Raw genomic sequence first — 288,358 nt, forward strand, 5'->3', positions numbered from 1 at the left:
ACTGTATCAAAGGCTTTTTGGCAGTCCAGAAATATGCAGTCTGCCCAACCATCTCTGTCCTGTCTTATCCTCGTTATTTTATCATAGAATTCCAAAAGGTTAGTTAGGCACGATTTCCCTTTCCAGAACCCATGTTGATGTTTGTTCACAAACCTAACGTTCTCCAGGTGTGCAACCAGTCGTAGCCTAATTATTCTTTCCAGTATTTTACAGGGGATGCTTGTCAGTGATACAGGTATATAGTTAAGTGCCTCCTCCCTATCACCTTTCTTGAAGATCGGCACGACATTTGCCTTCTTCCAGCAACTGGGCAATTCTTCCGACATAAGTGACTCATTAAAGATCATTGCCAGAGGCACGCTGAGGGCCTGCGCTGCTTCTTTTAGTAACCACGGTGATACTTTGTCTGGTCCAGCCGCTTTAGTTGCATTCAGTGTTGTCAACTGTTTCATTACCTCCTCTGCTGTCACCTCTATAGCTAATAGTCTTTCATCTAGGGTAATCTCTTCTAACAATATTTGCTGCTCAGGCTCGGTTGTGAACACTCCTCGGAAGCTGGCATTCAGTGCCTCGCAGATTTCCTTGTCACTTTCAGTATATGGCCCTTCTGTTTTCCTTAGTCTTGTCACTTGGTCGTTCACCGACATTTTTCTTCTTATATGACTGTGTAGTAATTTAGGTTGTTTTTTCGCTTTGATCGAAATATCGGTCTCATAGTTCCTTTCCGATGTTCGTCTTATGTTAATGTAATCGTTCCTAGCTCTGTAGCATCTGATCCTGTTGTCCTCTGTCCTTTGTCTTCTGTACTTCCTCCACTCCTGCCTGCTGGCCATTTTTGCTTCCTGACACTGTCTATTAAACCATGGGTTATTATATTCATTCTTATTTTTTCCCTTTACTGTTGGTATAAATCTCTCTTCGGCCTCCTGGCATTTCTGTATGACCAGGTCCATCATATCTTGAACTGTTTTTCCTCTAATTTCTTCCTCCCACTGCACTTCTCCCAGATAGTCCCTTATCCTCCTGTAGTCCCCTTTCCTGTAGTCAACTCTCCTTTCCCAGACCTCTTGTCCTATGGTCACAAGTTGGAATTCCATCATGTAGTCAAAGACTAGGACACAATGGTCGCTGGCCCCTAGAGGTATTTCATGCTCCAAATTCTCGATGTCTTTTACGTTCTGGGTGAAAATCAGGTCTAATAGGCTCGGTGCATCTCCTCCTCTTTCCCTTGTGTCTTCCTTCACATGTTGTGTTAGGAAATTCCTGTCTATAACATCTACTAACTTTGCTCCCCACGTTTCGTCCCCTCCATGGGGTTTCCTTGATTCCCAATTTATCTCTCCATGATTTAGGTCCCCCATGATCAGCAGCTTCGCTCTCATTCTGTGAGCTACTGTTGCTGCCTTCTGCAGTTCATCTATGCATGCCTTGTTATTGTCATCATACTCCTGCCTGGGGTCTTCTACTGTTTGGTGGGAGATTGTAGATTACCAAGATCACAATCTTCCTCCCATCTGCTGTCAGAGTTAGTCTAAGTGATTTTTTCCCCACACCTTGCCCGAAACGCTGTCCGTATTAGTGACTTTAGGTATTGTATGTACTAGCTTTATCTTTAAATCCAACATTATTTTTGTAACTCATATTCTATGTATGTACTTTTACCTGAATGAACATTTGAATTTGAATTTAAAATTTATTTTGAATTTGAGACGGATCCATACATCAGCGATCTCCATGTCAGATGGATGTCTCCTTAGCTTGGTGGGGGGGTGACCTTCTTAGGTGATGGGGACCTCCCTCTTGTAGGGTGACTGAGAACCATCCCTGTGGGAGTGACCCATGGGTTTGGGGTTGTGGGGATCTATCTGATGAGTGACCCATGGGTTTAGGGTGGTGGGGGACCTCCCTGATGAGTGACGCATGGGTTTAGGGTGGTGGGGACCTCCCTGATGAGTGACCCATGGGTTTAGGGTGGTGGGGACCTCCCTGATGAGTGACCCATGGGTTTAGGGTGGTGGGGACCTACCTGATAAGTGACCCATGGGTTTAGGGTGGTGGGGACCTACCTGTTGGAGTAGCGGATGGGTCTGGGAGGAGTGACGGGGCTGAGAATGGGTTTAATAGCCGGTGGTGAGGTGGGCGTGGTGGAGGAGGACCTGAGACACCCGCGGACCATCCTGGTGGCTGGTGCTGGGGCCGCCCTGCCCGCCGCTCTACTGACGAAGGCGCCTTTAATATCCAGGATGACGGGAGACTGATGCCGCGCTCAGCACATGACGGATACTCCTCTGGTTGTCCTCGTCTCTCACGGTAGTTCCGAGTGGTAGTTACTACGGTAGCAGGGGTACGGAAGCCACGTGACCAGTGTATCACACAGCTGGACGGGGGCGGGTGCACTAACACAGACAGACAGCCGAGTTTGTCTGACAGACTTAGTTTTGTGCAGCACAAGACTTAAGGTACCGTGGGTGGTGGTGGCACTATCACAGAGGGGAGGTGGCACTCGGTGGTGGGAGGCGGCACTATCACAGAGGGGAGGTGGCGCTAGGTGGTGTCGGTGGGCCAGCAGGAGCCCATCTGAGGCGCAGCAGCGGCACCAGTGTCCCCGCCCACACCTCCACCACCACCACCACCACCATCATCGCCACCACCATCTCCATCATTCTTAATATCTTTATCACCACTAAGTATACCATCACAATCACCACCAACAACGTCATCAGCATCCCACCACTAACCACCACCACCACCACTAACCACCACCACCACCACTACCCACCATCTCCACTACGAATGGAAGGCAGTGGTTGACCATAGAGATGTGGCGAGAGACTGCAGGGTAAAAACACTATTGCAGATGTTTTCTTCAGCCCATTTCCACCCCTTCCCGATACGAGCCCAACCCCCTGCCTCACCTCTACCTCTACCTCCCTCCCCCATACGAGCCCAACCCCCTGCCTCACCTCTACCTCTACCTCCCTCCCCCATACGAGCCCAACCCCCTGCCTCACCTCTACCTCTACCTCTACCCTCCCTCCCCCACACCAGCTCAACCCCCTGCCTCACCTCTACCTCTACCTCTACCCACCCTCCCTCCGTCCCGCCGCCAGCCACCTGAGGCCAGGCCAGCGCCGCCAGCCTCCGCGGGGCGGTGCTCCCCACCACACACTTCACAGCCTCAGATCAATAGGCCACTCCACTTTTACACTCTCTAATAGTCTAGATGATCATGTGAATACCACCCGGAGATCGTCGCCTAATTTCAAGGTGTCATAAAGCCTTCCTTATACCCATCCAGTGGGCGGTAGTGGACCCCATACCTATCCTGTGGGCGGTAGTGAACCCCATACCCATCCTGTGGGTGGTAGTGGACCCCATACCTATCCTGTGGGCGGTAGTGAACCCCATACCCATCCTGTGGGTGGTAGTGGACCCCATACCCATCCTGTGGGTGGTAGTGGACCCCATACCCATCCTGTGGGCGGTAGTGGACCCCATACCCATCCTGTGGGCGGTAGTGGACCCCATACCCATCCTGTGGGTGGTAGTGGACCCCATACCTATCCTGTGGGCGGTAGTGAACCCCATACCCATCCTGTGGGCGGTAGTGAACCCCATACCCATCCTGTGGGTGGTAGTGGACCCCATACCCATCCTGTGGGCGGTAGTGGACCCCATACCCATCCTGTGGGTGGTAGTGGACCCCATACCTATCCTGTGGGCGGTAGTGGACCCCATACCCATCCTGTGGGTGGTAGTGAACCCCATACCCATCCTGTGGGCGGTAGTGAACCCCATACCTATCCTGTGGGCGGTAGTGAACCCCATACCCATCCTGTGGGCGGTAGTGAACCCCATACCCATCCTGTGGGTGGTAGTGGACCCCATACCTATCCTGTGGGCGGTAGTGGACCCCATACCCATCCTGTGGGTGGTAGTGGACCCCATACCTATCCTGTGGGCGGTAGTGGACCCCATAGCTATCCTTTGAGCGGTAGTGGACCCCATAGCTATCCTTTGAGCGGTAGTGGACCCCATACCCATCCTGTGGGGGGGTGGTAGTGGACCCAATACCTATCCTGTGGGTGATAATATACTACAATACCCATCTTGTGGGTGGTAATGGAAAAGGTTACAGAGGCACGACATACATCACCCTCTCTGTCGGCCAAGCAGAAGCCGCAGCCACACCCAGAGGAAGAGACAAATCAATCACGTAGAGGGAAACAGATCATCAGTACAACTTCGTTCCAATAGGATCCAAGACCCCTGGTCCATGGGGAGAGAGTGCAAGGAGGTTTCTTAAGGTTGCTGCTGGTTCCAGACTCATTGACACTACCAGAGACCCTAGAGCGGCAGGTTTCCTCTTCCAGCGCCTCAGTGTGGCGATCCAGAGGGGGAATGCCCGCTCCATCCACGGTTCCTGCCCGGCGTCGGAGGAGTTTGAATAAATCTACAGCCTCTAGGCAACAAACTTTCCTTCATTTCCACTTATTGTCCACTTTTTTGTAACCAGACAGATCTGTAACTGTGTAGCCTCGTATAATAAAGTGTACAATATAAATAATATAATAATGGGTGGTAAGAGAAACAGGTATTCATACGTAATTAGAGTCAAATGGCAAGTTGTCCTCTGAATGTTCCTTATAGTGTTAACCGATAAGTTATGTTGTTGACCATGAGGTCATGTTGACCTAGGAGTCTTTATATATATATATATATATATATATATATATATATATATATATATATATATATATATATATATATATATATATATATATATATATGTATATATGTATACATATATATATATATATATATTATATATATATATATATATATGACTGAAAACTCACACCCCAGAAGTGACTCGAACCCATACTCACAGGAGCAACGCAACTGGTATCTACAGGACGCATTAATCCGCTTGGCCATCACGACCGGACAAAAGAAAGGGATAGCCGAAGCTATTTGAACCACTTCCCCGCCGGCACTTGGATGGTAATCTTGGTCATAGTATTTTATCAAATCACCTCATTCTTTGGGGCACACATGAGGAACACAAATGCGAACAAGCCTGAATGGTCCCCAGGACTATATGAGACTGAAAACTCACACCCCAGAAGTGACTCGAACCCATACTCCCAGGAGCAAATGAGGTGATTTCATAAAATGCTATGCCCAAGATTACCATCTGAGTGCCGGTGGGGAAGTGGTTCAAATAGCTTCGGCTATCACTTCCTTTTGTCCGGTCGTGATGGTCAAGCAGATTAAGGCGTCCTGTAGATACCAGTTGCATTGCTCCAGGGAGTATAGGTTCGAGTCACTTCTGGGGTGTGAGTTTTCAGTCGCATATAGTCCTGGGGACCATTCAGGCTTGTTCGCATATGTATATATATACACATATATATATATATATATATATATATATATATATATATATATATATATATATATATATATATATATATATATATATTGTCACAGTAAAATCTCTAGTAAGAGATTCGGCCTGCTCCATCATTACCTATTCTACCCATATCCCGTCTATATATTCAAGAACTGCAGCCACAACAACAACAACAACAACAACTAATTCCAGACGTTTAGACAATACCACCAGTCTACCTACCCCACGGCCCGTCACCCTCCTCACACCTGGCGACGCCCCAGGAGCTCACGCCACCCGAAACAAGCAGTTTAAGAACCCGGCAATATATAAAGAAGTCACCAGCGCCATCTGCCCGGCCGTCATTGTGTATATATAGGGCTGCCTAGCCCACTACGAGTTAGATTACTCCTGCGTGCTCAACTGAATAGACCCGTTAACACATCTCGGTGTGGTGACGGATTTAGTAAGCCTGGCTCACAGTATTCCTGCACAATATTTTATTTTGTACATTAATGTAACGTAAATTTGATTGTCTGTTTATCTTGTTTAATTTGCACTCTGTATAAAGCCAAGTTTAAATAATATTTTGTGTTGTAATTTGTTTAACGTCAGTTTCTATTAAAGTAAAGTATTTTTTAAATTTTGTTCTGTATGTTTTCTCCTACAGTTAACCTCACAGTGAAGACAACTTGCAGTTTAACTTTTTTTTTTACTTTTTACTTTTGTGACTGGCATTCCATCTGCCTAGAGAAGACTGCAATAACACCTACTTTTCCCGTTACAATATATATATATATATATATATATATATATATATATATAGTGACAATAATCTCTTTCTAGAGAGATTGAGCCTGCTCTTCCCTACCTCAAGTTACGTCCAGTTAACAAGTATAAGATGCTACATTAAAGATACGTCACCGGTAGCACAAAACGTTTTTACCAGGAGGCAAAACGAACCCAAGATCCCCCCTACTCCACACACCCTCCATGCCGGCTTGTCGTCAAACCAGCAAACTACCCATACCAGCCTGCCTGCTCCTGATTGGTGACTCGCCGACCACGCACCTGCACACTGCACCTCCGCGCCATCTACCTGAATCGACGTCGGAGCCCTGACCAGCTATCAACTTCAGAATATTCTTTGTGCTCTTAGAGTTGACATCTCTCTCTGGCATACTAAGCCCACTGGTTTGTATACGAAGGGAGGTCTCAGCCATAGCCGATATTCTCAGCACCATTTTACCCTTTCACCTTTATACTATTGTGTCTCACATTGTCTTTGCATTTATCTTTGTTATTTGATTGTATTTTTCATTCCCCCGAGATTTGTCTTTATTTTCATTTATGTTTAAAGTAAATATATTAAAGTTTCATTGTTCATACTTTGTGTTTTACGTGTTCCTCCCTCTCACTTACCATAGACAACAGGCAAGCAGTCTATCTTTTTCTTTTAAGTGTGACCAGGCATTGACACCTGCCATTGGAGGACTGCCGAACATCAACACTCCAACACTTTCCCGTCACAATATATATATATATATATATATATATATATATATATATATATATATATATATATATATATATATATATATATATATGTGTGTGTGTGTGACTGCCCAGACAGGTACATGAGGAGTGTTGTCAACGCTTACATCGACCGTACTCTCAGCCACAGCTCAGGATGGAAGCAAGTCGATGAAGAACGCTGTAGGGTAAGGCAGGTCCTAGTCAACAACGGCTTCTCTAATGGTTTTGTTGAAGACATCATATAAAGAAAGATGAAACGCCATGCAACCTCTGAAGAGTCAACTAACACAACACTTGTACCCCCTATTAGACTATTTTACAGGAACTTCTTTTCGATGGCTCATAAAATGTATGAGCTATCCTATCATTGTTGATAGGAACGTTATCCCTACAGACAAAAATCAGAAAATACAATTGACGATTTACTATAAAACCAAAAAAACGGCCAACCTACTCATGAAAAACTCTCCAGACACCAAGAAGAACGCCTTGAAGGAAACCAACGTCGTCCATGCCTTCAAATGCCCACTTGGGGACTGTAAGCCTCAAAGAACTCAGTATATTGGCAAAACAGCAACGTCTCTTTCCAGGCAATTAACAATGCATAAACAACAGGGCTCCATAAAGGAACATATAATCTCTTCCCACAACCAAACCATCACCAGAGAAATCTTAACAAACAACACAGAAACCATCGATAGATACAGCGATAGCAGGCAGCTCGACATCAGCGAGGCACTACACATCAAAATGTCAACACCAGCAATCAACAGCCAATTAATGCACAACTATATTCTACCCACTTCAAGACTCCGTACCAATATAGAAGCACCAAGAGGAAGTATGAGCCAATAGGCCCTTTGCAGTTACTTCCATTCTTGTGTTCTCATATCCAATTAATACCCATAGTTTCGTATTTTGTCTTGTGTTTGTCACAAGTTTGTTCACCTCACCCAGAACTGCTGTACCATATCACCTTACCCAAATGCGAGTATAAGTATGACGGATTAGCGTGTTTACAGGTTACAGTCGTGTGTGTAAACTAAAGTCTTTGAAAATGTAATAAGTTATTACGAAACGCGTTCAGGCGTCGCGTTAGACTAGAAATAAAAATGAATTTTGGAGAATTTATTTTTTCAAGTACCATCGACAGTGAAAAGAAACATAAGAAATATTGAAAAATTCGTGTTAGAATTATTATTCTTACCTTATATATATATATATATATATATATATATATATATATATATATATATATATATATATATATATTTTGTGTCCTCTTAATGTTAATTTTTTGCATAAAATCAGATATGTAACTGTATAACCTTGCATAATAAAGTGTACACCATAAAAAAGGGGGTGGTAGGAGAAGCGAACACTCTATTCAGAGTTAAATGGCAAGTTTTTCCCTGAATACTCTGTGTTTCCTTCTCTGAGGCTGTGGGTCCCTATAATTGCACCAGTGGTGGTACCCCCCTATATATAAAATATATATATATATATATATATATATATATATATATATATATATATAAATATATATATATATATATATGCAAAATAACCACACATGTGAAAAATAGAGAATGCTTAACGTGTTTTCGGCTAATTCGCCTTCATCAGAGCAAAGTAGAATGAAGATGGATCTTCATTATAATTTGCTCTGATGAAGGCGAATTAGCCGAAAACACGTTAAGCATTCTCTGTTTTACACATGTGGTTATTCTGTATACTTGGATCAGTGTTTTTGCGATCATTATTGCATATTATATATATATATATATATATATATATATATATATATATATATATATATATATATATATATATATATATATATATAATGTCGTACCTAGTAGCCAGAACGCACTTCTCAGCCTACTATGCAAGGCCCGATTTGCCTAATGAGCCAAGTTTTCATGAATTAATATATTTTCTCTAATTTTTTTCTGATGAAATGATAAAGCTTTCCATATCATGTATGAGGTCAATTTTTTATTATTGGAGTTAAAATTAACGTAGATATATGACCGAACCTAACCAACCCTACCTAACCTAATCTAACCTATCTTTATAGGTTAGGTTAGGTTAGGTTAGGTTAGGTGGCCGAAAAAGTTAGGTTAGGTTAGGTTAGGTAGGTTAGGTAGTCAAAAAACAACTAATTCATGAAAACTTGGCTTATTAGGCAAATCTGGCCTTGCATAGTAGGCTCAGAAGTGCGTTCTGGCTACTAGGTATGACATATATATATATATATATATATATATATATATATATATATATATATATATATATATATATATATATACCTGCCCCCAAGAGGAATTCATAACAAAAAAGTGTATTCAAATGATGCACAGTTGTACTCACCTAGTTGTGCTTGCGGGGGTTGAGCTTTGGCTCTTTGGTCCCGCCTCTGTACAGATGCTTGGCAGTGGAGAAATCAAAAGGCCTACATAACCATATATCTAACCACTGGTACTGGGAGGAAATTCATCTACCTTAATTCTCTCTGCTACAAAGTCGACATGGCCTCTGGCGATGATAGTTGAGGTCCCCTGTCCCCGTGGTCGGTCCTCCGGTGATCAAGGTTCGGCACACACAAGGTCCTTAGATGACTTGTAGCTGCACATCCTCGCCGTGCTCATTCCCGAGGGGCAGGTCCTCCTCCTTAGTACTGAAGGTAGATCCTTGCGCACGTCGTCTCCCTTCTCACACGCTAGAACTGTAGACAACCTTGCCGTCTAGGTCAGTGTGCCCTTCCCATCCTTCCAGTGGACTTGACCGGGTCGTAGCAACTGGCTTGGCCCGCAGAACGCCACACACGACCCTCCCAGCACCGTCGTTCGCCTCTGTCGTAGACTATCAACAATAGAGCTCTCGGCACACTCACACCAATTAAGCCCTGCTTCCACGTACTTCCCAAGAGTCAACTAGTCTTCCTCGACGTCTGTGGTACTAATGCGGAAGCTTGAATCCACTGGCTAAGGCTTCCTGGCATCCAAATCGAGAGAGCTCACATAGCGCATGTCCGCGCTCAATGACAAACGGTGACACTGTGAGCGCCGCAGGCTCCGAGCGGCAGAGGGCCCTCCGCCCTGTGACGTCACACCCCCAGGGGCGCCACGCCATTGGTCACTTCCGTCATGCGACCTTACCTAGCCAATCACCAGATGGCTGGCGCCCTCGTCCCTTTGGCGGGAACCTCCTCGCCTCTGCGCCATTTTGCCATACAAAAGGGCGTAAGCCACTTGTATATACAAAACTAAAACAGTAAATTCAACTCCCGCACGTTTCTCAAAATGCTCCCTGAGCATCAGAGAACGTGCAGGTTGCAGAGATATGACTCTTTACGCCGGAATAGGAAAGATGTAGGATGGGGCACCATCACAATACAATAATAATAATAATAATTTATTTAGGAAAAGTACATACATAGTTGCAGAGTTACAGTACAAACATTCTGTTAGATTTAAAGATAGAAGTAGTACATACAATACCTAAAGCCACTAGTACGCATAGCGTTTCAGGCAAGGTGAGGTGGGGAAAAAAACACTTAGACTAAAACTTAAATTAATAGTAATTGAGCTTAAAGTATATATTGCGTTAAAAAAAATAAAAGATAAAAAAGGGGTGAACATGGTCAACAAACAGCATGTATATATATATATATATATATATATATATATATATATATATATATATATATATATATATATATATATATATATATATATATATATATATATATATATATATATATATATATATACATATGTCGTACCTAGTAGCCAGAACGCACTTCTCAGCATACTATGCAAGGCCCGATTTGCCTAATAAGCCAAGTTTTCCTGAATTAATATATTTTCTCTAATTTTTTTCTTATGAAATGATAAAGCTACCCATTTCATTATGTATGAGGTAAATTTTTTTTTATTGGAGTTAAAGTTAACGTAGATATATGACCGAACCTAACAACCCTACCTAACCTAACCTAACCTATCTTTATAGGCTAGGTTCGGTTAGGTGGCCGAAAAAGTTAGGTTAGGTTAGGTTAGGTAGGTTAGGTAGTCGAAAAAACATTATTTCATGAAAACTTGGCCTATTAGGCAAATCTGGCCTTGCATAGTAGGCTGAGAAGTGCGTTCTGGCTACTAGGTACGATATATATATATATATATATATATATATATATATATATATATATATATATATATATATATATATATATATATATATATATATATATATATATAAGAAGTCACAAGGTTACACATTCACAAGGATGAAGCGATCACAACATTCTCACCAGCAACACAGTGATCACAACATTCTCACCAGCTACACAGTGATCACAACATTCTCACCAGCAACACAGTGATCACAACATTCTCACCAGCTACACAGTGATCACAACATTCTCACCAGCAACACAGTGATCACAACATTCTCACCAGCTACACAGTGATCACAACATTCTCACCAGCAACACAGTGATCACAACATTCTCACCAGCTACACAGTGATCACAACATTCTCACCAGCAACACAGTGATCACAACATTCTCACCAGCTACACAGTGATCACAACATTCTCACCAGCAACACAGTGATCACAACATTCTCACCAGCTACACAGTGATCACAACATTCTCACCAGCAACACAGACAACACAGTGATCACAACATTCTCACCAGCAACACAGACAACACAGTGATCACAACATTCTCACCAGCAACACAGACAACACAGTGATCACAACATTCTCACCAGCAACACAGTGATCACAACATTCTCACCAGCTACACAGTGATCACAACATTTTCACCAGCTACACAGTGATCACAACATTCTCACCAGCAACACAGTGATCACAACATTCTCACCAGCTACACAGTGATCACAACATTCTCACCAGCTACACAGTGATCACAACATTCTCACCAGCAACACAGTGATCACAACATTCTCACCAGAAACACAGTGATCACAACATTCTCACCAGAAACACAGTGATCACAACATTCTCACCAGAAACACAGTGATCACAACATTCTCACCAGAAACACAGTGATCACAACATTCTCACCAACAACACATTGATCACAACATTCTCACCAGCTACACAGTGATCACAACATTCTCACCAACAACACAGTGATCACAACATTCTCACCAGAAACACAGTGATCACAACATTCTCACCAGCTACTCAGACAACACAGTGATCACAACATTCTCACCAGCAACACAGTGATCACAACATTCTCACCAGCTACACAGTGATCACAACATTCTCGCCAACAACACAGTGATCACAACATTCTCACCAGCTACACAGTGATCACAACATTCTCACCAGCAACACAGTGATCACAACATTCTCACCAGCTACACAGTGATCACAACATTCTCACCAACAACACAGTGATCACAACATTCTCACCAGCAACACAGTGATCACAACATTCTCACCAGCAACACAGTGATCACAACATTCTCACCAGCTACACAGTGATCACAACATTCTCACCAGCAACACACTGATCACAACATTCTCACCAGCTACACAGACAACACAGTGATCACAACATTCTCACCAGCAACACAGTGATCACAACATTCTCACCAGCAACACAGTGATCACAACATTCTCACCAGCTACACAGTGATCACAACATTCTCACCAGCAACACAGTGATCACAACATTCTCACCAGCTACACAGACAACACAGTGATCACAACATTCTCACCAGCAACACAGTGATCACAACATTCTCACCAGCAACACAGTGATCACAACATTCTCACCAGCTACACAGACAACACAGTGATCACAACATTCTCACCAGCTACACAGACAACACAGTGATCACAACATTCTCATCAGCATCACAGTGATCACAACATTCTCACCAGCTACACAGTGATCACAACATTCTCACCAGCAACACAGTGATCACAACATTCTCACCAGCTACACAGTGATCACAACATTCTCACCATCAACACAGTGATCACAACATTCTCACCAGCAACACAGTGATCACAACATTCTCACCAGCTACACAGTGATCACAACATTCTCACCAGCAACACAGACAACACAGTGATCACAACATTCTCACCAGCAACACAGTGATCACAACATTCTCACCAGCTACACAGTGATCACAACATTCTCACCAGCAACACAGACAACACAGTGATCACAACATTCTCACCAGCAACACAGACAACACAGTGATCACAACATTCTCACCAGCAACACAGACAACACAGTGATCACAACATTCTCACCAGCAACACAGTGATCACAACATTCTCACCAGCTACACAGTGATCACAACATTTTCACCAGCTACACAGTGATCACAACATTCTCACCAGCAACACAGTGATCACAACATTCTCACCAGCTACACAGTGATCACAACATTCTCACCAGCTACACAGTGATCACAACATTCTCACCAGCAACACAGTGATCACAACATTCTCACCAGAAACACAGTGATCACAACATTCTCACCAGAAACACAGTGATCACAACATTCTCACCAGAAACACAGTGATCACAACATTCTCACCAGAAACACAGTGATCACAACATTCTCACCAACAACACAGTGATCACAACATTCTCACCAGCTACACAGTGATCACAACATTCTCACCAACAACACAGTGATCACAACATTCTCACCAGAAACACAGTGATCACAACATTCTCACCAGCTACACAGACAACACAGTGATCACAACATTCTCACCAGCAACACAGTGATCACAACATTCTCACCAGCTACACAGTGATCACAACATTCTCGCCAACAACACAGTGATCACAACATTCTCACCAGCTACACAGTGATCACAACATTCTCACCAGCAACACAGTGATCACAACATTCTCACCAGCTACACAGTGATCACAACATTCTCACCAACAACACAGTGATCACAACATTCTCACCAGCAACACAGTGATCACAACATTCTCACCAGCAACACAGTGATCACAACATTCTCACCAGCTACACAGTGATCACAACATTCTCACCAGCAACACACTGATCACAACATTCTCACCAGCTACACAGACAACACAGTGATCACAACATTCTCACCAGCAACACAGTGATCACAACATTCTCACCAGCAACACAGTGATCACAACATTCTCACCAGCTACACAGTGATCAGAACATTCTCACCAGCAACACAGTGATCACAACATTCTCACCAGCTACACAGACAACACAGTGATCACAACATTCTCACCAGCAACACAGTGATCACAACATTCTCACCAGCAACACAGTGATTACAACATTCTCACCAGCTACACAGACAACACAGTGATCACAACATTCTCACCAGCTACACAGACAACACAGTGATCACAACATTCTCACCAGCATCACAGTGATCACAACATTCTCACCAGCTACACAGTGATCACAACATTCTCACCAGCAACACAGTGATCACAACATTCTCACCAGCTACACAGTGATCACAACATTCTCACCATCAACACAGTGATCACAACATTCTCACCAGCAACACAGTGATCACAACATTCTCACCAGCTACACAGTGATCACAACATTCTCACCAGCAACACAGACAACACAGTGATCACAACATTCTCACCAGCAACACAGTGATCACAACATTCTCACTAGCTGCACAGTGATCACAACATTCTCACCAGCAACACAGACAACACAGTGATCACAACATTCTCACCAGCAACACAGTGATCACAACATTCTCACCAGCTACACAGTGATCACAACATTCTCACCAGCAACACAGTGATCACAACATTCTCACCAGCTACACAGTGATCACAACATTTTCACCAGCAACACAGTGATCACAACGTTCTCACCAGCAACACAGTGATCACAACATTCTCACCAGCTACACAGTGATCACAACATTATCACAACATTCTCACCAGCTACACAGTGATCACAACATTCTCACCAGCTACACAGTGATCACAACATTCTCACCAGCAACACAGTGATCACAACATTCTCACCAGTTACACAGTGATCACAACATTCTCACCAGCTACACAGTGATCACAACATTCTCACCAGCTACACAGTGATCACAACATTCTCACCAGCTACACAGTGATCACAACATTCTCACCAACAACACAGTGATCACAACATTCTCACCAGCTGCACAGTGATCACAACATTCTCACCAGCTACACAGTGATCACAACATTCTCACCAGCTACACAGTGATCACAACATTCTCACCAGCTACACAGTGATCACAACATTCTCACCAGCAACACAGTGATCACAACATTCTCACCAGTTACACAGTGATCACAACATTCTCACCAGCTACACAGTGATCACAACATTCTCACCAGCTACACAGTGATCACAACATTCTCACCAGCTACACAGTGATCACAACATTCTCACCAACAACACAGTAATCACAACATTCTCACCAGCAACACAGTGATCACAACATTCTCACCAGCAACACAGTGATCACAACATTCTCACCAGCAACACAGTGATCACAACATTCTCACCAGCTACACAGTGATCACAACATTCTCACCAACAACACAGTGATCACAACATTCTCACCAGCTACACAGTGATCACAACATTCTCACCAGCTACACAGTGATCACAACATTCTCACCAACAACACAGTGATCACAACATTCTCACCAGCTACACAGTGATCACAACATTCTCACCAGCTACACAGTGATCACAACATTCTCACCAAGAACACAGTGATCACAACATTCTCACCAACAACACAGTGATCACAACATTCTCACCAGCTACACAGTGATCACAACATTCTCACCAGCTACACAGTGATCACAACATTCTCACCAAGAACACAGTGATCACAACATTCTCACCAACAACACAGTGATCACAACATTCTCACCAGCTACACAGTGATCACAACATTCTCACCAGCTACACAGTGATCACAACATTCTCACCAAGAACACAGTGATCACAACATTCTCACCAACAACACAGTGATCACAACATTCTCACCAGCTACACAGTGATCACAACGTTTTGGGCTGGTCCATAATCTAACGGATAAATTTAAGTAGGTAATTTGTAGCAAAATTGAGAAATGTTAACAGGTACATTGAAAGAAATTGTTTGAAATATTAGTTGATACATTACGGTGAAATTTGAGGCTTATCAACAGGTACATTGTAGCATAATTTGAGGATTATTGCTAGGTTCACTGTAAAAATTCAAATTCAAAAATTTAAAATTAAAAATGTAGTAAAATTTGCGTTTAACATAACAATCATGATATAAGATGATAGCAGTGATTACAATGGTGAAGTTATATGGCTTAGGTACGAGTTTAAGGCACTAGGTAGGAAACTATGAAGATGAAATTAGGTACTTTTTGGTTTTACTTTTGAATAAGGCGTAGGTTAGACAGCTTTTGAATTAGTTAGGGAGAGTGAGTTCCATTGATCAGAGGTCTCTTTATTTGCATAGAGTGCTTACACAGATTTAGTTTGATTCTGGAAATATCAAAGAGATATTTATTTCTAGTGTGGTGATTATGGGTTCTGTTATATCTGCCAAGGAAGAGTTTCCGATCAGGATTTTCATATAGGAAGAAGGTTTTGTAAATGTAAATGGCACAAGAGAATGTGTGGAGTGAGTTTGTTTAGCATGTTTAGGGAGTTAAACAAGGGGCTGAGTGTTGTCTGAAAACAGAGTTTGTTATTGTTCTGATAGCAGATTTTTGTTGGGTGATGATGGACTTGAGGTGGTTTGCAGAGGTTGAACCCCATGCACAGATACCATATCTAAGATAGGGATATATTGGTGCGTACTATAATGAGAGTAGAGCAGAATTAGGAACATAATATCTGATTTTAGAAAGTATACCAATCGTTTGTGAGACTTTTTTTTAGTTATGTGTTGTATGTATGTACTGAAGTTGAGTGGCATACAGTATATATAGACTAGTGTACACATGTATCGCTGCTTAATGTACACGTGTTATTCATCACAGTATGAATAAAGCGCGGGAAATGCGGTGCATTGTTGAGCAGGTGGCCGATATTCTACCAGTAACATCTGGTTTCTCACTACTCTACATCGCATAAAGCTGCAATACACTGGCTGAGTCTAATGTGCATCGCAGATTGACACAATCCATATTTATGTAAATTAAAAGGAAAGCTATATTTACATTTAAAATATGCTGTCTCATAACTATACTCAGGAAATAAACTATAATACTAATATATATGCAACGTGTGGCAATGAATTAATATCGCCACATGATCACACTGACGAGAAGACCATTGCCGTTTCCTGTTGACAATGCATATTTAAATTTAATTTAATTTAATGTAATACTTAAAATAAGAAATAGTTTAACTTTAAACGACAAAATATACAACTATGGCATAAATAAATCAAATATATATCTCGTATAATATATGAAATATATACTAAGAAAATAAAATATATTCTCGGCATATGTAGCATCTGGTGCGTGTAGTGGTCGTGACATCACACAGCGGGAAATTTAAAATAAAAATTTATTTCCGGATCTCCTCACAATACATTACCATTTAACAATCCATTACGTTTCTTTACAAAACACAGCATATATAGATGTAATGGAGAGTGAATAATAAGCGGCGTAGTAGGTATAATAAGTGAAAATAACGGATGAGCGTGGCGGTTTAAAGAGGGCGGGCGAGGAGGGAGCGGGGCGGGTGTCGGGAGCCTTGCTTGGCCGCCACCTCGAGTCATTGACGGGATTCTGGTCCGTACAGCTCCGGCGAGTAAGTATGTTATATCCCTCTACACCCGTGTCATCACTCCCTCCTGCCTCTCTGCACCACCACATTTAGTAGCAAATATCCCCACCTGCACGTCGGCTAGGTTGGTTCCGCCGCATTATATGTAGTTATCTAGATATTTGTCGACGGAAGATTGACGTGAATGTGAAAATCCCGTCAAACAAAGAAGATGGCGATTGGCGCTCCGTGCGGTCGGTTTTAAGTCAGTCGGAGTGAGGAGGGCGGAAGATAGAGGCGGTGTACGCGGGCAAGGAAGAAGACTTAGAGGTTGGTAGAGGTGTGAGTGTGAGGTGGCGGGGTGTGAGTGTGAGGGACACTGCCTCACCGGGCCTGCCACACCCCACCACACCCAGGGAGAGTCGTGGTGTTGACCCCTTGTGTGTGTGGCCAGCCTCCCCACACCTCTCTGGCTCCTCTCCCGCCCTCGTGGTGTACCTGTGGTGGTCACGTGGGGGCCAGGCCTACCTGCTGTGTTGGTGGAGGGCCTGGCCCCTAGTGGTGAGGGCCCCGGGGGAGCACCCCCCCCCCACACACACCCTGGGGGAGTGGGGCCACGTGACTTGGGCAGCACCTCGCAGTGTTCAAGTGTTACTCCCCCCCCCCCCCCCCAGTCTAGGCCTCCATGCTCTTCTCCCAGTCTAGGCCTCCGTGCACTCTTCCCAGTCTAGGCCTCCGTGCACTCTTCCCAGTCTAGGCCTCCGTGCACTCTTCCCAGTCTAGGCCTCCGTGCACTCTTCCCAGTCTAGGCCTCCGTGCACTCTTCCCAGTCTAGGCCTCCGTGCTCTCTATTTTAAGTTCTAATTTAGTTCTAGACTTGTTCAGCATCTTGAGTTAGTACTACAGTATATATAATTTTCTAATTTGACTTCACATGTGCAAAATATGCCAAAACTGTTGGAATTGTTAAATTCCAACTAGAGAAAATCATAACAGGAAATGGGAGGACCTTTGATAAGCCGGCGGCTTCCTGTCCTCATCTTATTGGCCCTCGGGTAAGTTGAGGCAAATGAACAAACCACCACAGTGCAAAGTGGTAGTTTATTTGAGTAAGAACTATACTGAGGTGTCTGATATACTGCAGACCTAAATATTGTCACTTCACAAAGTTGTTGTATTTAGATCTAATGCTTCTGTTTAAATAGCTCTGTACTCAATTGATCTCGCTTCTAATTGTGCAGCAAATAATATGGTTTGTCTAAATTGTGTGGTGCCCAGTCGATTGGTCTGTATCCAAAACACCTTGCCCGAGAATGTGATAAATTGTCTTTAAATGCTAGTCCTTCTGGTAACTATTTGATTGAAAGTACAGTACCAGTCTGTAGTGATGGACCACAAACACTTAATTTAAATCGTTAATTTTGTAGTACCAGGAAAAATGAAGCTAGAAGCCAAACTTAAACATTCTTAGGCCTAGTATAGCATATGTACTGTTAGGCCTAAGGTACAATGTATTAACCTTTCCTAGCAATCCTAGGCTTGCCTGTTGGGTTGTATATTTATTGCCATTTAAAATTTAACATTTGGCCAAATTCAATATTACAAAATGTTAACTTTCATTGGTCCCTCACTGCATAGTGGTACTTGTGCCGAACTAGTTAATACTATACCTCAGGACTACGAATCCGAAGCGCTGTCCAGTCGGCTGTCAGGCCCCTTACAGTACAGTACTGTATTGGTACATTTTGAATCTTCTAAATACTTAACCTAATTATTGCGGATGTTAACATTGTACAAGAAAGGCAGTGATTTTCCTGAATACAGGTCCAATAGGCCTGAATCCTGATAGTTGAGATTCTTCTAGCCCAGCTACCAAGCATGCTAACAAATTCAATCACTGACAATTTTTCAAAGTTCAATTAGTCCTAGTGCATATTTCAAAATGGCAAGGGGCAAAAGGGATTTGGTTAAATCATACTCAAGCCTGACAAAGCGTGTTTCCAACTGTCAAAGCTGTGTGCATTGTTAGGTTAACGTGTATTGGGCAAGGCTTGGTTCGGTTGGATGAGGTTAGGTTTTAAAATTATTTACCAAGTCTTGTGTACAATGTGACTTATCCAGAGAAAAAATATGCTGCAACTGTGATTACCTTACCTTAAGGTGGTTTCGCGGCTTGGCGTCCCCACGGCCTGGTCCTTGACCAGACTTCCTCGTTGCTGGACTGGTCAACCATGATGTTGGACGTGGCTGGTCACAGCCTGATGTATGAATCGCAGCCTGGTTGATCAGGTATCCTTTGGAGGTATCCCACAATTCTTATACATGATTAACACGCTTTCCTAAATTCTTTCCTAGATTCATTGATAAGATTTTCTCTTCAAGAGTTTGTGACATCCTTTCATTGTACCAGTCACAATTGTTACCAAACAAATTGCAATTTTTGCAAGGTTCTTAAGGAGTGGGTTCTTCATCCTCTCGTGTTCAAACATCTGGCATTCTGGGGTTTGGAGATCTGCTATGCAAGCCCATCCGTGCATAATAATGGACGGTACAATTTCTTGTTTGTAGTCATTGAGCTGCATCTACCCTGTGCTTGTAAACCTGGCCTTTTGTTGCTACAGCACTTCTAACACCTGTTAGTCTTGATAAAATTATCCCACTGACTATTATTTTGTGGTGGTCCACTTTTACTGTAATTTTTGTGTAAAACAATTTTGCAAACAATTGTTAAGATGTCGATTCTGTGATTGAAAACTGGTACTTAATGCGAGATTGCAATTTGGCGAAGCAATTTTGTACTTTGTAACTTGGTCCCTGGCATAAGAATGGAGTACTGTTCAGTACATCTGCATGCTGACTTGAAGTCTGAAAGATGGCCTTGGACAGTATGCAATGAAGATTCGTGTCTCGGATGGCGAGACGAGGGCTCCTGTCGCACATTTATACGTGTTCACAACACAATGCTTATACATGTATTATCTTGGCCAATGACTAGCATATGAATTTAAATATAAATGCCCATGGAGGAATTGTTAACTAAAGCATATTGTATTGGTTTCAGAATTTGTGGTGCCCACATCCAGCACAATGGCAGCCGAGCAAGAAATGCCCACCTTTAAGCTGGTGTTGGTTGGTGATGGTGGTACTGGTAAAACCACATTTGTGAAAAGGCATTTGACTGGCGAATTTGAAAAGAAATATGTTGCTACACTTGGTGTGGAAGTTCATCCTCTTGTATTCCACACTAACAGAGGTCCTATAAAGTAAGTATTTATTAGAGTAATAATTTATTTTGTATTGTTTATTACCATTTCACCCTAAAGGGTAAGAGTGTGCACGCACAAGTCCTTGAATAGAAAATTTACTTGACAATGTTTTCAAGGAATTACTGTAATTGGCAAGGAATGGTGTACCTCGTAACATATTAATTTCTCCCCCTTCACATTTTAGCTTGTCTTGTGAAGTTGTCAGTGAATTAAAATATTATCACAATGGTTGTACTCTTCAAGTCACTTGTGTTGTCCTGTCTCGAGTACTGCTCAGTACTCACTTCCCCCTTCAGAGCAGGAGAGATTGCTGAAATAGAGGGAATACAGAGAACATATACGGCACGCATAGACTTGATAAAACACCTAAATTATTGGGATCGTCTCAAAGCTCTCCAAATGTACTCTCTAGAAAGGAGACGAGCGAGAGATACCAAATAATATACACATGGAAAATACTGGAGGGTCAGGTCCCAAATCTACACAGTAAAATAACAACGTACTGGAGTGAACGATATGGAAGAAAATGCATGATTGACCCAGTGAAGAGCAGAGGTGCCATAGGCACAATCAGAGAGCACTGTATAAACATCAGAGGTCCGCGGTTGTTCAACGTCCTCCCACCGACTATTAAGAAATATTGCCGGAACAACCGTGGGCATCTTCAAGAGAAAACTGGACAGTTTTCTAAGAGAAGTTCTGGATCAGCCGGGCTGTGGTAGGTACTTGGCCCTGCGGGCCACTCCAAGCAACAGCCTGGTGGACCAAACTCTCACAAGTCGAGCCTGGCCTCGGGCCGGGCTTGGGGAGTAGAAGAACTCCCAGAACCCCATCAACTAAAAAGTACATTGCTCACAACTCAACATTGTCTTCTCAAACTAGCTTCCCTCTCTGAATATTCAAAGTACAGCTCTACTCACACTAGCTGTCTAAGATTGAAAGTAGTGAGGAACAAGGCAAGGAAAACTTCTCACACTGCTCAAAAGTTAAAAAAAAAAACATATTCCATTAATAAAGTGAGAAGCTGTAAGAACTAGGCGGGATGTGGAGAGGAGGAAAATCGTAATTTACAGTCTACCAAGAAAGTAGTCAGCCTGGTCAGCCAAGTCGAATATAAACTTGTGCTAGTGAAGTAACTAGAGAAGTACAATATTGCAGGGTAGGGAGGTTCATAATGAACAATATTCACCAATGAAGTTAATCTTTTTGAACAATATAGTACATCGGATGATAAAACGTAAAAGGTATAGGAATGTTAGAAATCTGGAAAGAGGCAGTGGATCCTCAGTTTGTTGCAACATCTGGCGATAATTTGTCTCGATTGGCGAGCGCTCATTTGATTACGAGAAACCACGTGGTGCATTTCTGCCGTTTCTCGCACATTTTTGGACGCCTCCAACAATGAATGATTATTTTTTTTTTAGATGCTGGGATGTAAAGGGGTGACTTGTGAGATGTTGCAAAGCATTTTTTTTTTTTTTTTTTTTTTTTTTTTTTTTTTTTTTTTTTTTTTTTTTTTTTTGCTCCATTAAATTAATAAATAAATGAAAAATAAACAAATTGAACACATTTGAAACAAAGATTGTCATAATGGAGCATCCTATCTGACACACTAAACAAACCTTTGACATTTGTCCGTTTTTCAAATTTGTTCATTTTTTTCGTTAAAAAACATGGAGCAGCATATCTGACAAACACCGAACGAACCTTTTGCTATAAAAATATTAAACAAATTTTAAAAAAGGACAAATGTCATAAAGGTTCATTCAGTGTATGTCAGGTAGGCTGCTCCATTATTTAAAAAATCGAATATCATACTGATGTTTTTCGGTGGTGGAACAGATTATTTTTATTTCCAATTAATACTTTCGCAGACCAATGTCGCGATCAAGCGGCAGCTATTTTTCTCTTGAATCCACGTAAATGCCGCTTTCAAGTGGCAGGAGAAAAAAATATTTCTATAAAATTCATTTTTTAGCCGATCGACTTGGGGAAAGTTTCAAAGTGTGCGTCATGAAATTTCCATTCTCCCAAATTGGCGATGACATGGTGTGGCCCTTTCTCTTTCAAGGTGTACTATTCCCCCCCCCCCCAAATCGCTGTTTGGCGCTCATGGCTAGTGATCGATTAAGTTTATTATTTGGTGCCGGTGTAACGCATCCTTGTGTGACATTTTATACTTGTGTTCTAGAACATTCTATTGCGAACACTGCTCAAAAATAAAATACATTCATCGAAAATTAAGGTCGGAACAGTGAAAAGAATACTGTATACTTTTCAATAGGTCTCGCCGATGTGTTATCGGGTGTGTGATAACGGGTAACACTTCCTCCTCTTCTCACTCTTGCAGGTGGGCCGTGATCATGATTCTACATTTATGTTTGTCCGCATACGGAGTTTTGTGATCTCGGTGATACCAAATTTAACGCTGTAGGACGAGTGTGGAGTTGACAACCCTGAAAAGAGTAGAAACATTTCGTCACTGTTTGGCGCTCACGGCTAGTGATCGACGTAGTTCTTTATTTGGTGCTGGTCTAACTCATGCTTTGGTGACATTTTATACACATGTTCTTCTAGAACATTCTATTGTGAACACATTGCTACAAAAATGAAATGCGTACATCGAAAATTAAGGTCGGGACAGTGAAGAGAGTATACACTTTTTAGTGTTGCCGCTCGATCGCTCGAAACGTCGCAAGCACTTGGGGCAAGTTTTTTTTTGTTTGTGGAGATCGTGAAAGTTTTAATTTGTAATGGACTGTGTTTAAATTTTGTTATTTATTAACTTCAGAGTGGACTATGTTTAATTTAATATCACCTAAGATTTGGGGAAGTTATAATTATTCAGTTTGGTTATACCATAATTAAATGGTTAGTGTACCGTATTTGCCAGTGTATAAGACACGCTTTATTTTTAAGTTTATCCAAAAATTGCAGCCGTATTACGGATGGGAGACCGAGCGCTGTAGGCTCTGGAACCAGACGAGCATATTTGGAAAGTTCGCTATGCACAAAAATCTTTGCTAATACTGTACTCCTGTAATAAAATATTGAAAACGAGCAGTTATCACAGTCTGTTATCACACTTAAAAATTGCTTACGAAACATTGGCAGTTATAAAGGAAGCTTGCATCTCGCCGCCTTACCCAGCATACATAACCCACACCTGATGTCATACATTATTTAAGAACTTACTTTTAAGAAACATTTATTCATTATCTAAATGAAAAATGCTCCTAGAAATTTGTAAAAAAAAATTAACCTTTCATCCGCCTGTCATCCATTTGCAATGAGTGAATGACAAAAAACCAGAGTGCTATGATTGTGCACTGCCCTGGTGGCCTGATGCAGCAAAACATCACATCCAGAAATACAGGTTTCACATCCTGTTTAGCAATTCTCTTGCACAAAATATAAACTACTATACAGCTGATCTTAGAGGAGATTATAATAAAATATTTGTTAAAATTCTATGTATTGTGCTATTATGGGACTAAAATGCGCACCTTTTGATTGTGAACGATTTGATACCAAACTGAAAGATGTAACATCAAAATTTGTCAGAACACTGGAAAGATATAAATAATTTTATGATGAGCATCCAAACCTTATATATTTGGTAAAATTCCAGTTATTGCTCTATTATTATGGGACTAGTTTTAAAATGTGCCTTTATATTGCGAACAATTTTATACCAAAATGAAAGACGTAAGACGAAAATTGATGTTATCAAACTAAACGAGTATACACCTTGGGCCATGGTGTGCAAATTGGAGCTCGTTCACGGGTAACTTTAGGCTTTATTGTGGGAAGTCACACCGGGCTTTTGGACATTATATGCATATACACCTGTAGGGAATTCTGTTGCGAACACAATACCAAAACGAACGATGTAGCATGAGAATTAGTGAGAAAAAAGAAATGAGTATACACATTTTGGTGTTGAGCGCTCGCCCGGGGACATAACCTCAAAGTTTACGGCGCGCATGCCAGTTACGCGAAAGTGTTAAATATATATTAATTCAGTCCTCAGACTGTTTTATTAAGTATTTATTGAATATTTGTATGTATTAAATTTCTGCGACATAGACAATCTAGTTTCCTGGAGAAAATTGCTACGAATAGTTTTCTCTGAATGAACAAATCCACAAGGGCCGTGATGAGGGTTTGAACTTACGCTCGGGATGATCCCAGATGTCTTGGTAAACTGTGCCACGACACGGTTAAAAGAATTGCAACCTGGAGTGCTGCTTCCCTCGCAAGGATCCCACAGCTTCTCCGAAGCACAAACCGGGATGTCACACAATTACCTCGTGCACCTGGGCTCTGTCAACCAAATGTTCTACCTCTACACCCTTCAATACACACAAACCAAAATAGCATATATCAAATGGAAAAATCCACAAGGGCGCATCTGGGATCATCCTGGGCATAAGTTCGAGCCATCATCACGGCCCTTGTGGATTTGTTCATTTGATATGACGCTATTGTGATTTGTGTGTGTTCTCTGAATGAGTAACTACAGTAATTTGTTTAATTTGGATTAATATAAAATCAGCAGCAATATTATTTTCTGCATATTAGAAGTTAGTAAAGTCAGTTTTGACAATTACTTAGACCCGGTATCCTTCTGTAATGAAGGAAAGGTCAAGAAAATTGAATAAAGGATGCCACCAAGTCATTGAGCGCTGTTAGTGTTCTATTATAGCTGGAGTAAGGTAGCCACTTTTCAAAAGTTGAATAAAAGATTATAGAAATTTCATTCACAAAAACCTATTGTATAAATTGAAAGATGGTCTACCCCTCTCGTGTATGCATATATTAACACTATCGGTCACTGGACAGGCGCGCGGTCAACTTGGGGGTCATGCCCCCGATATGCGGGCGAGCGCGTGGTGACTCCTAAATGTGTGTACTTGTTTCAGCTTTCTCACCTTAATTCTCGTGCTATGTCGCTCGTTTTGGTATCATCGTGTTCGCAATTAAATTCCCTACAGGTGTGTATAAATATAATGTCCAAAAGCCTGGTGTGACTCCCAACAGCAAAGCCTAAAGTCTGCAAAAGTTACCCGTGAGCAAGCGCACAAAATCAGTAATGTGCATACTCATTGCATTTTTCTTACCTTAATTCTCGTGCTACATCGCTTGTTTTGGTAACATTGTGTTCACAATTAAGTTCCCTACAGATGTGTATGAATATAATGTACAAAAGCCTGGAGTGCCTCCCTGCAGAAAAGCCTAAAGTTACTTGTGAACGAGCACCAATTTGTACACTGCAAGCTAATATGTATACTCGTTCAGTTTGATAACATCAATTTTCGTGTTACGTCTTTCATTTTGTTATCAAGTTGTTCGCAATAACAATGTGCGTATTTTAAAACTAGTCCCATAATAATAGAGCAATAACTGGACTTTTAACATTTTAATTCTGGAAGCTCATCATCAATTATTTATATCTTTCCTGTGTTCTGACATAAATTGTTAAATCTTTCATTTTGGTATCAAATTGTTCGTGACGTAAAGGCACGCATTTTAAAACTAGTCCCAACATAATAGCACAATAAATAAAATTTTAACAAGTATTTTAATATTTTGACCAGAAACCTATTTATAATCATATAAGTGTTCGGACATCAAGTTTCATGTTACATTTTTCATTTTGGTATCAAATTGTGCGCATTCTAAAGGTGATTATTTTTATACTATCCCTAGGTCGATTGGATACAAAATGAATGTTATACAAATATTTTTGTAGTGGATGCAAGTCCGGTCCAAAGTTAGAATGGAGAAAAATAATGGGCGAGAGTCCGGTCCAAAGTTACCGATAGTGTTAACCCCAACTTTCCTCTCTGAATCGTCTTACTATGCAGTTATAAATCTTGCCAGAAAAATATTGCACTCCCTTTCCTTACAATTGCATTTTACTCTGTATTCTCTTATCACACATTTCTCTCTAAATTGTCTATTGCTGATTAGTTTTTATTCATATATACCACATTTTGCCACATTCAAAGAGTCGTTTCCACTGTGTGTGTGTGTGAGAGAGAGATATAGATAGATAGCGAGCCTGTGTGTACTCGTATGCATGTACCTGTTTGTGTGCATGTATTTCTGTCTTTTGTTCTAACCTTGGCTTCTATTACAACAGGTGCTTTGTTACCTGACTAACCCTAGTCTGAACTTGGTAGTTTCTGATGAACACAAATGTAGATACGTGTGCTGTATGTATGTGTGTGTGTGTGTGTAATTACCTAAGTGTAGTTACAGGATGAGAGCTACGCTCGTGGTGTCCCGTCTTCCCAGCACTCTTTGTCATATAACGCTTTGAAACTACTGACGGTCTTGGCCTCCATCACCTTCTCCCCTAACTTGTTCCAACCGTCTACCACTCTGTTTGCGAAAGTGAATTTTCTTACATTTCTTCGGCATCTGTGTTTAGCTAGTTTAAATCTATGACCTCTTGTTCTTAAAGTTCCAGGTCTCTGGAAATTTTCCCCATCGATTTTATCAATTCCTGTTACTATTTTGTATGTAGTGATCATATCGCCTCTTTTTCTTCTGTCTTCTAGTTTTGGCATATTTAATGCCTCTAACCTCTCCTCGTAGCTCTTGCCCTTCAGTTCTGGGAGCCACTTAGTAGCATGTCTTTGCACCTTTTCCAGTTTGTTGATGTGCTTTTTAAGATATGGGCACCACACAACCGCTGCATATTCTAGCTTTGGCCTAACAAAAGTTGTGAACAATTTCTTTATATCGCCATCCATGTATTTAAAAGCAATTCTGAAGTTAGAAAGTGTGGCATAGGCTCCTCGCACAATATCAATACTGAGGACCACAATACTTTGTGGTCCTCAGGTGATAGTTTTATATCTAGAACCACCCCCTAGATCTTTATCAGAATTCTTTAAAGATTTCTCATATAATATATAGGTTGTGTGGGGTCTGTTCTCCTATTCCACATTCCATAACATGCCATTTATTAACATTAAATTCCATTTGCCAAGTGGTGCTCCATGTACTTATTTTGGCCAGGTCTTCTGACTTATACTTATGATGGGAAGAGGAATGTTGGTGAGGGAAGTAGAATAATCAGCTGACTGGTGTGTTGGTGTCCACTATGCTGTTTTGATGGACCACACCAGCTTAGTGATTTGTACATGGTGAACAAAACATGCAGATACTAATACAGAATGTGTGTGTATAGTGTAATAACATTTTTTTATGATTATGACTGAATCGCTAATATGCACACCTTTTGAGTATAGTGATGATTCACACATTTTTTTACATATATATCACACTACACACTATTGGGTAATATTACTGTCCAAAGTAAAAATTTACATTGAAATTCTGTAATTGGGTAATATGTGGCAACTCATGCCTGACAGCTCTGGACCAGACCGCCTCCAGGTGCTTTAGAAGTCATGGCGGGTATTTGGTAACGTGGCTCATTCCTAGATACCTCGGCCATTAGTTTGGTATCGTGCATAATTGGAGGTCGCCAGGTTAATTTGAACTATGACAGTAATATATAAAAACCCACTTCTTTTGTATATGTCATATTCATATTAGGTACATAGCTTAGCTCATTGCTTGCCTAAGATGGTTAATAAAAATTTTCAGAAAGATAAATTTGTTAAATGAAAGATTAGGCAGATCCAACCATAATGTCAGAGTAATTTAGCATTGTTTCACCTGCTATAGTAATGTCACTGAATTCATTAATCATGTTTCAACTTTTCCATCCTTTCCCCCTGCTTATGCTTAAAAATTAATGTCATTTTTTCATTTCCAGATTCAATGTATGGGACACTGCAGGACAAGAGAAATTAGGTGGCCTTCGTGATGGTTACTACATTCAAGCTCACTGTGCCATTATTATGTTTGATGTCACATCCAGAGTCACCTACAAAAATGTTCCTAACTGGCATAGAGATCTTGTGCGTGTATGCGAAAATATTCCCATTGTGTTGTGTGGAAACAAGGTTGATGTTAAAGATCGCAAGGTCAAAGCAAAGTCCATCATTTTCCATAGAAAGAAGAATCTACAGGTTAGTAATTTTATTTTTGTCTTGAAGTCTCAATATAGTCAGCATTAATAGATTTATACATTATGATTAAGGTCTAAAATAAGTCATTAGTGAGAAAAGGTAGATAGCAGTTCTTGGAACAGACTACGAATCAACCCAGTAACCCTCATTTTCACCTGCACACTGTGTTCTTCCCTTGCATGATTGTAGGGCTGGTATTTCTGAAAGATTTCCTCCTTCCTACCAGCCTCCATCCTCACTTGCCATCCATCCATCCATCCGGTCCCCACAGCCTCCCTGTCCCACTCGCCTGCCATCCATCCAGTCAGTTATAACCCATAAACACAATCAGAAAACACAATAAACATCAAGATGTCTGCTGTTGTTTAAGGGGGCATTAGGAACTTTTTGAACGTTTTTCAAAATTGGTTCGATTTCAAACTTTTTTGACAAGTTGTATGAAATGGTTTTCATCCGTAAGGTTTTCAGATGGTTTTCATTTCATGTAGCATAAATAGGAAGAGAAAAATATTGAATTGTCAACAATTTTCCAAAATGATAAAAAACGATTATCAAACAAAAGTGTCAACTGAAATCATGGCTGACTCGGCTATCATAATAGCGTACATTAAATTTTTTTATTAGTTTTATTAATTAAAAAAGTTAATTTTTTTCCAAATTTTTGTTTATCGGACGATTTGCATGACACTTGTACACCTGACTTCATGTAAGCCTATCTGCAAGGGTGCCAATTTTGAAGGAAATTGGTCGACGTCATCCTCTGGCTGAACTTTGACCTTTGTACAGGTCAATAGTTAACTACATGGGAGTTTAAAACTCTTCATTTATTATTAAATTTACATAAAACTTGCACATTATATGTAGAGTTTACGTTACGCCTCTTAAAAACGGGGGGATTTTTGTTTTCCCCAAGTCCATTTATTGATTTTATAAATATTGAACATTTTGTTGCATAATTTTTGGGGGGGGTTTCCCCCTCCCTACCTATTTAGGCTGTGATGCTGAAACTTGGACCAGTTGCAGCCTTTTTTACATATAAAATGTCAATAAATTTTTATTGCACTAGAATAACTTTTAATAGTCCCTTCTGTTGGCTCCTTAAGGAGGCATAATTTAGAATATTAAGTTGTTTAATTTCAATCAAACTTTAATGTTATATATAAGAATGGCTCCAACTGGTCCAAGTTTCAGCATCAGTGTGAGTAGAAAGGGAGAAAAAATATATTCGGCAATTTTTCAACATTTTCAAAATGAATTTACAACACGTGTCAACTGACGTAATTTCTATGACTATCACATTAGCATATAATAAAGGATTTTTAAGAGATTTTTATAAGAAAAGTTTAGTGCAATAATAAAAATCAAAGTTTACATAAATTATGCAAAAAAAAAAAATTATAAATATTTATGACAGTAAATGGTCTTAGGAATAAAATGTCTTAGTAATATGTTTATGAACGTAATATGGTTTATGAAATGCCTTTTTTTTTTTCTCCTGCTCCATTGCTCTGAGACTGGTGTATCTTTGTTGACTGTTTGCTACTGTTTTCTCTTGACCAAACCTATGTGCTGTCTGCCCCTGGAGACTAGCATCTTCGCAATAGAATGTTTTGTAATTGTGTGCTCTGTAAGCAGAGTTACTGTTTTACACATTCCTTTTTGGAATGAGAAATTCTTAAGGATAAGTTATGTAGGATTAACAGGATCATTTCTGAGAACTTTTGAGTATCTGTGTTACTCTTGATAAAATTGTTACAGAACAATGCCTAACACCGTCTGAATTGCATTCTCCAACTTAGTCATGCAGATGTAGGAGGTTTTCATTTTCAGGATAATCGTACATCTTGTGTTCGTAATGACACTTGTCCCTCAAAAGAATCCTTTTTTGAAACCTTTATATAGCTCATCTTGCATCCTTTAGCTTTCATGTTGGCATCGTGTCATCTTTAATTCTTTCGAATATCTTTGATACAGATATTGCTACATAGTCTCGCAGGCTTAAAACATTTTTTATAATTATTTACTTGGTAGTTCCTTTGTGATATTTAGCGCCCTCTCATTATTCTGCACATTTGATGATGCTACATAGCCTTCCTGGTTTGGTGCCTTCTTTTGATAATTACTTTGTAGTTTGCAAATTATGCAAAAATAAACATTTCAAAGTCTGCTCGCTCCCAAGTGGTTTACATTAATCAGAAACGGTAGTGTGTAAGTATTGAATAGATGTATTCAGTTTGCTACTTATTGCCACCCTGATAGTGTCTCGGGCACTGTGGGGTAGAGGATGGATTGTGCTTTGTAAAGCAGAAGGTAAACTAGTTTTTTCTTTATAGTTGGCCGCCCCCAAAAGTCTGAGAATTAGACATGCCACATAATTGGTTTTTACAGTTGCTAAAAGTGTATATTTTAAAGACACATCCATTTAGTGTTTTTAGCTGTATATGCCCTGTTTTATAAATGGTACAAATAATTTAATGATTACTCTTCCAGTACTATGACATCTCTGCCAAGTCGAACTACAACTTCGAAAAACCTTTCCTGTGGCTTGCACGTAAACTGATTGGTGACCCCAACCTAGAATTTGTTGCGATGCCTGCACTCCTGCCACCAGAGGTACAAATGGACCCCCAGTGGCAGCAACAAATCGAGAACGATCTCCAAGAAGCTTCCCAGACCGCTTTACCAGAGGATGATGAAGATTTGTAAAGCTAACCACTGTATTGCAGACAAAATAAAGCTTATATTTGTTAAAACTGTGTTGAATTGGAATTGTTTAAAACATGCCCTCATCTCTTGCTATTGAAACTTGCTCTATGAAGGCTTTGATTTTTGTTTTCATATAAATGACGAAGTGGCTACATTTACATATTTGCTTGCACGTGGATCATTCAACAGCGTGCTTGTGTAAAACATTCCTATATGCATGCTGCTAGTGGTAAAGGAACTAAACATTGGAAATATTTTCAACATATAAGCCTACGGTTACTGTTATACAAAATTTTTCTAATAAACTGAAGAAATCCAAATTATTTTTAAATCCATACATTTACATAAGATGACTTATGTGCCCAGTATTTAGTGTTCTTTTGTGTCTAGTGTGAAACTGGGTCAGATAAGATGACTGGTGTAAAACTAGATCAGGCGAGATGTACTGTTCCTGGATGGAGGTCGTCCTCTTAAAGGGCAAAGTCCATTCCATGCACTCTCCACACCGCCTGTTTACGAATAGAAAAACTGTTTAAACAATATTGTAACTGATGACGTCCGAACACTTCGGGAAGTGCCTTGTTGTGGTGAGGGGGCTCACGTAAACTTCTTGAGGGTTGCCTCTGCCCCTCGGAGTTACCTGCGAATGGACACAAATGTAGGGTCCTTGTCAATCACTGGGTTGCTCGATTGATTGATGAAGATTAAGCCACCCAAAAGGTGGCATGGGTATGAATAGCCCGTAAGTGGTGGCCCTTTTGAGCCATCACCAGTATCAAGAGCGATGCTCTAGGTGCGACGGCTCCCTGCGTGACGTGAGATGTCGCTCGTGAGGGGCTTCCCTAAGTGGATGGCTGGGTGTCCAGATTGGTGCGAAAGAGAATGAGGTCTTTGCACCGATGTTTGAGAATATACGAAGCAGTAGGCCTCCCTTGTTAAAAAGGGGGGGGGGGGAGTACTGCTGAGGACGACACTCTTTCCTGCACTGGCCCGCGCACGGCGTCCCTGGCTGCCCTAGTGAGTGATATTCCCTGGTTCCAGGCCCCAGACGATTACTGCATGGAATACGAAACTCCTACCCAGGCTCATGCAGCCCGTCCTCCAAACAAAGATCCAAAAGTGATTGCATGCACCCGCCAAACCCCCTGTTTATGAAAAAAGCGATTTACACACGACTCAACTGCTGACGTTCGAACATATCCGGAACAAGTGCTTCACTGACGAATTTTGTTAGAATCACAACGCTATAAATGCTTCACCCACGTACTACAAATACAAATAATCGCCAACAGAACCTAAACACCTAACCTAACCTATCCTATGCCTATATATGCACAATATGCTAATAAATTATAATATTAATTTATACTTGAGAAAATTCCCGTTTTGAATGAAGAGCATGTTAAAATTTATGAATGCGTCTGTGGGGTTGACCGCTGGGTGTAATGGACTTGAGTCGAGGACGGGTAGGCGACCAGGAACCCCGAGTCTGATTGTGATGGAAGACTGCTTTGTAGCTACAGTGGGCCCGGACGAGACTGCTCCCCTCCTATAGTAGGATCGAGCCCCAAGCCCCTAAAGTGGTGACCATCTCGTCCCCTGGCACGGCTCCGTCTCATTATGACTACTGCGCCTTTTAACCCCTCTTCGGAGGTTCTCAACGCCTTCCCCGCCACGGCTGCACACGATACGTACCACGCCTTGTTTGGTCCTGCTATGTGGGCTGAATAATTTGATCTCGACCAGTCTTCGTGGTGTAGTGGTAAGACACTCGCCTGGCGTTCCGCGAGCGCTTTGTCATGGGTTCGTATCCAGGCCGGGGAGGATTTACTGGGCGCAAATCCTTAACTGTAGCCTCTGTTTAACTCAACAGTGAAATGTGTACTTTGTTGTTAAAACGATTCTTCGCGGCGGGGATCGTATTCCAGGGACCTGCCCGACACGCTACGCGTACTAGTGGCTGTACAAGAATGTACAGCCCATCAACCCCACAACTCTTATATATATCTCCCTCTCTCCCCCCCCCCCCCCCCCAAAAAAAAAAAGTAGATTCTACACCTTCAGGAGGTTTATGATTTCTCAAATCATAAACATGATTTGAGAATGATTTCTCAAATCATAAACACCTTGCTGATTGGGTAGAATATGCCTCTTACTTTTAACCCCACCCGTGTCGTCGCTACCGCTCCTCGGGTTGCAGCCACCCGCTTAGCCGCATTGGGGAGACCCCTGTTCGAGTCTCCAAAAACAATCTGTTAATTGCCAGTGTTGGCACTTCACCCGCCCCATGTTGCAACTGATGTTAGGGACCTAAAAGACTGCGACGAGGATATTGAACATATCCTGGAAGCTCAAGGCATTCTGTCTTCCAGATGGACACGTTCACTCTACCCCCTCATGGCCGTCGCCATCAGCCCCTTCGAGTTGTGAAAATCACCCTTGATAGTAGAACCCTTCTGCCTTTTATAATTCTTGCTGGTGCCAGTTCAGGAGTACATTCCCTATCCTAGACTTTGCAATAAGTGCTGGAAGTTCGGGCATGGTGCACTCAAATGGACAAGTACTGCTTCTATATGACCCATGGGTGGAGACGAAGGTCATTTCGAGAGTGCTCTTCTCCCCAGACTGGCTGTCTCAATTGCGATGAGGCCCACCCTACCTTCTCCCGCTACATACTTGAAGTCGTCCTCAACTTGAAACACCGGGAGCGTTTCTCTTTTTCCTGAAGCGAGACTCCAAGTCCGCCGTCTCAATCCTTTCACTGGCGTATCTTATGCTCGCGTGTTGCGTTCTACCTCTCTTCGTCCTTCCCACCTTAAAGTCTCGCAACCATTTCCAGACCTTAGACCCGGACACGCCCACCGCCTCCTACCTTGTTCCTTTACGTTCTGTCCTGAAGGGTTCCACCTCCTGGTTCTCCATCTGGAGTTTTCCCCCCATCCCACCCAATCTGCCATGTCTCCTGTGTCTTTCCCATCTTCCCCCGATCATTTCCAACCCTTCCTCCCAGTCTCTTGGCCCTCCACGCCGCCTGTCTGTCCATCATCCTCCCAGCCATCTTCATGTTGTTCGTCGCCGTTCTTCTCCTGTTGAGACAATTGAGTCTGTCGCCCATTACGTTGTTGCTGACACACATTGTTCTTTGAGTCAGTAACGTAAGCCTGGCTCCTCTCCCTCCTCCCCGGCGGGTAAGAAGGCGTTGCTTTCTTCCTCGCTCCCTACCTCTGACTCACTGCGTCCCCTCCTATTTCCGTGGTCGAAAACCCTGTTCCAGCTATGGAGGTTTCTTTAGCCCCGATTCCCTCTCTGTTGCTGCCCTTGCTGAGGTGCGCTCCCCAGTTTCCGACCCCCCACCCCTCAACTCCTGTCCTTGACCGCCCCTCTCGGTTGTCTCCTCCAGACCCCGTCCGCCAGCCTCTGGTCTGCCCTGCTCCCTTAACTCCGTCCTTACTAAGTTTACCCATGCCCCATAACCCTGATTTCGCTGACCCTGATCCCGAGCTTCTTTAATATGCTGTGTTCTTCCTTGCCTTTGTTTCTTCATTGTTCTCTATTGCCGTCCTCTTTCCTTTTGACAATGTCTATTCTTCAATGGAATATTCGTGGCTTTTATGCCAATTTTCATGAACTCCAATTTCTGATTACACAGTTTTCACCGCTTTGTGTATGTCTTCAGGAGCCGACGCTTGGTGCTCGTTCTGGTGACTTCGTGGTTATTCTTTTCTCTCCTCACTCGTAGCTCTACTGCTCTCTTGATTCATACTCTCTTCGTCCCCCTACTTTTTCAATCGCGTATACAATGCTCTGCAGCCCATGTCTTTGTGAGTAAATGGTATATGGTCTGTTCCATTTATCTCCCCCCATATACCTGGTTGATACCTGGTTGATGGGGTTCTGGGAGTTCTTCTACTCCCCAAGCCCGGCCCGAGGCCAGGCTCGACTTGTGAGAGTTTGGTCCACCAGGCTGTTGCTTGGAGCTGCCCGCAGGCCCACATACCCACCACAGCCCGGTTGGTCCGGCACTCCTTGGAGGAATAAATCTAGTTTCCTCTTGAAAATGTCCACGGTTGTTCCGGCAATATTTCTTATGCTTGCTGGGAGGACGTTGAACAACCGCGGACCTCTGATGTTTATACAGTGTTCTCTGATTGTGCCTATGGCACCTCTGCTCTTCATTGGTTCTATTCTACATTTTCTTCCAAAAAAAAGAAAAATATGTCCCGATTTCTCTTCCTGATCGGAAGAGAAAATCTTCTTTCTCTTCTCTTCCTGCACCTACTGGACTCCTTGCCAGAGCCTGTGCTCCTGTTGGGTGACTTGAACTGTCAGCATAGATCACTTGTGTCAAACTATCACCCAATTAGCCTAACGCCTATTGTGGGAAAGTTACTTGAATCGATAATTGCAAATACAATTTGTCTTTATCTTGAAAAACATAAATTAATAAATGATTCTCAACATGGTTTTACAAATGACCGTTCATGTTCAACAAATTTGCTATCTTTTTATTCCAGCATATTTCAGCGAAAGGGATCTGGGAGTTATGATTAGTAAGAATTTAAAACCAAAGGATCAATGCATGGATGTTCGTAATAAGGCAAATAAGACAAGGGGATTTATTAATCAAAGCGTTAGTAACAAGACACCTGGTGTTGTTCTTCAGCTATATCTTGCTCTGGTTAGGCCCCATTTAGATTATGCAGTTCAGTTTTGGTCGCCGTACTATACAATGGATATAAATTCACTTAAACGTGTCCAGCGCAGGATGACAAAGTTAATTCCCCAAATTAGAAATCTGTCATATGAAGAGAGATTAACAAAGCTTAAATTGCATTCACTGGAAAGGCGAAGAGTTAGGGGTGACATGATAGAGGTTTACAAGTGGATGAATGGACATAACCAAAGGGGATATTAAAAGTGGAGGTAACGTTTGGGAATAATAATGTCTGATGACCTAACGTTTAAGGAGCATAACCAAGCAAATATTGCGACAGCCAGAAAAATGATAGGATTGATTACGAGAACTTTCAAATCCAGGGATCCCATCACAATGGTTGTACTCTTCAAGTCACTTGTGTTGTCCCGTCTTGAGTACTGTTCAGTACTCACTTCCCCCTTCAGAGCAGGAGAGATTGCTGAAATAGAGGGAATACAGAGAACATATACGGCACGCATAGATGCAATAAAGCACCTAAATTATTGGGATCGTCTCAAAGCCCTCCAAATGTACTCACTAGAAAGAAGACGAGAGAGATATCAAATAATATACACCTGGAAGATACTGGAGGGCCAACTACCAAATCTACACAGTAAAATAACAACGTACTGGAGTAAACGATATGGAAGAAAATGTAGAATAGAACCATTGAAGAGCAGAGGTGCCATAGGCACAATTAGAGAACACTGTATAAACATCAGAGGTCCGCGGTTGTTCAACGTCCTCCCAGCAAGCATAAGAAATATTGCCGGAACAACCGTGGACATTTTCAAGAGGAAACTTAGATTTATTCCTCCAAGGAGTGCCGGACCAACCGGGCTGTGGTGGGTATGTGGGCCTGCGGGCCGCTCCAAGCAACAGCCTGGTGGACCAAACTCTCACAAGTCAAGCCTGGCCTCGGGCCGGGCTTGGGGAGTAGAAGAACTCCCAGAACCCCATCAACCAGGTAACCAGGTAACGTGGAGGAGGTGGGGTCCCTCAATTGTTTCAAATGTGGGTTGGGTATGTATATGAGTGGGATTGGATGGTTATAAATAGGAGCCGCCTCGTATGGGCCAATAGGCCTTCTGTAGTTACTTTTGTTCGTATATTCCGTACCCTCTGGGATGATGTTCTGACAAACACGCGCGGCCGCCTTCTCGAGCCGATCGTCCTCTCTTCTTCCCCTGTCTCTTCTGAATTCTGGTGAACCCACTCGTGTGGACTCCCGAACCAGCACCCTATCCTGTCTTGATCTTTCTCTCTGCGCAACGTCTCTTTACTTAGATTTCACGTGGCAGGTTCTTGATGACCTCCATAACAGTTACCATTTCCCCATCCTTGTTACCTTTTTCTCTTCACCCTCCCCTCTTCTTCCCTAGGTGGCAGTTTGCCAAGGCTGACTGGAACCCATTCACCATTTGATTGTTGCCGCCAGAGGCGGCTAGTTTATTGTGCACCCCATACTCATCCTGTGAGCGGTAGTGGAAAAGCATTACAGAGGGCACAAAAAGTCTTTATCAGACCTCATCTTAGATTATTACATAAACAATTTAATCTATCCTTCACACCTTATAGTTACACGTCAGCTAGTTACAGAGAATGTTCTATCTTAAGAGCTATATATTTACAGTAAGTCATTATACATTAATGGTAGGTCTTATCGCTAATACATAATTTTTTGAGCAATGGAGATATTACAGTCATAGGGGAGCTGCTGTTTATTATTAGTCTTCACAATACTGAGTTTCTTAATCTCATATGTAATTTATCTACTGGGAGCGAAATATGGATACCGTGCAAGGATTTCAGGTACTTTATCCTTGGTAATAAGATAGGTTGCCATATCATACAGCGTGAGCTTAGATTTATCTCTAAATGGCTCAATTTTACTACAATCCAAGATACAATTTTACTACAATCCAAGTTCGAGTGTGTGTCCCTGTCTTTGTCCACACACTTTACTTCATCTAGATCCCTATACAAGCCGAACTGCCAGATATTTGTAGCCAAATCTTATTCGAGCTGTGACAACATCTGCTGGTCTACTGACTTTGTTACTTGCCCCATACACATGTTTTACTTCACACATTTCATTGTGATGAACAATGGACCTGCTGATTCCAGTTTGCACGGTTCTACTTTCTTCAAATCCATCCAGGAGTTCTCGTGTAATGATACTTTTAAGGGACCTATTTAATAACTCAAGATTCCGCTCAATACTGTCTTTATTTACTGCAGCCTTAGCAAGGGCGTCAACTTTATCATGTTCCTGCAGGCCAATGTGAAAAGGAATCCACAACATTTTTATATTTACCCTCTTGTTAAGTATGCTTATATATCTATGTCTAGCTTCTGAGACAAGCACGTTATTACTTGATTGCAAACTGTTTATTGCTAGTAGTGAGGAAAGGGAGTCTGGAATAATTAAGCTGTCTATTTCAGTGTTGTCAATAATTTCGTGCTACTCTATCCGATCTCTCCACTTTGTCTCTCCCTCGTGTACTCTTCCTTTTTCCTAACACCATATTAAACCCTGACCTCTGCTCTATTCCTCGATCTACCTCCCGGGGCACGCGGAAGTGCGTTCCCTGGTGGAATAAGGACTGTGATCGGGCTGTCCACTGTAAGCGTGCAGCCTGGAAGAAACACCGACGCAGGCAGATGGCTGATTCTTTTATTTTGTTTTGGAAGGCGAGTGTGGTGGCCCATAGGACCATCCGTACAGCTAAACGTGAGAGCTGGAAATCTTATGTCTCCACCATTACGTCCGATACTCCTCTGCCGCATAATGAAGAAAATGGAAAAAATCCGCAAGTAAGTAACTATCAAAGACGGCACCAAGCCGGGAAGGCTATGTAGCACCAAGAAAATCCGCAAGATAGCGGGTAAGTTTGTTCCAGATGTCTCACCAGTCCTTCACCTCGGTCCGTCTAATTACCACAAGCTACCACAAACTACACAAACTTCAGAAAGCTTCCTGGCAATACGTTAGTAATGAATAAATATGATATATTTACTCATTATAATGGTGCTGAATGTACAACACGAAAAAACATAATTTTAATCTGAAAAAGTATCTTTTTATAAAGAAATTAGACGAAAATAAAAAGCTGGTGACGCCAAATCAAGTCGACGATCCCAGCTTCGGTTAGGTTAGGTTTGGTTAAGTTAGGTTAGGTTAGGTTAGGTTAGGATAGGTTAGGATAGGTTAGGTTAGGTTAGGTTAGGTTAGGTCAGCCTAACTTAATATATCATATTTATTCATTACTAACGTATTGCCAGGAAGCTTTCTGAAGTTTGTGTAGTTTGTGGTAGCATGTGGTAATTAGACGGACCCCTTCACCTTCGTGGTACTCTTGTGGCGGATCCAGTGACAGTCGCGACCGAACTGGGTTCCCACCTTTCCTTTTTCGGAGCCTTCCTTCTTCGTAAGTCCGTTCTTGAATCTCATCCCTTAGATTTCTGCACTCATCTCTGACTTCCCTATGACGATCCCTTCTCTCTATCCGAACCACACAGCACTGTGCCAAGTAAGTCCACTACGGGCTCACCATACCTCGTGCTAATTGTCCCGCTCCTGTGCCAGGTAAGTTACGTGCTCACCATAGCCCGTGCTACTTGGAACTTGTTTCGAGTAGCTGAATCTATAACAACAACTCTCCGAACTTCAGTCTGCTCTAGCCCTTTGCGGTTCTACGGCAGCGGGCTCAGATGACATTCATTACGAGATGCTTCGCCAGCTCCCTCCATGCGCGTCTCAGTATTTATTGAATCTGTATAACCGGGTCTGGGAGTCGTCGTCAGTCCCTGAGGACTGGCTCGATGCCAGTGTACTGCCTAATCGGAAACTGGGGTCTCTAGGGACAATCCCTAAGGGCTTCCGCCCTATTTCCCACGACTGGAGATACCATATTCTGTCCCAACTTCGTTCTGTTGGCCCTCGTGGTAATCTCCCTCCAAAGCTTCCTCTCTCTCGTCGTTCCTTTAGAGTGAGGTTTGGTACCACTCTCGATCTGCCTCTTTTCAGCAATGCGAAGGTGTAATCCAAGGTAGTGTTCTGCACAACTCTTTTTCTGTTGCTTTCAATGGTCTTCTTTCCTCCCTTCCTTCTGGCATCTTCTCCGTTCTCTATGTCGACGATCTTACCCTTTGCTGTCGAGGTGATGATTCGCCTCGCCTTCAACTTGGGATTGATGCCGTGTCGTCTTGGGCCACCGATCATGGCTTCAAGTTCTCTGCTACTAACACTTGTCCTATGACTATCGGAAACATGTCGTTTTTTTTTATCGCTTTATGGTCATCCCCTTGTGTACAAAGATTCCGTTAAGCTTTTGGGGTTAATCTTTGACACTCGTTTGTTTTGGTCACCCCATATCTCTTACCTCCAAGTTGAATGCTCTAAGGCCCTTTGTCTACTTAAGGTATTGTCCCATACTTCTTGGGGGTATAGGTGCCGATAGGCGCATGCTCCTCTCTTTACATTCCTCTCTCGTACTGTCTAAACTCGATTATTGTTTTCTTGCTTACTCATCTTCTTCTCCTACTCTTCGCCGTCTTGATACTCTACCATACTGGGTTGCGCCTCAGCTCTGGTGCCTTTCCTTCGACTCCTACCCTCAGCTTGTATGTTGAAACTGGCTTCCTGTCTCTCCAGTCTTCGCTTCTTGCGCGGTCCTTACAACACCCTCACTCTCGCTTATGTCGTGTTTTGACTTTTACTCCTCCTGTGGTCCCTGCATCCCTTCACTACCTCCCTTTTTACTGTCCGGTTGTCTCACCTACAAAATTATCTTTTGGTTAGTGTTACCAATATTTCTCCTCATGTTGTTCCGTCCTTGCCCCGTGGAGCAACCCGTCCTCGACTCAAGTCCATTACATCCAGCGGTCGACCCCACAGACGCATTCATAAATTTTAACATGCTGTTCATTCAAAACGGGAATTTTCTCAAGTATAAATTAATATTATAATATATTAGCATATTGTGCATATATAGGCATAGGTTAGGTTAGGTTAGGTGGTTGGGTTCTGTTGGCGATTATTTGTATTTGTAGTACGTGGGTGAAGCATTTATAGCGTTGAGATTCGAACAAAATTCGTCAGTGAAGCACTTGTTCCGGATATGTTCGAACGTCAGCAGTTGTGAGTCGTGTGTAAACCGCTTTTCATTCATAAACAGGGGGTTTGGCGGGTGCATGGAATCACTTTTGGATCTTTCTTTGGAGGACGGGCTGCATGAAGAATTCATGTGTTCGAATTCAAACACACGACTCACAATTGATTTCGTTCGATCGCTTTCGGAACAAGTGCTTCACTGGCGAATTTTGTTAGAACCATAACACTATAAATGCTTTACCCACGTACTACAAATACAAATAATTGCCAACAGAACCTAAACACCTAACCTATGCCTATATATATGCTAATATATTATAATATTAATATATATTTGAGAAAATTCCCGTTTTGAATGAACAGCATGTGCAAATTTATGAATGCGTCTGTGGGGTCGACTGGTGCATGTAATGGACTTGAGTCGAGGACGGGTTGCTATCCTGGGTGTTGTTGCCGCCCCTGTCAGTGGGACATGCTCAAAAACTGCGGAGTCGCTGTGGCTGGACAGTGAGGGCTCCCTTAGCGTCGGCTCAGGAATTCCCGGGGTGGAGGGTCCGGTAGCAGTTGTAGAAGCTGGAAGATGATCATTGGGTACAGCGGCTGCTGGAAGTCCATTCGCGACAAGCAGCCTGTTGATGGCGTGGATGTTGCGGGTAATGTTGCCCGCTATTTTGTCGACGAGGTAAAATGATTATTGATTGATGAACATTAAGCCACTCAAGAGGTGGCACGGGCATGAATAGCCCGTAAATTAAGATGAAAAACGTTGCCTGAAACGCTATGCGTACTAGTGGCTTTAGGTATTGTATGTACTACCTCTATTTTTTAAATCAAACAGAACGTTTGTACTGTAACTCTGCAACTATGTATGTACTTTTCCTAAATAAATTATTATTATTATTATTATTATTATTATTATTATGATTATTGATAAGGATTAAGCTACCCAAAAGGTGGCACGGGCATGAATAGCCCGTAAGTGATGGCCCTTTTGAGCCATTACCAGTATCAAGAGCTGATACTGGAGATCTGTGGAGGTGCGACTGCACCCCTGCGTGACGGGAGATGTCTCCCGTGTTAAAATTATTGATTGATTGATAAAGATTAAGCCACCCAAGAAGTGGCACGGGCATGAATAGCCCGTAACACGTTAAAATAATTACTTTCGATTGCTTATATTGGTCAACACCTCACCTTAACATTTCTCTAGCTGGTTTATTTATTAATATACAAGAACATTGGGGTTAAGAGAGTATATATCAATGATTTTACATTCTTGTAAAGCCACTAGCACGCATAGCGTTTCGCGTTTCGGGCAGGTCCTTAATCTAACAGAATTTTTAGTAGGTAATTTCAAGCAAAATTGACAACAAAATTTTAAAGGTACATTGTAAGAAAATTAGACACAATACACGGAGATTAGATTAATACGTAGGTTAGGGAAGTGGTATTATATACCTCTTCCCAAATACAATTGGGAAGAAGTATTAATTGTAATTAGTGGATTAAGTGGATTTAACAAACTCTGAAATTAGGGAAGACAGGAGAGGAGTCACTGACAAGCAAAGGCCAGAAAACACAAGTATAAAGAACTATAACATGTTTAGAACCGACACCATTTGGTCACCATTTGGTCCGGGAGACATCTCCCGTCACGCAGGGTGCAGTCGCGCCTCCACAGATCTCCAGTATCATCTTTTGATACTGGTAATGGCTCAAAAGGGCCACCACTTACAGGCTATTCATGCCCGTGCCACCTCTTGGGTGGCTTAATCTTCATCAATCAATCATCTTAGAACCGAAAATTATATGTACATGCAGCATAAAACATCCACTACAGTGACATTGTAATTGCCAGAATTAGGCTGGGATATCGATATCAATGTCAGGTGGCTGCAGGTAATGAATCCCCCAATGGTGAACATTCCCATTGTAAACAATGTGAACAAGAGCTGGGATATACTCTCCAACACTATATCTGTGATTGCGCTGTTATAAGTAATTTCAGACTTGATGGTGTGAGGTACTTTGAGCTCTGTAATTACTTCATACACTTCACGGGAGACATCTCCCGTCACGCAGGGTGCAGCCGCACCTCCATAGATCTCCAGTATCATCTATTGATACTGGTAATGGCTCAAAAGGGCCACCACTTACGGGCTATTCATGCCCGTGCCACCTTTTGGGTGGCTTAATCTTCATCAATCAATCTTCATACATTTAGGAATATTGGAAAATATTCTTGTGCTGTACCCAGATTTTGCTAGCGGGGCTACTAGATCAGCCTTATATTTATGTTCTCACCTGATTTTTAGTCAGTTGATTTGTTTTTGTATTGAGACTGATATCTTCTCCCCTGATTTCATGTATGACTAATCTTCCTGTGAAATGGGAATATTAGATGAACGTATAGCCAGCTGATTAGTCAGAGCTAGTTTGTTTTTGTATTAAGGCAGGTATTATCTCCCCAAATAGCAACACATTGCACACAGCATCACTCCTGTGCCAGGTAAGTCCACTGCGGGCTCACCATAGCCCGTGCTACTTGGAGCTTGTTCTGGTTAGCTGAATCTGTAACAGCAGCAGCAACACATTGTTGTGCATACCTAATTTTGCTAATACAAAAAATAATGGAGCGAGAATATTATCTTACACCTGCTACAGAATATATATATATATATATATATTTATTTACTTATTTATATATTTATTTGTATTTATTTTATTTAATTATTTTTATTTATTTATTTTTTATTTATTTTTATTTATTTGTAATTTTTATTTATTTTACTTGTATTTTTATTTATTTTTATTTATTTATTTTTAATCATTTATTTTTATTCATTTTTTTTATTTAATTTATTTATTTATTTAAAGTTATTAATACGAATTCAGATATCGTATAGCTGTAACTATGAATGAGATTACATCCTGTATTTAAATTATAGTAATATTTGTTTTCGTGAACAATGTACATGTATTATTGCAAATTAGGTTAGAAGAATGAATGAAAAATGTGTTTGTGTGGTGGTAGAATGCGCCTCGAGCCAGGTGTAGTGGCGGCGGAAACATTCAAACAGTCACCTTACAGGGCTCTCCTGCTCTCACACTCAAGCACTCTCCGCTCTCACACACTCCGCTCTCACACTCTCACACTCCTGGAGCAACAACTCGTCTCACCACTGATCTTTACCTCGCCAAAATGGAAGACATAAGCCGCCGTACAAAGTCAAAGTGTGTGCTAAATGTTCTTGGGCCCATTGCCAATCAGGTGAGTTGACTGGAACTGTAATTTAGGTTTGATAGTTATTGCTGAGAGATAATTTATTCCTTGTCTTTTAATTGCTAAAACTCATCATAGTTATGGTATGTGCAGTTTGAATGAAAGGGGGGTGGGGGGGGGGTCATCCTCCCCATGACTCCTCAAGACTCTAAAAGGGTCTCGGTAGTACAGTTGGCTTCGTTCTCGACTCGCAATCCAGGACCCCTGGGTTCGAATCCCGGGCAGGACAAATACTTGGGCACGTTTCCTTTAACCTAACGGCGGTGTTTACCCTGGCAGTAAATTGGTACCCAGGAGTGTGGGAAGTGTTGTGGGGGTGTTGTATCCTTGGGGGGGGTCAGGTGTCTGTCCGGGGGGGGGGGGCACCACCAGCACAGTGTATATGTGTAACAGTACGTCTACACACACACACACAGGGGCCTGTGACTGAATGGAAAATGCTTAGGATTTGTAATCCTGGGGCCCGGGTTCGATCCCCGGCCATGGCAGAAATGGGTAGTTTCTTTCACCCTAATGCTCTTGTTCACCTAGCAGTAAATAGGTACCTGGGAGTTAGACAGCTGTTATGGGCAGCTTCCTGGGTGTGTGTGTGTGTGTGTGTAGGCAGGAAAAAAATTGATCATTGATTGATGGTTGGGAGGCGGGCCAAAAGAGCAGAGCTCAACCCCGGCAGGCACAACTAGGTAAATACAGGCTGCTTGTCCTCTGAGAAAATTAATGATTAATTTGGTTAGACAAATTGCATATAACAAAATTATTAATGATGATAACAAAAGAGTCCATTTCATCACATTTAAGTCTCCACATTCATGATAGAATTGATATGTTAGCCAAAGATACTGTCTTTAAAGGAATTGATTATAACCATGGTTTACTTGTAACTTGAGAAGAGTAATCCACCAGGAACTACAACAAAACCTTGTAGATCAGAGATACGGTGAAATCTACACCAGTTGTTCCATGTATCTTTGTATTTGCACAAAGAGCCTCATATCTGGTTCGTCCAAAAAAATCAGCAGACTCGTAGATTTTTACCTGAGGGTGTCCAAGACTTAGCGGCCTCGACGAGGGCTTGTTAAATGTCCCCCAATTTGCCCTTATGATTTTTTCCAGTTGGATTTTAAAATTTAAGAGGTATGGTATTTACAACTTTGGCAGGTAGGTGGTTCCATGGGTTAATAACCCTGTGGGTGAAAAAGCATCCCCCCTCCCCTGTCCCTTTGTCCTCCCCCACCATCCCCCACTCCACCGTCCCCTCGTCGTCCTAACCATCCCCCACTCTACCGTCCCCTCGTCGTCCTAACCATCCCCCACTCTACCGTCCCCTCGTCGTCCTAACCATCCCCCCACTCCACCGTCCCCTCGTCGTCCTAACCATCCCCCCACTCCACCGTCCCCTCGTCGTCCTAACCATCCCCCACTCCACCGTCCCCTCGTCGTCCTAACCATCCCCCACTCCACCGTCCCCTCGTCGTCCTAACCATCCCCCAGTCCACCGTCTCCTCATCGTCCTAACCATCCCCCCACTCCACCGTCCCCTCGTCGTCCTAACCATCCCCCACTCCACCGTCCCCTCGTCGTCCTAACCATCCCCCACTCCACCGTCCCCTCGTCGTCCTAACCATCCCCCACTCCACCGTCCCCTCGTCGTCCTAACCATCCCCCACTCCACCGTCCCCTCGTTGTCCTAACCATCCCCCACTCCACCGTCTCCTCGTCGTCCTAACCATCCCCCACTCCACTGTCCCCTCGTCGTCCTAACCATCTCCCACTCCCCCATCCCCTTGTCTCCACCATCCCCTTGTCTCCACCATCCCCAACTCCCCTCGTCCTCCCCACCATTACCCCCCGTCCCCTGTCCCTTCGTCCTCCCCACCATCCATCACTCCCATTCCCCCTGGTCCTCCCCCACCATTCCCCACTCCCTCGTCCGATGCGTTCCCAAATGATCTGATGTTCCCATCAGAAAATTGGGAACATCAAATGATCTGATGTTCCCATCATTGAAATATAAGAAAACAGTAAAAAAAATAAATAAAAAAAAATGAAAAAATAAAAAAATAAACTATACTCACAAAATGAATGTTATAGTAGACAACACAGCTCAATTCGAATGCTATATCACACAAAATAATTAAATCAAAATGGAAATAAATATAAATCTATGAAAATTCAATTTGTCAATGTAATCGGAAACATTGAAATGGAATCATAACATACTTAGTATAGCGTGTGTGTTACTATTACATGTAACAGATGGCTCTGTTTTTCCAAAAAAGAATGTTTTTACCTGTCACAGGTGTGGCATCTATATAGTATGTACTGTATATAAAAACCTGCTCGGATGCGAATGGAACGGTGTGTGAAAATTTCAAAGCAATCGGTGAAGAACTTTCTGAGATTAGCGGTTTTGAACAAACGAACATTTACATTTTTATTTATATAGAAGGTACATTGGGTTTATGAGAGTAGAGAGAGAGAGTTGAAGTTTGACGTTCTTGTAAAGCTCGTACACATGCTACACTAGCTCGTATAGCATTTTGGGCAGATCCTTAATCTAACATAATTTTAAGACGGTAATTTCTAGCAAAATTAAAAGAGGAAAATGTTTACAGGTACAATGTAAGAAAGTATAAAAATACATTATAAGAAAGTATAAAAGTACTGTACATTGTAAGAATGTATAAAAATGCATTGTAGGAAAGTATAATAAAGAAAAAATACATTGTATAAGAAATTTGACAAAAAAAGTAGGTATATTAAAGTAAATTTAAGGGTTCATCTTCAGGGAACATTGACCTTTTGAAGAAATTGTCTGGATCAACATCCTCCAAATTGTTTAGCATTTTAAATTTCAACAAAATCTCCCATCATGTCTGGTTTGTAGTGTTGTTAGCCCTGTGGCCCTCAACCGTTTCTGGTGAGCGAGTTGACTTGGCTCTAGAATGATTTTTGTTGCCCAGTGTTGCACCTTCTCCAGAGCAGCTATTTCCTTCTGAAGATAAGGTCTCCATGCTTGGATACAGTACTGTAATCCAAATGAGGGCGCACCAGAGATTTATACAATTGAATCACTACCTTCTTTTTTCTTAAAGTTAAAAGTACACTTGTTTATTCCAAGGGTTTGATTAGCTTTCTTGACTGCTGCACCAACCTGTTGTGCACTTAAGAGTGAATGGTAAATTTTGACTCCACAGTCCTTATCTTCATCTATCTGCTGTAATGTAATATTAATAATTTGGTAGTTGCGATGTGGGTTGCCTTTTGTTGATCTGTCGATACTAAAAAGCATTCACCAGTCTTCTGACCATTTGTAGAGTTCATGTAGATCTCACTGTAAGGCTTCAATGTCATTTTCATTTCCACTTGACCATAAATCTTTGTGTCAACTGCAAATTTGATGATGTGGTTTGTAATATTCTCATCTATGTCATTTTTGCAGCTTCGTGTCATTGATGTATATGACAAAAATGGTTGGCCCCAAAATGGGACCCCCCAATTGCCACATTTCTACAGTCAAATTCATTACCATTTAGCACGACCATTTGCTTTTTTTTTTTTTGACCATTGTTTTATCCATTCTAGTACAGTATACTACCATTTTTCCATGTGCCTGTAATTTCCTTGCTAGTCTTTTATGTGGTACCTTATCAAAGGCTTTAGCAAAATCCATGTATACTACATCCACTGGAAGTCCTTTGTCTTGTACAGTTTAACAAATGTGAGCAGGTTTGTAAGGCAGGATATATTTTAACACATTGTCGATTTTACAAGATTGTTCACCGAAAGATGGTGAATGATTCCTTCCATGAGGATTCTCTCCATGAGTTTGCAGATGTTGATATGAAGCTGATCAGATGGTAGTTATCTACCGAGCTGCTCCTGCCTTTTGAATATAGGGATAACATTTGCATATTACCAATATCGAGGGACTATCCCTTGGTCCAGAAATTTTGTGAAGAGTAGTTTCGACAGTAGGCATAGTTCTTCTGCCAGTTCCTTTATGAATTTTGATTGGATTCTATCCACAGCTGATGTTACTATTGCTCTTAAAGTTGGTTATAAATATCTCTGGGAGTTTGCATTACCTGCTAATGTAGACTTGACCAAATGAAATACCTAAGTACTTGCCTAGTTGTGCTTGCAGGGGTTGAGCTGCGGCTCTTTTTTTTGCCGCTTCTCGACCAGTTAGTCGACGGGTGTACAGATTCCCAAGCCTGTTGGGCTCTATCATATCTACATTTGAAACTGTTAGTGTGCCTCCACCACATCACTTCCTAATGCATTCCATTTCTTAATTACTGAGACTGAAAAGTTCTTTCTAATATGTCCATGGCTCATTTGGGTACCCAATTTCCACCTGTGTTCCCTTGTGTGTTTGCCCCATGTGTTAAATGAATTGTCTTTATCTACTCTATAAATTCCTTTGAGAATCTTGTATGTGGTGATCATGTCTCGCCTAACTCTTGTCTTCCAGCGACATGAGGTTTAGTTACCGTAGTCTCTCCTCATAACTCATATTCCTTAGCTAAATGTAATCACCTAAATGCAGGTACAAGATGACAGCTACAGTTGTGGTGTCCCATCTTCCCAGTACTCTTATTATATAAGGCCAGTGCTCTATTATATAAGGCTTTATATAATAGTATAAAGCTTTAAAAACTACTGATGATTCTGGCCTCTAGGCCAGTGAGGGGCCTCGTAGCCTGGTGGATAGCGCGCAGGACTCGTAATTCTGTGGCGCGGGTTCGATTCCCGCACGAGGCAGAAACGAATGGGCAAAGTTTCTTTCACCCTGAATGCCCCTGTTACCTAGCAGTAAATAGGTACCTGGGAGTTAGTCAGCTGTCACGGGCTGCTTCCTGGGGATGGAGGCCTGGTCGAGGACCAGGCCGCGGGGACACTAAAGCCCCGAAATCATCTCAAGATAACCTCAAGATAACTCTACCACCTTCTCACTTAATTGTCTACCTCTGTTTGCAAAAGTGAACTTTATGATTTTTTATTTTTATTTATATGCAGTATATAAGAGTTCTTACATTCTTGTAAAGCTACTAGCACACACAGCATTTTGGGCAGGTCCCTAACTCTAATTTTTCCCTGGAATGCAACCCGATAAATCTTTTTAACAACCAGGTACCCATTAACTGCTGGGTAAACAGAGGCTACAGTCAAGGATTGGCACCCAGTCAATCCTCCCCGGCTAGGATACGAACCCAGGCCAAAGAGCTCATGAAGCAGCTTTGGATTTTGGCAGCTTTGTTTAGTTAGCTTAAATCTATGACCTCATGATTTTTAAAGTTCAAAGACTTAAGAATCCTTCTTTATAAACTTTATTGATTCTTGTTACTATTTTGTAGGTAGTAATCATATTGCCTCTTTTTCTTCTATCTTCTAGTTTTGGCATATTTAATGCCTCTAACTTCTCCTTATAGCTCTTGTCTTTCAATTCTGGGAGCCATTTAGTTGCATGTCTTTGCACCTTTTCCTGTTTGTTGATGCGCTTCTTAAGATATGGGCACCATAAAACTGCTGCGTATTCCAACTTGGGTCTCACAAACGTAGTGAACAATTTTAGTATTTCACCATCCATACATTTAAAACGATTCCAAACCACTTGAGCTGGACAGTTGATAAACGGTCTCACTGTTATGCACATACAGCAAACACAAAGCCAGAATGCAACCACACAACGGTTACCAACTCTCGGGCACCTATTTACTACTAGGTGAACAGATGCACTAGATGAAAGGAAATGTTCTCAACCATTTTCAGCTGGAAAAAATCAGGGACTTTTGACAAACCACTGGCTTCCTGTACTTGTCGAGGCCCCTTGAGTATTAATGGCCCTAGAGTAAATTCTGGCAACCTTGTCCTGCCTTGGGATTGAACCAAGGATTCCCGGTTGCAAGTTGAGAACATAGCTAGAGTACGGTACTACCAGAAACTTGTGAAAAGCGCAACATTCATATTATGAACTTTCATATATGAAACTAGTGGGTATATATTGCCAGAATGGGTGAAAATAAACATTATTTTCCAATGTTTATCATAAAAATAGCTAGAGTGGAGAAGATATACTGTACAATATGGATATTCAGTGTATAAATGAAACAGTACAGTATGTATTCATATTTGTGCTGGGTAAGAGGTATTTACTGTACATTCATATTTCCTCTGTAGCTTATGTTTTACCTTTTCTAACAATATATGTAATACATTAGCTAAAGGTTAATTTAGTTAATTTACTATGCACCCCATACCCATCTTGTGGGTGGTAGTGGAAAGGGTTACAGAGGCACATAATGGGCACAGGGACTGAACTCCACAATTCATTTAGCTAAGCAAGTTAGTCTTGATGAGATACTGTAGTTACAAAATTCAATGCACAGTCACAACAACAATGGGCTCAAGACCAACCACAATTACGTTTTCTAAATTAAGCAACTGATATATGTGGGGAGCTAGTGTCACAATTGATATGTTTATCCTGCACACCGCCCCCATCTAGTGGGCAGCAGTGGATAGGTTAGTCATTTAGTTACTATCTACAGTTAGCAAACTGGGTATATTTGGCTAAGGTTTCTGGTAGATCATTTTGAATGAAATATTTACACATCTTATGAATATTTGTTACAGAATTCTCTGAATTCACGTATCTTTTCGCACTCCATCACATAGTGACGGAGGGTGTGCGAATAATTTTGTTGACAGTTTACATTTGGTCAGGTCTACATCAGCAGATGATAAAAATTACCAGAGATACTTGTAACCGAGTCTAAGCCGAGCAGTAGTAACATCTAGAAGTCTGCTGATTTGACTGGATGATCCATAGATGTGTGGCACTTCTTGCATGATAGTATGATGATAGATGGAATTACTAGTGTTGACTTCATTCTGCCTCAAGATCTACTAGATTTTGTTGATGTTCTTGCTCTCGGACTGCTTATTGGCAATCCAAGGTTATACTCAATTTCTCTTTAAAGGCAGATTCTTTGGCTAACTCATCATCTCTATCATGCATTCAGAGGCCAACACGAGATGTAATTCACATGAAATGGACTTGGTTACCATCATTAATAATTTTGTTGTATTTATGTCTAGCTTCAGACACGAGCATGTTGGTCTGTAGTGTGTCCACATTCACACTGCTATCTCCAGGGATGTCTATATGACATTCTGTGCATAACATCTCTTAAAGTGTATGCTATTATTAGAGTACTGTACTTCTGGATTGCCTGGCGTGCGAGGTGGCCCCTCCCCGGGGATGCCTGGTGTGCGAGGCGGCCTCCTCCCCGGGGCTGCCTGGCTTGCGAGGCGGGCCCCTCCTCCTCCCCGGGGCTGCCTGGCTTGCGAGGCAGCCCCTCCCCCTCCCCGGGAATGCCTGGCTCTCTTTCTGTAGTTACATTACTCCTTTATAAAAGCTCCACCTACATACTGCACATACTGTACAAATAATTGCCAACTAAACCAAAACCTAATCATACTAATCCTAGACCTAACTACTCTGTATGCACAAAATTATTATTTATGTTAATTGTGAGTAATATTCCAGAAATTATATTTTTTGTTAGGTTTATTATGTTGTTGTTCCCTGGGAAGCCTGAAACAGTTCTCAGCACTGGCAAAATGTAAATTACAGGTTCTGTTACATTTAAGTTTGGTCATTAAATAATTTGCCACTGGTTAGTGTTTATAATGTAACTTTTTAAGTTGTATGCAGTACATTACTGGTGTTTCATTTTTTTTTCTCATAGGTACTGGAGCTGAGGAGTAGGCAAGGTGTTGTCTGTGATGCTACAACAGTGATAAAATTATTGAAGCAGTGTCTGGACTTGGAAAAATCTTGTGCACTCTTGGTGTCCCGTTTGACTTTGTATGCTGCGTCTCTAATGGATGATGTGCTCTCAGCAGAGATCAAGAGGGTCAAAAAGCAGCTTGACAAAGTGACAGATTCACTCACTGATGCCACAAGAGATCTTCATGTAAGTTCGATAAATGTATAATATGCATGCTGTTATATGTAGCATTTTTACTTTAACTCTCATCATAGCATAAATATTTATATATTAATAAATTAATCTGTGGTTGTTTGTGGCCATAATAAACTGAAATTGAATATGAAAGTATTGGAATGGTTGTTTGCCTCTTGCACTTTAATGTACTGTGCCTGCTTGATGGGGTTCTGGAATTCTTTTACTCCCCAAGCCTAGCCTGAGGCCAGGCTTGATTTGAGAGAGCTTGGTTCATTAGGCTGTTGCTTGGAGCAGCCCACAGGCCCATATATCCACCACAGCCTGGTTCGTCCGGCACTTGTCTTGGAAAACACTCTAGTTTTCTCTTGAAGATGTCCACAGTGGTTCCCACAATATTTCTTATACTCGCTGGGAAGATGTTGAACAACCGTGGACCTCTGATGTTTATTGTGTTCTCTGATTGTGCATATGGCACCCCTGCTCTTCACTGGTTCTAATCTGCATTTTCTTCCAAATTGTTCACTCCATATGTTGTTATTTTACTGTGTAGATTTGGTACCTGGCCCTCTGGTATTTTCCATGTGTATATCATTTGATATCTTTCTCGTCTCCTTTCTAGCGAGTACATTTGGAGAGCTTTGAGACGATCCCAATAATTTGGGCGTTTTATCGAGTCTATGTGTGCTGTATATCTTCTCTGTAATCCCTCTATTTCAATAATCTCTCCTGCTCTGAAGGGGGGATGTGAGTTCTGAGCAGTACTCAAGATGGGACAGCATAAGTGATTTGAAGAGTACGGTACAACCATTGTGATGGGATCCCTGGATTTGCAAGTTCTCGTAATCCATACTATCATTTATCTGGCTGATGGAATATTTGCTTGGTTATGCTCCCTAAACGTTAGGTTGTCGGATATCATTACTGTATTCCCAAATCTTTTACATGTTGCTTTCCTACTATGGGCAGATTTGATTGTGTTTTGTACCCTGAATCATGGTTTAAGGTTCTCATTTTTACCGTACCAAAGTACCTGGAATTTATCACTGTTAAACCTCATGTTATTTTCTGCTGCCCAGTTGAAAACGTTATTAATATCTGCTTGTAGTTTTTCAATGTCTTCCACAGTGGTAATTTTCATGCTGATTTTTGTGTCATCTGCAAAGGATGACACGAAGCTGTAGCTAGTATTTTTGTCTATATCTGATATGAGAATAAGGAATTGAAGTGGTGCAAGGACTGTACCCTGAGATGCAGAGCTTTTAACTGAGCTTGGACTCTATTTTATTTGACTGTTATTCTCTGTGTTCTGTTAGACAGGAAATTGCATATCCACCGGCCTACTTTATCCAGTTCTTCCCATTGACCTCAGTTTGTGTGCTATCACTCCATGGTCACATTTGTTGAATGTCTTTGGAATGTCTGTGTATACAACATCTGCCTTTTGCTTTTCTTCTAGGGCTTGTGATTTTGTCTTAGTGATTGAATAGCTGTGATGACTGGATCTTCCCGCTCTGAATCCATGTTATCCAGCTCATTATTTTCCATAAAACTAGAAATTTGATTTCTAATCACGCTTTCAAAAACTTTTATGTGTGATGTTAGTGCAACTGGTCTATAATTTTTTGCCAAAGCATTACTATACCCCCCTTGTGCAGAGGAGCTGTATCTGAAGATTGAAATGCTGCTGGTATCTTCCCTGTATCTAGGCTCTTTCAAACACAAAATGTGTTTGTGTTTATTTTATTATGAACCAGGTAGTCATGTTTGGAAATCAAAGTACGTATTGAGGTTAAAAACAGAAATAACAGCAAGAAACAGAATTAGGCAAGCAATGAGGAAAGAACTGGTTACCAGAAGTAAATTTGTATAAAACACTAGATAGAAGCAAGTCTTTAATTTTTTGGGTTCTGAAAACGGAGATACCATCTAGGGTGGACAGAGCAGCAGAAGAGGTAAAATTCATTGATAAAAAGAGTAAGTTCAGGAGAAGGCCTCGCAATAAAGGAAAATGTCGGTGCTTTTATTAGGATCAACAAATAAGAGAGAGATAAGAACCTTCCCCTAAGGGATGATATTCAATTGAGTGAAATAAATGTCAAAAGTGCTTGAAAATACTGTACCTTGGAATTGCTAAATGATGAAGATGGAAAAATATAATTAAAGTATGGTCATTAAAATGAGATCTTTATAAGAAAGACAGTGAAGCTAAAAGGGTACGTTAAGGAAGAAAAATGTCTAATAGAAGATTGGAATGAATTTTTTTTTCACTTTCTATACAATGATAGGGATTGGGGAACCTGTAAAATGGTACATAAAAGCAATCCATGAAAATCATTAGAGGAAGTAGAAATAAAGGACAAAGGGAGTGGAAACATGTTCCTGAAAGTTGTATATACAAATATAGATGAAGCAAGATAAAAAATATTGGAACTAAATGATATAATACTGCACAAGATGCCAGAGATTGTTGCACTAACAGAGACTAAACTTGAAGATAATTATTTTAGATGAGGTTGTGTTCCTGAGGGGCTACTCAATTAGGAGTAGCAACAGAAAAATTTAAAAAGGTGGAAGTTCTGTGCTGATGAAAGGGGTGTTCTTTCACCTTGCCTTCAGGTGAAAGAACTCCTGAAGGTAAGAGGGTTAATAACCAACAAGCCACGAGAAGTTGACGTAGTGGTACTGGAGATTTGTAATTAGGATAATAAACTAATAATCATAAATGCCTACAGTCCAGCAGCAAGCAACACATGGACAAAGGAGGAACTGGATGACAGAGGAGAGGGCCTCATAGTCATCATGAGAGATTATAGTAAGAGCAGATAAAGATAAATCACAATTGTTGATACTTGGGGATTTCAACTTTAAATCATAGACTGGGATGCCTGCAAAGCAAGAATGGAGGACATTTGGACTGGCAGATTTGTAAACCTCATCCTGGAGACATTCACATATCAACAAGTTATGCAGGCCACAAGAATGAGACAGGGATGTTCCATCAGTTCTGGATTTGATATTCAACAGGAAAGAAGAGACACTTGACATTCAGTACCTTCCTCTCTTGGGTAGAAGTGACTATGTCCTTTTGAAGATAAAATATGTAATGTATTATAATCTAGAAGGGAATGGGAATGGAAAAAATTAAAATCCTTTATTTCAGGAGAGGAAAATATTGGGAACTTGGCAAGTTCTTTAATGAATTTGATTTGAAAGATTTGTTGTTGGGCAAAGAAATAAATGATTTGTATGCCAAATTTTGAGATATATAAGAAAATTTATAACAAGACAAATGCAGAACTGGAAAGCAGGATTGCAAACGATAAGTCACAATTACTTTGTTGAAGAATTGACACCCAACCTACACATCAGAATAGAAGAAACGACGAGATTTTGGTCCATCATAGACCATTACACAAAGCAAGATTAGTTTAGCATAAATTGACATGGCCAGAGAAGAAAAGACAAACAAATTGAATCGGTAAAGGAAGAGGCCTAACCCCTCAAACGTATCGACAATACAAACAACAAGGCAGTGAGAAGAGGCAGAAAGAAAGGGATAGCAGACAAATGATAGCGCACTTTGAGAAAGGGAATGTGGACAAATGTAAAACAGAACCAGGCCTATTTTATAAATTCATTAAAAGTAAATTGGAGGTACAGTAAAGGATAAAATTCAGAGGTTGGAAATGAGGAACAGATTCATGGAAAATGAAAAAGAACTGTGTGAAATAGTAAACAAACGGTTTCACAGTTGTGAACGCACAAAATGAAGTCTTCAGAGAACCGGACATTATACAAATTTTGTAGAATTCCATAAAGCACTCAATCACATGAAGGCGTCTGGAGATGAAGTGTAAGAAATGGTCAAGGAGCTCGGTAGAAATAAGGCAGTTGGCCCAGATGAAGTTTCACCTTGGATTCTGAGAAAATATTTTTACAGAAAAATGAGGATGGTAATCAGAGGCACTGTATCAAGCTGGAGAAATGTTAATAGTGGAGTACCACAGGGTTCAGTTCTAGCACCAGTAATGTTCATTGTCTACCTAAATGATCTATCAGAAGCAATACAGAATTATATGAACATGCTTGCGGATGATGTCAAGCTACTCGGAAAGATAAGAAACTGAGACGATTGTCAAGCTCTACAAGAAGACCTGGACAAAATAAGTGTATGGAGTAACACTTGGCAAATGGAATTTAATGTGAAGATGTGTTCATCATGGAATGTGGAATAGGAGATAATAAGCCACATAACCTACAAAATGTGAAAAGTATTAAAGAATTTTGATAAAGATAAATACCTACAGACAATTCTGGAGAGCTAATTGTTACCTGAGGACCATATAAAGAACATTATGCAAGGAGTGTGCTATACGTTTCAACTTGGTTACTTTTAAATACATGAATGGTGAAATGTTAAAGAAATTGCACACACAAATCACAATAGTGTGATGCATCAACTGAACAAATTCACAAGGCCTGTGACGAGGGTTTGAACCTACGTCCGAGAGGATCCCAGACGTTGCCCTAATCGACTGAGCTATGACATGGTAAAAACCTAAATCTCTTGGACGTAGGTTCGAACCCTCGTCACGGCCCTTGTGAATTTGTTCAGTTAAAGAAATTGTTCATGACCTTTGTGAGGCCACGATTGAAATGTGTAGCAGTTGTATGGTGTCCATATCTCGAGAAACACATAGATAAATTGGAAAAGTTGCAAAGACGTACAACTACTGTAAATGGCTTCTGGAACTAAAAAAAAAAAAATAGCTATGAGGAGAGGCTAGATGTGTGAAATATACTAAAGATAGAAGAAAAAGAGGTGATGTGATCACGCTGGCCCAAGCCACACACTCGGTATTGACCATGGATGTCTAGACAATGATTGTGTAGAATAGGAGTGATATAAATAGGTATAAATTGGTCTACATAAGGCTGCTGCTATTTATATTGATTATAAATAGGAGCTGTCTTGTATAGGCCAATGGGACCATTGGACCATTCTTTTGGTCCAATTAATATTTAAATTTTGATACATACAGTTATACATTGTTTGGGGTTTGTGGGGACCCCCGTCAGCTCCCTGAAGCTATCTCGACTGATATGTGCTATACTGTACAGCATTAGTTTGGGGTCATCAGTCACAGGAGTCCTTATGCCTATCATGGACCACGAGCCAGAATCTGGCTCCCTCAGAGAGGGCCAGGGAGCAATGGCCACTTTACATTTAAAGTACTGTACTGTATGTCATAATTGCTGTCGACTGAGAAAGGACCCCGAAGGCGAATCAAAACAGACCACTGTCTGGTTAATTTGGGCAATCCTCATCCAAAAAGATCAAAATAACTCCCCCTAGAATAAAATCCAACCAGCAACACTTCATGCAATTAGCATTTCTGCTGCATTAGCATTACCCCCCCATAGGGGTGGGTAGGGGGAGCCGGCAGCCCACCAATCCAGTTCTTGAACTGATATGCTGATAGTCAGATCAGTCACCTCTGGTCTCAAGTTCCTGTTCTGGATTTTTGCCCTGTGTGGCTGTTCCAGCTGTGTGTGGTGTGGTGGCCAGGTGCCTTGGAGTACAGGAGCAGCATGCACCTAGAGTGACCTTCCCTAGGTATTCCACGAGTACAGTAATGCCATTGCGTGTAAGGGTTATCTACCCTGGGGCATTCTGGAGTTACTCCCCAGTTTGAGGACTTCATCGCTTGTTGTCTTCGCCCTTTGGGTACGTCTGGGGTCTAGGGCTTTCTTGCTCCAGGTAGGGGAGTGTTATTGGCTGGGTGGGGCGCACTGTGGCTGGTGCAGCTAGCTTTACTTCAACACAGTGACCGATATTTCTCTGACTACCAGTTTTGTTGTGTGTCTTTGGGTGTTTTTGTTTTAATTTTATTTTCATTCTCTGGCATTCTCACCTTGTTAGAGGTGGTCTGCTTAGCTTCTTATTAGGCATGCCTAGGTTGTGTTGGTAGTCCTCCTCTGTTGTCCCCAAGGTTTCATAGCTGCTACTCGTGGTCAGTTTGCCTGCTACCTAACGGTTCTATGGGCTTAGCTGGCCCCAGTGCCTGGGCTTTTCTTAGGGCTAATTCACCCTATGGGCCCTGGAAAACCCCTGTGGGCTCGGTTGTACAATGGCTACTTCTTCTGAGCCCTCTCTCTCGCCTTGTGCAAAGTCGAAGGTTATTCACTGTTCCTGTCTCGGGGAAACAATCATCCGTACTGCCTCCATCATGCTGCCTGTTGGGTTGGGGACACCACCAACCGGGAGTCTTGCGGGCCTTGTTCTTTGTATGAACTTCACTTTCCTCATTCGTTGTCTATTGCTCTCGGGGATCAGGCAGCGGCTGCATTGCATGCTCGATTCTCCTTACTGCAACAAGCCAGGTAGGTTGCTTTGTTGGAGGACCCGAAGCTGCCTCGCTTGGGTTTTAGGGACCAGGATTTGACGGCGTTGGTCGCTGCAACCTTGGTTCTTTTCGCGCCCCTGCTTCCATCCCAGGTGGATGTGGCTTGCCCTGCTCCTTCCTCCCCTGCTTCCGGCTCCCAAACGTCTGAGAGTTTTGGAGTCAGGGCGGGGATTAGCTCAGGATGAGGCTCGGGTGGCTTCAGGGGCTGCCCCTTCCGATTCAGGCGCGGAGGTAGTTGAGCCCGATTTTCCCACCGATGCTTCTGGGCCAACCCAGCAGACTCCCTTCGTGGAAGCTTTTAACCTTGATGCCGCCTTTTTTTCAGAGGTGGTGGGCGTTGAAGAGGGCTCTGCACCGGGGCCTTTGTGAGGGGTAGTCCGCTTGGAGTGCTTGGGCTCCTTTTGCCACTGCTTAGGCCCTTGTGCTTTCTGTACGGGTTGTTGCTGCAATGGAGTTTTTTTTTTTTTAGTCCCCCTCCTTCCTATTCTGAATTCATATAGAGATATTTGCCTATGTGATTTATGCACCCCTCGTGTCGCGTGCATCCATCTTTTGCTTGGATGTTTTTGTCCTGGGAAAAAATATATATGCTGTATTAATGACTTTTTCATCATAAATACAGTATACAGGGGTACCTCGGTTTAAGAGTTTAATCCGTTCCTGGAGACGGCTCGTATTCCAAAAACTCGTATTCCGAAGCTAATTTCCCCATAAGAAATACAGAGCACCACTTGGTTTCCGAACCCCTTGGGGACGAGACCCGTCGGTTAACATGTAAGTTCGTATACGAGAAATAGAGGGGAAAAAATAAACTAGAAATGTAAAAAGAAATTTTTCCGAAAAATTTATGAAAAAAACTCTAGGGGAAAAGATCGTCAGGTTCATGGCGTAAATGCGACCGTGTTTTGTTTGTACTCATCAATAAGTGAAGTCCTGATCCGCTTTATAAAAGTCCTTAATTGTTCCTAACTGATTATTAAGACGTCTGGCAAACATCCTCTGGATGTTTCCTGCCAGCCTGCAGGAACATCCTGCCTAAAATATACGATGATGTACTGTACATTTAAGAAACAAATCTGGGTCACAGGTCTGTGGAGTGTGGTTAGGCTTACGGAGTCAGCCGGTCCCTCCCCCACCACCGACACACCTCCCCTTCTCCCCCCACCACCGACACACCTCCCCTTCTCCCCCCACCACCGACACACCTCCCCTTCTCCCCCCACCACCGACACACCTCCCCCTCTCCCCCCACCACAGACACACCTCCCCCTCTCCCCCCACCACCGACACACCTCCCCCTCTCCCCCCACCACCGACACACCTCCCCCTCTCCCCCCACCACCGACACACCACCCCCACCCCCCACCCCAAACCCATACACACACACACACACACACTCTCTCAAAGGTCACGTGGTTCACGGCTCACTTCAACACCCATATATCGCTTCCTGCCTGCCTGCCTGCCTCCTTCCCAGCCTGCCTCCTTCCCAGCCTGCCAGCCTGCTTCCTTCCCAGCCTGCCTGCCTGCCTCCTTCCCAGCCTGCCTGCCTGCCTGCCTGCCTCCTTCCCAGCCTGCCAGCCTGCTTCCTTCCCAGCCTGCCTCTTTCCCAGCCTGCCAGCCTGCCTCCTTCCCTGCCTGCCAGCCTGCCTCCTTCCCAGCCTGCCTCCTTCCCAGCCTGCCTCCTTCCCAGCCTGCCTGCCTGCCTCCTTTCCAGCCAGCCAGCCTGCCTCCCTCCCTGCCATCATGCTAACGGGTAGTGTGTGTTAGGCTTATCTTCGGGAATGAGCCGGTCTCGCCCCCACCACCAACAAACCACCCGCCCCCCTACATCCCATCTCTCAAGGTCACGCGGTTCAACCGCGTGACTACCACTCACTCCCTGCCTGCAAGCTAGCCTGCCTGCCTGCCTGCCTGTCTGCCTGCCTGCCTGTGCCTGCCTGCCTGTGCCTGCCAGCCTTCCTGCCTGTGCCTGCCAGCCTGCCTTTCCCTCCCTAATTCTCACTACTACTTCCATCCCTTCCTGCCTACCTCCTAGCATCTCTCCCTACCTCCCCCTCCCTCTTAGCATCTCTCCCTACCTCCTAACATCTCTCCCTACCTCCCCCTCCCTCCTAGCATCTCTCTCCCCCTCTCTCACTGATTCTCCCCCCCCCCCTCATTCATACTGCCTCCCACCTAAACTCCATCGTCCATCCACCCACCAGTCAGCCATCACTGACGCAATGCGTGCATTTGGAGCCAACATGGTGCACAGATGTTTCTTGATTGTGCAGATATGTAAAACAAAAGCACAGAATGAACATTCCAGCCTTATGGCAATTCAAAATAATCGGAATAATAGGCCGTGAATCTGTGAAGTCACAGTGGGCAAACTGGACCATCGCCCACCCACCACCACAAGCCGGCGTGACGCTTGGCGGACCCCTTCCTACCCGAACTTTGTTCGGGTAGCTTGACTCCCCAACCCCAATCGGGAAACTGGAAGTTTCGGATAACTAAAGTTCGGAAACCAAGTGGTGCTCTGTAATGGGAAATGAATTAATCCGTTCATGACTACCCCAAAAACCCCACATCAAACTAAATTTTTATACCTAATATATCTAAATAAACCTACAAAACTATGTTCAAGTTATTACTTACCTTGCTGTTGAATGCTGTAGGCATATGGAAGATGGTGAGGAGGGGGGAGGAGGAGAGGAGTTACTGTTTGGAAGGGGAGTCCCCTTCCATTATCACATCAGGCAGTGAGGACCTTTCTGGTGTGCATTCCCTGGCACGTTTTATCTGAGTGCCACTAGGTCCTGGTTGTGGCTCACTGCTCGATTTTCTCACCACAAATCTGTCCATGGAAGCTTGCTTTTCCCTTCTTCGCAAGCTGTCTCTGTAGTAAGGCATCACATTGTCATTGAAAAGATTAAGGCAACGGCCTACTACAGCTTTCTCTGGGTGAGTCTTTTCAACAATTGTTTGAATCTCTTCCCACATCTGACACACCTTCCTAATTTCTGCAGAAGGGACATTCACTACTGCCTCATCCTCCTCCACTGTAGAATCATCAGCTGCGTTGTCTTGCTGTTCCTGTTGAAGGGCTTGGAGTTCTTCTGTGGTCAGTTCTCCGTTGTGTTCTTCCACCAATTCCTCCACATCATCATCATCCAATTCCAAGCCCATTTGCCGGCCCAGAGTAACAATTTCGTCAACAATAGGCGCATCATTTACAGGCTCAAACCCCCTCAAAGTCTAGTTCTCTCACACATTCAGGCCACAATTTTCTCCAGCCATAGATCAGGGTTCTTTGAGTCACTTCTTGCCAGGCTTTGTCAACGAGTTTTAAAGCACTACAAATGTTAAAATGGTGTTTCCAGAACTCTGAGGGTGAGGTTTGACGCTTCAGTCACTTCAAAACATTTCCGGAAAAGTGCCTTTTCATAAAGTTTCTTAAAATTCGCTATGATTTTCTGGTCCATAGGCTGAATTAGAGGAGTGGTGTTAGGAGGAAGGAATTTAACTGTGAGGAATTTATTGTATCTGGGCAACAAATCATCTTCCAAGCCTGGAGGATGAGCAGGAGCATTGTCGAGGAGAAGCACGCTTTGAGTGGCAAATGTTTCTCCTGCAGATATTTTTCTATGGCAGGGCACACTACTTCATTCACCCACTCCGAAAAAATAAGCCTAGTCACCCATGCTTTTTTATTAGCCTTCCACATCACACATAAATGGATTTTCTGCACTTTATACTGTTTGAAAACCCTTGGATTTTCAGAATGATACACTAGCAAGGGTTTAATTTTCAAATCGCCACTCGCATTTGAACACAGCACAAGCGTAAACCTATCTTTCATAGGCTTGTGTCCGGGCAAGGATTTTTCCTCCTTGGTAATGTATGTCCTCTTAGGCATTCTTTTCCAAAACAGTCCTGTTTCGTCACAATTAAACACTTGTTGCAGTAGGTATCCCTCAGCCTCTGCAAACTCTTTAAATTCCTCAATAAATCGTCCAGCGGCTGGTTTGTCTGAGCTGGCTGCCCCCCCATGCCTTGTAACACTATGGATACCACTTCTTCTAAATTTTTCAAACCAGCCCCTGCTTGCCTTAAACTCTTTCGTATCTGCATCACTCGTTGCAGGGGTATTCTTTAGAAGGTCTTCGTGCAATACCCTGGCTTTCTCACAAATGATGGCGTCCGAAACACTATCACCCCTTAATTCCTTGTCGTGTATCCAAATTAATAACAACTTTTCTACTTCAAGTATTTGTGGTCTTTGTTTCGTCATTGTTCTTACGCCTTTTGCCACTTTAGCACTCGTAATCTCATTTTTCTTCTTAAGTATAGTGCATATTGTTGATGTGGCTTTGGTGTACTGCCTACAAAGTTCAATAACACGTGTACCGTTCTCATGCTTCCGAATGATCTCTTGTTTCTCCTCCATTGTCATCCTCACATGGGCTTTCTTGCCTTGATCCTTACCACTGGCTTTCTTGGGACCCATGGTGAGATATATAATAACAAATTGTATAGTCAAATGACCAAAAATCCAACAAAACACTGAAAATCCGGGTGAAGAATTGATGTGAGATAGTCACTGGGCGGAAGACAATGGTAAACTGAGGGGCGGAGGGATGACGATCGCTGTACCACCACGCGCTAGGTCGGCCTGAACGCGTATCAACAAACTCACGTTCTGAGGTAACCCTCGGCTTCCGAGACACATTTTCCGAGGAAATCCGGCTCGTATTCCGAAAAACTCGCATACAGAGACACTCGTATTCCGAGGTACCGCTGTATATATATTTTCATTATACATTTATTGCAAGTTATTTTCCCGTGCTTTTGGTACCCCTGCTCTTCCCTCCTCTCGGATTAATGGTTTAATTTTTTATATTTTTTGGCAAGAATTTTGCTGTATTGCTTGAGTTTCTGCAACTGGCCGCCAGGGCGGCACACCAGTTGTGGCGCACCATCCCACAGAAGTGGTTTGTTACCCACTCTTTGCATATGACTGCTGGGCGGTTGAAAGCTTATACTTTCTTTCCTGCTTTTTGGGGTGTTTTTAATTTATTAATGCGCTCTTGTTCTTATTGGTGCCTCAGTCGTTCACTTTTGTGACATATCTCGGGTGTGGGTTATGCCTGCTATGAAATGGGTGGGGAGGTACGTGAATTGGTGTGTTTCCCTCATCACTGCCGAGTTGTTATCAGTAGTTTTGGTAAGTTTGTATTAGCCTCGTTGTACTCTTCTAGTTGTGCTTGTGGGGGGGGGGGGTTGCACTTCTGCTTTTTGAGCCTGCCTATCACCCGTCATTCTACTGGTGTGTACATTACTGAGCTTCTTGAGCTTCTGTTTCTATGTTTACAGCCTTCATCTCATCACTGCCTCCTGCATTCCCTTTCCTTACTACTCTGCCTTTGGACAAGTTCTTTTTAATGTCTCTGTGGCTTCTTTGGGTGCTCGGTTACCACCTGTGTCCTATTATGGGTGTACCATAATGTATGGGGAGCCGAGCGGGCAGCACACTGGATTTGTGATCCTGTGGTCCCGGGTTCGATCCCGAGCACCGGCGAGAAACAATGGGCAGAGTTTTTCACCCTATGCCCCTGTTACCTAGCAGTAAAATAGGTACCTGGGTGTTAGTCGGCTGTCACGGGCGGCTTCCTGGAGGTGGAGGCCTGATCGAGGACCGGGCCGCGGGGACACTAAAACCCCGAAATCATCTCAAGATAACCTTCAAGATAACCAATTGTATTGAGTCGTCCATCTTTTTCTGCCCTGTCCGTTTCCTTGAGGAATTGTGGGTGGTAGTCACGTCTCCCGGTCTTGTGTTCCCAGGGCAGTCTTGTCTTGTGTACAAGACTGTGGTACTTATGTACGTATAGTATTACCTCAGTCTTCTGTTCACGGACTGTGATCATTGGCTTGTTTTCATTATTTTATTATGGCACCAATTTTATGCCTAGCGACCTTGCCCTGTATGCTCGTCCAGCTCCCAAGATTACGACCCTCAGTATCCTGTCCGTTTTATGGTCGTTTTAGTCATGGGGCTCATTTTTAAGTCTCATTTTTAAGTCTCTTGAGTCTCCCATTGTACGTTGCTCTGTTCCCCAATTGTGAGGCCTTCGTGGTAGATGCTTTTTGGCAGGACTGATCGAGGTGGGGGTTCTTGTCTCTCTTTCCCTGGTCGAGCTGTTGCTCCTGGTTCTGGCTTGGCTGGATTCATATCGGGGTGAGTGGTTCTCCTGGTTACATGGTGGCCGGACCAGCCTTGGTTTCAGGCGCTGCTTGCTCGGTGTCCGAACCCGTGCAGTTTTTCCGTGGCTCTGCCTCTTTCAGCAGGTCTGGCCAGCGAGGTACCTCGCTGGTCTGCCTTACTGCTCCACACTACACATCTGGTCTTTCTGACTCGTGTATCTCCATATTTATGATGATCAGGTGGCTAATATGATGGTGTTCCACATGCGGTCTTCTTCAGTGAAAGTACAGTATGAAGTTTCTTGGTGGTCTTTTAGTCATTTTCTTTCTTTTCGTCAGTTTTCGTCGATTTTGGATTGGTAAAAAGACGTTCCGGACCAACCGGGCTGTGGTGGGTATGTGGGCCTGCGGGCCGCTCCAAGCAACAGTCTGGTGGCCTTTACTGGATTGGCATCTCGTGCCTATTACTGTTGCTTTGTATCGCACGATATTAGTGGAGCAGATACTGCTTGCATTGAGGGTGGATGTTACTTCTGCTCCTTTCCGCTAGCTTTCTTGTGTGTTTTTTCACCTCTGGCCTGCTCATGTGCCTCCTGAGATTTCTTGGTCTTTTGGACCGTGTTCTCTCATTTTCTTTGTTCTCACTTTGTTGTGGCACCTTCGTTTTGGGTTTGCTTTTGGAAGGCCTTGTTTTTGTTGGCCTTTGCCTTTGGGGGTTGGGTTGGGGAGCTTCATGCTCCTATGATGCTGGGGGTTCTGTTTGTTTAGTTTAGGTGGTCGTTTAACACATTTGCTGCCTTTCCTTCTTTTCTGGCATAGAATGAGACGGCTGGCTTCTTTCTGGAGGGGTTGTGGATACTTGGTTGATAAGGCCGGGAGTGTGTCATGTGTTGTCTGGTAGAGGTTTTATGCCGCTACCTGCAAGCCACTGGTTCTGTGCTGATGGATGCTCTCTGGGTGGATCTGGTTTCCTTGGTTCTCCTGTTCCTTGGCTCGTGTGTCTCAGATTTTCTGTAGTGTCATGAAGTCTAGCCAGCCTGCAGTCTACCCTCATGCCCATGATTTTATTTATTTTATTTTATTTTATTTTATTTTATTTTATTTATATATATACAAGAAGGTACATTGGGTTTGAGAGAATACATTGGATAGTACAGAATTTACATTCTTGTAAAGCCACTAGTACGCGCAGCGTTTCGGGCAGGTCCTTAATCTAGCAGATGATTTTAAGTAGGTAATTTCAATCAGAATTGATAAATGAAAGATACATTACAAGAGAAAAATGAGATGAGAGAGATAAGTAAGTATATTAAAGCACATTGTTATATTAAAGCTCTGATTGATTACATTGACAGCTTGATTAGTAATTTAAACAAGATTAATAGACACCATACAGCAGATTGACAGCACATATAAGACAACAATGATCACAATGGTAAAGATGATCAGAATGGGTACATAAAGATTGGGAGACTGAGTAGCAAAAGATACAGATAACAAGATTTATAAACACCATACAACAGATTGGCAGCACATATAAGAAAACAGCAATGATCTCAATGGTAAAGATGTTCAAATTGGGAACATAAAGGTTGGGAGATTGGGTAGCAATAGATACAGTGCAATTTTAAGGCAAATAGTGAAAAACTATGAAGATGAAATTAGGTACTTTTTAGTATTGATTTTGAATGATGTAAAAGTTGGACAGCTTTTCAATTCAGTAGGGAGTGAGTTCCATAAACTGGGTCCCTTTATTTGCATAGAGTGTTTACACAGATTAAGTTTAACTCTGGGGATATCGAAGAGATATTTATTTCTGGTGTGGTGATAATGGGTCCTATTACATCTGTCCAGGAAGAGTTTCAGACAAGGATTTGCATTTAAGAACAGGGTTTTGTAAATGTAGTTGACACAGGAGAATTTGTGGAGTGAGATTATGTTTAGCATGTTTAGGGAGTTAAACAAGGGGGCTGTGTGTTGTCTGAAAGCAGAATTTGATATTATTCTGATAGCAGACTTTTGCTGGGTGATGATGGAACCACCTGAGGTGGTTTGCAGTGGTTGAACCCCATGCACAGATACCATAGTTGAGATAGGGATAGATTAGTGCATAATATAGAGAGATGAGAGCAGAGTTAGGAACATAATATCTGATTTTGGAGAGTATACCAACTGTTTGAGACTTTCTTAGTTATGTGTTGTATGTGGGTACTGAAGTTGAGTCTCTTGTCTAGGAATATGCCAAGAAACTTTCCATCATTTTTATTGCTAATGTTTACATTGTCAATCTGAAGCTGAATTGCATTTGTAGATTTGCTTCCAAATAGGATGTAGTAGGTCTTTTCTATGTTAAGTGTTAGTTTGTTGGTTGACATCCATAAGTGGACTTTTTTTAGTTCATTATTAACATCATCATTTAGTGTATGTGGGTTGGGGTTGGAGTAAATGAGGGTAGTATCAGCAAACAAAATAGGTTTCAGAATGTTAGAGACATTAGGCAGATCATTAATGTATATAAGAAATAGTAGGGGTCCCAAGATGCTGCCCTGTGGCACTCCAACGGTTATTGGTAAAATGGGAGAGATTATATTATTGATGGCTACACATTGGTGTCTATCACTAAGATAGGATTGGATATAGTCCAGTGCATGGCCTCGGATTCCATAATGATGGAATAGTAAGTATGCAAGTGGCAATATTTTGCTCTCGTGGCAGTTTTTTGCAACATGTCTTGGGTCGACATTCAGGCGCTGGGGTTTTGGAGGTCAAACAGTCCTGGCCACCAGGTGTCTCGTGATCATTCCAGTTCCTTCCAGGCCGTGTGTGGCTTTGGGGCGCCTGTCGTGGCTGTTTGTCTCTGTGAGAGGATGGTCTCTCAAGATTATTCCACAGCTGACTTGAATGGCTCATTGCAGTGCACTGTGCACCGATCTCATGCACAAGCCCTATCTCTGTTAACCCTGGATAGTAAACTATCATGTTGGGTATCTCCAGGATGCCCACTTAACCAGGAATATGTTTATAATACGGAGGCCGCCGTATGCCCAAGGGTAAATTAGATACAGGGAAGTTAAGCATACTTGCCAGTCTCTTCCTCGTCTTGAGACCTGCGGAGCTGCCGCCTCCAAGGTAAGTTCCTCCTTTTACTTATCTTAGTATTCAGTCAGAGAGCTGCTGGGTAGTCTGGATTGGTGGGCTGCTGGTTCCCCGCTCCTCCCTCTTACATGGGGGTTAACTCTAACCCCTTGCTTGTTGGGTTTCTTTCTAGGGGAGTTACTTTTATCTTTTCAGATGTAGATTACACAGGTTAACCAGAAGGTAGTCTGTTTTGATTCACATATCTTTGTGTCCTTCCCCAGTCGACGGCAATTATGACATACTTTAAATGTAAAGTTCTCATTAGGCATTTGCTCGCTGCGCCTCTGAGGGGGGGCCAGGTTCTGGCTTATGGTCCATGGTAGGCATAAGGACTCCTGTGACTGATGACCCTAAACTAATATAACACACAGCAGTTCGGAGATCTTCAGAAAGCCTCCGGGGCTCACCCAGAAAATGGCGTCTTATTACATTTAACGTTTTTACAGTATTTGTGTAAGGCAGACAGTGCAGGGTTTTGCTTGTACAGATTGACACTTTCATGACTTTATTTTATTCTATTTTTTCTTGTTTTCAGCGTGGTGATGTTGGTGTGAGAGACAATGAGGAGGTGTGGGCAAGTATTGTAGAGGACACAGAGCAACTATTATCAGCATTGACAGAGGCACTGCTGGCTTGGGATCGTGCCCAGCAACGTCAAGTTACTGGAGCTCTTGAACACTTAAAGAAATGTCTGCATCACTTGGAGCATACATGTAGCATTCCTCACCTTCCTGATGAATTCCAGGTATCGAAATAAGTTTTATTAAAATATGACTACTTTTGGTTATTTTAGAAAAAATGTGTATACAGTACTGTATCACCATTTTTAAATACAAATTTTTCTCATAACTGTGATTGCAGGTAAATTCCCAAAGAAGACTTTTGCAATGAAGAATGTTTTCTTAGGCTATTGTACAGTTCTTAAGAATTCTGTTTTAGGTTAAAATTAAATACAGTACTCAATCGTATATCTTGTCTTGGGATATATTTAAGATTTGTAACAGATAATGGTAAAAATTTACATTACTTTTATTTTATTTATGAATACTGTAACATTAAAGTAATGTCTGCCAAATTATTTTACAATTTATTGAGTATCTATTTTTCCCTAGCTGTGCTTGAGTGTTGCACATATTGCATGAGCACTGAGAATTCTCCTTTCAGAGTTCCATTATTCTGCCACTACCAAAGATATCTTAATACCTTAATCATATTACCTGGAGCATACCTGGAGAGGGTTTCGGGAGTTCTTCTACCCTCAGAGTCCAGCCTGAGGCAAGGCTCGATTTGTAATAACTTGGTCCAACAGCTGTTGCTTGAAGTAACCCACAGGCCTATGTATCCACTACAGACTGGTTGGTCCAGCACTTCTTACAGGAACTTTTCTAAGTGCCACTTTGAATACATCCACCTTTGTTCCGGCAATATTTCTAATGCTTGCTGGGTGTTGAACAGCCGTGGAATCCTGATGTGACACTGATAGTGTTCTCTGATTTTTATGGCACCTCTACTCATCGCTGGTTCTATTCTGCATTTCCTTCTGTATCTTTCGCTGTAGTATGTTGTTATTCTACTGTGCAAATTTGGAACCTGCCCCTCTAGTATCTTCCATGTAAGAACATAAGAATAAAGGTAACTGCAGAAGGCCTATTGGCCCCATACAAGGCAGTTCCTATTTATAACCACCCAATCCATGATAGGATTGTCATATCATATATATGGGACAAATCATATATATATATATATGTCCAACTCACACTTGAAACAATCAAGGTACCCCACCTCCACCATGTTATTCGGAAATTTCTTCCATAAATCAACAACCCTGTTACTGAACTAGTATTTACCCAGGTCTTTCCTAAATCTAAACTTATCTAATTTATTCCCATTGTTTTGTTTTGTCTTGTGTTGATACTTTTAATAACCTATTAATATCCCCTTTATGTCCATTCATCCACTTGTACACCTCTATCGTGTCACCCCTAATTCTTCGCCTTTTCTTGAGAATGTAATCAATCTTTGTCAATCTTTCTTCATATGAGAGGTTTCTAATTTTGGGGATTAACTTTGTCATCCTACGCTAGACGTGTTCTAGTGAATTTATATCCATTCTATAGTACGGCGACCAAAACTGAACTGCATAATCTAAATGGGACCTAACTAGAACAAGATATAACTGATGAACAACACCAGGTGTCTTATTACTAACACTTTGATTAACCCTTGTATGGCACCGGGCTATTTAGCATTTGTCACCCACAGGCGCATACAAAAAAAAAAATTCTTCTAAACCTGTTAATCTGTGTTCACTGATCATGGGAAAAATAATGAAAAAATCGTAAGTGGCATATATTGCCCGCTATAGGGTGGGAATTCTGGCAAAAAACAGGCGCTGACCCAGCGTGCGTCCCAGACGGTCTGTTGCTCGCCAGCTGTCAGGCAGGAGTGGCCACAAAGAGATAATTACCTAATTATTTCAATGTCTCTGATTGATTTTTCGTAGTTTTTTTGCTGTAATATTATTCAATAGTGTGTAGTGTGATATATTTATATAATAAAATGAGTGAATCATCGCTGTACTCAAACATATGGTGTGCATATTGTTGATTCAATTATGTTCATCAAATGGTGAACAAATACTTTGTCGGTTATTACACTATATACACAGGTTATATATAAGTATCTGCATGTTTTGTTCACCATAACGAACCACTACGTTGCTATTGTGAGTCAAAAAGTAACGAGGAGTGACCGCCACACACCAGCCAGCCACTCGCTGCCACTCACTCCCTCAACACCTCACTCGCCCACATTCTCCTCCCACCATACTGTTTTTGCTTTTATATACAGACGTTATATATAAGTATTTACATGTTTTGTTCACCATAACTGTACGTCTAAGCTTGTATAGTGAGTAAAGACACAGAAGTAGCTACTCACACTACATACTACACACTAGCTACTACATAGATGGAGTGAGATCGAAGATACTGGAGTTAAGTGATGTAATACAGCTGCAGACACCAGACATTGTTGCACTCACGGAGACAAAACTTGAAGATGTAATTTTAAATGAGGTCATATTCCCAAGGGGCTACTCAATTTGGAGACGGGACAGAAAAATTAGGAAAGGCGGTGGCGTTGCTGTGCTGGTAAAAGAACACCTAAAGGTGAAGGAAATAATGACTGCCAATCCACAAGAAGTTGACATAATAGCACTAGAGATCTGCTATGAGGATGATAAACTAATGATGATAAATGCATATAGTCCACCGCCAAGCAGCACATGGTCAAAGGAGGAGCTAGATAGTAAACGTGAAGGTCTTATAACAATAATGAGAGAGATTATAGCGAGAGCGGATAACGATAGATCACGACTGTTGATAGTCGGTGACTTCAACTTGAAATCCATAGACTGGGAAGCATATGAAGCTAAAACAGAAGATTTTTGGACCTGTAAATTTGTAGACCTCATCCTGGAAACATTCTTGTATCAACATGTTAAACAAGCTACGAGGATGAGGGAAGGGGACGTTCCCTCCATGCTAGATTTGATATTTACCAGGAAGGAGGAAGAGATATTTGACATTCAGTACCTTCCTCCCTTGGGTAAAAGTGACCATGTCTTTTTGGGAATAAAGTATGCAATGCGTTATAAGCTGGAAGAAAATAAGGAGGTTGAAGCAGTTGAAAAACCAGACTTCAGGAGAGGACATTATGGTGACCTTAGAAATTTTTTTAGTGAGTATAATTGGACAGACTTGATGCTAGGCAAGGAAGTGAATGAGATGTATGGCAAGTTTTGTGAAATATATGATAAAGGCACAAAAAAATTTATACCAAAACAGAGATGCAGGACCAGAAAACAGGATTGGTTCGACAGAAATTGTGAGAGGGCAAGAGACCAAAAGACACAAAAATGGAATCAGTATAGGAAGAGGCCAAACCCCCAAACATACCAGCGATACAAAGATGCGAGAAACAATTATACAGCAGTAAGGAGAGAGGCAGAAAGAAATTTTGAAAAAGGGATAGCAGATAAATGTAAAACAGAACCGGGCCTATTCTACAAATTCATAAACAACAAATTGCAGGTAAAGGATAATATCCAGAGGTTGGAAATGGGAAACAGATTCACGGAAAATGAAAAGGAAATGTGTGAAACATTAAATGAAAAGTTCCAAAGTGTGTTTGTACAAAATGAAATCTTCAGAGAACCAGACACAATAAGAATTCCAGAGAACAACATAGAGCGGATAGAGGTGTCTAGAGATGAAGTGGAAAATATGCTAAAGGAGCTCGGGAGGAACAAAGCAGCTGGCCCAGATGGCGTTTCACCATGGGTTCTGAGAGAATGTGCATCTGAGCTCAGCATTCCACTTCACCTGATCTTTCAGGCATCCCTGTGTACAGGAATCGTAGCAGACGTGTGGAAACAGGCTAACATAGTTCCAATCTACAAAAGTGGCAGCAGGGAAGACCCCCTCAATTATAGACCTGTATCATTGACAAGTGTAATAGTGAAAGTATTGGAAAAGCTAATCAAAACTAAATGGGTAGAACACCTGGAGAGAAATGATATAATATCAGACAGACAGTATGGTTTTCGATCAGGAAGATCCTGTGTATCGAATTTACTCAGTTTCTATGATCGGGCCACAGAGATATTACAGGAAAGAGATGGCTGGGTTGACTGCATCTATCTGGACCTAAAAAAGGCTTTCGACAGAGTTCCACATAAGAGGTTGTTCTGGAAACTGGAAAATATTGGAGGGGTGACAGGTAAGCTTCTATCATGGATGAAAAATTTTCTGACTGATAGAAAAATGAGGGCAGTAATCAGAGGCAATGTATCGGAATGGAGAAATGTCACAAGTGGAGTACCACAGGGTTCAGTTCTTGCACCAGTGATGTTTATTGTGTACATAAATGATCTACCAGTTGGTATACAGAATTATATGAACATGTTTGCTGATGATGCTAAGATAATAGGAAGGATAAGAAATTTAGATGATTGTCATGCCCTTCAAGAAGACCTGGACAAAATAAGTATATGGAGCACCACTTGGCAAATGGAATTTAATGTTAATAAATGTCATGTTATGGAATGTGGAATAGGAGAACATAGACCCCACACAACCTATATATTATGTGAGAAATCTTTAAAGAATTCTGATAAAGAAAGAGATCTAGGAGTGGTTCTAGATAGAAAACTATCACCTGAGGACCACATTAAGAATATTGTGCAAGGAGCCTATGCAATGCTTTCTAACTTCAGAATTGCATTTAAATACATGGATGGCGATATACTAAAGAAGTTGTTCATGACTTTTGTTAGGCCAAAGCTAGAATATGCAGCTGTTGTGTGGTGCCCATATCTTAAGAAGCACATCAACAAACTGGAAAAGGTGCAAAGACATGCTACTAAGTGGCTCCCAGAACTGAAGGGCAAGAGCTACGAGGAGAGGTTAGAAGCATTAAATATGCCAAAACTAGAAGACAGAAGAAAAAGAGGTGATATGATCACTACGTACAAAATAGTAACAGGAATTGATAAAATCGACAGGGAAGACTTCCTGAGACCTGGAACTTCAAGAACAAGAGGCCATAGATTTAAACTAGCTAAACACAGATGCCGAAGAAATATAAGAAAATTCACCTTCGCAAATAGAGTGGTAGACGGTTGGAATAAGTTAAGTGAGAAGGTGGTGGAGGCCAAGACCGTCAGTAGTTTCAAAGCGTTATATGACAAAGAGTGCTGGGAAGACGGGACACCACGAGCGTAGCTCTCATCCTGTAACTACACTTAGGTAATTACACTTAGGTAATTACACAGTCAGCTGGTGGCGGCCGCCCTCGAGGCCAGGCGCACTAATATTTCTCCAACAATACTGCTTGTGGTGTTATTACGCTATATACACACATTATATATAAGTATCTACCTTCTTTATTCACCATACTTGTACAAGTAAGCTGGTATGGTGCCCAAAAATCATAGTGGTCAGCAGTAAACAACACAAGTCGTGCAGACGACGCACCTCCCTCACCAAAATGGCGGCTCCCAACCTACTCCTATTGCTGTTATTACACTCTATACACACATTATATATAAGTATCTACATTTGTGTTCACCATAGCGAACCACTAAGCTGGTATGGTGAGTGCAGTCAATAAAAGGTGGCCACACACAGCAGAAGACAACGCCACCACCCTCCCTCCCACAGCATTACTCCTCCCTCCATGGAGCACAGCGCTAAATATCACCACAATCTTGCTATTATCAGAACCCTGGCCAGTTTTATCACAGTCAGGAGTCTTCTGTAATAATATCATCGCTAAATAATAGCAAGAACATGTATATTATGGCATTTTTAGGCGATGCTGTGGTCACAAGCTGAACAGCAGTGCTGTGAGCTCATGCTGCGTGTGTCAGGCTTGGTAGCTCACTCGGTACCGAGGCCCCTCACACCCGGGAATTTGGCCCACGATTTTTTTTTAAATGGCATATGTTTACAAGAGCCCTGATGAAGGTGTGGTGAACCCCGTGTATCTGCAGGCCATTTAAATCTTGCGTAGTACTCCAAAGCATCATATGATGGGATGCGCAATTTAACCCTTTAACTGCGCAACGCGCCTGCAGGCCCAGGCTTCAGGTGCGCAATGCGCCTCTGGGTGTTTTTATTTTTCACGTTCCATTCAAAACTCCCACGGCTACATGGGGTTCACATCAGCTTCCTCAGGGCTCTTGTAAACAGACGCCATCTTTAAAAAAAGTTATGGTCCACATTGCCGGGTGCCAGAGCCTCAGTAGTGAGTGAGCAACCAAGGCTGGCGCTCGCAGCATGAGCGCACAGCACTGCTGTTCAGCGTGTGACCACAGCATCTCCTAATATTGTCAAAATACTGTATATATATAATCTATTTTATTTAGCCATGATAGTATTATAGAAGAGCCCGAGTGTGATAATGACTGGGTACAATGTTCAAATATCAGTGATTCAATGCTGTTCACGATGTTCACAGCGCTAGCCACAGAACCACAGCATTATTTCGTCCATGTAGGAACCTTCAAATGACTTTTAAGGTTCCTTTTCAAAATAAACTTGTGGTCAATTATTCATTTACAGGTATTAGTGACCAGGATTGTGGTTATAATTAGCGTTGTGCATAGGAAGGAGGAATTTTGGTGAGGGAGGGATGAAGGGAGAGAATTGAGGTAGCCTCAATTGGCAGTGACAGTGTTGCAGTAACTCTTGTTTTGCTCACCATACTAGCTTCGTTTTTCGCTATGGGGAACACACATGTACATGGGTATATACAGTGTGTGTGGAATAGTGTAATAACAGCACCAGGAGTATGTTGTGAGGAGCTATTTTGGTGAGGGAGGTGACGTCGTAATCGTGGCGTCGTCTGCTGTCTGCTGTGTGATTTGTCATGCAGTGTATGGTGGTCACTGTACTGTTTGGACACAATACCGGCTTACTTGCATAGTTCTGGTAAATAAAACATGTAGATAGGTATATATAACATGTGTAAATTGTGTAATAAATACAATAACAGTATGGTGGGAGGAGCAATGTTGGCGAGTAGGATGTTGGAGTGAGGGAGGGCTGGCTGGGTGTGGCTGCTCACACTCGCGGTGTTCTGAGTTTGTTGATGGTGAGTGTATATAGTGTGTGACAGTGTAGAGTGTGTACATATGTTGTAAATATACATAAATGAACATGAAACATTCGTGTGAATAACTGTGTGATTTGGAGGAGCAATGTTGGCGAGTTGGAGGAGTGAGGGAGGGCTGGCTGAGTGTGGCTGCTCACACTCGCGGTGTTCTGAGTGTGTTGATGGTGTGTGTATATAGTGTGTGACAGTGTAGAGTGTGTACATATGTTGTATATATACATAAATGAACATGAAACATTGGTGTGAATAACTGTATGATTTGGAGGAGTAATGTTGGTGAATACAATGTTGGAGGAGTGAGGGAGGGCTGGCTGGGTGTGGCTGCTCTCACTCGCGGTGTTCTGAATGTGTTGATGGTGAATGTATATAGTGTGTGACAGTGTATAGTCTGTAAATAGATTGTATATATACATAAATTAGCATGATACATGGTAAATATGTGCAACATATGTGTACACAAGTGTCAAGCACGTAACACAGTGTCTTCGGACAGTACGGATGTTTTACTGCCATAATATAGTGTACGTGTTCATTATACATAGGATTAGCATGTAAAAACAATTAATATATATTTGGAACAGTGCGCCAAAAATGTGCAAAAATATATTCGCGGCAACTCGCACGCCCCGCCCCGCCCCGGGCGCCCCACCGGCCCCGAGAGCATACTGCTCTGGCGCACGGGGAATTATGACATCACGGCCCACCTTTCGGACCCCATAGAATCCAAAGGAAGTACAATTTCGAACTTGCGTTGCTATACCCATATACAGGGAGGAGTTTTTGACACTTTCCGAAGAAAAAATAATTTTTTCCCAAGGTTTCATTTCCTGCGCACTGGGGGGATGTCATATTTATAGGCCGCGCAGTTAAAGGGTTAAGGGTTAATCCTCGGATTTTCACCGATTGTTTTATCACTTGTTTTTCTTTTTTTATATCCACATAGACCTATTATATCCATATTTGCATCATACATGTAAAACCCAGACAATTATTTTTTAAATTTTCATATGATAATCGCACTACCCTGTGACTCAACAATTGGTGATAACTGCTGTCTAAGGGTTAAGTAGTTGCTTGGTGTACTTCATATTTCTAGTTTTCCCTTCAGTAATTATAGTTTATCTTGTACTTCTACTTCCCTTTACAGAACCTCTATTGAGGGAGTAGTCAGATTCTGGTACTGGCTTCTGGTAGGCACTCGTGATTCAATGTAGCCTGGTGTGGTACCTGGGTTTAGAATTCTCCAGGTGAGTAGTTCGGGGAGATACAGAGAGGACCCACCAGAAAGATGCATTTTCTTACATCTAATGCCAGATTTTATTTAAATTTCGTTGTTGGAGCTCTGGGTATAAATCCATTTGGCATACTGTCGGTAGCCATCAAATAAATACTGCAGTGGAATGATTAAGGATTGATACCCATTAATCCTACCCTGCCTAGGGTTTGGAACTAGGTCAAAATTGCTCCTTTTGTTTCAATCTACTCTCGGTCATATGATTCCAAGTAGGCCATATGTAACCTCCTAGAGCCCAACACCAGTGTACATTATTTATATGCTTTTCACTACTCTTTATGGTAGTAATGAAGTATACCGAGTAAACCTGTCCATTGAAACATTATCATATGTTATGTGAATTGTTTGATTTATTAAGTTGTTCAACACGCATACTTTTGTAATTAGAGAAAAAGAGTGATAAACAATCGGTGAAACATCTGAGGAGAAGATGGGACTTGTCTCGTATACCTAAGTGTCAGCAAAGTCGGGCATCGTGTGTTGACAGATGCCAGACCACATAACCAAAGTGCAACCTTTCAGAGTGGCTCCATCCAGTAAATTGATAAATATTCACGTGTTTTCATGTTTTTGTTTGTGTTTTGCATACAAATTAATAATTCCATAGTGGAAAACTATTTCTGGAATTTTTTATATTATTTATACATAGAGAGGAATGACCATTTTTCTATAGCTGCTGTCCATGGTTGATAACTTTGAATTAATACACAGGGCAACTGTTTTCAGGCTTTCATCATAGGGAGTCTATTTGTCTTTAGATGAACATTTCATAATTTATGAAGTTTTTTTTTTTTTTTTTTTTTTTTTTTTTTTTTTTTTTTTTTTTTTTTTTTTTCCAATACATAAACAGCATTTTTATTTAATTCATCTTCCTTGATTCAGGTCGTAGTATCTGCAAGTTTGGATTTGTTCAATTTACTGGAAGTACGTTGTGGGGATCTGTACCGACGAGCACAGCGAGAGACTGTGGAACTGTTGGCACTTCAGTTATGTCACACTCTTCCCTTACTTGCCTCCACCTGTGTTGCTACTGTTACCCAGCCCTTCAGTAAGCACATCAAGGTAAGTGTCTTGGTTTTTTCTAGGCATGTGGTAAATATTTCTGGGCCTTTGTGAGCAATATCACTTGTAGCTTCCATAGGGAAGATCCTGCTGGGCAGAGCTATGCACAGTCAGGACAGGTTGACGGTCTGCACTGAAGGAATAGGATTTGTTAAAATGTCCTTGCAAAAAGCTTGCTAACCTTTTTTTAGTATCCTTGGGGTGTCCAAACTTTGCTAGTACTCTGGGGTATTTGGTCACCCCATCACAAGATATTACAGTTAATCACTTTATGCAAGTTTCTGTAATTGAGAACTACTTTTAGTACAAGAAGAGTACCTTTATTCTTGTTCTTACCTTCGTCTTGGAATTTCCTCCTTCCTGCTCCTCGCTTCTCTAGCCTTCCTTACTGCCCGTGCCTCCCTCGCTCCCATCACAATCAACTTGATAATGGTCTAGGACAGACTGAAATGTCATCATATCCTCATCTTCTAGTGTGTGGTTTACTTCTCTTGTCTTCAAGCCACGTTATTGTGACTTGTCGTCTGTTTATGAAATTGAATGTAGATGTATGTACTGTATATTGATATTCCACTATCTTCTGATTTTGTACATTGATTTGTGACTGTGATACTGTACATACTACTGAAGATAAAAAGATACATGCTTTCTTTGGTTTGTTTGGAGTGTTTAAACACCCCAAGGTACAAACATAGGATTAAAGTACACTCCATGCCTTGCCAAGCACTATTGTACGTAACGTCGAAGAGACCAAAGATTGCCCTCACTAATTGGTAGTTCCCTATCAAGTAGCATGACTCCCATGTCAAGAGTGTATCATAACTACCCATCTTACATTCGTCCCAATTTCCCAGATGCACATATGGCTGGTGAAGACAAAATTCTTTAAGCCATGTGGCTTGTGTTCACTGTACAGCACAATACTGTGGGCTGTTGCTATTAATGAACACTTTTTGTGTCCACACATTCAACACAATTGTTATATCTCTGGACTGTAACCATCCAGATTTTCCATAGGTAGCTTCTGTTCTGGTTCAGTTCTTCAGCAATGGATATTTTAATGAGTTTTATACTACTTTCAAGGCATCTTGGGACTTTGTCCTACATTGTATTTTTAGTGCTAAGCATGTATATAATAGTATTGTGCATTCTGGATACATAGGTCCCCCATATCACATTCATTTTATCCCAAGTTATGCTTGATCATGTTACTAGTAGCTGTATTTGTTTAGAATTTTGTTTTGGTCATGGGTTACCTGGTTGATACCTGGTTGATGGGGTTCTGGGAGTTCTTCTACTCCCCAAGCCCAGCCCGGGGCCAGACTTGACTTGTGAGAGTTTGGTCCACCAGGCTGTTGCTTGGAGCGGCCCGCAGGCCCACATGTCCACCACAGCCCGGTTGGTCCGGCACTCCTTGAAGGAAACAATCTAGTTTCCTCTTGAAGATGTCCCTTGTTATGATGTCATGTCGAGGGTTGCCCTCGTCTATACAGTACATGTCTTTTAGGTAGACACGTTCAGGTTTCAAGAACATGTCTTATCAACCAAGTTTCTTCTTTGTACAGTACTGTGACCCAGATCAGAGGTTTTGGGGTCTAATATCGATGACAACCTAATGTTGTATCTGATCATCTTATTTTGTTAGCCCTGGCAACTCGATATACAGATTTGCATAATTGTGTGTTGTATGGTATGCATAATTGTGTATTGTATGGTGGCCAGAGCCTGGCCACCCTCTGAGGGTGGCCAGGCTCTGGTCCTCCCTGTAGACCAAACTGAACTCCTGCAACTTGTGATATTTTAGCATGGAGCAATGTCAGCAAGACATTTTCAGGGAACCGCCAGTAAGCCTCCAGGGCTCCTCCAAAAAAAAAAGGCGTTTCATTACATTTAACTCTAAGTTTTTCTGTTTGTTTTAAAGGCTGTATTTGAAAGAAATATAAATCTGAAACACAAATAAGCATGGTTTGGTGTCCTTAAATTTCTATCACCATTTGCTAAAATAACTACAGTATGTATTATCCTTATGAATCAAATGTGACATATTAATCATATTAAGACTACACTCTAGACTTGCACCTTTCTCTAACATTCTTACCTTAAGCTCCCTCTATATGTATATTGGCATATACTACTTAACCCTTAACATGCTAGGGGTATAATATCCTCTCTTCCCCACAGGCGCATGTAATTTTGAAAAAAAAAAAAATTATTTTTTCTTCCTAACCTGTTAATTTGTGTTCACTGATCACGGGAAAAATAATAGTCGTAAGTGGCATATATTGCCCGCTATAGGGCGGGGAAGTCTGGCAAAAAATAGGTGCTGACTCGGCATGCGTTCCAGGCGGTCTGTTGATCGCCAGCTGTCAGGCCGGAGTTGCCACAAAGAGATAATTACCTAATTATTTCAATGTCTGATTGATTTTTCATAGTTTTTTTGCTGTAATATTATTCAATAGTGTGTAGTGTGATATATTTATATAATAAAATGAGTGAATCATTGCTGTACTCAAAAATATGGTGTGCATATTGTTGATTCAATTATGTTCATCAATCAGTGAACAAATACTTTGTCGGTTATTACACTATAAGCACAGTTTATATATAAGTATCTGCATGTTTTGTTCACTATAACGAACCACTAAGTAGCTATTATGAGTCAAAAAGTAACGAGGAGTGACCGCCGTGTACCAGCCAGCCACTCATGCCCTCCCTCAAGTCATCTGACTCACCCACATTCTCCTCCCACAATACTGTTTTTGCTATAATTCACTATATACAGACGTTATATATAAGTATCTGCATTCGTGTTCACCATAACGAACCACTAAGTTGGCATGCTGAGTGGCAGTGCCAGTGGCAGCTCGCCACTGGCTGCCACTCCCTCCCTCCCTCACCTCACCTGATTTGCCACCATTCTCCACCCACCATACTGTTTTTGCTTTTATATACAGATGTTATATACAAGTATTTACATGTTTTGTTCACCATAACTGTACATCTAAGCCTGTATGGTGAGTAAAGGCACAAAGACGTAGGACCTCACACAGTCGGCTGATGGCTGCCGCCCTCAAGGCCAGACGCACTAATATTTCTCCTCCAACAATACTATGTGGTTTTATTACGCTATATACACACACTATATATAAATATCTACCTGTTTTATTCACCATACTTGTACAAGTAAACTGGTATCGCGCCCAAAGACCGTCGTGGTAACCAGTAAACAACACCGTCGTCTGCATGGTGGCGTCGTGCAGACGACTCCACCGCCCTCACCAAAATGGCGGCTCCCAACCTTCTCTTGCTGTTTATACCCTCTATACACACGTTATATATAAGTATCTACATTTGTGTTCACCATAGCGAACCACTAAGCTGGTATGGTGAGTGCAGTCAATAAAAGGTGGCCACACACAGTCAGAAGACATCGCCACCACCCTCCCTCCCACAGCATTACTCCTCTCTCCATGGTGCACATCGCTAAATATCACCACAATCCTGCTATTATCAGAACCCTGGTCAGTTTTATCAGGGGTCTTCTGTAATAATATCATCGCTACATAATAGCATAAACAAATATATTTTGGCATTTTTAGGCGATGCTGTGGTCACAAGCTGAACAGCAGTGCTGTTAGCTCATGCTGCGTGCGTCAGGCTTGGTTGCTCACTCAATACAGTACTGAGGCCAATAACACCCTGGAGTTTGGCTCACGATTTTTAAAAAAATGGCGTCTGTTTACAAGAGCCCTGATGAAGGTGTGGTGAACCCCGTGTATCCGCGGGCTGTTTAAATCTTGCGTAGTACTCCAACACGTCATATGTGATGCGCAGTTGACTGAACAACTTCCAACACGTCATATGACGTGATGCGCACTTTAAGGGTTAATCCTTAATATAAGATGACAATGAATTAATGTTTTAAGATATTAACAGGTATGTAACCTTGAATAGATATGAGCTTGGAGGCTATATTCTTTGTTAAATAACTTTGTATTTTTAAAATAGGTAACATTATGGAATACTAGTATGATTTAAAATTGACTTTAATGTTATGACCTTCCATTGCAGGCATGCCATGAGTTGGTGTCAAGTCGGCTACATGTGCTGCTGACTGACCTTGGGCGCCACGTTACACTCGGGGACGATAATTATGACCTGGAGGAAGCAGGTTTCTTCACTACTTGTGTCAGTTTAATTTAAAGTTTGTGGTTATTGTTTTCTCTAACATAATTAGTGAGTAAATTACTGTATATTCTTTGACCACTGCCTTCTTAACCTCTGAAAAAGCTGTAATGTGTTTTGGGACATTTCATACTTTTGTGTAATGCCATTAAATAGCCTCGATAAGGATTTCTTGCAGCTTTTAATGTTTTATGTAATTCTTTGTTTTCACAGGTTTCCGTACACTGCCGAGAATGCATCGTCCTATTGACTTGAAACATAACCTACATAATTTGAGCAAAAAACTGTTATTGAAGTTTATTAATGTAGCCTCGTAATGATTGTTTCAGTCGTGCATTGATAATGCCTCATTGTTGGCACTTACAGCTGATAACACTTGTGTATGATCGCAAGGCTAAGGTTCCTTTCGCTACTGGGCCAGTGAACTTTTGTAGACCAGACCACACACTAGAAGGTGAAGGGACGACAGGAATAGCAGACAGTACAATTTCCACAGTCAACAATATCCCTTCACCCACAATATTCATACCTTCTAGTGTGTGGTCTGGTCAATATAATTTAGCCACGTTATTGTGACTCATCGCCTGCAACTTTTGTAGCTTAGCATTTTTGTTTGTATCATTAATTGCTTAAATTTCATTAACTGTGCAGTGTAACTAGTAACAACTATTTTGTTTCTGTACAATATTTGCTTTTTTCTATATGCAGTGCATTGTCTCATTGTATTTCCTTAAAATACTTTCTCCTAAATGTCTGATCAGACTTAATAATGTACTTATTTTGTCTCCTTGATTTTTGGCATACTTCTGGATAGTTATACTGTCTGCTGTCATTATTCTCTTCACTCATTATACTCTTTGAGCTTATTACATGCAATTTGTACTAACAATTCTCCCTATAATCAGTTATACTCTCCAAGCTCATTATGCTTATACTACAATATTTACATTTCTTGAAGTAATGCCCTTTACTCATTATGTATATACTCACTGTTCTACTTTCTCATTATACAGTATTATTTAAAAAAAAAAAAATCCCTCGTACTACGTACTCATTATTCTCCCTGCTGCTGTCTTAATCACCTGGGGCCAGATTCACGAAGCATATACGCAAGTACTTACAAGCGTCTACATCTTTAATCAATCTTTGACGACTTTGGTTACATTTATTAAACAGTTTACAAGCATGAAAATTTCCCAATCAACTGTTGTTATTGTTATAAACAGCCTTATAGCTGATAGCTATAGCTAAAAGTTATTTGGGGTTCAGTGTCTTGGCGCCTCCCCGAGCCCCCTCTCGGTGTGTTCAAAGACGCGTTGTTTCTTGGCTGGGGCTTTGTGACCAGTGCTCACCAGGCCGGCCAGGGATGGTTGGGTCCATCCTTCCGTCAGGCTCCCATCATGGTGCGGGAGTTCGCGGCTGTGTGGATGTTGCTTCAGAGGATTCGGGTCGCTCGGGGATCGATGATCCGGCTCCATTTGGACTGCTCCCTGATGGTTCTTTGCCTTAACTGCAGGTGTTCGGTGCTGTCCTTGGCTCTTTGGGGCTGGTTGCTTCGGGTGACTCGTCTGCAGTGTTCTCGGGGTTTGGCTCTCCTGGCTGTTCACATCCAGGGAGTGTCCAACGTCCTAATGGATGGCCCTTCCCGGTTCATTCCCCCTTTTCGTGGAATGGACGGTCGATGCCGACTCGTTCAGTTGGCTCTACTGGACGTACAGGTGCCTGGACGTGGACCTCTTCGCATTGGCGTGGTCGAGGCATCTCCCGATCTATGTGGCGCCAGTCCCCGACTGCGAGGCCGTCAGGGTTGATGCCTTTCGGCAGGATTGGTAGAGGTGGGGTTACCTATACTACTACCTACCGGTTCCGCTGTTGCTTCGGGTCCTGGCTCGTTTGGAGGCTTACCAGGGGAGAGTTGTCCTGTTGACCCATTCGTGGCCAGTTCAGCCTTGGTTTCTGGCGCTGCTTGCTCTGTGTCCGGATCCGGGGACTTCTCCGCCTCTTTTAGCAGATCGGTCCAGTCCGGTACATGGCTGGTTCGATTTTCTTCTCCGATGTTCGCTTCTGGTCTTTCTGATGCGGGTTTATCGCCATTTGTATGGTGATCAGATGGCTTCCTTGATGGTGTCCCACCTGCAAGTTTCGTCTCGGCAGCCGTATGAAGTCTCTTGGCGGTCCTTATGTTGTCACTTCATAGGTTGTTTTCAGTTTCAGATCAGGTTGGCTTGTCCTCTCAAAGGTTGTTTCAGGACCGTCAACTTGTGCGAAATACTGTCGCTTCTTATTGTGTGGCGCTGGCAGAGTCGCTCCTGCTTGCATTCGTGGTGGATGTCACTTCAGCCCCGTTTCACAAACTGTCTTGTGCATTGTTTCACCTCTAGCCTGTTCATACAAGTCGACTTCCCTGCTGGCGAGCATATCTCTCCACAGCGCCGTCGGTTTGTACGCTCCTCATAGAGCGCTGCTTCTACACAAAGGTGTTCCTCTCCAGATGTTAGGTTGATGCTGATTTCACCTGGTCTACCCAGACTAATGCACTTCCGCATTTTGGTTCACCGCTTCACATGTAGCTTTGTCGTATGGATAAATGGTTGTTGAACTGCACAGGACCAGGACCGTTGCCAATGCCTCTTCGTACAGCTCCATGTCGTGCACGGCCTGCAGGTTGTCCTACAACCCCAAAATATCCAGGTTCGCTATCGTCGCCAAGCCAATTGTGCCAAACCTCACCATCCAGGTCTTCCTCAAAACTCCCTCGGGTGTCGACAGGCCACCTTCTTCCTTAACACTGTTAGAATTTTACTTCACTGGAGGCCTATACCTCTCCAGAAAGGGTAATCTCTTGAGTGCACATCTGCACAGCAGGAAACTTTGTAGCGAGTGATTAGATTTCCTGCCTTCCTCGGCAGGACACCTGATGTAACGCTACGTCACGCCTGGGGCACGACGCCATTGGTCAGTCTAGCCAAGCCTCCCATCGTCGACCACCCGTACCACACCCAGAGCTGTACCCAGCATGCACTGGGGTCTCTCCTCCGACCGGGAGCTCTCCTCCCTCTCAGCTCGCACCCCCATCTTAACATGGAGGCACCACCTCAGCCACTTTCCAAATAAACTTAAATCGATATTTCTACCAAATGCTTTATCTCGCATCCTTTCAAATATCACAAAATCAACTAAAACTTCTAATAGTTTTGACTTACATGGGGGAATAGGGGAATACAGGCTGAACTCTGTAACACAAGTCCCATTCTCCTATGTCTTTTAATAAATATAATACAGAGCACCACTTGGTTTCCGAACCCCTTAGGGACGAGACCCGTCGGTTAACATGTAAGTTCGTATACGAGAAATGGAGGGGGAAAAACACATCGAAAAACTTACCCAAAAAACTCTAGGGGAAAAAATAGACAGGTTCATAGCATAAATGCGACTGTATTTTGTTTGTACTAGCCAATAATTGAAGTCCTGATCTGCTTATGTTGATGATCGATGTTGATGAAGCATAGTTATTTACATGGAAGAGTTGGTGGTGGATGTTGGTGTTGGGTTGACTGGGTCAACATGCGATGAGTCGGGTGCAGGTGATGCAATGCGAGCTTTCTTGGAAGCCATTGCAAAAGACTTTTTAATTGACATTTGTTTCATTTCCATGGCTCTTGTTTTTAAAAACTTCATATACAAATTGTACAGACTCGTCATGTCCTTAGTTTCAAACTCGCTGTAACTCGTGTCCATAAATGCCAGAATGTCTTCAAAATTTTGTGGAACTTTTTCCATATTACATTTTTCCTTTTAACGTTTCTTCATCCTCTTCCTCTCCATCTTCATCATTTCACTCTTCTGGCTTTTTTGCTGTACATACTAATTATAATTTCATCATCAGTCATGTTTCGATTGTTTAGGGCTTCATCAATATCCACCTATCTATGTCATCTTCTATTGTTTCAGTCACCAGTTCTGTTCTCAGCTTGGAGGACTTAATCCCCTTGACATAGGCTAGGAGTTCCTCTCAAGTTTTTCCTCTCGCTAACTTTCTTCACTGCAAATCCTTCAAAATCTGCCTTGTCATCTTCCTCAGGAAACGGACATGACGTGGGCCAAAGTTTTTTCCAACCATTTCTTAGTGTTGTCTGCTGTACCTCATCCCATGCACTAGCAATAGGTTCACGCAGATAGCTGACTTTATTGTGAAGACTTTATAAAAGTCCTTAATTGTTCCAAGCCGATTATTAAGATGTCTGGCAAACATCCTCTTGTAGTGATGTTTAAGGTTCTTAATTATTCCTTGATCCATGGGTTGGATCACTGAAGTTGTATTGGGTGACAAGAATGTTCCAATATTATTGCCATTTACTAGCTCATCACCTCATGGATGCGTTGAACTGTTATCTAGCTGCAGCACAACTTTGTTGTTTTGCGGGAGACCAACACTTTTCAGGTGCTCCTTCACCTCGGGTACAAAGTTCTTATTAAATCACTCGACAAATATTACTCGAGACATCCACGCACTTGCCTGGTCCTTATGAATCGCAGGGTGGCACCTGGCTGAATTTAAAACCCCTGGGGTTTTTACTAATTCCAGTCACAAGTAATTTTAATTTGTGCATGCCAGCTGCATTTGCACAGCACAACAAAGAAATTCTCTGTTCTGTTTATAACCACCTGAAGGATCGTCCTCACCACTATGAGCCATCGTGTCTGTGGGTAGCATACGCCAGTCCAAACCTGTCTCGTCAGCATTATAAATTTGCTCTACAGATAAACTTTGTTCCTGTACCATCTCCGCAAATTTACTTACATACTCATCAGCACCAACAATATCGGCAGATTGTCTTTCACCATGCACTTTATTGAACTTAACTTAGGTCCAGGGACCAAACTTAGGTCCCTGGACTGGCATGATGGGTTTTAAAGCTTCTGAGCCATCCATCACTGTATACACACTTTTGAGTAATTTTCATTGCTTGGTGAAATTCACGCGCCTTTTCCACGAGCAGACAGCCTGCCACTGGCTTCTTCGTCACCTCACGTCTCTGTTTGTACCACTCCCACACTGCGTTAACACCCTCCATCTTTGCTTTACTTGCTACCTTTCTATTTTGTATTGCCTTATCACTTTCACTTCTAGAGAAATAGTAAAAAATGATAGGTTTAGTCTTAAGAAGATAAAAAACGAGTACTTTTACTAATGCCATATTCAGCGCACACGACACTTCTCGGGACACTGCTCTCCACCTTCTTAATTATTTCAACTTCTCAAATGTCATCACTGACCTCTTTCTTTTACGTAACCCGCTTGTAGATGCTTTCACTGACACAATGCGTGCATTTGGAGTCGACATGGTACACGGATGTTCCTTGATTGTGCCAATATGTAAAACGGTCACGGAATGAACACTCCAGTCTCGTGACAAATTCAAACAATGGGAACAATAAGCCGTGAACCTGTGACGTCACAGGGTAGCAGGCACCAGAGTGGTGGCGCCCGACACGGTCAGTGGGCAAACTAGACCCACCCACCACCACGGGCCAGCGCGACGCTTGGCAGACCGCTTTCTCACCCGAACTTGGTTCGTGTAGGGTAACCCCAACCCCGGCTAGCGTGAAGCTTGGCGGACTGCTTCTTACCCGAACTTAGTTCGTGTAGCGTGATTCCCCAACCCCAATCGGAAAACTGGAAGTTTCGGATAACTAAAGTTCGGGAACCAAGTGGTGCTCTGTACACACACAGTGTTGGTTTGTTTAAGTCAAGGCAAATAAAAATAATTGTACTGGTCACTGAATGTTTCCTCTCATGTTTGAGGTGTATCTTTATAATTTACAGTTGTTCTGTATTCCTGATTTAAAGTACAGTACATGTACTGTAAGTAATGAAGTGGGGAGACTATCAATTTATATTATTGCATATATATTTGTATAAATTCCATCCTCATCCTCACATCAAATCTGCACATGGAAATTACACCACACGAGACCAGAAGACTTGATAAATGTGCAAAATAGCCCCGTTGAAGAGCAGAGGTGCCATAGGCACACTGAGAGAACTCGATCAACATCTAAGGCCCAAAAGTTTTCAACACACTCCCTCATTAGATAAGGGGCATAACTGACCAACCTCTGTTCAAAAGAGAACTTGGCGTTCAAAGGATATGTGATCAATTAGGCTGTCACTCGTGTCAGGCTGCGAGCTGCCACATCGAACAGCCTGATTGACCAGACCCAACCAGGAGGCCTGGTCAGAAACTGAGCTGTCTCCACACTATTTCTTATAAAAAACACAATCTCTGCTTTGTTTCCTTGACTTTTTTTGTGGGGATCCCTGGAGCTATTGGGCTAATGTGTGATATATTAGACCAGGGCATTAGCTTTGGAGTTTGACCTACCAGAGACCACGAGCCAAAACCTGGCCCCTTCAGTAAGGTTGCAGGGAGCAATGGCCCTGGAACCTTCCCTCTGTGGTTGGGGGTTTTCCTTATCTGCCACAGACTGGGGTTAGGCACCCAGAAAGGTAGGCATAACAAAACAAACCCTAAATGGTAAGAAACTGACAACTAAAAACTGAACAGAGAGGTAGAACTCCCTCCAGTCCCAAGGAAACAAGCAAACATCACACTCCACCGCCACGCTGCTTGTCCGCACAGCCCTCCCCTCCACTCCCCTCCCCACATCAGTCATCCAGTTCGTTAGCTAATGTGGTCCGGGGCGGACACTTCTCTGGCCTGTTTCCAAAGCAGTGTTTGCATTCGTGGTGACCTCTGCAGTGTTGTTGTTGTGTGGTGGCCAGATGTTCATCTGTGCCAGGGCTGCATGCACTTAAGAGCTTCCTTCCCTAGGCACCTTGTGAGTACTGCCCCTGCGTGTTAGGGTTCTCTTCTCTGGTGCGTTTGGGAAACTATTTCCGATAGGGATTTTTGCTGCTTGCCATTTATCCCGCCCTTGGGGCCAGCTGGGGTTTCGTGGCCCTTGTTTGGCCTTGGGTAGGGAGTGGTATCGTGCTGGTTAGGGTGTTAAAGTGTTGTGTACCCTGCCTACCTATGCGGTGGCCAGTTCCTCTTTCTTCTGGGGCCGTACCTTTGTGGTGTTTTTCTTTTCCTTTTTTTTCTTGCCTGGTGGAGGTTTGCCTGATGGGGCTATCGTTCCACATATAATATTTTGTGGCCCTCTGCTAGTCCCCTGTGATTGTACACATTGCAGGGGTTTTGATTGTACACATTGCAGGGGTTTTGATTGTACACATTGCAGGGGTTTTGATTGTACACATTGCAGGGGTTTTGATTGTACACATTGCAGGGGTTTTGATTGTACACATTGCAGGGGTTTTGATTGTACACATTGCAGGGGTTTTGATTGTACACATTGCAGGGGTTTTGGTTGTACTCATTGCAGGGGTTTTGATTGTACACATTGCAGGGGTTTTGGTTGTACTCATTGCAGGGGTTTTGGTTGTACACATTGCAGGGGTTTTGGTTGTACTCATTGCAGGGGTTTTAGTGTTTTGCTCTTCCCTTGTTAACTTTGGGTATTAACTGGTTAGCAACACCTTGCCTGGGCTTCCTGAAGCAGTCAGCCTGCGGGGCCTGGAAACCCCGTCGGGGCTCGGTGGACCCACTGGATGCGTCTTCCGGGTTTGTTGGTTGCTGTGTGTCCCCTGTCTCAGGGTGATGGTCACCTCTTTTGCCTAAGTTGTGCTGCCTGTTATGTCAATGACACCTTGACCCAGTCTCTTGCAAGTTGTGTTCTTTGTTCTCTAGTACTATTCTGATGTCATTACTTTTAGAGTACAGGCAACATCAGCATTGCATGCTAGGTTCAGGTTGCTACAACGTGCTAGGTTGGTTCCCCACCTGGATGCCCCGGGGCTGCCCCATTTTGATTAGACATTGTTTGCCCTACTTTCCCCCCTCCCTATTCCCTGGCTCCGGACCGTTTTAGGGTTTTGGGGTCGGGGGTGGGGTCGAGTTGGTGCCAAGACTCGGGTGGCTTCGGGGGGCTGCCCCATTCGGAATGGGGACGGAGGCATTTGAGCCTCCTGCTCCTGCCGAGGCTTCTGGGTCTTACCAGCGGCCTTACCTTTGCTACCTTTCCTCTGGACTCTGCCTTTTCTTCGGGGGTGGCAGGCACGGAGGACGACTCTGCCTCGGGGCCTCTGTTGCGGGGTCCCGGGGGTGTGGGGGGTGCCCGCTAGCAATTCTGGGGCTGTTTGCCCCTGCCTAGATTTTCTGCCTTGTGGGCGGGGTTTTTTCGTCCCTCTAGTCTGCTTATTATCCCACATTTGCTGGCATGTTTTTTTGATCTCTTGTGTTAGTCACGTCTCCTTTTGTTATGGTGGCCATTTTTTTTCTGCATTTTGTTTACATGTACCTGGTTGTGTGCACTCTCATTTTTTTTTTTTTTTTTCACCACCTCCGGAGGTTTTATTCTCCTGTTGCTGTTCAAGTTCAAGTATGTTTATTGAGACAAGAACAAAACTACATCTCAAAGGGATAGAGTAGCTTAAGTTATTTCTACCCCCGTTGCCGTCTCTCTGTTTTGCTGTCTTTTCCTAGAGCATTCTTCCCTTTTCCTGTTTCTCTGGGATTGCTTGGGTGTTGGTTTTTCACCTGGTTTTGTTGTGTTTACTGTCTGTAATGTATCAGTTATACAATGTATGTGATGTAACTATAACCTGAGCTTGTAAAAGCATCTTGGTGGTTATGTGCTTAATAACACTAGTTTCTATAGCAAACTAACCTAACAGAGTTAGGTTGGTTAGGCTAACCTAACGTAACCAAACGTCGACCCTAACTGATGTTTGGGTCTGGGCCGTGGGGTCTGGGCCCAGTGTCCCTGGTCATCTGCTATGCTTGCTCCCACACCTTTTGTCCCTCGGTTTTCGGTCCGTTTCTGGCTGTTTCACTGGGGGGGTTCAGTCTGGGTAATGTGTTTTGCCCTTCCTTTCTGTGGTGTGCGTTTCCGCTGGCAAATGTGGTGGTTTGGGCTTCCCCCAGGTTCCTTTGGGCTCTTTGGTTTTGTCCCAGGGGTTTTCTTCCTCTCGGGTCCCTTTTGGGGGTTCTGGTGGTCCTTGGTCACCTGTGTATCCCAGTCCTGCCTCTTCTGGGGTCTTCTTGGTTTGCAGACTGGTCTTTTTGGGTCTTGGCACATGTTTTGTGATCAAAAACTTTGCTGTCGATGTGGGTCTTTGGTGCAACTTTTGTACTGGTGTCTCCTTCTTCTTCTTGGTGCCCTTCGTCTGGCTGGGGGGATGCTCTCTCTGCTCGCCAATCGGCTTCTTGCCATTTCTTTTTTCTTTTCTTTACATATTTTTAATTTTTTTTTCTCGGAGGGGGCGCTGGTCCCTTTGCTGTTGATGGGGCGATGGGGGGGGGTGGTTCGCACTGTTTGCTTGTGCTTGGTCCCACTATTTGTGGGCATTTCGGTAGTGTCATCCGGCCTGTGGTGGCGTTGGGTTGCTCCTTCTCCTTCGGGGTGTTTGGGACGGGTGGGGCAGGCTTCTTTCCCTGTGCTTCGTCGGGTCATCTTGGAGTAGGGGCACTTAAATGTGGTTGAACCGACCCTGTCCCTTCGGTGGGTTCCTGCCTGTTCCAGTGCTAACACGGGATTGTGTAGATCTGAGGTTTATTCTTGACTTGTCCCGTCTGATCTCTGGATTCCTTGCCCCTCTTTGGATGACCTCTGTCTCGGGTCCAGCTTCTTTTAGAGCTGGGTGCCTGGGTGGAGACCGTGAACTTCAAGGACGCATTTTGGCACGTTCCTCTTCATCCGGGGTTCTGGACTGGCTAGGTTTCGTGGTAGGGCGTCAGGCATATGGCTTTCATTGCCTTCCTTTTGGCTTGCATATGGCACCTCGCGTGTTCATGGGTCTCGCCCGGGTGACCTGTCTGAGTCTGCTAGGGGGTTCGGGTCCTGCCCTACCTTGACGACTGACTGGTGTGGGGCTCCCAGCCGGTCTGCTTGTCTGCTCACCAGGGATGTGGTTCTTTCCCAGCTCGCTGGGTTTGGGTTCCTGGTGAACTGGAGGAAGTCCCATCTGGTTCCGTCCTAGGTTCAGACCTGGCTGGGTCCTGTTTGGGATTTTCTGACCATGTCTCTCCCTCCGGAGGCGTTGCCGAGGCTGCAAATCCGCCTTTGGCTGTTTCTGGGGGGGTCCTGAGTCACTCTGGCGTTGCTCGAGCAGCTATGTGGGAACTTGAACTTCACCATGTTGGTCTCCCTGCTGAGTCGGGTTTGGCTTCGGCATCTGTTCCGATTCCTCCAAGGACGCCCTTTCCACTTCTCTTGCAATCGCTGGGTTCGGCCTGCAGGGGCCTTGCATCAGCTGCTGCGTCGTCGGCTTCCTCTTCGAGTTTATCAGGGTCCAGTGCCTTGGTGCCTACATGAACCCTCGTTCGATGTGTTCACGGGTGCATCGTGTCTTGGCTGGGTCTTTGTGACCACTGCTCACTAGGCCGGTCAGGGGCGGTGAGGGTCAGTTCTTCTGTCGGGCTCGCAGCACGTTGCAGGATTTCACGGCAGTTTGGCTTTTGCTTAGGGTTCGATTATCCAGCTCCATTCGGACTGTTCTCCAGTGGTTCATTACCTGAACCCCAGAGGCTCTCTTCAGTCCTTGCCTCTGGGGTTGGTTGCTTCAAGTGGTTCGTCTTCGGGCTTCTTGGTGTTCGGCTCTCTGTGCAGTTCATATCCGGAGAGTTTCCAATGTCCTGGCAGATGGCTCTCTCGATTCATTCCTCTGACCATGGATTGGACGGTCGATGCCGCCGCCTTCCGTTGGCACTGCCGGACGTACAGACTCCCGAATGTGGATCTCTTCACGTTGTCATGATTTTGGTATCTCCCGATCTATGTGGCGCCCTTCCCTGACTGCGAAGCTGTCACTGTGGATGCCTTTTGGCAGGACTGGTTGAGGTGGGAGTTACCTGTACCTCTTCCCCCCGGTCCAGCTTTTTCTTCAGCTTCTGGCTCGGTTGGAGACCTACTCAGGGAGAGTAGTCCTTGTGGCCCCTTGGTGGCCGACCTTGGTTTCAGGCGCTGCTTGCTCGGTTTGCGGACCTGGGGCATTTCCTGTGGCTCTGCCTCTTCCAGCAGGTCGAACAGCCAAATGCCAAATGGGTTGAATGTCATCCAGCTTGTCACTCAGGCTCTTCTCACTCCCTACTTAATGTTTAATTTGTTGATGTGCTTGATCAGTCTGGTAGCATACCACTGTTGGTTAGGCTCGGTAGAGTGGGTGTGATACCATATGATACTCATTACCATTGCTTTTCTCTCTTTGTATCTGAGTAACTTGTCAGTGGACAAAGCACTTGGTATTAAGGTACATATACAGTAGTTGCTTTATAATCAAGCTATGTATTGTCCTCTTGCAGGTTGATAAGGTGCTTGGACTACTTCTGGAGGGTCAGGATAACAGTAATAAATCTGCTAGTGATAGCACAGAACCCCTCAGTGAACATATAAAACCCCTGTTGGAGGAGGTACTCCGACATGGTATTGCTGTGGCATACTGCAGTTCTCCTGACGACAACCACGTTATTATGGCTGTATGTGAAAATGTAAGTACAGATATTTTTAGTATTCTGTATAAAATGTGTTTGTAAGTTAATAATTTTGGGGGTGTGGAACGGATTAATTCAATTTACATTATTTCTTATGGGAAAATTCGTTTTGGATGACGACGTGTCTCTGAACGGATTACGATCGTGAGCATAGGTACCACTGTATATGGGAAGGACCCTTTACGGATGAGCACATTCTCTGGATTAACTGAATTTTTCACCACGAAGTCTAAAAGTGAACATTTTCAACAATTTTTATACCACAAACAACATAATTTGAATTGCCACATATAATTATAAAATATTCAACCAGAAACCTCAACTTACCTTGTGAGGTTCATACCTTGTTCGTCTTCTTGGTTAGATGCGGTCCTTGGCTCCTTGGGGCTGGTTGCTTTGAGTGACTCTTGTGCTGAGTTCTCGGTTTGGCTCTCCTGGCGGTTCCTGTCCAGGCTGTGTCCAACTTATTGGTGGATGGCCGGTCCCGGTTCATTCCCCCTTCAGTCCAGGTGCGTCCGGGCACCTGGACGTGGTCCTCTTCACGTTGGCTTGGTTCTGAGGGGGCTTTGTGTCGGCTTGGTTGAGGGGTCTATATGCGGCGCCCTTCCCCAAATGTGAGGCCATCTGGGTTGATGTCTTTCTACTGGACTGGTAGAGGTGGGGGTTACCTGTACCTCTTTTTTCCCCCAGCTCAGTTGCTGCTCCATATCCTGGCTTGCTTGAAGACTTACCAGGGGAGAGTAGCCTGTTGGCCCCTTGGTGGCCAGCCCAGCCTTGGTTTCTGGCGCTGCTTGCTCGGTGTCTGATCCCAAGGGTCTTCCCATGGCTCTGCCTCTTTCAGCAGATCGGTCCAGTCCAATATGTGGCTGGTTCAATCTTCTCCCATCTTCGTGTCTGGTCTTTTTGACGCAGGTTTATCACCACTTGTATGATGATCAGGTGGCTTCATTGATGGTGTCCCACCTGCGAGTATGATCTCGGCGGAAGTATGAGGGTTTCCTGGTGGTCCTTTCAGGACTTCTTGATTCTTCGTAGGTTGTCTTCGATTTCTGATTGGATTGTTTTGTCCTTTCTCTTGGTTGTTTCAGGACTGTTATCTTATGCCGAATACTGTCGCCTCGTATCGTGCGGTGCTAGCGGAGCCGCTTCAGCTTGCGTTAGAGGTAGATGTCAGTTCTGCTCTGTTCTGCAAACTTACTCGGGCATTGTTTCGCCTCCAGCCTGCTCATGTGCTGTTTGAGCCGTCCTGGTCGTTGGACCGGGTGATCTCTTTTCTCCTTGGTTTATGGTGGCCCTTTTGGTTCAGGACTGTTTTTCTAATGCTCTTTTCTTGTTGGCATTGACCTCTGGGGGTCAGGTCAGGGAGCTTCATGCTCTCCTCCAAAAAGGTTGCTGCTCTTTTTTGGTCCTGGTGGTAGGTTTGTTCGTTTGCAGCAGTCTCCTTCTTTTCTGGTGAAGAATGAGACTGCTGCTTTCCAGAGGGTCCTTGGGTTGTTGATGCTTGGTTGGTTCAGCCGGGGGTGCATAGTGTTTTGTGTTCGGTTGAGGTCTTTGCCGTTGTTTGCACGCCACGGCCTCTGTGGCAAGGTTTCCCTTCTTTGGGTGAAACCCGGTTTCCCTTCTTCCCTGTTCCAGGATTTGGGTCTCCCAGGTCATCCGCACGATTATTCGGTCTAGCCAGCCTGCAGCCTATCCCCGTGCCCACAACATTCGTAGGTTCGTGGCTTTGGCTCCTGTTTTTGGTCTTGGGCTGACATTCGGGCATGGGGCTTTTGGAGGTCGAACAGGGTCCTGGCCATGCAGTACCGCGTTAATATCACTGGCCCTTTTCAAGCATGAGTAACCTTAGGTTGCAGGATGTAGCCAGTTGTCTTGATTTCGAGTTGAGAAGTGAATGGCGGCTGCCTGTCGGATATGTCCCTCTTTCCATTATCTTTGATTAGGTAGCTCTGGGAACTCGAAGGAGCTCCCCACAGAAAATCAGCGTAGAATGTAATGAAACTCCATTTTCTGGGTGAGACCCGGAGGCTCCCCGGCATCCTTACCTTCCTTCTGGTCGGCAGTTTTTCATGTTTTTGATATTCAGGTTCTGAACTGAGGTTGGGTAGCCAGCATGAGGGGGTCTGGGGCTCCCCCTTTCTCACTTCTGGGGAGGGGGCGAGTTGCGTAGACAGTGGCGCGGTGTTCTGGGTGTTTTATGCAATATTTACATTTCTCAGATGGGGTATCTGTGTGTCCTGGGCTGCCATGTGGTGGTGGCCAAGGGAATGGGAACTGGGGTTGCTTTCCATATGCAAGTTATTATTTTCTTATTCAAGCAGTGGGTGTTTTTGTTTCATCTGGAGTTTCTGGTTGGATTTTCTCAGTTTATGGGCCAGTCTCTTATCTTCATGCTCCCCTACCTTGTGTTGAGAGTTGGATTTTGATCCTGGTTCCTGATTGGTCTTCCCAAGTCTCTAAGGCCTGGTACAACCTGAAGACTTAGCAGCAACTGAAAGCTACCAAGGGTCTGACTGGATAGGAGTATTTCATTATACAGTATTTAACACTTGCCTTTCTGACCAAATTGGCAGTTTTGCACTGCATTATTTGGTTACAATTTTTTTATATTGTGCAGTTTCCATTTGTTTTAAAGAATTTGTTGTGTGATAATTATTTTTAATTTGAAGCTGGTACATTTTTTGTCTTGCTGCTAATTTTATTTGACAAAGCTCTGAAAAATTGTGAACAAAAAAAGAAAACGATAAAATATGTGTGAACACTTATGGCGACCAGTGGAGTAATTTACTCCATAAATACTGATAGAATTTAGTGAAGTTAAGATTAAAGAACACTAATTATCCATCCAAATAATTATCTGTACTTTACAATATGACTTGAAGTGGATGAAACATAGAGCTACCCAAGTGCCTTCTGTAGACAGTATAACCCACCAGTGATATTGTTAAATATGGGAGTCTGTACTATGGGGGATATAGTATAACATGAGTGTAGGGGCAGTAGTTAGCATTAAGAGTTATCAAATATGGGAGATCTCAAAGGCCCGGCCCCCACTAAATATAGAGAAATAACTTGTAGTGGCTTATTACAGCAATAGTCAGCCATCATAGTCAGTCATACTTATTATAGCAATAGTCAGGTTGATCATAGATCTCCTACACAGGAAAAATGGATATTCCTTTAACTAACTAACTTATTTATTAACCCCTTAACAACCCCCATATACATTCACACCAATAACAATAATAATTACTTTACCGCACTATCTTACGTTAAAAGCCTTGGTCCACTTAGGCAGGATACAAGGTTTACACTGTGAACAAGCTAGGGTAAGTACTACTGGTTAAGAACTGAAGCTTGATGCAGCTTAGGGTAGTGAGACCACGTGGTACCCTAATACAGCACAACACAACACTTAGGGGTACCCAAAACACTGGCAAATACTACCCCCAGGTCTCACCAATCTTTACTACCAGAGTAGGCACACTTACAACACAGGATATACTTAAATTAAGGTAAGGGAAATAAGTAAGAAGAAAGGTAGAAGGGGAGAGGCCCCGAGCCACCAGTCCAGTTGTTTACACCTCGAATGCCAGCAGAGAAGAACGCTTCCAGCGACCAGCTCAGGGCTCCCGCATTGTGTGGTGCCGGTAGGAGCCTAATTGATCGTGCAGCTAAACACATTAAAAATCTTCCCCTATGCAACATATTGTTACTTTACTCGTTCTCAGGGTAGTTAATCTTATAACAATGTTATACTTTATCCACAACAAGCTCAAGAGTCTGAATGCTTGTGAGCAACAAGATTCGTCCTACGTTTGGCAGGGAAGATACGAACAAAAACACGTCGACTTGCGTCTTGCTAATCTAACGTAGCTTATTTAGTTCACTTTGACCTCTGGTTTCCACTTGAGGAACCCAGGGTCGTAACAGATATACAGTATTAGCTTAGGTTTTTTAGCAATTACTGAAAATAATCTTAAATCTTCAAGATGTAAAGTAATGGGTCTGTAATATTTTAGCCAGATACAGTAGTTAAAATTGCAACTTCCTCTGTCATTACAGGTTCTTAAACAAATGAAGGTCTTGGTGTCTTTAGAGCGAACTGGAACTCCTGATGCTGTAGATGTGCAAATATCTTGTGATGTGTTGGCTGATTCTGTCGAGCTACTTGAACAGAAAATCAACACTGCCCTCATTCGCCTCATTGCACAGGTGAGATACCATTAACTCTTGATGTTACTAAGCATAAGTTGTAATTATATATTTAACTTGGTCAAAGTTAAATTATGTGAAAAGGCTTCCTATTGTAATATTTTGCCTGCTTCAGTATTCAATAGCAATATTAAATCCAATAATAATTTCAAATAGTCTGACACAAAACAGACTAAAATCTGGTGAAAATTGTGATCTACATTTGAAAAGAGCAATAGAACTCCTCCACACCCCCCCACCTCCCAGAAAGAAAACAAACGAATAACACTTATTCCAACTAGCACTCTCGCTCGTTAGTGCACCCTCCCCCCCTTCCCATGGGAGGAGTGGGAGCTGCCTCAGATGAGCCGGCAGCCCACCACCCCAGTTCTTGAACTGATGTGGTATTGGTAGCCCTGCTCTTGCGTCCTTTCAGGTCAGCGGTTTTGTTGTTTATATTTTTGACGAGTATTGCTATGAAGGTTGGGATCCTTGGGCCGCCAGGGCGGCGCCATCAGTCGTGGTGCGCCATCCCACAGCTGTGATTGTTATCTACACCTTGCACATGGCTGAAAAGCAGTTGAAAGTTTATCATTCCATTCCAAATTTTTGGGGCCTTTTCCTTTCATTAATGAACCATTGTTCTTACCGGTAACTCAGTTGTTCCCTTATGTCTGACATGTATTAGGTGTGGGTTATGTCTGCTATGAAATGAGTTCAGAGGTCCATGAATTATTAAGGGCTTCCCTCATTACTGCCGGTGTGTCATTTGTAGTTTTGGTAAGTTTGTACTCACCGCGTTGTACTAAAGTCGTTGTACTCATCTTGTTGTGCTTGTGAGGGCTGGGCTTTGGGTTTTGGGTCTGCCTCTCGCCTGTCCTTCTCCTGATGTTCCCCCATCCACCCTCCCCCCATTGTTCCCGTGTCCGAAATGTCTGAGTGTTTCGGTATTGGGTTGGGGTTTAGTTGGTGATGAGACTAGGGCGGCTTCGGAGACTGCCCCATTCGAGTTGGGGATGGAGGCATTCGAGCCTGCTCCTCCTGCTGAGGCTTCTGGGTCGTACTAGCAGCCCCTTTCTTTGCTGCCTTTACCCTGGACTCCACCTTCTCGGTGAATGCCCTTTGACAGGGCTGGTCGAGGTGGGGTTACCTGTCCCTCTTTCCCCAGTCCGGCTATTGCTTCAGGTTCTGGCTCAATTGGAGTCTTCCCATGGGGGTAAGTCCTAGTGGTCACTAGGACTAGGAAGTCCTAGTGGTCACTTTGTGGCCGGCCCTGCCTTGGTTTCAGGCGCAGCTTACTCGGTGTCCACACCCGGGGCATTTTCCGCGGCTCCGCCTCTTTCAGCAGCTCAGACTGATCTGGTACAAGGCTGTTTCGGTCTTCTCCGCTCTTTGCGTGTGGTCTTTTTGTCACGGGTTTATCACCATTTGTTAGGTGATCAGGTGGCTTTGTTGAAGGTGTCCCACCTTAGAGCTTCGTTTCGGCAACAGTTTGACGTTTCCTGGCATTCTTTCCACCTTTTTCTCTCTCTCCGTAGGTTGTCTTCTGTTTTGGATTGGGTTGCCTTGTTTTTTTTTTTGTCTCGGCTCTTTCATAGCCACCGTTTCATGCCTACTACCGTTGCCTCGAATCATGTGGCGTTGGAGCTGCTGTAGCTTGTGTTCGGGGTCGGTGTCCCTTCTACCCCCATTCCGTATGCTTTCTCGTTCTTTGTTTCACCTCCAGCCTGCTCATGCGATGCCTGAGCTGTCCTGGTCCTTGGACAGGGTGCTCTCCTATCTCTTTTCTCAGTTCATGGTGGCCTCGTCGGTTCAAGATTGTTTTTCTAAGGCTCTATTTCTGTTGGCATTGGCCTCTAGGGGTCGGGTAGGTGAGCTTCATGCTCTATTCCGGCATAGGGGTTTCTGCTCCTTCGTTCCTGGTAGTAGGTTTGTTCGGTTGTAAGTTTGTCCTTCTTTCCTGCCGAAGAAAGGTTGCATTCCGGAGGGGCCCTTCAGTCATTGATGCTTGGGTGGTCAGGCTGGGGTGCATCATGTGTTGTCCGGTTGCGGCTCTTCACCATTGCCTGCACACCTTGGCTTCTGTGGCCAGGGATGCGCTTTGGGTTGATCCGGTTCCCGCGTTCCCTGTTCCGGGGCTCTTTCCCAGTGTCTCCCAGGTCATCTGCAGGGTTATCAATCAAGTCTATTCAGCTTGTGGTCTGCCCATGACGTTTGAAAGTTTGCTGCTTTGGGTGCTGTCTTCGGCACCATGTCTTGGGCTGCTCTCTGAGCACGGTGATTTTGGAAGTCAAACAGGGTCCTAACTGCCTGTTCATTGGTCGACATTCCTGGTCCTGGGCGTTCATATGTGGTTTTGGGTCGCAGGATGCTGCCAGTTGTCTCGCTTTCGAGTTGAGGAGCGTGTGGCGGCTGCCTCTTGGGTATGTCGCATTGCTGATGTGACTTAGTAGGAGGATGCCATCTCAGCATCACAGGGTGTCACCGAGTCCCAACCAGAATGAGGTGTGTCATTGCATTCAACTCTGTTTTTTGAATGTAAATAGAAGTATTGTTCATTATTGTACAATTCAGTAGTATTATTTTTCTTGTGCTTAATAATAATAAATAAATAAATCAGACTAATGCCTCCTGAAGGAATCTCAAGATGCAACAAACATCGGTGTACTGTATGTACATTAACCTGTTAAATATCATATTTTAATATTTATTTTCCAAAGCAGAGTATTTCCAGTAAGAAGAAATGGCATTGCCATATAATCTAAGTGATCCATTTCTCTGAATAACATCGATTACAAAATTAAATAAAACATTGTCCCTAGGTAGTAAATGTTATTTTCTAATTGTTCCAAAGTATAGAAAATGTTTATTATTTTTCCCTCAAACTTTGCGTTGACCTTTGCCTTAAACAGCTTAGGGATGATATCTGGAAGGTTATATGAAGCTGCTGATTCCTTATCTAGAGTTGACAGATTGTTATGGATCTAGATAAAATGTTGGAAGTTTTCAAATAACCATCCAGACATCATCCATAAGCTGTACAAGGCAAAGGTTAAAGCAAAGTTTTAGAGGAATAATAACCAATTTATTATACTACTACCTGTACCCGGCCACACATTGTTGTGGCTCGGCAACGCATGTGCATTGCTGAGCCACAGTAACCTTTCCCTGTCTCCCAGTCCTCCCCACCATTCTCCCCTCCCCTGTCCCCTCGTCCTCCTAACCATTCCTAACTCCCCCTCGTCCTCTCAACCATGCCCCCGTCCCCTTGTCCTCCTAATCATTCCCCCACTCCACCGTCCCCTTATCTCCCACTCCCCCGTCCCCGCGTCGTCCTTCCATTCCCCCCTCCCCCGTCCCCTCGTCCTCCCCACCATCCCCCCACTCCCCTGTTCCCTTGTCCTCCCCACCATTCTCCTTTCCCCTGTCCCCTCATCCTCCCCCACCATTACCCCCTCCCCTGTCCCCTCGTCTTCCCCACCATCCGTCACTCTCATCCCCTCGTCCTCTACACCATTCCCTACTCCCTCGTCCGATGCATTCCAAATGATCTGATGTTCCCATCAGAAAATTGGGAACATCAAATGATCTGATGCTCCCATCACTGAAATATAAGAAAAACAGTTAAAAAAATGGGGGAAAAAAAAAAATTAACTATACTCACAAAATGAACAGTATGGTAAACAACACAGCTCAATTCCAATGCAATGTCACACAAAATAATTCAATCAAAATTAAAATAAATTGAAATACAGTACAGTATGTGAAAATTCAATTCACCAATGAAATCGGAAACATTGAAATGTAATCGTAACATATTTTGTATACTGTAATGTGTGTTGCTCTTATGTGCAACAGGTGACCCTGTTTTTTAAAAAAAAAAGCATGTTTTTACCTGTCACAGGTGTGGCATCTGTATTTATACTCACGAAATGAACGGTATGGTAAACAACACAGCTCAATTCCAACACAACGTCACACAAAATGATCAAATCAAAATGAAAATAAATCAAAATCTATAAAAATTTAATTTATCTGTGCAATCGGAAACATTGAAATGGAATCGTAACATATTTAGTATAGTGTGTGTTGCTCTTATGTGCAACAGATGATACTGTTTTTCAAAAATAGCATGGATTTACCCGTCACAGGTGTGGCATCTATACTTATGCTCATGAAATGAACGGTATGGTAAACAACACAGCTCAATTTCAACGCAATGTCACACAAAATAATAAAATCAAAATGAAAATAAATCAAAATCTATGAAAATTCAATTTATCAGTCGCATCGTAATATATTTAGAAGAGCGTGTGTTGATCTAACGTGCAACAGATGGCCCTGTTTTTTTTTAAAAAAAAAAAGCATGTTTTTACCTATCACAGGTGAGGCATGTATATTGTAGGTATGTAAAATATATGCGTATTCGAATGGAACGTTGTCAAAATTTCAAAGCAATCTGTGAAGAACTTTCGGAGATTACAGCGTGTGTTGCTCTTAATTCCAGCAGATGGCGCTGTTTAAAAAAAAAAAAAAAGTTTCATATTACAGGTGAGGCATGTATATAGTAGGTATACAAAAACAAGCTCCTATTCGAATGCAACGTTGTGTTAAAATTTCGAAGCAGTCAGTAAAGAGGTTTCAAAGATTTCCCTCGCATGAAAAACACAGTTTAAAAAAAAGTTTTTTCCCGTCACAGACGTGACATCAATATAGTATGTATATAAAAACTCGCTCGGATGTGAATGGAACATTGTGTGAAAATTTCAAAGCAATCAGTGAAGAACTTTCGGAGATTGGCTATTTTGAACAAACGAACATTTCCGTTTCTGGGGGAAGCCCCTTCGGCTCCCCATAGCTTATACAGGCTGATATGCTAATGTCAGACTTTGGTATCAGTCATGTGTGTGGAGTTCTATGGGCCTACCAGGGACCACGAGCCAGAACCTGACCCCCTCAGAGAGGCATGGGGAGCAATGGCCTATAGAAACCCCCATATGGTTGGAAGCATTCTATGTCTGCCATCGACTGGGTCAAGTACACAGAAAGGTAAGCGTCGCAAAACAAACCCCTATTCTGGTGAAAATTGCTTATGGCTTATTGCTTATGCTTATTGCTTATGGCCAGAAAATGACGTTTCATTACATTCAACGCTGGTTTTTTATTTATATAGATGGAGCCATAAGCAATTATCAAATAACATTTAATAACCAGGGACAAAAAATTTTACATTGTGTAATATTTTTGTGGGATTTGTTCTTGCTAGTTTGTTGAATGTCAAAGACCATATTAAAAAAAATTCTCACATTGTATAAAGTTATGCTAAAAATTCTTGCCTTTACAGACATTTGCAGATCCTTTGACCCCTTTGCAATCTTTGATGAGTATGCTGGGATCTGAAGTCAGTAAATTAAACCGCAACAAACTTGATGCCAGTATTGCAGACTTGGATCTTCACATGGATGCCATCTTTCAAATTGCAGGATTTGCTACTGCTTGTACTTCAGATGGTGCAAGTAAGCTAATATTTAGTAAACTGTTTTAAAATTAACTATGAAGAAATGAAAAAATAGCAATCATCATTATTGCCATGTTTTCCACTTCCATAGGGTGGGGAGGCAACAGCCTTGAAGAAATAGAACAATTAGGGGGAAAATACAGCCCATCCATTTGCCATATCTTTGCATGCAACATTCAGCAGCATCATGTACCACCAACACCACTACATTCTAGCAATACATCAACAGGAGGCTCCACTGATTCATATAACTAATTGTGATGTGCTTCCTATGAGGTACTACTTAACAAAAAATGCCAAATAGTCACTTTCTGAGGGAAGCCCCCTACGGCTCCCTGGAGCTTATCGGGCTAATGTATGTTATATTAGACCGGGACATTAACTATGGAGTTCAGACCTACCAGGGACCATGAGCCAGAACCTGGCCCCTTCAGAGAGGTTTCAGGGAGCAATGGCAGTGGAAAACCCCCCCCTCTGGTTGGGGGTTTTCCTTATCTCCCATCGACTGGGGTGAGGCACCCAGAAAGGTAGGCATAACAAAACAAACCCCACATGGTAAGAAACTAACAACTAAAACCGAACAGAGGTAGAACTCCCTACAATCTCGAGGAAACAAGCAAACAAGCAAACGTAACACACAATTGCCGCGCCACTTGTCTGCACAGCCCTTTTCCCCCTGAGAAGGGGAGGGCTGAGGCCGAACCTCACTTCGCTGGTTGCATAGCACTTCAGTTTGTAAGCTAATGTCAACCTGGACAGATGCTTCCCTGGCCTTAGTTTCCTAGGCGGTGTTTGCCTTCGTGGCGCTCACTACCGTGTTTTGTGATGTGCAGTTGCCAATTGATTCGCCTGCTGAGTTCGCGGGGTTTGACTCTCCTTGCCGTTCACGTCCAGGGGGTGTCCAACGTCCTGGTGGACAGCCTGTCATGGTTCATTTCCCTGTCAATGGAATGGACGGTCGATGCCAACTTGTTCAGTATGCTCTGCCGGACATATGAGCTCCCGGAGGTGGACCTCTTCGCGTCAGCGTGGTCAAGGCATCTCCCAATTTATGTGGCACCCTTCCTCGACTGCGAGGCTGTCGAGGTCAATGCCTTCAGGCAGGACTGGTCGAGGTGGGGGGTTCCTGTACCTCTTTTCCCTCCAGTTCCCCTGTTGCTCCAGGTCCTGGCTCGCTTAGAAACTTGCCAAGGGAGAGTTGCCCTGTTGGGCCCCTTTGGTGGCCAGCCCAGCCATGGTTTCACGCAGTGCTTGCTCCGTGTATGAACCTAGTGGTTTTTATACTGCTCCGCCTCTTTCAGCGGATCGGGCCAGTCCGCTACATAGCTGGTTTGATATTCTCCTCCAGTCTTCTCGTCTGGTTCTTTTGATGCAGGTCTATGACCATTTATATGGTGATCAGGTGGCTTCGTTTATAGTGTCCCACCTGCGTGCTTCATCTCGGCGGTAGTATGAAGTCTCCTGGCGGTCCTTTCGTTATTTTTTGTCCCTCCGTAGGCTTTCTTTGGTTTCGGATCAGGTTGTCTTGTCCTTTCTCTCTTGGTTGTTTCAGGACAGTTATCTTATGCCGAATATTGTTGCTTTGTATCGTGTGGCGCTGGCAGAGCCGCTTCAGCTTGCGTTCAGGGTGGATGTTACTTCTGCTCTGTTCTATAAGCTGTCTTGTGCATTGTTTCACCTCTGGCCTGCTCATGTGCTGCCCGAGTCGTCCAGGTCGTTGGCCTGGGTGCTCTCATATCTATCTTCTCGGTTTGTTGTGGCCCCTTCGGTTCAAGATAGTTTTTCCAAGGCCCTTTTCCCAACACACACACACCCAGGAGGCAGCCCATAACCATTGCCTAACTCCCAGGTACCTATTTACTGCTAGGTAACAATGGCATCAGGGTGGAAGAAACTCTGCCCATTTTTGTTTCTTGCCGGCACCAGGAATCGAACCTGGGCCACAGGATTACTTGCCCAGAGTGCTATCCACACAGCCACCGCCACCCTGAATGTGGTGTTATTTCTGTGTGCCGATTTTTAACCAGTCCTTCTAATATTTTCCAGGTTTAAATTATTATGTATATCTCCCATCTGTGTTCTAGGGAATACAGATTTAACATTTCTGGGTGGTCCCAATGATTTAATGATTTATTAAGTGGATTCTAGTGGTAAAAGACCTTTGCACACTCTCCAGGTCAGCAATTTCTTTAGCTTTGAAAGGGGCTGTTAGTGTGCAACAATATTCCACTCTTGAGAGCACTGTCTTAAAAAGTATCATCACTGGTATGGCATATCTTATTTGAAAGGTTCTTGTTGTCCAACCTGTCATTTTTTCTTGCAGTTGTGACAGCAACTTTGTTGCATTCTTTAAAAGCAAAATCTTCCGACATGACTACTCTATAGCTTTTACGTCACTTTTTCTTTCAATAGTGTGGCTTGACTGTGGTTAATATACTGTTTCTGCTTAAATGGTTTTTGTTTTATCCATAGCACAGTAATTGGAACTTATCATTAAACATAGTGTTATTTTGATAACCAAACCACACGTTGGAAAATTAAGAAATGAAGACGTTTCAGTCCTGGACCTTTGTCAAGTTTTGTGACGACTTGATAATGGTCCAGGACGTTAACCCTTGCTGATCCCTTCCAAGTGTGACTATATAGCACTTGGAAGGGATCGGGATAAGGATATGGGATGGGACAGGGGAAAGGAATGTCGCCCATCCACTTGGATGGTCAGGTATTGAATGCCGACATGCATGAAGCGCGTCGTTGTTTTACAGTTCAACCCAAGTGGTTGGGCGAACTGTAGAGCGATGGTCTCACTTTATCACATCTGAAAAGGTTGAATTATGGCATCCATATCTGTCATAATATCCCTTTGTATGAGTTTCAGTCAAAGCTGCAAACATTATATATGCCTCATTTAGGAGACCAGTTAGAAAGTGGACTTTGTTTTGCATGTTTGATGCCTTGTATGTTAGCAAATATGAAAAATGTTACCCACTTGTTCTATTTCCCCTCCAGATCTTGTATGCAGTTATCCTGTCTCCCTCTTGTTTCTTCCTTTCTCTAAAGTTGTGAGGGTAGGTTCTCTCAACCTGTCCTCATAGCGGGGGCCTCTCAATTCTGGGTCTGATCTAGTGACAACCCTCTGAACTTTGTGTATAAGTTCATGAAACCTATTGAACTCTGTCATACCTATATTTTAAACTGTGTATGGAGTCAGCCTCCACCACATTACTGCCTAGTGCATTCCATTTGTTAAAATACTGACATTGACAAAATTCTTTCAAATATATCTGTGGCTCATTTGGTTACTAGAGTTCCACCTGTCACCTTGTGAGAGTACCATCTATGCTAAGTATTGTCTTTATCTACCCTATCTATTCCCCTGAGAATTTTGTATGTGGTAATCATATCTCCTAACTTTTGTGTTTTCCAGTGAGCTTGCTTTAGGAAACCATGGAGGTCCTTCCAGAAAGAGGCATTTCATTACATTCAATGCTGAATTTTCTCTATTGAATAGTGCGAGTCCCACATAAATGAGGATTTTGGGAGGAAATTTTAAATTTTGATGATTAATTTCAGGCAGGAATAACTAGCAAAAGTACAGGTGTAGTTCACAGGAGGTAAAGTGATTTCCTACACTGATGAATGATCATAGTAATGTAAGGACCGAAGCAATATTTAAGCAGATATTAGCATGGAAGCTTGTGTGCATAGCCAAATGTTGACTGTAAGAGATTATTTGTATATTAAGAGCAGTCGTGTGTAAATTGCCTAGCATTAAATAGCGATAACGTGTAACTTAGAATTCCTTGAATTATACCAACGAGTATTTTGAGGAGTGAGATGCAGCAAAGGCTGCAGCAAGCAGATCAATAAATATTAACACATTTATTTGCTCTTACCATCAGAAGTGCTGCTCATTCGGGACAGTCTGTTCACCTTGGAGTGGTTGGAAAGTTGCTTTGTACCGTCTGTAGTATCTGCCTACACTGACCCTGACCCTAATTCTTATGCCCGGGCCAGTATGCTGGCTCATCACTGGGAACGATCTGTTAAACAGCTTTGGGACACGCTCTATAATATCGTGGATCCATCTGCATTCACCTTAGTAAGTCTTTGTCTGTTCATAAATGTGTTATTGTGTAATTACAATGGTCCTAAAACTATTATTTTAATTTATATTGAGGTAAGATAGATTACATAAATATTTATTAGTTTTCTAGTTATAGTACATATTTTAAGTTAAAAATTATTGTTACATAAATACCATTTTTTTCTTGATTCATTTATTTTACATGACAGGTTACCAAACAAGAAGTACACCAGTTGTGGGCTGAACTAAAGGAACGAATTTATACTCAAGATGTGACTTGGATTCATAAGCAAGTGTCAAGAGTGGTAACTCTTGTATCTGGAATGTTAGTATTAAATGAGAAGAACAGCTTCCTCACAAATTCACAGACTGAAGACTTAAAACTAGGTATGTTGAAGGAATATTTTTGTATACTGTGCTCAACTAGTTCACTATATTTTGCATAGCTGTAGTAGATACAGTGGCACCTCACCTTACGAATGGCCCTATTTACAAACTTTTCAGATTACGAGCCCAATTTCCTTGTAAAATTTGAATCGCATTACGAACTTTGCCTCGAGTAACGTAGTTTGTACATACGTGTATCGTCGACCTAACTCGTGGTACCTGGGTGGCATGGCGACCGTGCCTCAGTTTACCAGTGCTTCCTGCCTAGTGACAATCGCGCTTGAATTTTTTATAAAGAATTTCAGTGTTTTCGAATTTTTGGGTATTTGAACATAAGTTATTATTATATATATCGCCATGATTCCAAAGAAAGCCAGTGGTAAGGTTAAATCCAAGAAAACACAAAAGCGGCGTTTCAAGAAAACTTCTTTTCTCTGCTGGAACTGTCTTCGGATTGGCTTTAGGAGGATGTAGAACAGCTGGGTTCCGGGACTGCGTCCGGTGCAGTTGCCTCGGCGGCTCGGGCGTCGGCCGCCTTGTTGAAAGTTATTTGGGCCAATTCTTAAGGAAGCAGTGTCTCAACTCTTTGGAATCCTCTTGAGCCCTACCTCTTGGATTTTCATCCCCTTTTTGTCCATTGCTGTTTTCAGAGTCTGCGGTGATGGATTTTCTACAGGCGACTTCATCTAGTTGCCGGCCTATGTCAGACTTGTTGGTTCTCTGGGGACTCCATGATAGTCAGGGCAGGAGACTTTTAATGCCCGGAAGGGTCATGCCAGGGCTCAGGGGTTCTTTCGGTTGTCGTAAGCCAGTAGTGCCAGATTCGGGGCTGGCACCTCCTGCAAAGCCGTCAGCATCTGGTCTGAGGCAAAAGACCCCCCCCCCCTGGGTCTTTTGCCCCTCCTTTCGGAAGACCACTCCCGATTCATCCGGGGTTTAGTGACTGGCTTGGTTTTGTTGTGGGGTGACATGCTTACCACTTTCATTGCCTTCATTCCCCTTGAATCGGGCACTTCGCGTGTTCACACTCCTTACCCAGGTCGTGGTGACCCGTTTGCCTCTGTAAGGGGTTTGGGTTCTAGCTTACCTCGACGGCTGGCTGGTCTGGGCATCCAGCCAGTCTGCGTGTTTGCTCACCAGGGATTTGGTTCTTTCTCAGCTCGCCAGGTTCGGATTTTTGGTGAACTGGAGGAAGTCCCATATGGTTCCATCTCAGGTTCAGACTTGGCTGGATCTTGAAGTAATTACCTAAGTGTAGTTACAGGATGAGAGCTATGCTCGTGGTGTCCCGTCTTCCCAGCACTCTTTGTCATATAACGCTTTGAAACTACTGACGGTCTTGGCCTCCACCACCTTCTCACCTAACTTGTTCCAACTGTCTACCACTCTGTTTGCGAAAGTGAATTTTCTTATATTTCTTCGGCATCTGTGTTTAGCTAGTTTATATCTATGACCTCTTGTTCTTAAAGTTCCAGGTCTCAGGAAATCTTCCCTATCGATTTTATCAATTCCTGTTATTATTTTGTATGTAGTGATCATATCGCCTCTTTTTCTTCTGTCTTCCAGTTTTGGCATATTTAATGCCTCTAACCTCTCTTCGTAGCTCTTGCCCTTCAGTTCTGGGAGCCACTTAGTAGCATGTCTTTGCACCTTTTCCAGTTTGTTGATGTGCTTCTTAAGATATGGGCACCACACAACTGCTGCATATTCTAGCTTTGGCCTAACAAAAGTCATGAACAATTTCTTCAGTATATCGCCATCCATGTATTTAAAAGCAATTCTGAAGTTAGAAAGTGTGGCATAGGCTCCTTGCACAATATTCTTTATGTGGTCCCCAGGTGATAGTTTTCTACCACCCCTAGATCTCTTTCTTTATCAGAATTCTTTAAAGATTTCTCACATAATATATAGGTTGTGTGGGGTCTATGTTCTCCTATTCCACATTCCATAACATGGCATTTATTAACATTAAATTCCATTTGCCAAGTGGTGCTCTATATACTTATTTTGTCCAGGTCATCTTGAAGGGCATGACAATCATCTAAGTTTCTTATCCTTCCTATTATCTTAGCATCATCAGCAAACATGTTCATATAATTCTGTATACCAACTGGTTGATCATTTATGTAGACAATAAACATCACTGGTGCAAGAAATGAACCCTGTGGTACTCCACTTGTGACATTTCTCCAGTCCGATACATTGCCTCTGATCACTGCCCTCATTTTTCTATCAGTCAGAAAATTTTTCATCCATGTTAGAAGCGTACCTGTCACCCCTCCAATATTTTCCAGTTTCCAGAACAACCTCTTATGTGGAACTCTGTCAAAAGCCTTTTTTAGGTCCAGATAGATGCAGTCAACCCAACCATCTCTTTCCTGTAATATCTCTGTTGCTCGATCATAGAAACTGAGTAAATTCAATACACAGGATCTTCCAGATCAAAAACCATACTGTCTGTCTGATATTATATCATTTCTCTCCAGGTGTTCTACCCATTTAGTTTTAATTATTTTTTCCAATATTTTGACTATTACACTTGTCAATGATACCGGTCTATAATTAAGGGGGTCTTCCCTGCTTCCACTTTTGTAGATTGGAACTATGTTAGCCTTTTTCCACACATCAGCTACAACTCCTGTAAACAGGGATGCCTGAAAAATCAGTTGAAGAGGAATGCTGAGCTCAGGTGCACATTCTCTCAGAACCCATGGTGAAACTCCATCTGGACCAACTGCCTTGTTCTTATTTAGCTCCTTGAGCATTGCTTGACTTTTGGAGTGCTTACTTGTCTCCCTCCCGCTTTGTTGCTGCGGCTGCAGTCCCGCCTTCAACTGTTTTTGGGGGCCACCTGGGTCACTCATCAGTTGTTCGAGCAGCTGTGCAGGAGTCTGAACTTCACCGTGCTGGTCTCCCCGTCAGGTCGGATCTGGCTTCGGTGGCTGTTCTGGTTTCTTTAGGGTCGTCCCTTCCGCCACTCTCGCGATCGCTGGGTTCGAAATCCAGGGGCCTTGCATTGACTGCTGTGTTGGCGGCTTCCACTTCGGGTTTTTCAGAGTTCAGTGCTGTGGCACCTACCCAAGCCATCGCCCAATGTGTACACGGATGCGCTGTCTCTCAGCTGGGAGTTTGTGACCAGTGCTCACCAGGCTGGCCAGGGTTGGTGGGGTCTGTCCTTCCGTAGGACTCGCAGCATGGTGTGGGAGTTTGCAACAGTGTGGCATTTGCTTCAGGGCGTTCGCTTCGCTCGTGGATCGACGATCCAGCTCCATTCGGACTGCTCCACAGTGGTTCATTGTCTGAACCGTGGGGCTTCGATGCGGTCCTTGGCTCTTTGGGGCTGGGTGCTTTGAATGACTCTTCTGCTAAGTTCTCGGGGTTTGGCTCTCCTGGCGGTTCATATCCAGGGAGTGTCCAATGTCCCGGTGGTCAGCCTGTCTTGGTTCATTACCCTGTCCATGGACTGAATGGTCGACGCCGACTCGTTCCATTGGCTCTGTCAGATGTTCAGGTGCCCGCAGGTAGACCTCTTCGCGTCTCCCTGGTCAAGGCATCTTCCGTTGTATGCAGCACCCTTCCCTGTCTGCAAGGCTGTGGGGGGGTCGATAACTTTCGACTGGACTTGTCGAGGTGGGGTTACCTGTACCTCTTTCCCCAGTTCATTTGTTGCTCCAGGTCCTGGCTCACTTGGGGACTTAACAGGGGCCAGGGGGAGAGTACTCCTATTGGCTTCCCTAGTGGCCGGCCTAACTTTGGTTTAATATGCGGCTTGCTCTAGTGTCCGAACCCGAGGGTCTTGCCACAGCTCCGCCTCTTTCAGCAGGTCTGTCTGGTCTGGTACATGGCTAGTTCGATCTTCTCCTCCGATCTTCGTGTCTGGGTTTATTTTGAGGGCTTATCGCCACTTGTATGGTAATCAGGTGGCTTTGTTGATGGTGTCCCACCTGCATGTTTTGTCTCGGCAGCAGTATGGAGTTTCCTGGCAGTCTTTTCGACACTTCGTGTGGCACTGGTGGAGCCGCTACAGCTTATGTTCGGGGTGGATGCCACTTCTCCATTCCGCAAGTTTTCTCGGGCGTTGTTTCACCTCCGGCCTGCTCATGCGTAACTTGAGCCGTCCTGGTCGTTGGACCGGTGCTCTCTCTTCTCTCTTCTCATCGGTTTGTGGTGACCATTTCGGTTCCTGACTATTTTTCTAAAGCTCTTTTCTTGTTGGCATTTGCCTCCTGGGGGTCGGGTCGGGGAGCTTCATGCTCTCCTCCAGTGCAGGGGTTGCTGTTCTTTTGGTTCTGGTGGTTGTTTTTTTCATTTGCTCTCCTCGTGCCCCTCTCTGAGGGGGCCAGGTTGTTGCTCGTGATCCCTGGTTGGCCTAGAAATCAATCGATTGACTGTTGCTATGGTCTAATATATACACATCAGCCCAGTATAGCTCCGGGGCGTCTCTGGGTCTCGCCCAGAAAATGGCATTTCATTACTTTCAATGCTGTTTTTTTCTACAATGTGTTGAGGACTGGAAAGCTAGTCAAATGGTACGTAAAAACAAAGCAACAAAATCATTAGAGGAAAGGGGAGTAAAGGACACAAGGAAAGGGAACATGCTCCAAAAATTGTATATACCAACATAGTGAGATAAAAAATATAGGAGCTGAAAGATATAATACACCTTAAGGTCCCAGATATTGTCGCACTAACAGAGACGAAACTTGAAGAAAGTATTTTAAATGAGGTCGTATTCCCACGGGGCTACTCAGTTTGGAGATGGCAGGAAAACTAGGAAGAGGGAGAAGTGGCTGTGCTTGTGAAAGAACACCTGAAGGTAAGAGAGTCAATAAATGAAAAACCTCAAAGTTGACATAATGGCATTGCAGGTCTGTTATCAGGATGATAAACTGATAATCATAAATGCCTACAGTCCACCAGCAAGCAACACATGGACAAAGGAGGAATTGGATGACAAATGAGAAAGCCCTCATAATGATCATGAGAGAGATTATAGTAAAATCAGATTAAGATAAATCATGATTCTTGGTACTGGAGGACTTCAACTTTAAAGCAATAGACTGGGAGGCCTACGAAGCAAGAACAGAGGACATTTGGACAAGCAGATTTATAAACCTCATTCTAGAGACGTACATGTATCAACACGTGAGGGCCTGATTAGCTGAGTGGACAGGCACTCTGGACTCGTAATCCTAGGGTCCGAGTTAGATCCCCGGTGATGGCAGAAACAAAATGGGCAGAGTTTCTTTCATCCTGATGCACCTGTTACCTAGCAGTAAATAAGTACTTGGGAGTTAGATAACTGTTATGGGCTGCTTCCTGGAAGAGTGTGTGTGTGGGGAAACAAAAATAATAGTAACAGTTGATTGATTGACAGTTGAGAGGCGGGCCGAAAGAGCAGAGCTCAACCACCGCATGCATGACTAGGTGAATACGTCAAGAAGGCAATAAGAATGAGGGAAAAGGGATGTTCCGTCAGTACTGGATCTAATATTCACCAGGAAAGAAGAGATATTTGTCATCCAGTACGTTCCTCCCTTGAAAAAAGTGAATATGTCCTGTTGTACATTAAATATGCTTTGTGATATAATTTGGAATAAATGGGAACATTACAACAGTTGATAAACTTGATTTCAAGAGAGGATATTACAGGGGAATTTAAAAAAAGTAACGAGTTTAATTGGACAGACTTGTTACTAGGCAAGGAAGTAAATGAGATGCATGACAAATTTTGCAAAATATACGATGAAGGCACACAAACATTCATACCAAAACAGAGATGCAGGACCAGAAAATAGGATTGTTTCAACAGAAATTGAGATATAGAGATATAGAAATATAGAAAGAGAGATGGGTTCAATATCAGAAGAGGCCTAACCCATAAACATACCAGCAAGCATACCAAAACATTCTAGCAACCAAGAAACAATTACCCAACAGTGAGGAGAGAGGCAGAAAGAAACTTTGAGAAAGGTATAATAGAGAAATGTAAAACTGATCCAGGCCTTTTCTATAAATTCATTAAAAGCAAGCAGCATGTAAAGGATAAAATCTAGAGAGTGAGACAGGGAACAGAACTTCTGAGAATTAAAACAGAAATGTGTGAAATGCTAAATGAACAGTTCCAAAGTGTACTTGTATAAAATAAGGATGTCATAGAGCCAGACCAAATACCAATTCCAGAGCAAGCCATAGTATACATAGAGGTATCTCAAGACGAAGTGGAAAAATTACTAAAGGTGCTAGGAAGAAATATAGCAGTTGGACCTGGTGGAGTCTCAACTTGGATGATGCAAGAATGTGCAACTGAGCTGAGCATTCCACTCCAATTCATATTACAGACATTCTTGTGCACAGGAATCTTAGCAGATATATGGATAAAAGCAAACATAGTACCAATCTATAAAAATGGTAGTTGAGAGAAACCTCTAAATTATAGACCCTTATCATTAACACTTTCGCGCTATCTGGACGCGCCGGCGCGTTCGGTTTCGTCTAACGTAAACGCATAGTGGACATAAAGTTATGTCTACTTTTAAAATATTTGTATAAAATTCAATTTTTATCCGATTTACTTTGGGTTTGTTTCAAACTGCGCGCTATGAGGCTCTCTTTCTCACCACTAGGCTGCATGGTACAATAAGTTCATGAAAGGTGTGGATAACTTCGATCAAATGGTATTTTGTCCCAAACGGGTTGCAGGTGGGTGACTTTAGCCGTTTATACTGGTAATTCTTCCCCCATATCATGTATTATATGCATATGTCTGTTTAGGGAATTTTATTCCGATCAATATACAACCAAAAATAACTGTGTGCAACAAGTATAATCTTGACAAACATAACAAAAGTAAAAATATTTCGTGTGTGTTTGACGCTCACTGATATGTTCCAGCGTTGTTTTATATTTGTCGCTATTCTAACTTACGCTTTGTTGATATTTTTTACCTATGGGCACATAGAACATTCTATTGCGAACACATTGACATAAAAATGAATGACGTACATAGAAAATTAATGTCATGAGAGTGAAATAAGTATAAACTTTCAAAGCGCCGTGCGTCGTCCCGTCACCGATACCGGGTAACAATTTCACCACTTCCCACACTCTTGCGGGCGGGCTGCATCATTATTCTACGCTTATATTCATATCACCGTGTTGGGAATTTCATTGCGAGTCCATTGATACCAAAATTAACGCTGTAGAACAAGTGTGGAGGTGATTACACTCCCAAGAGTAAAAACATTTTGTTGCTGATGGGCGCTCACGGCGAGTCATCTACGTAGTTATTTATTTGGTGCTGGTATCCCTATATGTTTCGTGACTTATTTTACTAATGTTCTTCTAGAGAATTTTATTGCGAACACGTTGGTACCAAAATGAAATACGTAGCATGAGAACTAAGGTCAGAAGAGTAAAAAGAGTATACACATTTTTGTTTTTACGCTTAAGCGATAAAAACACAGCGCGCACATTCGGTTGGCTGAGTGACCTTTGCGGAGAGCGCGAAAGTGTTAACAAGTGTGGTAGTCAAAACACTAGAAACAATAGTTAAAGCCAAATGGGTTGAACACCTAGAGAGTAATGACCTAATAACGAACAAATAGTATGGTTTTCGAACAAGATGATCCTGTGTTACAAATCTACTTAGTTTTTATAATAGTCACAGAGATAATACAGGAAAGAGTTGGTTGGGTTGACTGTGTCTATCTGGACCTAAAAAAGGCTTTTGACAGAGTCCCACACAAGAGGCTGTTCTGGAATCTGGAACATGTTGTAGGAGTGACAGGGAGACTTCTGACATGGATGAAAACTTTCTAACTGACAGACATATGAGGGCAGTAATCAGAAACAATATATCTGACAGGAGGTGTGTTACTATCAGGGTATCACAGGGCTTAAGTCTTTCACCAGTAAAGTTCATCGTCTATGTAGACAATCTATCAGAAGGGATACAGAATTATTTGAACATGTTTGCAGATGATGATGCTAAGATACTGGGAAAATAGGAAGTGCAGACGATTATAATGCCCTTCAAATTGATCTAGATAAATAAAGTGCTTGGAGCGTAAAGTGGCAGATCGAATTCAATGTGAATAAATGGTGTGTTATGAAATGTGGGTTTGGAGAAAATAGACCACACACAACTTACAAATTATATGGAATGGAATTACAGAACTCTAATAAAGAACAAGACCTGGGGGTGTTTTGGATAGTAAGCCGTCACCAGAGGAACACAAAGAACATTGTGAGAGGAGCATATGTGTCGCTTTCCAACTTCAGACTTCCCTTAAGTTATATGGATGGTGAAATACTGAAGATTTTTGTGAGTCCAAAACTGGAATATGCAGCAGTTGTATGGTGGCCAAATCTCAAGAAGCACATAAAGAAACTGAAAAAGGTGCAGCAGCATGCTTCAAAATGGCTTAAGTAACTGAAAAAAATAAGAGCTACGAGGAGAGATTACAGACATTAAACATGTGTAAACTAGAAGATAGAAGAAAAAGAAGTGATATGATCACCACATACTGGATAATTCTAACTGGAATTGACCAATTTGACAAGGAGGAATACCTGAAATCAGTAACATCACGAACAAGGAGACACAATTTCAAGATAAGGACAGAGGTGCTGAGAAAACATTAGAAAGTTTTATTTTGCCAACAGAGTGGTAGACGGTTGGAACAAGCTAAGTGAGAAGGTGGTGGACGCCCAAACCATCAGTAGTTGCAAGCATTATATGACAAAAGAGCACTGGGAAGATGGGACACCACAACCGTAGCTCTCATCCTGTAACTACAGGTAGTGTGTGTGTGTAATTACCTAAGTGTAGTTACAGGATGAGAGCTACGCTCGTGGTGTCCCGTCTTCCCAGCACTCTTTGTCATATAACGCTTTGAAACTACTGACAGTCTTGGCCTCCACCACCTTCTCACCTAACTTGTTCTGCTTGCGAAAGTGAATTTTCTTATATTTCTTCAGCATCTGTGTTTAGCTAGTTTAAATCTATGACCTCTTGTTCTTAAAGTTCCAGGTCTCGGGAAATCTTCCCTATCGATTTTATCAATTCCGGTTACTATTTTGTATGTAGTGATCATATCGCCTCTTTTTCTTCTGTCTTCTAGTTTTGGCATATTTAATGCCTCTAACCTCTCCTTGTAGCTCTTGCCCTTCAGATCTGGGAGCCACTTAGTAGCATGTCTTTGCACCTTTTCCAGTTTGTTGCTGTGCTTCTTAAGATATGGGCACCACACCACTGCTACATATTCTAGCTTTGGCCTAACAAAAGTCGTGAACAATTTCTTTAGTATATCGCCATCCATGTATTTAACCCTTAAACTGCGCATGGCGTATATATACGCCCTAAGTAACATGTCCCATGGTGCGCATAGCGTATATATACGCCATAGGGTGCCAGGCCTGATTCAAATGGCCTGTGGCTACACGGGGTTCACAGTAGCTTCCTCAGGGCTCTTGTAAACAGATGCCATTTTAAAAAAAAATCGTGGGCAATATTCTCAGGTGTGAGAGGCACAGTACTGTTGGAGTAACCAAGGCCGGCGCACGCAGCATGAGCGAACAGCATTGCTGTTCAGCTTGTGACCACATGATCGCCGAAAAATGTCAAAATAAATATATAATTGTTATTATTTAGCGATGACAATATTACAGATGACCCATGACTGTGATATAAATAACCAGGGTTGTGATAATAGCAGGATTGTTGTAATAATTAGCGCTGTGGGAGGAGTGATGCTGAGAGATGGAGGGAGACAGCATCGTTTACCGACTGTGTGGCTACCTGTTATTGTTTGCATTCACCATACCAGGTCAGTGGTTCTCTATGGTGAACACAAATGTAGATACTTATATATAATGTGTGTATTAGTGTAATAACAGCAAAAGGATTATGCTGGGAGGAGCCATAAGGGTGATTGAGGTGACGTCGTCTGCACGATTTGTCTAGCTGTTTAGAGGGTGGCCACTATGCTCTTTGGGCGCACTACAAGCTTAGGTGTACAGTTACGGTGCATAAAACTTGTAGATATTTATATATAATATGTGTATATAGGGTAATAACACTGCAAACAGTATTGTTGGGGTAGAAAGTTTAGTGCGTGTGACCTTGAAAGAGTGAGGGAGCCGCCAGCCGCCATCTGTGTATAGCGACGACTCTTAGTGCCTGAACTAACTATATCAGCTTAGCTGTACAGTTGTGGTGAACAAAATATATACATAATTATATATAATGTCTGTATATAGTGTAATAACACCACAAATGGTATTATTGGGGAAGAAAGTTTAGTGCGTGTGTTGAGGGAGTGGCAGCGAGAGGCTGGCTGGTGTGTGGCGGTAACTCCTCGTTGCTTTTCGACTCTCAATACCAACTTGGTGATTCGTTATGGTGACCAAAACATGCAGATACTTATATATAACCTGTGTATAGAGTGTAATAGCAGCAAAACTATTTGTATATAGTTTTATGAACATAATAATTGAATCACTAATATGCACATCATACTTTTGAATATAGCGATTATTCACCACTTGTATTATATAAATATATTACAATACACACTATTGAATAATATTACTGCAAAAAAACTAAGAAAAAATCAATCGGAGACATTGAAACAATTAGGTAATACTGTAATATCTTTGTGGCAACTCCCATCTGTCAGCGCGGGTGACGCTGACCGGGTCTGACGACCGCTTTGTCAACGCCCACTTTTTGTCAGACTTCCTTGGTCAATTGCGCCCAAAATATGTCGCCTACGATTTTTTTTTTATTTTTTGCGTGCTCAGGGGACAGAAATTAACATGTTTAGAAGACGTAAAAAAAATTTTGAATTTTTTTTTTTCTTGCGCATAGGGGTGTAAATGTCCCCAGGACCCCTGAGCAGTGTAAGGGTTAAAAGCAATTCTGAAGTTAGAAAGCGTAGCATACACTCCTCGCGCAATATTCTTTATGTGGTTCTCAGGTGATAGTTTTCTATCTAGAACCACCCCTAGATCTTTCTTTATCAGAATTCTTTAAAGATTTCTCACATAATATATAGGTTGTGTGAGGTCTCTGTTCTCCTATTCCACATTCCATAACATGGCATTTATTATTAAATTCCATTTGCCAAGTGGTGCTCCATATACTTATTTTGTCCAGGTCATCTCGAAGGGCATGACAATCATCTAAGTTTCTTATCCTTCCTATTATCTTAGCATCATCAGCAAACATGTTCATATAATTCTGTATACCAACTGGTAGATCATTTATGTACACAATAAACATCACTGGTGCAAGAACTGAACCCTGTGGTACTCCACGTGTGTGTGTGTGTGTACTTACACATGCATGGCTTAATCTTTGAGACAAGCATATTACAGATCCAATGAAACATAGCTGATTTAATGAGCCATTCGTGGTTTCGCCTTAACTCGGCTTGTACTGTGTACTGTGTGTGTGTGTGTGTGTGTGTGTGTAATTACCTAAGTGTAATTACCTAAGTGTAGTTACAGGATGAGAGCTACGCTCGTGGTGTCCCGTCTTCCCAGCACTCTTTGTCATATAACGCTTTGAAACTACTGACGGTCTTGGCCTCCACCACCTTCTCACTTAACTTGTTCCAACCGTCTACCACTCTATTTGCGAAGGTGAATTTTCTTATATTTCTTCGGCATCTGTGTTTAGCTAGTTTAAGTCTATGACCTCTTGTTCTTGAAGTGCCAGGTCTCAGGAATCCTTCCCTGTCGATTTTATCAATTCCTGTTACTATTTTGTACGTAGTGATCATATCACCTCTTTTTCTTCTGTCTTCTAGTTTTGGCATGTTTAATGCTTCCAACCTCTCCTCGTAGCTCTTGCCCTTCAGTTCTGGGAGCCACTTCGTAGCATGTCTTTGCACCTTTTCCAGCTTGTTGATGTGCTTCTTAAGATATGGGCACCACACAACAACTGCATATTCTAGCTTTGGCCTAACAAAAGTCATGAACAATTTCTTTAGTATATCGCCATCCATGTATTTAAATGCAATTCTGAAGTTAGAAAGCATCGCATAGGCTCCTTGCACAATATTCTTTATGTGGTCCTCAGGTGATAGTTTTCTATCTAGAACCACCCCTAGATCTTTTTCTTTATCAGAATTCTTTAAAGATTTCTCACATAATATATAGGTTGTATGGGGTCTATGTTCTCCTATTCCACATTCCATAACATGACATTTATTAACATTAAATTCCATTTGCCAGGTGGTGCTCCATATACTTATTTTGTCCAGGTCTTCTTGAAGGGCATGACAATCATCTAAATTTCTTATCCTTCCTATTATCTTAGCATCATCAGCAAACATGTTCATATAATTCTGTATACCAACTGGTAGATCATTTATGTACACAATAAACATCACTGGTGCAAGAACTGAACCCTGTGGTACTCCACTTGTGACATTTCTCCATTCCGATACATTGCCTCTGATTACTGCCCTCATTTTTCTATCAGTCAGAAAATTTTTCATCCATGATAGAAGCTTACCTGTCACCCCTCCAATATTTTCCAGTTTCCAGAACAACCTCTTATGTGGAACTCTGTCGAAAGCCTTTTTTAGGTCCAGATAGATGCAGTCAACCCAGCCATCTCTTTCCTGTAATATCTCTGTGGCCCGATCATAGAAACTGAGTAAATTCGATACACAGGATCTTCCTGATCGAAAACCATACTGTCTGTCTGATATTATATCATTTCTCTCCAGGTGTTCTACCCATTTAGTTTTGATTAGCTTTTCCAATACTTTCACTATTACACTTGTCAATGATACAGGTCTATAATTGAGGGGGTCTTCCCTGCTGCCACTTTTGTAGATTGGAACTATGTTAGCCTGTTTCCACTCGTCTGCTACGATTCCTGTACACAGGGATGCCTGAAAGATCAGGTGAAGTGGAATGCTGAGCTCAGATGCACATTCTCTCAGAACCCATGGTGAAACGCCATCTGGGCCAGCTGCTTTGTTCCTCCCGAGCTCCTTTAGCATATTTTCCACTTCATCTCTAGACACCTCTATCCGCTCTATGTTGTTCTCTGGAATTCTTATTGTGTCTGGTTCTCTGAAGATTTCATTTTGTACAAACACACTTTGGAACTTTTCATTTAATGTTTCACACATTTCCTTTTCATTTTCCGTGAATCTGTTTCCCATTTTCAACCTCTGGATATTATCCTTTACCTGCAATTTGTTGTTTATGAATTTGTAGAATAGGCCCGGTTCTGTTTTACATTTATCTGCTATCCCTTTTTCAAAATTTCTTTCTGCCTCTCTCCTTACTGCTGTGTATTTGTTTCTCGCATCTTTGTATCGCTGGTATGTTTGGGGGTTTGGCCTCTTCCTATACTGATTCCATTTTTGTGTCTTTTGGTCTCTTGCCCTCTCACAATTTCTGTCGAACCAATCCTGTTTTCTGGTCCTGCATCTCTGTTTTGGTATGAATGTTTGTGTGCCTTCCTCGTATAGTTTTAAAAATTTGGCATACATTTCATTTACTTCCCTGCCTACCAACAATTCTGTCCAATTACACTCATTAAAAAAATTTCGAAGTTCCCCATAGTTGCCTCTCTTTAAATCGAGTTTATCAACTGTTTCAATGTCCCCATTTTCTTCTAGATGATATCTTAAAGCATATTTAATGTCTAACAGGACGTGATCACTCTTTCCCAAGGGAGGAAGGTACTGGATGTCAAAAATCTCTTCTTCTTTCCTGGTGAATACTAGATCCAGTACTGACGGTACATCTCCTTCCCTCATTCTTGTGGCTTGCTTTATGTGTTGATACAAGAATGTCTCCAGAATGAGGTTCACAAATCTGCATGTCCAAAAGTCCTCCGTTCTTGCTTCATAGGCCTCCCAGTCTATTGCTCTAAAGTTGAAGTCCCCCAGTATCAACAGTCGTGATTTATCTTTTTCTGCTTGTACAATAATATCTCTCATGACCATTATGAGGCCCTCTCGTTTGTCATCCAGTTCTTCCTTTGTCCACGTGTTGCTTGCTGGTGGGCTGTATGTATTTACAATTATCAGGTTATCATCCTGATTCCAGACCTGCAATGCCATTATGTCAATATCTCGAGGGTTTTCAAATATTAACTCTTTTACCTTCAGGTGTTTTTTCACCAGTACAGCCACTCCTCCTCCCTTCCTAGTTTTCCTGTCACGTCTCCAAACTAAGTAGCCTCTTGGGAATATGACTTCATTTATTATATTTCCTTCAAGTTTCGTTTCTGATAATGCAACAATATCTGGGACCCTAAGCTGGATTATATCTTGCAACTCCAAAGTTTTTGACCTCACTCCATCTATGTTGGTATATACAATTTTCAGGAACATGTTCCCTTTTCCTTTGCTCTTTACTCCCCCTTCCACTACTGATCTTGTTGCTTTGTTTTTATGTACCATTTCACAAGCTTTCCAGTCCCTGTCACTTTGTAAAAAAAAGAATTTCTGTCTTCTTCATTTCTATCCCCATTTAGACGTTTTGCCTCAATTAAGTTCATTTTCAGCTTTTCTCTGTCTTCCTTGGAGAGGTCTTGTCTTATTGACCAAAATTTGCCAACCTCATCACTCTGCAGTTTCCTGGCATTTCTTAGCACTTCCATCATGTTTTTCACACCATTAAACGTCACCCTTAAGGGGCGGTTCTTTTCTTTCTCATATTTTCCTATTCTTCTAAAATCACTGACATTTTCCTTTGAGCCTTCTCCTAAACCTACTATTTTCTCTATGATTTTCATCTCTTCTGCCGCTCGGTCCACCCTAGATGAAATTTCCTTCTCTAAACATCCAAAAATGATTATGGACTTAGTTCTATCTGCAGTGTTTTGTACCAGTTTACTGTTGGTAACCAGTTCTTTCCTAATTGCTTGGCTAATTTCTGCTTCTTGTTGGTCATTTCTAGTTTTGACTTCCGAACACACTTCTTTGATAGTCTCTTTCTCTTTTACAACTTCAGCATATGTCGCTTTTATTTCTTCTTTATACTTTTCTAGTTCTTTATTCACCTCCTCTATGTGAGTTGTCAGTGAAGTTTCCAGTTGGAGATCCTTACCTAACTCTATGTTAGCCCTTAGGCTTGCTTGGAGTTGTTCACCATATGAGTCTATCTTCTTGTTTATTTCTTCAAAGTCACCACACTTCACTTTCCATGCCTCATTTTCTTTCACTAGTTCCTTGATTTGCTCCTCCTGATTTGTTACCTTGTCTGTTAATGCAGTAATAATCTTACCTTGTTGAAGCATACTCCCTTTTAGAGTGCAAAGCTCACTCCAAAGAGCTCCATTGTCCTCTTCTAATTTAAGCACTTTTTCTTCATACTTCTTTTGCATGTCCTCAATTATCTCTAACCTGCCAAGAACACCTCCTTTCCTTATATCTTGTGTTGAGAATCCTTTGAAACCATCATCTGATGGTGTGTCTACCTTCTCAGTGGGGGTGGTGGCGGCGGCCATCTTTGATTTTGTTCTAGACCAAAACAAACTTTTCCACTCGGCTATTTTCACTCAGTTTTACTTGTTTATTGTATTTTATTTGCTTTTACTCTTCCCTGAACCTTTATGTAACCTGGGACACCACTGTAGCCCTCAACCTGCTCCCAATACTTAGGTAATTCGATATTTCCAGGAGCTTGCTGCAGTGTGACTTCTGCCTCCACCAGCTTCACCTCCGTGTGTGTGTGTGTGTGTGTGTGTGTGTGTGTATACTCACCTAGTTGTACTCACCTAGGTGTGTCTGCAGGATCGAGCATTGACTCTTGGATCCCGCCTTTCGAGCATCAGTTGTTTACAGCAATGACTCCTGTCCCATTTCCCTATCATACCTGGTTTTAAAATTATGAATAGTATTTGCTTCCACAACCTGTTCCTGAAGTGCATTCCATTTTCCCACTACTCTCACGCTAAAAGAAAACTTCCTAACATCTCTGTGACTCATCTGAGTTTCAAGCTTCCATCCATGTCCCCTCGTTCTGTTACTATTCCGTGTGAACATTTCGTCTATGTCCACTCTGTCAATCCCTCTGAGTATTTTATACGTTCCTATCATGTCCCCCCCTCTCCCTTCTTCTTTCTAGTGTCGTAAGTCACAGTTCCCTCAGGCGCTCCTCATACCCCATCCCTCGTAGCTCTGGGACGAGTCTCGTTGCAAACCTCTGAACCTTTTCCAGTTTCATTATATGCTTCTTCAGATGGGGACTCCATGATGAGGCGGCATACACGTAGGCAGTGTAAAGCGCCCTAAATGCCTCCTTACTTAGGTTTCTGAATGATGTTCTAACTTTTGCCAGTGTAGAGTACGCTGCTGTCGTTATCCTATTTATATGTGCCTCAGGAGATAGATTAGGTGTTACGTCCACACCCAGGTCTCTTTCGTGCGTCGTCACAGGTAGGCTGTTCCCCTTCATTGTGTACTGTCCCTTTGGTCTCCTATCTCTTAGTCCCATTTCCATAACTTTACATTTGCTCATGTTGAATTCCAGTAGCCATTTCTCTGACCATCTCTGCAACCTGTTCAGGTCCTCTTGGAGGATCCTGCAATCCTCATCTGTCACAACTCTTCTCATCAACTTTGCGTCATCCGCAAACATCGACATGTAGGACTCTACGCCTGTAAACATGTCGTTAACATATACAAGAAATAGAATTGGTCCCAGCACCGATCCTGTGGTACTCCACTTGTTACTGTTCGCCAGTCCGACTTCTAGCCCCTTACCGTAACTCTTTGGCTCCTTCCTATTAGGTAGTTCCTTATCCATGCTAGGACCTTTCCCCCCACCCCCGCCTGCCTCTCGAGCTTGAACAGCAGTCTCATGTGCGGTACTGTATCAAAGGCTTTTTGGCAGTCCAGAAATATGCAGTCTGCCCAACCATCTCTGTCCTGTCTTATCCTCGTTATTTTATCATAGAATTCCAGAAGGTTTGTTAGGCACGATTTCCCTGTCCAGAACCCATGTTGATGTTTGTTCACAAACCTAATGTTCTCCAGGTGTGCAACCAGTCATACCCTAATTATTCTTTCCAGTATTTTACAGGGGATGCTTGTCAGTGATACAGGTCTATAGTTAAGTGCCTCCTCCCTATCACCTTTCTTGAAGATCGGCACGACATTTGCCTTCTTCCAGCAACTGGGCAATTCTCCCGACATAAGTGACTCATTAAAGATCATTGCCAGAGGCACGCTGAGGGCCTGCGCTGCTTCTTTTAGTATCCACGGTGATACTTTGTCTGGTCCAACTGCTTTAGTTGCATCTAGAGTTGTCAACTGTTTCATTACCTCCTCTGCTGTCACCTCTATATCTGATAGTCTTTCATCTAGGGTAACCCCTTCCAACAATGGGAGCTGCTCAGGCTCGGTAGTGAACACTCCATGGAAACTGGCATTCAGTGCCTCGCAGATTTCCTTGTCACTTTCAGTATATGCCCCCTCTGTCTTCCTTAGTCTTGTCACTTGGTCGTTCACCGACATTTTTCTTCTTATATGACTGTGTAGTAACTTAGGTTGTTTTTTCGCTTTGATTGCAATATCGTTCTCATAGTCCCTTTCTGATGTTCGTCTTATGTTAATGTAATCGTTCCTAGCTCTGTTGTATCTGATCCTGTTGTCCTCTGTCCTTTGTCTTCTGTACTTCCTCCACTCCCGCCTGCTGGCCATTTTTGCTTCCTGACCCTGTCTATTAAACCATGGGTTATTATATTCCTTCTTATTTTTTCCCTTTACTGTTGGTATAAATCTGTCTTTGGCCTCCTGGCATTTCTGTATGACTAGGTCCATCATATCTTGAACTGTTTTCCTCTAATTTCTTCCTCCCACTGCACTTAACCCAGATAGTCCCTTATCCTCTTATAGTCCCCTTTCCTGTAGTCAACTCTCCTTTCCCAGATCTCTTGTCCCATGGTCATAAGTTTGAGTTCCATCATGTAGTCAAGACTAGGACACAATGGTCACTGGCCCCTAGAGGTATTTCATGCTCTAAATTCTCGATATCTTCTACGTTCTGGGTGAAAATCAGGTCAAAATTCTTTATCTACCCTATCAATTCCCTTCAGAATCTTGAATGTGGTGATCATGTCCCCCCTAACTCTTCTGTCTTCCAGCGAAGTGAGGTTTAATTCCCGTAGTCTCTCCTCGTAGCTCATACCTCTCAGCTCGGGTACTAGTCTGGTGGCAAACCTTTGAACCTTTTCCAGTTTAGTCTTATCCTTGACTAGATATGGACTCCATGCTGGGGCTGCATACTCCAGGATTGGCCTGACATATGTGGTATACAAAGTTCTGAATGATTCTTTACACAAGTTTCTGAATGCCGTTCGTATGTTGGCCAGCCTGGCATATGCCGCTGATGTTATCCGCTTGATATGTGCTGCAGGAGACAGGTCTGGCGTGATATCAACCCCCAAGTCTTTTTCCTTCTCTGACTCCTGAAGAATTTCCTCTCCCAGATGAGACCTTGTATCTGGCCTCCTGCTCCCTACACCTATCTTCATTACATTACATTTGGTTGGGTTAAACTCTAACAACCATTTGTTCGACCATTCCTTCAGCTTGTCTAGGTCTTCTTGAAGCCTCAAACAGTCCTCTTCTGTTTTAATCCTTCTCATAATTTTAGCATCGTCCGCAAACATTGAGAGAAATGAATCGATACCCTCTGGGAGATCATTTACATATATCAGAAACAAGATAGGACCGAGTACAGAGCCCTGTGGGACTCCACTGGTGACTTCACGCCAATCGGAGGTCTCACCCCTCACCATAACTCTTTGCTTCCTATTGCTTAGATACTCTCTTATCCACTGGAGCACCTTACCAGCTACACCTGCCTGTCTCTCCAGCTTATGTACCAGCCTCTTATGCGGTACTGTGTCAAAGGCTTTCCGACAATCCAAGAAAATGCAGTCCGCCCAGCCCTCTTTCTTGCTTAATCTTTGTCACCTGATCGTAGAATTCTATCAAGCCTGTAAGGCAAGATTTACCCTCCCTGAACCCATGTTGGCAATTTGTCACGAAGTCCCTTCTCTCCAGATGTGTTACCAGGTTTTTTCTCACGATCTTCTCTATCACCTTGCATGGTATACAAGTCAAGGACACTGGCCTGTAGTTCAGTGCCTCTTGCCTGTCGCCCTTTTTGTATATTGGGACCACATTCGCCGTCTTCCATATTTCTGGTAGGTCTCCCGTCTCCAGTGACTTACTATACACTATGGAGAGTGGCAAGCAAAGTGCCTCTGCACACTCTTTCAGTATCCATGGTGAGATCCCATCTGGACCAACAGCCTTTCTAACATCCAGATCCAGCAGGTGTCTCTTGACCTCCTCTCTCGTAATTTCAAACTCTTCCAAGGCCGCCTGGTTTACCTCCCTTTCTCCTAGCACAATGACCTCACCTTGTTCTATTGTGAAGACCTCCTGGAACCTCTTGTTGAGTTCTTCACACCCTCTCTGTCATTCTCTGTATACCTGTCATCGCCTGTTCGAAGTTTCAATACCTGTTCTTTCACTGTTGTTTTCCTTCTGATGTGACTGTGGAGTAGCTTTGGTTCAGTCTTGGCTTTGTTTGCTATATCATTTTCAAATCTTTTCTCTTCTTCTCTTCTCACCCTGACGTACTCATTCCTGGTTCTCTGGTATCTCTCTCTGCTTTCTGGTGTTCTGTTATTCCGGAAGTTCCTCCAGGCCCTTTTGTTCAGTTTCTTCTCTTCCATACATGCCCTATTATACCATGGATTCTTCTGTTGCTTCTCGGATTTTTCCCTTTGGGCCGGGATGAACCTGTTTACTGCCTCCTGACTCTTTTGGGTAACATAGTCCATCATACCCTGTACAGACTTATCTCTGAGGTCTGTGCTCCAAGGTATTTCACTTAGGAGACTTCTCATCTGTTCATAATTTCCCTTTCGGTATGCCAGCCTTTTGATTCCTAGTTCTTTTTTGGGGGAGATAAGTCCTAGCTCTACCAGGTACTCAAAGTTCAATACACTGTGGTCACTCATTCCCAAGGGTGCTTCCATCTTAACTTCTCTTATATCCCACTCATTTAGGGTAAATATCAAATCAAGCATTGCTGGTTCATCTTCTCCTCTCATTCTTGTTGGTTCTTTGATGTGCTGGCTTAGAAAGTTTCTTGTTGCCACGTCCAGCAGCTTAGCCCTCCATGTTTCTGGTCCTCCATGCGGGTCTCTGTTCTTCCAATCTATCTTCCCATGGTTGAAGTCTTCCATAATTAGTAGTCCAGATCCATTCCTGCTAGCAACAGAAGCTGCTCTTTCTATTATGTTAATGGTGGCCATGTTGTTTCTATCATATTCCTGTCTAGGTCTTCTGTCATTTGGTGGTGGATTATATATGACTACGACTATAATTTTTTTCCCTCCATTTGTTACGGTACCTGCTATGTAGTCACTGAAACCTTCACAGCCCTGAATATCCATCTCCTCAAAATCCCAGCCTTTTCTTACCAGCAGAGCTACACCACCCCCACCTCTTCCTTCCCTCTCTTTCCTCATAACATAATAGTCCTGTGGGAACACTGCGTTTGTTATCGTTTTCGTGATCTTTGTTTCTGTGAGGGCTATTATGTCTGGGTTTTCCTCTAGTACCCGTTCTCCAAGCTTATTTGCTTTATTTGTAATTCCATCTATGGTAGTGTACATCGCTTTGAGGCTCACTTTCTTCTGTCCCTTCTCAAATCACTCATTGGTGAGTGTTCTGCTGGTGGGGGAGGCTGTTCCATGGGTGTGAGGACCTGTGAGGTGGATAACAGGGTCTCAGAGGATACTGGGATGAGGGGCGGGGGATCCAGTGAAGGGGGAGGGACAAGGAGGGTATGGGGTGAAAGGGGAGGGAGGACTCGGGAGGAGGGGAGGGGTAGAAGGGTGGGGATTGGGTGTGGGGGAAGGGAGATTTGGCTGAACATTTGAGTGGGAGCCGGGAGGGTTTGGGGTAGGGGGGTTTTCTATGCAGAGGAGGGAGGCGGGGTTGTCCTCCCTTCTGGTGTTACTGGGTAGCTGGTTGTGGGTTCCCCCCTCGCTTCTGGGGGTGTTGTGTTGGGAGCTGTGACTTCCTGGTTTTCCCCTCTCGCCCTGCGCCTCTTCCTTGCTTCTGCCGCCACAGCTCTCTCCTCCCTTGTCATGTCTCTCTGGAGGAATACATTTTTGAATTTTCCCACGTTTTTCAGGGAGCTCTTCCTTGATAGGATCTTCTCCTTTGTGCTCTCGTTGGCAAACACTATCTTTATCATTCGGTCTCGGTCTTTGTTGTACCAACCTAGCCTGAAAACCTCCTTCTCAATGCTATGCTCAGCCCCTTCCATGTCTAGTGCCTTTAGTACTTCATTCACTGCTGCTTTGTCCTTGTCATTCCACTCTGTCCTATTAGAGCCTTCCTGCTCTTTAATACCCACAGCAACCACTGATCTGTTCCTTTCCAGCAGTTGGCTAGTGGAGCGTGCCGCCTCCTGTGAGGTGGCTGCTTTCATGGCCACCTCCATCACTGCAGTCATTACTTCAGAGTTATTTTTTTTTTTTAGTATTTTCGCAAATGTTGCTTTTATTGTGGCATTCTCATCCAAAAAACTATTACCACCTTCTCCCTGGATGGTTTTCTGATTCTCAGCCTCGATACCATTCTCTTTGAGGGCTCTAATCTCCTCCTTTGCTGCTGTCAGCTCTCTTTTCAGGTTGCTTATTTCGTTCTTCATTTCCTGCATCATTTCTTGCATCTCACTCTTGTCCTCCAGAAACTGGGCGAACATTTCCTTCATTTCGTCACCTTGGCTTTTCCCTGTTCCCCTGGTACCTCTGGCTGCCATGCTTGACCCTGTTCCTATAGTTGTGTCATGATAGGATTTGTCAGGAGGGCAGAGCGGGATGGGGGAGGGAGAGAGAGAGAGAAGGGAGTGATAAAGGGAGAGATAAATGGGTGGGTGGGGGGGATCCAACCCTTCCACTGAAGTGAGAAGAAAGTAGAAGGGGAGGGGGGGGGAGGTGTGTGTGTGTATGTGTGTGGGGGGGGGCAGAGAGGGAGGGGGAAGGAGAGAGATAGGGAGTGGGAGGGGAAGAGTGTGTGTATGGGCGATGCGGGGAACTGGGGGTGGGGGGGCAGAGATGGCGACCAGGTCAGGTCAGGTCAGATGGGGGGGGGGGATAGTAAGGTCCTGAACCCAGGTTAATGCCTTTTCCCCTGACTGAACGATTGTGTGTGTGTGTGTCTGTTTTAGCGTGTACACACTTGTGTGCGTGTATACGTACGTGGGCAAGCACGCGTGTATGTGTCAAGATATCCCTTATGTGTTACCTCTGCCTAAATGAGCCACCCTGAGAGTTTTAAATATATATGATATCCTGAACAAGAATTTGATAATATTTTACCACAATCTGTACACCTGATTAATTGACCAGAGAGGGGGTACATACCAGTCTCCTCCCGCTCACACAACCAGATGAGTAAGGAAGATGTATGATGACGAAGGTTATCCGTCATTGTCTCCCACTAGGTGATTCACTAAGTGTTGGTAGATTGATGAGGTCGGTTCTTCTCGGTCTACACAAAGCTCTGGAGTCAGTCACTGTATCGTTGTGTGACAGTTCACTAATTCACTGTACCACTGATCACAGTCACCACTCAACAACACAATCAGGTAGTTCCATTTTGTGTGTGTGTGTGTGTGTGTGTGTAATTACCTAAGTGTAGTTACAGGATGAGAGCTACGCTCGTGGTGTCCCGTCTTCCCAGCACTCTTTGTCATATAACGCTTTGAAACTACTGACGGTCTTGGCCTCCACCACCTTCTCACTTAACTTGTTCCAACCGTCTACCACTCTATTTACGAAGGTGAATTTTCTTATATTTCTTCGGCATCTGTGTTTAGCTAGTTTAAATCTATGACCTCTTATGTGTGTGTGTGTATGCAACCCGTTCTCGCAAATTTAATAAGTCAATATTGACTTATTAGTTGCGTGCATAGGTGACATACTAAACATAATAGTTTCCCTTGAAAAGTTTCATAGAAAACACCGACCTTACCTAACCTACTTAGTATGTTAAAAGAAGCATCTTATAGCTTCGTAATTACAATTGTTACTTAACCTATTATAGGTATAGGTTAGGTAATAATTGTAATTACGAAGCAATAAGATGCTCATCTTAACATACTAAGTAGGTTAGGTAAGGTCGGTGTTTTCTATGAAGCTTTTCAAGGGAAACTATTATGTTAAGTATGTCACCTATGCACATATTTAATGTCAATATTGACTTATTAAATTTGCGAGAACGGGTTGGTGTATGTATGTATATATGTGTATATACACACACACACACACACACACACATATATACACAGTATATATAATATGTTGTTTAATTTGACCGAAAGGGTAAAATAAATAATTCTAGCACGAATCTTCTCAGTATTTCTTACGTTTTTCTTCACTGTCGAGGGTAATTGAAAAATTAACTCTTCAAAATTCATTTTGGAGATTGTTTGCATGTAGTCATCCCTCCTAACCACTACTTCGGTTGCCTCGGTGTGTTGCGCAGGCTCCTGTGTCCGGTTAGGTCTGCGCTGGTGGGTTTTAACGGGTTCCCTGGCATGGATATCCTACTTCCTTGTCGGGTCGTGGGTGCCGGGTTGTAAACCTGCTCGGACAAGGTGATCCTTGATGGACTTGCCTCGCCTCCACGCAATCATTGGTGGATTTTGCGGGAAATTCTCCCAAGAGTGGTGGTCACTGTATGTCTGCATCATCCAGGCCCATACGTCTGAGAGTTTGTTTTCCAGCAAAACCAGGTATAAACAGGGTAGGGAGGATCCATCTCTTATCCTCCAACCGTGGGGTCAGAGGCCTAAGAAGTTGTTCTCTGGTCTTTCTGCGTACTGTAGTTTCTCTTGGGCGTGATTCAGTGTTTCCTCAGGGTAACCTCTATGCCTAAACATCTCCCATAGGTCGTCTAGCTGGGAGTAGAGGGTTTCGTCCTTGCTGGTTGATACCTGGTTGATGGGGTTCTGGGAGTTCTTCTACTCCCCAAGCCCGGCCCGAGGCCAGGCTCGACTTGTGAGAGTTTGGTCCACCAAGCTGTTGCTTGGAGCGGCCCGCAGGCCCACATACCCACCACAGCCCGGTTGGTCCGGCACTTCTTGGAGGAATAAATCTAGTTTCCTCTTGAAAATGTCCACGGTTGTTCCGGCAATATTTCTTATGCTTGCTGGGAGGACGTTGAACAACCGCGGACCTCTGATGTTTATACAGTGTTCTCTGATTGTGCCTATGGCACCTCTGCTCTTCATTGGTTCTATTCTACATTTTCTTCCATGTCGTTCACTCCAGTACGTTGTTATTTTACTGTGTAGATTTGGTACTTGGCCCTCCAGTATCTTCCAGGTGTATATTATTTGATATCTCTCGTCTTCTTTCTAGTGAGTACATTTGGAGGGCTTTGAGACTATCCCAATAATTTAGGTGCTTTATTGCATCTATGCGTGCCGTATATGTTCTCTGTATTCCCTCTATTTCAGCAATCTCTCCTGCTCTGAAGGGGGAAGTGAGTACTGAGCAGTACTCAAGACGGGACAACACAAGTGACTTGAAGAGTACAACCATTGTGATGGGATCCCTGGATTTGAAAGTTCTCGTAATCCATCCTATCATTTTTCTGGCTGTCGCCTTGCTATTTATTCTTTTAAGGCGTAATCCTAGGGAGAAGGGTAATGATTTCTTTAGGGCTAGCGGATGGCATGAGTCGATCTTCAAGTATGTGTGAAGGTTCGTAGGTTTGTAATACGCCTTCGTGGTCAGGTGTCGGGTTGTTTCGTCCACATACACCGTGGTGTCTAGGAAATTTATTGTGGTGTCGTCGTGTTCTAGGGTAAATTTGATATTTCCGTGGACTGTGTTTGCCCAGGCAAAGAAACCCTCTAGACGTGTGAGTCCTCCTACCATGACTCAAAAGATATTGTCTATATATCTGTAGTACACTGCTGGGGCGTCTTCTCTGTGGGATCTCTCCCTTTCAAAAACTACTTGCATAAAGATGTCAGCAACAGCTGACTTGCATAAAGATGTCAGCAACAGCTGACTTGCATAAAGATGTCAGCAACAGCTGACTTGCATAAAGATGTCAGCAACAGCTGACTTGCATAAAGATGTCAGCAACAGCTGACTTGCATAAAGATGTCGGCAACAGCTGACTTGCATAAAGATGTCGGCAACAGCTGACTTGCATAAAGATGTCGGCAACAGCTGACTTGCATAAAGATGTCAGCAACAGCTGACTTGCATAAAGATGTCGGCAACAGCTGACTTGCATAAAGATGTCGGCAACAGCTGACTTGCATAAAGATGTCGGCAACAGCTGACTTGCATAAAGATGTCGGCAACAGCTGACTTGCATAAAGATGTCAGCAACAGCTACGCTACTGGACGCTCCTATGGCAGTGCCCTTCGTCTGTCTATATGCCTTACCATGGAATTGAAGGAGGGTATCCCTCATTACATGGAGTATTGCTTCCTCCAATAACTGCCTGTGAGGCGGCCTCAATACTCCTGCTTCTCGTAGTTGCTGTGTAATTTTGTGTTTTTCATCAAAGAAGGTTGCTACCACTTTGGCTCTCTCTCTTTGTGGTATGCTCGGGTAGAGCGATACCACATCCAAGGAGAAAAGGCAGGCTCCGCTTGGAACTGGATTTCTGATGCTGGCTATCTTGTTCAGGAAGTCTGTTGTATCTTTAAGGCGTTCCGGTAGGAGTCTGAGAAAGGGGTTGAGGAGGGCTGTACATATCCAGTCTACCGGTCTGGTAGGTGCCGGCAGCCGCTCAGCACTGGTCTCCCCTGCCACGTTCCTGTGATCTCGTTCGGTGGTTTGTGAATCTTTTGTGGAAGATAAAGGTGTGGGATGGCAGATTCAAAGGCTACGTAAAAGTCCCTTGCCTTTGCTTGCATGAGTTCACCATTCCCGTCTTGGGGTTTATTTTCAAAAAGCTTGAGGACTAGTTTCCTGCTCCTTGCCTGGGCGTTCTTCAGAGCAGCATTTTGGTTTGTGATCCAGTGGTACGCCGCTGGGTTCGCCACGTGTCGTTCCATTTCTCGTGTAAAGTTTTCCCGTCTCCAGATTACTCCCCCCCCCCTCTCTCTCTCTCTCTCTCTCTTTCTATCTCTTTCTTTCTTTCTCTCTTTCTTTCTCTCTTTCTCTCTAAAATTATTTGAAATGATTAAGCTTTCTATTACATAATATAGGACAAAAAATTTTGAAGAAATATAATATTGTATTTTAAGGACAATTCAGTTTTATAGGTAACTTGGTAATATAATTTTTATTATATATTGTTTATTTTGGTATGATAGCAATAAGAGAAGTGAAGCGGAGTGAAGAGGCAGTTGTAGCATCCCCATCTATGCTGCCATGTCACCGAAGTATGATCAAGAGAGTGCAGCTCACACTTACTCTCATCTCTCGTCTTGCAAACACTCTTAATGAGGACAATATCCAGACATATGAGGAATTCAGTGTCACAGTGGAGCCCCATAAAGTCCAGAATAAGTTGCCTTCCATCAAACTTACAAGTGAGCAAATATGTGTTTTTATCAAATGCTTGACTTTAGTGTTTATTGTTAATAGTTGTGATCTTTATTGACCTTATAAACATACATAATAGCTTATAAATGATGCCGTTTATGGCTTTACATCACTGGCAATTTTTTATATACTACTACCAGAAGCAGAAGAGCAGCAGCTGTTTACATCAAATATAGAAGACATTCCCATCGATGTGGCAACACCAATACAACGTTTGGAACACCAGGGAATTACTGCTATTGCCAGATCACCCTCAACAATACAAGAGCATGAAAGCCAGCAACAGAAATCATTGAAGAGGTGTTTAAGATCTATATCCAGGCTTGGCGGGGTCCGGGCTAGGGCTGGAAATCGAAACATGTCTGGTTAGTATTTTGTTTCTCTATTTAGGTACCTATTGTAAAGATATCTTTGGTTTTTGTTTTTTTTTCTGGGGGGAGCCCCATCGGCTCCCCAGAGCTATCCCAGGCTGATATGCTAATGTCAGACTTTGGCATCAGTGATGTGTATGGAGTTCTTAGGCCTACCGGGGACCACGGCCAGAACCGGGCCCCCTCAGAGAGGCAAGGGGAGCAATGGCCTATAGAAGCCCCCGTGTAGTTGGAAGCATTCTATGTCTGCCATCGACCGGAACAGGCACCCAGAAAGGTAAGCGCCTCAAAACAAACCCCTATTCTGGTTAAAATTGCTACCAGAAGCCGTACTAGTGGATAGAACTCTCCAACCGTAAACAAGCAAACTAGTGTGACGTCACACACTGCCGCGCCGCTGTCTGCGCAGCTCTCCCCTCCCCGGGAGGGGGAAGTGGGAGCCCCAGACCCTCCACGCCGGCTACCCACACCTCGGTTCTTGAGGCTGATGCTATAGGCGATGGTCGTGTGCTCTGGCTCCAGTGTCGCTACTGCACTGTGTTTTGCGTGTGGTGTTGGTTTTATGGGTGCGAGAGCCAGGAGTTATCTTCAGTACTCGGGCTACATGTGCCTAGGGCTGCCTTCCCTAGGTGCCCTGTAAGTACTGCCCTTGGGGCTTGGGGCCACCTTCCACAGGCTCCTCGGGGTCTGCCTCTGCTGGTCCGTTTTACCTTTCGGTTTTTCGGCCGCCTGTTGGGCTCTTGGGTGTTCTGTTCTCCCTTGTTACCGGCAGGTAAGAAGCAATTTGCACTGGTAGGGGCGCAGGGTGCTGCACAGCTTGTATTCCCGACATCGCGGCCGGCTCTGTTCCTTGGGGTTCGCTGTCCTCTTGCGGGGTTTTGTTTTTCTTTTTGTTTTTGCCTGGTGGGGGGTTCTGTCATTTTATTCAGTTTGTTTTTGCCCTTCCACTGTTCTTCTCTGTGGCGCCCCCTGCTAGGTCCCTGTGAGTGTACACGTTCCTGGGGTTCAGCTATAGAAGTTTCGCAAGCTGTCTCGTGCATTATTTCACCTCCGGCCTGTTCATGCGTCGCCTGAGCCGTCCTGGTCTTTGGACAGAGTGCTCGCTTTCCTTTCGTCTCCTCATTTCGTTGTGGCCCCTTCGGTCCAGGATTGTTTTTCCAAGGCACTTTTCTTGTTGGCTTTGGCCTCTGGGGGTCGGGTAGGGAAGCTTCATGCTCTCCTCCGATGCAGGGGTTTCTGCACTTTTGGTCGTGGTGATTGTTTTGTTCGTTTGCAGCCGTCTCCTTCTTTTCTGGCGAAGAATGAGACTGCTGCGTTCCGGAGGGGTCCATGGGTGGTTGATGCTTGGTTGGTCAGGCCGGGGGTGCATCATGTTTTGTGTCCGGTTGCGGCGCTTCGCCGTTATTTGCGCGCCACGGCTTCTGTGTCCGGGGATGCGCTGTGGGTTGATCCGGTTTCCTTTCTTCCCTGTTAGCGGGTTCAGGTCTCCCAGGTCGTCCGCAGGGTTATTAACCCTTAAACTGCGCATGGCGTATATATACGCCCTGAGTAACATGTCCCATGGTGCGCATTGCGTATATATACGCCATAGGGTGCCAGGCCTGATTCAAATGGCCCGCGGCTACACGGGGTTCACAGTAGCTTCCTCAGGGCTCTTGTAAACAGATGCCATTTAAAAAAAAAATCGTGGGCAATATTCTCAGGTGTGAGAGGCACAGTACTGTTGGAGCAACCAAGGCCGGCGCACGCAGCATGAGCGAACAGCATTGATGCTCAGCTTGTGACCACAGCATCGCCGAAAAATGTCAAAATAAATATATAATTGTTATTATTTAGCGATGACAATATTACAGATGACCCATGATTGTGATATAAATAACCAGGGTTGTGATAATAGCAGGATTGTTGTAATAATTAGCGCTGTGGGAGGAGTGATGCTGAGAGACGGAGGGAGACAGCATCGTTTACTGACTGTGTGGCCACCTGTTATTGTTTGCATTCACCTTACCAGGTCAGTGGTTCTCTATGGTGAACACAAATGTAGATACTTATATATAATGTGTGTATTAGTGTAATAACAGCAAAAGGATTATGCTGGGAGGAGCCATATGGGTGACGGAGGTGACGTCGTCTGCACGATTTGTCTAGCTGTTTAGAGGGTGGCCACTATGCTCTTTGGGCGCACTACAAGCTTAGGTGTACAGTTACGGTGCATAAAACATGTAGATATTTATATATAATATGTGTATATAGGGTAATAACACTGCAATCAGTATTGTTGGGGGAGAAAGTTTAGTGCGTGTGTCCTTGAATGAGTGAGGGAGCCGCCAGCCGCCATCTGTGTATAGCGACGACTCTTAGTGCCTGAACTAACTATATCAGCTTAGCTGTACAGTTGTGGTGAACAAAATATACACATACTTATATATAACGTCTGTATATAGTGTAATAACACCACAACTGGTATTGTTGGGGGAGAAAGTTTAGTGCGTGTGTTGAGGGAGTGGCAGCGAGTGGCTGGCTGGTGTGTGGCGGTAACTCTTCGTTGCTTTTCGACTCTCAATACCAACTTAGTGGTTCGTTATGGTGACCAAAACATGCCAATACTTATATATAACCTGTGTATAGAGTGTAATAGCAGCTAAACTATTTGTTTATTGTTTTATAAACATAATAATTGAATCACTAATATGCACATCATACTTTTGAGTATAGCGATTATTAACCACTTTTATTATATAAATATATTACAATACACACTATTGAATAATATTACTGCAAAAAAACTAAGAAAAAATCAATCGGAGACATTGAAACAATTAGGTAATAATATCTTTGTGGCAACTCCCATCTGTCAGCGCGGGTGACGCACACCGGGTCTGACGACCGCTCTGTCAACGCCCACTTTTTGCCAGACTTCCTTGGTCAATTGCGCCCAAAATATGTCACCTACGATTTTTTTATTATTTTTTCCGTGCTCAGGGGACACAAATTAACATGTTTAGAAGACGAAAAAAAAATTTTGAATTTTTTTTTTCTTGCGCACAGGGGTGTAAATGTCCCAAGGACCCCTGAGCAGTGTAAGGGTTAAGTCCAGCCAGCCTGCGGTCTATCCCCGTGCCCATGACATTCATAAGTTTGTGGCTCTTGCTGCCGTCTTTGGGAATGTGTCTTGGTCTGATATTCGGCCACGGGGATTTTGGCGGTCGAACAGGGTCCTGGCTGCTCGTTACCTTGTGAATGTCCCTGGGCCCCATCGGGCCTGTGTTGCTTTGGGTCGGCGGTTGCAGCCAGTTGTCTCTGCTTCGAGTTGAGGAGTGAGCGACGACCACCTCCCGGGTAAGTCCCTCTTTTTCCGTCTGTGGGTAGTTAGCTCCGGGGAGCCGATGGGGCTCCCCTCAGAAAACCAGCGTTGAATGTAATGAAACGCCATTTTCTGGGCGAGTCCCGGAGGCTCCCCGGCATCCCTCCCTCCCTCCGGTCGGCGGTTTTTCGCGTTTTTGACATCCAGCCTCAAGAACTGAGGTGTGGGTAGCCGGCGCGGGGGTCTGGGGCTCCCCCTTCCCCCTCCCGGGGAGGGGGGAGCTGCGCAGACAGCGGCGCGGCAGTGTGTGACATCACACTAGTTTGCTTGTTTTCGGTTGGGGAGTTCTATCCACTAGTTCGGCTTCTGGTAGCAATTTTAACCAGAATAGGGGTTTGTTTTGAGGCGCTTACCTTTCTGGGTGCCTGTTCTGGTCGATGGCAGACATAGAATGCTTCCAACCACATGGGGGGCTTCTATAGGCCATTGCTCCCCTTGCCTCTCTGAGGGGGCCCGGTTCTGGCCGTGGTCCCCGGTAGGCCTAAGAACTCCATACACATGACTGATGCCAAAGTCTGACATTAGCATATCAGCCTGGGATAGCTCCGGGGAGCCTCCGGGACTCACCCAGAAAATGGCGTTTCATTACATTCAACGCTGGTTTTTTTGGCTTTACTTCAAAAAGTTTTGAAATACTGTATGGAGAGTATGGAAAATCAGGTTGAAAATTTGTAACATGATGGCCCAAGGAAGATTTCTTTTGTTACTGAACAATTTCATTGAAGGTAGGAAAATCTTGGCCAATAAAATAAACACTAATAAATGTAGCTTCAGTATTTGTCCATACATACACTGATGCCAGGGAATACTTTCAGTAATGTTAGTTGCAAATGCTGCCCTAGAAATTGTACTACAGTGAAGGCTTTGTTTTCAATATATTCCAAGATCAGTTAAAAGTTGACATCAATCTTTGAATGTTTCATGTTTTGGAAGCACAGTACTGTATATCATATATAAATGTTCATCATTGTAACCCCTAGTCTTAAAGTTGCACTTTCTTCATATTTGCCATGAAAGAAAGTAATTACCAGGAAGTAATTAATTTATGATTACCATCCCAAAATATAATTTGCAGAACTAGTTCAGAATTGTTATGAGGTATACCTAGTGCTGTATTATTAACCATATTTATTTTCACCCTTCTGATCAAACTGATTTTAAAATTGCCTATATAGTTAATACTTGTTAGTAAATATGCCTTTGTATAATGTGTAAATGCAATATTAATTGTCTTGTATCGTAAAGGTCATCACTCGCAGTGTGTGCAAGCTGTAACAAGTGAGACTGTTGGCTGTGATACTTGTATTGATATCACAAAGTTCCTCAGTCGCTCTACCAACACCATGTCTTCAACCCGAGCATCCAGAAGAAACTTCACTCTAAGGGTATTTAAGTACTAGAACTATCTTTAAGAGTTATTATTATTGTGTGCTGTTTTACGTTAATGCATTGTCCTCTCTCATGACTTTTCTCTTGTTGTTACACTTGGTGGTATTTTTTGCTGATAATAAGAACATTTTAATGTATAAAATGGTAGCTCAGGTATAATTAAATTTTTATGCTATTGATTATAGAAAAAAAGGATTAAGACACAAAAACCTAGAGAATAATAATTTTTAAACACTAGTTTTCTGGGAGAACAACTATTGATGGCTCGTTGGTGTTTGCCTACAAAGGGACCAGAGGTCAAAATGTGGCTCTCTGATGTGTATTGAATTGGCTAGAGCTTGACAGGTTGCAAGCCCCAAGAAGCCATCATGAACCACCTGAAAATCATTTTATTGCATTCACTGCTATTTTCTGGGGGAGCCCTATGTAGCTCTCTGAAGTTATCTCACTCAGATTACCCCCAACTATTAGACTACATCAGTCGCAGAGGTCTGTTTGGCCTACCATGGACCAGAGCCATTACCTAGCCTCCCCTGACAGAGGCAGAGAGAGCAGGTGACACTGTCACCTCCCCAGGAAAGAATCCAGAAAGTCAATGAAGCAATACAGACCACTGCTGGGTTCAAAAGAACAGAAACCTCAAAATTGAAAATGAATTGCCCATACAATGTAAACAAATTATTAAAACTAGCTTGAAGAATTAGTTTAGCAGTTTTTGAGGCTTTAGTCTTTTTAAACCTAGAAGTGATCTGTATTGGTTAGCTGACTTTCTGGATGCTTTCCTGATGGGGTGGCTGAATGTCACCTGGTCTCTACACGTCAGTGAGGAGCCAGGTTCTGGCTCTGGTCACCGGTGGGCCAAGCAGAACTCTGTGACTGATGTGACGTAATAATTAGAAGCTATCTTGGCAAGATAGCTTCAGGGAACAACGGGGCTTGCCCAGAAACAGGCATTTCATTGCATTCAATGGTGGGTTTTTGCTTGCTATTCTTCTGCCTAGTGTCCTGAGTGCCTGGATGCCATGTTTGGTCATTCCTTCGGGCCATAGTAATTTCTCTACAGTGTTTCAGTGTGGTTCCTTATAGATCAACTCTCTAAACCCACACTTGCTTTGTGTGAGTTTGTAGCATGCTTGTTAGTCCTGCTTCTGACCAACAGTCAGTCTCTGCCTCTGCCTAGCTACCTGTTGGGCTTATGACACCTTTAACCTTAAGTCCTGTTTGCTTTTGGTCATCATTCTGTTTCACTTCCTTCATTTGGGGCTTATATAGCAACTGCTGCTTATGGATTAAATTTCCTGTTGATGGCAAGGTGGTCATTTGGATGCCCCAGGGTTGATCCCATTGTGTTGAGTACTTGGACTTAAGACACCACCTACCCTCCCTCTCTCTCCCTGAGGGTGTCTTGTTTACCCCATCCTGGTCTTGGCTCCATTGTCTACAGGTTTTGGAGTTGGTGCGGCATTTTTAACTGGGGATGTAGCCTGGGCCACCTCTGGCAGTGGCACCATCCTTTCTACAGCAGAGGCAGTTGAGCCATCTCTTCCCACCTGCTTCTTTCCTCTGCTCCCTCTCCTTAGGACTTTGCCTTCTAACCTTGGCATTGGGCGTGATAACAGGTTCGGTTCTGGGGCTGGAAGGATCCCAAAGTTGGCCCATGGATCCCTTTTTGCTCCTTTCAGAGTTTTGTTGCTTCTTGGGGCTAACTGACTTTTTCACCTTTATGTATGCTTTTGTTTACTCAGTGGATTTCCCCTCGGGTTTGGTTCTGTGTATTGTTTGCTGCTTCGTTCATGCTTACGGGGATTTCTGTTGCCCCTGGTGCTCTGTCACTGGCCTTTCGGGCCTATTTTAATATCTCTCATGGGAATTGAACCTCTTTCCTGTTTTGATTTTGTCCTCAATCCATATCATGTTCTGGCTGGCTGACATGCCCTGTTTTCCTTGGGTTTGGCTCAAGTTGTTTCAGACTATATACTCCATCTTACCTATTTTGTTTGATGGCACTCCCTTGCCACTAGTGTCTAATCAGATTCAAGTCATGTTGTACACAAGACAGTTCGCCACCAGCTTTTGGAGCACTTTTAACCTTACCTAACCTTCCCTAATTTAAACCAAATCTTCCTAGCGTAGCCTAGCCCTATGATGCCCAATGCTATGTGCCTCTGGCTAATACATCATCTCCTGTATGCATATATGGATTTGACATTCAGACAATGGATTTTGTTGAGCTGCCTTGCTTACAGTTTGGCCGTGTTCTGTCCTGCCTGGCTGTTGTGACGCATTGTGGATGTGTCTTGTTTTCTTGGTGTTCTGCTTATTTTCTTACTATTTTCTTGTGGCCTGGGTGCACACATTTGGTCTGGGTTTGCTGGGTTTGTGCGAGTTGTAGGATTTTGTATTTCCTTGGTTTGGTTCCTTCTCCTAAGGTCCAGTTATCTTTTGTTTTAAGTTCCTTATATTTACAGTTACATGGCATCTATACTAATGAGTGTAGCTTTGTTTTCGTGTTCCATGCTTTTTTGGACATGTTTTATCTTTTTGTTCTTTCATTTACATTGGTGGCATAGTTTTACATTGAATAATGGGATTGCAGGTTCACCACACATTTTATGGTTCCTTGTGTCTAAAGTGTACATGGTATGGGTGGTCAGAGATTCCTATAGGTGACAGTTGGTTGTATTACCTTATTATCAGTTACTGTAGCTTTGTTCCACTTCAGTATAGAACAATTTGATGTGGTCGAGATCTCTATGGAATGTGGCTGAGCTTATAGTGGGCTAATTTTCGAGTGTTGTAGCTTTAAGGTGCGTGTGAACACATCTTCGGTTCCTAGTTTCCCCTGGGTACAACTGTCTGTAGTGTCCTGGAAATTGCCTATGTACCAGTTTGGCTGGACATGATGGTCTATAAGGATTTGTTTAATTTGGTTCAGCATCTTTCAGGTATGGTTGACTGCATGTCTTTCTATATGCTGTTGTAGGTATCTTGTTCCTTGTTGATTTGAGTCCTCATCCTGTCACCATGTCAGCTCACCAGGGATCTGGTTCTCCTGTCCTTCCATGGTCGGGGTACTGGTGAACCAGCGGATGTCCATGTTGGTTCTGTCCCTGATCTAGGCCTGGCTGAGCCTCGTTGAAGCAGTTGGTCGGCATCACCTTCCCTCTTCTGGCAGCCTTGCTTCACCACCTCTAGGTGCTGGAATGTTCCCGGCAGTTATTCTTGTGAGGGGCCCTGAACTTTGTGTTTTTCCTACTGACCAGAGTATGGATTTGGGGTTTGTACTAGTTCAACATTTCTGGCCGTTTCGCCTCTCCTGCAACTGTCGAGTTCAGACCCCATCTGCCCTGTGTCAGCTGTTGTTTTGCCAGCTTCCTCTCGAGCTTCTCAGGGTTCTGTAATGTGATGCCATCCTCCACCATTGCTCACTGTCTTCTGAACTTTTCTGCTCTAGGTTAGGGCATTGAGACTTAGTATTCATCATGCTTTCCATGATTTGGAAGATTTCTAGTTCCTTTGGTTCCTTTTTTTGCCGCTGTTTTGGCTGGTCCAAACAACATCTTGTTGGAGCGAGTTATCACAGGTCGAGATTGGCCTGGGAATAACTCCTGGAAACCCCTCTACAGGTATGCTCCCTGGTGGTTTGCCTGGTCCAAAGTGATGGGGATGGGAGGGGGAGATGTCATTCAACCTTTTTGGAGCTGGATGCTATATGTAACTTGGCTTCTGACTTCTTGGGGTTTAGTTCTCCATGTAGTTCCCATCCAGGAAGTGTCCATTGTTCTCATGGATGGATTCCATAGTCCTTCCACAGGATAGATTGATGGCAATTAATTCAGCAAGGGAAATGGAACTATCGGGAGAAAGTGCCAAGCCATTACGACTATATAGCACTTGGAAGGCAGTCAGGATCAGGATTTGGGAAGGGACTGGAGGGAAGGAATGGTGCCCAACCACTGGGACAGTCAGGGATTGAACGCCAACCTGCATGAACCGAGATTGTCGCTCTACCGTCCAGCCCGAGTGGTTGGACAGCTTTCTTAGATTTTTTTTTCACTTCCAGCTTGCTTATGCTCTTCCTAAGATATCCTGGTCACTCAACAGTGTCCTCGCTTTTCCCTCTCTCCTCTTCAGTATCTGCTCTTGTGGCTTTGGTGGCCATTTTGTTCATTTGCAGCTTTCACCTTTTTTTTTTTTTTTTGTGGAGAAGATTGGGTTGGTTGGCATCCTTGGTGGTTTCTGCTGGGGTGCATAAATTGTTATGCCGTGGTGGTCCTTTGTCGCTACTCTCGTGCCTCTGGTTCTGTCTCGGTGAGTGCCTTGTGGGTTGGTCCCGTTTCCTTCTTTCCTCATATTTCTCAGGTTGTCCACAGTGCTATTAGGTCTAGCTAGCCTAAAGCTACCCTTTATGCCCATGAGGCTCAGAAATATCCCGTGACTACTGCAGTCTTTTCCAATGTGTCCTTGGCTGATATTTGGACACAGGCATTTTAGTGGGTTAACGGGTGTTGGCGGCCATTTGTTAGTCGGTGCTCCAGGGCCCAATCTGCCTGTTCTCTCTTCCTTCCTTCACCTTAGTAACTGTAATCTCTCCTCTTCTCTGTTAAGTCCCTAGTGTTTCGTCTTGGTGGTTAGCTTTAGGGATGCTTTAGGAATATTTTCTAGATGTTTTTCCAGTAGGGTGGCAAACTGTCGCTCATTCTCTACATCTCTGTGAAGTGGGGGGGGGGGGGGAGCCAGGTTTTGGCTCTGGTCCCTGGTGGGCCAAACACAACTCCTGTGGCGGGCTTGCAAACGTGACCCATTTGCATGGAACAATCTCAGCAAGATACCTTCAGGCAGCCACCAGGAGCTGCCCCAGATAGGAAAAATATTTGGAAATACGAGTTCAAAACAATATGATGTGGATCTTTGAGGGTGTACTGTATTTAATACAGTAAATTTGACTAAGCATTTAACTTAGTCCTGTGTAAATATGTATAGATGAAGTGTATGGACCTGCGTATTCTCCCTTGCTTCCTAGTAATGCTTACTTTTCCATTTTTAAATTAAGATTTGTTTTAACTTCTTTTCCCTATATTGTGTTGCCTTAAACTGCAACATTTTGTTTTTATTATTTTATTATTATTATTTTTTTTTTTTTTTTTTTTTTTTTACAGGTAAAAGAGATTAGTCTTGATATGAATGGGGCCTTACAGACAAAAGTTAGCCTGCCTGCTTCTCATTCAGAACACTCCATGCCTGATCAACCTAAGGAGACTACAGCTGCAGGTGAGACAAAAGAGTATGGACAAGTTAATGTGTGAATATAACATGTCTTGGTGATTAAAATAACAGAAACATTACATAGGATTAAAGTTCCAGTTAGTGTGCCATCAAATTTCTGGGGTTAGCCCCTACGGGTCCCCAGAGCTATCCAGGCTGATAGGGATAGTTCTAACTTTTGGCATCAGTCTACGTGGGCGGAGTTCTAGGCCTACTGGGGACCACGGCCAGAACCGGGCCCCCTCAGAGAAGCACGAGGAGCAATGACCTGTAGAAATGCACATGTGATTTTGGAGCATTCTTTATCTGCCATTGACCAGGACAAACACCCAGAAAGGTAAGCGCCTCAAAACAAACTCTTATTCTGGTGAAACCAACAAAAATAACGAAACAAGTGGACAGAACTCCCCAAGGGAAAACGAGCAAACAAGCATGACGTCACACGAGCCACACTGCATGTCTGCTCAGGTCCCCCCCTCCTTGGGAGGGGGAAGGGGAGCTCCAGGCCCCCACGCTGGCCATCCACATCTCAGTTCTGAGGCTGATGCTATAGGCAGAGGTCGTGTGCTCTGGCTCCAGTGGTTGTTTCAGCACTGTGCCTTGTGTGTGGTGACTGTCTTCTAGGTTGTGCACGAGTCAGGAGATATTCTTCAGTACTTGGGCTGCATGCGCCTAGGGCTTCCTTCCCTAGGTGCCCTGTTAGTACTGCTCTTGGGGTTGGGGCCACCTTCCGCAAGTTACTTGGGTTCTGCTCTGCTAGGCCGTTTACTGCTCAGTTTTCCGCCACCCTTTGTGTGCTGGGATGTTTTGTCTCTCTTGTCTATCTTGGGCAGTTTACACTGGTACGGGGCGCACAGCTTGTTTTCACCAATCATGGCAGCCAGCTCTGTTCCACCTGGGTACGCTGTCTTCTTGCGGGGTTTTCTTTTTCTTTTTGTTTTCCTTCCTAGTGGGGGAGCCTGCCTTGGTTGCCCCCTGCTAGGTTCCTGTGAGTATACACGTCCTGGGGTTCAGCTCATAGTGAGTCGTTTGGTAGATTGGGCGCCGGTTAGCAGTACCCTGCCTTGGCTTCCCCGAGTGTGAGTTCCGTCTCATGACCCTGGGAATTTCCTAGGGGGTCGCGTGGGTCCGATGGATGTGACCCCTGAGTCTCCCCTCACTTTGTGCGAGTTCGAGGGCTGCTCTGTCTCCTTGTCTCAGGGGACAGAGCATTTTTTGTCTCCGTCACGCTGCCTGTTGGGTCGGTGACACTTTCAACCCGGAGTCCTGTGAGTTTTTGTGGCTTGCTGGTGACTCAGTTTACCCAATCTACTGATGACATTATTCGAGTACAGGCAGTACAAGCGTTTTATGTTAGGATTAGGTTGTTGCAACGTGCTAGGTTGGTTGCTGCAACAGACGCCCCGAGGCTGCCCCATTTTGCTTATAGGGACCCGGACTTGGGGATGATGGTCGCTTTGGCCTTTGTTTTGTCCACGCCCCCCTGTCTTTCCCCTCCTTTGATTCGGAGTGCCTCCCCCTCTATACCCCCCCCCCCCTGGCCCCGCTTCCGGCTCCGAAACGTCTGAGGGTTACCAGAGTCATGGAAGGGTTTAGGTGGTCTTGAGACTCAGGCAGTCTTGGGGGATGCCCCTTCCAGTGTAGCGACGGAGGCATTTGAACTCTCTCTCCCTGCCGAAGCCTCTGGGTCTGACCAGTGGGCCCCTTTCCGTCCGGCTTTTCGCAAAAGATCCACGAACTTTTCGTTGTTTGACCTATTGTCGGGGCAATTGGGGGGGAGGGAGGCTTGCTCTGTTCGCTCGAGCCTGGTCTCACAATTTGTGGGCTTATCAGGTCGTCTCCGACGGTCTGCTGTGGCGTTGGGTGGCTTCTCCTTCGGGGGGCTCGGGGCTGATGGGGGCAGGCCTCTTCCCCCTGTGCTCTGTCAGGTCATCTTGGAGTGGGTTCGTTTGGGCGTGGTCGAAACGACGATGTCCCTCAGGTGGGTCTCCCGCCTGTTTCCAGTCTCGAAACGGGACTGTGAGGATCTGAGGTTCATTCTGGACTTGTCTAGTCTGAACCCCTGGGTTCATTGTTCCTCCCTTCGGATGACTACACTGTCCCAGGTCCGGCTTCTGTTGGAGCCAGGCGCTTGGTGTCCCTGGACCTCCAGGACGTGTTTTGGAACATCCCGATTCATCCGGGGTTCAGGGACTGGCTCGGTTTGTTGGTTTGTTGTGGGGCGTCAAGAGTTACCGCTTTCGTTGTCTCCCGTTCGGGAGACATCTCTGCACCTGGCACCTCGTGTTTTCACGAGCCTTACGCGGGTTATGGTGGCCCATCCACGTCTTTTAGGTGTTCAGGTGTTGGCCTACCTCGACGACTGGCTGGTCTGGGCTCCCAGCTGGTCTGCATGTCTGCTAGCCAGGAGTTTGGTTCTTTCCCAGCTCGCTGGGTTTGGGTTCTTGGTGAACTGGATGAAGTTCCATCTGGTCCTCTCCCAGATTTGGACTTGGCTGGGTCTTGTTTGGGACTCTCGAACTGCTTCCTTGTCTCTCCCTCCGGAGTCTCTCCTTCGCCTGCGGTCCCGTCTTTGCTGTTTTCTGGAGGGCTCGAGGGTCTGTGTGGGAGCCTGAACTTTGCGATGCTGGTCTACCCGCCTGTTGGGTTTGGCTGCGTCGCCTGTTCTGGTTCCTTTGGGGAATTCCCTTCCGCCTCTCTCGCGATCACTGGGTTTGACCCCCAGGGGCCTTGCGTCTGTTGCTGCGTCGCTGGCTTCCTCTTCGGGTTTTTCGGGGTTCAGTGCCATGGTGCTTACCTGAGCTCTCACTCTGTGTTCACAGACACATCGTCTCTCGGCTGGGACTTTGTGACCAATGCTCACCAGACCGGTCAAGGGCGATGGGGTCCGTCCTTCCGTCGGGCCCACAGCACGGTGCGGGAGTTTGCGGCCGTTTGGTTTACGCGTCGCAGGGTTCAGGTCACCCGCAGATCGATGATCCAGCTCCATTCGGACTGCAGCTTGGTGGTTCTTTGCCTGAACAGAGGGGGCTCAATGCGGTCCCAGGCTCTTTGGTGCTGGTCACTTCGGGTGACTCGTCTGCTGAGTTCTCCTAGTTTGGCCCTCCTGGCAGTTCACGTTTGGGAGGGTGTCCAACGTCTTGGCGGATGGCCTGTCTCGGTTTGTTCCCCTGTCCACGGAATGGACAGTCGACGCTTACTCATTCAGTTGGCTCTGCCAGACGTTCGGGCACGCCGAGGTGGACCTCTTCGTGCCGGCATGGTTGCGGCGCCTCCTGATATATGTGGCCCCCTTCCTCGACTGTGAGGCAGTCGGGATCGATGCCTTTCAGCATGACTGGTCGAGGTGGGGGTTTCCTGTTCCTCTTTCCCCCGGTTCAGCTGTTGCTCTAGGTTCTGTCTCGCTTGGAGATTTACCATGGGGGAGTAGTCCTTTTGGCCATATGGTGATCGGCCCAGCCTTGGTTTCAGGCGCTGTTTGCACAATGTCTGGACCCGGAGGTCTTCCCGCGGCTCCGCCTCTTTCGACAGATCAGACGGTGCGTCACGTAGCTGGTTCGTTCTTCTCCTCGAGTCTATGCATATGTTATTTTTTACTCTAGTCTATCATCATGTCTATGGTGATCAGGTGGCTTCATTGTTGGTGTGCCACCTGCGGGCTTCGTCTAGGCGACAATGTGAAGTCTCTTGGCGGTCCTTCTGTTTCTTTCTTCAGCTTCTCGGTATGCTTTATTGTCGATTAAGGTTGTCTTGTCCCTTTATTTCTCGGTTGTTCCAGGACCGTCGACTTATGCCGAATACTGTCGCCTCCTATTGTGCAGCGTTGGTGGAGTCGCTGCAGCTTGCTTTCAGTATTGATGTCACTTCTGTGCTTTTTCGCAAGCTGTTTCGTTTATTTTTTTACCTCCACCCTGCTCATGCGCCACTTAAACCGTCCTGGTCGCTTGACAGGGTGCTCTTATTTCTCTTCTTCTTGGTTTCTAGTGGCCCCTTCGGTTCAAGACTTGTTTCTCTAAAGCTCTTTTCTTGTTGGCATTGGCCTTTGTGAGTCGGGTCGGGGAGCTTCATGTTCTCCTCTGGCGCAGGAATTTCTGCTCGTTTGGTCCTAGCGGTAGGTTTGTTCGTTTGCAGCCATCCTTCTTTTCTGACAAAGAATGAGACTGCTGCTTTCCAGAGGGGTCCTTGGGTTGTTGATGCTTTGTTTGTCAGGCCGGGGGTACATCATGTGTTGTGTCCGGTTGCGGCTCTTCACTGTTATTTGCGCGCCATGGACTCTGTAGCCGGGGATGCGTTTTGGGTTGATCCGGTCTCTCTTCTTTCCTGTTCCAGAGTTTGGGTCTGCCAGGTCGTCCGCAGGGTTATTCAGTCTAGCCAGCCTGTAATCTATCCCCGTGCCCATGACGTTCGCAAGTTTGCTGCTCTTGCTGCTGTTTTTGGTAATATGTCCTGGATTGACATTCAGGCGCGAGGTTTTTGGAGGTCGAACTGGGTCCTGGTTGCGCGTTACGTGGTAAACGTTCCTGGGCCTAGTCGGGCCTGTGATGCTTTGGGTTGGCGGATGCAGCCAGTTGTCTCGACTTGGCTTTGAGGAATGAGCAGCGACTGCCTCCCGGGTAAGTCCCTATGGTTTTAATTTCATGGTGTTTCATTACATTCAACTCTAGGTTTTTTCATCCATCATGCTGCCTGTTGGGTTGGTGCGAAAGCGACATACAAGCAACAAGCGACATACAAGCGACATACAAGCAACAAAGCGAGCTTTGTTGCTTGTATGTGACTCAGTTCACCCAATCTGATGGTGATAATATTCGGGTGCAGGCAGCTCGCACATTGCAGGATAGGTTTAGGTTGTTAAATCGCACAAGGTTGGTTGCTTCCCCAAATGCCCCGAAGGTGCCCCGTTTTGTTTATAGGGACCCAGACTTAGGGGTGTTGGTCGCTTCAGCCTTGGTTCTGTCGGCACCCCCTCGTTCTTTCCCTGCTGTTGTTCATTGGGCACCCCCCCCCCCCCTTTCCCCGCTTCTGGCTCCTAAGCATCTGAGGGCTTTGGGGTCGGGGCAGGGTTTAGAGGTTTCTGAGACTAGCAGTTTCGGGGGGTTGCCCCTTCCAGGGTAGCTGTGGAGGCATTCAAGTCGGTTCCTCCAGCCGTAGCTCCGGGGTCTGACCAGTGGGCCCCATCCTCTTCCTGCTTTCCCGGCTGCCCCAGCTTTTTCTTGTGAGACCGGGGATTTGGAGGATGACTCGGCCCCTAAGTCCTGACGGGAAGTTCCCGGGTTTGGGGAGGAGGTGACTTGGGGGCCTTGGGCCCCGTTGGACCCTGTCTGGGTTTTTTGAACCTCCGAGCGTGGCTTACTGTTACAAGGAGTGGGGTTCTCCTTCCCCCCTCTGCGTACGACTTGTCCCTGCAAGTCCTTCGGTTCCGTCCTTCCGGAGGTTTTCGACTTCCTGCATCTCTCCAGGTGAGGTGCAGGCGACCATTGCGGCTTACCTCCTGCGCGACCCGGATTATGCCTCTATTATGGATCCGTCTTCCTTCAGGTTTGGGTCTTCGTCTCCATACTGGGTTCGTTATGAGGTTCCGGAGACGTCCTGGCTAGCCGACTGCCCTTTGTTTTTGCTGAATGCTTGGGACACCTGTCGTACCCACACACTTAAATGGCGTGAAGCATTGACTGTAGTCCAGATTTACCTGGGGGGGCGACTTTGTGCACCTTAATAAGTGCCTTTTCGCTCCAGCTCTTGTGGGGGATGCTGGCGCGGTTCAGCTTTGTGCAGGTTCCCCCCTTGTTGGCAGCATTTGTGGCTGAGGACTTGCACGCACAGGGCTCGTTGGCTTCAGTTCTGCGTTTCTTTTCCCTCTTCGAGCTGCCTTCGGATTGGCTTGGGGAAGATGTAGAGGCGCTTGGGGGTCATTCCTGGGTCTAGCGCCTTGGCCTCGGCTGCTTGTGTGTCGTCTGCCTTTTTGAAACTGTTTGTGCCAATCCTGTGGGATGTGCTGTTGCGGTTTTTCGTTGCGCACCTCGCGTGTCAGCAGGTGGTGCCGGCTTCCTCCTTGGAATCCCCTTTGGCCCTGGCTCTTAGATTGTCTTCTCACTTTTGTCCTTTGCTATTTGCTGCGGTTGAACAGTCTGTGCAGGCGGCCTCTTCCAGCTGCTGCTCGATGTCTGACCTGTTGGTTCTCCAGGGGTCCAGGGTGGGTTCCTCCCAGAGGGGTTGTGAAAGGGCCCTTGGTTCCGCCTGTCGAGGTGGGCCACAGGTGCCAGTTTCGGAGCCGGTGCAGCCTTCGGTCCCAGCTGTGCCCGATCGCCGCGGTGCTCGCTCTGTGCGCAGGTCGGGTTCTCGTAAGGGGCATCGGCGCTTTCGCAGTTCGCCCCATTGACGGGGCAATGAGGGGAAAGCTTGCTCTGTTCACTCATACCTGGTCCCACGATCCGTGAGCTTTCCGGGTCATGCCCTGCCTGGCAGGGCAGGCCTCTTCTGCTGCGCTCTGTTGGGTCATCTTGGAGTGGGCACCTGGGCGTGGTCAAAACGACAATGTCCCTCAGGTGGGTTTCCCGCCTGTTTCCAGTCCCGAAACGGAACTGTGGACCTGCGGTTCATTCTGGACTTGTCCCGTCTGAACCCCTGGGTTTTTTGCCCCCTCCTTTCGGATGACCACTCTGTCCCAGGTCTGGCTTCTTTTGTAGCCGGGTGCTTGGATGGTGTCCCTGGACCTCAAGGACGCCTATTTGCACGTCCCAATTCATCCGAGGTTCAGGGACAGGCTCGGTTTTGTTGTGAGGCTTCAGTTACCGATTTTGTTTTCTCCCGTTTGGTTTGAACCTGGCACCTCGTGTGTTCACACGTCTTACCCGGGTCGTTGTGGCCCGTCTGCGTCTGTTAGGTGTTCAGGTGTTGGCTTACCTCGACGACTGGCTGGTTTGGGCTCCTAGTCGGTCCGTGTTTCTGCTCGCCAGGGGAACCCAGCTAACCGGGTTCGGGTTTTGGGGGAACTGGCGGAAGTCCCATCTAGTTTCCTCCCAGGTTCGGACCTGGCTGGGCCTTGTGTGGGACTCTTGGACCGCTTCCTTGTCTCTTCCTCCGGAGTCTCTCCTTCGGCTGCAGTCCAGCATGCGCTGGTTTCTGGGGGGCTCCCGGGTCACCTGGAGGTTGCTGGAGGGTCTGTGCGGGAGCCTGAACTTTGCGATGTTGGTCTACCTGCCGGGTTGGGTTTAGCTTCGTCGGCTGTTCTGGTTCCTTCGGGAGACATCCCTTCCACCTCTCTCGCGATCGGTGGGTTTGACCCCCGGGGGCCCTAACGTTGGATGCTGCATCGCCTGCTTCCTCTTTGGGTTTTTCGGGGTTCAGTACCTTGGAGCATAAACGAGCCCTCGCTCGATGTGTACACGGACGCGTCGTCTCGTGGTTGTTGCTTTGTGACCATTGATCGCCAGGCCAGCCAGGGGCGGTGGGGTCCGTCTTTCTGTTGGGCTCACAGCATGGTCATGGAGTTCGCAGCGGTGTGGATGTCGCTCCAGAGGGTTCAAGTCACTTGCGGAACGACGATCCGGCTCCATTCGGACTGCTCTCCAGTTGTTCATTGCCTGAACCGAGGAGGTTCGATGTGGTCCTTGGCTCTTTGGGGCTGGTTGCTTCGGGTGACTCGTATGCTGAGTTCTTGGGGTTTGGCTCTTCTGGAGGTTCACGTTTGGGGGGGTGTCCAACGTCCTGGCAAATAGCCGGTCCCAGTTTGTTCCCCTGTTCACAGAATAGACGTTCGACGCCGACTTATTCAGTTGACTTTGCCAAACGTTCGGGCGCCCGGAGTTGGACCTCTTCGTGTCGGCCTGGTCGACACGTCTTCCTGTATATGTGACGCCCTTCCCTGACAGCGAGGCCGTCGGGATCGACGCCTTTTGGCAGGACTGGTCAAGGTGGGGGTTCCTGTACCTCTTTCCTCCAGTTCAGCTGTTGCTCCAGATCCTGGTTCGCTTGGAGACTTACCAAGGGCGAGTTGTCCTCTTGGCCCTGTGGTGGCCGGCCCAGCCTTGGTTTCAGGCGCTGCCTGCTCGGTGTCCAAACCTGAGGGTCTTCCCACGGCTCCGCCTTTCAGTAGATTGGTCCAACCCAGTACAGGCATACCTCAGAATAAGAGTTTAATCCGTTCCTGGAGACGCCTCGCCTTCCGAAAACTCGCATTCCGAAGTTAATTTCCCCATAAGAAATAAAGGGAAATGAATTAATCCGTTCCTGACTACCCCAAAAACCCCACATCAAACTAAATTTTTATACCTAATTCATCTAAATAAACCTACAAAACTGTGTTCCAGTTATTACTTACCTTACTGTCGAGTGCTGTAGGCGTATGGAAGATGGTGAGGAGGGGGGAGGAGGAGAGGAGTTACTGTTTGGAAGGGGAGTCCCCTTCCATAATCACATCACATAACCCCATGCCTTGTAACACTATGGATACCACTTCTCTTTCTAAATTTTTCAAACCAGCCCCTGCTTGCCTTAAACTCTTTCTTATCTGCATCACTCGTTGCAGGGGTATTCTTTAGAAGGTCTTCGTGCAACACCCTGGCTTTCTCACAAATAATGGCCTCCGAAACACTATCACCCCTCAACTCCTTGTCGTGTATCCAAATTAATAACAACTTTTCCACTTCTTCAAGTATTTGTGCCGTTAATGTTCTTACTCCTTTTGCCACTTTAGCACCCATAATCTTATTTTTCTTCTTAAGTATAGTGCATATTGTTGATGTGGCTTTGTTGTACTGCCTACAAAGTTCAACAACACGTGTACCGTTCTCATGCTTCCGAATGATCTCTTGTTTCTCCTCTATTGTCATCCTCACAGGAGCTTTCTGGCCTTTATCCTTACCACTGGCTTTCTTGGGACCCATGGTGAGATATATAATAACAAATTGTATAGACAAATCACCAAAAATCCAACAAAACACTGAAAATCCGCGAGAAGAATTGATGTGGGGGTAGTCACTGAGCGCCAGACAATAATAAACTGAGGGGCGGCGGGGCGGAGGGGCGACGAACGCGCTAGGTCGGCTGTACGCGTATCAACAAACTCGCGTCCAAACTCGCCTCCCGAAGTAACCCTCGCCTTCTGAGACAAATTTTTGGAGTAAATACACCTCGCCTTCCGAAAATCTCGCATACAGGGACAATCGCATTCCGAGGTACCACTGTACGTGACTGGTTCGGTCTTCTCCTCAAGTCTTTGTGTATGGAGTTTTTGACTCGAGTTATCATCACTATCAAAGGTGCAAAGACATGCTACTAAGTGGCTCCCAGAACTGAAGGGCAAGAGCTACGAGGAGAGATTAGAGGCATTAAATATGCCAAAACTAGAAGACAGAAGAAAAAGAGGTGATATGATCACTACATACAAAATAGTAACAGGAATTTTGATAAAATCGATAGGGAAGATTTCCTGAGACCTGGAACTTTAAGAACAAGAGGTCATAGATTTAAACTAGCTAAACACAGATGCTGAAGAAATATAAGAAAATTCACTTTCGCAAACAGAGTGGTAGACGGTTGGAACAAGTTAGGTGGGAAGGTGGTGGAGGCCAAGACCATCAGTAGTTTCAAAGCATTATATGACAAAGAGTGCTGGGAAGATGGGACACCACGAGCGTAGCTCATCCTGTAACTACACTTAGGTAATTACACAAGTTTGCAGCTGTATGACATGATGTGAGAAGGATTCGACACCCTCTGGGCTCCGTGCTCCAGCTCCACTCTGACTGCTTCCTTGTGGTTCATTGTTTGAACCAAGGAGTGGCTCACTTCTATCCACTGCCCTGTAGAGTTGGATGCTTTGAGTAGTTCATCTTCTAGTTTCTCGTAGTTTGGTTCTTTGCACATTACACATGTGGGGTGTGTCCAGCGTTCTCGATGACATTATTTTGCACCCATTCCATTTTTTACAGAGTGGACAGTTGAAAACTTACTTCTGTTGGATCTGTGAGACATTGTCACCTCAAGGTGGACTGCTTCATGTCGCCTACCTACATGGCCCTGTTCTCTGATTGCGGGGCTCTTGTGGCGGATGCCTTTTGAATGAACTGCTCGAGGTGGAGATGAATTTACCTTTTCCCTGGTTTGGTTGTTGTTCTAGGTTCTGTCCACTCGAGAGTCACACTCGAAGAGGGTTATCATTCTGACTCCTTGGTGGCCAGCCCATCCTTGGCTTCCGGCACTTCTAGCCCATTGTCCAAACTCAGGTGCTATTCCATGGCTCTGTTTCTTTCAGCAGATAGGCTTAACAATGTACTGTAAAAAAATACCACTGGTATGTTTGGTTTCACTGGTAATGGCTACTGCCATTTGTATGGCGAGCAGTATGAGATTGCCTGGCACTCATTTTGACACTATCTGTCTTTCTTCTGTTTCTTTCTTTGCTGTCCTGTCCTTTTTGGCTTGGCTGTGTCTAGATCAGCATCTCCTGTCTAATACTATCACCTCTTATAGCTCAGCATTGGCAGAGCTGCTGCTGCTTACGCTTCACGGCAACACTTCCTCGACACTGTTCCGCAAGTTGTCTCTCGTTGTTTTCACCTCCAGCCTGCTCCTCCCAAGCCATCCTGGTCACTTGACCGTGTTTTGGTCCTCCTCTCCTTCGTTCGTTTAACAGGTTCCCCTTGAGCCCGTGATATATTCACAAAGCTGTGTTTTTGTTGGTTCTTGCCTCTGGCTGTAGGGGTGGGGGAGGTTCAGGCTTTTCTCCAGAGGTTTTATTCTTTTGGCCGTGGTGGCCGGCTTGTTCATTTGCAATCGCTGCTTTTCTGGTGAAGAATGACTCGACCAGCTTTTGCAGGGGTCCATTTGGGATTGATGCTTCGTTGGTCTGGCGAGGAGTGCATCACTTGTCTGGTGGAGGCTCCTCACTGCTACCTGCAGGTCACTGGTTCTGCCCCGGTGAATTCTGTGTTAGTTGACCTTGTTTCCTTGATCCTGTTCCAAGGCTCATATTCCCCAAGTCATCTGCAGTGTTCTGAAGTTCAGAAAGCTTGCGTTATACTGTTGTGCTCATGATATTCATAAGTACACTTCATTGGCTGCAGTCTTCTCGAACATGTCCTGGGTAGTGGCTCGGGAGTTCTGGCTCCAGTTGGGCCTGTTGTCTTGGGCCATGTCTCCCAGACTGGATTCTCTTTGTCCTAGTGCATGCCGCCTCTACTTCCTGTTAAGTTGCATTTTTGTCCATTTTCGTGCTTAGCTTCAGGGAGGCACTGGGGGCTCCCTCAGAAACCCAGCATTATATGTAATGAGAAAAGCAACTGGAGCTCGGAGGCGAGTCGAACCCGTGACGAGAGAATCCCAGCCGCTGACGCTAACCACTGGACCACCCTGACTTGGTAAAAGTCATACAACAGGATTTCTACTGAAATCACAGGAAGTCTAGAGGCCTCTCCTGAAGCCGGTCAGAGTTTTACACATGACTCCCAAGCACTCTGGTGTAGGCAACGTTGTTAGTCACCTCACAGCTCCAGTTGATTTTCTCATAGATATATATCACATTAGTGTGATTTCTCTGTGTATTATATGTGATGAAATGCCTCTTTCTGAATGATGCCCAGTGGCTCCGTGACTCCCGTGACGGGCGCCTGACAGCTGAGTGGACAGTGCTTTGGATTCGTAGTCCTGAGGTTCCGGGTTCGATCCGCAGTGGAGGCAGAGACAAATGGGCAAAAAGTTTCTTTTACCTTGATGCCCCTGTTACCTAGCAGTAAATAGGTACCTGGGAGTTAGACAGCTGTTACGGTCTGCTTCCTGGAGGGGGGGGTGTAACAAAAAGGAGGCCTGGTCGAGAACCAGGCCGCGGGGACGCCAAGCCCCGAAATCGTCTCAAGATAACCTCTGTTCCTCCATATTGGGTTACTTGGTTCGTCAGTTCTAGAACTGGGCAAGGAAAATGGCTGCATATGAAAGCCAGGCCACTTGATATTGGCATTTGGTATTGTGAGTGTTACACTGATTTTGAATGTTGTCTTGTTCTGTGTGAATTGTTAGTAGAGTTGTTTGGCATTTTGAGGCTTATGTCTTTGTTATCCCTCTGTTGTCTGTAAAGCTTCACTGACTTTCTGGATGCATTCCTGGTGTGGCAGTGAACTATCAGACGCTCTCAATACCTCTGTGAGGCAGAAAGGTGTTGGCTCTGGTTCCCTGTAGGTCAAACAGAACTCTCATGTTTCATGCATTTGCGTGTAGCAATATCATTGAGATGGTTTCGGGAAGCCGCCGGAGCTCATCCAGAGAACCGTTTCATTACATTCAACGTTGAGTTTCTAAATTGTTGCAAGAAAATTTAAAAAATTTGATTACTGTACCATTATTCATTAATTCTATATTTAACAAAAATTAACTGTAAAATGTAATACCTTGCAGGTATGGATGCATTAATGAAACCACTGGAAACCAGAAGTGAGATGGCTAGTAACAGCACCCCACAATTCTCTACCAGTACTGGAGAAGATTACCATAATGATTCAAGATTAAGAGAGGTATCTGATTTGATAGCCCAAGAAGACTCTCTTCCACTGCTTCCCCAAAAAAGTTTTGGTGAGGAACTTTCAGGTTAGTATTAGGTTCAATGTGCTGTACAGTGCAACATCAAACAGAAAAATCTTGTTTCAGCAGAAACCATCAATCTCTGAAACCATTTGTCCGAGCTCGAAACAGACACAAACTCTCAAAATGGTCATGGGGAAGAGAAAGAGGTGTGGATATCCAGATTGTCCTGCCTTCAGTCATTCATACTACTTGATCCACATTTTCTTTAATAATAACATTACAAAAAAAAAGTTTTTTATAAATTATTTAATGTACTGTATATACTGTACTAAAAATAATAGCGCAGTTACTGTTGTAGAATGTAACTATCTGTTGTGGGTGGTGCAGTCAGTGAGGACACAGACCTGCCTCGGTCACATACATCCCCCCCCCCTCCCCCTACCACTTGTTACTAATAGCAATTTCATTTGCGAGCAGACAAGATGTTTGCTAGTAAGAGTAGGCTGGTAGTGGTGGCGGACATGATTAAAAGTCATTGGCAATTTTATCATAGTGCCACTGCTCTTTGCACTTCTTTAGAGAGGACCAGATTCTGGCTCATGGTCCCCGGTAGGCCTAAAAGAACTGTACGACTGATGGTACCTGGTAGTTTAGCACTATAACAGCATAATAGTTTCAAAGAGCCACAAGCAACTCCCCCAAGAAATAGTGTTTTATTGTTCGAAGAAAATATTGTGTACATATTAGTGACATGAATATATTTGACCATTCTGATGTTCCACACATTTTATTATATAAATTTCTCAAATGACACCATACTTATTACTGGAAAAAATAGGTAAAAACAAATCAAAGACAGTGAAATGAATGTCTAAAAAATCTCTTTGCAACAACTCGTGCCCCCATGGCAGGACAGGGCTCGTGAATCATGAGACATCCAGGTTTCACCATGGCCAAAGTCATGAGACATCCAGGTTTCACCATGGCCAAAGGTAGTCATTAGACATCCAGGTTTCACCATGGCCAAAGGTAGTCATTAGACATCCAGGTTTCACCATGGCCAAAGTCATGAGACATCCAGGTTTCACCATGGGCAAAGGTAGTCATTAGACATCCAGGTTTCACCATGGCCAAAGGTAGTCATGAGACATCCAGGTTTCACCATGGCCAAAGGTAGTCATGAGACATCCAGGTTTCACCATGGCCAAAGTAAATCGAATACAATTTTTCTCCCGTCATCATGTAACACATTTTAACAAGATCGGGACAAAAATTTTACTTAAATATTTTTTTGCTTTTTTTTTGTGCAGCTGGGGATTGTCCGGTAAATACAGTGGTGCATCGCAAGGGTTAAGTTTAGATTAGGTTAGCTCTTAACCTTTATGCATCGTGAAAGGCAGCCTCACGGGTGGTCGCCTACACAATCGGTCCTCATAAGAACATTTTATTGTTTCAGTGAACAATTTGAATTGAACAGGAACACATTTGGCCAATTAAGTATTTCTATAGGGCGAGGTTTGAGTGATGTCTCGCTTGTCTTGGAAAAAGTATAATGTAGATATTATCATTGTCTTTTGTACCCTTAGAAGACAGACATGAATAATTTCACTAGAATAGTATAATGTGTATGCTAAATTTAATATTTTATTTGGTATTTAGGTATATTGGAAAACCTGACATCATTGGCCAACAACTTCACAACAAGAACTCCACCATCAAGTAAGAAAAGAAAATGTCAGTGGGAAAGCTTTGATGACAAGGAAAGTGCCGACAAAACAGCAAATCTCCGTGGAATAAAACTTCAAAATGCCTCTTTCAATCCACAATTCCCAGAAATTACATTTGGGGATGTGACTAAAATTTTTAATGAGAACCAGTCACATATAGAGGAGGAGACTGGTAATGACAGTGACATTCATGATCATGCAGTATGGCAAGACTTTACAGCTATCCTTCAGAAAAATACTTCTATGAAAAATATTTTTGACTTCAGTAATAATTTTAACAATTGCCAATATACAAAAACAATTTCAACATTTGGGAAGAAGACTCAGTCATGTGATTCAGTGACTTGTAAAGACAAGTTATCTGAAGTTGAAGCAGATTTAAGCGACACACCATTTTTTAACCAAACTGTACCCATATCAAAGACATGCTTGTCAAGAATTTGTAATTTTTCAAATCCTGTAGCTGCTCCCTCTGACACATCTATTAGCTCATCAAGTACATCTGTTGACACCCCCCAAAGACTCCAGGACCTGCAGTTCGTTAATCAGAGGCTGACAACGCTTAGATCAACAATGTAGAACATGCATATACATACACTGGTATACCAGTACAGTGGCCCACATAGTTTCTATGCATGAGATTGTTTATTCTGTTAACTAGTTGGTAATTATTTTAACAACAAATTCAGTAGACAATGGACTGGATAAGGATCTGATATGGTGTAACCATTTTGAAGTCTAGACATAACAACACTTGACAATTCACTTTGGGGCTTTGTTAAAGAACAAATTCACTCTCCTACCTAACAACAGCTGAAGACCTAAAACAACTATCAGGGGACAGCTTTAATCATTTCCAACATCAGTAATAAAGAAAGTATCCAGAAAAGTATAGAGAAAAATACACTTTTGTAGAGAATTGATGGGAGCATACAGATAACTTAATTATACTTTATATACAAAGAATCAGATTACAATGGTTACATGGTAGGTACAGTATTTGTATATTTTATAAAGCCACTTTGTGACCACTATAAACAGAAGACTATGGAAAATGGAGGCAGCTACATTATTTAATATTGTGTTCATTAAGGTTTTTAGGTGTACATTAGCTACATAGTGCAGTCATACTGCAGTCATTTATACAATATTTGAAATTTATGTATTTTGTAAATTTCTCAGACTGATTAGATTTGTTATTTCTTTGAAAAAGATTAAATGGCATTGGCAGGCATTTACAACATGTTGAATCATAATTCCTTAGATCTATCCTATTATGATGCCTAATTATCCTCCTAATGAAAAATTATGTATTATAAAAGTTTAAATAAAATGTTAAAGTTTAGATTGATGCATCATGAAAATATATATTTACACATTTAAAAATAAGGCTTTGAACATGAATCCCCTCCATGGTGTCGCCTTGTTGTGTTGAGGGACTCACGTACACCTCCCTGGGACTGGTGAGGGTTGCCTTCACCCTCTCTCATGCCCTTCTTTGGGTGTTGTACATGCAGGACACCATGTAGGGTCCTTGTGAGTCACCGATGGAGAGGTCGCCCATGTGGGGCTGCCCTAAGTGGATGGCTGGGTGTCCACGCTGTGGTGGAAAGGAGAATGTCACATTTGTTACTTTTAACCCCGCCCGTCTCTGTACACATTTCGTCGCTGCTGCTCCTCAGGATGCAGCTAGCTGCATTGTCCAGCATTGGATGGTGGGGAGGCCCCTCTTAGTCTCCATAAATGCTCGGTTAAATGCCAGTGTTGGCACTGTTCTCCTCCCTCACCATGTTGCAACCAGTGTTAGGGACCTAAAAGACTGCCACAAGGATATTAAACATATCCATGGAGCCCAAGGCCAGTCTGTCCTCCAGGTGGACAGTTCACTCGACCCCCCTCGTAATGATCATCATCAGCCTCTTCGAGTTGTGAAAATCTTTTTTGATAGTAGGACCCTCCCACCTTCTATAATTCTTGCTGATGCCCAATGCTCCGTTCAGGAGTACATTCCCCTCTCCTATCTTCTCTGCTCTCTATGTCGACGATCTTATCCTCTGCTGTCGAGGTGATGATTCGCCTTTCCTTCAATGGCAGCTTCAACTTGCGATTGATAATGTGTCGTCTTGGGGCACCAATCATGGCTTCAGGTTCTCTACTACTAAAACTTGTGCTATGACTTTTTACTCGGAAGTAGGTCATTCTTTGCCCCTCCTCTTGTACAAAGATTCTGCTAAGCTCTTGGGGCTAATCTTTGACACTCGTTTGTCTTGGTCGCCCCATATCTCTTACCTCAGAATTAAACGCTCTAAGGCCCTTAACCTCCTTAAGGGCTTGTCCCATACTTCTTGGGGAGTGGATAGGCGCATGCCTATCCACTCTTTACATTCTTGCTCTTTACATTCCTCTCGTTCTGTCTAAATTTGATTATGGCTGTTGTGTTTACTCGTCTGCTTCTTCTCCTCCTCCTCCTGCCATCTTGATGCTCTGCACCATACTGGGTTACGCCTCACCTCTGGTGCCTTTCGTTCGACTCCTACCCTCAGCTTGTATGTTGAAATTAGCCTCCTATCTCTCCAGGACCACCGTGATCGCTACTGTCTTTGCTACTTTCCGCGGTCCTTACAACATCCTCACTCCTGCATATGTCGTGCTTTGACTTCTGCCACTCCTGTGGTCCCTGTTCGCCTTCACCAGCTCCCTCTTTCTGTAAGGTTGATTCTCCTACAAAATTCTCTTCAGTTAGTGTTACCGATATTTCTCCATGTTGTTCTGTCTGTGCCCCCATGGAGGGTTCCCCTTCCTAAGTTTTGTAAAACCCTGACCCAAATGACTAAAATTTTTACATCTACAGTTCTGAATCGCCTTTCCTTTGGACACTTTTCTTCACACTCCAACTCCATTTCCGTCTCTACAGATGGGTCTAAGTCTGCAGATGGTGTAGGCTACTCTTGTTTTTCCTGACCACACCTATATATGTTGCCTGCCTCAAGAGACTAGCATCTTCAAGATAGAACTTTATGCTATTCTCTATGCTCTTCGTCAACTGCTTTCTTGCTGTCAATCCTCTTTTGTTGTAGTTGACTCTCGCAGTGCCCTCATGGCTCTGGAGTCGTTTAATCCAGTCCATCCAGTGGTAGTCGAGATTCGGCATTGGCCGTTTCTTATCTCTAGTAGATTTAAGACAGTAGAGATTTGCTAGAGTTCCCAGCCATATTGGAGTCGCTAAATGAGCGTGTGGATGCTGCCGCTGAGGAAGCTATCCGCACTTGTCCTATTCCCCTTAAATGTATTCCTTATTCTGACTTTTACCCAGTTATTCATTCCTCCATCCTTGCTCGTTGGCAAGGTTGTTGGTCTTCTGTTATTGGTAACAAGCTGTGTGCTCTTAAGAATAGTGTGTCCCCGTGGCTTTCCTCCTACCACCATAACCGGCAGTGGGAAATGGCTCTGGCAAGGTTGCGTATTGGTCATACACGCTTCACTCATGGCCACTTAATGGGGCGCCGTCCTGCTCCTTATTTTCCAAACTGCATTGTCCCTCTTACAGTCATACATATCCTTCTTGAATGTCCTAACTTCCAGGACAAACCTGTGTCTTGCTTCCCGACCGTCCCTCACGGTCACTTGTCCCTCGATAGAATTCTTGGTGGTTATCTTAGTTATCTTGAGATGATTTTGGGGCTTAGCATCCCCGTGGCCCGGTCCTCAACCAGGCCTCCTATTTGTTACACACCCCCAGGAAGCAGCCTGTAGCAGCTGTCTAACTCCCAGGTATCTATTTACTGCTAGGTAACAGGGGGCATCAGGGTGAAAGAAACATTTTTGCCCATTTGTCTCTGCCTCCACCGGGATCGAAGCTGGAACCTCAGGACTATGAATCTCGAATGCTGTCCACTCAGCTGTCAGGCACCCATATCACCTGGTGAATCAGATACTTTTGATATCGTTCGCCTTATGCATTTGTTCTTGTATTGGCATCCTTAATAATATTTAGTGCCCTCTGATTATTCCGCACATTTGATGGAGCTACATAGCCTTCCTGGCTTGGTGCCTTCTTTTGATAATTACTTACTTCGAACATAAATGAAGTGTTTGTATGTAAGCTGGCCTTTTGATCACTTACTTGGCTACCTGCTACCTTAGGGACAGCTGCAGTCTCCACCTGACTGTGTTTTCTTTTGACAGTTACTTACTTTAGGAACATTACTTCAGTCTGGTGCAGTGTAAGAACCTCATTCCTTACTCAACAGGAATTTTCCAAAAACCAACAACATATTCCATTCCAAACTACAGTGACAAAAAGGAGCAGCTATGTTTTGAAAACTTTCATTAGAGTATTTGTGTAAAATTAGGTGCAGTACTGCCCAGCAGACCTGCTTGAATTGTGCCTATATTGTATACTAATACTGTATAGCTAAACTTCTTGGCTGGTTTGACTAAATTTTAAAGCTCTACATTAGTAATTTTTAGCAGTACTGTATTAACATTTAAATGAGGGTGTGTAAATTGTCACCAACCGTTCATTTAATGCCAAATCACAAAAATATGGACTTTTCAACCTGACAATCTCAGATTTTTATGAAATTTAGTATAGTGGTATAGGACGTGAAATAATTTACATGTGCAAAATTTTATCACTGTGATGTATGATATTCATACAGCAGGGTTGTCAATGTGGAGAAATACAAAAACTTTACTTAGCTCAACAAAAAATACTACTTTGCCTCTAATTGAGATGTAACCTTTATATCATGCTTGTTTTGAAGCTAAGTTGGCATTGTTTTCATTAAATATTGCATTTTTCATGTAAAGATCATGTGATATGTCTTACCTGCTCCTCACCTCACTCAATTTCCTTATTTATTGGTCCATTCCTTCCTCTCTTCCTCACACCTGACTTGATAATGGTTCAGGACCGGCCGAAATGTCGTTGTTTCTCCATCTTCTGATGTGTGGTTTGGTCTTATCATCAGCCACATTGTGACTCATTGTCTGCATGTGATATGTGACCTTTGCCCTTGAATACTAGTACTGTCTATAAAACACACCATTCTCCTGTTTAGCTAGTACTTAAAGTAACACTGTGGACTATTGTACATAAAATGATGTAATGACCAAGCCACACACCAGAAGATGAAGTGACGACGACGACGATGTTTCGGTCCATCCTGGAACATTATCAAGTTCGATTGTGATGGGAGTGAGTGAGACATGGGCATTAAATAAGGCAAGAGTGAGGTGAGGCGAGAAACAGTTAAGGGAAGGTAATATCTAGAAGGTAAGGTAAGGTGGGGGGAGCAGGTAAAACCTATAAGGTAAGAATAGGATGAAAGGTATGAATGGTATTGGTAAGAATAAGAGGTGGGTAAAAAAAAAGAAAAAGAGGGTAGACTTGTGTCAGGTCACGTTTGTTAGAAAGGTTAGAGCATTTGAGTATGTACTGTGAAAGGGAAGAGTCAATAGAAACAAAGCCAGGACTATGGTTCATGTTGGGTAGGTTGTGTATCAGAGCCGCTTCAACAAGACAGTGTCTGTGAAGAGTAGAGGCAGTAAAGATTATTTGAGAAGAAAATCAATCGATAGGATGATTAGAATCCCTAATAATAACTTCCTTGCTAGGCAAGGAAGTAAATGAGATGTATGCCAAATTTTGTGAAATATATGATGAAGGCACAAAAAAAATCCATACCAAAACAGAGATGCAGCCCCAGAAAACAGGATGAGTTCAACAGAAATTGAGACGGGGCCAGAGAGGAAAAAGACAAGAAAATTGGTACAATATAGGGAGAGGCCTAACCCTCAAACATATCGGCACTACAAGCAAGAAACAAATACACAGTAGTGAGGTGAGAGACAGAAGGAACTTTGAGACAGGTACAGTGGACAAATGTAAAACAGATCCAGGCCTTTTCTATAAATTCATTAAAAGCAAGCTGCATGTAAAGGATAAAATCCAGAGGTTGAGAATGAGGAAGAGGATTACTGAGAATGGAAAAAGAAATGTGTGAAATGCTAAATGAACAGTTCTAAAGTGTGTGTGTACAAAATAAGGATGTCACAGAGTGAAATGTCCCAATGTCAATTCCAGAGCACACCATAGAATATGTAGAGGTATCTCAAGACGAATTGAAAAAATTACATAAGGGGTTAGGAAGAAATAAAGCAGTTGGACCTGGTGGAGTCTCACCTTGGGTGCTGCGAGAATGTGCAACTGATCTGAGCATTCCACTCCAATTGATATTTCAGACATCCTTGTACACAGGAATCTTAGTAGATATACGGAAAAAAGGCAAACAGTACATAGGGAGAGGAAATCCTTCAGGAGATGGGAACAGAGAAAGATCTGGGGGTTGATATCACACCAGACCTGTCCCCTGAAGTCCAAATCAAAAGGATAACTTGAGCGGTGTATGCAAGGCTGACAAACATAAGAACTGCTTTCAGAAACTTGTGTAAGGTATCATTCAGATCCTTGTATACCTCATATGTCAGACCAATACTGGAATATGCGGCTCCGGCCTGGAGTCCACATCTAGTTAAACATAAAACAAAGTTAGAAAAAGTTCAGAGGTATTCAGAAATGAAATATTTATAAAAAATAACACATCTCTTCGTCATTATCAGTTATCTGACCTGTCTCAGCTTTTAATGGACCTATCCTTTCTCTAATCTTTGTTCGATATAACTGAAAAAACCCTTTATAATTTGTCTTTGCTTGCCCTGCTATGCGATCTTCTATCTAGTCCCCGAGGTGATAGGTATGAGCTACGAGAAAAGATTGCTAGAACTAAACCTCAACACTTGAAGACACAAGAGTTATGGGAGACATGATCACTACCTATAAAATTCTCAAAGGAATTGACAGGGTAGATAGATAAACTGTTTAGCACGGGTGGGACACAGTTGGAAACTTGGTACAGTACCCAAATGAGCCACATGGACATTAAAGAACTTTTTCAGTGTCAGAGTAGTTAACAGATGGAATGGATTAGGTAGTGAAGTGGTGGAGGCAAACTCCATACACAGTTTCAAATGTAGATATGACAGAGCCCAGTAGGCTCGGGAATCTGTACACCAGTTGATTGACAGTCGAGAGGCGGGACCAAAGAGCCAAAGCTCAACCTCCGCCAGCACAACTAGGTGAAGACATACATACATACATACATTACGTTTATATCAAGGTCCTGCTAGGTCAAACTACTGACCTTCCCCAGGATGCAACCCCTCAGAGGCATTGGGTGAAAGGTAACATGCTCAGCCATTTCTGTCCCACCCTGGATTCCCAGTTGAGAATGAACCCAACTGTATTATAATAGCTGGAAAAAAAAGCCGAAGCTTAGTCTGGCTCTGGCACACAAAACTGTTGTTCACAGACTAGAGCTACAATGAGAGGTTAGAGGCACTAAATATGCCAAAACGAGATAAAAAAAAAAAAAAGAGGCGAGAGGATCACTATGTACATACAGGTAATAGTAACGAGAATTGACAATTGATAAGGAAGAATTCTTGAGGCCTGGAACTTCAAGAACTAGAGGTCATAGATTTAAGCTAACGAAACAAAGCTGCCGAAGATATATAAGAAAATTCACTTTCACAGAGTGGTAAACGGTTGGAAGTTAAGTGAGAAGGTGGTAGAGGCCAAAACCATCAGTAGTTTCAAAGCGTTATATGACAGAATGCTGGGAAGATGGGACACCACGAGTGTAACTTTCATCCTGTAACTACACTTTAATTACATATGTGAAGAAATATTTTTCTTTTTCTTTATCTCTTGTAGCCAAGTACATACAAATCCTGTGATTGCAACAACAGGCCAAGAAAGTGAAGGTAACTAAACATGCAGCTGCCCCATATCCACATCCTTGGGCAAGGACTGTGCCTACAGGCAAGATTGAAGTAGAGCAAAGGTAGTACCACTCAAAAAACATGACAGACCAAACTCACCTCACACCAAGCATTCTGCTATGGCAAAAAGCCTTGCAAGGTCTCCAAGGAAAAGAGGGAGTTACCTGCAGGCCAAGAAGAGTCAGACATCTCATACCACAACCAATAAGTGGCCGATCTGTAATTAAAAGAAGCTGGGTCCATCAAAAATGTGAGACCCTAATCCTGAAGGAAGAATCCAAGAGAAAAAAAAAGCTGACTGCACCACCAAGAGCAAAATAGAATTTAGAAACCTCCACACAAACGATACCTCCAGGGGGCTCTACTTGAACTCTTGGAAGTACAGAGGGAATGGGGCTACCAAGGAATCCACTTCAAACACCAAAGAAGGGTATAACACATCATCCACATTAATAGAGTAATCTTGATCTGAAGAAACCAACTCCTAGACTAGTCAGTGAGAACAGGCACCGTTATCAAATTTTTAGTACCCCCAGCCCTGGACATCCCAAGAACAGGGGGGCACTGAAGCAGAGCAGAGATCCACCCCAGATGTAGAAGACAAAAATGTCTCCCTAAAGAGAAGGATCTGCGATAAGAAAACCCTCCTGAGAAACAGAAGGGGGTAAATCCTCAGCGGGAAGTAAAGGCTTAACTACCTGTATCATCGAAGTGGAAGGGGTGGTCCCCCAAAATTGACCCAAATATGCCCATAGAAGCACCACCTTAAGACTGAAGCCTCAGTCATTTTGAAACTGGGAGCAAAGGGTAAGGCCCCTGGCCTGCCAAACAGCAACAGCAAAATCCAAGGACACATTTGTAGGAACAAGTTTGGAGGAAGTAGAAAACAACTGCTCTAAGAGTGATTACTGAAAAGTCAAAGGGCCCAACTCTGGAGCAACCACATTGATGCCAAGTTGCAACCTACAATTACAGGCAAACCTGGCCCATAAAGCATCAACTTCCTGATAAGCACTCTCTCTAGAGGAGGGCCTGGCCAAAACCAAGATTCAACAACGACAAACTTGACATGCCTTAGGGTGGAATGTATCCCTCTCATAACGGGCAGCATGATAGAGGCAATAAGAATGGTCATTGAAGTACAGTATATCAAAACTGAGGCACATCCTTTAAACTCACACATTGTGAGGGCAGAATTATAGAGCTGGTTTTCAATAATAACCACTCAAAAACTGCAAAGGGTTTTCAGAGTCCCAAAGAGTAGACTATGCAGGAACACTGGGCACAAGAGCTACTCATCAAGCAAACACATAATACAATCTTGGGAAAACTTGGCTGTTTTCGGTGTGAGCAACATGCCATGTAATGAACAGATGAAACACTGTACCCTGAAATGATAATCAGACTGCCCTCAACCTCAAGACATCATAGAGAAGTCAAAGACCAAGGTGTCTTCCTAACAGGAAGCTGGCCTCTAAGAGATAGTCTCCCAAACTCCCAGAGAAAGAAACTGGGCAAGCAAAGGCAATATCAGTCAACATCTAGAGACAAGCCCTAGACACATGCAGTTCGAGATGAAAGTTAATCAGAGTCCATGCAAAAAGTGAGGCAGTAATACACATGCATCATGAAGCAAATACTAAAATAGCAAACAAATACACAAGAATGGCCCCCATAAGGCAAACACAGTCCAGGATGGCCAGCACTTTTCTGAAAAACTATGACCAATAAGACACTGAGGTGGGAAGAGCAGCACAACAGTGAATGTGATTGAATGTGCACTAGGCATAGGACCGAGGAAATATGGTTGGTGATTTAAGAACACTAATGTGTATCAAATTTATTAAAACCCTGACTATTAATCTTTTAAATATTGTACTAATAATACAACTTGATAACATACCAAGCATGTGGTCATGAGTTTTTAACTACACCAGACAATTACATATACTGTATTAACTGTGCCCAAAATGAACTGTAAATGAGAACTTTAAACAAGGGTGCAGATTTAGTCATCTTTAACTTTTATTTTCATTATCAAAATAACAAAAATTGTATAAACAAGTACAGTACAGTACTGTATAATTTAAATTTAGTCTTATTCTTGAATGTACTGTATATACAAACAAATAACCGAACACTACAGGTATCACAATTGTGCACAAACATGATGAATAGTAGTCAGAAAAACATGAAAAGTTATTATACAGTATAATAAAATATATTTATTTACTTATATGAGCACATATATTTTTCAAAGTGTCTAAACTGAAATGAAATACAAAGTACCATACAAAATGTATGGTAGCTACATTTCGGTTACCAATCGTCCTGCACGTTTTAGCAACTGGGATGTTGTGATCTCTCCTTCAATGAACTTGGTCCAGAGTTCAAACAATTTCTGATCTACAGAACTCTCTTTCTTTCTCCTACACTTGGTCAATTTTTTTTCACTGACTAACCGGGCCTGCAAAGGAACCAAGGATGCCTCCATGTGCAATAGGGAGATGAGGACATAAAAGTTTAGGTTACGTCGCCCTGCCCTCTTATTTAGGCGCTTGTGCCAGCCCTCCACATCATTTTTGGTCCGTGTAGAGCGCATGAATACACTCCATGTGCAGGGTGGCCAGGTGGAGCAGTTGATCCAAGTTTCCTCAACATAACCCACCAGCTGTTCCAGTTGGGGTGTGCTGGCTTTCATCTTCAACTGGTTGAAGGCATCTGTGATGAGCTCATGTGGCAGGAATGGCAAGGCAAATAGTTTCTTCATGAAATGCTGTACAACCCCCTTCTCTTCATTGAAATTCATCTGCAAATCTAGGTCCTGTACTTTTCTCCAGATGGCTCGAGACCAGTGAAAGGCACAACCCTTCACTGGTATGCAGGGAAACACTACATCCAAAGCCTCCCATATGGTTTCCTTGAAGTCTGCAGTGAAAAGCTTCACAGCAGGTACTATAGGGAGGACTCTTTTGAGGGCTCTAAATACCTTCTTGTAGTCTTTCCTTTCATCTCTTGACATTAAAACAAAGGCTAGTGGTACTTGCTTCACATTGTTTTCATAATTCAAAAAGGCATGGACACTTAGTAGCAGGTGGAATGGTTTGTATATTACATTGAATGTATAATCAATATACCAGTAATGGGCTTTGCTTAGTAGATCAAGTTGTTGGTCTGTAGCAAAAATCATGTGACGTTGATTTTCTATTCTAATGTCCTTCTTAAAGAAACCTTGTGGGAGAGAGTGGAGGGCTAGATCAAAGTTCAGGTCTATTGGTTCCGCTGGGCGATGACTTTTCCTCACTCTGTTGGCTAACCTAACCACATTGGCTAAGGTAGGTAATACTGAATTTGGCTGGGATGTGGCAATCTCAATGGCCACTTCTTCTGCCATAGAAGCAGCCGACCGAAATACATTATCACTACGTTTAGACGTTTCCTTTACTTTCAGGTGCATTTTCACCTTCGTAACCAGGCCCGATTCAGGTGGGTGGATATGTGGCTGTTTTCCCATTCTGAAAGTATTACCATGTTGCTTGACACTTGCATGGCACTTTATAGTCTTGTTCCTAACACTACAGATCCAGGTAGTTATAGTCCTGGTTGTACGCTTCTTGGTGTAGGAGAAACAACTACTATCTACCAGCAGGGGTCCCCCGCGTTGTGAGCCCCCTTCTACAATTTCGTAAGACACTTTTGGCTGGTCAACGGGGAAAGAAGCCAGTGATTCTGATTTTTGTATGGAGAATTTTTTTGTATCCTTGTCTTTTTCTTCCACCTTTTCATCTTGTTCTATTTCTTGGTCCTGTTCCATTTCTTGACATTCCATCTCCAGATCTTGGTCTTCTTCATCCCAAGTGCAGATGAAGTAAGCTTTTTTTGTACAACCAGAAGTTTTGAGCTCATCTGCATCACCATTTGAGATGCTAGGTTCATCTGCGTGGTCTGATACACAGGGTTTATCTTCACAGTCAAGGGTGATGCTGTGTTCATCTGCGTGGTCTGATACACAGGGTTTATCTTCACAGTCAAGGGTGATGCTGTGTTCATTTGCACAGTCCGAGATGATGGGTTTACTTTCATGGCTGGGTTTATCTTCAGAGTGAGGGACGATGCTATCTTCATCTGCACAGCCCAATATACTGCGTTTATCTTCATGGGGAATGCTATATTCATCTATATTGCCAGTTATGCTAGGTTCATCTTTTGGGGTCAAGGAAGCAGCCAAGTCTTGGGTGGATTTAGTGCTAGATATGCAAGCCTCATGTTTTAAATCCAAGGAGGCATCATCTATAAGTGCATGATCCAAGCCTTGTCTAACTTCAACACCACAGGTGATGTGTCTCAGCTTGGGCATAGAGACTAATGCCACAAGTGCTGTGCCTTCTCTGACAGCCAACCTCACTGAAGAACTGTTGGGACCTGATTTTGTCATTTATATATGGTTACTGCATTCTAGGCAGGATGGGAGTAACCAGTTTAACACACTTTTATGCCTCCTCGTGAGCAACTATTTACATATCACATTTAAAACCTTGAATTCACTTGCCTGGTCTGAATTTAACCAATCCAATACAGAGCACAAGAGATTGAGCCATAGTGTGGAGCAGCAGAGGACGATGCTCACGCATAGAGGTCAAGGGTGGAGGTTATTGTGGTGTGGGGCCCACACTACTGCACCAGCCTCACAGCCTCCACGTCCTGTACCAGCCTCCACGTCCTGCACCAGCCTCCACGTCCTGCACCAGCCTCCACGTCCTGTACCAGCCTCCACGTCCTGCACCAGCCTCCACGTCCTGTACCAGCCTTCACGTCCCGTATCAGTCTCCACGTCCTGTACCAGTCTCCACGTCCTGTACCAGCCTCCACGTCCCTTACCAGCCTCCACGTCCCTTACCAGCCTCAGGGTTGAAGGTGAGCAACACGGGCTACAGCCTTAACACGCCGCCATGCCCATGACCGCCTCAGCCACCCCAGACCTCGAGCAAGACGCTGGGCAGCGTCACGCTAATGTTTCTTATTATCTGCAGGGGCTTAGTCAGCGGGTGTTGTTAACGGTGCACTGGAGAGTGGCAGCACGGCAACCATGTTATAAAGTTAGCTGGAGATTAGCACCAGCACCTCGCTGCTTGTTGTGGATTTAGAGGCGAGATGCGGCCATCAAGGCCGAGGACGAAGCTGTGAGGTGAGGGAGTGTTTACCCTGGAGCCCCGGTCCTTCCCTGGCCGCTAGCCCCGGTCCCCCCCAGGCCGCTAGCCCCAGTCCCCCCCTGGCCGCTAGCCCCGGTCCCCCCCCCTAGCCGCTAGCCCCGGTCCCCCTGGCCGCTAGCCCCGGTCCCCCCCTGGCCGCTAGCCCCGGTCCCCCCCAGGCCGCTAGCCCCGGTCCCCCCCTGGCCGCTAGCCCCGGTCCCCCCCTGGCCGCTAGCCCCGGCCCCCCCCTAGCCGCTAGCCCCGGTCCCCCTGGCCGCTAGCCCCGGTCCTTCCCTGGCCGCTAGCCCCGGTCCCCCCCAGGCCGCTAGCCCCGGTCCCCCCCTGGCCGCTAGCCCCGGTCCCCCCCCCCTAGCCGCTAGCCCCGGTCCCCCTGGCCGCTAGCCCCGGTCCCCCCCTGGCCGCTAGCCCCGGTCCCCCCCCCCTAGCCGCTAGCCCCGGTCCCCCTGGCCGCTAGCCCCGGTCCCCCCCTGGCCGCTAGCCCCGGTCCCCCCCAGGCCGCTAGCCCCGGTCCCCCCCTGGCCGCTAGCCCCGGTCCCCCCCTGGCCGCTAGCCCCGGCCCCCCCCCCCCCTAGCCGCTAGCCCCGGTCCCCCTGGCCGCTAGCCCCGGTCCCCCCCCCCCTAGCCGCTAGCCCCGGTCCCCCCCAGGCCGCTAGCCCCGGTCCCCCCCTGGCCGCTAGCCCCGGTCCCCCCCCCCCTAGCCGCTAGCCCCGGTCCCCCTGGCCGCTAGCCCCGGTCCCCCCCCTGGCCGCTAGCCCCGGTCCCCCCCTGGCCACTAGCCCTGGTCCCCCCCCCCTGGCCGCTAGCCCCGGTCCCCCCCCCCCCTAGCCTCTAGCCCCGGTCCCCCTGGCCGCTAGCCCCGGTCCCCCTGTCCGCTTGCCCCGGTCCCCCTGGCCGCTAGCCCCGGTCCCCCTGGCCGCTTGCCCCGGTCCCCCTGGTCACTAGCCCCGGTCCCCCCTGGCCACTAGCCCCGGTCCCCCCTGGCCACTAGCCCCGGTCCCCCATGGCCGCTGGCCCCGGACTCTCTTTTTTTTGGGGGGGGGGGGAGTAAAGAGGAAGAAGAGGCATAGGTGAAGGGAAGTATAGAAGTGGAATATACAGTGAGAGGTATGAAAACAGGCGGACTGTCCGCCTTGCTGACACGATGTGTGGGTGTTGGCAGCTAAGCTAAGCTGGCTCCCTCTTGTCAGGGAGCTGTGAGTGTGTGGGAGGTTCTTCACATGTGCTTCCCCTTATATGGATCTCTATAGATGAACACTGTGTAGCATTCATATATACACACTCCGATGCTTCCACTTTCGATGTAGACGGTTGGAACAAGTTAGGTGAGAAGGTGGTGGAGGCCAAGACCGTCAGTAGTTTCAAAGCGTTATATGACAAAGAGTGCTGTGAAGACGGGACACCATGAGCGTAGCTCTCATTCTGTAACTACACTTAGGTAATTACACATGTTGTTCTGTTTAAGGCTCTTTATTTTATTATTATTATTTATTGAGTTGTTCATACATACATATATATACATATATACATATATATACACATACACATACACACACACATGTGTGTATGTGTATGGTTACAAGATATACATGGGTTGATACAAAAATAATAATACAAAAAGGTGCTTAGAGGTTATGGATCTCTTGAAAAAACACAACAATGGGAAACATTGATGAATGTCACAGACGGGTTCGATCATTGTTGCAAGTCAAACACTTCTTCGAATTCCTCTGAAGTTGGACTAGTGCCCAAGACGCAACAGGCATTTCCCCTCTGAATCGCAACACTGAGGCGCTGGAACAAGAAACTTTTTGCTCTCTGGTCTTTTGTAGCACTGATCAATTTGTTCCCCAATTCCTTCAGGAACTTCAATGCACATTTTCCCCACGAACCGAGGGTCTCCGAGCCGATCGGAACAAAGCTGTAGCAGTGTGCCAGACCTCTGTATTTAATAATTTTCTGCGATTCCCTGAAAGAAACGGCACCACCGCTTTCACGTGTGCTGTAGTGGAAGGAAGATGAATGCAACGTGTCATTTACTGAGTTTGAATTACTCGCGGCCCTAAACAAAGGCAAAGCCACATCCCCCGGTGAAGATGGTATCACTTATGACATATTGCGTCTGCTCCCTTTAGTACCAGGGAATCCCCTGCTTGAGCTGTATAATATGAGCTATGTTACTGGGGAGCTTCCTAACTCTTGGACCAACAGTATAATCATTCCAATTCCCAAGCCAAATCAAGAGAATGCTTTCCGCCCAATTTCCCTTACTAGCTGCATTTGCAAAACATTCGAGAAAATGGTCCTAAACCGTCTCCTCCATAGAATAAGAACCATGCTATCCCCCCAGATATATGTCTTCATGCATGGAAGGAGTGTGCATCATTGCATCACCACCTTTCTTACCCTGCACACTGAAAAGTCATATACCACCTTCCTAGATCTTAAGTCTAACATTTGATATTGCAAATAGACATGTTATCTTGAGTGAGCTTGCAAGAATGAATATTGGTGGTCGGCTTCTTTGTTGGATCAGGGGTTACTTATCCAACAGGAAGTCATCTGTATTTTTCCAGGGGCATAGAAGTGTAACAAGAGACTTTGAACTAGGCACCCCGCAGGGTGGTGTCCTCAGTCCTACCTTATTTAATATCTTAATAAACACGCTGTTAAACTCTATACCGAGCAAACCCAACGTCCACACCATTAGCTATGCTGATGATATAATGATACACACCGCTGGGTATGCTAACACGCAGAACACTCTTAACTCTGTATTAGACTCATATCAGGACCTAGGTTTAATTATCTCAGCAGAGAAAACAAAGATACTAAATCGGCGCCCACCCAGGCAGGGAGGAGCTGTTCGCAAGATGCAACTGTCTGATGGCTCCCAGCTTGACTATGTAAACAGATTCAAATACCTTGGCCTTGAGGTGCCACTGTATGGTCCTGTTGTATTCAGACTCTGTCGTCAGTATAAAGAGAGGCTCCGAGCTCTCAAGGCTGTTGCAGGTTATCACTCAGGCTATGGTGCCAGTGTCAGAATTGTCAAAATGATGTACCTTGCATACATCAGATCTTTAGTGGATTATGCTGCACCTCTGCTTGTTTTGATGCCTGAAAGAAAGCTTGGAGGGCTTGAAAAATTGCAGAACGAAGCCTTGAGGATAATCCTTGGGTGCCCTCGTACCACAAAGATACTTAATATGAGAAAGGAACTTAATATTCTGAGCGTTGTTGATCGTGTTACTGAAATTAACTGTCAAATTGGTATAAAAATGCTTAGGCTAACTCATCCTAATCCTTGCACAGAAGCCCTCCAGAATTTCTTTATTGAAGATCAGCATTGTTCCAAATGGATAACAAAAACTGGAACTCAACTCAGAATGTATGGGGTTCATGATTTGTACCAAGAGAAACAACAACGGCACTTTCCTGCACCGTGGGAGGTTACACCCTTTCTAGTTTTAATCCCTCCCTTTCCACCCAAGAAGCAAATTAGAGATCAGCCCAAGCTTCGTCTTGAGGCAAAACTCAACGCCTTAAGCCATATTGATGCTCTGTCCACAGAGCATTCTCTCTCTCAAATTATATACACTGATGGTTCCCTACACCGCCCCACGGGTGCAGCTGGAAGTGCAGTTGTCCTGACAATGGGCGATGGCCTATACTTTGAGTGGGGAGTCCGTATAAACAACTGTGCCTCTACCCTTCAGACTGAACTATTTGCCTTGATCCTTGCACTGAAATGTGTACAAGTCTCAAAACTTGATACATTAATTGTAAGTGACTCCTTATCATCCTTAAATGCTCTCAACTCTTTAAGACATAACTGTAACATGCTCGTGTCCGAAGCTAGACACAAATACAACAAAATTATTAAGGATGGTAACAGAGTCCATTTCATGTGGTCTCCATCTCATGTTGGCCTCCGAATGCATGATAGAGCTGATAAGTTAGCCAAAGATTCTACCTTTAAAGGAGCCGTTGAGTGTAACCTTGGATTGTCAATGAGCAATCTGAGAGCAGCAGTACACCGAGAACTTCAACAAGATCTTGTAGATCTGAGGCAAAGTGAAATTGACACCAGTAATTCCATCTATCATCATACTATCATGCAAGAGGAGCCACACATCTATGGATCATCCAATAAAATCAGCAGACTTCTAGATGTTACTACTGCTCGGCTTAGACTCGGTTACAAGTATCTCTGGGAATTCTCATTATCTGCTGATGTAGACCTGACCAAATGTAAACTGTGTCAACAAAATTATTCGCACACCCTCCGTCACTATGTGATGGAGTGCGAAAAGATACGTGAATTTAGAGACAATTCTATAACCAATGTTCCAGCGATGTGTCAATATTTCATTCAAAATGATCTGCTACCAGAAATTTTAGCCAAATATCCCCAGTTTGCTAACTGTAGGTAGTAACTAAGTGATTGTAACCTATCCACCGCTGCTCACTGGATGGGGGGCGGTGTGCAGGACAAACATATAAATTTTGACACTAGCTCTCCACATATGTCAGTTGCTTAATTTAGAACCTGTACTTGAGGTCGATCTCGAACCCATTGTTGATGTGATGACTTGAATTTTGTAACTAGCTCATCAAGATTGTAACTTGCTTAGCTAAATGAATTGTGGGGTTCAGTCCCTGAGCCCATTATGTGCCTCTGTAACCCTTTCCACTACCGCCCACAAGATGGGTATGGGGTGCATAATAAATGAACTAAACTAACTAACTGTAGTGGAGGTAGGTACTGGCCAGTGTGGCAGTGCACGTGTAGTCCCACACCACTTGCTTAATTTACCATCCTTCCAAGGTAGCAAAGTGACCCCATCTGGGCGCTTCTGAGGGTCGTTAGGTCTGGATAAGTGTGGTTCTCTTTGTGCCGGGCAGCGGGCTGTGGCGAGGCTCCTCTTGATGATGTCGTTGACTTCTTCATGTCTTGTAATTTTACCCTGTGATTTATGACATACCAGACCATGACAACCATATTGGTCTGCCATCGCAGTTCCGCAGATGCACCTATGTTCGGTGAGGATGGGGGCGGCAAGGCGAAGGGCAACTCCAATGCGGAGAGCGTCATGACTGAGGCGAGTTCCCAGGGCTGCATTGGGCACAGCAAATAAAAATTCCCCGGCGTGGGGTGCTGTTACCGCTAGGAGGCGGGCTTTGTTTTCAGCATCAGCACTGTCAATCATTGCTTTAGTTTTTAGTTTAGTTCATTTATTATGCACCCCATACCCATCTTGTGGGCAGTAGTAGAAAGGGTTACAGAGGCACATAATGGGCTCAGGGACTGAATCCCACAATTCATTTTTTTCATTATGGGGCTAACCCAGTGGGCCTGCTTGTAATATATATATATATATATATATATATATATATATATATATATATATATATATATATATATATATATATATATATTTATATATATTAGTATATTTTGGTAGCAGTCTTTCTTGTTAACATATATTATTAAATATGACCGAAAAAGTAAGATTAATAATTCTAACACGTATTTTCTCAATATTTCATATGTTTCTTTTCACTGTCGATGGTAAATGAAAAATCAATTCTCCAAAATTCATTTTTATTTCTAGTCTGACGCGACACTTGAACGCGTTTCGTAATAACTTATTACATTTTCAAAGACTTTAGTTTACACACACACACAACTATAACCTACAAACCCTAAACAGAGTTCTACTATGCTATAATTTAAACGGCTTTCATCTTATATACCTGCATTTGGGTGAGGTGATATATGTTACAACAGTTTTGGATGAGGTGAAAACAAACTTTCAACACAAGACAGAACACGAAACGATGGGTATAATATTGGGTAAATTAAAGGGAAGAATAGAAGTAACTGCAAAGGGCCTATTAGCCCATATTTCTTGATGCTTCTATATTGGTGCGGAGTCTTGAAGTGGGTAGAATATAGTTGTGCATTAATTGGCTGTTGATTGCTGGTGTTGACTTCTTGATGTGTAGTGCCTCACAGATATCAAGCCGCCTGCTATCGCTGTATCTATCGATGATTTCTGTGTTTGTGTTTTCTGTTAAGACTTCTCTGGTGATGGTCTGGGTCGTCATATTGAATTTTGTAACTAGCTCAACAAGATTGCTAAGCAAGTTACAATCTTGATGAGCTAGTTACAAAATTCAATATGACGACTTATATTGAATTTTGTAACTAGCTCATCAAGATTGTAACTTGCTTAGCTAAATGAATTGTGGGGTTCAGTACCTGAGCCCATTATGTGCCTCTGTAACCCTTTCCACTACCGCCCACAAGATGGGTATGGGGTGCATAATAAATGAACTAAACTAACTAAACTAACTGATGGTCTGGTTGTGGGAAGAGATTATATGTTCCTTAATGGAGCCCTGATGCTTATGCATCGTTAATCGCCTGGAAAGAGATGTTGTTGTCTTGCCTATATACTGAGTTCTTTGAGGCTTACAGTCCCCCAAGTGGGCATTTGAAGGCATAAACGACATTGGTCTCTTTTAAAGCGTTCTGCTTTGTGTCTGGAGAGTTTCTCATGAGTAGGTTGGCCGTTTTTTTGGTTTTATAGTAAATCGTCAATTGTATCTTCTGATTTTTGTCTGTAGGGATAACGTTCCTATTAACAATATCTTTCAGGACCCTTTCCTCCGTTTTATGAGCTGTGGAAAAGAAGTTCCTGTAAAATAGTCTAATAGGGGGTACAAGTGTTGTGTTAGTTGTCTCTTCAGAGGTTGCATGGCATTCCACTTTCCTTCTTATGATGTCTTCAACGAAACCATTGGAGAAGCCGTTGTTGACTAGGTTGTTGCCTTACCCTACAGACTTCTTCATCGACTTGCTTCCATCCTGAGCTGTGGCTGAGAGCACGGTCAACATAAGCGTTAACAACACTCCTCTTGTACCTGTCTGGGCAGTCACTGTTGGCATTATGAGGTAATCCTTTCAATTAAAACTAAGTCAAGCGCCCTTGATGAGATACCATCTCTAATTTACAAAAAAACTCCAGATTTCTGGCTTCTGCCACTGCATTGCTCTTCAACAAATCACTTGAACTCCAAACCTTTCCGGATATTCTAAAAAAAAAGCAAGAGTAACCCCCGTCCACAAATGTGGTGATCTCACAGATGTCAACAGACCTATATCAATTCTCCCAACCTTGTCAAAAATATTTGAAAAGCTAATCTACAAGCAGCTTTACTCATTTGTAGCCAAACTCAATATACTTAGCTCTTGCCAATATGGTTTCAGACCCAATAAAAGCACTAACGATGCACTTATTAGTATGATTAACTTGATACATAAAGTTCTTATAAATAAATAAGTAAATAAATTTTTATTCAGGTAAGAAACATACATACACGGTAAGATACAAAAGTTGATGGATTTATAGATAGAGCTAGTACATACAATGCCTAAAGCCACTATTGCGCAAAGCGTTTCGGGCAGGAAAAACACTAAGACTAAAACTTAATACTAATTGAGATTAAAGTATAAATTGTGTTGAGAAAAAAATAAGAAAAGAATGGAAAAAGGGGGGGGGGGACATGGCAGAAAAAAAAAAGCAAAAAATACAATTTGGTCAACAAAACAGCATTGTTTAAAATAGAAGATATGGGTTGACATTTTGGGGGTAAGTTCAAAAAAAAAAAAATCAAATGTTTATTTAGGTAAGGTACATACATACAAGAGATTTTACAAAGAGTGATGGATTTATAGATAGGGCTAGTACATACAATGCCTAAAGCCACTATTACGCAAAGCGTTTCGGGCATGAAAAACTTAAATGACTAAAGCTTAATACTAATTGAGCATAAAGAATAAAATGAGTTGAGAACAAATAAAAAAAAAGATAAAAAAGGGGGGAACATGGCTGAAAAAGCAGCACAAATACAATTCTGTCGACAAACAGCGCCATTTAAAAAAAACAGACATTGGTTGACAATAGAGGGGTAAGGTAGGTTACAGAGAATTTATAAGGTATAGCTTCGTTTTTATCTTAAACTGGTTGAGAGAGGTACAGTCTTTAACATGGTTGGGAAGGTCATTCCATATTCTGGGTCCCTTGATTTGTAGAGCATTTCTAGTTTGCTCGGTACCCCTACCCCTTACTCGGTACCCCTACTTAAATCTCTGAATATGTTAGACATTAAGTCACTGCACATTCTCTCATGTGTATTATACATATATAAAACGCTAAACTATAATGCCAATCCTGACCTCAAAAGCTTCATAGTAGGTTGTATCAGAACCCATGAGCATCACACCAGAAATAAATACAGTTTTGATATTCCTAGAGTACGACTTAATCAAACTAGAAATGCTCTACAAATCAAGGGGCCCAGAATGTGGAATGACCTTCCCAACCATGTTAAAGACTGTACCTCTCTCAACCAGTTTAAGTTAAAAGCGAAGCTATACCTAATAAATTCCCTGTAACCTACCTTACCCTTCTATTGTCAACCAATGTCTGTTTTTTCTTTAAAGAGCGCTGTTTGTCGACATAATTGTATTTGTGCTGCTTTTTCATCTATGTTTTCATTTCTTGTTTTCATTCTACTCATTATGCTCAATTAGTATTAAGCTTGTCATTTAAGTTTATCATGCCCGAAACGCTTTGCGAAATAGTAGCTTTAGGCATTGTATGTACTAGCTCTACCTATAAGTTGAACAATCCTTGTAAATATTTATTGTATGTATGTACCTTACCTAAATAAAATTGTATTGTATTGTATTGTATTGTATTGTTTGATTAAGTCGTACTCTTGGAATATCAAAACTTTATTTCTGGTGTGGTGCTCATGGGTTCTGTTACAACCTTCTATGAAGCTTTTGAGGTCAGGATTGGCATTACAGTTCAGCGTTTTATATATGTATAATACACGTGAGAGAATGTGCAGTGACTTAATATCTAACATATTCAGAGATTTGAGTAGGGGTACCGAGTGATGTCTGGGGCCAGAGTTGGATATTGTCCTAATAGCAGGTAGGTAGTACTAATTAGGTAGTACTTAGTTTTGATCTTTTTATCTTTATCTCTTAGTTTTTATCTCTTGATAAAAATGAGTTCTCTGTTGGGTTATTTGTGGACCTGCGTAAGGCTTTTGACACTGTCAACCACCAAAACCTTCTTCTAAAATTACATCATTATGGAGTCAGAGGACACTCCCTGCGATACCTCAAATCTTACCTTACTGACAGGCTCCAGTATGTTTCTGTGAATAATTCAATTTCTCCCACCCTACCCATCAACATTGGTGTTCCTCAGGGCAGCATACTTGGCCCTCTCCTCTTTCTCGTCTACATTAATGACCTTCCAAATGCCTCCCAACACCTCAAACCAATTCTATTTGCTGACGACACAACCTTCATTTACTCCAGTCCTGACCCTCTTGCTCTAAATGCCACAGTAAACACTGAACTAAATAAAGTCCATCTTTGGCTAACTGCCAACAAACTCACCCTTAACATTGACAAAACTTTCTATATTCTGTTTGGCAATAAATCCTCAAATGAAATTAATCTAAGAATAAACAATATACAAATCAGTAAAGTTGTTGGTAAATTCCTTGGTGTCCTCATCGATAACAAGCTGAATTTCCAGGGACACATTCTAAATGCTGTATAGCAAAAAAAAAGTTTCTAAAACTGTTGGCATTCTTTCCAAGATCAGATATTATGTACCCCGCCCTGCCCTGGTGACTCTATTACTCCCTCATCTATCCATATCTCAACTATGATATTTGTGCTTGGGGCTCTACTACCCAAAATCACTTACGTCCTCTAATTACTCAACACAAAGCTGCTATTAGGACAATATCCCACTCTGGCCCCAGACATCACTCGGTATCCCAACTCAAATCTCTGAATATGTTAGATATTAAGTCACTGCACATTCTCTCATGTGTATTATACATATATAAAACGCTGAACTGTAATGCCAATCCTGACCTCAAAAGCTTCATTGAAGGTTGTAATAGAACCCATGAGCACCACACCAGAAATAAATAGTTTTGATATTCCAAGAGTACGACTTAATCAAACTAGAAATGCTCTACAAATCAAGGGGCCCAGAATGTGGAATGACCTTCCCAACCATGTTAAAGACTGTACCTCTCTCAACCAGTTTAAGATAAAAACGAAGCACTACCTAATAAATTCTCTGTAACCTACCTTACCCTTCTATTGTCAACCAATGTCTGTTTTTTTTAAAGAGCGCTGTTTGTCGACAGAATTGTATTTGTGCTGCTTTTTCAGCTATGTTTTCATTCCATGTTTTCATTTTACTCTTTATGCTCAATTAGTATTAAGCTTTAGTCATTTAAGTTTTTTATGCCCGAAACGCTTTGCGTAATAGCGGCTTTAGGCATTGTATGTACTAGCCCTATCTATAAATCCATCACTCTTTGTAAAATCTCTTTTATGTATATACCTTACCTAAATAAACATTTTGATTTTGATTTGATTTTTGATTTTTTTGAAGGTATTAGTAAACATAGTTGGTGCCTATTTTATTATTTAATAATCAACCCCAAGCTCAGTCTTTAAATGCTCTTTGAGAAACAAGAATAGTCTTACGTCTGGCAGGGAAGATACAAACAAATGCACCTCGTGATGCGTTTCCAATACTATAAGGCAGTTTACTTAGCTCAATTTTGACCTCTGCATGGTTTCCACTGAGGAACCCATGGGTCGTAACAGCTGCGAGCAAGGGGACACTTTTATTGTCAATCCTCGCCTTCTTTCCTGAACCCGATCTCGATGAACTGACGTTTCTTAAGGTGGCAATTGCAGGGCATGTACTCACGATGCACCCCTGGGGGGGGCCCTCTCTTGTCGGGTGTCCTATCCTCTAATTGTGGCTCCATGGTGGGTATGGGGGCTTATTCGTGAATTAAATTATTACCAACTCGTTTCTATGCCACTAAATGATCCTCTTATAACTTCCCAGACCTCTGAGTTGAACTGTGTTGGAAGACCGGGCTCTGTAGCCCCCGCTACATTAGGCCCAGACAAAACTACTCCTTTAACTCTCCTGACTACCCCTGTCTGCTCCCCTTCCTCCTCTGTGGTAGAGTTGAGCCCCAAGCCCCAAGTGGTGACCACCTCATCATCTGGTGTGACTACTTCTCTCATTGTGACAACTGCACCTTTTATCCCCTCTCTCACTGGGGTGCTCAGTGCCGACCCCCACCCCCCCACAAATGCACTCGCACGATTCTTTTCAGTATAATTCGTTTCATGCCTTGCTTGGTCCTGCTACATGGACTAAATACTTTGATCTCTACCATCTGTATTCTACACGTACTGGCGATTTCTTCCTCCATAAACATCTCATTGATTCGGTAGATGCCTCTTGTTACTTTTAACCCCCACACCCGTTTTGGTATACGTGTCATTGCTGTTGCTCCTCAGGATGCAGCTGCCTGTTTAGTCACATTGTCCAGCATTGGGGATGTTAGGGTCTCCAAAATGCTTGGTTAAATGCCAGTATTAGGACTGTTATCCTCTTGCACCATGTTGTGACTGGTGTTAGGGATCTGAAAGACTGCCACGAGGCTGTTAAACATATCCTTGAAGCCCAAGGCCATTCTGTCCTCCAGGTTGATACATTTACTCGACCCCCTTCGAGTTGTGACAATCACTTTTGATAGTGCCCTTCCTTCCGCCTTTTATAATTCTTGCTGGTGCCAGATGTTCCGTTCAGGAGTACATTCCCTCTCCCCGACTTTGCAATAGGTGCTGGAAATTTGGGCACGGTGCCTTAAAATGCACAAGTGCAGTTTCTATGCCCCATGTGTCGGGACTCTGGTCACTCTAAGATGGAGTGCTTTTCTCCCCCAGGCTCGCTACCTCAATTGCGGTGGCGCTGACATGTATACTCCTTTTTCCGCATATGTATACACTAAAAATTTGAGGAAGCCATCCTCAATTTGAAGCACAGTGATCGTTTGTCTTTTCCTCAGGCGAGACGCCACGTACGCTGTTTCTCCTCTTTTGCAAACGCATCTTATGCTCATGTGTTGCATTCCACCTCTCCTTGCCCTCCTCCTTTCACAGTCTCACAACCATTTCCAGGCCTTGGACCCGGACACGCTCACCGACTCCTCCCCTGCTCCTTTACGTTCTGAACCATGGGGTCGTCCTCCTGGTTCTCCATCTGGTGTTTCCCTCCTTACCAGTCTGTCGTGTCTCCTGTGTCTTCTTTCCCATCGCCTCCCGATGCTTCTTCCCAGCCCTTCACCCCTGTCTCTCGACCCTCCACGCTGCCTGTCTGCCCAGGCTGTTGTCCATCATCCTGCCGGCAATCTTCATGTTGATCACTCCCGTTTTTCTTCTCCTGTTGAGACTATAGAGACTGTCGCCCAGTTCGTTGCTGCAGGCACACCTGTCTCTTTAAATCAGAAAGTAAGCCTGGCTCCTCTCCTCCCTTCCCGGCAGGTAAAAAGGCATCACTTTACACTACACTACACATTTGTTCATAAGGCATCACTTTCTTCCCCACCCTCCTCTTGGGTTGCAAGAGCAGGAAAAGTCCTAAACAGACTACATTTAAAAAACATGATTCTTGATAGAGAGGGTGATCATCCACACCCAAATTACACTCCTTCCGCGCCGTGGGAAGAGCCTACTTTCAAAATAGTAATAGAAAGTCTCCCAATGAAAAAGGCTGCCTATGATCCGACAATCCTAAGGCGCATAATAGAAGAGCAAATGTATAGCATAGCAGTAGCAGGAGCCACCCACATCTTCACAGACGGATCGGTGGACACAGAAAATGAGAGTGCTGGCGCTGCTCTTTGCACGACCAGCGTTCAGGCATATTGGAGACTGGGAGGACTAGTATCATCAACCCAAACTGAGCTGTTCGCCATACAACAGGCATTCGCATATGTGATTGCACAAAACACTCAAAATGCAATTGTAACGGTTCTATTGTTACGTAAAGTACGGTGACAAATAAACACAGACACTAAGATACTATATATATATTTGGTCGAATATACAGAAGTACACAGGTGATACGTTGGTGTGAGTTGAGCGCACTGAGCGTTGGTACAGTATCTCGCAAGTGTCTGCTCTAGACCACACTTGAAAGTAGACTAGTTAATGTTCGCTACACCGCTGCTTATATTGCTCGGGCATCTCACCGTGTTGCCCGGGCAACGCCTCACCTCATTCATCTCCAAAGGTTGACAGGAACATTAACACTATATTTGGAGCGAGTATATTATTGGGATAATCTACTCGCTACAGAACTCCCCCTCCCAGGGGATGAAAGGAAAAATACTTGATCAAGGAACTTAGCTGGTCGGCGAATTGTACGCCCTGCTCGCGTTACATAACCATCAAAGTTAACTTCCTCCTCTTCGCTGATGTCATCTAACTGGGGTCGTAGATCGTACAGGATCGTCCGTTGTCGTAGGATCAGGTTGTGGTGCGGCTGGTAACTGGGGTTGTAGGGTGAGAGGTCGTACAGGATCGTCCGTTGTCGTAGGATCAGGTTGTGGTGCGGCTGGTAACTGGGGTTGTAGGGTGAGAGGTCGTACAGGATCGTCCGTTGTCGTAGGATCAGGTTGTGGTGCGGCTGGTAACTGGGGTTGTAGGGTGAGAGGTCGTACAGGATCGTCCGTTGTCGTAGGATCAGGTTGTGGTGCGGCTGGTAACTGGGGTTGTAGGGTGAGAGGTCGTACAGGATCGTCCGTTGTCGTAGGATCAGGTTGTGGTGCGGCTGGTAACTGGGGTCGAAAAGTGAACTGCGTAGTCGGCGGATGTGTCTCTGGATTTAGCAGTGTCGCAAACGTTGAGACGAAGCCTGGAGCAGAGCAGAGAGCTGAGTGAGGCCGGAGTCGTGGAGCTCTATGTGGGAGAGCGTGGCGGCTCGATTGAGATTTGTGAGTGTCTAAACTCGGGGAGCGAGAGCGTGGCGGCTCGATGCGGTCGTAGTCTGCTGTCTGCTCTGTGTCGAAGCTGTAGCGTCTTGGGTTGATTAGGACTGTACACGCCGAGTACTACATTGTTGACTGTGGAAATTGTAGTCTGGTACCAAAAGATGTAGGCAGTGTGTGGACAAGCTCAGTGTAGCAGGAGAGAAGAATGTGCATAATTGTTGCGTCCTTGGGTCGCTGGTGGAGCATTTAGATCCGGGGCGGATGGGCTCGGGCACCAGGACATTAGGAGGTAATGTAGGCACGTAGTTAGGACAACGAGGTAATCACATCTAGAGCTGAATTGTCCTGAAGGCGACGAAGTGTCGGAAACGCAAGCTGTAAGTCCTGTACTGCGCAAAGGGCTTGAGTCGGCAGAGTATCTAAATGCAGTGAACGTGTAGATGAATCTGACGAAAGAGCAGCTTTCGTGGGCGCCCCTGTAGAACAAGCAGTGTCCTGGCAGCGACGGAGAGTCGGCAGGGCAGGCTGTAGATCCCACATTATGTAGTTACTGATGAAGCTGCCAGATGAGTGAGTAGTGATCGTGGAGCAGCAAGCCGTAGTAGATGAAAATGCAGAGATGATCGCGATGAAAATCATAGCTGTGGCAAGGGTGTTGGCAACGTTCCACGACAGGTGGCTGCGGTCCGCAGCAAGCAGCAGCAGTGGAGGTCCAGTGAGAGTCCATGTTGTAGTCCATCGTGGCTGGGTATCGTCGAAACTCTCTGGGGTCACCAATGTAACGGTTCTATTGTTACGTAAAGTACGGTGACAAATAAACACAGACACTAAGATACTATATATATATTTGGTCGAATATACAGAAGTACACAGGTGATACGTTGGTGTGAGTTGAGCGCACTGAGCGTTGGTACAGTATCTCGCAAGTGTCTGCTCTAAACCACACTTGAAAGTAGACTAGTTAATGTTCGCTACACCGCTGCTTATATTGCTCGGGCATCTCACCGTGTTGCCCGGGCAACGCCTCACCTCATTCATCTCCAAAGGTTGACAGGAACATTAACACTATATTTGGAGCGAGTATATTATTGGGATAATCTACTCGCTACACAATCATACACACAGACTCAAAAGCTGCACTTCAAATACTAGGACAAAAACAGTGGAAAGATAATGTGGAAATAATTACCACCATTTTGTATCAAGGAGCAGTCGCTAAAGGCAAAGGCCTCAACATAACTTTAAACTGGATCCCATCCCATATTGGAATCCCATTAAATGAAAAAGCTGATGAAATTGCTAAATTGGCAACTCGTCATCCAGTGATACATAAAACAATTCAACCCAGCCTAGAGAACATAAAAAACATCATCACCAAAAAACTCTCACATCTCAACAAAGCCTACCTACACCAGAGAATAGCTGAAGGTTCGCTATCTGCAACATGGTATCTTCAGGCAACCAAATTAGAAAGGTTAAATATCCCAAAAGGAATCCACAGGGAAATAGCAGTTAGGCTATATAGACTACGTCTAGGTTACAGATGCAACTGGGAGATTGGTGAACCCCGAGAGAGAGAGTGCATCTTCTGCCAAACTGTCACAGAAAAGCCATTACTTCACTATCTTCTGGAATGTGAAGCAACCAATTATGACCTTAGAAGAGCTCTAAGAGTTCCTGAATCATGCAGTGGCCACCCTGAAGCCATCAACACAGCCACTCTCCTGGTCAACAAAGGTGTCCAGCAGCTGGACACCCTCATAAAGACTGTGAAGCAGTATCCTCCCCCACGATAACAGCTTGATGGATAAATGCAACCTCAGAACACTGGGGGAAAAAAAAAATTGTACCACTTACGGGCTATTCATGCCCGTGCCACCTCTTGGATGGCTTAATCTTTATCAATCAATCATCTGTAAAATCGACGGGAGACATCTCCCATCACGCAGGGTGCAGTCGCACCTCCACAGATCTCCAGTATCAGCTATTGATACTGGAAATGGCTCAAAAGGGCCACCACTTACGGGCTATTCATGCCCGTGCCACCTTTTGGGTGGCTTAATCTTTATCAATCAATCAATCCCCACCCTCTAACTCTATCACTGCATCCCCTCCCATTTTGGTGGTCGAGGCCCCTGTCCTGGCTATGGAGGTTCCTTTAGCCGTCGATTCTCTCTCAGTTGCTGCCCCTTGCTGAGGTGCGCTCCCCTGTTTCTGCCTCCCTCCCCTCCCCCCCCCCCCCCCCCTGATTCCCTTGACCACCCCTCTCCATTACCTCCTCCAGCTCTGGACCCTGTCCGTCCACCTCTGGTCCGTCCTCCCACTTCATTGACTCCATCGTCATTACTAAATTTACCCATGCCCCATAACCCTGATTTCACTTATCCTGATCCTGATCTTATTTAGTATACTGTGTTCTTCTTTGCCTTTATCTCTTCATTGTTCTCTCTCCTTTTGACAATGTCTATTATTTAATGGAATATTCGTGGATTTTATGCCAACTTCCATGAACTCAAACTTCTGATTACACATTCTTTTCTTTTCAAATTCTGAATCTTTTGACATAAAGGGTGTCAAAAGGTCACACCCTTGTGTCAACACGTGCATCAGAGGAGCTCTGGGATACACTATTTCAAAATTATTAGGTATTGTAGAACAGGTTGATGATAGCAAGTTGTGTCCCAAGGAACATAAAGGTGTATTGCTTTTGAAAAATAGGTGCGATAACACGAATGTGCCAAAGGAAGTGAGAAAATTGGATGAGAAAGTTGCCCTAGTGTTAACAGTGCAGACGACGACATTCAAGATGGCCGCAAGCAAGAAGAAAAACAAAACAGATTTAGATTTTGGGGGTTTCAGTGAAGAAGGCATTGATTGATATAAGCAGTCTACAACAAGGTGGCAAAATTATTTGTAACTTGTACAAATTTGTAAGCTGGAAGCTGCATCCTGAGAAGGAGCAGCAACGACACGTGTACCGAGACGAGTGGGGTTGAAGGTAACAGAGACATCCACGGAATCAACGAGATGTCGATGGAGGGAGAAATCGTCAGGAGGCGCAGAATCAAAAGGGAGATCAAAATATTTGGCCCACGAAGCGGGACCAAACAAAGTTTGATAGGTATCAGAACCGGAAGGAATCGAGCGAGGGCGGCCGTGACGAGGACGACGTTGAGAACCCCCAGAGAGAGAGGGGTTAAAAGGCGCAGTAGTTACAACTAGAGATGGAGCCGCGTCAGGGGACGAGGTTGTCACCACTGGGGGCTTGGGGCTCGACCCAACCACAGAAGAGGGAGGGGAGCCGAGGGGAGGGGTCAGAGAGGCCAAAGGAGGAGCAAGGTCGGGGGCCCAATGCAGCGGAGGCTACACAGCCCGGTCTTCCAACACGGACCGACTCGGGGGCTTGGTCGCCCACCCCACGAGCCTGAGAAGGTAAAGGAGAAACAGCAGAAACAGTAGATATCATCGCTACGAAAAATCAACATTCATTCACGAATGTGCCCCCACACCCACCATGGAGCCACAATTAGAGGCAGGACACCCAACAAGAAGCTATCGCCGATCTTGCCGGGGCCTCCTAGGGATGCGTCGTGAGTAGACGCCCCACAAACGCCACCTTAAGAAACCGACAGGCCATCGAGATCGGGTTCAGTGACGAAAGGGGGATTGACAATAAACATAAGAACATAAGAACATAAGAACAAAGGTAACTGCAGAAGGCCTATTGGCCCATACGAGGCAGCTCCTATTCTATAACCACCCAATCCCACTCATATACTTGTCCAACCCGTGCTTGAAACAATCGAGGGACCCCACCTCCACAATGTTACGCGGCAATTGGTTCCACAAATCAACAACCCTGTTACTGAACCAGTATTTACCCAAGTCTTTCCTAAATCTAAACTTATCCAATTTATATCCATTGTTTCGTGTTCTGTCCTGTGTTGATACTTTTAATACCCTATTAATATCCCCCCGGTTATGTCCATTCATCCACTTTTTTTTTTTTTTTTTTTTTTTGAGATATATACAAGAGTTGTTACATTCTTGTACAGCCACTAGTACGCGTAGCGTTTCGGGCAAGTCCTTAATCCTATGGTCCCTGGAATACGATCCCCTGCCGCGAAGAATCGTTTTTTCATCCAAGTACACATTTTACTGTTGCGTTAAACAGAGGCTACAGTTAAGGAATTGCGCCCAGTAAATCCTCCCCGGCCAGGATACGAATCCATGACATAGCGCTCGCGGAACGCCAGGCGAGTGTCTTACCACTACACCACGGAGACTGCCGGAGACTTGTAAACCTCTATCATGTCACCCCTAACTCTTCGCCTTTCCAGTGAATGCAACTTAAGCTTTGTTAATCTTTCTTCATATGAAAGATTTCTAATTTGGGGAATTAACTTAGTCATCCTACGCTGGACACGTTCAAGTGAATTTATATCCATTCTATAATATGGCGACCAAAACTGAACTGCATAATCTAAATGGGGCCTAACTAGAGCAAGATATAGCTTGAGAACACACCAGGTGTCTTGTTACTAACGCTGCGATTAATAAATCCAAGTGTCCGATTTGCCTTATTACGAACATTTATGCATTGATCCTTTTGTTTTAAATTCTTACTAATCATAACTCCCAGATCCCTTTCGCAATCCGACTTCGCAATCACAACACCATCTAGCTCGTATCTTGTAACTCTATCATCATTACCTAACCTCAGAACTTTACATTTATCAGCATTAAACTGCATCTGCCAATCCTTTGACCATTTCAAAACCCTATCTAGATCAACTTGAAGTGATAGTGAGTCCTCCTCCGAATTAATTTCCCTACCGATTTTCGTATCATCGGCAAATTTGCAAATGTTGCTACTCAAACCTGAATCTAAATCATTTATATATATTATAAACAACAGAGGTCCCAGGACAGAGCCTTGAGGCACTCCACTTACAACATTTTCCCACTCTGACTTGATTCCATTTATACTAACTCTCTGTTTCCTTTGGTAAAGCCATGCCCTAATCCAGCTTAATATAGCATACACTATATGCTATACAATAAACACATACAATAAAAGGTTCCCCTCGTTCTCGACGTTGGGTACTACAGTTCTACGGGTGCAAGAGTATGCCTCCTCAAGCACCCGGGCGTCAAAATAGAAGAAGTCCAAAGGAATAACGAAAACAAACAAAAGGTCGGCAGGAAACGGCAAGCAGATAGGAAAAGAGGGGGGAGAAAAACGAAACAGAAGGAAAAGGAAAAGGGGCTCAGCACAATTGGAGAGGACGGCAGCATAAGCACAAGGCTAGAAAAGGACAGAGGACTGTCCCAAGGAGAATCACATCCTGGCAGCCACCCACTAAGCTCCCTCACGATGACAACGGGTTGAAAAGGGAGGGGGGGGGGGGTGTGAAGTCTAATAAGGGCTCTTCAAATGCACAAAATGTTAAGAAGCAAAGGAGGTAGAATTCCTAGACAAGATGCCAGGCAATTCCTTTTGTATGCATTATATGTGCATTACACAAAGGTCCCATTTGTCGAAAGCTTTTGTGAAATGTGTGTATATTACATCAGTGTTTTGCTTGTCTTCCATGGCATCCAAGCCATGTGAGTGGTATAGTAATTGTGAAATGGCGGAGCACCCTGTACTGAACCCATGTTGCCCAGGGTTATATTAACACTGATTCCATGTTTTGTGATCTTACTTTTTAGCACTCAAAGGTTTTTTGTGTGATGTTAAGAGCTATTGGTCTATTTTTTGCATCTGCTTTACTACCGCCTTTGTGAAGCAGTGCGATCTCTGCTGTTTTAAGTCTGTCAAAGACCAGCATCTTTCCAGTATCACCAGTATCTAGGCTCTGTCTCCAAAAGATGTTTAAGGCCTGCAAGTGATTTTGTGCAATTCTTGACTGGAGAAGAATTATGTTGTTGGAAAGTGTAGCATAGGCTCCTTACATAATGTTCTTTATATGGTCCTTACAACCATATAAACAACCACTCCTACATCTCTATCAGTTCTTTAAAAAAAACCTTTTCACAATTTTACCTGATTTACCAGAGGGAATTATTCCATAGTGGCCTCAATGAGGACAGGAAGTCGGTGGCTTGTTGAAGGTCTCCCCATTTGCCTTGATGAATTTCAAGTTGTGCGTGGCCTATTGTGTGTTCCACATTCCATAATATGGCATTTATTCACATTGAATTCCATGAGCTAAGAGTTGCTCCATACACTTATTTTGTCCAGGTCATCTTGAAGGACATGACAATTATCTAAGCTTCTTCCCTAGTGTCTTAGCATCATCAGCAACCACATTCATATAATTCTGTATTTCTTCTGGAAATTGTTCTGATAGATGGTGAACATTACTGGTGCAAGAAATGTACCCTTGTGGTACCTGCTGGTAAGATTTCTATTGTCTGATACATTGCCTTTGATTACCTCCATTTTTCTATCCATTAAAATGTTTTTCATCCATGTCAGAAGTCTTCGTGTTACCCCAGCAGTGTGTTCCAGTTTCCAGAACAACCTCTTATTTGGGATTCTATCAAAAGCCGTTTTTTAGGACCAGATAAATGCAGTAAACTTAACCATCTATCCTGTAAAACCTCTATGCCTGCATCATAGAAACTACAGGTACTTAGATTTGTTACACAGAATCTTCCTGTTCAAAAGCCATCCTGAGATGATTTCACGGCTTAGCGGTCTGGTCCTCAACCAGGCCTCCTTTTTTGTTACACATCCCCTGGAAGCAGCCTGTAGCAGCTGTCTAACTCCCAGGTACCTATTTCCTGCTAGGTGAACAATAGCATCAGGGTGAAAGAAACTCTGCCCATTTGTTTCCGCCTCCGCCGGGATCGAACCCGGAACCTTAGGACTACGAATGCCAAATGCTGTCTACTCAGCCGTCAGGCCATGCTATCTGTTATATCATCTCTCTCCAAGTGTTCTAGCTATTTGGTTTTAATTTTTTTCTAGGGTTCTGACTACCACATTAGTACAAACTCATTTCTTAATTATGACGGTACTAAAAAAAGAGATTATTTATTTGATAAACATTAAGAAAAGTCAATAATTTAAACACATTATAAAGAATATATTTTATGATAGCACAATCATTTAAAAAAGTACAAGATATTCACCTAGCTGACAAATTAATTCATTCGATATTTTATTGTCATGCAGGGATTAAATAAAGAATTTTTGTTTACAAATACTATACTGTATATGATTTGTATAATGTATAAGTGAAGAAATGTTTAACTGTAAACCTCTCCCAAACTAAAAATTACCATGAAACATGGGTGACCACACACCAAGTCAGTCCTATTATCCATGGAATCTGTAGATGAATAAAAAAATCCATTTCTAATACTGTTTCATGTTTTCCTTCATAAATTCTTATTGTCTCAAGGCAAATTAAATGTCTGGGAAAGATTCCACATGACAGTACCCTTCAAGATAAACTTTCCAAAGGAAATACTGAAATTGGATATACAGTAGTATAGAAAGATTTTTAACGAATGTACTCATGCAGTATAGGTCACCGAGATTATTGAAATTTGTGATATGTACTGAACTCATAGCAAAGCTGTTATCCAAAATCTAGTACTGATATATTTGCTTATTTAAATAAAAAAAAATACTGTAATTTAATGAAAGCACAAGCAAGGCTGAGAGCAATAATTTTCTCAAATTTATAATGCATAAAAACAATTTATAATAAACTAAAGCTGGTAAAATTCATAAATATATTTAAAGCTATTACTGTTCCCTTTGAATCAATGAAGATCCAAGATGTACTTGCTTAACTTAGTTCTGTATAAAAATAATATACAAACAAAACCACAATTAAACTGGTCACAATTTTCATTCACTTTTACAGTACTTAAATTTTTCAACCAAAGTGAAAGTTCATTTAATTAATGTAACTTGGGTGAGGACATCGAGCTAGGTTATTTTGAAAGAAAACTTAAGATTGTTCCAAATTGTTATATTAAAGGCAGGCATACATTCACTTAGAATATGGTGATGAGAGCAAATACCGCATAAAGAAGAGCACACGGATAAGCAACCAGAGGTTGTTGGTGGTCCATGGCTAAGCCTGTTACAAATAACTTTGATGCCGAGATGGAACACCAAAGAATTGCGGCACCCGTAAGAATTATACCCACGGGTCCTTGTAATGACAAAAGAACATTTACACCAGCTAGAGCCACCATGGGTAACAAACAATAACCTAAGATACTTACAACTACACCCAGGCTCACACCTGACATTGACATCATGTTTAAGAGTCCATACATTGAAACACACCCCAACATGCCAATACCATAAATGTATCCAAATTGAGCTTTACCAGAGAGTAACAAAAAACTGCCAAAAGCCAAACAAAATGCTAAGGGTCCAGCCAAGTCTGTGTCTTGCAGTATTGTTGGATCGGTTCGACGCATTGGATTAAGAACGGTAAGAGTTTTCTGTACAATAGCATCCGGATTGATCCCCAGTTCTTCCAACAGTGGTGGTTCATCGTCCAAAGAATACGAATCTGTGACTGGGGATTCTGGATTTGGGCCTGGTGTCATGATAGAAGGTCCAGGGGTAAAAAATGAGGGTTGATTCCCTACACTGTTATAAGGAGCAGTTGGGTTAGATGCTTCTTGACCTTGCTGATTATTGTATTCAAAATTTTGAAACTGTTGCTCTTGTCCAAAATCTGTTTGACCCATGTCATAGGAAAAGCTTCCTTGATCTCCCCAGCCAGAACCATACGGCTGCTGCTGTTGATCCCAACCGTATGACATCTGAAAAAGAAAAAAAAGAAGAAAAGTAAGTGCATTCTTTAATTAAAGGAAATACAGTGGACAAGGAACGTTTTTCAAAGTTAGGCATACAGAATACTGTATTTTACTGAAAAGAAGTGCAACTGCTGTATGTCAGTAGGGCTTAGTTGATTATACACTGTATTTACATTTGTAACACTGGTAGAAAAGAAATTGGCCAGTACTGTATTGAAAAGTCAAATACTATGTAAAACATTAATATTTTTAAGCGCACTTGTGTCATGGTTGAAAAACTCCAGATACAATTTCTGTGGTAGGGCGAGTTTGGGCAACGTTTCCTTTCACCCAATGCTTCCGTTAACCTAGCATTAAATAGATACTTGGGAGTTAGGCAACTGTTATGGGTGGCATCCTGGAAAAGGCGAGTCATTGGCTTAGTATGGGAAACCATGAGATGCCTAAAATTAAATATAGGTCAATTGCCGAGGATCACTGAGAAAAAACATCCTGTTTATTTGAGATGAACATTCTGTATCAAGACAAAACTGGTACAATGCATCCTCAAAAAACCAGCGTTTAATGTAATGAAATGCCATTTTCTGGGCGAGACCTGGAGGCTCCCTGGAGCTATCCAGGATGATATGGATATATTAGACTTTGGCATCAGTGTGAATGGAGCTCTTAGGCCTACCGGGGACCATGAGCCAGAACCTGGCCCCTGAGAGAGGCATGAGGAGCTATGGCCTATATAATTGCACATGTCATTTGAAGCATTTTATGTCTGCCATCGACTGGGTCAGGCACCCAGAAAGGTAAGCATCCCAAAACAAACCCCTGTTCTGCTACTACTGAAAGTCAAATGAGTGGACAGAACTCCCCAAACAAAAACGAGCAAACAAGCATGAAGTCACAACATTCCCCCTCCCCTGAGAGAGGGGAAGGGGGGGGGAAAGCTGTGCCACCGCCGCCGTGGAGGGAGGGAGGGATGCTAGGGAGCCTCTGGGTCTCACCCAGAAAATGGCATTTCATTACAGTCAATGCTAGTTTTCTGGGGGAAGGGGCTCCCCCCAGACGGGGGCTCCCCCCGTCGGCTCCTCGGAGCTACTTACACAAAGAGAAAACAAAAAAGGGAATTAGCTGGGAGGCGGTTGGCACTCGCCTCTCAACTCGAAGTTGAGACAACTGGCTGCAACCGGCGACCCAAAGCAACACAGGCCCGACTAGGCCCCAGAACATTGGCCAGGTAGCGCGCAGCCTTGTTCGACCACCAAAAACTCCGCGCCCTAATGTCAGCCCAAGACATGTCACCAAAGATGGCAGCAAGGCACAGCAAACTTATGAACATTGTGGGCATGGAATAGACCACAGGTTGGCTGTACCGAATAACCCTGGGAGACCCAAACCCTGGAACAGGGAAGTAGAGAAACCAGATCAACCCAAAGCGCGTCCCCAGACACAACACATGATGCATCCACAGCCTAACCAACCAGGCATCAATAACCCAAAGACCCCTCCAGAAAACAGCCATCTCATTCTTCGCAAGAAAAAAAGGAGATGGCTGCAAACGAACAAACTTATCACCAGAACCAAAAGAGCAGAAACCCCTGCACTGAAGGAGAGCGTGGAGCTTCCCGGCCCTACCCCCAGAGGCCAAAGCCAACAGGAAAAAAAGAGCCTTCGTGAAATAATCCTGAACCGAAGGGGCCACTACAAACCGAGGGGAAAAGAGATAAGAAAGCACCCTGTCCAAAGACCAGGAAGGCTCAGACAGTGCATGGGCAGGCCGGATGTGAAACGCCCGAAACAGCTTGTGAAATGGCACAGAAGTAACATCAATACCGAAAGCAAGCTGCAGCGGCTCCGCCAATGCCGCACAATACGAGGCAACAGTACTGGGCATAAGATGAAGGACCTGAAACAACCACGAGAGAAAGGACAAGACAACCTTAACAGAAAGCGAAATACACCTACGCAGAGACAAAAAGTAAAGGAGAAAAAAAAAGGACCACTAGAAAACTCATACTGCCACAGAGATGAAGCATGCAGGTGGGACACCAACAAAGCAACCTGATCCCCCATACAAATGGTGATAGACTCGAGTCAAAAAGACCAGACACGAAGACTTGAGGAGAAAATCGAACCAGCCACGTAACGGACCGGACAATCTGCTGAAAGAGGTGGAGCCGCGGGAAAACCCCTGGGTTTGGACACCAAGCAAGCAGCGCCTGAAACCAAGGCTGGGCCAGCCACCAAGGGGCCAAAAGGACAACTGTCCCCCTGGTAAGTCTCCAAGCAAGCCAGGACCTGGAGCAACAGCTGAACCAGGGGTAGAGGTACAGGTAACCCCACCTCGACTAGTTCTGCCTGAAGGCAGAATGCAGAACACCCCACTGAACATGAACAGCCAGGAAAGCCAAATCCCCAAGAATTCAGCAGACGAGTCACCTGAAATGACCATCCCCAAAGAGCCAAGGACCACATCGAACTCCCACGGTTCAGCCAATGGACCACAAGGGGAGCAATCCAACTAGAGCCGGATTGTTGATCCGCGGTGACCCGAACCCTTCGAAGGGAATACCACACCGGTGCAAACTCCTGCACCATGCTGTGGGCCTGACGTAAGGACGGACCCCACCGACCCTCGCCGGCCTGGTGAGCGCTGGTCACAAAGCCCCAACCAAGAGACAACGCGTCCATGAACATATTGAGCGAGAGCTCGGGTAGGCGCCAAGGCACTGAACCTCAAAAAAAAAAAAAAAAAAAAAAAAAAAAAAGAGGAAGCCGGCGACGCAGCAGCTGACGCAAGGCCCCGAGGCCGAACCCAGTGATTGCGATAGGTGGAAAGGACGTCCTCGAAGGAACCAGAACAGCCGACGAAGCCAAACCTGACCCGGCAGGCAGACCATCACTGCAAAGTTCAGGCTCCCACACAAACCCTTGAACAACCACCGAGTGACCTGGGAGCCACCCCCTACCAGAAACAAGCGAAGGTGGGACTGCAGCCGAAGCAGATACACCAGAGGGAGAGACAAGGAAGCGGTCAGTGTCCCACACAAGACCCAACACAGTCCAAACCTGAGAGGGAACCAGACAGGACTTCCGCCAGTTCACCAGGAACCTGAACCCGGTGAGCTGGGAAAGAACCAAATCCCTGGTGAGCAGACACACGGACTGGCTGGGAGCCCACACCAGCCAGTTGTCGAGGTAGGCCAGCACCCGAACGCCTAAGAGATGCAGACGGGCCACTATGACCAGGGTATGGCATGTGAACACGCGCGGTGCCAGGTTCAACCCAAACAGAAGACAACGAAAGCAGTAACTGAGACGCCTCACAAGTGAAGTACCATAGGGTTCAGTTCTTGCACTGGTAACATTCATCGTCTTCATAAATTATCTAACAGCCGGAATACAGAATTATACGAACATGTTTTCTGATGATACTATGATAATAGGGAAGATAAGAAACTTAGATGATTGTCATGCCCTTCAAGAAGACCTGGACAAAAGTGTACGGAGCATCACTTGGCAAATGGAATTTAATGTGAATAGATGCCATGTTATGGAATGTCTAATAGGAGAACATAAGACCCCACACAACCTATAAATTATGTGAGAAATCTGAAGAATTCTGATAGAGAGAGAGATCTAGGGGTGGTTTCAAATAGAAAACCATCACCTGAGGACTACATAAAGAACATTGTGCGAGGAGCCTACGCTTCACTTTCTAACTTCAAAACTGCTTTTAAATATATGGATGGCAAAATACTAAAGAAATTGTTCACGACTTTTGTTAGACCAAAGCTGGAATATGCAGCAATTGTGTGGTGCCCATATCTTAACCCTTAACATGCTCGGGGTTTAATATCCTGTCATCCCCACAGGCGCATGTCATTTTGAAAAAAAAAAATTATTTTTTCTTCCTAACCTGTTAATTTGTGTTCACTGATCACGGGAAAAATAATAAAAAAATCGTAAGTGGCATATATTGCCCGCTATAGGGCCGGGAAGTCTGGCAAATTATAGGCGCTGACTCAGGGTGCGTCCCAGGCGGTCTGTTGCTCGCAAGCTGTCAGGCCGGAGTTGCCACAAAGAGATAATTACCGAATTATTTCAATGTCTCTGATTGATTTTTCATACTTTCTTTGCTGTAATATTATTCAATAGTGTGTAGTTTGATATATTTATATAATAAAATGAGTGAATCATTGCTGTACTCAAAAATATGGTGTGCATATTGTTGATTCAATTATGTTCATCAATCAGTGAACAAATATTTTGTCGGTTATTACATTATAAGCACAGGTTACATATAAGTATCTGCATGTTTTGTTCACTATAACGAACCACTAAGTAGCTATTATGAGTCAAAAAGTAACGAGGAGTGACCGCCGTTTAGCAGCCAGCCACTCCCGCCCTCCCTCCAGTCATCTGACTCACCCACATTCTCCTCCCACAATAATGTTTTTGCTATAATTCACTATATACAGACGTTATATATAAGTATCTACATGTTTTGTTCACCATAACTGTACATCTAAGCTTGTATGGTGAGTAAAGGCACAAAGATGTGGCTACTCACACAGCTGATCGGCGGCCGCCCTCAAGGCCAGACGCACTAATATTTCTCCTCCAACAATACTGTGTGCTGTTATTACGCTATATACACACATTATATATAAATATCTACCTGTTTTATTCACCATACTTGTACAAATAAACTGGTATGGTGCCCAAAGACCATCGCGGTAACCTGTAAACAACACCGTCGTCTGCACGATGGCGTCGTGCAGACAACGCCACCGCCCTCACCAAAATGGCGGCTCCAAACCTTCTCTTGCTGTTTATACCCTCTATACACACGTTATATATAAGTATCTACATTTGTGTTCACCATAGCGAACCACTAAGCTGGTATGCTGAGTGCAGTCAATAAAAGGTGGCCACACACAGTCAAAAGACATCGCCACCACCCTCCCTCCCACAGCATTACTCCTCCCTCCATGGCGCACAGCGCTAAATATCACCACAATCCTGCTATTATCAGAATCCAGGTCAGTTTTATCACAATCAGGGGTCTTCTGTAATAATATCATCGCTACATAATAGCATGAACAAGTATAATTTGGCATTTTTAGGCGATGCTGTGGTCACAAGCTGAACAGCAGTGCTGTTAGCTCATGCTGCGTGCATCAGGCTTGGTTGCTCACTCAATACTGAGGCCAATAACACCCGGGAGTTTGGCCCACGATTTTTTTTTTTAAATGTCGTCTGTTTACAAGAGCCCTGATGAAGGTGTGGTGAACCCCGTGTATCCGCGGGCCGTTTAAATCTTGCGTAGTACTCCAACACATCATATGACGTGATGCGCAGTTGACTGGAACAACGTCCAGCACGTCATATGACGTGATGCGAACTTTAAGGGTTAAGATGAACATTAATAAACTGGAAAAGGTGCAAAGACATTTAACTAAATGGCTCCCAGAAGTGAAGGACAAGAGCTACAAAGGGGAGGTTAGAGGCATTAAATATACGAAAACTAGAAGACAGAAGAAAAAGGGGCAATATGATCACTACGTACAAAATAATAATAGGAATTGATAAAATTGACAATGAAGAATTCCTGAGACCTGGAACTTCAAGAACAAGAGGTCATAGATTCATACTAACTAAACAAAGCTGCTGAAGAAATATAAGAAAATTCACATTTGCAAACAGAGTGGTAGATGGTTGGAACAAGTTAGGCGAGGTGGTTGAGGCCAAAACTAGTCAGTAATTTCAAAGCGTTATATGACAAAGAGTGCTGGGAAGACAAGACACCACGAGTGTAGCTCTCATCCTGTAACTACACTTAGGTAATTACAGTCTTCTTATGTCAAACCTTCCAGATCATGCTGTCAGAGCCCGTGTCATGTATATTATATTCTACAATCAGTGTGTTTGTTGTTACAGTATTACTCTATATACACCTCTTGTACATAACTATCTACATTTTTGCCCCACCACTACCATATCTGCATATAAGGCCTAAAATGACCTTGGGTCATCAGAGCAATTAGAGACTAGGCATTCAAGGCTTAGATTAGACAATTAGGATATCGAGTGTTGAGGCCACATAGAATTACGAAAGATTTTATCGCCTTGACTATATTGAGGTGATTTCGGGGCTTAGTGTCCCCGCGGCCCGGTCCTCGACCAGGCCTTCACCCCCAGGAAGCAGCTCGTGACTACTGACTAACTCCCAGGTACCTATTCACTGCTAGGTAACAGGGTGAAAGAAACTCTGCCCATTGTCTCTCCCCGGCGCCCGGGATCGAACCCGGGACCATAGCATCACGCGTCCAGTGTTCTGTCCGCTCAGCTACAGGCTCCCTAGTACATAACATCTCTGTTAACCCTTAAACTGCGCATGGCGTATATATACGCCCTGAGTAACATGTCCCATGGTGCGCAAGGCGTATATATACGCCATAGGGTGCCAGGCCGGATTCAAATGGCCCGCGGCTACACGGGGTTCACAGTAGCTTCCTCAGGGCTCTTGTAAACAGATGCCATTTTGAAAAAAAATCGTGGGCAATATTCTCAGGTGTGAGAGGCACAGTACTGTTGGAGCAACCAAGGCCGGCGCACGCAGCATGAGCGAACAGCATTGATGTTCAGCTTGTGACCACAGCATCGCCGAAAAATGTCAAAATAAATATATAATTGTTATTATTTAGCGATGACAATATTACAGATGACCAATGACTGTGATATAAATAACCAGGGTTGTGATAATAGCAGGATTGTTGTAATAATTAGCGCTGTGGGAGGAGTGATGCTGAGAGACGGAGGGAGACAGCATCGTTTACTAACTGTGTGGCCACCTGTTATTGTTTGCATTCACCATACCAGGTCAGTGGTTCTCTATGGTGAACACAAATGTAGATACTTATATAAAATGTGTGTATTAGTGTAATAACAGCAAAAGGATTATGCTGGGAGGAGCCATATGGGTGACGGAGGTGACGTCGTCTGCACGATTTGTCTAGCTGTTTAGAGGGTGGCCACTATGCTCTTTGGGCGCACTACAAGCTTAGGTGTACAGTTACGGTGCATAAAACATGTAGATATTTATATATAATATGTGTATATAGGGTAATAACACTGCAATCAGTATTGTTGGGGGAGAAAGTTTAGTGCGTGTGTCCTTGAATGAGTGAGGGAGCCGCCAGCCGCCATCTGTGTATAGCGACGACTCTTAGTGCCTGAACTAACTATATCAGCTTAGCTGTACAGTTGTGGTGAACAAAATATACACATACTTATATATAACGTCTGTATATAGTGTAATAACACCACAAATGGTATTGTTGGGGGAGAAAGTTTAGTGCGTGTGTTGAGGGAGTGGCAGCGAGTGGCTGGCTGGTGTGTGGCGGTAACTCCTCGTTGCTTTTCGACTCTCAATACCAACTTAGTGGTTCGTTATGGTGACCAAAACATGCCAATACTTATATATAACCTGTGTATAGAGTGTAATAGCAGCAAAACTATTTGTTCATTGTTTTATAAACATAATAATTGAATCACTAATATGCACATCATACTTTTGAGTATAGCGATTATTAACCACTTTTATTATATAAATATATTACAATACACACTATTGAATAATATTACTGCAAAAAAACTAAGAAAAAATCAATCGGAGACATTGAAACAATTAGGTAATAATATCTTTGTGGCAACTCCCATCTGTCAACGCGGGTGACGCTGACCGGGTCTGACGACCGCTCTGTCAACGCCCACTTTTTGCCAGACTTCCTCGGTCAATTGCACCCAAAATATGTCACCTACGATTTTTTTTTTATTTTTTCCGTGCTCAGGGGACACAAATTAACATGTTTAGAAGACGAAAAAAAATTTTTGATTTTTTTTTCTTGCGCACAGGGGTGTAAATGTCCCAAGGACCCCTGAGCAGTGTAAGGGTTAAAGGCTGTTACTTGATATTTTTGGTAGAACATAATTATTTTCATAGGGCTGTTGCATGTCTGTTTTGCAGTTAGTTAAGATTATCTTTAGATTTTTATACTCTTGATTTTTACTTGTGTTTTGTTTCCTTGTGTTATTTTTCATTACAGCAAAACTGCCACATTCCCTTAGTTCATAGTTTTCCATATCTTCTGCTCTCTAACCCTAAAGTGTCTCTCATCTGCCTACAGTTACATTTTAGCCACCTACTACTATCTTTGTTAATTACTCAAGGAATAAACTTACCTTTGTATTATTATCAAAAGACAACGACTTGCCACCAAACGGTAAAGTCCAGTTGATGTCGGAAGTGTTTCACAAGCTTGGTGTTCAGAGAAGTATGATCCAGGATAATACCTGAAAATGATGTACAACTGAGGTCATGTAATACAATGTAATTTTTTATCTATATACATGATACACTGTATTTATGTAAAATAAACAAATTTGACTTTTTTTTTTTTGTCAATCTACTACTATTTATCAATCCAATTTTTATGTGCTTATATTGGTTTCCATAGTACTGGACAGGATACAGTATTATGTTTATTGAGGTTCCCATTGGCCCAACATTGTCCTTTCCTAGGAAGCAATCCATAATAGTTGCCTAACTCCTGGGTGCTTATTTAGTGGGCTAAGTGAACATAAGCATTGGGTGTAAGGAACCATGCCCAATGTGTCTGCCTGCCTACGAATCAAACTCGAGCCCTGTTGGCTGCGACATAACTATTCTCAATACTACACTATAGATCACTTACCCTGCAAATTTATGAAAAAAGATATTGAATTGTATAACTCTTCTGTCTGGCAGAGAACACACATCAGATCACTACAATATGGGCTTATACCCAAGTGATGCTTAACCAAGTGACGTGCACGTGATCCACTTTACCTGCGACCATGTTGCAAGTGGAGTACATCATAAAAACAAATTGTATTAAGTGTTGGATATTATGTTATTTTAAACTGCCTAAATATAATTTGTTTGTTAGAAAGTAACTAATCATCAAAAGAAGGCACCAAGCCAGGGAGACTATTTAGCACTGTTAGATGATAGCTACAGTAGGGTTGATTGAACCTCAATCACAACCCATGCCATATAATCACCTAACTTACAGATAGGGGGAAAGTCTTGACCACCTATGGATTGAAGACCACAGGCAGGATGTTGCCTAGGGTAACACTGTGGACCATGGCAGCCTGTTGCCTAGGGTAACACTGTGGACCATGGCAGCCTGTTGCCTAGGGTAACACTGTGGACCATGGCAGCCTGTTGCCTAGGGTAACACTGTGGACCATGGCAGCCTGTTGCCTAGGGTAACACTGTGGACCATGGCAGCCTGTTGCCTAGGGTAACACTGTGGACCATGGCAGCCTGTTGCCTAGGGTGATTTGAGGTTCTTTACAGTCAATAAAGCAAGGTGGACCAAGGATAGTTTGTATACTATTCAGACTATAGACTATTGGAGAGCGTGGGGTCAGGGGTCAGGGGTCAGACACACACAAGGTGCCGTCAGCGGCAGGATAAACCCTACAGAGAGACTGCTGGTGCCACCGTCATGAAGGAGAGAGGTGGCACTCGTTACTCCCTACTGCTGTTGACACGCCCGCCGCATCTATACCAAGTTCACTGGTCGTTGCCTGCTGATAATGATGGTGATCAACTACCCTATTACGACCCCCGTGTTAAATCTTACCTGAAAGTGACTTAAGAGTTGAGAGGAGAGGTGTGTTATGAGTAAGATGGGTGGGAGGGTGGGGGGAGGAGCCGACCCCTGCCACTGCCAAGTTGTCTCTGGCGGGCCCACACCTTCACCCTCACAACACTCTATATCACCCATTTTCTCACCACCCTTCCTACTTTTACCCACAAATTATAGTAATAAACATTTAACTAAATATCTGCATTCCCCTTGAACGTCATTTCTAAGGAACAATTACGTATACGATTGAATTTAAGCGTTATAAAGAAATTTGCATATGTTTAACTGCTAATATAGCTTATTTAGGTTATGGAAATATATTTATTTATAAATGATACGCTATGTTAAGTATTATACTTATGGAGTGATGGAGCAGTGTGTTGAGTTGATGAATATTGTCATAGATGAAGTGGTAAGGTATATGGCCAGGAGACGTGTGGTGGTTGTGAAGCAAGGCTCGCGTCGCCTACTCCTCCACACAATACTGTAAACTTTCACTTCACCAACTATTGTATTAAAACATTCTATCTCTCACTAATATAAACTCAAATCAATACATGCGTAATTAGGGCATTATAAAAAAACATCCATTATCTATTTATAGTTATTGACGTTTTATAATTGTTTTAATTTGATACCTGCGTAGATAAAATGCGATTAACAGGCAATTATAATGAATTTACAAAAATGATAGCGAGTTCTCACAAATTATAATGAGAAAATACAAACAAAGGTACCAGCTGGGAGAAGAAATCCTTCAGGAATGAGGAAGCGAGAAAGATCTGGGGGGTTGATATTACACCCAAACCTGTTTCCTAAAGCCCACATCAAAAATATATAATCAGCTGCATATGCAAGGCATGAAAACATAAGAAATGCCTTCAGAAACTTGAAATCCCCATAACAAAAGTATACGAACACCCCTTCCATATAAAAGATGTATTAATGATACTCTTAAGAACTTCTAATAGCACTTCTCAAGAGATAAATGTATTAACCTGAAATTGTACTGTTATTAACCTGAACTGTAACTGTACTAACTAAAGTGTATTGTAAGTTAGCTTAATTCTTTTATTATGTTGGCTATAGGGATAGTATTGGGATGTTGAAATTGAAATTGAAATTGAAATAAGTTTATTGAGGTAAAATACACACAAAGGGATGAGGTAGCTCAAGCTATTCTCACCCCGTTCAGTACATCATGTTAATACAAACATAGATACACATCACAATCATTAAACGTATTACCGAACATTCTGAGAGATAAACATACATTTTCTCCTTTAGGATGTTGAGAGTAGTGAAAGGTGTGAGGGGCCGGTGGTGGATGGGAAGGAGCGCCGGCCAGCCTCAGCACCGCTGCTTATGTTGTTACTCTTCACACGCTCTCAACACAACTTGTGCATTTCATTCATTTACTCGCCTCTGTCCTACTCCTCCTCCTCCTCTGTCATAATGAGTGAGACGAGTGCAGTCGTGGAGAAGTCTCTTCGCTCAGTCTTCGGTTGGTTGTTGAGTGTTTGAGCCAGCTAAGAGATGGTTAAATGATCTTGAGTGTCTGGGGGTTCTCCAGTTGCACACACTTGGGACGGCTCTCTTACTGCTCTTAATATTAACATTCGTAATACTAGTATTAACAAATGTATTTTCTTGTTATGCACGATATACTTTTCTTGTTTCTTAGCTGTGGTAGGCGTGACTAGTGGACTGGTCAAAAGAACAAGGTCAGAGCATATGTTCTAGTGTATTCCTTCCCACAGTATTCTAGGAAATGTATTCCTAGACACCATACCTTTTCCCCGTTCCATCCCATGCTAGTTTTAGCAAATGGAATGGATACCATTACTTTCTCCTGTCCCATCCCAAATCCTTATCCTGATCCCTTCCAAGTACTATATAGTCATAATGGCTCGGAACTTTTTCCCTCATAGCTCCCTCCCACCACATCCCAAATCCTTATCCTGACTCCTTCCAAGTGCTATACAGTTGTAATGGCTTGGGTCTTCCCCCCTGATAATTGCCTTCCCTCTCCATCCTTAAATGTCAAGTGTTGTGTAAAAACTTATAAACTATTAGAAAATTGGCACTTGTGTGTGTGATGTTTGTGTAATATGCCGCTATTGGGTATGCGGGGTTGAGTCCTGTGCGGCCGTTGTGCTCCCACATAACTGTATGGCAATGATGCTGCTCTATCCTTTTGAGATGTACTTCCTTTTCTCAATAAACTTACTTGAACTTGAATGATGCTGACGACCATCATATACAGTATAGTACGTGTAGAAGTGAAGCTTGAAGTAGGTCATTAATAGCCACTACAAGAAATTGCTCTAGGAGGCTCTGTCAATAAATCTTTCACCCTTTCAAGTTCTCTCACCCCTCCTCCACCCTTTCTTTCAGAAACATGGGCACGTTTCCTGATGCTTCTGTTCACCGAGCAGTAATTGGGTACCTGGGAGTTAGTCAACTGTTGTGGGTTGCATCCTGGGGAAGGTCAGGTGTTGGCCTAGGGTACCTCAGTAAGCCTAACAGGCTTCCTCTTCCCAACGAGAAGCAATATGAGTTTAGCTTAAAATGTCAAGTAACAGTGGTACCCATAAACAAAAATTGTTAAAGCTCAATTAATTGAATTGAAAATCTACAAAGTTTATATGTATTAAATTTGACATCAAACTGTACTAGTTTTCTTTGCAAAATATGGTTTGGCTTTTATGCATGTAATGGAGATTGTTTTTCACCATTAAAATTATTTCTTGAATTCTGACATTATATGTCTGGTGATGTGAGTCTTCACTAATGATAGTACAGAGATTTACAATGCTTCTTCCTTAAATTATTTCACTTATAGCAACTATTTGGTTGATTGTACCAGTATATACTCTTGGACCCCCCAAAAGTTCACATTTTGAACTATTTTATAGAGCATTATTTTTGTAAATTCCACAAACTGTTAAAAATGGAATCAGTGTGTTTATAATACCATAAGCTTTGCCCAAATTGTTGGATAGAATTTATAAATAGAAAGGGGGGGGGGGATTCTGTGGTGTACTAGATTGCACACTCACCACATAAGTGAGAGGTGACTGGTTAAACTGCTTTTACTACATTAACCTCTGTACACATTACAATTGAGGACCTGCATGTAAAGCTGATAAGGTGCTGAACAATCTAATCAGTTACAGGACCTGTCTTTTGGCCTATGTCCCAAGATGATAATAAAAGTTAAGCCATTACTGTATTCCATCAACAGTGAGGGAGTACTAGCCAATAATAAAAAAAAGATTGTCTAGGCTTAGACATATTGCAAAGCAGTACAGTACCAGCAGCCAATTACAGTGGAGGTGGTGTGATCAACTCATGTTGGTCAAGTTAATTAATCAACACTACACCAAAGACCTTTTCAAATTTGTTTTGAGCCATACTAATATAACTTGTGAACTCTTTTTGCAGTTTTACTGTCTCAATAAAACTTAATTTATGGTAACATGTGTATTATTTGGTAATAAATCTCATCATTAGCTTGAAGATTATATACAGTATGGGGCAACACCATCAAGTATATGATACTACTTATCAAGCTGGCGGGGTTATGCCATGGCTGTGAAGTGTACCCTGTAGAGTACAGTACTAGCCTTGTGTTCAACAGCCAGAAGGTTGTGATCAGCCTTGGTTGTGGGATATCATTAATTTGCAATACTGTACTGTTTGTGTATCAGTCTAATTAATATAATTGCTGTACAGTGCAGTATGGGTAGTTTTGGTTGCCTAAAACTTGATATTTGATGAAAGAGCTATTAATTAGATGTAAATGAACCCCAGGTAATGAAGGATGGTACAGTATAAGCTTAATGTGCTGTACGTGTACATTGCCCGAGTTTACCCGAGAGCCACTAACACTAATGGTATCATTCGGGACAAGACGCTGGGGGCTTATCTTGAGGTGATCATAAGATGATTTCGGGGCTTAGTGTCCCCGCGGCCCGGTCCTCAACCAGGCCTCCTTTTTGTTACACACCCCTAGGATGCAGTCAGTAGCAGCTGTTTAACTCCCAGGTACCTATTTACTGCTAGGTAACAAGGGCATCAGGGTGAAAGAAATTGCCCATTTGTTTCCGCCTCCACCAGGGATCAAACCCGGGACCTCAGGATTACGAATCTGAAGTGCTGTCCACTCAGCTGTCAGGCCCCATTCAGCTGTCAGGGGCTTGTCAAACAGGATTTTGACAACCCCCCATTTTCCTTCATATTTTCCAGCTGTTCTTTAAATGTTAACAGAGTTTTGGCATTTATGGCCTCAGCGTGTAGGAGGTTCCATGAGTTTATAAGCCTGTGGGTGGAGAAGCATCTCCTGATCTCAGTCCAATATTGTGGCTTGTTGAGCTTAAAATCATTGCTCCTTGTTTGTGTTACATCTGACCTTTTGAAGAAATTTTCCTGGATTGTACCTGGATGGGGTTCTGGGAGTTCTTCTATTCCCCAAGCCTGGCTTGGGGGCAGGCTTGACTTGTGACAGCTTGGTCCATCAAGCTGTTGCTTCGAGTGGCCCTCAGGCCCAGATGAACATCCTCCAAATTGCTCAGTATTTTATAAGTTTCAATGAGCTCTGCCCTGTCATGCCTGGTTTGCATTGTTGTTAGCCCTGTGGCCCTCAACCGTTCCTTGTAGTTGAATTGACTTAGCTCTGGAATAATTTTTGTTGCCCTATGTTGCACTTTTTCCAGAGCAGCTATGTCCTTCTGATGATAGTCTCCATGCTTGGATTCAGTAATCCAAATGGGAGCACACCAGAAATTTATACAGTTGAATCACTACCTTCTTTTCCTTAAAGTAAAAAATACACTTGATTTATCCAAGTGTTTGGTTAGCTTTATTGACTGCTGCCCCTACCTACTGTGTACATTTCACTTAGTGGTGGATTTTGACTCCAAGGTCCTTTCTTTTATTTATTTATTGTATTTATTTATTTATATATGTAAGATTTATAATTATTTATTTTATATATATACAAGGGTTTATGAGAATACAGTACATAACATTGATGTTTTTACATTCTCGTAAAGACACTAACATGCATAGCATTTTGGGCAGGTCCTTAATCTAACAGATAATTTTAAGTAGGTAATTTGTAGCAAAATTTTAAGAATATTAATAGATACAGTGTAAGAAAATTTGAAGAGTATTAATAGGTACATTGTTGTGAAATTTGAGGATTATCAACAGGTACATTGTAGCATAATTTGAGGATTATTAATAGGTACATTGTAGCAAAATTTGAATTCATCATCAATCTGCTGTATTGTACTGCTATTAATTTGGAAGTTGTGGCATGGGTTGTTATGCCCCACATGCAGGGTCTTGCATTTGTTGATATTAAAGTATTTGCCAGTCATCTGACCATCTGTGTAGTTCATGTAGATATCTTTGTAATGCTTCAACATCATTATCATTTCCCACTTTACCATAAATCTTTGTGTCATCTGCAAATTTGATGATGTGGTTTGTAATATTCTCATCTTTGTCATTGATGTATATAACAAAAAAAGGTTGGTCCCAATATGGACCCCTGTGGGACCCCCACTTACCACATTCCTCCAATCAGATTCATTCCCAATTTAGCACGACTGTTTTCTTTGTTTTAACCATTGCAAGATTGTTCATTGAAAGATGGTGAATGATTCCTCCCCTTAGGAATCATTCCATGAGCTTGCAGATGTGTGATATCAAGCTGATTGGATGGTAGTTCTCTGCTGAGCTCTCTGCCTTTTTTGAAAATAGGGGGTAACATTTGTATATTTTCAATCTAGGGAGACTATCCCTTGGTCTAAAGATTTTGTGAAAAGTAATTTCAGTGGTAGGCATAGTTCTTCTGCCAATTACTTTATGACTTTAATTGGATTCCATCTGCACCTGGGGCTTTCAAGTCTTTTAGTTTGTTAATGTTCTTTCTGATTGTCGCATGTTATGTTAAATTCTTTCTCTTCACCTCCTTGAAAGATGTGTGGGTGATGGGATGTCATCTAACCTTTCTAGTTTGAACACTGATGTAAAATATTAATTTAGAGTGTTTGCTTCTATTTTGACGTCCATTATAGTCTAGTTAGTCTAATCTTTTAAGGGTCCTACCGAGTCCTTTGTTTTGGTTTTACTTCTTATGTAGGCAGAATGACTTTGGATCTTTCTTTATATTTTGGGCAAGTTTTTTCATGGTTCCTTATAATACAGTATATATAATATATATACAGTACTATATAATTATAGTACAGAATATATGTTCTGTATTGTAATTTTAAATCATTAATCAATATTATTAAATTGGATTTTGGTAATACAGGGTATTAGTAAATTTAAAAATTTAGATTATGTTGTATTGTGGCGATAATACTGTACACAGCAAGCCCATGGGTAAGTAGTATGATCAGTTTTTTTTATGTGATCAAAATACAAATGTTGATGACATGGCCAAAGAAAATCAATTAAGTTATTATGGTATTGCAAGATACTTTGTGAGGAGGGGGGGCACATTAGCACAGTTTCTCGTGACATTTTTTTTATGCTAATCCTGATCTGCCCATACTAAGCATGTACACAACAGTAATTACTGGACATAAAATGGTGATGCTAGCCCTAAGCATTTGGCCTCCATCCTCGGACAGGTAGACATGGACATTTCCATGTGTAGATGTGGATGGCCATCGCTGACACTAGACCTGAACCTTGTACTCTTGAGTATTGGTGGTGGGTGTCTGGAGAGAGAGAGGGGGGGGGAGGGGGTGGAGAAGTGTGGGGAGTGTATTTTAAGATGGGGTAGAGAAGTGTGTTAGGAGAGGGGGTGAAGTGTGAGAGTGTGTTTTTTTTGGGGGGGGGGGTGGAGAAGTGTGTGTGTGTGTGTGTTTTTGGAGGGGGAGAAGAAGTGTATGTGTGTGTTTGGAGGGGGTGGAGAAGTGTGGGAGTGTGTTTTTGGAGGGGTGGAGAAGTGTGGGAGTGTGTGTTTTTGGAGGGGTGGAGAAGTGTGGGAGTGTGTGTTTTTGGAGGGGAAGAAGTATGGAAGTGTGTGTTTTTAGAAGGGGTGGAAAAGTTTGGGAGTGTGTTTTTGGAGGGGAAGAAGTATGGGAGTGTGTTTTTGGAAGGGGTGGAGAAGTTTGGGAGTGTGTTTTGGAGGGGGTGAAGTATGGGAGTGTGTGTTTTTGGAGGGGGGTGAAGAAGTGTGGGAGTGTGTGTTTTTTTGGGGGGTGAAGAAGTATGGGAGTGTGTGTTTTTGGAGGGGTTCAAGTTCAAGTATGTTTATTGAGATAAGCAATAAATACATCTCAAAGGGATAGAGTAGCATAGGCAATTTCTACCCCCCAATTTTGGAGGGGTAAAGTGTGAGTGTGTGTTTTTGGAGGGGGGTGAAGTATGGGAGTGTGTTTTGGAGGGGGTGGAGAAGTGTGAGTGTGTGTTTTTGGAGGTGGTGAAGTGTTGGAGCATGTGTTTTGGAGGGAGTGTGGGAGTGTGTGTTTTTTGAGGGGTGAAGAAGTGTGGGAGTGTTTTTGGAGGGGTTAAGAAGTGTGGGAGTGTGTTTTTGGAGGTGGTGGAGAAGTGTGGGAGTGTGTTTTTGGAGGTGGTGGAGAAGTGTGGGAGTGTGTTTTTGGAGGTGGTGGAGAAGTGTGGGAGTGTGTTTTTGGAGGGGTTAAGAAGTATGGGAGTGTGTTTTTGGAGAAGTGTGGGAGTGTGTGTTTTTGGAGGGAGTGAAGTGTGGGAGTGTGTTTTTGGAGGGAATGAAGTATGGGAGTGTGTTTTTGGAGGGGTGGAGAAGTGTGGGTGTGTGTGTTTTTGGAGGGGTGGAGAAGTGTTGGAGCATGTGTTTTGGAGGGAGTGTGGGAATGTGTGTGTGCTTGGAGGTGTTAAGAAGTGTGGGAGTGTGTTTTTGGAGGTGGTGGAGAAGTGTGGGAGTGTGTTTTTGGAGGGGGTGAAGTGTGGGAGTGTGTTTTGGATGGGGGTGGAGAAATGTGGGTGTGTGTGTTTTTGGAGGGGTGGAGAAGTGTGGGAGTGGGAGTTTTTGGAGGGGGTGGGGAAGTGTGGGAATGTTTGTTTGAAGGGGTGGGGAAGTGTGGGAGTGGTTGTTTTGAGAGAGGGTGGAGAAGTGTGGGTGTGTGTGTGTTTGAAGAGTGGGTTGGAAAAGTACTTACCTAGTTGTGCTTGCGGGGGTTAAACTTTGGCACTTTGGTCCACCTCTCAGCTGTCAATCAACTGGTGTACAGGTTCCTGAGCCTTTCGGGCTCAGGAACCCAACCCAAAAATATTTCTACATTTGAAACAGTGTGGTGGAGACAGACTTCATACATCACTGCCTAGTGCATTCCATTTGTTAACTATTCTGACACTGAAAATAATTCTTTCTAATGTGTCTGTTGCTCATTTGTGTTCAGAACTAAGTTTGCACCTGTGTGCCCTTGTTTATGTTCCATCCATACTAAATAGTTTGTTTTGTCCACCCTGTCAATTCCTCTGAAAATTTAGTTGGTTGTAATCATGCCTTCTCTAGCTCTTCTGTCTTATCAGGGATGTGAGGTTTGTTTCCTGTAGCCTTTCCACATAACTTATACTTCTTAGTTCTGGGACTAGTCTTGTGGCATACCATTGAATTTTCTCTAACTTTGTCTTGTGTTTAGCTAGGTATGGACTCCAGGCTGGAGCTGTATACTCAAGAAGTGTGCAAATGTGTTTGCTGTGGGGGGTGAAGTGTGAGCATGTGTGTTTGGAGGGGATGAAGAGTAGGAGTGCATGCCTAGAGAGGGTGCAGAAGTGCGAGTGTGTACTCACCAAGTTGTGCTTGCGGGGATTGAGCTTTGGCTCTTTGATCCCATCTCTCAACTGTCATTAATCAACTGGTGTAGAGATTCCTGAGCCCATTGGGTTCTTATCATATCTGCATTTGAAACTGTGTATGAAGTCGTCCTCCACTACTTCTCTGCCTAATGCATTCCATCTGTTAACTACTATGACTTGAAAAAGTTCTTTCTAACATCCTGTGGCACATTTGGGTACTCAGTTTCCACTTGCGTTCCCTTGTTTGTGTACCACCCGTGCTAAACAGTTTATCTTTATCTACCCTGTTAATTCCTCTGAGAATTTTATAAACAGTGATCAGTGACTTGTCATCCCTGAGCCCATGTTGGTGGTGTATTACGAAGTCCCTTCTCTCCAAATGTGCTACCAGCTTTTTTTACATGATTTTCTCCATCACCTTGCATGGTATACAAGTTAAGGACACTGGCCTGTAGTTTATGGCCTCCTGCCTATCCCCCCTTTTTGTTTATTTGGACTACATTAGCTGTCTTCCAAAACTCTGGTAGGTCTCCTGTTTCCAGTGACTTGTTATACAGCATAGATAGTGGCATGCAAAGTGCTTCTAACCCCCTCTTTTAGCATCCATGGTGAAATTCCATCAGGTCCAACAGTCTTAATCACATCAAGATTGAGCAGATGCCTCCTAACCTCATCTCTGGTAATTTTAATTACTTCCAAGGCTGCTTGGATTGTCGCCACCCCTCTCAGTTAAGTGACTTCTCTCTGCGCTATTGTGAAGACCTCCTGGAATCTCTTGTTGAGTTCTTCACACACCTTTTTGTCATTCTCTGTGCACCCATCCTCTCTCTTTTTCAGTTTCATCACATATTCTTTCACTGTTGTTTTCCTCCTGATGTGGCTGTATAGCAATTTTGGTTAGGTCTTGGCTTTGTTTGCTATGTCATTTTCAAACTGCCTCTGCTTCTCTCCTTACACTGAGGTACCCATTTCTAGCACTCTGGTATCTCTCCCTCTCTGCTCTCTGTTGTCCTGTTGTTTCTCCATGCCCTTGTGCTTAGTTGCCTTGCTTCCTTACATGCCTGATTTAACCACGGATTCCCCTTTTGCTTTTTGTTTTTTCTTTCTGAGATGGATAAACCTGTTTTCTTCCTCCTGACACTTCTGGGTGATGAAGTCCATCATGGCTTGTCCAGACGACTTTCCTCTGAACTCTGAGCAATGTGTGTTTGGAAATGAGGTGAAGTGTGAGTGTGTTTGGAGAAGGGGCGGAGAAGTGAGAGTTTACTCACTTAGTTGTGCTTGCGGAGGTTGAGTTTTGGTTCTATGGTCCCGCCTCTCAATCGTCAGTCTACTGGTAATTACCTAAGTGTAGTTACAGGATGTGAGCTACGCTCGTGGTGTCCTGTCTCCCTAACACTCTTTGTTACATAACGCTTTGAAATTACTGACGGTTTTGGCCTCCACCACCTTCTCACCTTACTTGTTCCAACCGTCTACCACTCTGTTTACAAAAGTGAATTTTCCTATATTTCTCCGGCAGCTTTGTTTCGTTAGTTTAAATTTATGACCTCCTCTTCTTGAAGTTCCAAGTCTCAGGAATTCTTTCCTATCAATTTTATCGATTCCTGTTACTATTTTGTCCGTAGTGATCATATTGCCTTTTTTTCTTTTATTTTCTAGTTTTTGCATATTTAATGCCTCTAACCTCTCCTTGTAGTTCTTGTCCTTCAGTTCTGGGAGCCACTTAGTGGCATGTTGTTGCACCTTTTCCAGTTTGTTGATGTGCTTCTTAAGATATGGGCACCATACAACCGCTGCATATTCCAGCTTTGGTCTAACAAAAGTCATGAACAATTTCTTTAGTATTTCTCCATCCATGTATTTAAAAGCAATTCTGAAGTTAGAAAGTGTAGCATAGGCTCCTCGCACAATGTTCTTAATGTGGTCCTCAGGTGACAGTTTTCTATCTAGAACCAACCCTAGATCCCTTTCTTTGTCAGAATTCTTTAAAGATTTCTCACATAATTTATAGGTTGTGTGGGGTCTATATTCTCCAATTCTACATTCCATAACATGTCATTTATTCACAGTAAATTCCATTTGTCAAGTGTTGCTCCATATACTTATTTTGACCAGGTCTTCTTGAAGGGCATGACAATCATCTAGGTTTCTTATCTTCCTTATTATATTAGCATCATCAGCAAACATGTTCATATAATTCTGTATTCCAACTGGTAGATCGTTTATGTAGACAGTGAACATTACCGGTGCAAGAACTGAACCCTGTGATACTCCACTTGTGACATTCCTCCAGTCCGATACCTTGCCTCTGGTTACAGCCCTCATTTTTCTGTCAGGAAATTTTTCATCCATGTTAGAAGCTTACCTGTCACCCTTCCAGAAACTGGAAACATATTCCAGTTTTCAGAACAACCTCTTATGGGGAACTCTGTCGAAAGGCTTTTTTAGGTCCAGATAGATGCAGTCAACCCAACCATCTCTTTCCTGTAAAATCCTGAGTAAGTTCGTTACACAGGATCTTCCAGATCGAAAACCATACTGTCTGTCTGATATTATATCTTTTTCTCTAGGTGTTCTACCCATTTAGTTTTAATTATTTTTTCCAATATTTTGACTATTACACTTGTCAATGATACAGGTCTATAATTAAGGGGGTCTATAATTAAGGGAGTCTTTTTTCCCTGCTGCCACTTTTGTAGATTGAACTATGTTAGCCTTTTTCCACACATCAGCTACAACTCCTGTAAACAGGGATGCCTGAAAAATCAATTGAGGTTGAATGCTGAGCTCAGGTGCACATTCTCTCAGAACCCATGGTGAAACTCCATCTGGACCAACTGCTTTGTTCTTACTTAGCTCCTTGAGCATTTTTTCCACTTCGTCTCAGTTCACCTCTATGTGCTCTGTTGTTCTCTGGAATTCTTATTGTGTCTGGTTCCCTGAAGATTTCATTTTGTACAAACACACTTTGGAACTTTTCGTTTAATGTTTCACACATTTTCCTTTTCATTTTCCGTGAATCTATTTCCCATTTTCAACCTCTGAATATTATCCTTTATCTGCAATTTGTTGTTTATGAATTTACAGAATAGACATTCTATTTTATTCTACATTATTCTATTTTATTATTATTCTATTTTATTCTAGACATTCTATTTTACATTTGTCTGCAATCCCTTTTTCAAAATTTCTTTCTGCCTCTCTCCTCACTGTCGTGTAGTTGTTTCTCACATCTTTGTATCACTGGTATGTTTGGGGGTTTGGCCTCTTCCTACATTGATTCCATTTTTGTGTCTTTTGGTCTCTGGCCCTCTCGCAATTTCTGTTGAACCAATCCTGTTTCCTAGTTCTGCATCTCTATTTTGGTATAATTTTTTTTGTGCCTTTATCATATATTTCACAAAACTTGACATACATCTCATTTACTTCCTTGCCTAGCAACAAGTCTGTCCAATTATACTTACTAAAAAAATTTCTAAGGTTGCCATAATGTCCTCTCCTAAAGTCAGTTTTTTCAACTGCTTCAACCTCCTTATTTTCTTCCAGCTTATAACGCATTGCAACCTTTATTCCCAGAAAGACATGGTCACTTTTACCCAAGGGAGGAAGGTACTGAATGTCAAATATTTCTTCCTCCTTCCTTGTAAATATCAAATCTAGCATGGAGGGAATGCCCCCTTCCCTCATCCTCGTAGATTGTTTAACATGGTGATACAAGAATGTTTCCAGGATGAGGTCTAGAAATCTACAGGTCCAAAAATCCTTTGTTCTTGCTTCATATGCTTCCCAATCAATGGGTTTCAAGTTGAAAGTCGCCGAATCTGGTGTACAGTTTCCTGAGCTTCTCGGACTCTTATCATATCTACATTTGAAACTGTGTATGGAGTCAGCCTCCACCACATCACTTTCTAGTGCATTCCATTTACTAACTATGCTGACTGAAAAAGTTCTTTCTAATGTCTCTGTGGCTCATTTGGGTACTCAGCTTTCACCTGTGTCCCCTTGTGCGTGTACCACCCGTGTTAAATAATCTGTCCTTGTCTACCCTGTCAATTCCCCCGTGAGAATTTTGTATATGGTGATTATGTCTCTCTGAGCTCTTCTGTCTTCCAGCAACGTGAGGTGCAGTTCACGCAGCCTTTCCTCATAACTCATGCGTATTAGTTCTGGGACTAGCCTAGTGGCATACCTCTGAACTTTTTCCAGCTTTGTCTTGTGCTTGACAAGGTATGGGCTCCATGCTGGGGCTGCATACTCCAGGATTGGCCTTACATATGTGGTATACAAGGTTCTGAAGGTTTCCTTACACAGGTTTCTGAAGGCAGTTCTAATGTTAGCCAGCCTCGCATATGCTGCCGATGTTATTCTTTTGATGTGGGCTTCAGGAGACAAGTTTGGCATGATATCAACTCCTATATCTTTTTCTCTGTCTGTTTCTTGAAGGACTTCATCTCCCATTCAGTATCCAGTGTCTAGCCTCCTGTTTCCTCTGCCTAGTTTCATCACCTTACATTTACTTTGACTGAACTTTAGTAGCCATTTGTTAGACCATTCCTTCAGTTAGTCTAGGTCATCTTATAGCCTTATACTATCTTCTTGTCTTAATCCTCATAATTTTTGCATCATCAGCAAACATTGAGAGGAATGAGTCTATTCATTCTGGGAGATCATTTACATGTATCAGAAACAGTACATGTCCAAGGACTGATCCCTGTGGGAATCCACTGGTGATGCCTCGCCACTCTCAGATCTCCCCTCTCACAGTGACTCGCTGTCTTCTGTTGCTTAGGTACTAACTTATCCAGTGGAGTAACTTCCCTTTTACTCTCGCCTCCTTCTCCAGCTTGTGCATGAGTCTTTTATGTGGTACTGTGTCAAATGCTTTCTGACAATCCAAAATTGAGTGTGTGTTTGCAGAAGGGTGTGGGAGTGTGTGTTTGGAAAGGGTGAAGAAATGTGGGATTGTTATTGAAGCCAGTGGAGGTGGAGAAGTGTGTAATTAAGTAAGTGTACTTACAGGATGAGAGCTACGCTCGTGGTGTCCCGTCTACCCAGCACTCTTTGTCATATAATGCTTTGAAACTACTGTCGGTTTTGGCCTCCACCACCTTCTCACCTAACTTGTTCCAATTGTCTTCCACTCTGTTCGCGAAAGTGAATTTTCTCATGTTTCTTCGGCATCTTTGTTTAGTTAGTTTGAATCTATGACCTCTTGTTCTTGAAGTTCCAGGTTTCAGGAAATCTTCCCAATCAATTTTATCAATTTCTGTTACTATTTTGTACGTAGTGATCATATCACCTCTTTTTCTTCTATCTTCTAGTTTTGGCATATTTAATGCCTCTAACCTCTCCTCGTAGCTCTTGCCCTTCAGTTCTGGGAGCCACTTAGTAGCATGTCTTTGCACCTTTTCCAGTTTGTTGATGTGCTTCTTAAGATATGGGCACCATACAACTGCTGCATATTCTATCATTGGCCTAACAAAAGTTGTGAACAATTTCTTTAATATTTTGCCTTCCATGTATTTAAAAGCAATTCTGAAGTTAGAAAGCATAGTATAGGCTCCTCGCACAATGTTCTTTATGTGGTCCTCAGGTGATAGTTTTCTATCTAGAACCCCCCTGGATCTCTTTTCTTTATCAGAATTCTTTGAAGATATCTCACATAATTTATAGGTTGTGTGGGGGTCTATGTTCTCATATTCCACATTCCATAACATGGCATTCATTCACATTAAATTCCATTTGCGTAAATATCTAATTATTATTATAGTATCCATTGTATTAGATTATATACATTATTATCTATATTATTGTGTGTAATTATCTAAGTGTAGTTACAGGACGAGAGCTATGCTTGTGGTATCTCATCTTCCCAGCACTCTTCGTCATGTAACGCATTAAAACTACTGACGGTTTTGGCCTCCACCACCACCTCATTTAACTTTTTCCAACCGTCTGCCACTCTATTTGCAAAAGAAAACTTTCAAATATTTTTTTGGCACCTTTGTTTCCTTAGCTTCAATCTGTATCTTCTTGTTCTTTAAGTGAACAGCCTGTCGCACTTCATTCCTGTTTCCACAAAGAAGACAGTTGATGTCGCTTCCTTCCTTTGGCTTTGTCAAACGTATAGGTGCTTGGAGGTGAACCTCTTGCGACGGTGTCCCCCATTGTCTGTGGCGCTCTTCACGACTGCGAGGCTCTCGCTGTGGACGTTTTTTGGCAGGACTGGTCGGGGTGGGGGCTCCTGTACCTCTTTCCCCTGCTCCAGCTGTTGCTCTGGGTTCTGGCTTGGTGGGAATCCTATTGGGGAAGAGTTCTCCTTGCTCCATAGTGGCCGGCCCAGCCTTCGTTTCAGGTGCTGCTTGCTCGGTGTCTGAACCCAGGCATTTTTCCGCGACTCCGCTTCTTTCAACAGGTCGGGCTGGTAAGGTACCTCGCTGATTCACCTTGCTCCTCCGCTTTATGCGCCTGTCATTTCTGATGTGTGTATCGCCATTTGTGTGATGATCAGGTAGTTTCTATGATGGTAACCCACCTGTGATCTTCGTCTCGGCGACAGTATGCGGTTGTTGATGGTCTCTCCACCATTTTCTTTCTCTTCGATGGGTTTTGTCTGTGTCGTACCGGGTTGTTTTGTCCTGTCTCTTGTAGCTTTTTCTGGATCAGCATCTCATGCCGAATACTGTCGCTTCTTATCGTGTGCTGTTGGCAGAGCCGGTGCAACTTGCATTCAAGGTGGTGCAACTTGCACTTCTGCTCTGTTTCGCAACCTTTCTCGTGTATTCTTTCACCTCCGGCCCCCCTCATGCGCTGCTTGGGCCTTATTGGTCCTTGGATTTGGTTCCTTCTTTTCTTCTCAGTTTGTGGCAGCCCCTTCGGTTTGTGTTTGTTTATGAAAGTTGTTGTTTTTGTTGCCCTTGGCCTCTGGGGGCAGTTGGGGGGCTTTTTACACTTCTCCAGCATCAGGGATTTTGTTACTTTGGTCCTGGTAGTTGTTTTGTCTGTTGGCAGCCGTCTCCTTTTCTGGTGAAGATTGTGGTGGCTGGCTTCCAAAGGGGTCTGTTGATTGTGGATGTTTGGTAGGCTCAGCTGGGGGTGCATCACTGTCTGTAGGCTACTGGTTTTGTGTCAGTGGGCAATGTCCAGAGGGCAGTGTCGGAGGACACTGCGGACAGCCTGAGAAACGCGAGCCCGGGAACAGGGAACCAGGGCTCGTGTTTCTCAGATTGTCTGCAGGCTGGTTAAACGTAAGGAAAAAGTCAAACCAGCAAAGTACACTGCTGGTCCAATCTACTGGAAGACGCAGAGCCTTACGTTTAACCAGCCTGCGGTCTACTCTCGCGCCTGTGATGTTTAGCCATCTGCCACTCTTTCGACTTTCTTTGGCTATGTGTCTTGGGACGATATTCAGGCACGGGTGTTTTGGAGGTCGAACAGGGTTGTGGCCATCAAGGTATCACGTCCTGGTTCTTCTACAGCCTTTCGTGGCTTCAGGGCGCCTAACAAGGCCTTCTGTCTCCACTTTGCTTTGAGACCTGTAGTGCTGCTGCCTTCCTGGTTGGTCCCTGTTTGCCTTCTTTGTGGCAAGGCAACTGTAGTCAGCTTCATTGGAGCCAACGGGGCTCCTCACAGAAAACCAGCATTGAATATGATGAAACGGCAGTTTTTGGGTAAGCCCCAGAGGCTTCCCGACACCCCCCATCCCCCTCCCATAGGTCGGCAGCTTTCATCATTGTAGAACTCAATAGGTGGGTTGTTGGCTCCCCCTTCCCGGGAGGGGGTGGTAGCAATGAACGTGGGGCTAGTTGGATGACGTGTTGCTTGTTTGTTTTCCTTCTGCGGGAGTTCTTTTGCTATTTTAAGGATGTAGCTCGCAATTTTCAACCAGACAGCGGTCTGTTTTGATTTGCCTGCCTTTCTGGATGCCTTCCCTGATAGATGGCAAAATACAAGATACTTTTAATGTAAAGTGTTCATAGGCCATTGCTCTATGTGCCTCTCTGAGGGGGCCAGGTTCTAACTCTGGTTCCCAGTAGGCAATAAGAACTCTGCAACTGATGACTCCAACTAATATAGTACTACAGTATATCAGTAGGATAGCTTCAGGGAGCCTCTGGGGCTCACCCAGAAACTGTTGTTTCATTGCATTCAATGCTGGGTTTTAGGTCCAGATGAATGCAGTCAACCCAACCATCTCTTTCGTGTAAAATCTTTGTGGCTCTATCACAGAAATTAGGTAGATTCATTAAGCAGGATCTTCCAGATTGAGAATCATACTGTGTCTGTTATTATATAATTTTTCTCCAGGTGTTCAACCCATTTAGTTTTAATTATTTTTCCAATATTTTGACTACTGCACTTGTCAGTGATACAGGTCTATAATTAATCCTAGCACTGCGCACGTTTTAAAATAATATGCCCGTTGTGTTCATCAAAAAAAATTCAGAAAAAATAATTTTTTCTTTTGATAGTGTTAATCAGCACCCAGGAGGCACAAAAATCCAAGAGGGTCTTCTCTGCTGCCACTTTTGTAGATTGAAATTATGTTAGCCGTTTCCATATATTTGCAGGGATAAGCTTAATGCCTATCCTCTTTTGGAGCTGAACACTTTTGTAGCTTGGCTTCTGGATTTTCAGGTTTTGGTTCTCCGAGCAATTCTTGTGTGGGGGTGCGTCCAATGTTCTTTGCGGATAGGGTATCTTACTTCCATCCCATTTTCACCAAATGGACTGTCGATGATGCATCCTTCTGTTGGCTCTGTGAGATGTTTGGTCATCCTAAACCTCTTCATGTTAGCATGTAACCAGCACCATCCCTCCTACATGGCTCCATTCCCTGATCGTGAGGCACTTACAGTGAATGGTTTTCTACTGGACTGGTTGAGGTGGCGGTGCATTTGCCTTTTCTCCTGGTTCAGTTGTTGCTCCGTGTACTGTCCAGTCTGGAGTCGTACTTGGAGAGGATGATCCTTCTGGCTCCTTGGTGGTCAGCCCATTCTTGGTTTTTGATGCTTCTGGCCCAGTGTCCAAACCCAGGTGTTTTCCATGGTTCTGCCTCTTCCAGTAGATTGGACCAGCAGTATACTTTGCTGGTTTGACTTTTTCCTTCACATCTGGAGTTTTGACATGTGTCTATCACCATTTGTATGGTGAGCAGGTGGCTGGTTTGTTGGTGTCCCACCTGCGTCTTTCCTCACGGCGACAGTATGAGGTTGCCTGGTGCTCATTTCTCCACTACTTGTCACTTTGTTTTCTTTCTTCAGTTTTGGTCAGATCTGGCCTGTAATTTTTGCCTAGGTTTATTTCTCAACGAGCATCTCATGCCTAATACAGTACAATACTGTTGTCTTTTATTGTTCAGTGTTGACAGAGCAACAGTTGCTTACATTCGGTGTTGACACGTCGGTGCCATTTCGTAAGTTATCTTGTGCGGTTTTTCACCTCCAGCCTGATCATGCTCCTGAGCCATACAGGTCTCTTGACCGTGTTTTAGTTTTTTCTTCTCACGTCAGTTACGGTTTTCTCTTTTGGCTCGCGATGTCTCCTTGGTGGAACTTCTGAGAGTTTTAGTGATGAATTAAGCAAATACATTTACAGAAAATTAATTCCAGTTTAAAAATCATATAAATTACAACTTTAGATTTGGATTACACAGTGAAGTAGAAGAAAGTGGAAAGATTGAAAGTTTTTAAAATGTGCATTTTGTGCTATACAGTATTTGGTATTTGGTGTCAGAGGGAATGTATTATGATTAAATAAATGGATAGAAATGTCTAGGTTTAATGCTATATATTTTCCAACAGTTGGTAACATTCCATATGAAGCGACTGAAGAGAAACTTCGAGACATATTCAGCCAGGTTGGTCCAGTGCTGTCATTCAAGTAAGTTTGCAAATACTTGTTAATTAGTCAAAGAGTTTATAAATTTAGTTGTTACTGTTATTGAATTTACTTAATTTATAGGTACAGTATTTGGTTGTACAGTAAAGTATTTACTGTATTTGTATGATTTATGTAAGTTTTCCTAATATTATTTTAACATGTTTGTAGTACAAAATAGTTTGATTTTGGATTTAATTTAAATTATACAGTCACATGTTGGTGTAAATTATGAGTGTGTGTTGTTACCTTGGTTATTCAATACTGTATGTACAGTACATTGATGTGTTCATGTGGGAGATCAAAGTATATAGTGCAGAGGCTTAATATTTGTAATTAATGTGTCAAACTTGATGTTTGCAGATGAGACTTGCCTTTTTGACAAATTAATGTAGACTAGTTAGAAATTGTATTAACCACTGCACTGCTCTGGCACCAAATATGGCAAACCCCTGGTGCACAGAAAATAAATTGTTCGCAAAATTTTTTTGCACTTCTAATAATGTTAAATACCCTTCCCTGATCACATATGATTTCCTAATACAATTGACTTGTGGTTTATGCAAGTACTGTATATCGTACATTCGAAGCTCGCTCGAAGGACAGGACAATATGGATTTAGAGCGGGAAGATTCTGTCTGTCACAGTTACTCAACCACTATGACAAAATCACAGAAGCTTTAGAAGAAGAGCAAAATGCAGATGTTGTATTCACAGACTTTGCAAAGGCATTCGACTAATGTAACCATGGAGTGATAGCACACAAAATGAGGTCAATGGGAATAACTGGTAAAGTAGGACGCTGGATACTAAATTTCCTGTCGAACAGAACACAAAGAATAATAACAGTCAATCAAATAAAATTGAGTCCAAGCGCAGTTAAAAGCTCTGTACCTCAAGGTACAGTCCTTGCACCACTGCTGTTCTTTATTCTCATATCAGATATAGACAAGAATACAAGTCACAGCTTCGTGTCATTCTTTGCAGATGACACAAATATCAGCATGAAAATTACCTCTGCTGAAGACATTGAAAAATTACAAGCAGATATCAACAGTCTTTGATTGGGCAGTAGAAAATAACATGATGTTTAATAGTGATAAATTCCAGGTATTCAGGTACGGCAAAAATGAGGATCTGAAACATAACACAGGTACAAAACTCAATCGAATCTGCCCATAGTAGGAAAACAGCATGTCAAGGATTTGGGAATAATGATGTCCGACGATCTAACGTTTAGGGAGCATAACCAAGCAAATATTGCGTCAGCCAGAAAAATGATAGGATGGATTACGAGAACTTTCAAATCAAGGACTTCCATCACAATGGTTGTACAGTACTCTTCAAGTCACTTGTGTTGTCCTGTCTTGAGTACTGCTTAATACTCACTTCCCCCATCAGAGCAGGAGAGATTGCTGAAATAGAGGGAATACAGAGAATATATTCAGCACGTATAGACGAGATAAAGCACCTAAATTATTGGGATCGTTTCAAAGCTCTCCAAATGTACTCACTAGAAAGGAGACGAGAGAGATACCAAATAATATACAGTACACACATGGAAAATACTGGAGGGCCAGGTCCCTAATCTACACAGTAAAATAACAATGTACTGGAGTGAACGATATGGAAGAAAATGCAGAATAGAACCAATGAAGAGCAGAGGTGCCATCTTGAGAGGTTATCTTGAGATGATTTCGGGGCTTTTTAGTGTCCCCGCGGCCCGGTCCTCGACCAGGCCTCCACCCCCAGGAAGCAGCCCGTGACAGCTGACTAACACCCAGGTACCTATTTTACTGCTAGGTAACAGGGGCATAGGGTGAAAGAAACTCTGCCCAATGTTTCTCGCCGGCGCCTGGGATCGAACCCAGGACCACAGGATCACAAGTCCAGCGTGCTGTCCGCTCGGCCGACCGGCTCCCTCTGATTGTGCCATATCTTGAGGTTATCTTGAGATGATTTCGGGGCTTTTTTAGTGTCCCCGCGGCCCGGTCCTCGACCAGGCCTCCACCCCCAGGAAGCAGCCCGTGACAGCTGACTAACACCCAGGTACCTAATTTACTGCTAGGTAACAGGGGCATAGGGTGAAAGAAACTCTGCCCATTGTTTCTCGCCGGTGCCTGGGATCGAACCCGGGACCACAGGATCACAAGTCCCGCGTGCTGTCCGCTCGGCCGACCGGCCGTAGGCACAATCAGAGAACACTATAAACATCAGAGGTCTGTGGTTGTTCAACGTCCTCCCAGAGACTAAGAAATATTGCAGGAGCCGCCGTGGACATCCTTAGGAGGGAACTAGACTGTTTTCTAAAAGAAGTTCCGGACCAACTGGGCTGTAGTGGGCATGTGGGCCTGCGGGCCGCTCCAAGCAACAGCCTGGTGGACCAAACTCTCACAAGTCAAGCATGGCCTCGGGCGGGGCTTGGGGAGTAGAAGAACTCCCAGAACCCCATCAACCAGGTATCAACCAGGTACTGTCAGGGGAGGCAGGTGGTGTCAGTGGTGGAAGGTGTTGTCTGGGGAGGCAAGTGGTGAAAGGTGTTGTCAGGGGAGGCAGGTGGTGTCAGTGGTGAAAGGTGTTGTCAGGGGAGGCAGGTGGTGTCAGTGGTGAAAGGTGTTGTCAGGGGAGGCAGGTGGTGTCAGTGGTGGAAGGTGTTGTCAGGGGAGGCAGGTGGTGTCAGTGGTGGAAGGTGTTGTCAGGGGAGGCAGGTGGTGTCAGTGGTGGAAGGTGTTGTCAGGGGAGGCAGGTGGTGTCAGTGGTGGAAGGTGTTGTCAGGGGAGGCAGGTGGTGTCAGTGGTGGAAGGTGTTGTCAGGGGAGGCAGGTGGTGTCAGTGGTGGAAGGTGTTGTCAGGGGAGGCAGGTGGTGTCAGTGGTGGAAGGTGTTGTCAGGGGAGGCAGGTGGTGTCAGTGGTGGAAGGTGTTGTCAGGTGAGGCAGGTGGTGTCAGTGGTGGAAGGTGTTGTCAGGGGAGGCAGGTGGTGTCAGTGGTGGAAGGTGTTGTCAGGGGAGGCAGGTGGTGTCAGTGGTGGAAGGTGTTGTCAGGGGAGGCAGGAGGTGTCAGTGGTGGAAGGTGTTGTCAGGGGAGGCAGGTGGTGTCAGTGGTGGAAGGTGTTGTCAGGGGAGGCAGGTGGTGTCAGTGGTGGAAGGTGTTGTCAGGGGAGGCAGGTGGTGTCAGTGGTGGAAGGTGTTGTCAGGGGAGGCAGGTGGTGTCAGTGGTGGAAGGTGTTGTCAGGGGAGGCAGGTGGTGTCAGTGGTGGAAGGTGTTGTCAGGGGAGGCAGGAGGTGTCAGTGGTGGAAGGTGTTGTCTGGGGAGGCAGGTGGTGTCAGTGGTGGAAGGTGTTGTCAGGGGAGGCAGGTGGTGTCAGTGGTGGAAGGTGTTGTCAGGGGAGGCAGGTGGTGTCAGTGGTGGAAGGTGTTGTCAGGGGAGGCAGGTGGTGTCAGTGGTGGAAGTTGTTGTCAGGGGAGGCAGGTGGTGTCAGTGGTGGAAGGTGTTGTCAGGGGAGGCAGGTGGTGTCAGTGGTGGAAGGTGTTGTCAGGGGAGGCAGGTGGTGTCAGTGGTAGAAGGTGTTGTCAGGGAAGGCAGGTGGTGTCAGTGTAGAGCTATGGCCCGAGTTATCATCTGATTTGGGTGTTCTTTGTAGGTTGTTCTATTCTTATGTGAATTGCAATTCACATAAGAATAGAATAACCTACAAGGAACACCCAAATCACAGAACTATTTACTCTACTCACCAGGAGAGTAAAGACAATACCAGAACATAACGATGCCAACACAGAAAACACTGTTCAACATAACAGGCTAATTACTCCTGATTAATCTTTGTATGTTGATAGGAGCTGCCTCGTATGGGCCAATAGGCCTTCTGCAGTTACCTTTATTCTTATGTGCTTCATCCCCCATTTATTCCTTATGTATCCCCCATGTTTTTACCTTTATTGTCTTATCACCTGACTCAGTGCGGGTATAAATCAACCAGTTCTGTACAGTGGTACCTCGGAATGCGATTGTCCCTGTATGCGAGGTTTTCGGAAGGCGAGCAGTATTTACTCCAAAAATTTGTCTCAGAAGGCGAGGGTTACTTCGGGACGCGAGTTTGTTGATACGCGTACAGGCCGACCTAGCGCGTGGTGGTTCGGCGATCGTCGCCCCTCTGCCCCGCCGCCCCTCAGTTTACCATTGTCTCGCGCTCAGTGACTACCCCCACATCAATTCTTCTCGCGGATTTTCAGTGTTTTGTTTGATTTTTGGTGATTTGTCTATACAATTTGTTATTATATATCCCACCATGGGTCCCAAGAAAGCCAGTGGTAAGGATAAAGGCCAGAAAGCTCATGTGAGGATGACAATAGAGGAGAAACAAGAGATCATTCGGAAGCATGAGAACGGTACACGTGTTGTTGAACTTTGTAGGCAGTACAACAAAGCCACATCAACAATATGCACTATACTTAAGAAGAAAAATAAGATTATGGGTGCTAAAGTGGCAAAAGGAGTAAGAACATTAACGGCACAAAGACCACAAATACTTGAAGAAGTGGAAAAGTTGTTATTAATTTGGATACACGACAAGGAGTTGAGGGGTGATAGTGTTTCGGAGGCCATTATTTGTGAGAAAGCCAGGGTGTTGCACGAAGACCTTCTAAAGAATACCCCTGCAACGAGTGATGCAGATAAGAAAGAGTTTAAGGCAAGCAGGGGCTGGTTTGAAAAATTTAGAAAGAGAAGTGGTATCCATAGTGTTACAAGGCATGGGGTTATGTGATGTGATTATGGAAGGGGACTCCCCTTGCAAACAGTAACTCCTCTCCTCCTCCCCCCTCCTCACCATCTTCCATACGCCTACAGCACTCGACAGCAAGGTAAGTAATAACTGGAACACAGTTTTGTAGGTTTATTTAGATGAATTAGGTAAATTAGGTATAAAAATTTAGTTTGATGTGGGGTTTTTGGGGTAGTCAGGAACGGATTAATTCATTTCCCTTTATTTCTTATGGGGAAATTAACTTCGGAATGCGAGTTTTCGGAAGGCGAGGCGTCTCCAGGAACGGATTAAACTCTTATTCTGAGGTATGCCTGTAAATTCTTTTCACTTGAAAATGAACCATGGTGGTTCGAAACGTTGTGCAAATTGTATAAATAAGTGTAATACATTCTATAGTAATTCACTTTTTTTTTCACCTTGAAATCATGAAAAAGAGTTTTGGAGAACTCCCTCTTTCAGCTAAGCCCTGATGCTAGGAAAATAGTTAGAGGGATAGAAGCCCTAAATCAGAAGATAGTAAATACAGAATATGCGGTCATATTCAATGAGACACACATACATACATATATATACATATATATATATATATATATATATATATATATATATATATGTCGTACCTAGTAGCCAGAACGCACTTCTCAGCCTACTCTGCAAGACCCGATTTGCCAAATAAGCCAAGTTTTCATGAATTAATTGTTTTTCGACTACCTAACCTACCTAACCTAACCTAACCGAACTTTTTCGGTTACCTAACCGAACCTAACCTATAAAGATAGGTTAGGTTAGGTTAGGTAGGGTTGGTTAGCTTCGGTCATATATCTACGTTAATTTTAACTCCAATAAAAAATAATTGACCTCATACATAATGAAATGGGTAGCTTTATCATTTCATAAGAAAAAAAATAGAGAAAATATATTAATTCAGGAAAACTTGGCTTATTAGGCAAATCGGGCCTTGCATAGTAGGCTGAGAAGTGCGTTCTGGCTACTAGGTACGACATATATATATATATATATATATATATATATATATATATATATATATATATATATATATATATATATATATATGTCGTACCTAGTAGCCAGAACGCACTTCTCAGCCTACTATGCAAGGCCCGATTTGCCTAATAAGCCAAGTTTTCATGAATAAATTGTTTTTCGACGACCTAACCTACCTAACCTAACCTAACTTTTTTGGCTACCTTACCTAACCTAACCTATAAAGATAGGTTAGGTTAGGTTAGGTTAGGTAGGGTTGGTTAGGTTCGGTCATATATCTACGTTAATTTTAACTACAATAAAAAAAAATTGACCTCATACATAATGAAATGGGTAGCTTTATCTTTTCATAAGAAAAAAATTTGAGAAAATATATTAATTCAGGAAAACTTGGCTTATTAGGCAAATTTGGCCTTGCATAGTAGGCTGAGAAGTGCGTTCTGGCTACTAGGTACGACATATATATATATATATATATATATATATATATATATATATATATATATATATATATATATATATATATATATATATATATATATATATATATATATATATACAGGCATACCTCAGAATGCGAGTTTAATCCGTTCCTGGAGACGCCTCGCCTTCCGAAAACTCGCATTCCGAAGTTAATTTCCCCATAAGAAATAAAGGGAAATGAATTAATCCGTTCCTGACTACCCCAAAAACCCCACATCAAACTAAATTTTTATACCTAATTCATCTAAATAAACCTACAAAAGTATGTTCCAGTTATTACTTACCTTACTGTCGAGTGCTGTAGGCGTATGGAAGATGGTGAGGAGGGGGGAGGAGGAGAGGAGTTAGTGTTTGGAAGGGGAGTCCCCTTCCATAATCACATCAGGCAGTGAGGACCTTTCTGGTGTGCTCTCCCTGGGACGTTTAACCTGAGTGCCACTAGGTCCTGGTTGAGGTTCACTGCTCGATTTCTTCACCAAATATTTGTCCATGAAAGCTTGCTTTTCCCTTCTTCGCAAGCTCTCTCTGTAGTAAGGCATCACACTGTCATTGAAAAGATTAATACAACGGCCTACTACAGTTTTGTCTGGGTGAGTGTGTTCAATAGTTGTTTGAATCTCTTCCCACATCTGACACACCTTCTTCATTACTGCAGAAGGGACATTCGCTGGTGTTGTTGCCACCACCTCCTCCTCCACTGCAGAATCATTCGCTGCTGTGTTGGCTTCCTGTTCCTGTTGAAGGGCTAGGAGTTCTTCGGTGGTCAGTTCTTCGTTGTGTTCTTCCACCAACTCCTCCACATCATCACCATCCAATTCCAAGCCCATTTTCTGGCCTAGACTAACAATTTCCTCAACAATAGGCGCATCATTTATAGGCTCAAACCCCTCAAAGTCTAGTTCTCTCACACCTTCAGGCCACAATTTTCTCCAGCCAGAGATCAGGGTTCTTTGAGTCACTTCTTGCCAGGCTTTGTCAACGAGTTTTAAAGCACTAAAAATGTTAAAATGCTCTCTCCAGAACTCTTTGAGGGTGAGGTTTGTGGCTTCAGTCACTTCAAAACATTTCCGGAAAAGTGCCCTTTCATACAGTTTCTTAAAATTCGCTATGATTTTCTGGTCCATAGGCTGAATTAGAGGAGTGGTGTTAGGAGGAAGGAATTTAACTGTGAGGAATTTATTGCATTGAGGCATCAAATCATCTTCCAAGCCTGGAGGATGAGCAGGAGCATTGTCAAGGAGAAGCACGGCTCTGAGTGGCAATTGTTTCTCCTGCAGATATTTTTCTATGGCAGGGCACAGCACTTCATTCACCCACTCCGAAAAAATAAGCCTAGTCACCCATGCTTTTTTATTAGACTTCCACATCACAGACAAACGGGTTTTCTGCACATTATACTGTTTGAAAACCCTTGGATTTTCAGAATGATACACTAGCAAGGGTTTAATTTTTAAATCGCCACTCGCATTTGAACACAGCACAAGCGTAAACCTATCTTTCATAGGCTTGTGTCCAGGCAAGGATTTTTCCTCCTTGGTAATGTATGTCCTCTTAGGCATTCTTTTCCAAAACAGTCCTGTTTCGTCACAATTAAACACTTGTTGCGGTAGGTATCCCTCAGCCTCTGCAAACTCTTTAAATTCGTCAATAAATCGTCCAGCGGCTGGTTTGTCTGAGCTGGCTGCCTCCCCATGCCTTGTAACACTATGGATACCACTTCTCTTTCTAAATTTTTCAAACCAGCCCCTGCTTGCCTTAAACTCTTTCTTTTCTGCATCACTCGTTGCAGGGGTCTTCTTTAGAAGGTCTTCGTGCAACACCCTGGCTTTCTCAGAAATAATGGCCTCCGAAACACTATCACCCCTCAACTCCTTGTCGTGTATCCAAATTAATAACAACTTTTCCACTTCTTCAAGTATTTGTGGTCTTTGTGTCGTTAATGTTCTTACTCCTTTTGCCACATTAGCACTCATAATCTTATTTTTCTTCTTAAGTATAGTGCATATTGTTGATGTCGCTTTGTTGTACTGCCTACAAAGATCAACAACACGTGTACCGTTCTCATGCTTTCGAATGATCTCTTGTTTCTGCTCTATTGTCATCCTCACATGAGCTTTCTGGCCTTTATCCTTACCACTGGCTTTCTTGGGACTCATGGTGAGATATATAATAACAAATTGTATAGACAAATCACCAAAAATCCAACAAAACACTGAAAATTCACGACAAGAATTGATGTGGGGGTAGTCACTGCGCGCGAGACAATGGTGAACTGAGGGGCAGCGGGGCAGAGGGGCGACGATCGCCGAACGACCACGCGCTAGGTCGGCTGTACGCGTATCAACAAACTCGCGTTCAAACTCGACTCCCGAAGTAACCATCGCCTTCCGAGACAAATTTTTGGAGTAAATACACCTCGCCTTCCGAAAATCTCGCATACAGGGACAATCGCATTCCGAGGTACCACTGTATATATATATATATATATATATATATATATATATATATATATATATATATATATATATATATATATATATATATACATATATATATATATATATATATATATATATATATATATATATATATATATAAATATATTTATTTATTTATTTATTTATTTATTTATTTATTTATTTTGGTGTATACTGGCAGCAGGTTTTCTTTTAAACATGTCTCATTGAATATGACCGCATATTCTGTATTTACTATCTTCTGATTTAGGGCTTCTATCCCTCTAACTATTTTCCTAGCATCAGGGCTTAGCTGAAAGAGGAGTTCTTCAAAACTCATTTTCATTATTTCAAGGTGAAAAAAAAGTGAATTACTATAGAATGTATTACACTTATTTATACAATTTGCACAGTGTTTCGAACCTCCATGATTTATTCTCAAATGAAAAGAAATTACAAAACTCGTTTTATACCCGTACGGGGTCAGATGATAAGACAAGTACAATAAAGGTAAAAACAAGGGGATACATAGGGGATAAATGGGGGACGAAGCACATAAGAACATAAGAATAAAGGTAACTGCAGAAGGCCAATAGGCCTTCTGATATAGGGCTTCTGCAGAAGGCCAATAGGCCTTCTGCAGTTACCTTTATTCTTATGTTCTTATGTTCTTGTACCTTTATTCTTATGGTCACTGTGCATGGTTGATTTGTAATATAATTTTATTGGAGGTGTTGTGGTTTCTGTTCTAGGTTCCCTGGTACAATGGTACGATGGTACAATCCTGAACCTATAACAGAAACCACTGGCAAAATTTCAGATTTTGCCAGTGACTTGGAAACAGATTTCTGGCAAAATCCAGAACAGGAAAGTGAGGTCAGAGGTGACCGTCATGCACATCAGTCGAGAACTGTGATGGTGAGCCACCGGCTCACTCAAGCCGGCTACCCCTTTCCTATTGGGAGGGGGTGGCACTAACTAGTGGGTGTGCAAGTTGGATCACATGTTGCTTGTTGGTTTGAATTTGGGGGGGGGGGAGGGAGTTATTTTGCTATGTTCGGATGTAAATATAAATTTTCACGCGCTTATGGTCTGTTTTGTTTTGCCTATCTTTCTGGGTGCCATCCCTGGTTGATGGCAAGTATAACATACTTTAAATATAAAGTGCTCATAGGCCATTGCTCCCTGTGTCTTTCTGAGGGAACCAGGTTCTGGCTCATGGTTCCCGGTAGGCATAAAGAACTCCTGTAACTGATGACCCCAGACTAATATCACTTGTCAGTTTGGACAGCTTCAGGGAGCCAACAGGGCTCCCCCACAGAAAAGGACATTTAATTTGACTTAGAGCTCTATTTTTCTTGAGGCTGATGCTTTCCCACACTATAAAAGTAGGTACTGTGATAATACTATGTATGTACTGTATGTATGAAATATGTTTGTGTTCTCAATGTAATGAGTCATTGAAATTAAATTAATTAAGAATTAGAATAAATGACTTTGCTAAATTTTAAATTGTCTAATCTTTCAGGCTTATGTATGATCGTGAATCTGGTAAACCAAAAGGCTATGGATTTTGTGAGTACAAAGACCAAGAAACTGCTCTCTCTGCCATGCGTAATCTTAATGGATTTGAAATTGGGGGACGACCCTTACGAGTTGACAATGCATGTACAGAAAAGTCAAGGATGGAGATGCAAAGTGAGTTTTAATTTATGATATACTTTTAATTGTTAGAACAAGGTTGAGATGCTACATTTTTTGTATTTTTGGTTACTATATGTTTAAGACCTGAATGTCTTAAATAGCAGTATGTTAATTAGTGCAATATTATTGTATAATATAAAAAGTGTAGAACGAAAAGTAAATTTTGCAGCAGCTTTAAACCTGACTCCCCAAATACTGTCCTTTACTGAGCTTAAGGATGGTGAATTATACTCTTGAATCCTATTTTTCAGATTTATTAGGCTCAGTTCACTACATAGTATCTGAAATAATACAAAGCAAAGTATCAAAATTGGGAATTACAAATTAACATCATAATGAACCTTACATTAAGGACAAATTATTATAATCTAATTATGATATTTATGAATATCACATTCTTCCCTCCTCTAGATTATTTTCTAATAGTAAACATGGCAGATAATTTGAATAAATACTTCTCATCAGCACTCTGTTTACTACACTCCATGATGTTAATCTCAGCTATAACAGCCAGGAGACTTTGGTACCCAGGCAGACTGTGTGGGTCTCCCTGGAGAAGGTGGGTAAATAGTTAATGGCTACCCCCATATGGCAAGTGACAATCTTAAGGTGTAGTCCATCATTCTTGTCCCTATGTCATGGACTGGAGAGGGTTGATTCTGGTAATCAGGCCAAAATATCTTGTTGTTTCATTGGAGCTGTCAAGTCTCATTGAACATGGAGCTAAATCATTGATAGATACTGTAGACTGGCATCCATTTAAATACCTAATGCTTGCATAAATTGGATCTACATTGATCAGTGAGGTCAACCTGGTCAACTAGAGGGTCAGTCTTAGTAGACTGAACAAAACATCGAAGTAGCACTGGACCAGGGGTTGTATTAGTTAGAAATTTCAGTGAGAGTTGATGCAGGGAGTGTTGAACAGCAGAATGCTTTCTCAGTCTCTCAGTGCTCTCTCTGTTAGCATATTAGGAGGCACATTTTCTTTACCAAGGTGATACTATATGGTATAGCTGAAGGATTCCAGCTCCAACATCCATTCCTGTATTTCATTATTTTTTAGTTTAGTTTGTCTTCTGTTAACCAGCATAAATACTTCAGTAATCAGCACAAAATGATGCCCGGCTAGGAAATGGCTTCATTTATGCACTGCCTCTTCTTATAGACTGTGGGTTGGTTGGTGTTGTCGTCGTTGGTCCTTCTCTACGGACAACCCAACCCACAACTCGGTAGAGTGCTTACACTTTACTAGGAGATCACACTAGGCGCTTCTGGCTCTTGGAGAGGGGCTCCACGTCACACGTTTAGGGGATGCGGCTCCAACACTCAGCCTCGTTGTCACGTGCACACACCCACTCGAGCCGCTGTGACTCCCCACTCTCTCCTTAGGTGATATGATCTCCTCAATCCCCTTTTGACTTATTAGTATTACCTTTTACCCTGTCCACAGCAGTGGTTCTTGGCTCTTTCTCTCTCTCTCTCCTTCTTCACTACTTCCTGGGAAGCCTCACTAGGACAAGGGCAAACACCAGCAAATTGTGACACATTTACTGAACAAAGCACATACACGATACATACACACATATAATAATAATGAATCCTATACTCTATAATATCACAATCAGGTTGCACTCCAATACCATCAGAACTCTATTATCAGCTTATCAAGTGGTATCCTATCTCCTGGTTCACCACCTGATACTATTAACCTCCTCAAGTTGGTCAAGTCTACATACACTGTTGCCCCATCAGCAAGATAACATATATATACAGAAAATCAGCATTTGAATGCAATAACATATACCAGTATAAATGTTCATTGATACTTCAGTATAAAAAACTCCTTGACGTAAGAATGCCAACAGTCACTCACCTCTCACTGCGTCTTGCACGCTAATGACAACCAAACACTATCAACTCCCTATAAGTAATCCACCAGAACTTCCCCTTCCACCTCTGGAAGTTCACAACCCTAATATCCTTAGGTTCTTCCGGGCTTCACTACCAGGATCCTCTGCAGCTCCTCCAGGCTGCTATCATGAAGTTTCCTTGTGCAACTACGGTGCTTCACCCTTCTGTTAGGTTCTTCCACAGCTCTCTTGGCTGCTACACCACCTCTACAGAAGCACGTGACACTCCTCTTCACTGCTGCTTCTCCTCACAGCTCGAGGTCCTCTGCTCCACTACCTTTGGAGTCTCATCAATTACTTCATCTGCTGGCTTCGAAGTTCTCAGCAACTTCTTCCCCAAAAGACAAACCTGCAACCCATCGACACTCCAATAAAATGTTCCCCTTTAACACATAAACAAAAATAACCGCACAATATGCTTGCCTCAAACCTCTATCTGTCCTCTACATACAGTGAGAGTGGACTCCCCCGTTTTGGGCGGGTCCATACTCCACCTCGCCTGGCGGCGGTCCTCACTCGCTGGGAGGGTCTTCCTCCATCCGGAGCCAGGCTCCCTCAGTCGTCCGCCAGCGCTCAGAGGGGACGGACGTCGCTCCGTGTTCCTCCCTCTCCACTCTCTTATTTCAGGCTTTCTGCCTTATTAAAATATGTCTAACTTATAAATAAACATCGCTACTGTCGCTGGGCACACGACCAACTACAAGCAATCACAATGAACTGGCGTTTATCGTGCTTACCACAGATTAATTGGTCGAGGGCGCTTTCCCTCTGACGGCGTCTGGTCAGGGCGCTCCACACAGCCCACAATAATGCTTCTGGGCGATTTAATATCTGCTCGTCGACCAGGACTTGAGACCACAACGTTCCCAGCTCGATTCCACAGCTGGTACGTCCGCACACTTCTCTTCTCTTCGAGATATATCACTAGGGGTTCCCTTCTGACGGGAGCTCAACGGAGCGCGGCTTCCCCCTGCGATGTCTGGCACTCAAGTGAGGTCAAAGCCCTTCCAGAAGCGAGCCTCACGCCTCCAGCAAAATGTCCACATCTCCTAGCCCGTCATTTATCTATTTTCTTCTGCATTGCCCTTAATCTCAAACTGTTACACATATCCAACCAGCCATTTTACATATGCGTTATCACCTCAATACTTGCTAGACCTTCTAATCAGGTCAGGCTTGACGAATAACTCTCAAGGAGGGAGACTCGTTTCTCCTGTAGGCTGAGATCATAACACTCTATAATGGCAGTAGCCTCTTTCTCTACCATGGATAATGAAGTTTGCTACCATGCACTGTCCTGGACACCCACTGTGGTACATGATTGCTGAAATGGAAACTTCTAAGGCATTGCACTCCACCAAAAATGGCAGGTCTTCATAGAAGAATTTTAGAGTTGCATTCACAAATCGATTTTTAAGACTTGAAATGCTGTTAAGACTGCTACGACCAATGGGAATGTCAATGACGTGGACTAGGTGCAGCTTCAGGTTCCCTCCCTTTTGGCGGACCTGGTAACTGAGGGCTTACACACCTGTGGACATTTTGCTTCAGTCCTCCGTTTCTTTTCCCTTCTCAAGCTGTCGGCTTGAGGAGAATGTGGAGACGCTGGGTGCCGATCTTGGGTCTGGTGCACTGGTCTCGGCGGTGCGAGCATCGGCTGACTTGTTGAAGCTGTTTTGCCGATCCTGCTGGAGGCGGTGTCTCTGTTCTTTGCTTCTCGTCTTGTGTGTTGTCAGGCAGTTCTTGCTCATTCCTTGGAATTAGCTTGGGCCCTGGCAATTAGGTTTTCTATGCCCTTTCTGGGGGGAACCCCTTCGGCTTCCCAGAGCTTACTAGGCTGATATGCTAATGTCAGACTTTGGCCTCAGTCATGTGTATGGAGTTCTGTGGGCCTACCGGGGACCACGAGCTAGAACCTGGCCCCCCCTCAGAGAGGCATGGGGGAGCAATGGCCTATAGAAACCCCTGTGTGGTTGAAAGCATTCTATGTCTGCCATCGACCGGGTCAGGCACCCAGAAAGGTAAGCATTCAAAAACAAACCCCTATTCTGGTGAAATTATTTTTACCAAAAGCCGAACAAGTAGATAGAACTCCCCTAAAAGAAACAAGCAAACGATCATGACGTCACATGTCGCCGCGCTGTAGTCTGCGCAGCTTCCCCCCTCCCCTGTGAGGGGAAAGGGGGAGCCCCAGACCCTTCACGCCGACTATCCACCTGTTAGTTCTAAGGCTGATGTTAAAGGCTGAGGTCGTGTGCTCTGACTCCGGTGGTTGTTTCAGCACTGTACCTAGTGTGTGGTGACTGTCTTCTAGGTGGTGCGTAAGCCGGGAGTGTTTCTTCAGTACTCGGGCTGCATGCGCCTAAGGTTCCCTTCCCTAGGTGCCCTATAAGTACTGCCCTTGGGGGTTGGGGCCACCTTCCACAAGTTCCTTAGATTCTGCCTCTGCTAGGCCGTTTCCTGCTTGGTTTTCAGCCGCTTTTTGTATGCTAGGGTGTTCTGTCTCCCTTGTTCGCCTTAGGGTGAGGGGCAGTTTTGCGCTGGTAGGAGCATGGGTACTGCGTAGCTTGTTTTCACCAATCCTAGCGGCCGGCTCTGTTCCGCCTGGGTACGTGGTCCTCGTGCGGGGTTTTCTTTTTGTTTGTCTGCCTGGTGGGGAGGTCTGCCTTGGTTCTTTCCACCTGTGTACTGAGTGTTCTTCCGGTGGCTCCCCCTGCTAGGTCCCCATGAGTGTACACGTACCGGTGTTCAGTTCTTAGAAAGTTGTTTGGTACTTGTGGGCGCCGGTTAGCAGTACCCTGCCTGGGATTACCTGGGCGTAAGTCCCTGTAGGTAAATGCTCAGGACCCTGGGAAACTCCGAGAGGGCGCGTGGGTCCGATGGATGTGGCCATGGAGTCCCCCCTCACTTTGTGCGAGTTCGAGGGTGGCTCTGTACCCTTGTCTTAGGGTGACTCTCATTGTTTTGCCTCTGTCTGCTGACTGTGAGGTCGGTGGCACCTTCGGCCCGGAGCCCTGCAAGTTTTGTTGCTTGTTTGTGGCTCGATTACCCAGTCTTATGCTGACAATGCGGGTGCAGGCAGCATGGGCGTTGGAAATTAGGTTTCAGTGGTGCAACGCGTTAGGTCCTTTGCTCCCTGGGAGCCCCGGGGCCTCCCCATTTTAGTTGGTGTGATGGGGCTTGGGGGTGTTGGACGCTTCGATTTTGTTCCTTCCAAGCCCCTTGTCTTTCCCTGTTATGGTATCCCTTCCCCCCCTTCCTCCCTGCATCCGGATCCTTGCCGTTTGTGGGTTCGGAGTTGGGGCGGGGCTTCGCTGGTCTTGAGACTCGGGCGGTCTCAGGGAATTTCCCCTTCTGGGGTAACGAGGGAGGCATTCGAGCCTGTTCCTCCAGCCGTGTTGTATGAGTCTGCCAGTGGATCCTTTCCTTAGTACTTGTCCGGTTGCCCTGGCTTATTTCTTGAAACTGGGGCTTTGGGGGAACGGCTCAGTCCCAGGACCTGCCTTGTGGTCCGGGGCTGGGGAGGGGCTGACGTTTGGACCCCTCCTGGGTTTTTCTACCCTTTGGGTGGGGCTTGCGGTTACGAGGAGTGGGGGGGGGTTTTTCTTCCCCCCTCTCCGTACATGTTTTGGGAGTCGAGCCCTCCCCAGGATTGGTTCCTTGTCACTTGGATCCGTCTGGTCTGTCCTTCGATGGGTACGTTTCTTCACCCTTCTTCTTGGGACGGGCCTTTAGTCATGTTCCCCGCCTCTCGGGGATCTGCATGACTTTTGGTCTCGGGTGTGACTTTGCCTTCCATGCCTTCATGCTTCACGTTTGCTTCTTTATGTTCTAGAATGATCGGGAAGTTTTGTTTCTTCCCGTATTCTTGGAACGTCTGTCGTCTTCCGGTCCTTTCTGGGGCTTGTTGGCCCTTCTCCAAGCTTCTTGTTTTTCGGTCCTGTTTCATTCTTTTGTGTTTGTCTCTTTTCTCCGTGCATTGTCCTGCGCGGCACAAGGTTGCCAGATTAGGCTCCTTGTAGCCTGGTTGGGCTCTTTGTAGCCCAAATGGGTAGCTGTGCTATGTTTCTTTTCGCTCCTTCCTGCTCTTTTCGACTACGGTTGGCGGCTGTCCTGTGTACTCTCATATGGGATTCGGTCGTTGACAACACTATTTTGTCTGTTTTTTAGTCACATTCGTGTTTTTTTCTTCAGCTCGCGACTTCTGGCAACCCACATCTGGCATCCCTGTTGCGCATGCGCTTTGTTTGTTTTGATATGGGCTGTGTACACGTGAGCTGGGGTTTTGCACCCCTTTTCTCTCAAGTGCTTCACCTCTCACTCTTCTCCATTCTCCAGTCCGTGCCTAGTAGCTCCTGGGGGTGTTCTGGTTTGCTGCTATGGGGCTGATGTGGGGTTTTCCCTGGGTATGGGTGTTGGGCTCCTCCTTTGCCTCTACCCTTTTCTCCTGCATGGGCGGCTCTGCCTTCTTCCACTGGTGGTGTTCCCAGACTCTTCTCGGCTATGTTGTGTTGTGACACGTTCGTGCCTACGTTCTGTAGGTGAGATTATGCGGTCTGGCTTCTCTTTCGGCCAGACACTGGTTAGTGATTCTTGGATACGGATATACGAACATCAGAACACAGGTCCCTGCAGCAGGCTTATTGGGCCCTACGAGTCAGCTCCTGTTTATACCCATCCAGTCTCCTACAGCAGGCCTATTGGGCCATACGAGTCAGCTCCTGTTCATACCCATCCAGTCCCACTCATATGCATGTCCAGCCCATGCTTGAGTCCAGATAGGGGCCCTACCTCCACCAGGTTACGAGGTACAATGGTAGGGGTGTATGTTATGGGGTAAGTGTTCCTGTCTGGGTGTTCTGAGGTGACATTTTGCAGCAGTTTTTATGCTGTGGATGCGTGTTAGTGATTGGTTGTTGATTTTTGTTGACCCTTCCGTGCTTCTTCCTGGGGCCTTACTTGTTCGTCTGAGTGAATGGTTGCAAGGGGGGTCACGACACTGTTTTTCGTGGTCTTCCCTGGGTCACTTCTTCCTTGCCCGTCTTGCAGTGACTGGCTTTGCCCTTCCATATACATTGGATTCTCTGTACAGTGCTTACCTAGTTGTACTTCCCTAGTTGTGTTTGTGGAGAACACAACTCCGCAAACTCTGCTCTGGCTTTTTGGTCCCGCTTCTCATTTGTTCTTCGCTCTTGGGCAGGTTCCTGGGCCTGCTGGGCTCTATCATATCTGCGCTTGAAGGTATGTGTGGTGTTATCCTCCACCACATCGCTTCCTCATTCTACGCTCTTGCGTTCCGCTTCTCTACTACTCTGACACTGCAATACTACTTTCCCTTGTCTCTTTGGCTAATTTGGGCTCTCATTTCACCGGTATCCCCTGGTGCGTGTGCCCCTAGGGTCCCGTAGTCAGTCTTCTCTCTTTTGTGCCTCCCTATGGGGTTCTTAAATGTGGTGATCGTATCCTCGTGGCTCGTACTCCTTGGTTCGAGTACTGGTCTGGTGGCATTTTCACGGTCTTTCGGTGTCCCTTCTCCAGAATCGCACTTTGGGACTGTTGTCACTGATCTCCTGGCAGGCTTGCTGGCGTTGGGATGTTTTTCTGTACGGCAGACGTTCCATCTCCTCCTTTGCCGGCTTGGGTTTCCGGCTCTGCTAGTTTCTTGGTCGCACCCGAGGTCTTCCCGCAGCTCCGCCTCTTCCTAGGTTCAATTGGCCCATGGCGGGGCCAGTTCGGTCCTGCCTTGAGTCTCTCCCCTTCTGTTGGTGGTTGGGTGGCTTTGTTGATGGTGTCCCACCTGCGTGCTTCTTGGCAACAGTGTAGTGTTTTTTTTGGGGCCCTTCCTTTTCCTTCTGTCCCTTCTTAGGTAGCTGCGTTGTTGGCATGGTCTTGTCCTTCTCTTGTGGAGCTTTGGGGATGTTATCTTGCCCCATACTGTCGCCTCTTCTCGTGCGGTGCTGGCGGAGCCGCTTCAGCTTGCTTTCAGTTTTGATGCTTTCAGTTCTTTCTGCGCCGCCTGATCTGTCCTGGTCATTGGACGGAGTGATCTCTTTTCTTTCTTCTCCTCGGTTTGTTGTGGCCCCTTCAGTTCAGGTTTGTTCTCGGAGGCTCTTTTTCTGTTGGCATTGGCCTCTGGGGGTCGGGTTGGGGCGCTTCATGCTCTCCTCTGGCGCAGAGGTTTCTGCTCTTTCGGTCTTCGTGATGGTTTTTTTCGTCTGCAGCCGTCCCCTTCTTTTCTGGCGAAGAGTGAGACTGCTGCTTTCTGGAGGGGTCCCTGTGTTGTTGATGCTTGTTGGTCAGGCCGGGGGTGCATTATGTTTTGCGTCCAGTTGCGGTTTTTCGCCGTTATGTGCGCACTACGGCTTCTGTGTCCGGGGACGCACTTTGGGTTGATCTGGTATCCCTTTTTCCCTGTTCGCAGGTGCGGGTCTCCTGTGTTCTCCACAGATTTCTTAAGGCTAGCTGGCCTGCGGTCTATTCCCGTGCCCATGACGTTCACTGTTCTTGCTGCCGTCTTGGAGACATGTCCTGGGCTGACATTCAGGCACGCAGCTTTTGGAGGTCAATCAGGGTCCTTGCTGCTCGTTTCCTCGTGTATGTTCCTGGGCCTCGTCGGGCCTGTGTCGTCTTGGGTCGGCGGTTGCAGCCGGTTGTCTTGATTTCAAGTTGAGGAGTGAGTAACGACCGCCTCTCGGGTAGGTCCCTTAACATTCCTCTTTGGATAGTTAGCTCCGGGGAGTTGAAGGGGCTCTCCCCAGAATCCAGCGTTGAATGTAATGAAACACCATTTTCTGGGTGAGACCCGAAGGCTCCCCTGGCATCCCTCCCTCCCTCTGTTCGGCGGTTTTTCGTGTGTTTTGACATCCAGCCTCAGAACTGACAGGTGGATAGCCGGCATGAGGGGTCTGGGGCTCCCCCTCCCCCCTCCCGGGGAGGGGGGAGCTGCGCAGATAGGTGTGCGGCAACGTGTGACGTCATGATCGTTTGCTTGTTTCTTTTAGGGGAGTTCTATCCACTTGTTCGGCTTGTGGTAGCAATACTTTCACCAGAATAGGGGTTTGTTTTGGGATGCTTACCTTTCTGGATGCCTGACCTGGTTGATGGCACCAAATGCCTGTGGTGGCTTTTGGTGCCCTCTCCTCTTTCAGGGGGTTCAGGACTGTCGGGGCAGGCCTCTTCTCCTGCTCTCTTGTCAGATCATCTTGGATTGAGTTCGCTTGGGCGTGGTTAAACATCCTCATCCCTCAGGTGAACTTCCCGCCTGTTTCCACTTGTCCTGTCTGAACCCCCTGTGTCTTTTGCCCCTCCATCCGTCTTCTCTTGGAGCTGGGTGCTTGGATGGTGTGCCTGGCCCTACAGGTCGCATATTAGCACATCCCGATTCATCTGGGAATCAGGGACTGGCTCGGTTTTGTAGTGGGGCATCAGGCTTACCGCTTTTGTTGCCTTCCATTCGGGTTAAATCTGGCACCTCGCATTTTCACACTGCATACCAAGGTTGTGGTGGCACATCTGCGTCTCTTAGGGGTTTGAGTTCTGGCCTACCTCGATGACTGGATGGTGTGGGCTCCCAGCCAGTCCGCATGGCTGCTCGCAAGGGATTTGGTTCTTTCCCAGCTTGCCGGGTTTGGGATCTTGGTGAACTAGAGGAAGTCCCGTCTGGTTCCCTCTCAGGTTCAGACCTGGCTAGGTCTTGTGTGGGACTCACTCTCACTTCCTTGTCGCTTTCTCCAGAGGCTCTGCTGCAGCTGCTATCCCACCTCCAGCTGTTTCTGGATGGCTCCTGGGTCACGAGGCGATTGCTCGAGGGTTTGTGCAGGAGTCTAAACTTTGCAGTGTTGGTCTACCTGCCGGTCCAGGTTTGGCTTCGTTGAATGTTCTGGTTCCTTCAGGGATGTCCCTTCCGCCTCTCTTGCGATCGCTGGGTTCGTCCTCCGGGTGCCTTACGTCGGCTGCTGTGTGTCACCTGCTTCCTCTTCTGGTTTTTTGGGGTTCCGTTCTTTGGCGCCTACGCGAGCCCTCACTCAATGTGTTCATGGATGAGTCGTCTCTTAGCTGGGGCTTTGTGACCAGTGCTCACCAGGCTGCCCAGGGGAGGTGGGGTCCATCCTTCCGTCGGTCACACAGCACTGTACGGGAGTTCGCGGCTGTGTGAATGTTTCTTCGGAGAGTTTGGGTCACTCGCGAATCAATGATCCGACTCCATTCGGACTGCTCCCTGGTGGTTTATTGCCAGAACCGTGGGGGTTCAATGTGATCCTTGGCTCTTTGGGGCTGGTCACTTTGGGTGACTCATCTGCTGAGTTCTCGGGGTTTGACTCTCCTGGCCCGTTCACGTTCATGGGGTATCTAATGTTCTGGCGGATGGCCTGTCTTGGTTCATTTCTCTGTCCACGGAATGGACGGTCGATGCCGACTCGTTCAGTTGACTATGCCGGATGTACGGGCTTCTGCAGGTAGACCTCTTCGTGTCGGCATGGTCGCTGCTCCTCTCGATATATGTGGCGCCCTTACCTTACTGCGAGGTCATCGTGGTCGATGCCTTCAGGACAACTGGTCGGGGTGGGGTTACCTATACCTCTTTCCCCCAGATTCGCTGTTGCTCCAGGTCCTAACTCGCTTGGAGACTTACCAATGGAGAGTAGTCCTGTTGGCCCCTTGGTGGCCAGCCCAGCCATGGTTTCAGGTGCTGCTTGCTTGGTGTCCGAACCCGGGGGTCTTCCTGCGGCTCTGCCTCTTTCAGAAGATCGGACCAGTCCGTTACGTGGCTGGTTCGACTTTCTCCTCAAGTCTTCGCATCTGGTCTTTCTGATGCGGGTCTATCACCACTTGTATTGTGAGCAGGAGGCTTCGTTGATGGTGACCCATCTTCGTGCTTCGTCTCTGTGCCAGTATGAAGCTTCCTGGCAGTCCTTTCATTATTTCTTGTCCCTCTGTAGGTTCTCTTCTATTTCGGATTGGGTGTTCTTGTCTTTCCTTTCGTGGTTGTTTCAGGACCATAATCTTTGCCAAATACTGTCGCCTTGTATCATGCGGTGCTGAAAGCTGCTTCAGCTTGCATTTAGGGTGGATGTTACTTCTGCTCTGTTCCACAAGCTGTCTCGTGTGTTGTTTCACCTCTGGCCTGCTCATGCAACGTCTGGGCTGTTCTGGTTGTTGGACCGGGTGCTCTCTTTTCTCTCTTCTCAGTTTGTTGGGGCCCCCTTTTGGTTCAAGATTGTTTTGCAAAGGCTTTTTTTTTTCGCATTGGCCTCAGGGGGTCGGGTTAGGGAGCTTCATGCTCTTCTCATGATGCAGAGAAGAGGTTTCTGCTCCTTTGGTCCCTGTGGTAAGTGTGTTCATTTGCAGCCATTTCCTTCTTTTCTGGTGAAGAATGAGACTGTTGCTTTCCGGAGGGGTCCTTGGGTTGTTGATGTTTGGTTGGTTCAACCAGGGGGTGCATCATGTGTTGTGTCCGGTTGTGGCTCTTCACTGTTATCTGCGCGCCACGTCCTTGGTGGCCGGGGACGCGCTTTGCGTTGACCCAGTTTCCCTTCTTCCCTGTTCCAAGGTTCGGGTCTCCCAGATTGGCCGTAGGGTTATTCAGTCCAGCCAGTCTGTGGTCTCTCCTCATGTTCATGATGTTCATAAGTTTGCTGCATTGGCTGCTGTCTTTGGTAACATGTCTTAGGCTGACATTTGGCCACGGGGGTTTTAGGAGGTCGAACAGGGTCCTGACTATTCGCTACCTGGTCAATTTTCCTGGCCCTAGTTTGGGCATGTGTCGCATGGGTCGGTGTTTGCAACCAGTTTTCACGATTTCGAGTTGAGGAGTGAGTGGCGATCTCCTCCCGGGTAAGTCCATCCTTGTTTTATCTTTGGGTAAGCAGCTCTTGGGAGCCGAACCAGCGTTGTACGTAATGAAACGCCATTTTTTGGGTGAGACCCGGAGGCTCCCTGGCAACCCTCCCTCCCTCTTGTTGGTGGTTTTTCGCGAGTTTTGACATCCAGCTTCAGAACTGAAGGGTAGATTGCCGGCACGGGGGGGGGGGGGGGGGCTCTGGGGCTTTCCCTTCCCCCTCCTGGGGTGGGGGGGAGCTGTATAGATGGCAGCGAGGTGACGGTTGTGATGTCATGCTCGATTGCTTGTTTTTCGTTTGGGGAATTCTGTCCAACAGTTTGGCTTTCAGTAGCAATTTTTTTTTTTAACCAGATAGGGTTTGTTTTGGGATACTTACCTCTCTGGGTACCTGACCCGGGCAATGGCAGACATGAAATGCCTCCAACCACTTGTTGTTTTTTTTATAGGCCATTGTTCCTCATGCCTCTCTGAGGGGGCCAGGTTCTGGCTTGTTGTCCCTAGTAGGCCTAAGGACTCCATTCACATGACTGATGCCAGGATCTAACACATTCATATCAGCCTGGATACCTCCGGGGAGTCTCCGGGTCTCCGAGAAAATGCCGTTTCATTACATTCATCACTGGTTTATTGCATTAGCCATTAATCAATATATGTACTGTGCTCATTATTCCACCCAGTTTGTATTCTAAGACATGCTTGCCTCAGTATGCCTGTCTTGATTATTTGCATGCAATTGTGCTATACCTAGTTAAATTTAATTATGACTTGTTTTCAGGTTTAATGATGGGTCCAGTTGTGGAATCTCCGTATGGTTCTGAAGTTGAGCCCAGCAAAGCACCAGAGGCAATCAGTAATGCAGTAGCATCTCTCCCTCCTGAACAAATGTATGAGTTGATGCGTCAAATGAAGCTGTGCGTTCGTAATAACCCTACTGAAGCTCGTACCATGCTTATGAACAATCCTCAGCTTGCATATGCTCTCCTCCAAGCTCAGGTAATAAACTGTAATGTTAAGACATTATATGCTCAGAGTTAAACATAACAAAATTTAAATATCTGCATTGAAGTTATAATCTGAATGGCTGTAGAGAACACAAACTGCTAAGGGCATTATAAAATATAAAAGAGAAACACAGGGCAAGTACTAATAAGAGGGGAAAATGGGTTAGAGTGAGATCCATGAAGTGAAGGTGAGAGACATGAAAAATTATGTGATGCAAATTTCTATTTCTGAAACATAATTCAGCAAGTGGGCCACCAATGTTAAATTTTATTTCATTCTATTCACTGGTGTTGTTGTGCTTGATGGCTCTAGAATCTATATGCTGTCTCCTAATGTTATGTTCTCTGGTGAAGAGTTTAGCATCTCTGAAGCTAATGAGGTGTTGTTCCTGGTTCTTGTGTGCAACACAAGCATTGTTGGCATTATGAACACAGTAGGCATACTATACTGTGCAGTACTTCTGTTTGTAATATACGCATTTAGTCAAAATACGAGTCATGTAGGATCTTAATTTTGAGAAGTATTCTCGGCTGGTTAAATGTTTGTGGGAGGACATACATACAGTGTGGTGCTGCATTCCGGGATCTAAATATTTAAGGGCATTTAAGTGTTAGAATGACAAGACACAGTCAAGGAACTCATAATATATAATGCAAAAACTCAGCATCAAATGTAATAGAATGTGTCTTTCTGGTTGTGCCTTGGCTCCCAGGCTGACTAGGGTCATTGGTCTCCACTCCTGTGTCAGGCACACAATATGGTTCGGGAGCTTGCAGCCATGTAGCATGCACTGCAGAGAGTTTGGATTCCTTGGGGCTGTGATCTGGGTCCATTCGAGCCAGTTCCCCGTGTTTCATTGTCTCAACAGAGTGGGAAGTTTGTGTCGGTCCCTGCCTCTTTGCAGCTGGATGACATGTGTATCTCTTCTGCTGGGTTGTCAAGTTTGGTTTTCTATGCCTTTCATGTCCAAGGCATGTCGAATGTCCTCACAGACAGTCTGTCCCGATTCCTTCACATTACAACAACGTGGACTGTTAATGCCGTTGCCTCCTTGTGGTTTTGCAAGACATTCGGCGTTGTGACATGACGTCACAACATCATGTTCCAGGAGTAATTTCCCAAGTACTGTACTTGGGCTGCATGCACCTAGGGTTATCTTCCCTAGGTGCCCTGTAAGTACTGCCCTTGTGGCTTGGGGTTCTCTTCCACAAGTCACTTGGGGTCTACCTCCATGGAGTCTTTTGCTGCTCAGTGATTGCCTGCCCTTGGGGTCAGCTGGGGTGTTTCATGCACCACTGTTTGTCTCTGGGTAGGTAGTTTTCATCACTGGTAGGGGCACAAGGTACTGTGCAGCTTTTCTTCACCATAATACAGTGGCCGGCTCTGTTCCGCCTGGGTCTTTGTGCTCTTGTGGGGTTTTTCTTTTTGTTTTTCCTGCCTGGTGTGGGGTCTGCCCCTTGGTGTTGGTACCTCTTATATATATATTGGTGATCCTCCAGTAAGTCCCCACGAGTGTACACGTCCTGGGGGGTTCAGCTTTCAGCAGCTCGTCTGGTAGTTTGGGGCACCGGTTAGCAGCACCTTGCCTGGGCTTCCCTTAGCAGAACATCTAAGGGCCCTGGAAACCCCTGCTGGGGCTCAGTGGTCCAATGGATGCATCCCCTGGGTCCCATCTCACTTCGTATGAGTTTGAAGGTTTCTCTGTTCCCTTGTCTAGGGGGTGACAATCACGGGATGTGCCTCCGTCGTGCTGCCTGTTGGGTCGGTAACACCTTCAACCCGGAATCCTGCGAGTGGTGTTGCTTGCTTATACTCCAGTTTACCCAATCCACTGTTATTGATTGATATTCGGGTACAGGCAGCTTTGGCGTTGCATGCGCGTTTTAGGTTGCTGCAGTGCTCTAGGTTGGTTGTTCACCCGGATGCCTCAGGAGTGCCCCGTTTTGGTTATAGGGACTTGGAGGTTATAGTCGCCTCGACTTTGGTTTCGTCTGTGCCCCCTTGTCCTTCTGCTGTTGTTTGTCCTGATCCTCCTCCCCCTGCTTCTGGCACTAAGGCATCTGAGGGTTTCGGAGTCAGGGCTTGGTTTAGTTGGTGGTGAGACTCAGGCAGTTTCGGAGGATGCCCCTTCCAGTGTGACGACGGTGGCATTCGAGCCTTTTCCTCCAGCCAGTGCTTCTGGGTCTGACCAGTGGGCCAGCAGCCCACCACTCCAGTTCTTGAACAGGAGTGGTTGGATGGTCACCTCAGGTCTCTAATTCCTGTTCTGGATTTTTGCCCTGTGTAGCTGTTCTAGCTGTGTGTATGGTGTGGTGGCCTGGTGTCTTAGTGTTCAAGGTAACTTAGGGTCTCCTTTCCTAGGTGCTCCGTAAGTACTATCCTTGCGTTTCAGGGTTCTTCTTCTTCGCAATACGTGCAGTTTGCATGAAGGTAAATCCTCCTGATGACTGCACGAGTGGTAATGTAGAAAGATGCGTATATGACAATGCACAAAACATCAACGGGCATGACGTGCCCGAGTAAAGAAGATAACGATGCCATCAAGGCAGACAAGGATAAAGGCAAAATAAACAAGAGGAAAGGAACGTAGGATGGAAATAAAGAAAACAGAAGGTGAACGCAAAACGTTGTCTCAGTAAAGAAAGCGAGGGACAGAGGCAAGAGACGAAGGGCGAGGGCAAAGGATGTGAAGGAGACATGTGCGAATATGTAGAAGGGTAGTGGAAGTGAAGACGGGACAGGCAAGGTTAGGACAGGGCAAGGTACGTAGATGGCATCCGAAACCTCACGACTGGGACGCTAACGCATCGGACTCAGCAGAAACAGGATAATGAGAGGAAAATGTAGGAATGGCATGAGGACAAGTCGTGGGAGAACGCGATGTAAGAGGCCCATCAGGCAAGGTGGCACCCGCCAAACACACACCGAAACTACGACGTTGGTACAACGTTCGAACAAGTTTTAACACCTCCTAACCAGTTATAACAACCAATATAGCAAGTTGTAACAACGTTCTAATACGTCATAAACACGTTAAGCCAAGGTGTAACAACTTTGTAACAAGTTGTAACAAGCGGAAATTAGAGACCGTTTTGGTTTGTGTTTCCAGGGCAGGGAGCTTGGAAATCGGGACGACAGAGGACTGCTTCCGCTTAGTACCGGGGGCAGAGATGTGCAGAGACCAGCACCGTCTCGAGTGCATCCACAATGCGAGCAACAATAGTGTCAACTAGATCGGGAATCAGTTGAATTGCAGGTGGGAGAGAAGAAGCCTCAGATGTCAGTGACAAACGGGTCAGGCACAGGCAAAGGCGGCGGCGGAGGGGGAAGCGGTGGATGACAAGGAACCGGGGCAGGATGAGGCAAAGCATGACTGGAGGGCGGAATGACGACAGGAAGAGCCGTGATGAGTGCAGCAACGTAGGAAGGACACTGCTTGAAAGTGATGGCATGATCACCAACACAGTTGGGGCAACAGAGCTTGTCGGACTCACAGTCACGAGTGAAATGGAAATCAGAGCATTTGCCACAACAGATGTCATTGGTGCAGCCATGGGAGGTATGGTGAAAACCCTTACAATGAAAGCACTGAGTGGGATGGAGAATGTACACCTCGAATTTATGGAGGAACCCACTAATCCAAACCCGATCAGGGGGGAGGGAGCCAAGAAAAGAAAGGAGGGCAGTGCTGGAATCACACAGGTCGCCATCAGGCAGGCTTCTCACTGTATAAACATCAGAGGTCCGCGGTTGTTCAACGTCCTCCCAGCGACTATAAGAAATATTGCCGGAACAACCGTGGACATCTTCAAGAGGAAACTGGACGGTTTTCTAAGAGAAGTTCCGGATCAGCCGGGCTGTGGTGGGTACGTGGCCCTGCGGGCGCTCCAAGCAACAGCCTGGTGGACCAGACTCTCACAAGTCGAGCCTGGCCTCGGGCCGGGCTTGGGGAGTAGAACTCCCAGAACCCCATCAACCAGGTATCAACCAGGCATCAATTCTACGCATAAATTTCTGCCTGGTGGGGGAGCCAGCCTTAGTTGCCCCTGAGTGCGGTGTCTGGGTACTACAGTCTATTCAGGTGGTTTCCCCTGCTAGGTCCCCGTGAGTGTACACGTCCCGGGGGTTCAGCTCTTCGTGTGTCGTTTGGTAGATTGGGCGCCGGTTAGCAGTACCCTGCCTGGGCTTCCCTGAGCGTGAGTTCCGTCTCAGGACCCTGGAAATCCCGAAGAAGACGCGTGTGTCCAATGGATGTTTTCCCTGAGTCCCCCCCTCGCTTTTTGCGAGTTCGAGGATTGCTCTGTCCCTTTGCCTCAGGGTGACTCTCACTGTTTTTGACTCCATCACGCTGCCTTGCCTTTTGGGTCGGCGATAACTTCAACCCGGAGTCCTGCGAGTTTTGTTGCTTGCTGGTGACTCAGTTTATTCAGTCTAGTGATGACTTTATTTGGGTACAGGCTACGCAAGCATGCATGATAGGTTTAGGTTGGTTGCTTCGTCGAATGCCCCGAGGCTGCCCCGTTTTGCTTATAGGGACCCGGACTTTGGGGGGTGATGGTCGCTTCAGCCTTGGTTTCATCTGCGCCCCCTTGTCCTTCCCCTACCATGGTTCGGTCTGGTCCTCTTCACCCCCCCCCCTCCCTTGCTTCTGGCTCCGAAACGTCTGAGGGTTTCCGAATCGGAGCAGGGTTTAGACGGTTTTGAGACTTGGACAGTTTTGGGGGATTCCCCTTTCGGTGTGGCGTAGGAGGCATTCGAGTCTGCTCTCCCTTCTGAAGCCTCTGGGTCTGACCTGTGGGCCCCCTTCCGTCCGACTTTTATGGCTGTGCCGGTGCTTTGGGAGATGACTCGGCCCTGGGTCTGGATGTGAAGGATCCAGGGACTGGGGAGAGGCTGACTTGGGGACCCTTGGGCCCTGTTGGACCCTGCCTGGGTTTTCAGCCCTTAGAACGGGGCTTACTGTTACAAGGAGACGGATTTTCCTTTCCTCCTTCTTTGTATGATTTGGATTTGGTGTTTGCCCCTCCCCGGGGTTCGGTAATTACCTAAGTGTAATTACCTAAGTGTAGTTACAGGATGAGAGCTACACTCGTGGTGTCCCGTCTTCCCAGCACTCTTTGTCATATAACGCTTTGAAACTACTGACGGTCTTGGCCTCCACCACCTTCTCACCTAACTTGTTCCAACCGTCTACCACTCTGTTTGCGAAAGTGAATTTTCTTATATTTCTTTGGCATCTGTGTTTAGCTAGTTTAAATCTATGACCTCTTGTTCTTAAAGTTCCAGGTCTCAGGAAATCTTCCCTATCGATTTTATCAATTCCTGTTACTATTTTGTATGTAGTGATCATATCACCTCTTTTTCTTCTGTCTTCTAGTTTTGGCATATTTGATGCCTCTAACCTCTCCTCATAGCTCTGGCCCTTCAGTTCTGGGAGACACTTAGTAGCATGTCTTTGCACCTTTTCCAGTTTGTTGATGTGCTTCTTAAGATATGGGCACCACACAACCGCTGCATATTCTAGCTTTGGCCTAACAAAAGTCGTGAACAATTTCTTTAGTATATCGCCATCCATGTATTTAAAAGCAATTCTGAAGTTAGAAAGCGTGGCATAGGCTCCTCGCACAATATTCTTTATGTGGTTCTCAGGTTCCGTGTCCCTTCGGGTGCTTTGGTCCCATCTTTCCAGAGGTTTTCGGCTTCCCGCATCCAACCTCGTGCATTGCGTGCGGCCTTTGCAGGTTACCTCTTGTGTGACCCGGATTATGCCTCAATCATGGATCCGTCTTTATCCAGGTTTTCCTGGGGGACGAATTTGAGCACCTCAGTGAGTGCTTGTTTGCTCCTGCCCTTCCTCTGGATGTAGGCATTGTGCAGCTCCATGTGCAGGTCACTTCCCTTTTGGCTGTGCAGGTTTCTGAGGACTTGGCGCACTCGTGGCCTCTTGGCTTCGGCTTTGAGCTTTTTTTTCCCTTCTTAAGATGTCTTCAGACTGGCATGGGGAGGATGTGGAGGCGCTTGGGGACGTTTCTGGGTCCGGTGCCTTGGGCTCGGTGGCTCGCTCGGTGTCTGCCTTGTTGAAGCTGTTTGTGCAGATTCTGTGGTGTCGCTGTTTTATGCCTCCCGGCTTGCATGTCGGCAGGCGGTGCTTGCTTCCTCCCTGGAATCTGCCTGGGCCCTGGCTCTTAGGTTGTCGTCCCCCTTTTGCCCCTTGCTGTTTGCGGATTCTGCTGTGGTGCAGTATTTGCAAGCAGCTTCGGCTAGTTGTCGCCCCATGTCTGAATTGTTGGTTTTCCAGGGTCCCCTTTGGGGGCCTTCCCAGAGGGATCATGCCAGGGCTCGGGGTTCCACTCGTCGGGGTAGGCCACTGGTGCAAGTTTCCGGGCCGGTGCCTCTTTCGGAACAGCCTTCGTCTGGTCAGTGCAGTGTTCGCTCTGTACGGGGCTTGGGTTCTCATAAGGGGCGCTGGCCCTTTCGCGGTTCATCCCATTGACAGGGCGATTGGGCGGACGCTTGCTCTGTTCGCTCACGCCTAGTCCCACGATTTGTGAGCCTATCGGGTCGTCTCCGACGGTCTGCGGTGGCGTTGGGTGGATCCGCCTCCTTCAGGGGGCCAAGTACCAAATCTACACAGTAAAATAACAACGTACTGGAGTGAACGATATGGAAGAAAATGTAGAATAGAACCAGTGAAGAGCAGAGGTGCCATAGGAACAATCAGAGAACACTGTATAAACATCAGAGGTCCGCGGTTGTTCAACGTCCTCCCAGTAAGCATAAGAAATATTGCCGGAACAAGCGTGGACATTTTCAAGGGGAAACTAGATTTATTCCTCCAAGGAGTGCCGGACCAACCGGGCTGTGGTGGGTATGTGGGCCTGCGGGCCGCTCCAAGCAACAGCCTGGTGGACCAAACTCTTACAAGTCAAGCCTGGCCTCGGGCCGGGCTTGGGGAGTAGAAGAACTCCCAGAACCCTATCAACCAGGTATCAACCAGGTTTTAACTGTTTTTTTCTTGACTTTTTCTGGATCGGCATCTCATGCCTCATACTGTCGCTTCTTATCGTGCGATGTTGGCAGAGCCACTGCAGCTGTCATCTGGGGTGGTTGTCTCTTCCGATCCATTTCGCAAGCTCTCTCGTGTGCTTTTTTCACCTATAGTCTGCTCTTGTGTCACCTGAGCCTTCTTGGTCTTTGGACCGAGTTCTTTCTTTTCTTTCTTCTCCTTGGTTTGTCGTGGCCCCTTCTGTTTCCGATTGCTTTAGGGAAGCCTCGTCTTTGCTGACTTTTCCTTTTCTGGCGACTCTTGGGACAGCGGGCTTCCTGAGGGTATCGTTGTTTGTGGATGCTTGGTTGGTTAGGTTGGGGATGCATCACTCACGTGTTGTGTTTGGTGGCGACTTTATGCTGCTGCCTGCGAGCCACTGGTTCTGTGATGGTGGACACGCCAACTGGGGGCGGCAGCCCACTACCCCAGCCCACAACAGGGGTGGTGGGCTCCCGGCTCCCCCTTCAGTTAGTCCTAACAAGCAGGAGTGCTAGTTGCATGAAGTATTGCTTGTTTGTCTTTTTTTGTGGGGAAGATATTTTGATCTTTTAGGATGTAGATTGCATAGTGTAACCAGACAGTGGTCTGTTTTGATTCGCCTACCTTTCCGGGAGCTTCCTCGGTCGATGGCAATTATGACATAATTTAAATATAAAGTGCTCATAAGCCATTGCTCCCTGCGCCTCTCTGAGGGGACCAGGTTGTGGCTCATGGTCCGTGGTAGGCAGAAGAACTCCTGTGACTGATGAGCCCAAACTAATATAACACTCTATCAGTTCGGATAGCTTCAGGAAGCCTCCGGGGCTTACCCAGAAAATGGCATTTCATTACATTCATCACTGGTTTTTAGTAGAGAAATGTACCGTTTGGTTTTCATAAAGGGCTGGATTGAAAATACTGTACTTTTGTCATTCTTTTTCCTGTTTTGACACTTCATAGCATGATTAATCAGCAGATATTATAATGGGGATGGGGGCATGGAAGGGGGATGAATGAACACAAGACACTACTGTACATTCAGAGAGTTAAAACTAATTATGCTTTGTTTCATTCAACTTATCTCTGTCTTAGACATTTACTGCTGAGACATTAGTTTTCTATAGTGCTTACGTAATTATTAATTAATTCATATAGGTAGTCATGAGGATCATTGATCCGAAGACAGCTGTTCAGATTCTTCATGGAGGGCGAGAAGGGGTGGAACCCTTAATGCCCACTGGAACTGTGCCTCCACCTACTTCAATTCCACCACCAACTACTGCACCACCAACCATCAATGGTGGACCACCCCCTGTTCCCACTAGCGGACCTCCACCGCCATCAAATCTACCAACACGTTATCCTCCACCAATGACAGGTGGTCCTGCCAACTTTCAGGGTCCTCCTCCTGGGCCACCGCCAACTCGTGGGCCACCATTCCCAGGTAAATATTCATTGATTTAAGTGGTGCTCTTTAATATTATTAACTCCTTGTTCAGAATCCCCATAGTGAACGTATTGAGGCAGAACGGAAGGAAGGCAGAAGCTTGTATGGGGGGGGGGGGAGTGGAAATTGTAATGGGATATTAGGCAGGAATATGTGTGGGATAAAATTTTGTGTGGGCAATATGTGCTGTTCTGTTGGTGCTTACCTATCAGTAATTACAAGGGAGTGAGATCTAGCTCTTAATGCCCTGCCTCCTTGCATTTTATACCTGTCATTCAAATTACATCTGTCAACATTCAAGTAATTACCTAAGTGTAATTACCTAAGGGTAGTATAGGATGAAAGCTATGCTCGTGAATGCCCCGTCTTCTTCAGTACTCTTTGTCATATTACGCTTTGAAACTACTGATGGTTTTGGCCTCCATCACCTTATCGCTTTACCCTTAAACTGCGTAAAACCTCATATAATGTGTGACATTGAGCTCAGTTTTTTAAATTTTCTGAAACTTTAAAATGTTTTGTGCATAATCTACTAGGCATATGCTTCAACTTTGTCTAAATGATACCAGAGTAACTTGAAAAACAAAAAAAAAATAAAAAATAATTATAAAATTGAATATTAAAAACTTCAGATTTTGAAATCCTCTGCAAAAATATAAAATTCCACCAACTGTTCATGTTGTGTTATTATGCTCTCAGAAAAGTATATGATCTTCACTTTCATATATTTAGAGTTTAGGTTTTCAGTATAGTTTGCTGTACTGAAATATTTGTCAATATGGCATTTGAAATATGCGCAAATTTAGACAACAAAAATTTATAACTCCAAACGTTTGAAGTTTAGGAAAAATCTATTCTATAGGGATTGTAGAACAGACAGCTGTGCACACTATATGTAAAAATGGTGAGAATTGCTCAGAAACTAGATTTTTGGATATTGAATTAAGTTGAAATTCTAATTACAGATATAATTGAAGTGTAAGTTATCGACAATGAATAAGGCAGTTCTAATTCAAGAATTTACTTGTATGTTTTAATAAACATTGTTTGGCATTTGTACTCAAATATGTGAAAGTTGTAGGTCACTATTTGTTTAAATGAAGTAACCCCCCCCCCCAAAAAAAATAGGGATAATTATAATAATTGCAATGATTTAGGGGATATATTTAGGGTATACTTTATACAGAGCACCACTTGATTTCCGAACCCCTTGGGGACAAGACCCGTCGGTTAACATGTAAGTTCGTAAACGAGAAATAGAGGGAAAAAATAAACTAGAAATGTAAAAAATAAATTTTTCCGAAAAATTTATGAAAAAACTCTAGGGAAAAAATCGACAGGTTCATAGCGTAAATGCGACCGTATTTTGTTTCTACTCACCAATAAGTGAACTCCTGATCCACTTTATAAAAGTCCTTAATTGTTCCTTACTGATTATTAAGACGTCTGGCAAATATTCTCTGGATGTTTCCTGCCAGCCTGCAGGAACATCCTGCCTGCCAGCCTGCAGGAACATCCTGCCTGCCAGCCTGCAGGAACATCCTGCCTGCCAGCCTGCAGGAACATCCTGCCTGCCAGCCTGCAGGAACATCCTGCCTGCCAGCCTGCAGGAACATCCTGCCTGCCAGCCTACAGGAACATCCTGCCTGCCAGCCTGCAGGAACATCCTGCCAGCCTGAAGGTACATCCTGCCAGCCAGCCTGCAGGCACATCCTGCCAACCTGCAGGAACATCCTGCCTGCCAACCTGCAGGAACATCCTGCCAGCCTGCAGGAACATCCTGCCTGCCTGCAGGCACATCCTGCCAGCCAGCCTGCAGGCACATCCTGCCAGCCAGCCTGCAGGCACATCCTGCCAGCCAGCCTGCAGGCACATCCTGCCAGCCAGCCTGCAGGCACATCCTGCCAGTCAGCCTGCAGGCACATCCTGCCAGCCAGCCTGCAGGCACATCCTGCCAACCAGCCTGCAGGCACATCCTGCCAACCAGCCTGCAGGCACATCCTGCCAACCAGCCTGCAGGCACATCCTGCCAGCCTGCAGGCACATCCTGCCAGCCAGCCTGCAGGCACATCCTGTCAGCCAGCCTGCAGGCACATCCTGCCAGCCAGCCTGCAGGCACATCCTGCCAGCCAGCCTGCAGGCACATCCTGCCAGCCAGCCTGCAGGCACATCCTGCCAGTCAGCCTGCAGGCACATCCTGCCAGCCAGCCTGCAGGCACATCCTGCCAGCCAGCCTGCAGGCACATCCTGCCAGCCAGCCGGCAGGCACATCTTGCCAGTGCAGGCACATCCTGCCAGCCAGCCTGCAGGCACATCCTGCCAGCCAGCCTGCCTGCCAGCCTGCCAGCCAGCCTGCCAGCCAGCCTGCCTGCCAGCCTGCCTTCCAGCCAGCCTGCAGGCACATCCTGCCAGCCAGCCTGCAGGCACATCCTGCCAGCCAGCCGGCAGGCACATCTTGCCAGTGCAGGAACATCCTGCCAGCCAGCCTACAGGAACATCCTGCCAGCCAGCCTGCAGGCACATCTTGCCAACCAGCCTGCCTCCCTCCCTGCCATCATGCTAACGGGTCGAGTGTGTTAGGCATATCTTCAGGAGTGAGCCGGTCTCTCCCCCACCACTCCCACCACTGACACCCCCCCCTGCCCCTACATCCCATACACTCTCTTAAAGGTCACGCGGTTGAACTGCGTGACTACCCCTCCCTCCCTCCCCTGCCTGCTTGCCAGCCTACCTGCCAGCCTACCTGCCAGCCTACCTGCCTGCCTACCTGCCTGCCTCCTTCCCAGCCTACCTGCCTGCCAACTGGCCAGCCTGCCTGCCAACCAACCAGCCAGCCTGCCTGCCAACCAGCCAGCCTGCCTGCCAGCCAGCCAGCCTGCCTGCCAGCCTGCCAGCCTGCCTGCCTCAAATTCTTGCTCAATCAACAGATTACAGAACCAACTAGGAACGAAAACACACTAGACTTGTTATTCACAAACAATGATGAACTAATCAGAGACATAACAATCTCAGATACTTCATACTCAGACCATAAGCTCATTGAAGTGCGAACTAGCATAAATAACGGTAGTAGGTCTAAGAGACCCAACAAGCAAGAAAGAATATTCAATCAATTCAATTTCAACAATAAGAGGATTGACTGGGAAAAAATAAATGTAGACCTTGCAACCATTCAATGGGAGACAGTCTTAAGTGACAAAACTCCCACACAAGGAATAGCTCAACTGACAGCTGAAGCTTACAAGGTCTGCTTGAAGCACGTACCTGTGAGGAGGGGCAGAAAGAGGACCACTCTAGAAAGAGAACGCAGACGACTGTACAGGAGAAGGAAAAAAATAACGGAAATGCTTCGGCAGACACAACTATCACAAGCAAGGAAAATAAGCCTAAGCAGGGAGATCGAAGAAATAGAAAAATGTTGAAGTGATCATATGAGTCTGAGGAAATGGAATTGGAACAGAGAGCTATACAAGAGATAAGGAAAAATCCGAAATATTTTTCACATACGCAAAATCAAAATCCAAAACCTCAACCAGTATTGGACCATTAATTACAAATGAAGGTACGTACACAGAGGACAACAAAGAGATTAGTGAAATTCTAAGAAGCCAGTATGAGGCTATGTTTAGCATACCAATAAACAACATGAAAGTTGATGACCCAGACAGCTTCTTTATGAATGACATTCAAGCTGCAGATAATATAATGGATATTACCACAAACTCGGAAGACTTTGCAAGAGAAATTGACAATATGCCTATGCACTCAGCTCCTGGGCCTGACTCATGGAATTCAATATTCATAAAGAAATGTAAAGTACCAGTAGCGAGAGCACTCAGTGTAATATGGAGAAAGAGCCTGGATACAGGGGAGATACCAGCAGCACTTAAATCTGCAGATATAGCTCCTTTGCACAAGGGGGGGAGTAAAACCTTGGCAAAAAATTATAGGCCAGTTGCACTAACATCACACATAATAAAAGTGTTTGAAAGAGTGATTAGGAATCAAATTTCTAGTTTTATGGAAAACAATGAATTGCACAATCCAGGACAACATGGATTTAGAGCAGGAAGATCCTGTCTGTCACAGTTACTCAACCACTATGACAAAATCACAGAAGCCCTAGAAGAAAAGCAAAATGCAGATGTTGTATACACAGACTTTGCAAAGGTGTTCGACAAATGTGACCATGGGGTGATAGCTCACAAAATAAGGTCAATGGGAATAACTGGAAAAGTAGGATGCTGGATACTCAATTTCCTGTTGAACAGAACACAAAGAGTAACAGTCAATCAGATAAAATCGAGTCCAAGCGATGTTAAAAGCTCTGTACTTCATGGTACAGTCCTTGCATCGCTACTGTTCCTTATTCTCATATCTGATATAGACAAAAATACACGTCACAGCTTCGTGTCGTCCTTTGCAGATGACACAAAAATCAGCATGAAAATTACCTTTGCTGAAGACATTGAAAAACTACAAGCAGATGTCAACAAAGTTTTCGATTGGGCAGCAGAAAATAACATGATGTTTAACAGTGATAAATTTCAGGTACTCAGGTACGGCAAAAATGAGGATCTGAAACATAATACAGGGTACAAAACACAATCGAATCTTCCCATAGTTGAAAAACAGCATGTCAAGGATTTGGGAATAATGATGACTGACGATCTATCGTTTAGGGAGCATAACCAAGCAAATATCGCGTCAGCCAGGAAAATGATCGGATGGATTACGAGAACTTTCAAATCCAGGGATCCCATCACAATGGTTGTACTCTTCAAGTCACTTGTGTTGTCCCGTCTTGAGTACTGCTCAGTACTCACTTTCCCCTTGAGAGCAGGAGAGATTGCTGAAATAGAGAGAATACAGAGAACATAAACGGCACGCATAGGCGAGATAAAACACCTAAATTATTGAGATCGTCTCAAAGCTCTAAATGTACTCTCTAGAAAGGAGACGAGAGAGATACCAAATAATATACACATGAAAAATACTGGAGGGTCAGGTCCCAAATCTACACAGTAAAATAACAACGTATTGGAGTGAACGATGTGGAAGAAAATGCAAGATTGAACCAGTGAAGAGCAGAGGTGCCATAGGCACAATCAGAGAGCACTGTATAAACATCAGAGGTCCGCGGTTGTTCAACGTCCTCCCAGCGACTATAAGAAATATTGCCGGAACAACCGTGGACATCTTCAAGAGAAAACTGGACTGTTTTCTAAGAGAAGTTTTGGATCAGCCGGGCTGTGGTGGGTATGTGGTCCTGTGGGCCGCTCCAAGCAACAGCCTGGTGGACCAAACTCTCACAAGTCGAGCCTAGCCTCGGGCCAGGCTTGGGGAGTAGAAGAACTCCCAGAACCCCATCAAGCAGGTATCAAGCAGGTATGCCTGCTACTTCCCTCCCTTCCTGCCTACCTCCTAGCATCTCTCCTTACCTCCCCCTTCCCTCCCTCTCTGACTAATTCTCCCCCTCTCTCACTGATTCTCCCCCTCTCGCTCATACTGCCTCCCACTTAAGCTACCCCATCCATCCACCCACCAGTCAGCCATCACTGACACAATGCGTGCATTTGGAGCCGACATGGTGCACAGATGTTTTTTGATTGTGCAGATAAGTAAAACAAAAGCTCAGAATGAACATTCCAGCCTTATGACAATTCAAAATAATAGGAATAATAGGCCGTGAATCTGTGAAGTCACAGTGGGCAAACTGGACCATCTCCCACCCACCACCACAGGCCAGCGTGACGCTTGGCAGACCCCTTCCTACCTGAACTTTGTTCGGGTAGCATGACTCCCCAACCCCAATCGGGAAACTGGAAGTTTCAGATAACTAAAGTTCGGAAACCAAGTGGTGCTCTGTATAAGTAAAAAAAAAAAACTAATATGGTTCTGAAAGTTCCGAGAGTTGTGATTGATTTATTGTTGACCAATTTAATTCTGTCTTCACATAGTTAGGTAGGAGTATGCATTCTCCAGGATATATAGGTTACAACAAATTCAAATAATAAATAAAGGAGGAAAATCTAAAAACCAAAAAAATAAAATTCCCCTAAGAAAAATATTTTCTGGGGGAAGCCCCTTCAGCTTCCCGGAGCTCACTAGGCTGATATGCTAATGTCAGACTTTGACATCAGCCATGTATATGGAGTTCTATGGGCCTACCGGGGACCATGAGCCAGAACCTGGCCCCCTCAGAAGAGGCAAGGGGAGCAATGGCCTATAGAAACCCCCGTGTGGTTGGAAGCATTCTATGTCTACCATCGACCGGGTCAGGCACCCAGAAAGGTAAGCATCCCAAAACAAACCCCTATTCTGGTGAAATTATTGCTACTACAAGATGAACAAGTGGATAGAACTCCCCTAAAAGAAACAAGCAAACAATCATGACATCACACGTCGCCTCGCCGCTGTCTGCACAGCTCCCCTCTCCCTGGGAGGGGGAAGGAGGAGCCCCAGACCCTCCATGCTGGCTATCCATCCCCAGTTTTCAAGCTGATGCTAGAGGCAGAGGTTGTGTGCTTGGCTCTGGATTTTTCAGGCTATACTTGCTGCTTGTTACCTCGTGAATGTTCCAGGGCGTAGTCAGGCCTGTGTCGCTTTGTTTGTTTTGTTTGGGATGCTAACCTTTCTGGGTGGCTGATCTGGTCGATGGCAGACATAGAATGCTTCCAACCACAATGGGGTCTCTATAGGCCATTGCTCCTCATGCCTCGCTGAGAGGGCCAGGTTCTGGCTCGTGGACCCCAGTAGGCCTAGAACTCCATGCACATTGACTGATGTCAAAGTCTAATACTGTATATCCATATCAGCCTGGATAGCTCTGGGGAGCCTCCGAGTCTCACCCAGAAATTGGTGTTTCATTACATTCAACGCTGGTTTTATATAATGCATGTATGAATTCAGGAGGTGACTTTGACATGCGGCAGTTGAGTGGAGCACCAAGAGGCCCGCCTCCTCAAGGAAACGACCAAGACATGCGTCTACCTCCACCAGGAATGACGGGTCCTCCTCCACCTCATGACAATTATGGTGCACCACATCATGACTTCGACAACAGGTAACCAATGCAAAATTAATTTTGTAAATAGCAATTTTCTTTTCTTGGCAGCTTTTGTAGTTATTCTAAGAATAGTGTCATTTATGTTTTTCTACTAAATTAATAAACACTCAGTATGTGATTGATTTCTTTAATAAAGTTGCACATATGATAAATATTAACAGCTACTTAATTAAATAATATGGATACTCTTCAAGTATGTAATGTGACACATTATCTTTGTGTCAGACAAGATTATAAGCATTAATTAGTGCTTCTCTAGGCATATGTAGACAATTTTTGTATAGTAACCTCATGCTTTTTTTCATGTTCAAGCCGACAATCAAAGGAATCTGAAGGCAACGATAGGTATGACAGATTCCCTGGATATATTTTTGCCTGTTGTATTTGTCATTATATTGGTTTTCTTTTCTTATGCTTTAGAAATAGAAGCTTGTTAACGTTCAGATTACTAACACACTCTAGCTGAAGGTGACTAACATTCTCATAGCATAATACTTGCCAATATTGAGGGTATGCGTTGGTATTATTTTATTTGCTCATTCCTTTAGTCTATTGTTGGAGGATTATCTTAATTGCTTAATTTTGCTCATCATTTCCTGTTTTGTTATAATAACTTTGATTGTGAGAGATGCCTCTTCGCCTATATTGTTTTAGATTTTGCCTGAGTTTAGTTAATAGCAACATGTTGATAGAGATTGGTAAGATAAGACAAATGCAAGTGCAGTAATTGGTCTTGCTCCTCATTATCTCAATGGTTTTTGGTTTGGGTTATCTCAAAGGTTTTACCTCTAATACCAAATATCATGGTAATCATGCTCATTTAGTTATATTTGAAATACATATAAAATGTGTTCTTACCTGACTTAGGGGCCGGAGAGCTGAGTTGATGGCGCTTCGGATTCGTAGTCCTGAGGTTCTGGGTTCGATCCCCGGTGGAGGCGGAAACAAATGGGCAGTGTCTTTTACCCTGATGCCCATGTTAACTAGCAGTTAATAGATATCTGGGAGTTAGACAGATGCTACGGTCTGCTTCCGGGGGGTGTGTTATGAAAAGGAGACCTGGTCGAGGACCGAGCCATGGGTACGCTAAGCCCCGAAATCATCTCAAGATAATCTTGTAATTCTTTGTCAGTAGAGATTAAAGGGTCAAGCTTCAGCTCTAGATCCCTACCATTCTAGCTGTACTTTGTCTGGTGCATTGACTCCTGTAACTCTTACATCTATTTTTAAAGCTGTGAATATACAGATAATTAACCTCTGCTCTCTCCTATTCCACTTCATTTCACTTACTACCAACAAACTAAAGAAGTGCTTTCTTACATCTCTGCATGCATATCATTGCTTACATATCAGTGACTATGAGGGAGTGAGGTTTAACTATTTATGCCTAGCCTTACCTAGCTGTTTATACCTGCTGTGCTAATTACATCTCTCAACATTATTGTTATCATCATATTTCTTGTGTAAGTTGTGTATGTACATGGCTTCAACAACCTCTTCCCTCGGTGCATTCCACTTGCTGACCACCCGCACAGGGAACAAGAACTTCCTTAAATCTCTGACTCAATTGCAGTTCCAGCTTCCACCGATGTCCCCTCATCCTGCCTCTTTATTTTTTATTTAAACAGGCTTCTTCTACCTACTTTATCTATTCCACCCCTCCTTCCCTAAGGTCTTGTACAGTTTCTTCTCTCCTCTGAGGTTGTAAGGATGAGTTCTCTCAACTTGTTCTCATAGCTGAGACATCTTAATTCTGTTGCTAATCTAATTGCAAACCTTTGAACTTTCTGTTTAAGCTTCTCAAGGTGTGGGTTCCATGCTGGAGCTGCATACTCAAGTAATGGTTTTATATAAGTAGTGTGTGTGGACTTGAAAGACTCCTTGTTTAGATTCTTAAATGATGTTATGTTTGGTAACTGCCAATATACTGCTGATGTTATCTTATTCACATGAAATACTCCTAGGTCTTTTTGTATTGTTTCTTGTAATTGCCTTCCTCTTATGTTATAGTTAAATTTGCATGTTTGGCTTTCATCCATATCCTCTTATGTACCATGTGCAGCTATCATATACACACATGTTCGCTCATGCACCCAAAAAAAATATATATATATTTTTCCTTATTGAATGATTAATTATGATGCAAAATGTCAGGAAAAGTGGAAATGAAATAAATATCTACATCTCTACTGGTTTGGTGAGCTGTAGAAGTGGGTTGCTGGATAATGTCAATGTCAGACCTTGTAAATGTTCTTTGACAAGGCCTTGTGTCTTGTTGACAGAGTTGCATGTGTCAGAGGACTAGTGTTGGCCTTGATTGTTTCTACAATCATTTTCTGTGGGGAGCTCTGGAGGCTCCCTGAAGCTATCAAACTGACATGTGCCATATTAGTTTGGTGTCATCAGTCTTTGGAGTTGAGCGTGCCTACTGGAGACCAGCGCCAGAACCTGGTCCACTCAGAGAGGTGCAGGGAGCAGTGGCCATATGAGCACTCTACACTTAGAGTATAGTCGTGTCTGCCATCCACCGGGGATACCACCAGAAAGGTAGGCGAGACATTACAAACTTTCCAACTCATTAAAATTGCATCCTACATCCAAACAGAGCCAAAGAAATCCCCCAAAAGAAAACAAGGAAACAAGCATATCGTAATCTCACTGGCCCGCTCGCTCGTTAGCGCTCCTTCCCTCCCCACTCATCCAAGCTGTTCGCTTCACCCTCAGTTCAAAGACTGATGTGGCGGTGTTATGCCGTCCTCTCTGACCTCGATTCTTGACTGGTTTTGGCATGTTTTGGCTTTGCCAGGATAGTGTGGAATGGTGGTCCAGGTGTTCTCAAAGTGTGCCAAGTGTTCTCAAAGCGTACAAAAAAAAAATAGCGGAAATGCTTCGGCAGACACAACTATCACAAGCAAGGAAAATGAGCCTAAGCAGGGAGATCGAAGAAATAGAACAAACATTGAAGCGATCATATGAGTCTGAGGAAATGGAATTGGAACAGAAAGCTATACAAGAGATAAAGAAAAATCCGAAATATATTTTCACATACGCAAAATCAAAATCCAAAACCTCGACCAGTATTGGACCGTTAATTACAACTGAAGGTACGTACACAGAGGACAACAAAGAGATTAGTGAAATTCTAAGAAGCCAGTATGAGGCTATGTTTAGCACACCAATAAACAACATGAAAGTTGATGACCCAGACAGCTTCTTTATGAATGACATTCAAGCTGCAGATAATATAACGGATATTACCACAAACTCGGAAGATTTTGAAAGAGAAATTGACAATATGCCTATGCACTCAGCTCCTGGGCCTGACTCATGGAATTCAATATTCATAAAGAAATGTAAAGTACCAGTAGCGAGAGCACTCAGCATAATATGGAGAAAGAGCCTAGATACAGGGGAGATACCAACAGCACTTAAATCTGCAGATATAGCTCCGTTGCACAAGGGGGGAGTAAAGCCTTGGCAAAATATAGGCCAGTTGCACTAACATCACACATAATGAAAGTGTTTGAAAGAGTGATTAGGAATCAAATTTCTAGTTTTATGGAAAACAATGAGTTGCACGACCCAGGACAACATGGGTTTAGAGCGAGAAGATCCTGTCTGTCAGTTACTCAACCACTATGACAAAATCACAGAAGCTCTAGAAGAAAAGCAAAGTGCAGATGTTGTATGCAGACTTTGCAAAGGCGTTCAACAAATGTGACCATGGGGTGATAGCACACAAAATGAGGTCAATGGGAATAACTGGAAAAGTAGGATGCTGGATACTCAATTTCCTGTCGAACAGAACACAAAGAGTAACAGTCAATCAAATAAAATCGAGTCCAAGCGATGTTAAAAGCACTATACCTCAAGGTACAGTCCTTGCACCACTGCTGTTCCTTATTCTCATATCAGATATAGACAAAAATACACGTCACAGTTTCGTGTCATCCTTCGCAGATGACACAAAAATCAGCATGAAAATTACATCTGCTGAAGACATTGAAAAATTACAAGCAGATGTCAACAAAGTTTTCGACTGGGCAGCAGAAAATAACATGATGTTTAACAGTGATAAATTTCAGGTACTCAGGTACGGCAAAAATGAGGATCTGAAACATAATACAGGGTACAAAACACAATCGAATCTTCCCATAGTAGAAAAACAGCATGTCAAGGATTTGGGAATAATGATGTCCGATGATCTAACGTTTAGGGAGCATAACCAAGCAAATATTGCATCAGCCAGAAAAATGATCGGATGGATTACGAGAACTATTAAATCCAGGGATCCCATCACAATGGTTGTACTCTTCAAGTCACTTGTGTTGTCCCGTCTCGAGTACTGCTCAGTACTCATTTCCCCCTTCAGAGCCGGAGAGATTGCTGAAATAGAGGGAATACAGAGAACATATACGGCACGCATAGACGAGATAAAACACCTAAATTATTGGGATCGTCTCAAAGCTCTAAATGTACTCTCTAGAATGGAGATGAGAGAGATACCAAATAATATACACATGGAAAATACTGGAGGGCCAGGTCCCAAATCTACACAGTTAAATAACAATGTAGTGGAGTGAACGATATGTGGGCCTGCAGGCCGCTCCAAGCAACAGCCTGGTGGACCAATCTCTCAAAAGTCGAGCCTGGCCTTGGGCCAGGCTTGGGGAGTAGAAGAACTCCCAGAACCCCATCAAGCAGGTATCAAGCAGCTACCAGGCTGCATGCGCCTAGGACTATCTTCACTAGTTGCCCGTTAAGTACTTCCCTTGCGGGTCAGGGCTTCCTTCCCGAGTCGTTTTGGTCTCATTCCCGGTTGAGGGCTTCGTTGCTTGACGTCGTTTTCGCCCTTGGGTGTCTATCGGGGGTCTTGGACTTTCCGTTTTGCTCCGGGTAGGGAGTGTGTTTTGCGGGTGGGGGGCATTGCAGCTAGCGCAGCCTTCATATCAGCAGCGACCGAGGTTTCTCTGGGGACTGGTTGATCCGTGGTGTTGCTTCGGGGTCATTTTGTTTTTGTTTTTGTTTTCTCAAAGCTTTTATGTTTCTTTTTGCCAAAAGAGGTCTACCTAGCTTTTTTATTAGGCTATTGTTGTCCCCTAACTCCCCTTGCCACTTTGGGGGTATAGGGTGTTTATGTAGCTTCAGGGCACCAATCCCCCCAGCCACAGGGCATGGCAAGAAGGCACCCCTAAGCATACCTAATTCACTACCAAACACAAACTAAAATACACATAAATGGCAGATCTCATCACAACCCACAAAAGTTAAGATGATAATAATAACACACAATAATAACATGAAAATAACATACACAAAATGAAAAATTCTTTTATATTTAGTTTTTCTTATATGGGACACAGCACACAAAGGGAGAGGAGCACAGTAAGTATATCATTAAAAAGAACTACAGCTGAAGGCAAAACAACAAGCTGCCTAAGCGGCAGGATTGGTGACTTGACATCGGCATACATGGAAAAAATTATTCATAGTGGAAGCTCCTAACAAGGCCCCTCGAGCGGGAAGGATATCATGTATGCTCATGGGGGGTCCCTCCGGCTGCCGCCTTACCCACTTGTGAGCTCCGGCCAGGTCATCCACCCTCTTGTGAGAAACCATTTGGGGAAGTGGTACTTCAGATGACGACTCTGCTTAGATAGTTGGCTGTCAGCTATCCTGGCTGCGGTTCACCTCACCAAGACTATATTAACCCTTATGCACCCTGTGCACGGTGATCCTGGGACTAAGGTGGTCTGCCCCTAGACGTGGTCTTGGACCATATTCTGTAGATGGAATATGTCCAGGTTAGGGCTTTCACAGCAAATCTCAAGGTCACTCTTGGCGAGTCCCATATCCTGAAGACCACGTGCACTCTCCTTGCACCATCCTCCTCTCCAATTAAGGATTATCGAAGAGGAGGATGCTGTGTGCTTCCCGCTATATTCCCTGATCTTTTGAAGGATCTCTGGGGTGCCGTACTTGTCGCACTTGCTCTGATGTGGACCAGAGAGTGGAAAGTTATCAGCTGAGACCTGCGTGTCTAATATAAAGGCCTCATCACCTTTGCAAGCAATGATGTCAGGCTTGCAGAAGGTCCCTCCATCCTCTATACTGACTTCACGTTCCACTTCAAGACCAATTTGAATACGGTTACGGCTGGGTAATAACAGCCGGCTACGAACCGGGAAATAACGTCATGAGGTTTCACCCGAGCCCCATGTGTCTTGTAGCATGCCTGGGATATGTGGCCCAGGGTCCCTGGTTTCTGGCAAGCATTGCAGAGACCATAAGCCTCAGGTCTATCTCTAGCTGCTCTAGATGGAGTGGCTACAGCGTTTGCCCTAATCTGGATGGCACGTGCAAAATCTCCTCCACTTAGCAGACGGGTACCAGATGCGACCCACTTGTGGCCAGATGGAACCTCACAAGAGGACGCAAGACTGGCACCATCAACCATGCTATACAATTTTTCTTTTAATCTTCTAGAGCACTCAGTCATTCTGTTAGAGTGTTGTTCTGGCAGCCGTGGTCGGGTCTACCCATCAACGCATTCGTGCTTGGAATGTGGATAGGAGAGCCGCTGCCACTACCACTGGATCCTCTGAATCTACCAACGCCCCAAGCCGCTTGTTCTTCTGTAGGCAGATTGACGTAGGAAAGTTGGGAATTCCTAGTCCACCGTCCTTTACGTCGGCATGAAAAAAGGCATTAGGAGTATCATGAGGCAGTCACAGCCAGCCACGAATGGCATGTCGCCGGTCAAGTCTTGCTAATTATGTTTTAAACGCGCGTCCGAGAAGAAGCCGGTGGTTTATCTTGGGGATTAGGTGTTGTTTTAGTAGGTATAGCCTCTGTTGGGGTTTGAGTAAGCCTTAGTGATGTTCATCAGGCACAGGGAACCATAGGATAAGCGTCTGCCCCTGGCCCTGATAAGTATTCCTAAATACTTATACAGTACTCGTCCGCCACACTCATAGTACCGATTTCATCGTCCCTGATGTAGTATGCCTTCCTGGTGGGAACATGCCACGTGTTGCGATGTGCATCGATCGCTATGCTTAGCGTTCGGCATTTCGCAGCATTTACTTTAAGACCAGAGGTTAAGGTTACCCCCCTTCCCCATGCCAGGGGGAAGGGGTGGCACTAACAAGTGGTCACGCCAGTGGAATTACTATTTGCTTGCTTCCTTGTTTTCGTTTAGGGGGGGGGGGGGGGTTCTATGAGTTGGAGGTTTGTAATGTCTTGCCTACCATTCTGGTGATATCCCTGGTCGATGGCTATATCCCAGACATGACTATACTCTAAATGTAGAGTGCTCATATGGCCATTGCTCCCTGCACCTCTCTGAGTGGACAAGGTTGTGGCTCGTGGTCCCCGGTAGGCACACAGAACTCCAAAGACTGATGACACCAAACTAATATGGCTCATGTCAGTTTGATAACTTCAAGGAGCCAACAGGCTCCCCACAGAAAATTTAATTTCATTATATTCAACGCTCAATGCTGGTTTTCTAGGGGGAGCCCCATTGGCTCCCATGAGCTATCCAGGCTGATATGGATATATTTGACTTTGGCATCAATGTGCATAGAGTTCTAGGCCTGCCACGAACCATGAGCCAGAACCTGGCCCCCTCAGAGAGGCACGAGGAGCAATGGCCTATAGAAACCTCCGTGTGGTTGGAAGCATTCTATGTCTGTCATCGACCGGGTCAGGCACCAAGAAAAGTAAGCGCCACAAAACAAACCCCTATTCTGGTTAAAATATTGCTACTGAAAGCCGAACTAGTGGACAGAACTCTCCAAATGAAAACTAGCAAACGACCATTACATCACCACGTCACTGAGCCGCTGTCTACGCACCTCCCTCCCCTCCCAGGGAGGGGGAAAGGGGAGCCCCAGACCTTCACGACAGCTATTTACTCTGCAGTTCTTCGTCTGATGTGATTGGCAACGGTCGTTTGTCTCTGGCTCCTGTTTCCTGTTTCCAGCTCTGTGCCTTGTAGTGGTGGTGCTGTGTCTTAGTGGTGCATGAACCAGGAGTAATTTCACAAGTACATGGGCTGCATGCGCCTAGGGTCATCTTCCCTAGGTGCCTTGTAAGTACTGCCCTTGGGGCTTGGGGCCACCTTCCACAAATCACCTTGGGATATGCCTCTGCTGTGTCTTTTGCTGTTCGGTGATTGACAGCCCTTGAAGTCAGCTAAGGTGTTCATGCTCCCTTGTTTGCCTCTGGGTAGGGGTAGTTTTAGTGACTGGTTGGGGCATAGGGTACTGTACAGCTAGTCGTTACCTCTCATAGTGGCTGGCTCTGTTCCGCCCGGGTACGTTGTCCTCTTGCGGGGATTTATTTTCCTTTTGTTTTTTTCTGCCTGGTGGGAGGTCTGCTTTTGATTGGTCACACCTTACTGTAATTTGGTGGGCACTAGCGAGTGTACATGTCCTGGGGGTTCAGCTTTAGTAGTTTGCTCAGTAGTTTTGGGCACCGGTTAGCAGTACCCAGCCTGGGCTTCCTTTAGAGGAATACCACAACTAAGGGCCCTGGGAAACCCACGGGGGCTCTGTGGTCCAATGGATGTGACCCTTGGGTCCCCCTCTCGCTTTGTGCAAGTTTGAAGGTTGTTCTATCCCTTTGCCTCAGGGTGACACTCACAGGGTGTGCCTCCGTCATGCTGTCTGTTGGGTCGGTGACACTTTCGACCCGGAGTCTGGCGAGTTTTGTTGCTTGTTCATACTCCGTTTCACCCAGACCGATGATCATGATGTGCGGGGTGCAGGCAGCTTCAGCGTTGCATGTTCGATTCAGGTTGCTGCAGCGCACTAGGTTGGTTACTACCCAGGATGCCCCGAGACTGCCCTGCTTTGGTTATAGGGATCCGAACTTGAGGGTGTTAGTTGCCTCGAATTTGGTTCCATCCGTACCCACTTGTCCTTTCCCTTCTGTTGTGCATCCTGGTTCTCCTCCCCCTTTGCTTCAGGTTCCAAAGCTTCTCAGGGCTTCAGAGTCAGGGCAGGGTTTAGTTGGTGTTGAGACTGTCAGTTTTGGGGGAGTCCCCTTCCGATGGGGCAACGGAGGCATTTGAGTCTGGTCCTCAGGCCGGAGCTTTTGCGTCTGACCAGTGGGCCCCATAGGTTCCTGCTTTTTGGCTGCTCCTGCCTTTTCTTTAGAGGCGGGTGATTTGGAGGACGGCTCGGCCCTGAATCCTCGTGGAGAGGTTCTCGGGGTGAGGGAGGGGGAGGGGTTGACTTGGGGGCCTTGAGCTCCGTTGGACCCCTCTTCGGTTTTTGTACCCTCGTAGCGGGGTTTGGAATCACCGGGAGTGGGGTTCTCTTTCTTCCCCTCCTTGTACAAGTTGTATTTGGTGTTTACACCTCCCCGGGTTCAGTTCTGTGATCCGGAGGGTTCTTCAGTCCAGTCGTTCTGGAGGTTTTTGACCTCCTGCATCCCACTCCATGTAATGCAGGAGGCCATTGTGGCTTACGTCCTGCACGACCCGGCTTTTGCCTTTGTAATGGATCCTACTTCTTTCGTGTATGGTCCTAGTAGGGATCATACACGAAAGACTTTCCTGTCCCTACTGGGTTCATTATGAGGTTCCGGAGTTGTCCTGGCTTGCAGACTGCCCCTTTTTCTCATTGGAAGCGTGGCATTCGTTCTGTCGGTGACGCGTGCTTGAGTGATGCGAGGCTCTTACAGTGGCTCAGGGTAGGTGTTGTCTTATCCTTTCTTTTGTGGTTGTTCCAGGACAATCATCTTATGCCAAATGCTGACACCTTGTATCATGCGGTGCTAGCGGAGCCGCTGCAGTTTGCATTTGGTATTGATGATACTTCTGCTCCATTCCGCAAGCTGTCTCATGCATTGTTTCACCTCCGGCCTGCTCATGTGCTGCCTGAGCTGTCCTGGTTGTTGGACCAGGTGCTCTCCTTTCTTTCTTCTCAGTTTGTGGTGACCCCTTTGGTTCAGGTTTGTTGGGAGAAGGCTCTTTTCTTGTTGGCATTGGCCTCTGGGGGTCGTTTCGGGGAGCTTCATGCTCTCCTCAAGTGCAGGGACTTCTCCTCTTTTGGTCTGGGTGGTTGTTTTCTTCGTTTGCAGCTATCTCCTTCTTTTCTGGTGCATGGAATGAGACTGCTGTTTTCTGGAGGGGTTCTTGGGTTGTTGATACTTTGTTGGTCTGGTCGGGGGTGCATCATGTGTTGTGTCCAGTTGCGGCTCTCCGCCGTTTTCTGTGCGCCATGGCCTTGGTGGCCAGGGACGCAATTTGGGTTGACCGGTTTCCCTTCTTCCCTGTTCTGGGGTTTGGGTATCCCAGGTCGTCCACTGTGTCCTTCGGTCTGGCCTGCCTGCGGTCTATCCTCGTGCCCATGACATTGTATGTTTGCTGGGTTGAGAATCACCTCCTGGGTTTGTCCCTCTTATGTTATCTTTGGGTAAGTAGCTCCGGGGAGCCGACAGGGCTCCCCCCAGAAAACCAGCATTGAATGTAATGAAATGCCATTTTCTAAGTGAGACCCAGAGGCTCCCTGGCAGCCCTCCCGCCCTTCGGTCAGCGTTTTTTTTTTTTTTTTTTTTTTTTTTTTTTTTTTTTTTTTTTTTGCATGTTTTGACATCTAGCCTCAGAACTGCAGGTGTGGATAGCCATCGTGAGGGTCTGTGGCTCCCCCTTCCCCCTCCCGGGGAGGGGGGTGTTGCACAGACAGCAGCGTGGCGACGTGATGTCATGCTCGTTTGCTCGTTTTCATTTGGGGAGATCTGTCCACTAGTTCGGCTTTCAGCAGCAATATTTTAATCAGACTAGAAGTTTGTTTTGTTGCTCTTACCTTTCTGGGTGCTGGTCAATGACAGATATTGAATGCTTCCAAACACACGGGGGGGTTCTATAGGCTCCTCGTGCCTCTCTGAGGAGGGGGGGGGGGCCAGGTTCTGGCTCATGGACTGTGGTAGGCCTAGAACTCAATGCACATTGACTGATGCCAAAGTCTAATATATCCATACCAGCCTGGATAGCTCAGGAGAGCTTCTGGGTCTCACCCAAAAAAGGGTGTTTTTTTACATATAACGCTTTTTTTTTTTTTTTTTTTTTTTAGTTTATTCACTATAGTGTTTTTGTTAAATAACTAGATTTGTATACATGTTATTTATCCCTGAAGCTACTATATACTGATATGGTACCATCTACTAGGTCACATCGCTGAGTTCTTTAGGCCTACCGGGGACCAGTGCCAGAACCTGGCCCCCTCAAAGAGGCAAACGAGCTTGTTTGCTCGTTTGGACAAGACAAATGGAGCAAACGAGCTTGTTTGCACCATCTCCTTCACCTCATTTGGGGAAGGGGGAGGTAGCCCACTGCCAGCCAGAATCCCCCCCAACCTCAGTTCTAGGACAAATGTAGGCATCTACTTGATGGCCTGACGACCTGACGACCTGATGACCTGACGACCTGGAAGGTATCAGGGAGCCACCTGGGCTTCCCCCCAGAAATTTGAGTTTCATTACATTTCATGCTTCTTTTCTGGGGAAAGCCCCTTTTGGCTCTCTGAAGCTAACTACCTGTAGCGAATTAAAACACATGGGCACCCACACCCACCAGGAAGGAGGAAGCACCATAGGAGTCAAGACAAATAGGAGACTCCCAGTTGAGAGAGAGACAGCCCAAATTCACACACAGCTGCTGAGACCTGGGAACAAGAACCAGATATTGTGCTGCCGGAACCTTGTACAACCTCCAAAATCCTCGCACCTAAATATCAGTCCAGGGCATTTGTGCAAACACCATTGACAGGGTCACATACTTCCTAACATCACGCACATGAAGATAGACCTGAGGCTGGCGACTCAATAACACCCCCTGATGACCTGAGGTGTATTGAGAAAGATGAGCCTTGGAACAGTGGGCCAAGGAAAGAAGATCAATCCACAAGGCACCCACCAAAGCAGAATCAGTGGCACAGAGGTAGTGGTAGAGTCGGCACCGGACACGGCACATGATGCATTCCCGCCAAACCAATCAAGCAACAATGACCAAAGGACACCACTGGAAACCAAGTGACTCGTTCTCCACCAGAAAAGAAGGCACCGGATGCAAACAAATGAAATGCTTACCAAGGCCAAAAGAACAAAAACCCCATCTCCAGAGGAGAGCCAGGAAGCTCTCCAACCCTCTTTCTCCTTTTCGGGGTTCGGTTTTCTGGCACCTTCCTCCGACCCTTGCTCGACCTCATCACAGACACCTCCGCTCTGGGTTGCGGCTTTGTGATCGGCACTCACCTAGCCTGTCTATGTCAATGGTCTTCTCTCCTTCGTGAGGCTCACAGTACGAATTGGGAGTTTGTGGTCATGTAGCATTGCCTACAGAGGATTCCTCCAGGCTCAGTGCTTGAGCTCTATTCGGATTGTTTTCTGGTGATTCATTGCCTCAACTGGCAGAGGTTTACTGCAGTCCCTTACCCTTTGGAGCTGGAAACATCAAGGAGCTCTTCTCCTGGGTTCTTGGGGTATGACTCTCTATTCTGTTCACGTCCAGGGTGTGCCAAATGTTCTCACAGAGTCTATTCAGTTTCCTTACCATTTCCATGGAGTAGACTGTTGATGCTACTTTCTTCCTTTGGCTTTGTGGAATGTGCAGGTGCCCAGAGTTGGACCTCTTTGCATCAGCATGAAATTGGCACCTTCCTTTGTAAGCAGCTCTGTTCCCCAATTGCAAGACCCTCGTTGTGGATACCTCTCAGATGGAGTGGTCATGGTGTGGGGTTCCTGTATTTCTTCCCCTCGGTACAGCTGTTGCTCCGATACTTGGCCAGATTGGAGTCCTGCCAGGGAAGAGTAGTCCTTTTAACTCCTTGGTGGCTGGCTCGGCTTTGGTTTCAGGCACTGATTGCTCGGTGACATTTTTCTGTGAGTGTGCCTCTATCAGAGGTTTGGGCCAGTGACATATTTTTTTGGTTCAACCTTCTCTTCACCTTGTCTGGTCTTTTTAAATGCATCTTTATCTCCATCTTTTAGACGATCAGGTGCATACTTTGTTGGTGTCCCACCTGCAATCCTCCTCATGGTGCTTATTTTGGCACTTCCTTTTCCTCATTGATAAGTTTCCATGTGTTCTTCCTTCTCTGTGGGTGGTTAGCTTCAGGGTGCCACAAGGGTTCCCCCCCCGCCTCCCCCAGAAAACCAGCACTGAGTGTAATGAAAGGCCAGTTTCTGGGGTGAGCCCCAGTGACTCCTTGACCTCCTCCCTCCCTTCCGGGTCGTTGGTTGGGTGTTTACATCTGCTCTAGAACTGGCATCTCAGATCCTGGCAGGTGGTGAGCCACTTTTCCCTTCCCCACAAATGAGTGGGGGAGGTGGGGCAAACAAGCTTGTGCTAGTTTCAAGATAATTTAACCATTTATTTACATAGGGTGGTTTTAGCTGGTTTCTAGGCTTTGGTCTATTTAAATCCAGCAGTAGTTTGCTTTGACTTGCTGACTTTCTTGTTGCCTTCCCCATTGAGGTGGCAAAATGTCACCGCTTCCTTCAACTCTGTGAGGGAGGCCAAATTCTGGTGCTGGTCCCTAGTAGGCCTTTGACTGATGTGACCTGGTAGATAAGAACCTTCTCAGTGTATAGTTTCATTTCTGGGTGTCACCAGGGCTCAACACCAACCCTCACCACTGACACCACCTGCCTTCCCTGACAACAACCCCGACCAACTTCCTCCCCTGCCACTGACACCACCTGCCGTCTCTGACACCAACCCCACCACTGACAACACTTTCTTTTGCTGACTACATTTTGTCATCACACAATGCTACCTCCCTGTATACAATGGATAAGTCTAAAATAAAACACTACAATTGTTTACAATTTGATTAGATGACACTGCTCCAGTGATGGCTTGGACAAACAATTCTGGCTTAATTGAACATTTGTATGTTCCACTGAACAATTTGTACTGAGTGGAATTTGTTTAGCCCATCCAGGAATTCGTTGGAGCAGGGTTTATTAGAGTGAAGATGCACTGTATTGTACCTTTCTGTGGGGAGCCCTGTCGGCTCCATGAAGCTATCTGAACTGATATGTGCTGTATTAGTTTGGGTTCATCAGTCACAGGTGTTTGTGCCTACCGGGAACCACGAGCCAGAACCTGTTTCCCCTCAGAGAGTCACAGGGGAACAATGGCCTATGAGCACTTTACATTTAAAGTATGTATGTCATAATTGCCATCGACCGAGGAAGCTCCCGGAAAGGTAGGTGAATCAAAACAGACCACTGTCTGGTTACACTATGCAATCTACATCCTAAATGATCAAAATAGCTTCCCTAGAAAGAAACCAAACAAGCAACCCTTCATGCGACTAGCACTTCTGCTTATTAGCGCGGAAGTGCTAGTACCCCCTCCTCCTTCTTAGGGGGGAGGGGGAGCCAGCAGCACATCACTCCAGTTCTTGAAGTGATGTGCTGGTGGTCAGATCAGTCACCTCCGGCCTCTTGATCTGGATTTTTGCCCTGTGTGTGTGTGGTGTGGTGGCCAGGTGTCTTAGAGTACAGGAGCAGCATGCACCTAGGGTGACCTTCCCTAGGTGCTAGGTGAGTACTGCCCTTGCGTGTCACGGTTATTTTCCTGAGTCATTCAGGAATCACTTCGCATTTGAGGACTTCATTACTTGATGTTGATTTTGCCCCTTTGGGTATGTCAGGGGTCTAGAGCTTTCCATCTTGCCCTGAGTAGGGGTGTGTTATTAGCTGGATGGGGGTGCACTGCGGCTGGCACAGTTAGTTTTACTTCAACGCAGTGGCCGATGTTTCTCTCTGACTGCCAGATTGTTTGTTTGTTTGTTGTGTCTTCAGGTTTTTTCTGGGGGGAGCCCCGTCGGCTCCCCGGAGCTATCCCAGGCTGATATGCTAATGTCAGACTTTGGCATCAGTCATGTGTATGGAGTTCTTAGGCCTACCGGGGACCACGGCCAGAACCGGGCCCCCTCAGAGAGGCAAGGGGAGCAATGGCCTATAGAAGCCCCCGTGTGGTTGGAAATATTCTATGTCTGCCATCGACCGGAACAGGCACCCAGAAAGGTAAGCGCCTCAAAACAAACCCCTATTCTGGTTAAAATCGCTACCAAAAACCGAACTAGTGGATAGAACTCCCCAACCGAAAACAAGCAAACTAGTGTGACGTCACACACCGCCGCGCCGCTGTCTGCGCAGCTCCCCCCTCCCCGGAAGGGGGAAGGGGGAGCCCCAGACCCCCCGCGCCGGCTACCCACACCTCAGTTCTTAAGGCTGATGCTATAGGCAATGGTCGTGTGCTCTGGCTCCGGTGTCGCTACTGCACTGTGCTTTGCGTGTGGTGTTGGTTTTGTGGGTGCGAGAGCCAGGAGTTATCTTCAGTACTCGGGCTGCATGCGCCTAGGGCTGCCTTCCCTAGGTGCCCTGTAAGTACTGCCCTTGGGGCTTGGGGCCACCTTCCACAGGCTCCTCGGGGTCTGCCTCTGCTGGTCCGTTTTACCTTTCGGTTTTTCGGTCGCCTGTTGGGCTCTTGGGTGTTCTGTTCTCCCTTGTTACCGGCAGGTAAGAGGCAGTTTACACTGGTAGGGGCGCAGGGTGCTGCTCAGCTTGTATTTCCCGACATCGCGGCTGGCTCTGTTCCTTGGGGTTCGCTATCCTCTTGCGGGGTTTTGTTTTTCTTTTTGTTTTTGCCTGGTGGGGGGTTCTGTCATTTTATTCAGTTTGTTTTTGCCCTTCCACTGTTCTCCTCGGTGGCGCCCCCTGCTAGGTCCCCGTGAGTGTACATGTCCCTGGGGTTCAGCTTTAGAAGTTTGCTTGGTAGTTTTGGGTGCCGGTTTGCAGCACCCTGCCTGGGACTACCTGAGCGCGAGTCCTCTTAAAGTAAATGCTCAGGACCCTGGGAATCCCCTAGGGGGCGCGTGGGTCCGATGGATGTGACCCCAGAGTCCCCACTCGCTGTGTGCGAGTTTGAGGGTTGCTCGGTCCCCTTGTCTCAGGGTGACCCTCATTGTTTTTGCCTCTGCCATGCTGCCTGTTGGGTCGGTGATACTTTCGACCCTGAGTCCTGTGAGTGTTGCTGCTTGCTTGTGACTCAATTTACCCAATCCTCTGATGATTCTCTTCGGGTACAGGCGGCGTGTGCGTTGCAGTCTAGGTTTTGTCTGTTGCAACGCGCTCGGTTGGTTGCTTCCCCGGATGCCCCGGGGCTGCCCCGCTTTGCTTTTCGAGACCCGGACTTGGGGGTGGGGGTCGCTTCGATCCTGGTTCAGTCCGCACCTCCTCGTCCTTCCCCTTCTGTTCGTTCTGGTCCCCCGCCCCTTCTTCCGGCCCCGAAGCGTCTGAGGGTTTCGGGGTCGGAGCAGGGGTTACTTGATCTCGAGACTCGGGCAGCTTCGGGGGTTGCCCCTTCCGGGGGGGCGGCAGAGGCATTCGAGTCTTGTCTCCCGGCCGAAGCTTCAGGGTCTGACCAGTGGGCCCCCCTTCCTCCAGCTTTTCCGGCTGCTCCATCCTTGTCTTGTGGGGTCGGGGCTTGGGGAGAGGACTTGGCCTCGGGTTCTGTGGTGACGGACCTCGAGACTGGGGAGGGGCTGACTTGGGGGCCTTGGGCCCCGCTGGACCCCGCCTGGGTTTTTCTTCCCACTGAGCGGGGCTTTTTGTTACAAGGAATGGGGTTTTCTTTTCCCCCCTCTGCGTACGAGTTGGATTTGGTGTTGGCCCCTCCCCGGGTTCGGTTCCGTGTTCCCCTGGGTACGTCGGTTCCGTCCTTCCGGAGGTTTTCGGCTTATCGCATCCAACCTGGTGTGGTGCGAGCGGCCTTTGCAACTTACCCACTGTGTGACCTGGATTATGCCTCGGAAATGGATCCGTCCACGTTCAGGTTTGGAACTTCGTTCCCTTTCTGACTCCGTTACGAGGTTCCGAAGTCGTCCTGGCTAGCAGACTGCCCCTTGTTTGGTCTGGATTCCTGGCATTCCTTCTGTCGTTCCCGCACGCTGGAGGGGCGGGAAGCTTCCACGGTGCTTCAGGTTTTCCTGGGGGGCGAACTTGAGTACCTGAATGAGTGCTTGTTTGCCCCTGCCCTTCCCCGCGATGTGGGCGTTATTCAGCTCCATGTGCAGGTTCCCTCCCTTTCGGCGGCGCTCGTTGCGGAGGACTTGCGCGCCCGGGGCCTTTTGAGTTCGGCCTTACAGTTCTTTTCCCTCCTGGAGCTGTCTTCGGATTGGCTCATGGAGGATGTGGGGACGCTTGGGTCCGTCCCGGGGTCCGGCACCTTGTCCTCGGCTGCGCGTTCGTCGGCTGCCTTGTTGAAGCTGTTCACGCCGATTTTGCGGGATGCGGTTTCCCTGTTTTGTGCTTCCCGTCTCGCGTGTCGGCAGGCGGTGCTGGGTTCCTCCGTGGAATCTGCTTGGGCTCTGGCTCTTAGGCGTTCTTCACCTTTTTGTCCTCTCCTGTTTGCGGAGTCGGCCGTGGCGCAGTTTATTCAGGCTGCGTCGGCGGCTTGTCGTCCGATGTCGGACTTGTTGGTTTTCCGGGGGTCCCGGGGTGGATCTTCCCGGAAAGGTCGTGCCAGGGCTCGGGGTTCCTCTCGTCGTGGTAGGCCTCTGGTGTCAGGTTCGGGGTTGGCTCCTCCTGCGGACCCTCCCTCGTCTGGTCAGCGCGGTGTTCGCGCTGTGCGGGGTTCTGGGTCTCGTAAGGGTCGCCGGCCCTTTCGCGGTTTGCCCCCTTGACGGGGCGATGGGGGGGGCGGCTGCACTGTTCGCCCGCGCCTGGTCCCACGATTCGTGGGCCTTTCGGGTCGTGTCTCGCAGCCTGCGGTGGCGTTGGGGGGTCGGGGCTGGCAGGGCAGGTTTCTTCCCCTGCGCTCTGTCGAGTCGTCTTGGAGTGGGTACGCTTGGGCGTCGTCGAAACGACGTTGTCCCTCAGATGGGTTTCCCGTCTGTTTCCGGTTCCGAAACGGGATTGCGCGGACCTGCAGTTCATTCTGGACTTGTCCCGTCTGAACCCCTGGGTTCATTGCCCCTCCTTTCGGATGATTACGCTGTCTCAGGTTCGGCTCCTCTTGGAGCCGGGAGCTTGGATGGTGTCCCTGGACCTCCGGGACGCTTATTGGCATGTCCGGATTCATCCGCGGTTCAGGGACTGGCTCGGTTTTGTTGTGGGGCGTCTGAGTTACCGCTTTCGTTGTCTCCCGTTCGGGTTGAACCTGGCACCTCGCGTGTTCACGCGCCTTGCGCGGGTTGTGGTGGCTCGTTTGCGTCTCCTAGGTGTTTGGGTGTTGGCCTACCTCGACGACTGGCTGGTTTGGGCTCCCAGCCAGTCAGCTTGCTTGCTAGCCAGGGATTTGGTTCTTTCCCAGCTCGCCGGGTTCGGGTTCTTGGTGAACTGGAGGAAGTCCCATCTGGTTCCCTCTCAGCTTCGGACTTGGCTGGGTCTCGTTTGGGACTCTCGAACCGCCTCCTTGTCTCTCCCTCCGGAGTCTCTCCCTCCGGAGTCTCTCCTGCGGCTGCGGTCCCGCCTTCGTCTGTTTCTGGAGGGCCCTCGGGTCACCCGGCGGTTGCTCGAGGGGCTGTGTGGGAGCCTGAACTTCGCGATGGTGGTCTACCCGCCGGGTCGGGTTTGGGTTCGACAGCTGTTCTGGTTCCTTCGGGGTTCCCCCTTCCGCCTCTCTTGCGATCGCAGAGTTCGACCCCCGGGGGCCTTGCGTCGGTTGCTGCGTCACCGGCTTCCTCTTCGGGTTTTTCGGGGTTCAGTGCCTTGGCGCCTACCCGAGCCCTCGCTCGATGTGTACACGGATGCGTCGTCTCTCGGCTGGGGTTTTGTGACCAGTGCTCACCAGGCCGGCCAGGGGCGTTGGGATCCGTCCTTCCATCGAGCTCACAGCACGGTGCGGGAGTTCGCGGCAGTGTGGTTTGCTCTGGGGAGGATTCGGGTGGCCCACGGATCGACGATTCGGCTCCATTCGGACTGCTCTCCGGTGGTTCATTGCCTGAACCGCGGGGGTTCGATGCGGTCCTTGTCTCTTTGGGGTTGGTCGCTTCGGGTGACTCGTCTGCTGAGTTCTCGGGGTTTCGCTCTCCTGGCGGTTCACGTACAGGGAGTGTCCACCGTCTTGGCCGACGCCCTGTCTTGCTTCGTTCCCCTCTCCACGGAGTGGACGGTCGATGACGAGTCCTTCCGTTGGCTTTGCCAGACGTTCGGGCGCCCCGAAGTGGACCTCTTCGCGTCGGCGTGGTCGCGGCATCTTCCCGTTTATGCGGCGCCCTTTCCCGATCGCGAGGCCGTCGGGGTCGATGCCTTTCGGCTAGACTGGTCGAGGTGAGGTTAGCTATACCTCTTTCCCCCGGTTCGGCTGTTGCTGCAGGTCCTGACTCGCTTGGAGACTTACCAGGGCAGAGTTGTCCTTCTGGCCCCTTGGTGGCCGGCCCAGCCTTGGTTTCAGGCGCTGGTTGCTCGGTGTCCGAACCCGAGGGTTTTCCCGCGGCTCCGCCTCTTTCAGCAGATCGGGCCGGTGCGTCACGTGGCTGGTTCGATCTTCTCGAGTCTTCGCGTATGGTTTTTTTTACTCGAGTCTATCATCATCTCTATGGTGATCAGGTGGCCTCCTTGTTGGTGTCCCACCTGAGGGCTTCTTCTCGGCGGCAGTATGAAGTTTCCTGGTGGTCCTTCCGTTTCTTTTTGCGTCTTAGCCGTGTTAGTTCCTTGTCTGTTCGGGTGGTCTTGTCCTTCCTCTCGTGGTTGTTTCAGGACCGTCATCTTATGCCTAACACTGTCGCTTCGTATCATGCGGCGCTGGCGGAGCCGCTTCAGCTTGCTTTCGGTATCGATGTTACGTCTGCGCCGTTTCGCAAGCTGTCTCGTGCATTGTTTCACCTCCGGCCTGCTCATGCGTCGCCTGAGCCGTCCTGGTCTTTGGACAGAGTGCTCGCTTTCCTTTCATCTCCTCGTTTCGTTGTGGCCCCTTCGGTCCAGGATTGTTTTTCCAAGGCACTTTTCTTGTTGGCTTTGGCCTCTGGGGGTCGGGTAGGGGAGCTTCATGCTCTCCTCTGGCGCAGGGATTTCTGCTCTTTTGGTCGTGGTGATTGTTTTGTTCGTTTGCAGCCGTCTCCTCCTTTTCTGGCGAAGAATGAGACTGCTGCGTTCCGGAGGGGTCCATGGGTGGTTGATGCTTGGTTGGTCAGGCCGGGGGGTGCATCATGTTTTGTGTCCGGTTGCGGCGCTTCGCCGTTATTTGCGCGCCACAGCTTCTGTGTCCGGGGACGCGCTGTGGGTTGATCCGGTTTCCCTTCTTCCCTGTTCGCGGGTTCGGGTCTCTCAGGTCGTCCGCAGGGTTATTAAGTCCAGCCAGCCTGCGGTCTATCCCCGTGCCCATGACGTTCGTAAGTTCGCGGCTCTTGCTGCCGTCTTTGGGAATATGTCTTGGTCTGATATTCGGGCGCGGGGATTTTGGCGGTCGAACAGGGTCCTGGCTGCTTGTTACCTTGTGAATGTCCCTGGGCCTCGTCGGGCCTGTGTTGCTTTGGGTCGGCGGTTGCAGCCAGTTGTCTCGGCTTCGAGTTGAGGAGTGAGCGACGACCGCCTCCCGGGTAAGTCCCTCTTTTTCTGTCTGTGGATAGTTAGCTCCGGGGAGCCGACGGGGCTCCCCCCAGAAAACCAGCGTTGAATGTAATGAAACGCCATTTTCTGGGTGAGTCCCGGAGGCTCCCCGGCATCCCTCCCTCCCTCCGGTCGGCGTTTTTTTCGCGTTTTTGACATCCAGCCTCAAGAACTGAGGTGTGGGTAGCCGGCGCGGGGGGTCTGGGGCTCCCCCTTCCCCCTCCCGGGGAGGGGGGGAGCTGCGCAGACAACGGCGCGGCGGTGTGTGACGTCACACTAGTTTGCTTGTTTTCGGTTGGGGAGTTCTATCCACTAGTTCGGTTTTTGGTAGCAATTTTAACCAGAATAGTGGTTTGTTTTGAGGCGCTTACCTTTCTAGGTGCCTGTTCCGGTCGATGGCAGACATAGAATGCTTCCAACCACACGGAGGCTTCTATAGGCCATTGCTCCCCTTGCCTCTCTGAGGGGGCCCGGTTCTGGCCGTGGTCCCCGGTAGGCCTAAGAACTCCATACTCATGACTGATGCCAAAGTCTGACATTAGCATATCAGCCTGGGATAGCTCCGGGGAGCCTCCGGGACTCACCCAGAAAATGGCGTTTCATTACATTCAACGCTGGTTTTTTTGTTTTCATTTTCTTTTCATTCTCTGGTGTTCTGGCCTTGTTTAGATAGAAGATGCCTTGCTTAGCTTCTTATTAGGCAAATCTAGGGTGTTGGTAGTCCTCTGTTGCCCCGAGGTTTCATAGCTGCTACCGGTGGTGAGTTTGCCTGCTACCTGACAGGTTTCTACTGGGCTTTCCATAGGGCTAATTCACCCTGCAGGCCCTGGAAAAACACCTGTGGGCTCGGTTGTACAATGGCTACTTCTTCCGAGCTCACTCTCACCTTGTGCGAAGTCGAAGGTTGTTCGTTGCTCCTGCCTCAGTGAAACGATCATCCGTACTGCCTCCATCATGCTGCCTGTTGTGTCGGGGACACCAACGACCCGGAGTCTTGCGGGCCTTGTTCCTTGCTTGTATTTCACTTTTCTCATTCCTTGTCTGTTGATCTCAGAGATCAGGCAGCGGCTGCGTTGCATGCTCGATTCTCCTTACTGCAACAAGCAAGGTTGGTTGCCCTGGTGGAAGCCTCGGAGCTGCTCTGCTTGGGTTTTAGGGACCAGGATTTGAGGGCGATAGTCATTTTGTCCTTGGTTCCTTCCGCACCCCTGCTTATTTCCCAGGTGGGCGTGGTTCGCCCTGCTCCTTCCCCTCCTGCTTCCGGCTCCCGAATGTCTGAGGGGGCCTTTCTGAATTAATATTACCATATTTGCCAGTGGGATTTATGCACCCTAGCGTTGGGCGCATTCAGCTTTTGCTTGGAGGTTTCGTGCAGGGACAAAAAATATATACAGTAGGGTCTTGATTTACAAATTTAATTCTTTCCCAGAAATGGGTCGTATGTCGAAAAATCGTAAGTTGAAACAAATTTTCCCATAAGAAATAATGTAAGGTGAATTAATCCACTCCACACCCCCAAAAATATTAACTTAAAAATACATTTTATACCGAATACCAGTCTTTCTGGGGGGAGCCTCTTCAGCTCCCCCAGAGCTTACTAGGTGGCCATGCTAATGTCAGACTTTGGCATCAGTCATGTGTATGGAGTTCTATGGGCCTACCGGGGACCACGAGCCAGAACCTGCCCCCTCAAAAGAGGCAAAGGGGAGCAATGGCCTATAGATACCCCCGTGTGGTTGAAAGCATTCCATGTCTGCCATCGACCGGGTCAAACATCCAAAAAGGTAAGCATCCCAAAACAAACCCCCATTCTAATGAAAGTATTGCTACCACAAGCCGAACAAGTGGATACAACTCCCCTAAAAGAAACAAGCAAACGATCATGACGTCACACGTTTCCACGCCACTGTCTGCATAGCTCCTGTGCACAGAAGGGAGAGCCCCAGACCCCTTGGTTGCGCCAGCCTTTTTTTTTTTTTTTTTTTTTTTTTTTTTTTTTTTTTTTTTTTTTTTTTTTTTTTTTTTTTTTTTTTTTTGAGATATATACAAGAGTTGTTACATTCTTGTACAGCCACTAGTACGCGTAGCGTTTCGGGCAAGTCCTTAATCCTATGGTCCCTGGAATACGATCCCCTGCCGCGAAGAATCGTTTTTTTCATCCAAGTACACATTTTACTGTTGCGTTAAACAGAGGCTACAGTTAAGGAATTGTGCCCAGTAAATCCTCCCCGGCCAGGATACGAACCCATGATATAGCGCTCGCGGAACGCCAGGCGAGTGTCTTACCACTACACCACGGAGACTACTAATTTTCTTTAGGAGCCGGTGCTCTAAGGGGATGACTCGGCCCTGGATCCCGAGGAGGTGGATCCTGGGGCTGGGGAGGGGCTGACTTGTGGGCCTTGGGCCCCACTGGACCCCGCCTGGGTTTTTCTACCCTCGGAGCGAGGCTTATTGTTACAAGAAGTGGGATTCTATTTTTTTCCCCCTCTGCCTCTGACTTGGATTTGGTGTCTGCCCCTCCCCGGGTTTGGTTTCATGTCCCCTCGGGTGCGTCGGTTGCATATTTCCAGAGGTTTTTGGCTTCCTGCATCTAACTGTCTGCGGTGTGGATAGCCCTCTCAGATTACCTCTTGTGTGACCCGGATTATGCCATGGTGATGGATCCGTCGTCTTTCAGGTTTGGGACTTCGTTCTCTTTCTGGGTCCGTTACGAGGTTCCGGAGTCGTCCTGGCTGGTGGACTGTCCTGTCTTTGCTTTGGTGGCGCAAGGCTTCGACAGTGGTTCAGGTTTTCCTGGAGGGGCAACCTTGAGCACCTCAATGAGTGCTTGTTTGCCCCTGTCCTTTCCCGGGATGTTGGTGCTCTGCAGCTCCATGTGCAGGTTTCCTCCCTTTCGGCTGCACAGGTGGCCGAGGATTTGCGCGCCCGGGGCCTCTTGGCTTTGGCCTTACGCTTTTTTCCCTCCTGGAGCTATCTTCGGATTGGCTTGGGGAGGATGTGGGGGCACTCGGGGCCGGTCCGGGGTCCAGTGCCTTGGGCTCGGCTGCTCGCGCATTGGCTGCCTAGTTGATTGCACCGATCTTGCGGGATGCGGTTTCCCAGTTTTACACTTCCCGGCTCGAGTGTCGGCAGGCGGTGCTTGCCTCCTCGCTGGAATCGGCCTGGACCCTAGCTCTTAGGATGTCTTCACCCTTTTGTTCACTGCTTTTTGCTCCTTTGGCCATGGTGCAGTATATTCAGGCTGCTTCAGCCAGTTGCTATCATATGTCGGACTTGTTGGTTCTCCAGGGGTTCCGGGGGGGCCTTCCCGTAGGGGTCGTGCCAGGGCTCAGGGTTCCTCTCGTCGTGGTAGGCCACAGGGGCCAGTTTTGGGCTTGGCTCCACTTTCGGACCCGCCTTCGTCTGGTTACCACGATGTTCGCCATGTGCGGGGTTCTGGGTCTCATAAGGGGCGCCGGCCCTTTCGCGATTTGCCCCATTGACGGGGTGATGTGGGGCAGGCTTGCACTGTTCGCTCACGCCTGGTCCCATGATTTGTGGGCATTTCATGTCGCTTAATTCGGGCTGCGGTGGCATTGGGTGGCCTCCTTCCCTTTCGGGGTATTTGGGGCTGACGGGGCAGGCCTCTTCTCCTGCGCTCCGTCGAGTCGTCTTGGAGTGGGTTCGCTTTGGCGTTGTTGAAACGACGTCATCCCTCAGATGTGTTTCCCGTCTGTTTCCAATGCCAAATCGGGACTGTGCGGACCTCCGGTTCATTCTGGACTTGTCCTGTCTGAACCCCTGGGTTCATTGCCCCTTCTTTCGGATGACTACGCTGTCTCAAGTTCGGCTCCTGTTCGAGCCGGGTTCTTGGATGGTGTCTCTGGGCCTCCAGGACGCTTATTGGCACGTCCCGATTCATCCGGGGTTCAGGGACTGGCTCGGTTTTTTGTGGGCGTCACGGTTACCGTTTTCGTTGTCTCCCGTTTGGGATGAATTTGGCACCTCGCGTATTCACACGCCTTATGTGGGTCGTCATGGCCCGTCTACATCTTTTAGGTGTTCGGGTGTTGGCCTACCTCAACGACTGGCTGGTTTGGGCTCCCAGCCAGTCCAGTTATCTGTTAGCCAGGGATTTGGTTCTTTTCCAGCTCGCCAGGTTTGGGTTCTCGATGAACAGGAGAAAGTCCCATCTGGTTACCTTTCAGGTTCGGTCATGGCTGGGATTTGTGTGGGATTCTCAAACTGCTTCCTGGTCTCTTCCTCCCGAGCCTCTCCTCTGGCTGCGGTCCTGTTTGCACCTGTTTCTGAGGGACTCCTGGGTCACCAGGTGGTTGCTCGAGGGTTTGTGCGGGAGCCTGAACTTCGCGATGTTGGTCTACCCACCGGGTCGAGTTTGGCTTCGTCGGCTGTTCTGGTTTCTTTGGGGACATCCCTTCTGCCTCTCTCAAGATCGTTGGGTTCGACTTCCGGGGGGCCTTGCATCGGCTGCTGCGTTGCCGGCTTCCTCTTCAGGTTTTTCGGGGTTCAGTGCCTAGGTGCCTACCCGAGCCCTCACTGGTTGTGTTCATGGACGTGTCATCTCTCGGCTGGGGCTTTGTGACCAGTGCTCACGAGGCTGGCCAGGGGCGGTGGGGTCCTTCCTTCCGTGAAGCCCATAGCACAGTGCGGGAGTTCGCGGCGGTGTGGTTTGCGCTTCGGAGGGATCGGGTTGCCTGCGGATCAATGATCCAGTTCCATTCGGACTGCTACCCGGTGGTTCATTGCCTGAACCGAGGAAAACTGAGGTTCGAACCGGTCCTTGGCTCTTTGGCAAAGGTCGCTTCGGGTGACTTGTCTGCTGAATTCTCGGGGTTTGGCTCTCCTGGCCGTTCATGTGCGGGGAGTGTCCAGCATCTTGGCCGACAGCCTGTCTCGTTTCGCTCCCCTCTCCACAGAATGGACAGTTGACGCCAACTCCTTCCGTTGGCTCTGCTGTACCTTTGGGCGCCCCGAGGTGAACCTCTTCGAGTCGGCGTGGTCGCAGCGCCTTCCCCAGTATGTGGCGCACTTTCCCGATTGCGAGGCCGTCGGGGTTGATGCCTTTCGGCAGGACTGGTAAAGGTGGAGGTTTCTGTACCTCTTTCCCCCGGTTGGCTCCGTGGTGGTCGACCCAGCTGTGGTTTCAGGCGCTGCTTG

At 44.7% G+C, this 288,358-nt stretch overlaps 5 protein-coding genes across 14 annotated transcripts in view; 3 read left to right on the forward strand and 2 right to left on the reverse strand.

Annotated features, from left to right (window-relative positions):
• The first annotated feature begins 17,630 nt into the window (after positions 1-17,630).
• On the forward strand, positions 17,631-32,083 carry Ran (RAN, member RAS oncogene family). Of its 3 annotated transcripts, none has more exons than XM_045758664.2 (4): positions 17,631-17,782; positions 20,799-21,000; positions 28,802-29,057; positions 31,548-32,083. In XM_045758664.2, exons 2-4 carry the CDS (start codon positions 20,825-20,827, stop codon positions 31,761-31,763), a joined length of 648 nt encoding a protein of 215 aa, XP_045614620.1. In that variant the 5' UTR covers positions 17,631-17,782; positions 20,799-20,824; the 3' UTR covers positions 31,764-32,083. The 3 variants fall into 3 exon arrangements, with proteins under 3 accessions (XP_045614620.1, XP_045614622.1, XP_045614621.1); XM_045758666.2 differs by having other exon boundaries at positions 17,736-17,882; XM_045758665.2 differs by lacking the exon at positions 17,631-17,782 and adding an exon at positions 17,914-18,067.
• A 9,955-nt stretch (positions 32,084-42,038) lies between these two features.
• On the forward strand, positions 42,039-161,102 carry Sry-alpha (Serendipity alpha). 3 transcript variants are annotated; one of them, XM_069307036.1, is made up of 17 exons: positions 42,039-42,257; positions 44,667-44,846; positions 52,616-52,843; positions 69,107-69,316; positions 78,428-78,607; positions 82,679-82,795; positions 94,159-94,344; positions 98,413-98,562; positions 103,886-104,057; positions 107,962-108,161; positions 108,356-108,533; positions 134,899-135,117; positions 135,271-135,495; positions 140,111-140,250; positions 145,414-145,525; positions 157,910-158,098; positions 159,695-161,102. In XM_069307036.1, the coding sequence occupies exons 1-17, from the start codon at positions 42,156-42,158 to the stop codon at positions 160,339-160,341; spliced, it is 3,435 nt and encodes a 1,144-aa protein (XP_069163137.1). In that variant the 5' UTR covers positions 42,039-42,155; the 3' UTR covers positions 160,342-161,102. The 3 variants fall into 3 exon arrangements, with proteins under 3 accessions (XP_069163137.1, XP_069163138.1, XP_069163139.1); XM_069307037.1 differs by having other exon boundaries at positions 42,059-42,228; XM_069307038.1 differs by lacking the exon at positions 44,667-44,846 and having other exon boundaries at positions 42,059-42,228.
• Positions 161,103-169,435: 8,333 nt separating this feature from the next.
• Positions 169,436-172,847, reverse strand: LOC138353692 (uncharacterized). The gene has a single exon (XM_069307039.1). It carries the CDS (start codon positions 172,040-172,042, stop codon positions 169,916-169,918), a length of 2,127 nt encoding a protein of 708 aa, XP_069163140.1. The 5' UTR covers positions 172,043-172,847; the 3' UTR covers positions 169,436-169,915.
• Positions 172,848-193,810: 20,963 nt separating this feature from the next.
• On the reverse strand, positions 193,811-205,688 carry Yip1d1 (Yip1 domain-containing 1). 5 transcript variants are annotated; one of them, XM_045758671.2, is made up of 3 exons: positions 205,586-205,688; positions 203,772-203,882; positions 193,811-195,539 (listed from the first exon to the last, which is right to left on the reverse strand). In XM_045758671.2, the coding sequence occupies exon 3, from the start codon at positions 195,537-195,539 to the stop codon at positions 194,754-194,756; it is 786 nt and encodes a 261-aa protein (XP_045614627.1). In that variant the 5' UTR covers positions 203,772-203,882; positions 205,586-205,688; the 3' UTR covers positions 193,811-194,753. The 5 variants fall into 5 exon arrangements, with proteins under 5 accessions (XP_045614627.1, XP_045614624.1, XP_045614625.1 ...); XM_045758668.2 differs by lacking the exon at positions 205,586-205,688 and adding an exon at positions 205,223-205,357; XM_045758669.2 differs by lacking the exon at positions 205,586-205,688 and adding an exon at positions 205,061-205,083.
• Positions 205,689-206,554: 866 nt separating this feature from the next.
• Positions 206,555-288,358, forward strand: part of CstF64 (cleavage stimulation factor subunit 2 CstF64) — a 119,812-nt gene continuing 38,008 nt past the window's right edge. The window contains exons 1-7 of one of the 2 annotated variants that reach the window (XM_045758672.2): positions 206,564-206,732; positions 223,840-223,918; positions 234,150-234,319; positions 246,855-247,072; positions 255,264-255,552; positions 262,468-262,621; positions 262,937-262,969. In XM_045758672.2, coding sequence (XP_045614628.1) covers positions 206,594-206,732; positions 223,840-223,918; positions 234,150-234,319; positions 246,855-247,072; positions 255,264-255,552; positions 262,468-262,621; positions 262,937-262,969 — 1,082 coding nt within the window. In that variant the 5' untranslated portion in view covers positions 206,564-206,593. Of the gene's footprint in view, positions 206,733-223,839; positions 223,919-234,149; positions 234,320-246,854; positions 247,073-255,263; positions 255,553-262,467; positions 262,622-262,936; positions 262,970-288,358 lie in introns of both variants that reach the window. The other variant, XM_045758673.2, reaches the window with a different exon arrangement.

Source organism: Procambarus clarkii, chromosome 59, assembly GCF_040958095.1.
Source record: "Procambarus clarkii isolate CNS0578487 chromosome 59, FALCON_Pclarkii_2.0, whole genome shotgun sequence".
NCBI lineage: Eukaryota > Metazoa > Arthropoda > Malacostraca > Decapoda > Cambaridae > Procambarus > Procambarus clarkii.

What these genes read in the sequence shown, in the direction of transcription:
- Ran (XM_045758664.2), top strand. Translation starts at nt 20,825, where the DNA reads ATGGCAGCCGAGCAAGAAATGCCCACCTTTAAGCTGGTGTTGGTTGGT. An exon ending in ACTAACAGAGGTCCTATAAA is followed by an intron (nt 21,001 to 28,801) that starts GTAAGTATTTAT and finishes TTTCATTTCCAG; the next exon opens with ATTCAATGTATGGGACACTG. An exon ending in ATAGAAAGAAGAATCTACAG is followed by an intron (nt 29,058 to 31,547) that starts GTTAGTAATTTT and finishes TTACTCTTCCAG; the next exon opens with TACTATGACATCTCTGCCAA.
- Sry-alpha (XM_069307036.1), top strand. Translation starts at nt 42,156, where the DNA reads ATGATCATTGGGTACAGCGGCTGCTGGAAGTCCATTCGCGACAAGCAG. An exon ending in CCTTCAGTAAGCACATCAAG is followed by an intron (nt 78,608 to 82,678) that starts GTAAGTGTCTTG and finishes CTTCCATTGCAG; the next exon opens with GCATGCCATGAGTTGGTGTC. An exon ending in TTTTGGTGAGGAACTTTCAG is followed by an intron (nt 158,099 to 159,694) that starts GTTAGTATTAGG and finishes TTTGGTATTTAG; the next exon opens with GTATATTGGAAAACCTGACA.
- LOC138353692 (XM_069307039.1), bottom strand. Translation starts at nt 172,042, where the DNA reads ATGACAAAATCAGGTCCCAACAGTTCTTCAGTGAGGTTGGCTGTCAGA.
- Yip1d1 (XM_045758671.2), bottom strand. Translation starts at nt 195,539, where the DNA reads ATGTCATACGGTTGGGATCAACAGCAGCAGCCGTATGGTTCTGGCTGG.